The sequence below is a fragment of the Lepidochelys kempii genome, chromosome 1, assembly GCF_965140285.1.
Source record: "Lepidochelys kempii isolate rLepKem1 chromosome 1, rLepKem1.hap1, whole genome shotgun sequence".
Lineage (NCBI taxonomy): Eukaryota > Metazoa > Chordata > Testudines > Cheloniidae > Lepidochelys > Lepidochelys kempii.
The window spans coordinates 245757039-245973213 of record NC_136380.1 but is presented as its reverse complement, the minus strand read 5'-3'; the positions used below and the strand labels follow the sequence as shown (position 1 = coordinate 245973213).

At 43.6% G+C, this 216175-nt stretch overlaps 3 protein-coding genes across 17 annotated transcripts; 1 reads left to right on the top strand and 2 right to left on the bottom strand.

Annotated features, from left to right (window-relative positions):
• Positions 1–59034: 59034 nt before the first annotated feature.
• On the bottom strand, positions 59035–133912 carry LOC140902160 (uncharacterized). Of its 9 annotated transcripts, XM_073321950.2 has the most exons (24): positions 132941–133911; positions 128777–128869; positions 123647–123747; positions 122035–122221; positions 120828–121256; positions 118313–118365; positions 117016–117155; positions 107682–107823; positions 102869–102910; positions 102123–102150; positions 99959–100033; positions 98691–98815; positions 96222–96408; positions 93961–94437; positions 92260–92309; positions 90788–90909; positions 89914–90034; positions 85830–85863; positions 81797–81892; positions 81244–81359; positions 64024–64159; positions 63176–63300; positions 60587–62827; positions 59414–59600 (listed from the first exon to the last, which is right to left on the bottom strand). In XM_073321950.2, exons 2-22 carry the CDS (start codon positions 128784–128786, stop codon positions 63206–63208), a joined length of 2766 nt encoding a protein of 921 aa, XP_073178051.2. In that variant the 5' UTR covers positions 128787–128869; positions 132941–133911; the 3' UTR covers positions 59414–59600; positions 60587–62827; positions 63176–63205. The 9 variants fall into 9 exon arrangements, with proteins under 9 accessions (XP_073178023.2, XP_073178032.2, XP_073178042.2 ...); XM_073321979.2 differs by lacking the exon at positions 63176–63300 and having other exon boundaries at positions 132941–133910; XM_073321960.2 differs by lacking the exon at positions 59414–59600 and having other exon boundaries at positions 62769–62827; positions 63172–63300.
• On the top strand, positions 133445–144532 carry YARS2 (tyrosyl-tRNA synthetase 2). 2 transcript variants are annotated; one of them, XR_013634951.1, is made up of 6 exons: positions 133445–134370; positions 137230–137397; positions 137926–138081; positions 138865–139035; positions 142420–143856; positions 143967–144532. XR_013634951.1 is itself a non-coding variant. In XM_073322011.2 (5 exons), exons 1-5 carry the CDS (start codon positions 133589–133591, stop codon positions 142577–142579), a joined length of 1437 nt encoding a protein of 478 aa, XP_073178112.2. In that variant the 5' UTR covers positions 133445–133588; the 3' UTR covers positions 142580–144532. The 2 variants fall into 2 exon arrangements, 1 of the variants encoding a protein (XP_073178112.2); XM_073322011.2 differs by having other exon boundaries at positions 142420–144532.
• An 8044-nt stretch (positions 144533–152576) lies between these two features.
• Positions 152577–213690, bottom strand: DNM1L (dynamin 1 like). Of its 6 annotated transcripts, XM_073321866.1 has the most exons (20): positions 213460–213690; positions 193949–194096; positions 187503–187541; positions 186204–186250; positions 184611–184682; positions 183091–183177; positions 181638–181800; positions 179002–179122; positions 177532–177663; positions 176780–176986; positions 176420–176540; positions 175115–175270; positions 173297–173386; positions 168269–168361; positions 166802–166855; positions 165587–165664; positions 158413–158580; positions 157651–157760; positions 155053–155212; positions 152577–153457 (listed from the first exon to the last, which is right to left on the bottom strand). In XM_073321866.1, exons 1-20 carry the CDS (start codon positions 213646–213648, stop codon positions 153401–153403), a joined length of 2292 nt encoding a protein of 763 aa, XP_073177967.1. In that variant the 5' UTR covers positions 213649–213690; the 3' UTR covers positions 152577–153400. The 6 variants fall into 6 exon arrangements, with proteins under 6 accessions (XP_073177967.1, XP_073177984.1, XP_073177975.1 ...); XM_073321883.1 differs by lacking the exon at positions 165587–165664; XM_073321874.1 differs by lacking the exon at positions 187503–187541.
• Positions 213691–216175: the final 2485 nt, after the last annotated feature.

The following is a 216175-nucleotide window of genomic DNA, read 5'->3' as shown; positions in this document are numbered from 1 at the left end:
GAGAAGCTCATTTTGCCACCCTTTGTAAACTTAAAATAGCCTGGTGTCATATATGTCTCAAGACTGGACACTTGGCCAGAAAATGCAAAGGTGACTCTCAAACAGCTGTCATGTCCAGGAGAGTAGAGTCCAAAAGGCCAGCCAAAAAGAAGAAAGCAGAGGGCTTTTTACCTTGGGGAGATAGGAGACACAGAGACGGAAGTACACAATATGTACCATCTAAAAAGCAAGAAAGTGGGTCTGTACGAAGTAATGGTAGAGTTTAAATAATCAATCTGTACAAATTGAAGTAGGTAAAGGGGCTTCAGATCCTGTGATCAATGAACATGTATATTAGTGCAAAGCAGGACTGAGCACACTAGTGAATGCAGCAGCCCACGTACCTATACCAGGGAACCTCTACAGGAGGTAGATTTTGTGTTTTTTCCTGTAAAATATGAAAACCAGAAGAAAAAGTTACCGATCCTAGTGATCCAGAGACAAAGGCAAAATCTCTTAGGCAGTGATTGGTTGCAACCATGAAAACTGAATTGGGAGGAAATTTTCAAATTAGAACTTAGCAAAATAGCAGCATTCCAGAAGACTTGGACGCTCAACCAGCCATGTTTAAAGACGGGCTGGTGACCCTGGAGGATGTAACAGGGGTATCTAGGATTGGCTCAAGCCAAAATACCTTAAAGTAAGACCCGTTCCGTATGCCTGCAGAGAAAAAGATTGGGACCGAGTTATCCAGGCTGGAAAAGGAGGGTATCATTTCACCAGTGCTGTTTTCTGAATAGGCCCTGTCAATAGCACCAATGGTGAAACCAGACAAGATCATCCACATCTGCAAGGATTATAAAATCACGGTGAATCAAGTCTCAAAGTTAGACAATTACCCCATTCCACGAAGGGAGGACTTGTTGGCTGTGTTAGGCAGGCATCAAAAATTCAGTAAGCTGGTCCTGTTGCATGCATACCAGCAGGTGAGGCTGGAGGAGGACTGTAAGAAATATATGCCTCCAAATATCCACAAGGGTTTATGCCAGTACAGTAGATTGCCATGTGGAATATTGTCAGAGGGCCAAGGAAAATTTAATTGAAGGTGTTGCGTGTTGTAGTGAGGTCTGACAACACCCTTGTAACAGGAAGAAATGACACCAAACATCTGTCAGGCTTGGAGAAAGTCCTTCAAAGGTTGGAGGCAGCAGAACTTTGCTTAAAACAAAGTAAATGCTTTTTTATGAGCCCAGCAGTGGCGTATATGGGCTGCCAGCTAGACAAGGAAGGGATTCACTCTGTGGCGGACAGGTCATGGCAATTGAACAGGCTCCTGACCTTTGGAACACAACTGAGCTGTAAGCATACTTAGGTATGCTAAGTTATCATCACGAGTTTCTCCCAAATGTTTCAGCCCTTTAAGAGCCCTTGCATCAACTCCTAGGAAAGGAGACGTGCTGGTATTGGGGAAAGAGGCAAGAGAGACCTTTACAGGAGTCTAAAAATCCTCTGAGCTCCTTGTTCATTTTGGCAAAGAATCCTGTCATGTGATACTTCATCATGAGAGATAGGGCCAGTTTTGTCACATAACATGAGGGATGTCGGAGAACAGTCAAGTGAATATGTCTCCGCGTCACTGACTGAAACCAAGCCGGGTCATTCTCAGCTAGAGAAAAAAGTCAAGCTATTATTTTTGGAATAAAAACATTTCTTTGATACCCATACAGAAAACCTTTCACCATTTGGACAAATCACCAATTACTTGTGAGACTTTTCAGTGAAAACAAGAGCATGCTGGCCATGGCAGCTGCCCAACTAGACTGCCATGCTTTGACTTTAGTCACTGATAGGATTGTCTATATGCCCACACAGATGCCCTCAGTCTATTGCTGATACCAAAACAATCTGGCTCTATGGAGCTTCCAAGAGAGATTGTGTAACCCAGGGATCAGCAACCTATGCATGTGGCTACCTAACCCCTAACCGACCGAGACTGGCCAGGCTTCTGCACCAGTCCCAGGCAGCTCAGCTCCGGGGAGACAGGCAGGGCCCCACAGGTGGTGGGAAGCAGAGACTGCCCAGAGCCAGAGGTGCACTGGGGTCCAGCCAGGGGGCGGAGAGGAGTCCTCGGCTGGCTGGCAGGCCAAGAGGAGCAAGTGGTGGGCACGGGGGAAGGGGAGCTGGTGGGGTCTCAGGGCACAGTGCAAGTGGAGTAGGACAGGGCCCCTTCTGAGCATGGGCCTGGCTCCATGGAACCACTGGCGCCATTGTAAACCCAGGACTGCTTCCTTTCCCCCCCCCCCCCCCCGCTCCACATTTTTAAATCCTACCAACAAAACCCATTCATTCTGACCTTGGGCAGGAGGAAGAATCTTTTGATCCTTGAGCACAGCTCGGCTCGCTTACAGAAGCAAACAAGGTAACCCAAGGGTGTGACTTTCTGGGTAGCGTTAGCCGGTAGAGTGCAGTGCTTCTGTCACGGACACAGCAAAGAGAACAACCAGCCTTTTTATAGCAGTCAATAAATTTAAGTTGATGTTTTCCTTACCCTTTTCTGTGTACTTTGCACTTTTATAGGTTTATTTCCAGTGAATCACAATTCCAGGGAGAAACAATCTGTTCATTTCTTTCACACACTGATTGCAAAAGTTTTTTCCATATGCAGATAGCAGGAGAGTTACTAATTCAGTATCGTAAATCTGAATTCTTTCCTCTAATGCATCTCCCAGTGCTGTACCCAATCTACTTTAAAATGATTCATGTTAAAGGGCTTTAATAGCGTGGTTACAAAATTAACCTGTTAGTTATCCTAAGCTCTCATGTCCTTAGTTTTATCCCATTATTCCTAGCGATATGCCCCTAAGACTGCCCTAAAATATCCAGGCACATTAGGAAGGAAAGGAATGGGTTAATCATTTGACATGTCAATATTAAATATAATTTACAGAAATCACCGGAACGCCCCTCAAAGACACAGAGACTTCTGAACATGCACACCCTCCCAACCAAGAGAGGAAAAGCACTGCGGTAGTAAAGAGGAACTGGGATCTTATGGTTAAAGTACAGGACTAGTAATCAGGTTCTGTTCTGCCTCTGCTACTGACTGTCTGTGAACTTGAGTGAGTCAACTTAGCTGTGCCTTGGTGTTCCAGTCTGTAAAGTGGGGCTAATACTTACCTGCCTTACAGGGCTTTTGTAAGGATTTATGAATTAATGCTTGTAAAATGCTTTGAGGTCCTCTAATGCAAGATGCTATAAAATGTAACATGGTGGTGTGATTCTACTTGAAAATCTTGTTCATCCCCGTAAATGGGACTCTCAGCCTGCTTCTGACACTATAGAGTATGTGATGTTTAGTGGGAAAACTTGTGGATGGATGCAGGTACCATGTAATACAAAAAGCAACTATCTCTATTACAGTTGAGAAACCAAAAATAGGAGTTCAGGTTTGGATAAGAAAATTAAGTCTTTAGTTCTGAAATAAACAAGATGGAAATCTTGTGCAAATAGATTTTCTTGTCATATGACTAGCACTTCTGCTTTCTTCATGGCCAGAAATAGAAGTGGGGGGAAAAGTCAGTAACTTAACTGACCTCTACCCCAAAGCTTTTTTTAGAGTGAGCAAAATTCAGGAAGCTAAATTCTACATTATTTTGCTGAATGTGAGTGCACTAATAAAGCCACACGTCAGGGATGACCAAACCAGGTTGGAAAAATAATGTTCAGCACAATAGGATCGAGGCTCTTTGGAGCCTCTGGCCTCTATTGTAATACAAATCATACTCAGCTGTTTCCTGTTCTGAGTGTAAGGTGGAAACTCTATCACCTCTGATATCATTGTATGGCAGCTCTCAACACCATTACAGTGAGCAGTAACACCACTGTCCTTCAGGCTGTATCACAAATTCTGTTTAAAAATCAATCTTTCTAAGTCATCTAAAATTGTCATGCTTCCTTTGAAATTTGGTACACCTCAGGTGAGTGAAGGATAGAGTTAATTAATTAAATTTCAGATCATCTGAGTCAGGGGTTCCAGAAATATAAGCCCTGGAAAAAATAGCCATTTTTCAGAAAGTTTCTAGGTGGGTTCGGGGGCGGTGGGGATTGTTTTTTTTGCAGAGTTAGAGATCAAGCTATTTATGTGATGTGGGTCAAAATGAAGCATAGACTCATAGAAGATAAGGGTTGGAAGAGACCTCAGGAGGTCATCTAGTCCAACCCCCTGCTCAAAGCAGGACCAGGACCAACACCAACTAAATCATCCCAGCCAGGGTTTTGTCAAGCTGGGCCTTAAAAACCTCTAAGGAAGGAGATTCCACCACCTCCCTAGGTAACCCATTCCAGTGCTTCACCACCCTCCTCGTGAAATAGTTTTTCCTAATAGCCAACCTAGACCTCCCCCACTGCAACTTGAGACCATTGCTCCTTGTTCTGTCATCTGCCACCACTGAGAACAGCCGAGCTCCATCCTCTTTGGAGCCCTCTTCAGGCAGTTGGTCTCACTCTGTCACGTTTTACTCAAGGTCGTGCATGGCACCCACTAAATCTTTGAAGAACCCAAACTGGGAATGGTGTTTAAGAAAATGTACATTTTTTACAGTGTACATGCATCAATAAAGAAAAACAGTCAGAAGGTTTCCATTCCCACTATTTGCTATGCTATAAAACTTGACTCTTGTAAATGCTCTAAAATCTATACAGTTTCGCAGATTACTTGGGAATTTGGTGTGCCTCATTTTTGGGGGAGCATGGAGCAGCATTAGTGATCCAAATTTGGGATCATTTAACCAAAGGGTTCCCAAGTTACAGGTGCCCCCCAAAAAACAGCTTCCTTCTGCTGCCTTGTTCTACTAAACTGAGAGCTACTAAATAATGACTAACTGAATAACAGACCTCTGTGAGTTCACAGGCTCTGAATTCACCCTTCAATTAGCATAACGAAGGACAAATTAATCACAAGCCCCTACTTAAAATAAAAGGAATTTGGGAGTGAGTGTCTGGAGGTTGCTACAATTTGTGAGTCATGGGTGGTAATTTTGTTTTGGGGGAATGTAATCAAAGTCTTTGGGAAAAACCAATCAGACATCTGACCGCTTCCAGGGAGGGGAGGGATCTTAGGCAGCGGAGAAATGGGTCGGGGGCTGCAGCAAGGAGAGGGGAGTTATGGGGAGGGGGATAAATGAGGATGAGTGGGAGGGGTGGGCAGTACGAGCAGGGAATGTGCTGATGCTATTACCATTGATGTCTCTAGTCGGAACCTCTGTACACTTGTGCAATAAAGATTTGCTAGCTCATTCTGCTTGCTACACGTGGCCTCTGTCATAATATAACATGTTTTTATTTTAGGGGGAGGCTTACTGTGAACACAGCAGAATAGTCAGCAGCCAGTCTAACCAAAATTGTTGTCCTATTGAGAGAGGAGGAGCTGGAGACAGGATTGTGTGTGTGGAGAGGTGGGGATGGAGGATAAAGACAGGGACAGGGGTTGCAACCATAGAGGGGTTTGGGAAATGAGAATGGGTGGTAAAGAAGCCTTTGACTGGTTGTCTGAGATAAATCTGTATTTTACTAGCCTCTGAGGGGATGGGGAGGAAGGGACAAGTGGCTTCTTCCTGATAGGGCAGATAAATGTGATGTTTCCAAAGACACATAATGCAGGGGGTTGGAACTGACAGTGCAGGTACCTTGACCATTCAGGAAAATGAAATGTGCGCACTGCCAGTGTGTCGGTTCTGGGCGATTTCTGGATCACAAAGTTGCAGAAGTTTGCGGGAGAGCAAGGAGTACACCATGACATGGGGATTGCTGACAACAGGCTGATTTGGGTGGAGAGAGGCGAACAGGTGGAGGTTGGGAACATGTTTTGCCCATGCTACAGTGTCTAGCTGGTGACTTAAGAGGTTGTGATCTACCGGACATTGTGGTGATTCACTCGGGCAGAAGTGATCTGGGCCTTTTTCCCACTGTGCACCTCATGCACCTCAGTGTATGAGAGCAGATTTGGATGGCATCAGAGATTTGTGTCCGGGAGCTGCAATAGATTTTTCTGATTTGGCTGAACAGCTGACTAATTGCTACAGTGACAGTATGAAATCTATTAATAAGTGTTGGAAAAACAGTAATCAGGAAATTGGAGGGTTCATGGCTGACTGGAAAATGTGTACCGTATGGCATAGAAACATTATAAGCTCTGACATCCCCTGTTTCTTGTAGATGGGGTACATTGGACAGGGGTCAGATGAGCTTTCTCTCAAACATAAAACTGTCAGTCATTTGGAACAGAAATGCTATCTGTGATTTCTCTCACTGGCCCTACCACAAACTCCATTCTGAAACACCATTCTACTGCATTGTCCTTCGCTTGAGGCACTGCATGTGAGTTGGGTTACAGGAGGGAGAAAGAAGTGGCAATAGATGCATTTATATACCAATGAATGGGAATGCAGTGAATGGGTCAGGGGTATGGCAAGGGAGGTGTGCTATAATAGGGATGGTGGAGCCAGCTCATCAGAGGAAAGGCTGACTGGCTTGGTATGCAAATAGTAAGAAGTATGTACAACTGCCTGAATGATTACTAAATCCTACCAACAATATCTGTTTTTCTTTTAAAAGCGGGAAATTCAATGACAAAAAAACTAGGTTAATGCAGAGTTAAGCTTACTTGGTGGGATGTCGTCCCCGTGCAGAATTCTGAGTTGAGCAAGACTCAAGCTTCTGAAAACCAGGAAATGCACAGTTAAGGTTGCCCATGCAACCTTAACTCTGCCCGCTTTCAGCAATGCTCAGTATGCCCCATCAACAGACATCCCTTTAGCCTGGTTCCCCAGAGTTGTGGAAATGTATGAGTGCTTTACCTCTTTTTACAATCCATTCACTGTCACCCAACTCAACATCCTGCAAAAGGATGACAGACAACCAAGCAACCTTAACTCTACATTAAAGTAGATTTTTGCCATTGAGTTGATTTTTTAACTGGTACCAATTGTACTCTAGATGAAATAGCTGTGTATAATTTCTACATTATTTTAAAAATTCTCTGGCATAAAGCAGGGAGCTGAAAGGGTGTAATGGGCCATTTTAGGTGTGAAAGGATGAGAAAAAGAAAATCTATGAGTTAATTGTGGCCTGGGTATGGTGGAGTATTTTCCAGCTGAACATAACCTAGCTCAGTGGTTTGGGTTTCAGGTTAATCATGGCCCACTGGACGTGAGGGATACCATAACAGAACTTGTTCCAGCTAACTTGAGCCGTAACTCAGCTTGGATAGTGAAACTAGAATGCTCAGTTTCACTTTGATTTCAATCAGTTTCTCCTTCTGGTTCTCATTCCCTGGAATAAAGCTGTTGTGTTTGGATTCACAATACCACAAGTTAATGTTTACAGTTTTGAATGTTTCCACTGACTTTTGTTTTAACTGAATCAAAACCATTTCCATTGATATGAGTCTTTGTAAAATCCTTTCTTTAAAGAATGAAAATGTTGAGACTAAAACAACTTGTCAGTGTCCCTTCAAAGGAGTCTTAAAATTAATAGCTTCAAAGGGCTCGCCGTATCTAATTTATTATATTTTGCAAAGTTCTTGATTTCTCCAACACCATCACCTGCCTGTATTTCCTTTCATTCCTCCCTTCTCCACCCCCATCATTATAATTCTCATATTACAGCTCCAATAGCCACAGAGAAGCAGGTTGGGACAGCTGTCACCCTTCTTTTAACCATCTCATTAATCAGAGAATCAGACATAAATCCCACATCAAGAAGAATCCAAATCTCTTAAAGAACTCGTTAAGAGTCTCGTTTAGCTGATGAATGAACAGCATCGGCCAAATGTCAAGGACTACTGAGATAAAGATGAAGGCTAAACATGTCTATGCAATCTTTCTGGGCTGCTTTAATCAACAGATTGCTTTCAAGAGCTAACCCCAAAGCCACTTTAATATTTCTATTAAAGATCCCAACATCTGGAAATTAATCAGTGGAGTCCACATCTTTTGCGCTTATTTTTCTGCAAATGCAAACCATTGTGCTGAGTGGTCATGTAAATTCTTACAGGATTAGTAAAGGCTTTAGGCCACGATCATCTAAATATCTTTGATGCCTAACTCCTATTGATTTCAGTAGGAGTTAGCTGCCTAAATATCTTTGAGGATCTGGCCCTCAGCTCCCCCCACTGGTTTATATTGCTCAGAGAGAAAGGCATTATAATCCTTAGTGCTCAAAAATTTTACTATGAAAACTATTAATCAGTTTAGAAATTGTAGACCTTCCCTTGATAATACACAGTATATTTACGATAAACCAGAAAGATAGATCGGCATTGCTCTCCTTTTTCTCTAGCTTCAAATGGGAGATGAATTGGTTAGTCTCTAAGGTGCCACAAGTACTCCTTTTCTTTTTGCGAATACAGATTAACATGGCTGTTACTCTGAAATGGGAGATGTTAACCCCACCCTGTGAAACTTAATATCGGTGATTGTAAGGATTAAAGGCAACCTCCAGTTTGCTTAAAGCAACCACAGTGACTAGGTGCCACAGACAATAAATGAATGATGCTGACGTTGCATCTGGCACTTGGTAAATCCTGGACACTGAGCAGAAGGAATGGAGAGAGGTACCGTGGTATGGAATGAAATGACTGTATTTAAGGACATCAAGTGAAAGAACCTCACACAGAAATAGTTCGCTTGTTATGCCTCCGGGCCAGAATACCATAACACTCTGCTGCCCTCGCTATGATGAAGGTAGGCTGGCCACAAGATAACTCCTGGGTTCCCTTGCTATTGAAAGTAGATTCTGAAGAAGGTGTTGTAGAAAGTCTGTCCCCAAGTTGTTGATACTGCCTGAGAAATATTCTGATAGTGAACAGTTGCCTTGCATCCCGAGTGCCCAGACACCATGATGATGGATGGTGTAGACATATATAGAATAATTAGCCTTGTGCTTCTAAATGTGAGGTGTTATGGGATTGCATGCAATCTTATGTTGCTCCAAAGCAGTTTCAAAGGATTTCATTCGAGCTTGCACTAGAAAATGTTACCCCTAAGTCGTTGCTTGGTGATTTCTAAGAGACTTAAGAGGTGAGGGGCTTGTCTGCACTGCTGCAGCGCTGTAAATGTAGGCAAGCCCCTTGACTTCTAAAGCATTCTGTGTTTTTGAAGAATTTAGGCTCGGGCCGTTGGGGGCAAGGGTTACACTCCGATGTTAGGCTTCTGAATGTTAGCGCGCACCGAAAATAGCTGCTGCAATAAACTGACTATTGAGCCCATCTCTCACTCTGCAGAGAAATAATATGGTTCAGAATGTACTGTAGACACAGACCAACTGGTTTTACCTGTCTTTGCGCACTGTACTTAATCTTCCCACGCCCATAGTTAATCTATTTACAAAAGCTCTGTTGTCAAAATCTATAATTGACTTGATGCCTTCCAAGTCCAGCACAGTCTCATAAACCAATTTTCACTGGCATCAGATAGTACAGTGTTGGATCCGTTATCCCAAATGAGGGGGTCTTCAATTCATGAGATAGATGTCATTGGGACAGAGAACTACGTGTTGTTAGTCTTATTTAATTGTACTACTGTAGCGCTGAGGAGCCCCAGTCCTGGATCAGGGCCCCGTTGTGCTAGGCACTGTACAAACACAGACCAAAAAGATGGTCCTTGCCCCAGTGGGCTTACAATCTTAATATAAAACAAGAGACAGCAGTGGATACAGCCAGAGGGGGAATATAAGGAAACAGTGAGACAGTACTGATCTGCAGGGTAGGCAGCAGTCTCTGCACACTAGCATCCACCTTAAACTCATAAATAAACTGTGACAGGGTGTATCAAACCCCCACTGGCAGCGCAGGGGTTAACAAACTGCTTTGGGCTCAAGAGGCCATGCTTCCAGTGGAGGGAACATATAAAAGGAAGCAGATCAGCTCAGTCCAGGCAGGCTGAGGAGGAGCATGGACATGTGCTGCAGATTCCTGCTGAGAGACCACTGAGGCCAGGTATCCAAGCTGCGCCAAGTGCAGCGAGCCAATCGCAAGGACCGAAGGAGATGATGAGTCGCAACCAGCAGAGGAGATACCAGAGGTGGAGCAAAGGGCAGGAAGCGACCCAGGAAATGCTCTTGGGAATATGGAGACCAGAGCCCCATAACAAGGTAACTGGTTTTGAAGGGCCATGGGTCGAAACCCAGTGGAGTAGGGTGGGCCTGGTTTCCCTCCCCCCCCAACCCCCACACTCATATCTGTTCATATCCCTCCCCCCCCCAACCCCCACACTCACCACTTGGTGACCTTGCCACTAAGGAAAGTGGCCTACTGGGACTCTAGCCATTAGGCAATATTGCCACTAGCTACAGTGGTATTGGGACTTCCGCCATTGTGTGGGACTCCCACCGGAAAGAGGGCGGAGCCTTGGGCTAGTGCCCCGAGGCACCCCCACCATCAGAGAGAGAGGGCAGCTCCTTGGGCCCACTCATTCACAGCAGTATGTTACTAGTCAAAATCCTCCACTCCAAGAAATAGTCACATGTCACTATTGAGGTAGAACCTGGCGGTAACAATAGCATGCATTTTTTAAAGCATGCTTTTGTCTGACTATATCCCAAGTCTACAAAATGTTATTACAAAAGTGTCCTTTTTAAAAATGTTAAAATTATGGGTTTCATTAGCTGAATGTGGCAATCCAGCAACAGCAACAGACGATGAAGAACAGTGTTTGAATAGGGATAAGGTACAGGTGATTACACCAGGCATCCACTTTTCACTGCTGCTGAATGCATAAAGGAAACAAGACTGAGAAAAAGGGGGGAAAAGCAGGAACATGATGGAGCTGCTCTGCAATAATTTATGAATAGTGAATGTTGACCTGATCACTGGAATGTTCACTGTATGAAGATATTGGCTTAACACAACCATCTCAAAAAATAGTTGAAAGGACAAGAACAGCGCAAGATAGCCACTCTCAGCAAACACTTGAGAGCAGTTACGTGACAATGACAGGACTATTAGCTTTAAAGATTTTGCCTCCTTCTCCAGCCAATGTACAAAATTGGTTTCGACCAGGACAGGGAAAGACCCCTGGACACAGGAGATCGAAAGATTTATGACAAGATTTAAAAGGAACTCTTTTTCAAAAGAGGCAGCAGTAGTTTGGGGAAAACCAGATTGCAACACACTACCCTGCACTCCAAGATTTACCTTGCAAATAGTACAGCATGATTTTTTTTTTTTTGTGAGAGCCAGTGGGTCAGGACCACAATATAGTTCGCCAGCTCATATTCTGGAGAATCTGATCATGTGAAGTATTTTGACAGGTGCTAAACACATCCCTCCATGTAAAACGTTTCCTGACATATTAAATTTTCAGAACTATTAAAATAAACCCATATCCAAAAAAAACAACAGAAGACCAGATGGCATTATTGCAGAATCTGAGCATTCTCACTGCCTGTAAATATAGCTGGCATTTTCTTTTGGAAAATACTCCACCCTCAAGGTCAAATAACTACCTGCTGTGTTTTACATTCAGATTTATCCCTTCTGACAGACAATTCCATATGAAATATATTTAGGCAATCCCACACATTTGACTGTAAGATTCTTCATTCATCGTGCTAGCCCAGGGGCACACTTTACCAAGGGAGTTCCCACAATCCCAAGGCAGTTATTAGAGAGGGTTAGAATTAAAATAGATAGAGACCTCAGCTTTCACCTGCTCCCTCATTCTTTACATACAAAATAAAACCCTAACAGACTGTTATTTAGGTTGCAAACTCAAGCATTCAAAAGTTAGAAAATGCTAGTGTGATGGTCCCTCGACCCCCGAAATACTGGGATTTCACTGAGCCTCTCCTGCTCAGCCAGCCTGGGTTCCCTCTCCCTGCTTTGCTGAATTAGGCTCTCTGGTCTCTTGCAGTACACACACAGAGATAGGGCCACACTCTGCTGCAGATACAGACTGAAGTCAGCTCTGTGTGAGAGGGTTTACCCAGCACTCACATGCACACCCCTTTTGGGAGATAAACCCAAAATTATACTGTCTTGCACTGTATAGAAAAATCTGCACAGCGCAAGTTTATAAAAATCCACCCTCTTCCTCAATGTGAAGAGAAATGTGCATGACTTCTTGATCCCCCCAGTTAGAAATTACATAAACTGGGTTTAATAATAAACAAAATAAGTTTATTAACTACAAAAGGTAGATTTTAAGTGGTTAAAGAGATAGCAAACAGAACACAGCAGATTACCTTAGTAAATAAACAAAAGTCGCAAACTGAGTTTAACACACTAAATAGGTAGGATGCAAATTAGCAAATTCTCACCCTGAGTGATAAACTGGCTGGCAGATTCCTAAGGCAAGTTGCCTTGGCTCTTCCAGGTTTTCTTACACAGGCTAAAAATCCTTCCATCCTGGGACCATCACTTCTCACAGTTCAGTCTTTGTTCCTCAGATGTTTTCAGGTGTGTTGTTGTAGGGAGCGAGAGCTCCCCTCATGTTGTCATTGTCCCTCTTTTATATCTTCCCCCTCCCTCCCCCCACTTGCTGGAAAGCTTTTTTGCTGTGACCTGGGTCAAACAGTTCCCATTGTGTAGAGCTATCTCTGAGAGGTTTCTATTGTGCACAGTTCCTGGGGTAATCCTTGTGCTTGTGTGCATTTCTTCAACAAGCCACTAACATTGTTTGGCCTCATCCAATGTAGCACATTTGAAATACAGAGACATGGTCAATATTCCCAGCTTCAGATACAAAAATGATACATGCGTACAAATTGGATAAACACATTCAGTAAATTATAACCTTTCCAATGATATCTTACATGACCCATCTTGAATAAAGTATATCTTAGTGATACTGTATTCATATCATAAGCATATTTCCATAAAGAATAGGGGGTGTAACGTCACAGCTAGATTTACGGTTGACCATGTAACCTTAATTCTGCCCTCTTGTGCATCCATCCTATGCACTGAATGAAGCAGGGGTCCCCTGGGAAATATAGCATGAGATGATGCAATTAAAGAGTGTATCATAATGTGGGTGCACAAGGGGACCATGAGCACCTTAGAAGTAAATTCTGAATGTGGTGGTAATAATTATTGAATCTTCCCCTTTCCCCAGTACTCCGTGGATACTTCATGCCACCTAAATGCTGATGTAACAATTTGCTGCTACTATAGTAGTGCATTTCAGCAAATTCACGCAGTCTTAGTACGCCTTTAGCAACCCTTTTTCTCAGGGTTACTAAAACTGCGAAAGGCAATTAGCGCTGGGTGAACAGCTCGGGCAGAAATTTGAGCCTGCCTGAACCATCCACATTTACATCTAACCCATGAATCCCAAATTTGGCTTGGCAGAAAGCTATTAGATGTCTGCATTTTCAGTGTTTTGATGAGTCAGGACTCAAACATCTTATGCTCTCTGGGCCCATCCCATGGCAGTAGCATGTATAGGAAAATGACTAAGCAAACTCTACTCTGGTAGAGCATCCCCAGAGCACAGGAGGGAGGAGTTCAAGTTTGCCAAACTTCAAATATGTTTTTAGGGATAAGCACTTGATATAGTTAGAATTTTGCTGTCAAACACAAACATACCATGCCAATATTAATAGTACATCCGATTTTCTTAGAGTGAGGTTCTATACTGAAAAGCAGCTCTGGGGAAATGGCAGCATGGGGATCCATGTATATTCACTCAGTCTCTTTCAGATTCCAGTTTGCTCGGATTACAAGGGAAAAGATGGCTTTTCTGTCTGCCAGCTCTGCAAATTCACTCCTGGATCTCTGAAAAATCAAGCTTTTTTCCTTCTCCCTCACATTATCACTTGGGCCCTACCAAATTCACAGCCATGAAAAATGCGTCACAGATCCTGAAATCTGGTCTCCCTGCTCTGTGAAATCTGGTCTTTTGTGTGTTTTTATCCTATACTATACAGATTTCAAGGGGGGAGACCAGCATTTCTCAAATTGGGGGTCCTGACCCAAAAGGGAGTTGCAGGGGGATCACAAGGTTATTTTAGGTGGGGTCGCAGTATTACCATCCTTACTTCTGCGCTGATTGGGCAGCTGGAGAGCGGCGGCTCTTGGCCGGACGCCCAGCTCTGAAGGCAGCGCCCCGCCAGCAGCAGTGCAGAAGTAAGGGTGGCAATACCACATCATGCCATCCTTATTTCTGTGCTGCTGCTGGCGATGGCAGCTCTGCCTTCAGAGCTGGGTTCCTGGCCAGCAGCCACCGCTCTCCAGCTGGCCAGCTCTGAAGGGAGTGCCCTCACTCGCAGCAGCGCAGAAGTAAGGGTAGCAGTACTGCAACCCCTCCTACAATAACCTTGTGAGCCCCCCCCATACACACACACAACTCCTTTGGGGGTCAGGACCCCTAAAATTACAACACTGTGAAATTTCAGATTTAAAGAGCTGAAATCATGAAATTTACCATCTTTAAAATCCTATGACCATGAAATTGACCAAAATGGACGGTGAATTTGATAGGTCCCCAATTATCACAAGCAATAAAAATTATTCAGGGAGAATTTAGTTGAAAATTGTGTCAGTGAATGACAGAGGCCAATAAAATTGTTTGTTCTGCCATAGTGCTTTGGGCTTCTCAGTACAAACTTCTGGTTGTTGGTAAAGAAAGCAGATATGCCATGAAGATCCAAAATTACCATTTTTAGAGATACAGTATTCTTCTGACCATAACAACGCTTTAAGTTTTCTGTCCTAAATGTACTTGTATCACAGATTTAGAACAAAACTGATCACAAAAGAAAGCTGGTTCTTTATATTAAACATTCAAACAGTCCTAGGAAGTTATGACTTTCTCTAACATTTCCACTGTGGGAGACTTCTTTATGAGGAAAAAATTTTCAAAGACTTGGGTGTGTATGAGGTGTATGAAAATGTCACTTGTGTCAAAAACATCCCTCCAACCCATCTAAAAGCAATTTTGCAACAGGGGGTGCCTAAGAGAGAGCGTTTTTTGAGGATTTCCTAGTGCAAAAGTCAAAACTTAGGCAGGCAAGGGTCATGGTCTCGCCCCCAAAGCATCTATGTCCAATTTCGCTACCTGCAATGGTGATTCCCTGTTTAAAGCTTTGTCTACACTGCAATCAGGTTAAAGCATGGTTCTGTTTTCCAGTGTAGACAGGGGTTAACTGTGTTTAAATAGTTGCGCTGAAGCCATGACATGTCCACCAGAGCTTTGAAGATTGATTGAAGGGCCCCAGTGTATATCCAACACATATCAAGTCTGTAGCACATCTCGTAAACATAGCTTTGCCCTGTCTACTTCAGAAAATGGAACCTAACTTTAACAATGTTGGAGGGTAATTATAGTGTTACTACAAAAAGAAAAGGAGGACTTGTGGCACCTTAGAGACTAACCAATTTATTTGAGCATAAGCTTTCGTGAGCTACAGCTCACTTCATCAGATGCTTATGCTCAAATAAATTGGTTAGTCTCTAAGGTGCCACAAGTCCTCCTTTTCTTTTTATGAATACAGAGTAACACGGCTGCTACTCTGAAACCTATTGTGTTACTGGGTATTCTGACACAATTGTATTTGCAATACCCAAAATCAAAGAGGACAGCTGAGTTAAGGTGACTGAATGTTCATGTGGATCTTATTGTGATTGCTGTTGAAACTCCATTTTGCATTTGAACTCCTTACTTTGCCATGCCACAGGAAATAACCTGCAGAAGCTTAGCTCTGTTCACTGATCGTTTAAAAGGAAAATATTTTATTTTTCTTTCATGTGGATGGTTTTTCCTAAGAGTTTATTTAAGGCAGTTGTGCTCCAAAGAACTATCTGTATACCTTTGTGTTTCCTGGCTTGTATAGCCCCTTTTTCGGGGTGAAAATGAAGAAAATGCTACTGAAGAAAATTGATGGGCTAGCAAGAACTCTGGTTTAAGCTTGAGCTGACTACCTGCATTGACAGTAGCCAGTAATTAAAGCTCAGACTGGCTGAGTCAGGTGCCTAAGCACATTTTCAACACATTTGGGCAGCGTTTGTTGTGCACTGCTGTCATAAATATAAAGGGAAGGGTAAACCCCTTTGAAATCCCTCCTGGCCAGGGGAAAGCTCCTCTCACTTGTAAAGGGTTAAGAGGCTAAAGGTAACCTCGCTGGCACCTGACCAAAATGACCAATGAGGAGACAAGATACTTTCAAAAGCTGGGAGGAGGGAGAGAAACAAAGGGTCTGTGTGTCTGTCTATATGCTGGGTTTCTGCCGGGGATAGACCAGGAATGGAGTCTTAGAACTTTTAGTAAGTAATCTAGCTAGGTATGTGTTAGATTATGATTTCTTTAAATGGCTGAGAAAAGAATTGTGCTGAATAGAATAACTATTTCTGTCTGTGTATCTTTTTTGTAACTTAAGGTTTTGCCTAGAGGGGTTCTCTATGTTTTTGAATCTAATTACCCTGTAAGATATCTACCATCCTGATTTTACAGGGGGGATTTCTTTATTTCTATTTACTTCTATTTTTATTAAAAGTCTTCTTGTAAGAAAACTGAATGCTTTTTCATTGTTCTCAGATCCAAGGGTTTGGGTCTGTGGTCACCTATGCAAATTGGTGAGGCTTTTTATCCAACATTTCCCAGGAAAGGGGGGGTGCAAGTGTTGGGAGGATTGTTCATTGTTCTTAAGATCCAAGGGTCTGGGTCTGTAGTCACCTAGGCAAATTGGTGAGGCTTTTTACCAAACCTTGTCCAGGAAGTGGGGTGCAAGGTTTTGGGAAGTATTTTGGGGGGAAAGACGCGTCCAAACAGCTCTTCCCCAGTAACCAGTATTAGTTTGGTGGTGGTAGCAGCCAATCCAAGGACAACGGGTGGAATATTTTGTACCTTGGGGAAGTTTTGACCTAAGCTGGTAAAGATAAGCTTAGGAGGTTTTTCATGCAGGTCCCCACATCTGTACCCTAGAGTTCAGAGTGGGGGAGGAACCTTGACAACTGCAAATTTGGTTGGGTCTTCAATCCTCACACAGGATGGTGCTAAAATGCCCCAAATCGGCATCTCTGAAAATCAAGAACTTAATTCTGCCCCTGTTGAAGTTAATGGGAGGCCTTGATGGGAGCAGAATTGGGGCATAGACTCCTTAATTTTAAATCACCAATTTGTTTCCCAACAGAAAAAGAAAGCGGAAGCCAGTCTAGAGAAGAAGTGTTTAATTGTTTAAGGTGAGATATAGGGGTGTTGGTTATACATTTAAAAAACCTCACCCAGGTTTCCTTAAGCTAGTTCCTTAAGCAGTCACCAAGTTGTTTGACCATCTTTTACCTGCTGGTTGACTCTCTTTTACATTTGATGCCTTATCAATCTGAATGTATTGCTGACCAACTTTCAAACATTTGCAATATTTACTTACTTAATGAGCACTAATCAACAGCAGGAGCATTCAGTAGTTTAAGAGAGAACTTTGAAATCTCAACTTTTTGTTTGGAAGATAATTGACCACAAATAATTGTGAGGTTGAGAGGCCAGAGGCAGAAAACAATATGGAGCAGGAGAATTCTGTGTGGTAATTTGGATTTAGCTGCCAACTTCTATGTAATTTTAGGGCTAGCCATCTGAGCTCGCATCTCAGTCACCAGACTGGGAATGCTCTTGTGAGTTCCTTGTGATTCTCATCTGCGTCAATATTTAAAACAAGACAAAGGAAACATGTTTGCTGCTTCTCTTAATTGGTCTAATTTCCTGATATTTTATATAGTTTGACATCCTGGGGCTCTTGTGAAGGATACACCAGACACATAAATTATTGGAGACTGATGTAGAAATTAAAGGCCTTGTCCCGCAATGCTGACACGAGCAGCCTGCTCGTGTTCACTGGGACCACTCAAGTGACTCATGTGAGTACGGGCTGTAGGACTGGTTCCTAAAGATGGAGCTCAGTGAAAACCAAGGGTCCAGTCATACTAACCAATACTAGTCCTTATTCATACTAGCCATGCCACTGAAGCCAATAGAGCTTTAGTATTCAAAAGGGTTTGGGGGAATGGGTCCCAAATACCGCATCTCTTTTGAGACGTCCTACAGATATAAATACGATGTACCAAAGGGCACCTGAACACTTTTTGACTGATAAATATCACTTCTTTTAGGGTTTAAGTTATATTACATATAATATAATATATTAATAATATAATAACAGTGTCTCAGTTCCTTAGCAGAATATGTAATGGCAATGTATTGGAGGCTATTAGGAGAAAAGGCTGGATTTCAGTTTATTTGCTTGCTTCAGAGATATAAATCAATCAGGAGTTTTACAAAGTGTCACTGATTAGAACTCATTGAAAGAAAACACTATTCCAACCCTACTTAAATTATTTTGCTGTTCTCCTTCTGCTGAAAGATGCTATTAGGGCTTTCTAACCATATGCCACTAGTAAGTCTTAGCTGAGTTACATAGATATTTGAGCAGTACATACGGGAGGAGCTGTAGGTGACTGTTTGGAGCAGGAGACTGGGAATCAGCACTAGGGTTGGTCAAATGTTTTCTGTCAAAATTTTTTGTTTTTAATAACAAAAAATTGGATCTTTGACTAAATGAATTTTGTTCAGAGAAAGAGTCTGCTTTCTTCTAAAATGTTCATCAGAAAACCAAAAATCTGAAAACTGAAATCTTTTTGGCCAAAAAAACTATTTTTTGTTCGTTTTATGCCACTGAAAAATGTGGTGGGGAGGGATTATACTCAGTTTTTTGACAAAAAGTCAAAATTTTCCACAGGGAAAAAAAATCCAGCTCTAGTCAGCACTTCTGGGTCCTGTTGTTCCCGGGCCTGTTTCGCTATTGCATTGCTTCTGCTTTCTTCCACTGTAACGCCATTGATTTCTGTGGCGTTACACCAATGTGAAGCTGGCATAATATTGTGGTGAATCAAGCCTGCTGTCTCTGTAGCTGACTGTCCCAGTGACCTTGGGCAAGTCATTTATGGGCAAATTTTCAAAAGGGGTGTTTACCTGTGGTTGCCTCCATTTTGGAGGGGGTATCTTTAGTGGCTACACTCTCTGGGCCTTAGTTTACTCACCTACAAAATGGACATAAGCATAACAGAGGGGAGGGGCGGCTTTACCATCATTAATTGTTGTGGGCTTGGATAAAAGGGACTGTGTATAAGTGCCAAGTATTAGAACTATGATGCATATGCAGTGGGATTTCTTTGTGCTCTCTTACTACTGAACAAGATTTATGGTACATAACAATGAAATAGAAATTATAGTGAAAAAGCAATATGCTCTGGCTGTGCAGGTTATGGACATTCCAGATACAAACTGGGGATACCTGATGTACTTCTTTGCCTGCCATATCCTGAAGGCGCTTCCAGCTATTTCGTAGCAGCACTAAAGATGCGTGAGCCTTAGGAGCACTCTGAAAGGTCTGGGGTATGAGTGTGCACACTGAGGTCATGTCTACACTTCAAAGCAAGGAAATAATTTTGGAGTTAGTTGGAAAAATCCACAGTGGGGGCCGTAGCCATGCAAGTGTGCAGGGCCACTAATATTCTCCTGCTACACAGAACAGTGACTCTCTGCAATGTACAGCACATAGCGGGTGGCTTTGCAGCTATGGGGTTCCTGAACTGCAGTGGAGCAATAGATGGCAGGCACATCTCTATTTTGGCCCCAGAGCACCTTGCCATAGAATGGGCTACTTTTCATTGTAATGCAAGCACTGATTGATCACCAGGGATGCCTCACAGACATCAGCATTGGCTGGTCAGGGAAGATGCATGATGTGTGCATCTTTAAGAACACAGGACTGTTCACAAAGCTACAAGCAGGGACTATCTTTCCTGACCGGCAGATTCCCATTGGCGATGTTGAAATGCCAGTAGTGATCCTGCCTACCTGGCTCATGAAGCCATACACTGGTCACCTTGACAGTACTCAGGAGAGATTCAAATACGAGCTCAGCAAGTGCAGAATGACAGTTCAATGTGCTTTTAGTACACTGAAAGGACATCGGTGTTGTTTACTCACCAGATTGGATATCAGTACAAAAAATATCCCATGGTTTTAGCTACCTGGTCTGTCCTGCATAACACTTGTGAAGGAAAGGGGGAGAACTTCCAGGGTGGAGGGCAGAGGTGAAGTGGCTGTCTGCTGAGTTTGAACAGCCAGATACACGGGCTATCAGATGAACTCAGCAAGGAGCTATATGGCTTAGCGAGGATTTGAAAGAGCACTTTAATAGCCAGGCACAGCAATGTTCTGTGGTGTACTCTGCTCAACCTGGTGCCACAGTCTGGGGGCCTGTTAAGAATCATGTTTTGCTTTCTGCACAGCTGTGCATATATCCCTGCCAGATCTTGCTGTACATTTCTGACAAGTATACTGTTTGCCACTCATCCTGTGGATTGTGAGTGTACAAGACCATTATGTTTACTGTCAGTAGGCATGGTATGCCATGTGCTGTAAAGTAATAAAGATGAGTCACTTTCAAAATAAGAGTTACGGAAACACCTACCAAACAATCTAAAGAACATAGTAGCAAATACATTATAATGTCAGAATTTTGGAATCTTAATAACTAAACAAGGGAAAGGCACATTGGTGTCCTCTGTAGCTACACACACGGACCTGCGAGAGCCATGGTTGATGTATATGTGAAGCTGTGGTTGTCTCGGTGAAGAGTAGCAGGGTAGCTGGCCCTGAAGCAATGGGGAGTGCAGAGTGGGGGATGTAGGGAGGCACTCTGCTGCAGTACTCCACAGACTGCAATAGCAGTCAAACCCAAGACTGTTGAACCTGGAAGTCCACAAGAGTCTGTAGCATCTGCGTTTGCTGACAGAGAAGCTCCATTATCTCCTGGTGCGTTTCCCTCTCCCTTTCTTGCTGGGATTCCTGGACTTTCTCCTCTCCACTCTTTTCTTCTCCATACAGTCTGGAGTATTCACCATCCAGACCCTCTGTTTGTGATCTGATGCAGCAAAGGCTTGCAGGATCTCGCAGAATATGTCCTCCCACGTACTCTTTTTCCACCTAGTTATCTGGGTCAGTCGTTCTGCTGAAGTGGAGGGGATACCCCTCAAGGCCACAGAGGCTGCAGTTATAGATGAAACACACAGAGGTAACAATGTCAGGATAGTATGTACAGAAAGCAAAACTTCCGATTCAGAACTACCCCCTTCCCTTGCTCCCAAAAGGAGTTAAACAAGACATGCTTATTGACACTTCTGCTTCAACGTTCTTGTTCAAGGTGCCACTAATTGCACCAGCCGTGGTGAGCATGACCCGCCAGGAGTGAGGGAAATACTCGGTTGCATGAAACAATGAGTATAGGGCCCTGGCACTGAATACTTGTGGCATTTTCCACAGGCCGTGGTTTTAGCTGACAGCTCACTCCTGAGGGTGACAAAGGCAGAGAGAGAGCATAGCTGCAGCTGGCGTCCCGAAATCACCTGGGCCCGTATGTCGCTAGCCTGTTTAAGGCAATAGCGCCTGCCAAAGTGGTCGTCGAATTGTGTGGGAAAGTGTCCTACCACAGAGGAAGAAAAAAAGGCTGCCATCTCTAGGAACCTTCAAGAAAGGATTGCAGAGTACCTGCATCGAGATCTCTCAGGAGGATTGAAAGGACATTCCTGTGTGTGTAAACAAACTGCTCCACATATCCCCTCCCCACCTAACTCTAGAGGGGAATGAAAAGCAGGTAACAACTCTATCTCTTTGTTGTTCCTCTACCTCAGGGATCGGCAACCTTTGGCACATGGCCCATCAGGGAAATCCGCTGGCAGACTGGGATAGTTTGTTTACCTGCAGTGTCCGCACATTCGGCCGATCGCAGCTCCCACTGGCCGCAGTTCACAATTCCAGGCCAATGGGGGCTGCACAAAGTGGTGGCCAGCACATCCCTTGGCCCGTGCCGCTTCCCGCAGCCCCCACTGGCCTGGAGCAGCAAACCGCTGCCAGCGGATTTCCCTGACAGTCGCGTGCTAAAGGTCACCGATCCCTGCTCTCTCTCTTCTAGTAAAAGTAATTAAATGGAAATTTTATAGCTGTGTCCTGTTAAGATGGGGGTGCCATCAGTGTAATAGGAAATGTATTTACACACTTACCCAAGTTTCCTTCCCCTGCTTCTTGCTCTCCTGTGCTTGACTGCAAGGACTGGCTGGACTGTGGTGGAGTCAAAAACAGGTCCTAGTTCGCAGTACAGCTGGACCTGCCAATTGTCTGTCCCCCATACTCCTCTTTCTCATCCACCTTCTCCTCCTCACTGTTCACAGCAGGAGCCTGTGACTCGGGCTCCTCGGAGGTATCCACGGTGGTGTGCAGGGGTCGTGATGAGTCTCCACCAAGAATGGCACTTTGCAAACGTGGCAAGTCTGCAGCTCTGCACCCAACCGATTGTTGGCCTCCATGACCTTCTGGTACACCTGCCACAGCTCTTTGGTTTTCACGTGGCACTGCTGCTGGTCCCTGTCATACCCCTTCTCCTGTATCCCCTGAGCAATCTGCACATAGATGTTGATGTTTCTTTGGCAGGTTCAGAGTTGTGCCTGCCCAGCCTCTTCTCCCCAAAGGCCCAGGAGATCCAATATCTCCTGTCTGTTCCAGGCAGGAGCACGTCTGGAGCATATAGCCAGCATGGTCAGCTGGGCAGTTGCACACAACAATGGAGAGCAGCTAGGTGGGCTTGCTCAGCTGGACAATCGGGAAAAGCCACTTCAAATATTTACAGGGTTTTAAAATCAGGGAGGGGAGGCTTCCAGTCTATGTGACCCCTGCCCAGTGAAGTTAACAATTGTGTCCAAAGCAGTCTGTGTCGGGCATTGTGGGACAGCAGCTGGAGGACAGTTAGGGTCCACATAGGTAATACAGTGTCTACATTCACACTGCGTCCACCTAAGTTCATTGACCCTGGCTCAACGCTGCTCGGGGAGGTGGTATTACTATATTGGCATAACAGGGTATTTACATGGTTTGGAGACCATTTTAAATGGACACCCATGCACAACTAGGATGACGCAAGACTGCTTATGTTGGCCTAACTTTGTAGTAAGAAAAGGAGTACTTGTGGCACCTTAGAGACTAACCAATTTATTTGAGCATAAGCTTTCGTGAGCCACAGCTCACTTCATCGGATGCATACTGTGGAAACTGTAGAAGATCTTTTTATACACACAAAGCATGAAAAAATACCTCCCCCCACCCCACTCTCCTGCTGGTAATAGCTTATCTAAAGTGATCACTCTCCTTACAATATGTATGATAATCAAGTTGGGCCATTTCCAGCACAAATCCAGGTTTTCTCATCCACACACACACACACAAACCCACTCTCCTGCTGGTAATAGCTTATCTAAAGTGAAATGAATTCCAATTCAACAGTTTCTCGCTGGAGTCTGGATTTGAAGTTTTTTTGTTGTAATATCGCAACTTTCATGTCTGTAATTGCGTGACCAGAGAGATTGAAGTGTTCTCCGACTGGTTTATGAATGTTATAATTCTTGACATCTGATTTGTGTCCATTTATTCTTTTACATAGAGACTGTCCAGTTTGACCAATGTACAGGGCAGAGGGGCATTGCTGGCACATGATGGCATATATCACATTGGTAGATGTGCGGGTGAACGAGCCTCTGATAGTGTGGCTGATGTTATTAGGCCCTATGATGGTGTCCCCTGAATAGATATGTGGGCACAGTTGGCAACGGGCTTTGTTGCAAGGATAGGTTCCTGGGTTAGTGGTTCTCTTGTGTGGTATGTGGTTGCTGGTGAGTATTTGCTTCAGGTTGGGGGGCTGTCTGTAGGCAAGGACTGGCCTGTCTCCCAAGATCTGTGAGAGTGTTGAGTCATCCTTTAGGATAGGTTGTAGATCCTTAATAATGCGTTGGAGGGGTTTTAGTTGGGGCCTGAAGGTGACGGCTAGTGGCGGTCTGTTATTTTCTTTGTTAGGCCTGTCCTGTAGCAGGTGACTTCTGGGTACTCTTCTGGCTCTATCAATCTGTTCCTTCACTTCTGCAGGTGGGTATTGTAGTTGTAAGAAAGCTTGACAGAGATCTTGTAGGTGTTTGTCTCTGTCTGAGGGGTTGGAGCAAATGCGGTTGTATCGCAGAGCTTGGCTGTAGACGATGGATCGTGTGGTGTGGTCAGGGTGAAAGCTGGAGGCGTGTAGGTAGGAATAGCAGTCAGTAGGTTTCCAGTATAGGGTGGTGTCAGATGTCAAGAATTATAACATTCATAAACCAGTCGGAGAACACTTCAATCTCTCTGGTCACGTGATTACAGACGTGAAAGTTGCGATATTACAACAAAAAAACTTCAAATCCAGACTCCAGCGAGAAACTGTTGAATTGGAATTCATTTGCAAATTGGATACAATTAACTTAGGCTTGAATAGAGACTGGGAGTGGCTAAGTCATAATGCAAGGTAACCTATTTCCTCTTGTTTTTTCCTCCCCCCCCCCCCCCCCCACGTTCTTGTTAAACCCTGGATTTGTGCTGGAAATGGCCCAACTTGATTATCATACACATTGTAAGGAGAGTGATCACTTTAGATAAGCTATTACCAACAGGACAGTGGGGTGGGGGGAGGTATTTTTTTCATGCTTTGTGTGTATAAAAAGATCTTCTACACTTTCCACAGTATGCATCCGATGAAGTGAGCTGTAGCTCACGAAAGCTTATGCTCAAATAAATTGGTTAGTCTCTAAGGTGCCACAAGTCCTCCTTTTCTGTTTGCGAATACAGACTAACACAGCTGTTACTCTGAAACTTAACTTTGTAGTGTAGACCAGGCCTGAGTTCTGCACCATATGCACTCACCAGGATTGAAGGGTCCGCCTTCATTGAGCCTTCATGGCCCTTTTGTCTGCAACTTTTCACATGGAAGCAGTATGGTAATTACCAGCTTATCTGTAGCTGATAAGTAATAACTGATTCTTTGTGTGAGTAACAGGCTATAAGAAAGACTTCACTGTGGTGACGGGCTGATTGTAGTCCAGCCAGGAAAACCACACCCAGCCTCAAATTCAGTTTCAACTGGATTACTCTGACTCTGGGCATTAGTTTCCCCTGCAGTGTTTTCACCAAAGGTACTGCAGCCATTATTTACATATTGGAACCCCAGGGATCCTCCCATGCTCTGTGCAATCCTCTGCAGCTCGGTGCCTGCTTTGCACTCTGCTTCTGCCTCTGCAACCACACTGGGGCCCACTGCCCCTTTACCCAGTTTGACTCCCTAGTGCACAGCACCAGTCTAGCTGCCATGTCGAGTGATACCTGCTGGCTACAGGCCCAGAAGTCTCTTCTTAGTTAGGTTCCGGAGCACAGTCAATGTTGACTGGGTTTTGTATTCTCATTCGATGTTGCAAAGCCTACTGGGATTGATGGGGGTGGAGGGTCATGGGTGTCCTTCCAGCCTCTCCTGCCCAGGGGTGCCTGTTCTCGAGACACAGATCCATAACCTTGTGAAAGGCTTACGCAGGGAATGCTGTTGCAGAGGTGGCACAATGCCAGCTGAAAATCCACAAGGGTTTTATCCCTGAGGAAGTGGAGAGGACCCTGTGGCCAAATGCCCAGCCAGATCATGCCATTCAGGCACAGGCCTACGTTGCAGACCATGCACAGCGGCACTAGCCTATGGAAAACACCAAAGAGATTTTGCTGCAGAGAGGTGCCCCAGAACCCCACAGAAAGCCTACACAATATTGCACCTCCAAGGTGCAGCATGCTTCACCCCAGCATGGCCAGGCAGCACTACTGGCTAGTGTGTGGGGCAGGGGGATGGGGAGTTATGGCTCCACCGTCTCCCAGTTCCTTCCTGCCCCTTTCGGGTCACTGTACTTCCTGTGGCAAGCAACACAGGAACAACCCAGCATTCTCCTGAATGCAAAGTTTGCCAGTTCTGGCAGGTGTGACTGGAGTCTCTGTGTGCCTACTGTAAAACAAATAGTGAGTGATAATACCAAAGAAACAACCCTGGGAAGAAAAGGTGATGCTAACTCTGTGTCTGGAGATGTTTATACATTGCCAATACACCAGTGTGATGCATGGCTAGAAAGGGTTAAACATCCTGAAAAATAAATAACCCTCAAAAGACATGTGGGGAGATGATGTTTGTGTTTTTGTGTATTTACGTATGTCTGAGAAGGGTGAACAATGTAATCAATAGTCCCGGTCTATGCTGTATTCTGATAATTCAGAGGTCAAAGGAATATCCTATCATGTACATGAATTGTAAACACAGGATATCTCGGTATTTGTCTCTCTTTGAAATGTATTGTGAATGGTGGAGGAACAAGCAAATGGTCTTATGTTAAATCGTATAGCTAAGTGCCGGTGATGGACTTCCTCCAAAGTCACGGTAGTTACTTTTTGTTCCCTGAGGAATTCCAACTTTTCAAATGACATGAAATTATATAAAAGATCCTTGGGTCCTGATTCTGTCATCTCAGGTCTGCTTAGGCTTCATCGGGGAAGTTTGAATTCCAAGACTGAGGTCCCAGTTATGCTGGTCTGCCCTGAATATATTTGAATATTGCACTATAACCTATGAACTATTTCTGAAAGAACTCTTTGCAACTACACTATCTCTGCCATAAATCTGAACCTCAGTGAATTGAACTCATGTCTGTATGTATACTGATCTTTTAACCATAATTTCTCTCTTGTTTGTTTTTTAATACATTTTAGTTTAGTTAATAAGAATTGGCTGTAGCGTGGGTAAGATCTGGAATATTCAATAACCTGGGAGGGAATGTGTCCGATCCTTTGGGATTGGTAGAACCTTTTCTTTCATGTGATGAAATAAGATTTACAGAAATTTTCATCATATTTAATGTGGGTACCTGGATGGAGGCCTGAGGCTGTATCACTTTAAGGAAACTGTGTTGTTTGGACTTCTGAGTGACCAGGAAGGTAATAAAGAAGCTGTTTTATGCTGGCTTGGCAAATCTAAGTATTGGAATATCTACCAGCTTTGTGGGGGTTGTCTTCCCCATTCTTTGCAGTTCACCCTAATTGAGTGACCATAGCTGGCCCCCACTGGGACCCTGGTCACAACCAGCTACTGACTACTTTATCAAAAATCCATGTTTGCAGGAGAAACAGACTGGGTGAGAGCCTTATCCCTGCTCCGGCCCCTTTATTCTGTATGAAAGGGCTGGAGTGGCATAAAGAGGCCAAAAAAACAGTGAATGTGGCATAGGGAGGATTTCCCTGATGCAAGCGTTGCAGAGACAGCCAGAACCTTTTGCAAGCCCCAGTGTAGCACATGCACTTGTTGGGGTAGGGCAGCAGCAAGCAGCTCTGTGGAGATCCCAGGAATTACTGTGATCTATAGGGAAGCCCAGAGAGGCAGCCATACTCTAACAAGCTGTGTCTGGACCTCACCAGTCCCTACAGCAACCCAGGACTTGGGATGGTGGCTTAAAACTACCTTAGTCACGCGTCTTCACTTGGGCTGTGAGTTCTGCGATGTGCCTCTCAGAGGCCCAGTGCAGAATTTCACCCACCGTGTATGTATATATTTAATTTGAAGATATGTATTTCCAAAAAGGAAAGTCCCTCCATTGGGGGGATCAGCTAGATGACCTCTGGAGGATCCCTTCAGCTCTACATTTGTGTGTCTGTGATTCATTTTACGAAGTGTTGATAAACTGTGTGTGCAGCGAAATCCCTTCTCGGGCTGGTCCCTACTACCTCCAAACCTTGATGTTATTATTCACACATAGTGCCTGTATAAGTTGGCCCTTCTGTGAGCCAGTAACTGACCTTTTATTACTGACTCCAACAGACACTTAATGGTCTTGTTTTGGAAAGTTAAGATCTGAACTTGAGAAGCATGGAACATTCACAACTCCCACTGACTTCCCAGGCCTAGATTCTAAGGCAAGAACTCTGAATCTTTTACTAAAATATGGAAACATTCTGTCCATTGAAAGAGCTTCTAGGATGACTTGTAATTTAATCTCTGTTTCTCACATGGGTGCAACAGAACAGTTTACAAATGGTTAACCCAGCATGCCAGCACCTCTGAGTGTCAAAGCTCAGGACTCACATACTGCTTTATCAGCTGTCCTTTGGCTTTATTTGTTTGAGTACTTGTCAGCCCCCATCTTCAGTTGAACTGGTCACTGTGTCTCAAGGACAATGGGATAACATCAATGTAAACCACATTACTGTGGAGTTCATTGCCGGTTCAGCAGTTTCTCTCTTATTTTCCGGGAATTTTCCAAGAGGGACATGTAGTACCCAAAGAGCAATTTTACTATATTATTGATCTGGATCAAGAGTATGTTGCTTTGCCAGCACATTATATTGACTCCAGTGTTTTAAGATAATGTTAGAGGCACTCAGCATGGTTCTACTTGAAACAGATTTAAGAAACAACACTCCAACAGACGTCAATGATATTTTTGGTTACGGCATATACACAAATAACAGCCTAGCGATTTTTTGCCCCTCTGTTCACTGCTTTCCTGATAAAGAGGTCTCTGGGCCCAACAATGATAAGATGTGAATGGAACACTTATTCACTGTTACCCCACAGCACAATTAGTGTGTCCTGGATTTTTTTGTCAAGTTATCAATGGCTTATTTCCATTGTAACAACCGCTATTCAAAATCTTTTAAATCTTTTCTTAAAAAGCAGTCCAAGCATTAAGTATAGCTTTCATTTTAACAGTTCCCCTTATTCCTTTTCCCTTTAGCTGTCTAGCAGCTTTTATAGGCAAAACCCCTGTCCGCCATTGTTTTTAGCTGGTATTATAGAATCTTAAATATTCCTTTGGGGCCGGGGAGAAGGAACAGTTAGTTTAGATGGTCCAGACTGACTGTTGGAGTTTGATTCTGTTTCCTTTAAGAAAAAACAAGCCAAACACACATGGAAGGAGAGAGGAAAAGACTAGCAATGGTAGAAAATGCAGCTTCTGATGATTTCTTTAACTTGCAACCTTACTGCTGAAGAAACAGCACAGTCTCTGAGACCTGGCAAACTGATACCAGCTCTGGGATGTGTGAGGCATTACTTGTAACTGTCTTTTTGGTCACAGGCTTACAGCAGTGTTGCAAAGCCTAATAAAGTGTTGGCCTGCTAAGCCTAATTCTTATTGGACAGAGACAAAAGGAGACAGGAAAGAGAAGAAAGAAGGTGACGAAGGAAAATGACACCAGGGAAGGGTTAATGATCTATAGCTCACATCCCAGGAGGTGTTCAGGAGTTAGCTGGTGCTGCTGGAGGTGATGGTGATATCTGGTTCCCTCTCTGGCCTGGTCTGGTCAGGATGCCTTTCAGTAACAGGACGATGAAGGCTCAAAGGTGTCAAGATGGATCCCAGTGTCCCAGGATAGAGTGGGGGTGGCAGCCGTGATGGTAAAGCTTGTGTCTTCCAGACCTTGTGACCTGACTTTCCCATCAGCAACCCTGACATAAACAACGTCCAATTAAAATTAACCAATCAAAACACATTTGACTGGTTTCAACTTGAAATATTTCCTCTCATTCCTAGAGTCTTTTAGTTTATTGTTATGCCAACTATGACTTTACCAAAAGCCTTGAAAATCTCTTATCATAGTTCTTTTAACTTAAACAAACCAGTTTGTATCAATCTGTTTGTCTCCAACTTTTGCTGACTTTCATAAACAATTTTATGGAACCAGCCAAATTGGTCTTTTTTCCACCTTGGGCAACTTAGAGCACAGAACTTTGCACAACCCCACAAATCCTCATTATTCCTGCTTCCTATTCCGGACTCTTAAATTTCTTCCCTCACTATGCCTGGCTAGGCCCAAAGCTGTGTTAAAACACAGCAGAACAACGTGACCAAAAATGCAGAAGAGCATTTCAGGCTCAGCAGCAGTGCACAGCTGCAGAGACCAGAGGGCTGTTGCTTTTTTAATGAAACGTGTGACTTCTGTTATTATCACTGCACTGCCACGCACCTCAGCTGTACCTCATTCTGTGGGACATCACTCAGTTTCTAGACCCAAAGTTCCTGGTGTTCCACACAAACCTGGGTCTCAGTCCCGTAATTTCTTGCATGATGGGTGGACGGTTGCACTCACAATTGTAGCACCAGGGCCTACACTATTCTTACTTGATATTACTGAAAAAGGTTTACAGCACTAATAAAAACTGAAGGTACAGAAAGAATTATCCACATGAAAGGAAGGACTCTCTGAGGATGTAAAGTTTACTGCATGGCTTGCTTTTGTGGAGCCCTCTTTCTGGGTGTTTGTCAAAACCTGGGTCCCACATTTGGGCCTTGGCAGGTCAAAAGTAGAGCTGGTCAACAGTCACAGTTTCCCATGGAAGGGAAATTCCAAAAGAAAGTTTAGTTTGGAAAAATCAAAATATTTTGATTTAATTTTTCGGAAATGAAATGGAGCAGCTGGCTGCCCCAACTCTCAGGAACTCTGCATGCTGCCCCAGCACTGAGGGACTCCCTAGGCTAGAGTCAGAGGCAGCCCAAGAAGTTGCCCAGAATTAGGGGCAGCCAGGGAGTCAGGGGCAGCCCAAAGGCTTCCTGGGAAACAGAGAAGTTCCCGTCCCAGAGCAGGGAGTCTAGAAGCCCTGAGAGCCTTGGCTTCCTGAGCTACCAAGCTCCTGGCTGCATGGCAGGGAGCCTGGAAGCCCCAGTGGTTCCCAGCCCCCAGGCAGTCTGCATGGCAGGGCTGTCTTGGAGTCACAGACCCTGGGCTCTTTTTAGAAGTGGTTGCTTTCCTGATCAGAACTTTTGTTGAGTTCTAGCCTCAAACTGCTCTGTTTTTTAATGCCTAAGTTATAAAGTGCTGAATAGCAGGTTTCATAATGGAACTGCTGCCAGACCTTCAGCCAGACTGGCACTAGCGGGTGTTGAGTGAGAATCATGGTAGAATCATGTTCTATCTGTACAAAGAACAAACATGGAATCTGCATTGCCCTGACTATACCAAGCATTTAAACCGTCATACTCCTGGGCCCCAATCCCAGTGCACTCCAGACCATCAGTGGCCTAACTGTGAAATTTGAGTGTGCAAGGAATGCAGAATTGGGCCCTTTATGATTTTGCATTTACATAGGGTCTGGTCCTGAAAACTGTTATTCCTGGGAGCAGTCCTTGCTGCTCCCTGATCTCGCTCCCACTCAGTGGAATCTTTCCATTAACTTCAACGGGAGTTGGATCAGGCCCTTGGCTAGTCTCAGCGGACGGCAAAGGAAAGTCTTGTGTGAGTCAGGGTTTGCAATATTGGATCAACCAGAATTCCATCGTCAGATAGCAGGAATCACTTTAATAGATGCCTGTGCAGGGCAAAATGTGTAGCTATAATGGAAGAAAATTCTTATTCTAATTCTCATTCTCCTCAACTTCTATAAGCAGCAAAACACACAGCAAATTGACTCTGGCTTGCATGGATCATTGTACACATTCAAAGAACAGCCTTTCTATTAAATTGTTAAGATTAATGTATTTTTAATTTTCTATTTTTACTATACTTGAGGAATGATAAATTTTTTTTTTTCCTTTTCCATCCATGTGAGGTTCAAGCCTTCTTGAGTTTGGATTTGAATCCAAAAACCCAAGGCAAAATTCCCTAGCAACTGCTATGTTTTACCTGGTGTTATGTTGAAAACATGAACAAAGGAATATTTCTAATTTGGCACTTTAAAGAAATATATATTAAATATTTTGGATCTGATATATGCCACTATTAAACTGAGATTCATATTAGTAACCTTCACCCACCTAGGAACATTCTGAGCTTGTGCTGATGACCAATGTATTTTGAATAATAGAGAGCATCACCAATCCTAGAATATGTGATCATATCTGAAATGTAACAGTTGTCCAGCAGCCCTTTACAGATAAGAAATGAAATATAATCCTTTAAATGAACACGTTGTAAAGTGTACTTAATAATGCAATTGTTTAGGATTAGTCACGTATCACAGGAGTCTAACAATTCGGGTGACACCAAGTGTAAAATCAGATTGCTGTGGTTTTCCCTATCAATGCAGAAAACCCATTATAAACACAGTGGAGATTATACATATTGGACCAAATTCATCCTTGGTGTAACTCCATTATTACTGAAATCAGTGGTGCTACGCCAGAGAGAGATTTGGCTCTTTGCATTTCTGTAAGGCACACATCACTTTAAAGCACGTAGAGTGGAATGCTGAGTGAGTAGAACCGCCAAGCAGGAGTCAATCGCGAAATGGAGGGTGGGGCTCGGTGTTCTGGGTGTGGCTGCTGGAGCTCACCAGCAAGCAGCACTGCCATGTATTTCTATGTAACCATATTCTGACGAAAGGAACTGTTCGGTTACACAGGGGAGGAGGGAACACAAGATGTTCTTTATGATGGATATAAGCATAGAGAACATCAGGTTCTGTCACCTATTCAGACACTTGGATACTCCAGTAATGGCTGCCATTTTAAGCACCTAGGTAAATGTCTATTTCCTGAGCACAGTGAGACACCTTCTGATAATGAGTTGCAGTTCTGGTTGTGCAAGCTATTATTATGAAGTGCCACTAAAGCAAACCTCATCAGCATGGGGCAGTGTTGTAGAAGAAGAGTGGGGGAGTTTGCCTCACTTTTTTTCCCTTCCCATGCCTCATTTTTAGCTTCCAGGTCCTCCTCCAATGAAGCTGGTCGGCAACCACTTGCTGGTGGGCTGTGTAAGCAGAAAAGATGCACAAACTAAGTATTGAGCCTGTGCTTACTGAACTGCTCTTTGGTATCATTAGCTCCTCAAATGAAAAAAGTGATGGATTCAGAGTCACAACGGGAAAGTTTGGGTGCCTTAAATTTCAGTCCATCCTGGCGAGGACGTCCCATCATGCACATGAACCACATGGAATAACACTGGCTCATTCGAGTAACAATAGCGGTCTAGTCAAAGCAACAAAGGAGGCTGCATGGCCTACCCACCACGCTCCCACACACAGGAGCAGCCACTGCCCATGCCACTGCAATTTAGTGGCTATCGTTACTCAAGCTAACTTTGATCTAGCTAGATGTCCTGCAATCACACCTCCTGACTGCACCACAGAAAAACCCTGAGTTCGTATTAGAAAGATGCTCCTTGCTTGCAATACCGGTAGAATTTTCAGTATCCAGGCCTGTAAGATACATTCTTATTCCTTTGTTATTTTGCAGCACTCAGAAGTGTGCTAAGCACTTCACACACGACATTCAGCCCCTTCCAATCTAAAATTAGACACAACGCAAGAAGTGAAGGTAACAAACTATAGACCCGCTTGAGGATGGACCAGAGTAAAGCCATATGATCACTTTGCTGCTTAGTGTACGGAATGGGCATGTCTTGGCTTATTGTTTTAATGTGTACATGTAAAACGTGCGCTGGGAAAACAATTGACTCCCTTACTATGGGTATCACAGAAGAACTGAATTTTCAGGAGTTGCAGTATTCATTCTTGGTTTGGTGAAGAATCAAGAAAAGGGTTGCCAGGTGTCCGGTTTCTGACCGGAACTCCTGATCAAAAAGGGACCCAGCGCTGGTCAGCATTGCTGACTGGGCTGTTAAAAGTCTGATCAGTGGCTCAGTGGGGCTAAGAGAGGCTCCCTGCCTGCCATAGCTCTGCACAGCTCCCAGAAGCAGCAGCATGTCCCCCTTCCAACTCCTATGCGTAGGGGCAGCCAGGGGGCTCCACATGCTGCCCCTGCCCCAAGCACTGGCTCTGCAGCTCCCATTGGCTGGGAACCACGGCCAATGGGAGTTGCAGGGGTGGCCCCTGTGGACAGGGCAGCGCACAGACCCACCTGGCTGCGCCTCCACGTAGGAGCCAGAGCGGGGACATGCCACTGCTTCTGGGAGCTGCTTGAGGTAAGCGCCACCCAGAACCTGCACCCCCACTCCCCTCTTATTCTCCAAACCCCCCAGCCCCACCCCAGAGCCTGCACCCCCAGCTGGAGCCCTCACCCCCCCCATACCCCAGCCTGGAGCACCCTCCCACACTCTGAATCCCTCACCCCCAGCCTGGAGCCCTCTTTAGCACCCCAAATCCCTCATTTCTGGCCCCACACCAGAGCCCACAACCCAGCTGGTGCATTCACCTCACCCCAACCCCCTGCCCCAACCCTGATCCTCCTCCTGCCCTCCAAACCCCTCAGTCCCAGCCTGGAGCCCCCTCCTGTACCCTAAACCCCTCATTCCCAGCCCCATCCAGAGTCTGCACCTCCAGCCGGAGCCCTCACTCCCCGTACCCCAATCCCCTGCCCCAGCCTGGTGAAAATGAGTGAGTGAGGGTGGGGAGAGTGAGTTGCAGAGGGAAAGGGAGATGGAGTGAGTGGGGGCAGGGCAGGGGGTGGGGTAAAGGTGTTCAGTTTTGTGTGAGTAGAAAGTTGGCAACCCTAACCAAGAAGTATGAGACTTGTGCTACTATATATCATTCAATAAGCAATTACAACAAATAATCCCAGAAGAAGGCTTTTGCAGAAGAACATCTTCCTTACCTGGAAAGGCTACTGTGATTTAAAAGAAGTGAATCGGTCTGCTGGGCTCTTATGTGTCCGAGTGCAACTCTGTAAAAATCCAGCCCAACTTCTGACCAGGTTCAGACAGAACAAATGCTGCATGAGGCTCTTTTTGTCTCCATGATGGACACCTTCATGCCATGGAGCACACTGCAAACACCTCTTGGCTAACGAGTGCATATATTTTTTCTTAGTTCAGATTTTGTGTCCTGATGGCTGTTGCACAGTTCATTAAGCTGGTCTTTTATGCTGGCATTTGTTACAGTTGAATGGTCTAATAAGTTTGATAAAAATTAAATCAGAAGCTTTACACTGAGCTTTGGGCAATGTGTTTTAATTCTTTTCTCTCCCTTACACATCAGTTTATTTATTCCTCCTTACTCTACTTTGTTTTTTATTATTTCACCCAGAGTGGAATTCAGCTGCCACAACAAAGTGGGGAGGTCACTTTCATTTAGTTTGACCTCCCTTCGTAAGAGATTCTAGGGCTCCTTATTAAGCTCAGCAAGAAGCTGGTCCAGGGCAGGCAGAGAAAATAATGTCCACCCTGTTTATTCAGTGGTTTATGTGCTGAGACAATAGCCACATAAAACAAAGGAAAGAAGAAAGACAAGTGAAAGAAGGGCTAAGAAAAGCTCCAACCCAGAGAGAAATCCAAATCCTTTTGTTAAAATATTTTACGTAATGCATGTTTCAGAGTAACAGCCGTGTTAGTCTGTATTCGCAAAAAGAAAAGGAGTACTTGTGGCACCTTAGAGACTAACCAATTTATTTGCGCATGAGCTTTCGTGAGCTACAGGTCACTTCATCAGATGCATGCCGTGGAAACTGTAGCAGACTTTATATATACACAGAGAATATGAAAAAATACCTCCTCCCACCCCACTGTCCAGCTGGTAATAGCTTATCTAAAGTGATCATCAGGTGGGCCATTTCCAGCACAAATCCAGGTTTTCTCACCCTCCACCCCCCCACACAAATTCACTCTCCTGCTGGTGATAGCCCATCCAAAGTGACAACTCTTTACACAATGTGCATGATAATAAAGTTGGGCCATTTCCTGCACAAATCCAGGTTCTCTCACCCCCTCACCCCCCTCCCAAAAACCACACACACAAACTCACTATCCTGCTGGTAATAGCTCATCCAAAGTGACCATTCTCCCTACAATGTGCCAATTCTCCCAAATGGCCCACCTTAATTATGCACATCCAGCGTTGATTTAAAGCTAGGCAACCCATCGGTGTCTCCTGCCCCATCACCCTCTGTGCAGCCAGCGTTACCGCCCTGGATGCCCGTTTCGGTCTCTCCTCCCAGCCATCCCCCACGCCACACTTTCCTTCCACATGAAGCCTGGAACACTCGTCCCAAATCTGGCCTGTCCCATGCGCCTCCCCACAGTCAGGTCTCTCCTTAACACGCTCTTCTGCACCACAAAAAGTGAGTTGACGCTGATAACAATTATTTTTCGAAAATGGATTGGGCCGCCAAGGTATGTCTACATTAAACCACAGGCTTGTCATTGCTATAACTCTTTCTCTCTCTTTCCCCAGTCCTGCCCATCTCTTTGTTACCCCCATTTAGCATGTCACATCTGAAATTAGCTTGCAAGATCTTAAAGGCCAAGGCAGAGCCAGCCTTAGGGGTGGGCCACCCGGTCAGCTGCCCAGAGCCCCTGGTAATGAAGGGGGCACTGTACAGCAGCTCAGAGGTGCGCAATGCCAGTATAGTGCCAGAAACTGCTCCCTGGGGAGTGCCACATGTGGGGGTGCTCCCAAATTTCTCCCTGCTTCCTTCCAGCAGAAGACCATGGATGGGGGGCAAGCAGTGACACACAGATACTGTTTATCCCCTCCCACCCATGTTCCTCTGTGCTCCCCTAGGGGGCTGTGAGGGGAGGAGCGAGGAGCAACACCAAGCGCTCCCTGCATCCAGGCCACTTTCCCCACCTGGGCTGTGCTGTGAGGCATCAGGAACTGCTGCTCTCCTGCCCTGTCTTTATGCAGCTCAGGTGAGGAAAGTGACCTGGATGCAGGGGCCCCTGACATTGTGCCTCACTCCCCCCCCCCCCCCAACAGCCCCTTAGAGGGGGCAGAGCAGCAGCATTTCAGGGGGGACCAAGCACTAATGCCAGGTACTCTGTGCATCCAGGTCAATTTTCCCATGTGGGTGAAGGGGGGGGTGGGCAGGGGTTAGGGGCACAGGAGGGGAGTGCAGGAGTTAGGGGTGAAGAGGAATAGTGCAGGTTTTGGGTGCAGAAGTGGGGGTAGTGGTTGGGGCAAAGGGTGGGGGAATTGCAAGGGTTGGGGTGAAGGGGAGGTTGGGAGCCTAGGGAGCCCATGGGGGCTGAGGGGCACCCACAGGATCCAGGGGCAATGGGGGGACACTGCACCCATGGGGATCAGGGGGGCCAAAATACAAGTTCACTCAGGGTGCCATTTTCCCTAAGTCCAGCCCTTGGCAAAGGTGGTGATGGGCCAGCACACCAGGTCTAGCTATGTTGAATGTGGAGCAAGGGCTCATGATATATTGGTGTGGAAAGGTGAATCTAAGCCATCCATCCTCTCCTCTGATCCCTGGCCCCTTGCACTCTTTAGAGCAGGCTAAGGGCTGCTCTAAGTTACTATTGCTACAGTGGTCCCCTAGGGACAGTTTCACCAACTGGGAACTGTCAGAGGAACGTGTGCTTTAGCTCCACCTTCTTCTGCCAGTCTATATTGGGTTGCAGATCAGGTGGCATAAAGTCAGCGCCATGGGCTTTACACCACCAGGGAATTCCCTTTGAGCTAGACCAAAATATTTTGATAGTCTGCAAAGAGCCTTGCACAATTTGGGGGCACTATGATAAATATAACTATTAATCTGATTGTACTCAGTTGCAGTAGAAAGTCAAGAAATTCAGGCAGCTCCTGGCCTTCTACCGTTAATGGGATCTTTGTTTAGAGAACACATGCATTATCTGGAAAAAGTGCTGAACGTCCTCATACCAGGTAGGTTAAATGGAGCCAATAGTTTCACATGCAACAAATTGTTTACCCAGCTGCACCTGGCCTTATGAAGCCCATACAAATCAATGCGCTCTATTGCATTCTGCAGCTGTCTGTTTTTACTTTGGGTTCTGAAATAGCATTTCCCCTTATCCACTTACCCTTAAATATACCGGATCTAAGGAACGTAAGCAGTTAATGGTAACACCATAGCAGGCAGTAATGCTGAGCTGCTAACATCACTGAGGAAATGGTATTTACACCCATTTTCGGGCGAAATTCAGTAACTGCAGGAGGAGAAAGACATTTCCCTTGCTTGGCATTCCCCTCTACCCACACACACACACTGTATCAGATTTTCAGGCAATTTATGAGACCTAAAGTAACAGGGCAGTTTGTTCATTTCTGCAATATATTTCAATGACTAATCCTTGTTATGGAGGTTAGTCAAATACTGGCTAAGCACATTTATGACTTCCATGGAATTCTTACAGTCTTTGGTGGCTTTGTGGAATTGGGTTGGTTACAGGACTTGGGTAGCCATAATTTGCGTTGTTACTATACAGAGCTTTGGTTTTCAAAAATAATCCAATAAGCATCATTTTACAGCTTGGGAACCATGGCCATAAATCCAACTGCTAATGGGAGTGGATGTTCCGCAGCTTCAAAGCTCTAAGAGCCAGTGGGAGTGTTTATATTTAGCATTGATTGAAGGAATGATTGTCTGAATTGACTGACCATTCAGTGGTCAAGACTTTGGGCTGTTTTTCAGACTCTCTTGGGTTGATCTGGTTTGTGTAGCTGGCAACATTATAGCTAAAACAAAGCCACACACACTGCAGAGGATGCAAAAGATACAGAGCACTGTGGATCATTTTGTAAATCGGGCCCATTCATATGAAATGCCTTTTAATACAACCAAATGCAAAGTTACAGATCTGGGAACAAGGAATGCCAGCCCATACATATAGAATGGGGGACTGGGTCCTCGAAAGCAGGGACCGTGAAAAGGATTTAGGGATCATAGTGGTCAAGCATCTAAACATAAGTGCTCAGTGTGATGCTGTGGTAAAAAAAAAGAGGGGGTGGGGGGCAATGTGATCCTTGGATGTATAAACAAGGCAGTAGGAGTAGACAGGTGATTTTGCTTCTGTACAAGGCATTGGTGAGCTCCAATACTGGAATACTGTGTACATTTCTGGTGTTCACATGTTAAAATTGTGAAAAAATGGAGAGGGTGCAAAAAAGAGCCACAGAAATTATTTGAGGAGTAGAAAAAAAGCCTTACAGTGCGAGACTTAATGAGCTCAATCTGAAGATTTAGAGGTGACTTGATTATAGTGTATGTACCTTCTTGGGGAGAAAATGCCCAGTACTAAAGGTCTTTTTTAACCTAGGAGAGAAAGGCATACCAAGAACCAAAGGTTGGAAGCTGGAGACAGACAAATTGAAATTAGAAATAAGGCACACATTTTTAACAGTGAGCATGATTAACCTTTGACACAAACTACCAAGGGAAGTGGTGTATTTACCATCTCTTAATGTCTTCAGATCAAGACTAGATGCCTTTCTGGAAGATATGCTTTAGTCAAACACAAGTTATTCGGCTCAATAGGTTGAACTTTTGGGGGCCTATTATATACAGCAGATCAAACTATATAATCTAATTGTCCCTTCTGGTCTTTGACTCTATGAATATTCTGAAGATTCCCCTTCAAGAGGCTCCTGAGAAATCTTGGCTCTCAACTCAACGAGAGGCTGAAAAAAAATCCCCACACGCACAAGTGACTGATGTGCTGGTTCTAGGTCCCAACACAGGGAACTCAGTCAGTGATGGATTTAGGCAGGCTACTTGGAGCCCCAAGATCCGAGCCCTCAGTTTATAGGGTACTAGACTCTGAGGGAGGGAATCTCCTCACTGCTACATCCTTTGGAACAGAGACTTGAACTTGGATCTTCTACATTGCAGGTGAGGACCCTAATTACTGAGCTGCAGGGTCATTTTTTTTCTTGCTCTCTCTGTCTGACTATTTAATCATTTATACAAAATGGGACAGCTCTAACAGGAGAGATTGAGAGACCCATCCCAGACTCCCCTATCACCCAATGGCTAGCACACTCCTTTGGGACGGCGGAAGCCCTCGGTTCAAATTGCTGCTCCAAATCAGGCAACATGGGGATTTGAACCTGGCTCTCCCACAGGCTGGGTGAGTATACTAACCCCTGGGCTAAAGGGTATCAGGGGGCAACCACCTACTCCTCCAGTATCTTTTTTTCGTGGTCCAATTCAGCAGGCAAGACAACACTTCACTTGAAGATCCTGCTGGGGCTTAGTCATGAGCTGGGAACCCAGATTTAGGTGCCTGGGCACCACCTACTGGCAGACATTTGAACAGTATGAGGATTTTACTGGCACCTATGGATTTTGACACCTTGAGGTTAGACAGCAGCTGACCAGGGGTTTTGAGGATTTAAATTTGGACATGGGCACCAAAAATATTTTGTAGCTCTAGCCCTCAGTAACTTGCCCAAGGTCACACATGGAGCCTATAACAGGTCAGGGACTTAAAACCACAGCTGTCAGTTCACAATCAGCCTCACAGAGGAACTAGATGATATCTCTGAGGAGCTGAGTACTGTTTCTTTAAAGTGTGTAGCTGGAAGAGGGGCTGACAAAGGTTCTAGCAGAAGTCTGCAATGAAGTAGAGAGAGAGACACACACAGAGACAGAGTAACAGTACTTCAGTTAACATCTTTGTTCACTGTGAGAAGAAAGTAGATTCTTCAGTGATTCTTTGCCATTGTCATATGACAATGTCACAAACTCCACGCAACTTTAGTAGTACCAGCTACAACTAAACTCAACTTGTGGTGGGAATGGGAAAGGGATTGACATTTTAGTGATTAAAATAGAAGAATAGAGTTGAAAAAGTTCCATGTGACTTGCAATTTGTTTTCGATAGACGTTTGTGTGCTGTATTAAGCCTGTTTATCACTTAAAACTTTGCTTTAGTTGGGATGATAGGAACATACATTGTGCTGTTACCAGCAGATTTCTCATGCTTTTCTGTTCTCTCACTCTATCCAAAATACTTCAATAGGTGAACTAGGTCACATCTTAATCCTCACTGATATGGGCAGTCAAACACTGCAGTCATATCTGGCAATATTGTAACAAGCAGCGTTGTGTAAAACACGCAATACTTGCTTCTTGAATTGCTTGTTGTCAAAACACTGATTTATACCTCCCTGCAAAAATGTGGCTCCGTAAGTTTGCACTAATTTTCATTATCTCCCACCAAATGAGACCAAATTGTGCGTGAAGCTGCATCGTAAAGTAGATGTTGTCATCTGTATTTGCTGTCCTCCCATGGAAATGAGTTGGTGGCTTCACTGTCATTCCTAATGGACAGGTTTCCACAACAAATCCCTACCCACCAAAATGGGCATTAAGGCCCAGATCCTCAAAGGTATTTAGGCACCTACCTTGCATTGATTTCAACAGGTACTAAGCACCTAAATACCTTTCAGGATCTTGGCCTAATTGCCCCCAGCCCCTCTGTTGGCATCATCAACAGAGAGACTGAAAGATGAAAAGCCGTGGAGACCAAACTCCGCTCTCAGCCCCACCAGAGGGCTTTCTAGATCAGGATGGAGGCACGTTGGCAGGTCAGCATGGGGATGCTTTGCCCTGTGCCTGCCATGTTATGTTTGTTTGGTTAGTAGAGTTTCTAGTATACAGGACCTTTCAACAGTACTGAAGTCACAGTCACTTTTATTTATTTTTTTTTGAACCCTCTTAAGAACTATTCCTCTTTTTTGCCAGAGCATATTTTTCACCAGTGAATAACAGTTTTTGCCACAGTGACCTTGGCAGCAAGACATTTCTTAGGATAAAAAGGAATTTTCAGCTGTGGAAAAGTTGCTTTCTCCTTAGTGGAAAATACCACCTTTGAGGTGAAAACACTAAGTTTTCTGCAAATCCAGCAAGAATGTTAGTTTTTCAGGGTTCTCACCATCTTGAACTTTATGCGACTGGGGACTGTGCCTTTAAGGGTTTCCCAGGCAGTGTAGCTGGGTGGGGTACTGTGAAGCTCTTGTTATGCCCATTCAATTAGAATTGGACATAGAATAAAGCAGATCTTAAGCACCAAGTGATAATTGATAATCACAAACTTCATAGGATAGCCATCGTTTTGCTGTGTCTCCTTAATATCCTCCATACCAGGTTAGATACTATGGCACCATGTTACTGCAGTGATGGGCATTCTATAAACATGATTAGATTAAAGCATTCTGAAATATCTTTTGGGTTTGATGCAATGTTATCACTTCATGCCTTTGCAGCATGATGTGATGTTTTTGAGCTGCAGTGAGTTTGTCCAGCTGATCTATTGGTGACACCTGCAACAGGCAGTGTTTTTCATGAGAGCACCTTCTCCCTCCTGAGAACTATGGGAAAGAATGGCTTCTAAATTACAATGCAAAAGTGTCCCTGCAGAATCTCAGAGGTGCTTTAATGCATTAGCTTTCACTTTTCAATAGTCCCCTCTCTATTTTATCATGAGGAAGAAATACATCTTTTCACAACAGTTGGGCAAAGTCATCTGACAAATGACAGTAAAAGAAAGGAGACAGTTTGTATAATAAAGTTTCTTTTTCCTTCTTTGGGCCAAACCATTTCTTTTAAATTAGTTTGCTGTGACAAGTTGGTTCCTAATTAAACTATGCATGTGAAAACAGAGCTCTACGCTTGTCTGCACTTAGTTTTTATATTAGTCACTCTCATTATATTTAAGTGCTATTTGCATTGTCTATGAAAGGAACCATCTGTTTAATCAGTAATGAATATGATCTGGAACTAATATTTTGGCAGCTTTGCAGTTACACCCAAATGTAAACATCCCCCACGAAGACTGAATCTAATCTCTCAGTGCTAACCCAAGATCTGGGAAAGTATTACTGTGAGAGAGCATTGTAGGAACAGAAGTCTACTGTAGGCTCTCTTATAAAGTTATCTCTGATGCCTGGCCTTTGATGAAGTTCATCAAACCTGCAGTTCATCAGCAACCCTTCAGTTAGCTTTATCCACCCTCCCATAGTGGAGGCTTCATACTTCTTAAACACTCCGGTGACAGCAAGTGCTCTGTGTCTTGACCAGCCTTAAAACTGGATCAGATAGATCTGCCTCAGTCTGAGGCTACTCTTCAAACTCACTGTATCCCATCTCCACACACAAATGATATGGCTTCCTGAAAGAATCCTGCCCAGAAAAATCAAGGGCCTCTGACCATCAGTAACAAACAAGTTAGATTCTAAAATAAAATGTTGCTTTTATATAGCATCTTTTCTCTGTGGCACATATTATTCCTACTGATTCTGCTACTTCAGCACAAGTCCATGCTTCTACACAGCGCAGGCTGGTGTTCAGTATAAATTATTTAATAGCACCCAAAGGTTTTTAAGGCACTTCCTGTTAAGACTGTTTGTATTTACGTGACCCAAGGCTTTCAAAGCACTTTACAAATGTTAGGGTGAATTTCATACCTGTGTTATGCCTGAGGGAATTCTGCACCAAAAATTTAAAAATTCTGTGCCATAAAAATTCTGCATGCAATATTTTAAAATTCTGCAAATTTTATTTGTCAATAAATAAATGTGTAGACTCCAGCATGGCAGTGGGGACCACAGGCCACTGACTACATGGAGGTGGGAGGTCACCCTGCAGGCCTCCCTTTCCCACCAGGGACATGGACTTGGTGGTGAGGCTGCACCAACCCATGACACAGCAGAAGGGCCAGGCCTGCCCAGAAACATCCCAGGGCCCTGCCCCTCTGCTCCAGGTGCACAATGTGTGGGGCAGGCAGCCTCAGTCTGGCAGGATCCAAGTATAGAGGGGCTTAGTTTAGGGTGATCCAGGTGTGGGGTGAGAGAGTTCTGTGTTGGGCAATCTGGGTGTGGGTGGCTCAGTGGGGAATCCAGATGCAAGGAGATCTGGATGCACAGGGGCTCATTGGGTTCCAGGTGTAGGGACAATGGGATGCTGCAGGGGGATGCAGGTGAAGGTTGCAGGTTGGGAGCTCAACAAGGGGGATCTGGGTGTGGCGCTTGGCAGGGAGGGCTCTGGGTGTGAGGGGTTCAGTGGGGTGGTCTGGCTGCTGGGGGAGTGGGGGTTGGGGGGGGTCTGGGTGCAAATGGTTGGGGCTCAGTGGGATGGGGTGGGGGAAATCATCAGGGTGATCCAGGTTCTGTGGGAGCTCACTGGGGGTTCGAGTGTGGTAAGCTCAGCAGGGATTGGTGTGAGGTGCAGTGGGGCAGGGGTTCCAGGGCAGGTGGGTTGGTGGGGCAGTTCTGGGGGCAGGGGGGTGAGGCTTGGTGGGAGGGATCTGGGTATCGGGGAGGGGGGGTGCCCAGACGCACAGGGGTGGGTGGAAAGAGGAGAAGTTCCCTGTACAGTGACCTCTTCCACACACACACCCCCGGCCATGGCTGAGGAGTGATGGGGGCAAGAAGTGTGGTGGTTGGAGCTTCTTGCAGCTGGGGAGGTTTCTGGGGATGTTTCATGGGCTTAAAGGACTCTAAATGGACTCCTGCTGTCTGATTTGCCATTGAATCATGTGGAGGTAGAGAGAAAAGTGAGTAATGAACAGCCTGAACTAAGTGCATTGACTGGCTATTCCTAGGAAGAAAAAAAGAGTATCCCCTTTGGGTAAAGGAATCAGTATTCCATGTTGTTCATCTGGGAAGTATCAGGGACGCCTATGGTGCTGTATAAATAAAAACATGATTATTAATATCTACCTCCACCCTATTATGAAAACATGAGCTGTTCTCTAGCAGTCAACTATGGCTCTGGTGATTCTTTGATGTGGTCAGCAGATGCTTGCTTTTTCAATGGAATGTTGTTTACTGAAGGTTTTAAAACACCATGCATAGAAAAACACACACTAACTCTGATCCAATGCCCATTGAGGTCGGTTGACAGATGCATTGACTTCAGAGGGAGTTGGATCAGATGTGCATAGAATGCTGAAGACATACAAAAGACCAGCAGGACACACAGTTTGGAGTAGGAATTACATTTGATGTTCTGAATGGTGTATGGACCATTACTTACCAATGAAACCACCCTCCGCCTGACTGAAACAAAACATGAAGAATCCAGGCAGCTTATGAAGACATTCCAAGAAGATTTTCAGGCTATTTCAGACTCCTAGCAAGATTAGGAAAATATATTTCTATAATAACAAAGATCCTGCATTTTAAGGTTGCTTCTGCGTATTTCAGAGCCCTTTTCTCCCTACCCCCTATCCTACAGTGTCTTAGTCATTACCAAATTCCAGGCAAGAAAACAAATGACATGCTGAAAGCAAAACACAGAAGGAAGCTTATGCTCAAATAAATTTGTTAGGCTCTAAGGTGCCACAAGTACTCCCGTTCTTTTGGGGGATACAGACTAACATGGCTGCTACTCTGAAACCTGCTTATAGACAGTCACCAACCACAGCCAGCTGGGCATCTCGGCGGATGAAGCTAAATAAAGAAGGAAAATAGGGAGAGTCTTATCTCTTCCACAAGGTAAAGTATGTAGTAAATAAGCTCTCTACCAGCTATCCAGAGGTGATGTGTATAGGGGGTCAAGTGCCCCCCCCAGATTGGCCTGCCAGGTGCGGGGAGGGAGACGGGCCCTGGCCTGCTCTCCCTGCGCCTCCCCCCAGCACGTTCAGACACTCTTCCCTGGAAGCCTGGCGGGGAGCAGGACGGAGCTGCTCCTACCTGAGAGACTCTGGGTGTGAGGAAACAGTAGCCTACTCCCTGCCTGGGCTCGGCTACCAGGGACAGGGACTAAGTGAGCTGGAGCCTCCCCGCACACACACCTAGCATGCTTGCCACCTGGAGCCTGGGCAGGGAGTAGGTCGCTGCTACCTTGCAGCCAGGCTCTCTCTGGCAGAAGTGACTCCGTCTGGCTCCCTGCCCGGCTGCCAGGGCAAAAAGCTGAACGTGTGGGGACAGAGAGCCCCCCACAGCAGGTAACGCAGGGCAGGGAGAGTGCTGCAGCCCTGGCCTGGGTGCATGGGGGGAGGGGTGTCACTGGGCAGGGGAGACAGGTGGGGTGGTCACATGTCCTCCCCTTTACATTGTGCCCCCCCCCAGGAGAGGGAGGCATCAGACGTCTATGCAGAGGCGACACATGGGAGGGTGATGGCGGGATGTCAATTCCCCACCACCATCCCAGATTGGCCTGCTGGGTCAGCGGAGGAGAGGGGCTCTGTCCTTCTCTCCCAGCGCCTCTCCTGCCACATGTTTGGCTGCTCTCCCTGGCAGCTGGGCTAGGATGACCAGACAGCAAATGTGAAAAAGTGGGACGGGGGAGGGGGGGGTAATAGGAGCCTATAGAAGAAAAAGACCCAAAAATCAGGACTGTCCCTATAAAATCAGGACATCTGGTCATACTAAGCTGGGCAGGGAGCGGGATGGAGCTGCTTCTGCCTGAGGGAGCCTGGCTGTGAGCTGGAGCCTGCCCCGGCATGCTTGGCACCTGTCACCAGGACCCTGGGCAGGGAGCGGGCCACCGCTGCCCCCCCCCCCCCAGCCAGGCTCTCTCAGGCAGAAGCAGCTCTGTCCCGCCAGGCCCCGGCCCTGCGCCTCCGCTCCCCCCTGAGGCTCCACCCCCCGGCCCAGCTGGAAGATGGAGCTTGAGGTAGGGTGAGCCTATTCCCCCCACCCCGCCCGCCCCCGCACAGAGCTGAGCCGCTCGCTGGAGCCCCTCTCCTTTTCCCCTCTGTGAGCCATGGGCTGGCCCCAGGGCCGCCGCCCCCCATCCCATATGGTGTGGAGCTGGCCCAAGCCCCTCTCCCATCCTCTTGTCCCCGCCCTGACATAGGGCTGGCCTAAACTCCACCACTCACCCCAGCCCCCCCAGCCCCTTTTTGGCAAATCTGGGCATTTGGCCCGTCTGCACTTGCCAACTGGTGATCAGCTGGCAAGCGCAAAAGGGACAAATGCCCACTTTTGCCAAAAAAGTCAAGATGTCCGGGGCCAAAATGGGACATATGGTCACCCTAGGCCAGAGGGCCCCCAAACTGTTTTGGTCATGACGCCCTCCCACCCTTACCCAGTCTGCCCTCCCACCAACCTGGGAGCCAGGGCCAGATTTTGGGGGCCAGGCGTGGGGCCACAGCTGGGAGCAGAGCCACAGCTGGGGTTGGGGGCAGGGCTGGGCCCAGCTGCTCTCCCCCACCCCCCAAAATGTCCCTCCATGCCCCCCTGGGGGGGGCATGCCCTGCAGTTTGGGGCCATTGCCCTAAGCTGTGGTAAGAGCCGCCCAGGGAGCCCAGGCAGCTGTAGGGAGCCCCAGACGCTCCACCTGCCTTGAGGGGGGCCTGGGGTGCACAAGAGCAGCCCCTGGCACATGGCCCTGCCCCCCCACCCAGGTCAGGTGGAGGGTCCAGGTCTCCCCACAGTGGGAGTTGCCTGAGGTAAATGCTGCCCAGCTGAAGACCGCACCCTGAATCCCTTCCCACACCGCTACCCCCCTGCCCCAGCTTGGAACCCCCTCCTGGAGCGCACCCCAAACTCCCTCCCACACCCCGACCCCAGCCCTAAGCCCCTTCCCACACCCAAACTCCCTCCCAGACCCTGCACCCCAATCTCCTGCCCCAGCCCTGAGCCCCCTTCCAGAATCCGCACCCAGCACCTCCTCCCGCACCCGAGCCCCAATCCCACTCCAGCACCCAAACTCCCTCCTGAAGCCCGCACCATCACCCCCCACACTCCAACCCCCAGCCCTGAGCCCGTTCCTATAATCCACACCCAGCACTTCTTCCCACACCCCATCCCCAATCCCCCTCCCGCACCCAACCTCCTTCCTGAAACCCGCACCATCACCTCCTCCCCCCCACATCCCAACCCCCTGCCCTGCTCCAGCAGTCCAAACCCCTCGGCTCCAGCCCAGAGCCTCCTCTTATACCCCAAACTCCCTCCTGAAGCCCACACCATCACCCCCCAACCCCCTGCCCCAGCCCTGAGCCTGGTCCTGCAGGCCTAACCCCTTGGCTCCATACCGGAGCCCCCTCCTATACCCCCCAAGCCCCTCATCCCTGGCCCCACCCCAGAGCCTGTATCGCACCCCCCCAACCAACACACCCTCCCACCCCAATGGCCTCCCAGCCCAGTGAAGGTGAATGAGGGTGGGGGATAGTGAGCAACGGAGGGTGGGGGAATGGTGTGAGTGGAGGAGAGGCCTCAGGGAAGGGGCGGGACAAGGGTGTTCGGTTTTGTGCAATTAGAAAGTTGGCAACCCTAGGGGAAGCAGAGGCAGAGAAGGACAGAGCATCTCCCCCCCCCCCCACACACACACACACTCCCACCTCCAGGTAATGAGAGGACAGGGAGAGCACAGCAGCCCCAGGCTGGGCACAAGGGGATGGTCACTGGGCAGGGAGACACGTGGGGTGGTCACATGTCCTCCCGTTTAGATTGTGCCCCCCCCCCCCCAGTATGGGGAAGCACCAATCATCTATGTTTGGAGGCAAGATTGCTTTGCGACATAGAAAGAAACATGTCAAGGTTGTTGGTAGCATTCACAGAGCAGCTGCAGATGATGGAGAGAGCTAGTTCTGAGCCCAAGAAACAAGTACTGACTGGTGGGATCGCATTGTCATGCAGGTTTGGGATGATGAGTGGTGGGTGCAGAATTTTCAGATGTGCAAGGCCACATTCCTGGATCTGTGCACCTAACTCTCCCCAGCTCCTCTGTGCAGGGACACAAAATGAGACTTGAGCTGACAGTTGAGAAGCAAGTGGCAATTGCACTGTGGAAACTTGCAACCCCAGATTGCTACCGGTCAGTTAGGAATCAATTTGAAGCTGGGCAATCCATCCCAGGGGTGGTTCTAATGCACGTGTACAGGGCCATTAATTACCTTCTGTTATGCAGGACTGTGACTCTGGGCAATGTGCATGAAATAGTGGCTTTGGGGTGAGGCCGGGGCCAAACTGCAGTGGGTCAATAGATGGCACACATTTTATTTTAGCACCAGCCACACAGTATATCAACAGCCAGGGCTACTTTTCTATGGTCATGCAAGCACTGGTGGAGCACCGGGGGTCGTTTTACTGACATCAGTTTAGGTGGGTCAGGGAAGGTTACATGACCAGCTCATCTTTAAAAACATAAAACTGTTCAGAAAGCTGCAAGCAGGGACTCTCTTTCCTGATTGGGGGATTACCATTGGGAAAGTTGAGATGCCCCTAGTGATCCTGGGAGACCCAGCCTAGCCCTAGCGCCTCTGGCTCATGAAGCCTTACATGGGCACCTCAGCAGCACCAAGAAGTGCTTCAGCTACAGGCTCAGCAGGTGCAGAATGAAAATGGACTATGTCTTTGGATGTTTGAAGGGGTCACTGGCATGGTTTACCTTCTAGATTGGACCTCAGTGAGAGAAATATCCCAATGGTTATAGCTGCCTGCTGTGTCCTGTATAACCGTGAAGCTAGGCGGGGAAATTTTCCGCTGGGGAGGAGGGCAGAAATGGAGCAGCTGCCTGCTAAATTTCAACAGCCAGATGTAAGAGCTATTAGGAGAGCTCCTTGTGGCGTTCTATGGCTTAGGAAGACTTTGGAAGACTATTTCAGCAGTGAGCCAGAGAAGTGCGTGTTGCTGTAGTGTGCTCTGTTTGGTCTCGCTCTTTTGCGGCTGGGCATGAATCGTGTAGCGATTGCTCTGTATGTAGGAACATAACATTGTCAATGCACTGGTTAATATAGTTTGTGAATGATGTTATTGGTTTTGTGACACAATGCAGTAACAGCAAATTAGTGGGTGTCAGACCTGTCCCTCAGCAGACAGCATGTGCTGTGAAATAATAAAGATGAATTTTGTTCCAAAAAATAGAATTTTATTCTGTTCCAGGAACTGAGAAATTAAAAAAAAAATTATTTTTTTTTTACCAAATTAAGGAAACAGAATTTATGAAGGGAAAAGAACACACATTTCCATTTCAGGTACACATACACCAACTGTGACTTTCACAGATCAGTGTACGGGAAGCTGTGATTGTCTTTAATGTCCCCCAGGGTAGAGTGATTGGGGTAGTGCAGTGGTCCCCTGATGCCTTGTGGGATGTGGAGGTGGGATACAGGGAGTTCCTGATATTGAGTTCTCTATGGGCTGTGGAGGGAGGTGAGCATGGGCTTGTTGAACCTGCAGGTCTGCCAAAGCCTGCAGCAGCTCAGTTTGCTGTTTAAGAAGCACAAGCATCTCTTGCTGCACATCTCTCTCCTTTTCCTGCGCCTTTCTGCTCTCCACTCTATCCTTCTCCATGCTGCCTGCAAGGGTGATCCTCCACGCCCTGTGCTTGTTCTCTGATGCAGCACTGGCTTGCAGGCACTCCTGGAACATGGCATCCCAGGCACTCCGCAAGTGTGAGGGAAGAGACCCGAAAGCCACAGTGACAACAGCTACAGATACAACACACAGCGGTACCATTTTCAGTGTATTCATGACGAAAATTGAAACGCAAGAACTCGCTGCCCTTGCGCCCCAAAAGTTGTAAGCACCACATTCTCACTTCTGCTTGGAAGTGAGAGGGCACAGCAGCAGTCACAGCCCCAGCCACGGTGAGTATGGCTCCTGGGTGGGCTGGAGAAACGAGGGAGGGGAATAGCTCACGGGCGTGATTACAGCTGCATATAGCAATGGAACCGAATACTGACACCATTTTCCACAGGCGGTGATTATTTTAGCTGATAGCTCACTCCCGAGGGCAACAGAGGCAGAGGGAGCATGGGTTGCTGGTGTCCAGATGCGGCCCGGGCCTGCCTATTGCTAGCCTGTGCACTGCAAAGGTGCCTGCTGAAGTGATCGGTGAATGGCATGGGAAAATGGCGGAACGAATAAGGCAGCCCTCCCCAGAAACCTTTGGCAGAGGATTGTAAACTACCTCCATGAATGTTTCATCGAGATCTCTCAGGAGGATTCATGGGACATCCTGGTGCTCATAAACAAACTCTCTGCATGACCCGCTCTGCCTAATTCTAGAGAGGAATGAAAGCAGATAGCAACTCGACCTCTCTCATTTGTCCCACTACCTCTTTTAGGACAAGTAAAAAAGAGTAAATCAACAGATGTATCCTGCTACGTCAAAGTAAACTGCATACTTACCAGAGGTTCCTTTCCCCTGCATCAGGCTCACTTGTGCTTGACTGCCAGGACTGGCTGGACTGTGGTGGAGTCAAAAACATGTCTTGGCTTGCTGCACAGCTGGATCCCCCAGTCACCTGTCCCCCAAACTCATCATCATCCTCGTCCACTTCCTCCTCCTCGTTGTTCATGGCAGGGGGCTGTGATTTGAGCCCCTCGGAAGTATCCACAGTGTTCTTGGGGGGCGTAGAGGGGTCTCCGCTGAGGATGGCTTGCAGCTCATGGTAATCAGAGCGATTGTTGGCCTCCCAAAGCCTTCTGGTACACCTGCCCGCAGCTCCTTGACTTTCACGCAGCACTGCTGCTGGTCCCTCTTGTAGCCCCTCTCCAGCATCCGCCAAGCAATCAGCTCATAGATGTCGATATTTCTACAGCTGGATTGGAGCTGTGCCTGCCCAGCCTCTTCTCCCCACAGTCCTGTGAGAGCCAATTCCTAATGGCAGGAGCACGTCTGCAGTGCATGATCAGCTGGGCACTTAATGTAACAATGGAGAGCTGCTAGGTGTACGCTCACCAAGCCAGGCCAGAAGGAAAAGAAATTTCAAAAATTCACAAGGCTTTAAAGGGGAGGGGGCGGTTTCCTGTGTACCTGGCCCTTGGGTAGCAGAGTTCACAATGGTGACCACAGCGGGCAGCTCCTTGAGGTCAGTAACAGTCGATCTAAGGAACACAGTGGCTACATTATCACTGCGTTGACCTAACTACATCAATCCTGATTCTACACCGCTCAGGGAGATGGCATAGCAGAGCGCTTACATCAGCAAGAGTGAAATTTAAGTGTAGACACATACACAGCTAGGTCGATGTAACCTGCCTTGTGTTGACCTAGCCATGTGGTTCAGACTAGGCCTAAAGTTTTGAGAACCTCTGACACTTCACCTTTCACCAAAATGCAGCCAGCTCTGGCATGGCGCATGGCCCTTATGTAACAGTTTATAGCAGCACTAAGCCATAGCCTGGGAAAAAGAGTAAAGAGCCTCAGCTTGTTAGGATACTTAAATAGCAAAATACTATATTCAGTTGTAAACTACAGGAAATTTAGGTAACCAAAACCTTTACTGGATTTGTAATTTGGCCAGGAATTGGCACTGGTAACCCCCTGTCTTTTATGAAGTATGGCATGTGATCTAAATAGACCACATAAGGTCAGGGCCTCCATTTTCCACCTAATCCCAGATCTGGCATCTTCGGCCACACACTGCTCCACTATTGTATTGGCTCAGTACTAACTTGCAGAGGAGACTGCCCATTATGGAATCCTCTTTATTTTCACAGAGGTCACCCATCCAAATAATGACCACACCACACACATTTTGAAATCAGCCAAGAGCATAGCCTAAGGATGCATGGCTGCAGGCCACACAGTGCTGTAAACAATCAAACAGCTGATACACACTTACAAGAAGGCTAAGTCAGGGATCAGTATAACCATTTGCCTCCAGAAACAGAACCATCCTTGAGGGAGGCTGTCACCATTTCCCAGAAGAAAGCTCCTTTTATCAGCTTTTAGGGCAATGTCTGATTTACCAGCTATCTAAACAGGCAGATAAATGGACGTTCATAAGTTTCCTGATAGTTGGCAGCACAGCAACTCAAGCCAAAGGGCCTTTTACCGAGAACTGTATTTAGCGTACTGCATGCATGTAACTAAGTTTGATGACAGAAAGCAGAGAAACATATCTAGCAAGTGGAACCAGAGTAAATAACATGAGAGAGGGGTGCTACTAGACAGCTCGTTAGTTCAAAGTTCCTTGCCCTGAAAACTGTTTGGAATAATACAGTCTGTCATGTCCTTGCTCTCTACACGAGATCAAGAGTATGCAGAAAATCACATGGGCACAGTTGGACGTCCAAAAAAAATTTGTTTATTAACTATTTACAATTATACAAGACTTAGCTCCATGTGTACACTGCTCAAAGGCAGCAGGTATAAGAGGACAATGGAGGCTAAGCCTCCCCAAACAGCCGGGAGCCCGCTGCCTTTGGAGCTTGCCGCCGCTGAAAGGGTGGTCGCCCTGGCCAGGGCCCCACTTGCGCTCCGCCCTGAGGCCCTGCTCCCACTTGTCCTCTTCCCCTGAGGCTCCGCCTGTTCCCAGCCCTGCTCCTCCCTGCATGGGGGCCTCATGGGAAGAGGTGCACACGAGGGGCGAGCGACTGGCTGGCCGGCTGGCTGGCCAACGGTCAGGTGGCGGGGGTCCAGGGAGGGTGCAAAAAGGCGTAAGCAGTGGGCCTCGGGGAGGGGGGCCAAGTGGCTCCAGGGGTTCAGCCTGGATGGGGCTTCAAGCAGAGGAGTTGAGTGGAAGCAGGCCTCTGGACAGGGCCATGGTGTGGGGCTGCACAGCCTCCCAAATAGAGGAGCCATGCACCACCCACGACACTGCTGTTCTGGCAGGATCCTGATGGGTTCAGCAATAGACAACAGGGAGGCCCACTAGAGAGCACCCAGACTATTTAAAGGGCTAGTCCCCAATTCCTGTACACTACACACAATCTGGAATTGGGTTTGTAAAACTAACTGTATTTTACTGTAAGTACACAGTACTCCTGCAGCTGTGTCCAGAACAGATCAGAGAGCCTGACCACAGCCAATACACACTCTGAGTTGGCTTGCTAATGGTTCCTTGTTAAAAAAAACTGTCATCTCAAGAGAAACAATTCTACCGCTTGTAGGTTTCTTATCTTTTTATGCTCCTTGGTGCTGCTATTTATTTACATAACCACACACTTAGTACCAACAAGAAGAGTTATGCACTATCACAATGAATCATAGTATAGCCCTCAAAAACACGTGACAAAAAAGTTTCCCAAGTTTAAGGATTTATATAGCACAATGCAACATAATTACCTTGATTAGAGTCATAGATATTCTCTCTCTAATGCAGGACAATTCAAATTCTGGTAAGCGAGAATAGCAACAGTTCTGCAAGCCGCTATGCCTTTGAACAAATCAGCAACGCGCTGGTTTCTGATGGGTTCCCCATCAGTTTGTATTACTAATTTGTAAATAGTAATGGTAGCTACAGTAGACATGTGACACATGCTGCAGAGTTAAACAACATATCTCGACTAAGATCCAGTCCTGGCTCTACATAATCAGGTGTTTGTGCATCTGCTTTAAGGAAGAAATAGTATATGCTCTAACACTAAATTTAAATTAATCTTGAAGGCATAATGCTGAAAACTAAACAATGTCTTACATATTTTATTCCTCACAGGGTCAGAGAAATGAGACCTTGCTAATGAAGATGGTGTCGATGCTCTTAATATTCCGGAATCTGCAACTGATATGAATTGTTTTTAGCAACAAGAAAGGAGAGGAATGATTACCATTTTAATTTGGTTTAATACACTGTCCAAAGAACTAATGGTGATAAGAGTCAGACATGCTGATAAGTGAATCAGCAACCTGGATAATAAAAAGTATTAAATAAATAAGGCTGGGTTTCAAATAGAACTTAAGGGCGTTAGGCACTTAGCTGCTCTGGAAGTTCAATGAGAGTTGACATTAGACTCTCTTGAAAATCCCAGACCAAATTTTAAAAGCCCAGATAAACAGTAGAGTGAGGGTGAGTTAGAGCAGCTTTATGCCACTTTGATACCTTCTCTCCTGAGCTATGCTGTGTGCTCCTAGGCTAGAGGTGAGTATTCAGCCCTGAACCTTTTATCAGCTGCTTAGCTTCCTAAATGTAGGTACCAAGTTACCAGCTGCATAATAGGGACTAGACTTAAGTTGCACTTAAATTTGTATGGATTAACACTTGACCATTCTCAATTTGTACACAGAAAGAAGTCAATGATGTATAATGTGGGATAACTGTTTATTATTATTTGGCAGGACAAAATAAACAGTCAAACACAATAGCAACACTAGACACTGAAAACATATCTGTCTCAGTTAACTGAGAATAAATGTAACAACGTCAGCGAATGAATGTTTATCACTTCGTGGATAAAACTGTTATACTACCACCCAGTGGTTAACATAGATATGAATCAATTTCTTTTTGACTTGTGATAGGAAAGCCCTTTGTCCACCATTTTATCTGAGTACCTGTCGTACCTGTAGTTTCCATAGGCAGGGCACCTAACTATCATCATGGCAAGTGAATTAGATCAGAGTATTTGTCTCAGGGAAGACTTATTTATGGGATGTACAATGCCATATCACTGTGTGTCGGCCAGCAGGTCAGCTCATTGGTTGTATAGGGTTCACCTGGTGGCCACTTTGCTTCGTATCCTGCTGGTGTGAAAAACCTGTAGTTATGCTGCCAAAAGATATTGACACTCAAATGTGGCCAGCCGTCTGGCTCAAAGGAAAAATGAGCCTGTTCTGAAATACTCCCTCTCAGTAACACTTCAGTTTCTGACTTGATTACCCCATCCTTTGTTGGTCATCCAAAACCGTAAATGTTCCAGTATTAACATTTATGAGACGCCTAACACGCACCTAGAATACAATCCTAGCATATATATTAAGCATATTTTTAACACGTGAAAAAGCTTCTCAGAATAAGTTTATTTTTCTCAGGGTGCCCCCATAAAAAATCTGTGAGCCCCAATAAAAATCTTTAAAGCCAGTAACTCAGTGCTAAATGGGATCATGGACCTGACAAGACGTAAATACATGTAATTTTACTCACATGAGTAGGCCCCTCAAATATAAATAAAATATAATATAATAATATAAGGTGTCACACATATCAAACTTCCCCTATTGGTGTTCAGTCCATAGATCAATTAGTGGGCCAGTCAAATTTACATACAATGAAGTAGCAACCAAAAACAAACTAATTGCATGTACATTTGGACCAGACTACCAACTCCACTTTCAACCTAGATAATTTGATCTACGGTGATCAGAACATATATAAAGAATTTCTTGCAGTGATTAGCAATTTACTGTCTGGCACAAGGCAATGTAGAATTTTAAATTTCAACTTGTGTGTAATGTAAATACACCTCTGTGGAATTACTATCTGCCTTCTTAAAAAAGAGAGAGTTAAAAACATGACAGAATGTTGATATACAGTCTTTGTTATGCCAGTTATAGCCTTTGCAAGAAGAGTGTAAATCAGATAAGAATCCATTACTTAGCTATCTATCAATATTCTCTATCATGCAGAAACTTCACTTAGTCACCCTGGCATTATTTTGTTGGTGAGGCCAACAAAAGAGTACCATATCCCAGAAAACTAACATGTCACCATCACTAAGCAGTTGATTACAGAATTATTCTACTATGATCCTTCTGGGAAATTCCTGTTAATAGTTCAGGAGGCCAGGGAGTGACTCTGAATTTAGTTGGAATTGAGGCAATTCTGTTTTACCAGTAAATTTGTCTTTTTCTCAGTTCTTTACAATATAAACTTTAACCATGACATGTATATATCACCATTCACTGGCTGTGTAAATGAAACAGAGTTGGAGGCTCATGTATGGGTTTTTGTAAGGCTAAAGGCACGAAACAGGATCAATTCCTCCTCTTCTTGAGAGAGTGACAGTACCATCAAGAGTCCCAAAGGGGCCCAGGTCAGTCATCTGGGACATGGCGTTCATTGCTAAAACTATACAAATGCACAGGAAACTGCAGGCAAAATAATATTCTCAGAGTAAGACTCAATCAGTTGCTCAGCTGGAGAGCGTCCGTTCATGGTGGCTTTGTCATGAGCTATCATGTGACTCACCAATAAATATAAAGTTTTTAATTAAAAACAATAAAACTTTATTATTCTCAGCTCTGTTAACTAATCAGTGGGTAATAATGTCATGTCTGGAGTCTATCCTCAAAAACTCCATGATAACCACACTACCCTTCAAATGTATCCCTGGTTCTGTTCCAATTTCTAAAGGAAAGATATAGACAATGCCCCCCTCAGCTTTGTTTTGATTCATTTATTTAAACGGCTTCCAGTACAAGGTAATTTGACAATTATAGCATTAAAAAAAATGGAAAGAAAAACATGTAAAAAGCTGTTACCAAAGCCTGATATCTAACGTCACAAGAGGCTGTTATGCTAGTAAGGGCAGGTCTACACTAGAAATGCTACATCTGCATAGCTGCACCGATGCAGCTGCACTGCTGTAGTGTGTCTGGTGAAGACACCGTATGCCAATGGGAGAGCACTCTCCTGTCAGCATAATTACTGCACCTCCGCAAGCTACGTTGGTGGGAGAGCGTCTCCCACTGACATAATGCCAGCGTGAACAGCGCTTAGGTTGTTGTAACTTGCGTTGCGTGCGGTGGGGGGGGGAGGCGTCTTTTTCACACCCCTGAACGGTGTAAGTGGTCATGTAGACCTGCCCTAAATGAAGTCTGCCTGGCCTGAGCAAGCTGTTGGGCATTAAACAAATGAAAAATAAGGTATTATAGATACACATGCATATATATATATCCCCACACTGAAACGGGGCAATTACTTCAAAATTCTAGTAGTGTCTAATTGTTTAAAAATATGCTACCTGAAGAGGGAGTTTCTTTAACAATCTAGGATACTTTGGTTTCTTTGAAGCTATTGCCAACACAAGTTTCCAGATATTTTCACCAGGAAGGATGGTCTCATGGTTCAGACTCTGGAGTGGGCTCAGTTCCTGACAGCCTTACAAGTTTCCAGTGTGACCTGGGGAAAGTCACTTAAGGCCATGTCTGCACTACGAAATTAGGTCGACTTTATAGAATTTGGTTTTGTAGAAAGCGTTTTTATACAGTCGATTGTGTGTGTCCCCACACAAATGCTCCAAGTGCATTTAGTCGGCGGAGTGTGTCCACAGTACCAAGGCAACCATCGACCTCCGGAGCAGTGCACTGTGGGTAGCTATCCCACAGTTCCCACAGTCTCCACCGCTCATTTGAATTCTGGGTAGAAATCCCAATGCCTGATGGGGCAAAAACATTGTCACAGGTGGTTCTGGGTACATATCGTCAGGCCCCCCTCTTCCCTCCCCCCCTCCGTGAAAGCAATGGCAGACAATCGTTTGGCCTGTTCAGTTCACCGCAGCAATGACCATTGTAAACACCTCGCGTGTTATCATGCAGTTTATGCAGAACCAGCACCTGAAAAACCAGGCAAGGAGGCGATGGCAGCGCAGTGATGAGGACATGAACATAGATTTCTCTAAAACCGTGGTCCCCAGCAATTTGGAGATCATGGTGTTAATGGAGCAGGCTCATGCCATGGAATGCCAATTTTGGCCCCGGGAAACAAGCACAGAGTGGTGGGACCGCATAGTGTTGCGGGTTTGGGACGATTCCCAGTGGCTCCGAAACTTTCGCATGCGTAAGGGCACTTTTATGGAACCTTGTAACTTGCTTTCCCCTGCCCTGAAGCACAAGAATACCAAGATGAGAGCAGCCCTCATGGTTCACAAGCGAGTGGCAATAGCCCTGTGGAAGCTTGCAACGCCAGACAGCTACCGGTCAGTTGGGAATCAATTTGGAGTGGGCAAATCTACTGTGGGGGTTGCTGTGATGCAAGTAGTCAATGCAATCACTGAGCTGCTGCTATCAAGGGTAGTGACTCTGGGAAATGTGCAGGTCATAGTGGATGGCTTTGCTGCAATGGGATTCCCTAACTGTGGTGGGGTGATAGACGGAACGCATATCCCTGTCTTGGGACCAGACCACCTTAGCAGCCAGTATGTAAACCACAAGGGTACTTTTCAATGGTGCTGCAAGCAGTGGTGGATCACAAGGGACGTTTCACCAACATCAACATGGGATGGCCGGGAAAGGTTCATGACACTCGCTTCTTCAGGAACTCCGTTCTGTTTGAACGGCTGCAGGAAGGGATTTACTTCCCAGACCAGAAAATAACTGTTGGGGATGTTGAAATGCCTACAGTTATCCCTGGGGACCCAGCCTACCCCCAAATGCCCTGGCTCATGAAACCGTACACAGGCACCCTGGACAGTAGTAAGGAGCTGTTCAACTATAGGCTGAGCAAGTGCAGACTGGTGGTGGAGTGTGCATTTGGACATTTAAAGGGTCTTACTGGAAAAACCCAGGAAGTGGGTGGGCGCAAGTCCACCCACTACTAAAGGCCCCTTCCCCAGCACGTCTCCAGTCACTGGCGCAGTTTACTGACTTGCTCAGACCTCAGCAAAACCAATATTCCCATTGTTATTGCTGCTTGTTGTGTGCTCCACAATCTCTGTGAAAGTAAGGGGGAGACGTTTATGGCGGGGTGGGAGGTTGATGCAAATTGCCTGGCCGCTGAATACGCACAGCCAGACACCAGGGCGGTTAGAAGAGCACAGCAGGAAGCGGTGTGCATCAGAGAAGCTTTGAAAACCAGTTTAATGACTGGCCACGGTACTGTGTGACACTTCTGTTTGTTTCTCCTTGATGAAAACCCGCCCCCTTGGTTGCCTCTAAATTCCCTGTAAGTCACCCGCCCTCCCCACTTCGATCACAGCTTGCTTGCAAAGGAAATAAAATCACTATCCTTTAAAAAACATGTATTCTTTATTAATTGATTATAAGAATAGGGAGATAACTCACAAGGTAGCCCGGGTGGGGTGTGGGAGGAGGGTTGGAGGGAAGGAAAAGGCCATTTTAAAACTTATTGAATGCCAGCCTGCTGTTGCTTGGGCTGTCCACTGGGGTGGAGTGGTTGGGTGCCCGGAGCCTCCCCCACCCCGAGTTCTTGGGAGTCTGGGTGAGGAGGCTATGGAACATGGGGAGGAGGGAGGGCGGTTAAACAGGGGCTGCAGTGGCAGTCCGTGATCCCGCTGCCGTTCATGAACCTCCACCAGACGCCAGAGCATGTCCGCTTGATCCCACAGTAGCCCCAGCATTGCATCATGCCTCCTCTGATCTTCCTGCAGCCACTTCTCCCCACGTTCATTGGCCACTGTCCTGTACTCTGGTATTGTGTCCCTCCACACAGCTCTGTCAGTGCCGGACAACTGCATGAGCTCAGAGAACATTTCATCGCACGTGCGTTTTTTTCGCCGCCTTATCTGAGTGAGCCTTTGGGACGGTGGAGGGACACTTGAAACATTTGCAGTTGCTGGAGCAAAAAAAGGTAGTGAAGTATTTTAAAAGATACATTTTACAGAACAATGGCTATACTCTTTCACGGTGAACAACACTATTCACATTACGTAGCACATGTGATTTTGGTACAAGGTCGCATTTTGCATCTTATATTGAGTGTCTGTGGCTTTGGTGTTAGAGATCGCACATGCAGGGCCGGGCAACAGAATTCGGCTTGCAGATGGCCAGGGTAAGCCAGAGTCTTTTGGCTTCTGCAACCTTCATAACAGCAGCCCCCTCCTCTCCCATACCAAGCAAAGCACGTTGAGTTGGCCATTTAGTGCTGCAGTTTTCCTGTTAACGTGCAGCAGCAGAAACCAAACTAACCCTCTTCCCCCATCCAATTCTCTGGGATGATCACTTTACCCCTCCCCCCACTGCGTGGCTGGTATCAGGGAAGATCCCTGCTAGCCAAACGCAAACAGCTCAGCGCCAATGCCTCCGCTCTCACCCCACAGCGTGGCTAACTGCGGGGAGGATTTCTTTTCAGCCACAGGCAAACAGCCCAGTAGGACTAGCCACCTCTGAATGTCCCCTTAATCAAATTCCCCTATTTCAACCAGATTACCATGAATGATATCACTCTCCTGAGGATAACACAGAGAGATATAGAACGGATGTTGCTTGAATGTCAGCAAACACTGGGACCATACGATGCCAGGCTTTGTCATGCAATGATACCAGATTACTTGCTACTAGCATGGCGTGGTAAAGTGTCCTACCATGGAGGATGGAATAAGGCTGCTCTCCCCAGAAACCTTCTGCAAAGGCTTTTAGAGTACCTCCAGGAGAGCTTCATGGAGATGTCCCTGGAGGATTTCCGCTCCATCCCCAGACACGTTAACAGAATTTTCCTGTAGCTATACTGAGCACGAATGCATCCCAAGTCCTCAGGGCTACTTAATCATTAAAAAACGCTTGCTTTTATAACATGTATTATATTTTAAAAGGTACACTGACCAGAGGTCCCTTCTCCAGCTTCGTTGGGTTGGGAGGGTATTTCAGTCAGGGTGAGAAAAAGATCCTGGCTGTTGGGGAGAACGGGGTGCTGTGTGCTCTCCTCAAGCTCGTCCTCCTCCTCCTCATCTTCCCCGTCCACAAAATCCTCAGGCATGGCGAAGAGTACCCCATCATCGGAGTCCACAGACAGGGGTGGGGTAGCAGTGGTGGCCCCCCCGCAGAATTGCATGCAGCTCAGCATAGAAGTGTCATGTCTGGGGCTCTGTCCCAGAGTGTCCGTTTGATTCTTTGGTTTTTCTGGTACGCTTGTCTGAGCTCCTTAAGTTTCACGCAGCACTGTATTGTGTCCCCGCTGTAGCCTCTGTCCCTCATGGCCTTGGAAATTTTTTGAAATGTTTTGGCATTTCGTCTTTTGGAACGTAGTTCTGATAGCACAGAGTCCTCTCCCCATACAGTGATCAGATCCAGTACCTCTCGTTTGGTCCATGCTGGAGCTCTTTTTTGATTCTGGGACTGCATGGTCACCTGTGCTGATGAGCTCTGCATGGTCACCTGTGCTGATGAGCTCACCTGGCCAAACAGGAAATGAGATTCAAAAGTTCCCGGGGCTTTTTCTGTACACTTGGCTAGTGCATCCGAGTTCAGACTGCCGTCCAGAGAGGTCACAATGGTGCACTATGGGATAGCTCCCGGAGGCCAATACCTTCAAATTGCGTCCACACTAACCCAAATTCAAAACAGCGATGTCGATATCAGCGCTAATCCCCTCATTGGGGAGGAGTACAGAAATCGGTTTTAAGAGCCCTTTATGTCGAAAAAATGGCTTCATTGGGTGGACAGGTGCAGGGTTAATTCGATGTAACGCTGCTAAATCCGACATAAACTTTCTAGTGTAGACCAGGCCTCGAGTCTCTATGTGCCCCAGTTAAAATGGGCATAAGGAAACTTTCTCACAAACTGTGTTGGTCTTTTTTTTAAATTAAGCATGTTTGCAAGTGTTCACAGGTTCAGGGCCTCAAGATGTGAACTCTTTGGGACAGGGATTGTTTTATAATCTGTACGTTATTCCCTGATAACCAGAAACTTCTACACTTAAATTCTGTACCATTTTCTTTTTATTTTAACATCATCTTAATAAAATTCTTAAATGTGTTTGTACAGCACTTGGCACAATGGGGCCCCACAATCGCAGCTGGGGCCTCTAGACACTATTATAATAATACAAACAATTTTCCTGCATATGTCCAAATATTTCCGCATTACGTGTCACTGTGATTATTTGGGGACTCTAGGTACAACTTATGAATTCTGTTTGATGTTATGAAATTATTGTATCAGGAAACACCTCTGTGAGGATGTGGATTCCACCAGACCAGGGAGTTGTGAACCTTAATGACTGTTCTCTGACCAAAGGGTATGCTAAGGAGATTGCCCAAGTAGGGAAATCAGTTCAACCAAGTGTCTCTGCAGGAAGGGGAATCAGAAAATACCCAGCAGGAGAACAAAGTAACTAGAAGTTGGTAGTGGCCATAAAAATGTGAGGGAAGACTCACAGATTAAGACACAGGCAGCTTTGGGCAAGAGAGAGGAAGAGAAGTGCATGCTTTCTTAGTAGGGAGTTCAGGGCTAGCCAAGGTCAGAGAAACCTAGCTAACTTAGAAGTACTCAATGATTCTAAAAAGAAACCAAGAGCTGCAAAAGAAGGATCCTGGACATCCCAGAGGAAGCCCAAGTCCAAAGAACTCTCCAAAGTGGTGAGGAAACTGAGTTGTGCTTATTATGTTCTCTGTGTATCTCTTGTGTTGCTAAGTAAAGAGTAATGGTGTTTTAGAATGCTGTGCAAAGTTTGTCTGTGTGTCTGTTGGCTTTCACTGTCACAGGGGTAAGGTCTGGACTCTGTTCAGGAGACTTAAAGAGTACACAGGGCCCATATCACTGGATCCCAAACACAACAGTCTGGGAAATGCCCAGCCAGATTAGGAAGCTCTACTAGAGCTGTGTGTGTGGAACTGTCATATATTATGTTTTCAGTTATTTTTGCTAAGATGCCTAGAGACTTATGGAAAGAGGTACCTATACAATTAAAATGCATAGGCATCTCAAGATTAAAAACCTGATACTTAACTATCTGAGATATTCTGGGGGGGTTGCAATGTCCCTAAAACTCTTCTGATTGTTCTGATGTTTATGCTGGTTCATCATCTGCAGCATTTACAGGTGGCTCTTCTGCATTATGTGATTCTGAAATTATTGCAAAAATGTAAGACATATTAAAAATAATTCATTGGTAAGATGATTCCTGGCTGATACTTTGCAAGTCACTGATTTAACAGATATGGGTCAACTGAGGCTGTCACTCACTAATCTGCACCCCCATGTCATTTCAGTGACTTACACCTGTTATTCTGAAATCATCACAGGCATTCTTTCCACTTCCATATTAACGTGCTTCAGTTTGTTAATGTAGTTCTACACAGAGCACTTCTCAATTCCACAAGGCCCTGTTTTTACAGAATGCCCTGCACAACCTACACAATCATGTCACTGTGGCACTGGTTTCCTGCTTATTAAATGCAATGGCCCACCTACTGGGGGTCAATTAGTCACTTTCAGACCTCCTCACGGTTGGTCATGCTTCAAGGGACTGCCTTGTTCTGTGTTTGTACAATGCCTCGTACAATAGGGTTTTGGTCCATAACTGGGACTTCTAGGCACTAGAGTAATACAAATAAATAAATAAATAAATGCTACTCTGGCTCTAGCTACTTCCAAAATCATGAGTTAAAATGATACAAGGTTAATATTCATGGTAAATAGGCCCAATGGCCTGTGATGGGATGTTAGATGGGGTGGGATCTGAGTTACTACAGAAAATTCTTTCCTGGGTATCTGGCTGGTGAATCTTGCCCATATGCTCAGGGTTTAGCTGATCGCCATATTTGGGGTCGGGAAGGAATTTTCCTCCAGGGCAAATTGGAAGAGGCCCTGGAGGTTTTTGGCCTTCCTCTGTAGCATGGGGCACAGGTCATTTGCTGAAGGATTCTCTGCTCCTTGAAGTCTTTAAACCACGATTTGAGGACTTCAATAGCTCAGACATAGGGGAGAGGTTTTTCGCAGGAGTGGGTGGGTGAGATTCTGTGGCCTGCTTTGTGCAGGAGGTCGGACTAGATGATCATAATGGTCCCTTCAGAACTTAGTATCTATCATGGACTCACCTGAATCTGTGTAATGAATTCCTTCAGTTGGTGAGACGAAGTATTTAAGAAGCCAAGAGCTAGCAGGGGTTCTTCTTAAGACATTTCCCATGTGATAGAAGGGGACTATGTGTCAAACTACAATTTAGATTTTCCTGCTTGTCAATTGAGAAAGTACAGGATTCCCCATTTGAACTCCTCAGACAAAACAGAAATATTAGTTTATTGGTCTATGCTATGTACCTTTTGGTTTGTCCAAGGATTCAGTTTCTAGCTCTGATTCAGTCTCAGTCAATAAAGGATTTGTTTTTTCTCTGTCTTCTTTCACTATGTCATCTCTGTGGGATGCAGACACTGCTGATGAATTTAAAATGGCCTGCTAAAATATAAATAGAATATAAATAAATAAATAAATAAAATATAAAAATAAATTATAAATAAATATAAATATAAAGTTTTGTGATTGTCTGTATACAGTGCAGAGTATAATAAATACAGACTATCTGAATAGAAATACTTGTTCATAGGCAATGATGGGAAAAGTAATTACAAAATTTTCTGTTAAATAGGAGTCGAAGAACATATGGTCTGCATATAGTAGACAAAATATAGTTGAAGAACTAGAAGTTCATTAAATATTAAACATTTCAAGCTGTTATAAGGTACTTGAGTCTAATAAAAAAAAATCTTGCAACTATCCCACGGCTTTAAACCACTGCTTGTACATTAGGGCAGTGGTTCTCAACCAGGGGTCGGCGACCCCCTGGGGGGCCATGAGAAGGTTTTAGGGGGGCCGCCACGCAGCGCCAACATTAGACTCACTGGGGCCCAGGGCGGAAAGCCAAAGTCCTGCCAAGCCCCCAGAGCCCGGGGCTCCGCCACCCAAGGCTGAAGCCAAAGACTGAGCAGCTTAGCTTTGCGGGCCCCTCTGTGGTGTAAGGGCCTGGGGCACTTGCTCTACTTGCTAACACCTAATGCTGTCCCTGATTTTTATATGCAGAAAAACAGTTGTGGCACTGGTGGGCTGTGGTGTTTTTATAGCATGTTGGGGGGGGGCCTCAGAGAGGAAAAGGTTGAGAAGCCCTGCATTAGGGGAAGGCGGGAGGATCCATGCTCCAGTAGGCACCTGAAGAGGAATTCCCCATGTCCTCTGGCGTAGCTCACAATGCATCAGCAGCTCCAGCACTCTTTCAAACAGTTCAGTGTATTCTCCCATCCATACCACGCTAGCTCTCCTGGCCAATGTGAAGCCCTGGCCCCATTACCATCACTTTCTGGGAAACTAACACTGTCAACTGCACTAGCAAGAAGAAGTGCCTCCATCGCCCCACAGTGCACCCATCCTGGAGTGGATATAATTTGACCTTAATGTTCTAGAACTGCTGAAGAGATGGAAAATAACCTTAGTCTTTCTTGTTTCACAGACAATTGTCTGCTGTGTTATTAATTTAATTTTTAAAAGTTATACAAGGAGAAATCTGAGAAATCTCTCAGAACACTCCTTACAGAAAGTGGAAGTAATGGAGACGAGCAGCTCAGACACAAGGACAATGACCAATGTACATAAATCTAAAGAGATGGAAATACCCCAAGAAATGTTCATGAATGTTCACTTAAGTAAACAAATGATGTATTTTGGTTGAGCTTGCACCCCTTGTGTGTCTGCTTTCCATGACTACGCTACTAAATGAGCTCACTACCGGGGATATTCATTCATGGAAACAACGTATCTTAAGAGAATATCAGAGGTTATTTGAGGAAAATAAATCTTAAACTCATAAGTGTATTTTCACTAGAAAGAGAAGGTTACTCACTTTGTGCAGTAACTGAGGTTCTTCAAGATGTGTCCCTGTGGATCATAGAATCATAGAATATCAGGGTTGGAAGGGACCCCAGAAGGTCATCTAGTCCAACCCCCTGCTCGAAGCAGGACCAATTCCCAGTTAAATCATCCCAGCCAGGGCTTTGTCAAGCCTGACCTTAAAAACCTCTAAGGAAGGAGATTCTACCACCTCCCTAGGTAACGCATTCCAGTGTTTCACCACCCTCTTAGTGAAAAAGTTTTTCCTAATATCCAATCTAAACCTCCCCCACTGCAACTTGATGCTCCTCTTCAGCTGGCAGTGCACCCCGGAGCAGTCGACTGGAGATTTTGCTAGCAGTGTCTGGTCGGGACGCGCATGCGCAATCGCTGTCTCATGGTGGCGCTGACGCCTCTTCTGGCATGCACACATGCCGACCCCCTCAGTTCCTTCTCTACCCTGGAGCAGTTGATTCTTACTCCAAAGTAGAGGGGAGGAGGGTGGGTAGTGGAGCAACAAACAGAGACATACATCTCAAAGAACCTCAGTTATTGCACAAGGTGAGTAACCTTCTCTTCTTCATCGAGTGGAGTCCCTGTGGGTGCTCCACTTCATGAGAATGTATTGCAGTGCCCTCATGCAGATGGAAGGGACTTTGGAGTTGATTGTGTAGCTGCTGCTAGGACTCTACAGCCTAATTTAGTGTCTGCGCTTGAGCTAAGCATGATTGCATAATGATTGGTGAAAGTATGTTCGGATGCCCTTGTAGTTGCTCTGCATTTGTCAAGGATGGGCACGTTGTGCAGGAATGCTGTAGAAGTTGCTACAGCCCTTGTCAAGTGTGTTCTGGTTCCTGTTGGGGCTTCAGTGTTTCATAAGGAGTAGCACAAGTGGATGCAGTTTGATATCCACTTCAATAGTCTTTGTGTTGATATAGCTGTGCCTTTTGACATTTCTGTTGTTGATACGAACAGTCTGGGGGACTTACAAAAGGTCTTTGTGCTGTCTAGGTAAAAGGCCAAGGCATGGCAGACATCTAATGTGTGTAATGCCGCCTCTAGTGGGTTGTTGTGTGGGTTAGGGTGGAAAGTGGGTAGGTGAATTGGCTGGTTAAGGTGGAATGAGGACGATATTTTGGACATGAATTTTGGGTGAGTCCTCAGAGTCACTTTGTCCTTGTGGAATATTGTGTATGAGGGGTGAGCCATGAGCGCCCCAATCTCACTCACTCTCTCTTTGTGCCGATGTGATGGCTATTAAGAATGTTACTTTCATTGATAAATGGAGCATAGAGCAAGATGCTAAGGGTTTCAATGGTTTTCTGGTTAAGCATTTGAGCACTAGGTTTAAGTCCCATGCCGGAGTAGGTTCACAAATGTCCGGGTACATGTTTTGTAGGCCCGTTATGAATCTCTTTGTGATCAGGCAGGCGAATACTGATGTCCCTTCTATCTGTTGGTGGAAGGCGGTTATTGCCGTGAGGTTGACCTTGATCGAGTTTGTAGCCAGTTCTGATTTATTTAATGATAGTAGGTACTCCACGATCAATGGGAGTGGGGTTTGGTTTGCTGATATTTGTTTGTTTTGACACCAAATGGAAAATCTCTTCCATTTTTAGGGGTATGTATGTCGTGTGTTTTGTTTCCTGCTGTTAATCAGTAGCTGTTGTATTTGATCCGAACAAGTTAATTCGTTCCCTCAGAGCCATGAAGGAGTCATGCTCTGAGGTGATTTTCCCTGGATTGGGATGGAGGACTTATGCGTTGTCCTGTGAGAGGAGATCACGTCATCAAGGGATACTGAATGGAGTGCATATTGCCATGTGATTCAGATAAGGGAACAAAGTCTGTCTGGGCCATGTTGGCACTATGAGGATTATCTTGGCCCTGTCGGTTTGTATTTTGTGTATGACTCTGGAGATTAGAGGAATTGGAGGGAAAGCATATAAGAGATGGGCATTCCATTTTATCAGGAACATGTCTCCCAGTGATTGTGTTCCCTGTCCTTCTTATGAGGAGAATCCTGGGCATTTCTTGTTTGCTTGTGTGGCAAATAGGTCTATGGATGAATTTCCCCACCTCCGAAGATGAGTTGTGTCATTTTGTCATTCAGTTCCCATTTGTGTTCTTGGGAGAACTGTCTGCTTAGTGTGTCCGCCATGATATTCAGACAGTCTGGTAGATATGAAGCTGTTATAGTGATGTTATACTTTCCCAGTTCCATAACTTTAGAGCTTCCACACATAATGAGTGGGATCACACTCCACCCTGGAGGTTGATATAGAACATGCAAGCAATGTTGTCTGTTAATATCCTTATCATTCTGTTTCTTATGAGTGGAAGGAAGCGGTAGCATGCACTGTGGACCGTGTGTAGTTCCAGTAGGTTTATGAGAAGGTGCGTCTCTATTGGTAACCGTTTGCCCAGGGCAGTATATTGTTTCAGGGGGGCCCCCCATCCGATCACGGAGCTGTCTGTTGTGATTTGAACCAATGGTGTTTCCCGATAATGCACGGCAAAACTGATGGCTGAAATTTGTGACTTTGTCCTCACCCACAACTATTTCACATTTGGGGACAATATATACCTTCAAGTCAGCAGCACTGCTATGGGTACCCACATGGCCCCACAGTATGCTAACATTTTTATGGCTGACTTAGAACAACGCTTCCTTAGCTGTCAGCCCCAAACACTCCTACTCTACTTGTGCTACACTGATGACATCTTCATCATCTGGACCCGTGGAAAAGAAGCTCTTGAGGAATTCCACCATGATTTCAACAATTTCCATCCCACCATCAACCTCAGCCTAGACCAATCCACACAAGCCGTCCATTTCCTGGACACTACTGTGCTAATAAGTGATGGTCACATAAACACCACCCTAAACCGGAAACCTACTGACCATTATACTTACCTGCATGCCTCCAGCTTCAATCCAGGACACATCACACGATCCATTGTCTACAGCCAAGCTCTAAGATATAACCGCATTTGCTCCAATCCCTCAGACAGAGACAAACACCTACAAGATCTCTATCAAGCATTCTTACAACTACAATACCCACCTGCTGAAGTGAAAAAACAGATTGACAGAGCCAGAAGAGTACCCAGAAGTCACCTACTATAGGACAGGCCCAACAAAGAAAATAACAGAACGCCACTAGCTGTCACCTTCAGCTCCCAACTAAAACCTCTACAGCTCATCATCAAAGATTTACAATCTATCCTGAAAAATGATCCCTCACTCTCACAGATCTTGGGAGCCAGACCAGTCCTCACTTACAGACAGCCCCCCAACCTGAAGCAAATATTCACCAGCAACCACACACCACACAACAAAAACACTAACCCAGGAACCTATCCTTGCAACAAAACCCGATGCCAACTGTGTCCACATATTTATTCAAGTGACACCATCATAGGATCTAATCACATCAGCCACACTATCAGAGGCTCGTTCACCTGCACATCTACCAATGTGATATATGCCATCATGTGCCAGCAATGCCCCTCTGCCATGTACATTGGCCAAACCAGACAGCCTCTAAGCAAAAGAATAAATGGACACAAATCTGACATCAGGAATCATAACATTCAAAAACCCGTAGGAGATCACTTCAACCTTTCTGGCCACTCAGTAAAAGATTTAAGGATGGCAATTTTGCAACAGAAAAGCTTCAAAAACAGACTCCAATGAGAAACTGCTGAGCTTGATTTAATATGCAAACTAGATACCATTAACTTGGGTTTGAATAGAGACTGGGAGTGGCTGGGTCATTACACATATTGAATCTATTTCCTTAAGTTAAGTATCCTCACACCTTCTTGTCAACTGTCTAAATGGGCCAGTTTGATTATCACTACAAAAGTTTTTTTCTCTTGCTGATAATAGTTCATCTTAACTAATTAGCCTCTCACAGTTTGTCTGGTAACTTCAACTTATTTGTATGTGTATATATGTTCCATTCTATGCATCCGATGAAACGGGCTGTAGCCCACGAAAGCTTATGCTCTAATAAATTTGTTAGTCTCTAACGTGCCACAAGTACTCCTGTTCTTCTTCCTGTTGAAAAGGTATGCCTGAGCACACGTTTGATGGGTTTGTGCACCAGTGCAGCGATTGAATCACCTCTGCGGCGGGTGTGAATCTCTTGTTTAGGCTGTGCCTTCGTGGTTGTAGACTGTATTTAGCCATCTTTATAGGCACCGCATGTGTAGCCTGACATGCTTGACCATGAACGTGGTGGTCGCCATGTGTCCCAGTAGCTATAAGCAGGTGCATGCATGCACCATGAGCTGTGCGAGACCCCCAATATAAGGGAGGTCATCATGGTAAAGCGGGGCTCTGGAAGGGAGTGAGTACAGGCGAGCACCTATGAATTCCAGTTGTTATACTGGAGTGAGGGTGGATTTCCTTTCATTGATTTGTAGCCCCAGGGAGTGGAGGAGGGAGATGGTTAATTGAATAGCTCTTTCTCTTTCTGTCTTTGTGGAACCCCTGATTAGGCAGTCGTCTAAGTAAGGGAATATGAGTATCCTTTGTCTGTGCAGGTGTGCTGCTACTACCGCCAGTGCTTTGGTGAACACTCCCGATGCTGTCGATAGGCCAAATGGTAGCACTCTGTATTGGAAGTGTTCTTGTCCTACTGTGAACCTTAGGAAGCATCTGTGAGCTGGATGGATTGTAATGTGAAAGTATGCATCTTGCAGGTCAAGGGCTGCAAACCAGTCCCCTTCTTCCAGCATAGGGATGATCGAGTTCAGGGTGACCATTTTGAAACTGTGGGCAGATGAATTTGTTGAGTTTTCTTAGGTCTAGGATGGGTCTACACCCCGCATTTTTCTTTTGAGTCAGAAAGTAATGGGAATAAAATCCCTTCCCTCTGTGTTGTGTTGGGACTAGTTCCATTGCACCTATTTGCAGAAAGTGATGCACCTCTTGTCTCAATAGATGCTTGTGAGAAGGGTCCCCGCAGAAGAACCGGGAAGGAGGGTGGGTAGTTGGTATAGATGTAAAAGGGATGGCATAGCCCATTAGAATTAGTTTTAAAACCCACTGATCAAATGTGATCACAGCCCAGTTGGTGTAAAATGGCCTGAGCCAGTGCCCAAAGATTTGTGTGTTGTCCGCTGATGCTGGTGTTATGGGGAGGTCATGCAGACCCTTGACCAATACTTCAAAATTGCGGTTTGTTTGGTGGTGGTTGAGACGCTGAGTTCTGGGGTTGATTCTGTTGGTATCTTTGTGGTCTATTTCTTTGTCCCCTTGATTCGTATGGTCTCTGCTGTCGCTGAGATGTGTTGTCCCTGTTTCTGTTGTATGGCTGATCAAGTTGCCTCCTGTTTTGCGTTGTGTGTAGCCCTAATGTTCGGAGGGTCACCCTGGAATCTTTCATGGACTGGAGAACTTCATTGGTTTTGGGCAAAAATAGTCTGTCTCTGTCAAAAGGCAAATCTTCCACTTTATGTTGCAGTTCTTTGGAGATTCCTGATGAATTCAGCCATGATGCCCTGACATTATAATGGCTGTTGCCGTCATGTGAGCTGCTGTGTCTGGCACGTTGAGGGCGGCCTGTAGTGCTGTCCTGGCGATAAGCTGGCCTTTGTTCACGATGGCCCGGAATTGTTTTCTTTCCCCCTCAGGTATATTCTGGGTGAATTCTGTGAATTTGTTATAATTGTTATGATCATAGTTTGCCAGTAGCACGGTGTAATTTGCAGTGAGGAATTGCAGTGTAGCTGATGTGTACACTTTTTGGCCTAGAAGATCCAGTCTCTTCCATTCTTTGTTTTGAGGAGTGGATTTATATTGTTTGTTTCTTTGGTTTACTGCATCCACCACCAAGGAGTTTGGTGATGGGTGCGCAAATAGGAATTCCATCCCTTTATTTGGCATGTGGTATTTCCTATCCATGCACTTGTTGGTTGGTGGGATGGAGGCCAGTGTTTGCCACATAATGTCTGCTGGTTTCAGGAGGGCATCATTGATGGGGATGGGGATCTTGGAGGAAGCTGATGTATGGAGTATTTTCAGGAGTTAGTGTTGTGTCTCCTGTACTTCCTCTAGAGGAATGTTCTGGCTCTGTGCCACTCCCCGAAAAGCTCCTAGAGGTTTTTGAAGTCATTGGGGCTATTGTAGTTGTGGGTATAACTTTCATCCATAGAGCATGAGGGGTTGTATTCTAGAGGCTCACCATGTTCTAATGTGATATCTCTTTCTTCTTCCCCTTCCTCTGTGGCTTCAGAGAGTTCGGGTACTGAAGTCGATGCTGATTTTATGGTTTTTCTGTTCACGGATGTAGGCTGTCGGAACTGCGCCCTAAAAGCTGCCCATGGGTCCCATTGTGGCCACTGTAACTGGAATGGCATGGATGGGCATATCCAGGGGTTAGCCAGCCCTGGTGGTAGACCCTTGTTTGGGTCTGATTTTCTTTTGTATTTGGTTGCTGTTGGGGAAGAATGGTCAGAAAAGAAGACAGCTTCCTTTTCTTCATCTTCTTCATCTCTTGAAAATGGTAGTGCGATGGGAGAGTGGGGTTGGTCTGGTGCCGTAGGTACCGGCGAATCCGCCGTGCCAAGTAGAGGAGAGTCAGTGCAGATGCAATCCGAGTTGTTGAAGTTTGTTCGGCAGACATTGGTGCTACTGTTTGCGGTGCCACTGCTTTCGGTGCCAATCACTTGTGTGTGGCCTTTCTCGGCACCGTGGTGTCTTGACTAGGTTGTTCTATGCTCTGTGCCACTATCATCAGTGCTGGAGGGGGTGCCATGGTTTGCAGCATCGGTTGCGGTGCCATTCCTTTCGCTGGGGTAGAGGATGCCGTGGAGTAGGAGGAGGAGGCTGAATGGTGCCTGCTGCTCGACTACTTAACTTTGCCGGCAGAGGTCCCCTGGCAGATGGTGCTGGAGGTGCCTGGTGTATTGAAGGTGCTCACTCTAGAGAAGCTTGACATCGAGGGCACGGATCTCGCCGGAGACTGTTTCTTTTTTAAAGGTTCTCAGCTTGGAGATGATAACGCTCTCTTCCTTGATTTCTCTGAGGACAAGGCACTAGCTCTGTCCAGTGACATGGCCGCAGGGGAGCCACTTGTGGATTCCGTTTCGAGGGGTCAATATTTTCTCCATTAGGATGCATTTTAGGCAGAGATCCCTATCTCTCCTTGCCCTTGCCTTTGGGTTACTACAGTGAGCACACTTTTGAGGGATGTGCAACTCCCCCAGGCAGCAGACACAGAGTGAATGTCTGTCTGAGACCAGCATGGCATCCTTCTTAGATGTGCACTTTTTAAAATCTGGTGATCCAGGCATTTTTGTTTTTGTCCCTCTTCAAGGTTCTGAGGATGGGGAGAAAGAAATGTAAAAGCTACATCTACTTAAATCCAAGCTTAAACTAACTATTAACACTATAAGTACTATCCTAAATCTCTAAAATCACTATTCACTATTAACACTGTAAGTACTATCCTAAATCTCTAAAATCTAACTAAAATCTGCTAACAGACTCCATCTCAAGCCGAGGACAGTTGAGAAGGAACTGAGGGGGTCAGTGCATGCACGTGCCCGAAGAGGCATCAGTGCCGCCACAAGACAGCTCCTGCGCAAGCGCGCCCCAACCAGACACTGCTAGCAAAATCTCCGATCGACAACGCTGGGACGCACCGCCATCTGAAATGGAGCACCCACAGGGACACCACTCAATGAAGAACCTGACTCTAGAAGTTATGTTCCTCCAGTCGTGGAACAGAAATTTACCATGTGACTTACGTACTCCCTCAGAACTAATCAACACCACTTGAACTTCAGATATTAAATTTTCACAGTGAACAGTTAGTGAACAATCTATAGCTCAAGAATGATTCAAACAAACAAGTAAAGAATTTCAAATAATGAAGACATTCAAGAAAATCAGACTGCTCACAGAAAATTTGTTATGTGAATGATTGGTTCTGAATTATTGATACTGCCACTTCAAAACTTTGAAAGGAATCACTCATATTTGGGGCTATTTTCTGCCCCAGTTATTGATAATCACAAAGATAATACAATTAACCACTGAAACAATAGTTACATTATAAGAAATTTTACAGAAATTTTACAATTGCTTTCTAATAAGAGTCGCATGACACATGACTGGAGATGCCTAAAGAAAATGAATGAGTCGAATCCTACATTATGGACTCCATTATACCTGTAGCTAGCTATAACAGGTTCTTTATGGGCCTAGCATTACTTCAATTTGCCCACCAGGACTCAGTTTCCTTTCTACTACATTAGTTTGGATTCTGGCCTCACTTCCAAGACAAACAAAAACAGGCCAAGCACAAAACAAAGAATTTCCTTTGCCCTTCCCCAGGATTTTATCACAAGTCTCAGGATATTTGGTGTTTTTCGTAAAGCCCCAGCTCCTAGAGTTGTGTGATTAAATGAGAATCTCAGCTTTCATTTAAACAGAAGGGTAAGTTTCTAGCCCTTCCAGTTGTGGAGAAAAGACTGAAAACATGAAACGAAGGCTCAAAACTCAGAAGTCAAACAGAAAGCACCTACTTAAAAAACACATGATTTTTAAGCCAATTGCATGATTAATTTTTTAGGGCCTGACTCATGATTTTTGGCCCTTTTGGGATGGCAAGCCCCATTCAGGGGTTGAAGTGGGGCTTCCTCCAATCCTCACTGGAAGCTCCGGCCTGAGCACCTAGACAAAAACTGATGGCAATCCTGCACCTCCAGCATACACCATTGCTCTATTGTGGCAGGCCTTTTCCTTCTTTTACTCTACCTCTTCCTGGGTCCTTTGATGTCTTGTCTCCTCAGGCCCTGAGAAACTTACTCCTCCTCAGGGTTCCTGCATCTTCACCAACGTTTTCCACAGATCCTCCTGGGCTCAGTGCCTACCCGGTTCTATAAGTGATCAGCCCCACACAAGGCCTGGTCTTTCCAGAGAACTCTCCCCAACAAGTACATGCTCCCCTCTCTCCTTTCTCCCTCCCGCACATCTCCAGGCACTTTAAGGAAAGATTGCCCTTTAAAGAGCCTGCTTTTTCTCCCACCATGCACTGCAGTTCTGCCCACAATTACCAAGCAACTGTGAGAACTACATCTCCCAGAAGAGAAAGTTACTCATCTTGCAGTAACTGAGGTCATTCGAGATGTGTGTCCCTGTGGGTGCTTCACTCCAGGTGACGGTGTGTCCCAGCGCCATTGATCGGAGATCTTCGGTAGCAGTGCCTGGTCGGGACGCACGCGCTCAGCTGCTGTCTTGCGGCGTCGTTAGTGTCTGCCTGAGCACACGTGTCCCGTACCCCCTCAGTTCCTTCTCTACCACAGAGTGATCTGATTAGTACTCCAAAGTAGGGGGAAGAGGGTAGGTAGTGGAGCACCCACAGAGACACACATCTTGAAGAACCTCAGTTACTGCAAGGTGAGTAACTTTCTCTTCTTCTTCGAGTGCTGTCCCTGTGGGTGCTCCACTCCGGGTGAATTTGAAGCAGTACTCGCTATGGTTGGTGAGCTTTTGGACTGAAGGACAATGGTAGACAGTACCATATGGGCGACTATGGTGTCTGCCATGGTATCCCATGTGATGGCATAATGTCTGGCAAATGTGTGGTCAGATGTCCACGTGGCCGCCTTGCATATGTCTGTAATAGGTACCTTGTGAAGGAAGGCAATGGATGTTGACATTGCTCTAGTAAAATGAGTCCTAGCAGTCTCTGGTGGTTGAACATTCTGGGTCTGATAGCAGGATCTGATGCAGTCCGAGATCCACTTGGAGAGTCTTTGCTTAGAGATAGCCTCACCCTTTGATCTCTTGGTAGTAGAAACAAATAGCCTAGGGGATTTATGAAATGGTTTAGTTCTGTCAAGATAGAATGCAAGAGCCCATCGGACATCAAGGGTATGTAACGCCGCTTCCTGTGGAGTCGTGTGAGGCTTGGGATGGAATACAGGTAAGTATGTTGGCTGGTTAAGGTGGAAGGTAGACACCACCTTGTGGAGGAATTTGGGGTGGGGTCACATAGCAACCTTGTCTTTAGAGAAAATGGTGTAGGGAGGGTAGGCCATCAGGGCGCTTATTTCACTAACCCTTCTCGTTGACATTCTGGCAACCAAGAAAGCCACTTTCATGGACATGTTGAGCAGGGATGAGGTAGCCAGGGACTCAAAAGGAGGTTTCATAAGAGTGCGGAGAACTATGTTGAGACTCCAGGAGGCTACTGGTGAATGAATTCCATGGTAGAGATGTTGCAAGCCCGTGAGGAAGCGTTTCATGGTGGGGTGGGCAAAAAGTGAATAGCCGTCCAGAGTGTCACAGAAGGTGGTAAGGGCGGCGAGGTGTACTCTGATAGAACTGAGCGAAAGCCCATCCTGTTTTAGTTTGAAAAGATAGTCTAAGATGTCAGGGAGGGTTGCAGTCTGGGGTATTAGGCATCTGTGGAAGCACCAGATGGAGAAGCGTTTCCATTTTTGCAGGTAAGCGTTACAAGTGGAGTCCCTTCTACCGTGCAGGAGGACGTGTTGGACCTGTTCCGAGCAGGCTAATTCATGGGATTGAAACCATGAAGGAACCACACCATCAGATGGAGTTTCCAGAGCTGTGGATGAAGAAGCCAACCACGGTTCTGGGAGAGGAGATCTGGTCTGTCAGGGAGAGTCCCGGGAGCACGGATGGACATGCGTAGCAGGTAGGGATACCATGTCTGTCTGGGCCAAGCTGCGGCAATAAGTATGACCTGGGCCTTGTCCTCTGTGAGCTTGCATAGAACCCTGTGTATCAGTGGAATCGGTGGAAAAAAGTGTACATGAGGGAATTGTTCCAAGGAATGAGGAATGCATCCCCTAAAGATGCGTTTCTGAGTCCTGCTCTGGAGCAAAACAGATGGCATTTGCGGTTTTGAGAAGTGGCAAACAGGTCTATCGATGGAGTTCCCCAGTGGGAGAAGAGCTGTCGGAGTATCATGGGATGTAATTCCCATTCGTGTTCCTCGGAGAAGTGTCTGCTGAGCGTGAGATTGATGTGCAGACGTGTCTCTGATAGGGACCAGCAGCCCTATGCCTTGTGGTCGCCTAGGTGCACTCCCCAAACTATCAGGGAAGCGTCCGTGGTAAGCATGAGTACTGGGGAGTGTGGATGGAAGGGAACACCCGTGCATAGGTTCTCTGGTTTTGTCCACCAATGTAGGGAGGCCAGTAAGTTCGGTGGCGGAGTCAGTGTTCTGCAGAAACTGTCTCTGTTGGGTTTGTAGTTGGAGTTGAGATGTCAGATGGGGTGGGATCTGAGTTACTACAGAAAATTCTTTCCTGGGTATCTGGCTGGTGAATCTTGCCCATATGCTCAGGGTTTAGCTGATCGCCATATTTGGGGTCGGGAAGGAATTTTCCTCCAGGGCAGATTGGAAGAGGCCCTGGAGGTTTTTGGCCTTCCTCTGTAGCATGGGGCACGGGTCACTTGCTGGAGGATTCTCTGCTCCTTGAAGTCTTTAAACCACGATTTGAGGACTTCAGTAGCTCAGACATAGGGGAGAGGTTTTTCGCAGGAGTGGGTGGGTGAGATTCTGTGGCCTGCATTGTGCAGGAGGTAGGACTAGATGATCATAATGGTCCCTTCTGACCTTAGTATCTATGAATCTATGAAAACCCTGAAGGCATCTCATGTGCAGCGTGGCGTATTTGACCACAAAGGTGGTGGCTGCCATGTGACCAAGAGGCTGAAGGCAGGTCCGTGCCTGTATTCTGGGGCGAACAGAGATCGTGTGTATGAGATGTGTAATAGTGAGGAATCTCTTGTGTGGAAGCGAGGCTCTAGTTCGAATCAAGTCCAGGTGCGCTCCAATGAACTCTATCTGCTGTGTAGGTATTAGGGTGGATTTCTGGAAATTTATTTGCAAGCCTAGACTGTGGAAAAGGGAGAGGGTAAAGTTTGTCGCATTTAACGTCTCGTCATAGGAGCTGGCTTTGATAAGGCAGTCAGCTAACTAGGGGAAAAATATAATGCTGTGTTTGCGGAGGTGGGCTACAACTACAGCTAGGGTCTTGAAGAATACCCACGGTGCTATGGAGAGTCCAAGTCGAAGTACTCTGTATTGAAAGTAGTTGTGTCCAAGTATGAATCACAGGAAGCATCTGTGTGCTGGATGAATGAATATATGAAAATAGTCATCTTGTAGGTCGAGGGCTGTGAACCAGTCCCCTTGTTCCAGCACAGGTACTATTGTGCCCAATGTGACCATCTTGAATTTTTGTACACTACTGTGTACATTTTGTACACAAACTAGGGCACTAATTTGGTCTAAAATAGGTCTCCACCCCCTGCCTTTCTTTTGGGTCAAAAAGTAGTTGGAGTAGAACCCTTTCCCCCAATGTTGCGTCAGTACATGTTCGACTGCATCTAGGTAGAGAAGATGAGCCACCTCCATGCGGAGAAGGTGCTCGTGAGAGGGGTCCCTGAAGAGGGACAGGAAAGGGGAAAGGATGGGAGGGGGAAGATAAGAAAGGGATGGAGTAACCTGACTGAACTATTTCCAGGACCAAACGGTCCTGCGTGATCTGTTGCCAGACATGGTGGAAAGCCTGGAGGCGGTAGCCAATGAGCAAATAGGTGGCGGAGTCAAGGGGTGGTTGCGCAGAACCCCTGACCAGCACTTCAAAATTGTTATTTGTTACCTGATAGGTGGAAAGTAGTTGGTTGCGCCTGGTTTTGCCTGCGCCTAGGAGGTCTGTTGTGGTTTCTCCCAGTGTCATACTGGGGTCGGTGATATTGATATTGTTGTGCGCGGGGCATCTGATAAGGTTGATACCTTGGTCTCCTGGGGATGGATGGGTATACGCCCAATGTGCGCAAAGTGGCTCTAGAGTCTTTCATTGTGTGAAGGACTTCATTGGTTTTTTTGGAAAAGAGTTTATCTTTGTCAAAGGGGAGATCCTCCACTTTGGTCTGCAAATCTTTGGGGATACCGGATGCCGAGAGCCAGGTAGACCTGCAGATCACCTGCAGTGGTGCAGGCTGCTGGATCAGCCATGTCCATGGATGCTTATAGTGCCATCCTAGACACCAACTGACCTTCGACGAGGACTAACTTGAAGTCCACTCTCATGTCCTCCAGTATATGGGAGGCAAAATCAAAGAACTTGTTGTAGTTGTCATAGTCATAGCTTGCAAGGGGGGCAGAATAATTTACAATTCTAAATTGCAGAGCAGAAGAGGTATAAACCTTGCAGCCCAGGAGGTAAGGGCATTTGAGGTCCTTGTCCTGCAGAATGGGCCAGTGGTGTGGCTGCTTTGTTCTCTGCGTCGCTGCATCCACCACAAGAGAATTGGGTTGTGGATGGGAAAATAAGAAATCGACGTCCCTCGCAGGCACGTAGTATTTACATTCAGCTTTCTTGCCTGTTGATGGGATGGGGGCAGGGGTCTGCCAGAGAGTATCAGCTGGTTCTAGGAGAGCTTCATTTATGGGTAGTGCGATCTTTGAGAGTGCAGAGGGATAGAGGATTTTGAGGAGTCTATGTTCTGTCTCCTGGACTTCCTCCAAAGGGATTTCCTGGCTGAGTGCCACGCTCTTGAAAAGTTCCTGGAATTCCTTAAAGTCGTCCATGTTTCATGGAGGTGGAGGCATGAGGGCATCCTCTGTGGCTGATGGCAAGATAGGAGCCAGTAAATCCGGGAAGGGTTCATAGCCCACCTCTTCAAGAGGGGTTTCAGGAGCTCTAGATGTTTATTGGAGCTGGGGATACAGGCGTAGGATGAGTTTGCGGTCCAGTAGAAGGGGCACAAGGAGGAGCAGTGCCAGGAGCCGACCACGGGTACCACTGAGGCCAGGACACCAGGTAGGGAAAGTTGGGTCCCAGCCACTGGAGGACAAAGTAGGGAAACTGAGGCTGATTCTGATGATGCGCCATGTCTTTGGGTATGTATGGCTCCGGTGAAGGGGGAGACTCAGGCAGGGAGAACTCCGCCTGCTGCTGTGTGTTGTTCTCTATCAGTGAAAGTAGCCAGGTCAGGTGGTGAGAGCTGCTGTTTAAACAGTGAGTGCTCCATGTGGAGGAGCAGAGAGTCAGGCTCAGGGGCCAGAGATATCTTGCTGATGCAGGAATTGTTGCTGCTCCCTAGGCTGGCCTGCTGCAGAGCGTGAAGTGTGAGCGGCAGCCCGGAGTGATTTTAGTTTCACTTTTGTAGGAGCCACGAAACGTTTGTTAGAGCCCCGCAGGGGGTCTGAATCTGCTCCAAGGGCTGCAGGCAGGCTCGGTGCTGACATTCTTGTCGGCACCGGGGTGGAATGCATTACCAGCACAGAGTCCATTGTCGGTGCCGGCAGGACTGGTGCTGAGGAGAGGTTCCCCCTGCAGGAAGTTAGGTCCCTGCTTTTGCACCCTGCATGAGTTGCTGCTGAGGTGCTGGGGAAGCCAGAGTTGCCTGCTCTCGGCACTGTCAGCACCAAGGGTAAAGACCTTACGGGAGATCCTTTACCCTTTTGAGTGTCTCTGAGAGGAGCCATTAGGGCTTCCTGTCTCTTCGCATGAGAGGGTGAAGCCGTGCTCCCGGTCAGTTCTGACTTGGCAGGGGAGCGTGAGGGAGAGGGTTTACTGCTCTTCTTCGTAGGCGACTGCAGAGCTTTCTCCATGAGGAGCGTTTTTAGCCGCAAGTCTCTGTCACGGCGAGCTCTAGTTTTTAAGTTGGTGCAGTGGAAACACTTGGCAGAGACGTGTGTCTCGCCAAGGCATTTAACACAGAGTAAGTGCCCGTCAGACAGCAGCATAGACTCCTTGCAGGAGCCACATTTCTTAAACCCTGGCGACCACAGCATAACGAAAGTATGAGCGGCCAGGGAAGTCTCAACAAGAGACTAACTTGAGGGGGGGGAATATTTTTTTTTAAACTAACGAACTATGCTAAAGGAAAGGGAGAACTGGGAAATGGCTAGCTAACTATTTCTATTTTTCTCTGCTTATTTCTCACAGTAACCAGGGAAGAGATGAGCTCTGCCCCAAGTCCCGTCTTCAGCCGACGACAGTTGAGAAGGAACTGAGAGGGGGGGGCGGGACGCGCGTGCTCGGGAAGACCCTAACGACAACGCAAGACAGTAGCTGAGCGCGTGCGTCCCGACCAGGCCCTGCTACTGAAGATCTCCGATCAACAGCGCCGGGACGCACTGTGACCTGGAGGGGAGCACCCACAGGGACAGCACTCAAAAAAGAATCCTGAGTTTTAAAGGGCCAAGCTCCGTTAATAGGCAGACCGGCAGTGTTTTGCTATTAAAGGGGCCAGCAATCTCAGCTACAGTAGCCAACGAAATTATGGTAAATTTGTCAGTCTCATACCAGCATACTTCTCAAAAAGTTAACTACAATTAAAGTCAAAGGGATAATCTCCAACCAATTAAAAATTTTGGCATTAAAAATTTTACTCAATGCTCACAGGCCAATTTAGTGAGTTTTTATCTTTACCATATTATTAATTATTATTATTTGTATTATAGTATCACAGAAGCCCCAGGCATGGACCAGAACGTTACTGTGTTAGGTACGGTACAAATACAAAATTAAAGGATGGTTCCTTGCCCAAAGAGCTTACTATCTTAACCATTCTAATATAAATATTTAAAGCATTATGTAGCCATATTTTTCTGGTTTTATCCGTTTTTCTTTTTTTTTTTTAATGTGTTTACCTGACCAGAAGCATGTCCCTCATCTGCTGGTGACTGTATTTCCATTGTTTTTCCTTCCTTCTCTCCTGAGACTGGAGTTCCTTCAGTATCCTTTCTATTACATTTCTCTCGATCAGCTGTAAGTAAAACTGCAACTATAAATACTGCCTGATGAAACTTAGAACTAAACAGAAGCACAACTTCCTCTCCTCCTTAAAAGAAAAGTACATTCTTATGTAAGTAAATTTGTAAGTCTAGGAAATATGGGTTGCAACAATTTTTCAGAACTATGCTAAGGCCTTTTTGGTGGATGGTGGGTTCTTGACCAGAGTTTTGTCTTAACATGATTTAACACACCTGATAATTCCTGGAGGACTAGTGTGGATACACTAAACTGATTTTGAAAGTGATTAGACTAACATACACTTTCAAACTGCATTTAAAATTGGATTAAACTAATGCCAGTATGGGAAAGACTAAAAACACTGATCAAACTTCCTGCTGAATTAAACCTTAAAGTCATTAGAGTCTTCAGCAGATCTCAGAGAAAGTATTAAAAAGCCAGAAAACTCACCTTGGAGTGCTAAAATCTTTTCATCACAAATGCTCATGACTTTTTTGATGCTGCCTTTTACTTGAAAGGATTCAGTTCTTGGATTATTTTCTTCTTCTGAATGTGGGATTCCATGTGGGGGAAAATTTAAAGTATTAGTATGTTTAGGCAATATGCACTCAGAAGGCAGTTTAGTGTCAGTCTCCAAAGCCAGAGAGTCCATCCACCTCAAGAGTCTGATACTTTTACTCAAAATAATTCCTTAAATTGGTACCGTTTTTACAAACATATGGAGATACAATAAGATAAGGCAAATGTGTATCAAGATAGCACAGAAAAACAGTAGTTCTACAAAATACTGCAGAAACAGTTGCACAATTTTTGCTAATCAGTGATGTCTCTTGATGTATATGAGGAGTTCTCGTTAATGTTAAGCATAACCTACTAATGTTAACAGGAGTTGAATATTTATTAAAGGTATAAACTACTTCATCTTTCTATATGACTCAGTGTTTCTACATTAACTTGACTATTTTATGTATCACTGCTTTCATGATTAAGCAAATGTATGTCAATAAATCACAGTAAATAAGAGTCAGACTATAACTAGTAGGGTAGAAGTTAATGTGCATCTGAAATGAGGAGGAGCAGCAGTTCAAGTTGTTTACTTCGTGAACTCATGTGCCTACAGAAAGATTAAACTATTCTGATTCTCAGGGTCCTCTTTACTTTTTTTGAACATATAAGTTAGCACCAACTTTCTAGTTTCCATATACTGATTTCTGCTTTTAAGAGAAAGGATGGAGTCAGATCATAGAATCATAGAATATCAGGGTTGGAAGGGACCCCAGAAGGTCATCTAGTCCAACCCCCTGCTCAAAGCAGGACCAATTCCCAGTTAAATCATCCCAGCCAGGGCTTTGTCAAGCCTGACCTTAAAAACCTCTAAGGAAGGAGATTCTACCACCTCCCTAGGTAACGCATTCCAGTGTTTCACCACCCTCTTAGTGAAAAAGTTTTTCCTAATATCCAATCTAAACCTCCCCCACTGCAACTTGAGACCATTACTCCTCGTTCTGTCATCTGCTACCATTGAGAACAGTCTAGAGCCATCCTCTTTGGAACCCCCTTTCAGGTAGTTGAAAGCAGCTATCAAATCCCCCCTCATTCTTCTCTTCTGCAGGTTAAACAATCCCAGCTCCCTCAGCCTCTCCTCATAACTCATGTGTTCCAGTCCCCTAATCATTTTTGTTGCCCTTCGCTGGACTCTCTCCAATTTATCCACATCCTTCTTGAAGTGTGGGGCCCAAAACTGGACACAGTACTCCAGATGAGGCCTCACCAATGTCGAATAGAGGGGAACGATCACGTCCCTCGATCTGCTCGCTATGCCCCTACTTATACATCCCAAAATGCCATTGGCCTTCTTGGCAACAAGGGCACACTGCTGACTCATATCCAGCTTCTCGTCCACTGTCACCCCTAGGTCCTTTTCCGCAGAAAGATCCTTGATGTATAGTGTATATTCCTCTCTTCTCAGGAGAGAGTTCATTGGTGAGGCAACAGGATAGGATACAATTTGGGAAAGAAACAATAGGATACAAAAATAGAAAGTCTCCTAAATAACTTTTGGTAGGGCTCATGTACTGATGCTAGATAAAAGGACTGTCCCACTGTAACAAAGAGAACAAAAAGCTAAATTGAAAAGGCGCCTCTGCTGTGAACATTTATGCACAGGAGTAACTTTACATAGGTCGAAACAACAGACTGGACTTCTACATAGAGTGCTTCAACCAATGTGCACGGGCTGAAATTGTGGAAAAGCAGCATCACTTGCCCCATAACCTCAGCTGTGCAGAGCACAATGCCATCCACAGCCTCAGAAACAACTCTGACATCATAATCAAAGAAGGCTGACAAAGGAGGTGCTGTCGTCATCATGAATAGGTGGGAATATGAACAAGAGACTGCTAGGCAGCTCTCCAGCACCACTTTCTACAAGCCATTACCCTCTGATCCCACTGAGGGTTACCAAAAGAAACTACACCATTTGCTCAAGAAACTCCCTGAAAAAGCACAAGAACAAATCCGCACAGACACACCCCTGGAACCCCGACCTGCGGCATTCTATCTGCTACCCAAGATCCATAAACCTGGAAATCCTGGACACCCCATCATCTCAGGCATTGGCACCCTGACAGCAGGATTGTCTGGCTATGTAGACTCCCTCCTCAGGCCCTACGCTACCAGCACTCCCAGTTATCTTTGAGACACCACTGACTTCCTAAGGAAACTACAATCCATCGGTGATCTTCCTGATAACACCATCCTGGCCACTATGGATGTAGAAGCCCTCTACACCAACATTCCACACAAAGATGGACTACAAGCCGTCAAGAACACTATCCCCGATAATGTCATGGCTAACCTGGTGGCTGAACTTTGTGACTTTGTCCTCACCCATCACTATTTCACATTTGGGGACAATGTATACCTTCAAATCAGCAGCACTGCTATGGGTACTCTCATGGCCCCACAGTATGCCAACATTTTTATGGCTGACTTAGAACAAAAGTTCCTCAGCTCTCGTCCCCAAATGCCCCTACTCTACTTGCGCTACATTGATAACATCTTCATCATCTGGACCCATGGAAAAGAAGCCCTTGAGGAATTCCACCATGATTTCAACAATTTCCATCCTACCATCAACCTCAGCCTGGACCTGTTCACACAAGAGATCCACTTCCTGGACACTACAGTGCTAATAAGCGATGGTCACATAAACACCACCGTAGACCGGAAACCTACTGACCGCTATGCCTACCTACGTGCCTCCAGCTTTCATCCAGACCACACCACATGATCCATTATCTACAGCCAAGCTCTATGATACAACCGCATTTGCTCCAACCCCTCAGACAGAGACAAACACCTACAAGATCTCTATCAAGCATTCTTACAACTACAATAGCCACCTGCTGAAGTGAAGAAACAGATTGACAGAGCCAGAAGAGTACCCAGAAGTCACCTACTACAGGACAAGCCCAGCAAAGAAAATAACAGAACGCCACTAGCTGTCACCTTCAGCCCCCAACTAAAACCTCTCCAACGCATCATCAAGGATCTACAACCTAGCCTGAAGGACGACCCATCACTCTCACAGATCTTGGAAGACAGGCCAGTCCTTGCTTACAGACAGCCCCCCAACCTGAAGAAAATACTCACCAGCAACCACACACCACACAACAGAACCACTAACCCAGGAACCTATCCTTACAACAAAGCCCGATGCCAACTGTGTCCACATATCTATTCAGGGGACACCAGCATAGGGCCTAATCACATCAGCCACACTATCAGAGGCTCGTTCACCTGCACATCTACCAATGTGATATATGCCATCATGTGCCAGCAATGCCCCTCTGCCATGTACATTGGTCAAACTGGACAGCCTTTACGTAAAAGAATAAATGGACACAAATCAGACATCAAGAATTAGAACATTCAAAAACCAGGCAGAGAACACTTCAATCTCTTTGGTCACTCGATTACAGACCTAAAAGTGGCAATTCTTTGAGAAAAAAGCTTCAAAAACAGACTCCAATGAGAGACTGCTGAATTGGAATTAATTTGCAAACTGGATACAATTAACTTAGGCTTGAATAGAGACGGGGAGTGGATGGGTCATTACACAAAGTAAAACTATTTTCCCTTGTTTATTCCCCCCCAACCCGCTCTCCTGCTGGTAATAGCTCACCTTAAGTGATAACTCTCCTTACAGTGTGTATGGTAACACCCATTGTTTCTTGTTCTCTATGTATATAAATCTCCCCACTGTATTTTCCACTGAATGCATCCGATGAAGTGAGCTTTAGCTCACAAAAGCTTATGCTCAAATAAATTGATTAGTCTCTAAGGTGCCACAAGTACTCCTTTTCTTTTTACATATGTGACAAGTCTCTTCGCATATGTAAAGTTATGTATTTGCCAATCGTGGCCTAAAGCAGTATTTTCATGCATTTAATATTCACTCATATTTTATATAGTTGCCTACCTGTTGGATCTTTAGTTGCACCTTCTGGTTGCTTCTAGAAGAAAACAAAAAGAAAATAAATGAGTGGAAAATACTGACCATTTCACTTTTCTAATGAAAAGTGGCACTATTTAGTAGTTTGTTGCGCTGAAGGGAATTTTTTAAATAATCTTCTGGATTCATTTCATAGTGGGGCATAATAGTAACTATCATGAGTTGTTGCCTGTCAAATAATGTTATTTCAAACTCTAACCAGGTACATTAATTCTTGTGCTGAAATGACTTTACAGAATCATTTATACAGTCATTAAAAAAGGATCTTAGTTCAATGAGCTGCATTATCTTCAGAAAAAAGAAGTCCTCATTCTACTTTAATAATTATACTGTAGGAATATCCGTATATAGGAAGTGACTGCAGAGTCAGGCCCTCTGGCCCCAGTCATGGAACGATTTGTGAACATAGTCCCACTGAGTTAAATCTCTGCAAAATTGAGACTTGTGACTCCAAATAACAGTCCTAATTCACTCTATGAAATATTAAATGAAACACTGTTAATGGAATATCACAGCTGACACATATTTAACAAGCACCAAGGTCAGAAAATTCAGTTATGTTTCACACAGCAGCTGCAGTTGAGCCCCAGATGTATATACAGGATCAACCCTGCCCCCTTCCAAAGCAGAAAACTGTAAAATACAGCAAAACCTCCATGGCTTTATCATGCAAGGTGTCTGGCCATGGAGAGGGTGTGCAGGGGAAAATCACATTCTGTATCATGGAATTTCCTGATTTTTGTGCCTGGGTAATTTCAGTTATAATGCTTTTGTTTGAATTTAATTTCTTTGGCTAGCTAAAAATAATTACACCATGAAATGGAAGTCATAGCACCTGGTCCTGTAACCACTGAAGTCAATGGTAAAATTAACCTCAATATTGCAGGATCCGGTCCTTAATGCACTATGATTACATATGCAAATAAATGCACTGGAGCCTTTGATTAAATATTAAAATAAAACTTTCCACATATATTCAGGCAGCCCTTGTTTGAATTTCCCCATCTTGTAAGAGGAGAGATCTGCCAGGCATTCTGCTAGGTATTACCCCTGGAAATTTCCAGTTTCATTTATTCTATAGGTGGGGCCCTTAATTTTCGGTTTTAATTTAATGTAATTAATTCCCAGGAAATTATCAGTGTTTATTACCACAAAAACAAGTGAAAATCAGTGCAAAAAACTATTCATAATTTTTCTGGGTAAATATCAGGATTTATTTGGGTGGATGGAAAGACAGGGGAAAAAAGTATTCAGTAGATTAATGCTTTGAATTCCGTTCATCAGTGTGGTTTGCTGCAGAACTAAAACAGAACTCAAAACACAATGCCACCTCTGAGTTTAAGAAAACAATGTCTTTGGAATCCCCAAATAATGCTTTTCATTTGAATAAACAATTTACAGTTGTAGACTTAGAACTATTAGCCTATAAATATTTACATTTAATAATTGAGCCACTCCCTTTGCAGCGCATACACTCAACTTCATCCTTTTCTCCTGTTTTTGTTTTTTTAAAAGCTTTCAAATACTTCCTTGTGTTCTGAAATGTAGTCCAATACAGATTTTCCTTTTCTTCCCATTTTCATGTGTCAAATCTTTAAACCATTATCTGCTAATAGCTTGAAATGTGTACGTGGTAGGCATGAGATTCATCAGTACGTTCAGATGCACACGCACGTCAGAGCTTGTGTGTGCACCTGTTTGTTTATTGTGTGCATCTTCTAGACTAATACATAGCCTTACACGAATGGCAGCTTGGCATAAACACACAGATTAATGTATTATCATAAAACATATATCTCATGCAATGTATTGTATTTTCCTAATAAAACAAGTTATTTTTTATATATTTGAATGATACAAAAGTAAGCTGAAAATCAGAAAAAAATGAATAATACTTTTTGTAAAACCCAGAAATTTTTCGGAAAAAATCAGTTTAAACGGAAAATGAAGGGGCTTATCTATAAGGCACAATATTCTCTGGGGCACAGAACTCATGCAAATTGCCATGACACACTCCATCAAAAAAGCTGCTAGTCCTGTTACGCCTCTCCTAATGCCACTGTAAAAGTAGGAGGAGTGGGAGGAGATTTCTAAAGGAAACGAGGTGAAAGATGGATTACCAAGATTGGGGAGGCAGTCAGGGAACCAATGGCTGACTGGGACTACGCCTACACTCTGAGCTCGGAGTGTGATTCCCCTGCTTGTATGCGCATACGAGCACTTGCTCTCAGTGAGCTAGTGCAAGTTTAAATGGCAGTGTAGTCATAGCTGCACAGGTGGCAGCAGCAGAGACACCAGTTTCAGGCAAGCCTGCGACCACAGGAGGACAACAGGATTTGTTCTTGATTAAAAGGCATGCGCTCAGTGGGAGCGAGAGCTAAGGTGAACCAGGGCTGTCTGGGGCAAGCTAGACCTTTCAAGGGCCCCTTGATTATTTTAAGATCCTTTCCTCTTAAATGCTTTGCACTTATATGATTAAATAAACAACACTACAGTGCTAATAAGCGATGGTCACATAAACACCACCGTAGACCGGAAACCTACTGACCGCTATGCCTACCTACATGCCTCCAGCTTTCACACGATCCATTGTCTACAGCCAAGCTCTACGACACAACCGCATTTGCTCCACAACCCTCAGACAGAGACAAACACCTACAAGATCTCTATCAAGCATTCTTACAACTACAATACCCACCTGCTGAAGTGAAGAAACAGATTGACAGAGCCGGAAGAGTACCCAGAAGTCAGCTACTACCAGACAGGCCCAACAAAGAAAGTAACAGAACGCCACTAGCCATCACCTTCAGCCCCCAACTAAAACCTCTCCAACGCATCATCAAAGATCTACAACCTAGCCTGAAAGACGACCCATCACTCTCACAGATCTTGGGAGACAGGCCAGTCCTTGCTTACAGACAGCCCCCCAACCTGAAGAAAATACTCACCAGCAACCTCACACCACACAACAGAACCACTAACCCAGGAACCAATCCTTGCAACAAAGCCTGTTGCCAACTGTGCCCACATATCTATTCAGGGGACACCAGCATAGGGCCTAATCACATCAGCCACACTATCAGAGACTCGTTCACCTGCACATCTACCAATGTGATATATGCCATCATGTGCCAGCAATGCCCCTCTGCCATGTACATTGGTCAAACTGGACAGTCTCTACGTAAAAGAATAAATGGACACAAATCAGACGTCAAGAATTAGAACATTCAAAAACCAGGCAGAGAACACTTCAATCTCTTTGGTCACTTGATTACAGACCTAAAAGTGGCAATTCTTTGAGAAAAAAGCTTCAAAAACAGACTCCAATGAGAGACTGCTGAATTGGAATTAATTTGCAAACTGGATTCAATTAACTTAGGCTTGAATAGAGACAGGGAGTGGATGGGTTATTACACAAAGTAAAACTATTTCCCCATGTTTATTCCCCCTCCTCCCCTGCTGTTCCTGTCAACTGCTGGAATGGCCCACCTTGATTATCACTACAAAAGGTTCCCCCCTCCACCCCCTGCTCTCCTGCTGGTAATAGCTCACCTTACCTGATCACTCTCGTTACAGTGTGTATGCTAACACCCATTGTTTCATGTTCTCTGTGTATATAAATCTCCCCACTGTATTTTCCACTGAATGTATCCGATGAAGTGAGCTGTAGCTCATGAAAGCTTATGCTCAAATAAATTGGTTAGTCTCTAAGGTGCCACAAGTACTCCTTTTCTTTTTGCAGATACAGACTAACACGGCTGCTACTCTGAAAGCTTTTTTAAGAAGGTCACTGTAATCAGAAACTCATAGGCTTCCAAAGGGAAGAACAGCAGATACTAAACCCAGTAGGACCTGCTGGGTAAACATGTTTGGTAAACAGGGTACTGCAGCCTAGGGCCATTTGCGAGTGGGAAAATCATGTGATTCCACTTGAAGAGAGGTAGTCACAGGGTCTGAGACTTGAGGTGGTGCCCTCAGAGAAGGGGCAGAGTTGCAGTTAGCCCTGTAACTGTGACACATGGTTTTTTGCTGTAAACTTTCTGCTACCTACTTTTTCATCTCTATTAGGCCAAATGATTTTCTTTATCTTCATTGCTTTAATTAGGTTTTCACAGACAGTACAGGGCTCACATGTGGTGATTAATTCAGTGTCACTCAGATCATCCTCAGTTCTGTAAAAGACAAAAACACTGTCATTTTTATAAATTAGCTCTTTTTAGGTTGAAGTTATTTCTCTTAGCATATCTAAAGCGAGTTCTTCTTCCTTCTCTTCCTCTGCCACTGACCAAAGGAGACTAGTAAAGAACCTCAGCCCCATGGCTAAGACTCAGGATATACTGTGGACTCACTGCCATGGGAAGTGATGGAATGAGGGTGCATACACTCTATCCAAGGAGAAGTCTGTATGGTCCTCCTTTCAGCTGTGTGGTCCCAGCACTGTAGAGATACTATTCCTGTCCTCACACACACACCCCTGCCCACCACCACCCAGATCCTCCCAGTGTCCTAGCCCAGCTGCCTTTCTCCTCCTCTCTAGTAGGGTGAGGTAACATACTCTAGTGTACCTTTTTGTAATCTTGTCCATCCGCCATTCACCCATGGCTCTCACCACACCCCTCTTCTACATCATAGTATCCATCATCATCCTCCCTCCCCCTTTCCCCATGGTCTCCATTTCCTCTTCCTTGTTACTCGCACATCTCTACAGTTCCCATCAGGTCTACCTACTCCTCTTCCCTCCCCACCTCTATCTCCTTCCTCCTCCCACCCGCACAAATTTAGGTTTTACATCTGCATCCTCCTCCTCACCTCTGGTGACATTTGCCCCCATTCTGCCCCTTCCTCCACCCTCTCTACCTCCCAAATCCACACCCTCTGCCACCACCTCCCTCCCCTTTCATGCCACTATTCCTCACACTTCCTACCTCAGAATAATTGCATTAGCTTCTGCACAGATGATTGCATGCTGGTCACAACTACCATCATCCTTCTGTGAAAACAGACTATTCACTGTCCCTTTTGGAAATCCATTGTAGCCAACAGCAACCTATAATAACACCAGGCAAAAGTAAACAAAACAAAAAAGAATACTTTCCCAGGATCCTGATACATTTAGGCCCAATTCAACTCCCAAAGATTGTCATTGACTTCCATGGGAGTTGCTGTACTGTTGTGCACTTTGATCAGTTCATTATTATTCTTTGAGCATGTAGATTTCCATCTCCAAAAATGTTTGGATTTTGAATCATAAATATTAAATATATCTGAAGTCCCAGTTAGGGTTATAGTCCCTAACAGCAAATCCTGTTTTTAGGACAATTTTTCTTTCAATTTCCATGAAATCTTGTTCATGCAAATTTGAAATTTGCTTTCCATGAACAGATATTTCAGTGAAACCTGATTAGTCATGAAGACAAATGCAAAAAAGGTTGTGGTGCATGCAGTGAAATAATTTAAAAATTTGAGCAAGACTGAAGTGTTTGCCCAGCTGAGGTGGAATTAGTTGTTCATTTTGCAAGTATTTATACTGTAGAGATTGCATGAGTGTAGTAGGACTGGAATGCAGGGAAGTCAGCTGATTAGTAATAATAGGTATCAAATAGAGGGGGCTTTGCACATTCCAAGCACTGTGTAGATATTAAATAATTAATCATCCCAACATTCCTGGGAAGTAGGCCAGGAAGTACTTTTATCTGCATTCTTCACAGGGAGAAACAGACACAGAGGGCCTGATTCTGATCTCACAGTGTTGTGACTCCACTGACTCAGTAATGGACCTCAAAAGTGCATTCCTTAGTCCTAGCCCCATCCTCAGTCAACTACACCATGTTACGTCTCGGCATGTGCAATTGTGTGAAATATGAGTAGGGCTATGGACATACTAAGGCAATAAGTTCTAAGGCCTACGAAAGATTGCAGCTGCACATTTTATTAGCCTTGTTATATTCTATTTGAACGTTTGATTATTTTTTATACTCTGTTAAAAATAGTCTTGTGGAAATATGATGTAATTTTCTCCTTGTGCAAGTTTCACTGTCTTTAAAATCCTTTCAGATTTTGACTTGCATGAGGAGGGGTAGTGTAGAAGAGTTTTTAAGAATCATTATTTATGTCAGTTGAATTAACTTGCTCACTTATGTAAATAATACTGAGAAAACCCACAGAAATGCAGTGCATATCTATGGCAGACGTGAGCTCTTTTAAATATTTCTATGAATCACAATATATTGCACAAAAATCCTACAAGCAAAAGTTTAATGTGACAATCAACTATAATAGATTAATGTTTGTATCAAAAATGAACACTTGACTGTGAGACTGAGGGGTTTTCCTCGCCATTTTCAAATGATATCCAGACTACTATTAATAGTTCTTGGGCTGCATATATTGTACTTACAATCTCTTCTTTTCTGTAGATCAGCGTCCCCACTCCAGTATTAGGACTGTCTGGCATGAAAAAAAAATCAAACAGTGAAGCTACCAACAAAGTCTCAAGACTTGATTCACCCTGTTGGTGCAAAGATATGCAAAGTACACTTCCCTGAGCCAGAAGGGGTTGCTATTACTACTACTGCCCTCCAAAGGGGATTTAACCAAGGAAAGAAAGTGTTAAGTTGCAGTGAGGGCTCCATAACAGCACCAGCAGTGAAGACTACCCAGGCATGTGGTGAATCAGCACATTCCACAGTTGACTTACCTGAACGGAAGACCTCAGCCCACACAGCCCTATGTCCCTATGCAACCCACCTCTACCCCCACCTGGTGGTGTCTTCTTGAGTCGAAGTGCTAATGTTCTGTTAAATTCCTGTAGCACTCCTTGCTGCTCATTCCAACAGTTATTATATCTCCTGGTATCTCAGAAAAAGCATAAAAAATACTACCTCCACCTGAGAAAGCGAGTCATAATGGTTTCTGCTAAGCCTTCTGACTACACAAGGTGAACTCATCCACTCAGTGAACCAAAACCAATACAATATGACCCTGGGGTTTTTCGCCTTTCTCTGCAGCATGGGGCATGGTTTGCTGGTTTAAACTAGTATAACTTGAAGTATTTAAATCATTATTTGAGGATTTTGGTAACTCAGCCAGAGGTTAGGAGTCTATTACTGGAGGGATGGGTGAGGTTCTGTGGTCTGCAATGTGCAGGAGGTCAGACTAGGTGATCATGACTGTCCCTACTGGCCTTAAAGTCTATGAGTATGACCAATCACAACCCAGCTTGAAATGCAAGAAAAGTAATATGGAATACTGTCCCAGAATTGCTTTTAAACTGTTATAAAATTGCTCCAAATTCGCAAATGTTTAATGAACTAAAAACCAGGCAAATCTGATTAAAAAATATATTTTGGACCAATATGTCCGACATCTTGTGTGAGCGCACAAGAGTGGGAGCAAAAGAGCGGGCAAGGGACCAGCCATAACTGTAGTGTCTGCTTTCAGAGCACAAGGATGACTGTCTAACAGCACCCCCTGAGGTGCTAGAAACCGCAAAGGGGTGGGGGTGAAGGTAGGGTCATGTCCCTGCTGGCTAGTCAGAGATAAAATGTGAGCCATCCTCCTAGAGGTTAGTGAAATGGATGTTATTCCCTTGCTCACCATGGACCTCTAGGAAGCATTGTGCTTCTTTGGGGCATAATTCTGCATGGAATTCTTGGTAGTGCAGTGTGGCTCTTCACCAAATGCAAGCTGGTCTAGGGTTAAAGGTGCAGTCTGGTCCTTTGTTATGGATATTTTTGCCGATCTCTACTACCAGCCTTGAAAGTATCTTTTTCAGATGACCTGTATTGGTTCTGTAATATTGAGGTATAATTAATTTAATCTGGTCTGCATACCACAGGCTAATTTTCTAACATAGGCGATACCACTGTGATATTTCACCTCTAATGTAGCAAGTTAGCTAAACGTATGCACAACTTCCTTGAAAGTCATTACCGTGAATAAGGTCACAGAACTCAGTGTTACAGATTCATAGCTGCTTCCTATATCACGTATTAAATACATATAATTCTCTTCTACCCAGGACTCTAAATCCTGAACCCATATCTTTCCTATACCATATTACTTACTGACTTTACCTTAATACTAATCATTCACTTACCATTTCTGGCTGCTAGTAAGTTACAGAGCTGCAATGCATGAATATACTTGGGTTCTCTTTGAATGGCATGTTTATCCTCTTGAAAATTATTTTCCTTTATTTCGGTATCAATGCCACCTGCCAGTGTCTGAAAAGATTGGATTGCTTTAACAATATCATCTCTGTATGATTCCTGGAATAATTTATCTTTTGTAATATGCGCCAGGTTAAGTATTTCTAAAAGTTTAGGTGATCGTTTATGATCATATACAGAGGAAATTGGAGTGGTGTTCTTAGTATCTGGTGGTGATCCTGTTCGTGGAAAAATCCTTTGCTTCACCGTTTCAACATCTAATATTGGTATGTAGACTGCTGCAGTGATATAGCTTTCCCTAAAGATGTTATCAACATGTTCAGCTTCCATTTCAATGTTTTTCAGATTTACTTCTGTTGTTTGTATTTCAAGATTAGGCCAGTAATACACTTGAGAAACTTGAGCTGTATGAAGAGAAATATATGTAAGATAATATTTAAAAAGAAATATAATAAAGTGGACACACCTTCTTAATTAGTAAAATTAAAGCAGTACTGGAAGTAATTATATTTGTTATAGTTTTTCATGTATTATTATTTATTATTCATGAGAACAGCAGTGTGAGGCAGTTACGGTTAATACACACAATGGGGTCCTGATCCATGAATAGTGTTCCTAGGTGCTACCACACTACAAATAAATAATAATAATAATCACCCTCTATGCACCAGCTACACAAACATGAAAAATGAGACATTAACAGCTATGTCATTAACAATCTACATCTACCTATTAATCTCAGACATAATACATCCTCTTCACTGAACACATTCAATAAATTGATAACATAGCTCAATCAACAATAAAACAGAAATTTCACCCTTGGAGCAAAACGAATTATTAATAGAAATTTTAAAAATTTACATCTTTTGAATTACATATATAATATGAAGCCAGGTACTTATTTTGTCATATTTATTTTAAGAGCTTTGTTGCCACTGTAAATGGAAATCTCAATACAACCCTAAAGACGGAACTGCCCACACATATAAATAATCCATTTTAATGCTCACATAAAGGTACATTTTAAAATTAAATTTCACCACTATAAATCTTAGAAACATAACTCATTTAAAATTCAGCTTAGTCAAGTAGATCTTGATGTTTCTATTTGTTTATAATGTGATCACTTAACTGTGCCTGGACTAAGGATATAAATGATTCCTTTCTATTTAGCAAGGTGTTACCATATTACAGAGTGAATCTCTTTACACCATCCAGGAAGCATTGATTCAGATAATGTGATTAAACTGAGTGAAACTACAGACTACTCATATTTATCAAACCACGTGTAACTATCAAATGCTAATATTCAAAAATATTAAACTGATTCTATATGGTTTTGGGTTTTGTTGTTGATCAATTTTTGTTTGTTTGTTTGGTTTTTTTTTGCAGGCAAATGTACTTTGAGTATTGAATAAATGGTAACCAAATATCTAACTATTTGTCTTCTGCCTTTTTTGCTGGGCATAATTGGTACATTAATTTTTCCATAGCAACACCCTCCCTTAACTTTTTAGAATTATTCCTCTAGCTTTGTATTATTTTTCTTTTTCCAGTCAGAGGTTATCAGTAGTCTAGCAGCTGCGACCACGTGAGAGATGAATTTTCATTTCTTTGAGTGTGACCATTTCTTCTAGGAAGCCCCAGAAGGTTTGCCAAAGGATCATTTGGTAATAATATCCAACTATTATCAGGTTACAAATTGCATCCTAATACTCTCTAATGACTGGACATGTCCACCATATATGCATAAAATCCTTCTGTCACCACAATGTCTACAACATTTATTCCCATACAATCTCTATTTTTAACCTGACTGGAAATGTTAAAAAAAAAAAGAAAAGAAAGACAACACTTTCCTAACCTGAGCCTCCAGCAGGCCACCTCTGGTCAGAGTTAAGGTTGCAATTTCTGTTTTAATTTGACTCATTTACTCACTCATTTTCAATAAGAGGATTGTGGTATGAAAGTTTATTGCGGAGGACAGGATGACTTAGGATGACTTACCTCTCTAGCTAAACCACCACTCAATAATGGGATGAGTTATACAGCAGAAGGCAGGAGGGAATGGGAAAAGAGTAGAGAGGGAAAGGAAGTAACCCTGGACATCACTATTTTATCAACCTGTGACTCTTTCACAGGTATGATGCCAGTTAGTTACAAGTATTGTATCTCTGATACTCACCTTGAATCAAAAGTTTTGCACAACTGATGCAAGGCATTCGAGACAGGTAAACTTCACAGCCCCTCAGTGCATTTGGAAATCTTAACAATGCTTTTGGCACTGCATGAAGATCTTCAGTGGAGCAGTCCATTGTGATAATCCTTTTCGGTTTGTTAGCTTCACAGATGACAATTCCAGTTTTGAAAAACTACAAAAAAATGCTTTTACAATATCTTTAAAACAAACAAAAGGAAATATTTCTTCACACAACACACGGTCAACCTGCGGAACTCTTTGCCAGAGGATGTTGTGAAGGCCAAGACTATAACAGGGTTCAAAAAAGAACTAGATAAATTCATGGAGGATAGGTCCATCAATGACTATTAGCCAGGATGGGCAGGAATGGTGTCCCTAGCTTCTGTTTGCCAGAAGCTGGGAATGGGCAACAGGGAATGGATCACTTGATGATAACCTGTTCTGTTCATTTCCTCTGGGGTACCTGGCATTGGCTACTGTCGGAAGACAGGAACTGGGCTAGATGGACCTTTGGTCTGACCCAGTACAGCCGTCTTATGTTTAAACCTGCCAATTAAAACAGGGGATGGAAATATCCATTTCACCAAAGCAGACTGCTTGCAACACTTCCTTCTGAGTGAGGGCATGTGCAGCCAGCTAAGCAGAACACAGAAAACGTTTTGGGGATTGACTGGGAAGGCGGTGGGTCTAATGCACTCAGGAGATCTGCTGATTCAGTGCATCTCCGGGGAAATCTCTGTTAGGGCTTGTCTTCACTGAAACAGTTAGTTCTAGTATACTCAAATTACTGCACTCGAGTTTGCCTAGTTTAAGTGCAAGCGACCACACTTCAAAACAACACTAGAATTACACCAAGTGATCTGATTAGCAGTGCAGATAATTGGATTAGCTACTGATGCGTTATTATAACTCAAGGGGTTGCACCCCCACTGCATTACTAGTTTGAGCCTCACTCCAGCATCACTTGAGCTTCAACCCACCATTAGCTAGATACACCAGCTAGTTTGATCTTAAAGCACCACTTAACTCAAGCAAGAGCCTGGTGTGTGAATGGGAGTCAAGTTAGGGGTATCACTCAAGTTATAACTCAAGCTAAATGTGCTGTGAAGACACACCCTCAGCGAGGCTCCTAGGAAGTCCTAGCTAGAATTATGCTTGCTCCCCAGGGTGAATCACATGCAGGAATGTAAAAGTTGTATGACTGACTACCTTCCAATATGGTGAACCCTCCCCCAGAGCAACTGCCCCTTGAGATGCAATTTACATCCTCTGCAACTGCAGGGATGAAACAAGCACAATAATTTCACTGCAGGACCAAACAGGAAAATATTGGCTAAGAAACAATATTTTAAACAGAGGTAAGTGTATCTAATATTTAATAACAATTGTAGAAAAAGTTATGAGATTAAAAATATAGGTAAGAATTATATATTTTAGTATTACTTATTTTAACGCTTTCTTCAGTATGAAAGTCTTGCTTTTATATTTCTGTCCTTGAAAACTAAGGCTGACTACGCTACAAACTTAAGTCTTCCATGAGCCAAATGTTAGCATATATATCATTGGTATTATTTAACATTTATATTGCTGTAGTACCCAAAGACCTCAACAAAGTTGAGCTCCATTGCACCAGGCACTGTGCGAACATATAACACATGCCAATCCCTAGTCCAAAGAGCTTATCCTGGACATTTTTAATAAGGAGAATTAGTGAGAAGGAAGGAAAATAGTCCTTCTGTCTGGAAATTCTTCTCCAGATAGACACACAGATCCATCAATATCCAAAAGGATAGATGGGAATTGCAATAATTTAGTACTAATATAACCAAACTATCCTGCTTACTACTCCTAGTTCTGCAGCGCTATGTTAAACAATATCAGAACATCCTAGACAACATCACATAAAGAATTCCTGATTTCGGGGGGGCTGAATTCTGTGCTTGTGAAAATGAGGAACTATTAGAGTTGGCTTGAGGCAGACACTTTCTCTGCAAGCACAAGTGACAGTGCGCTTCAACTCCAACCTGCAAAATCTCTGCTCATCTGGTCCTGAACCACTTTAAAACAGACACTATCAGCTGTGCTGTGTGCTTGTTTTATGATATACCAAATCTGGACTATGATGAGATCATGTAAGACTAAACATTACATGACCATGTGAAAACACTAAGATTTGGAAACCACTTCACCCATATGAAATCTTTAAAAGTATCACAACATTATTTGGTAAAGGCTATTCCACCACTGTTGGCTGGCGTAGGGACCGAGTATTTATGCAGTTTGGAAAAATAAAAGGAGTTTTTGATTTATCAGAACGTCTTGGACATTTTGCATATTTAGGTTAAAATCCTAACTAGTCAAAATCATAATCAGCAATATGTAACAGTCAAAATCCTAATTAATATCATGGCCCCTCTTATTCTGCATAATATATCCTGAATTCACTCAACTCACTTTTGTTTCTTTTTGTTTGTTACGCACATATTTACAACTTGGCTCTTGACAGTTTGGTGAATTTTCCATATGGAGTGCTAAGAAGATGCACAGGTCTTCTTTATTTGGTAGACGAGGAGGAGGACCTGAAGAAAAAAGTGGAATTAGAAGCTAGCTCATCAAAACAAGCATGGAGCAAAAGCAGCAAATGGAGTAAATGTAAAATAGCCAATGGGACTGAGCTACAGAGAATAATTCCCAAATTATGCAGTCTCCGGTTAAAATGAACACTGCTGTACCTTTCATTTCTATGTGTATTAAAATAAAGAACTATATCCTAAAACCACATTAAAATTTGGTCTACCTGACCTTCTGTGAGGATCCTTATTCTTGAACTTTCCTAATCCCGAGACCAATCTGTGCCTCTTCAGTCCCTGCTGTAAATTACACTGGCCATTCCACCAGCTGGGTATTGCCAATGTGCAATGATACCCTAGTCTTGCTCCCTTCTCTGGCTACTCCGCCTGTATCTGTTGAAGGGAGAGTAATTCCTATGCCTGCCCCTTCCTTTGGCTGCCACAAGGAGTGACTTCCATTGACTTCAACCGATTTTGTATCAGGCCTAAACAAGATATCCTATACCTGGGACAGCCTTTTCTCACTCACTCAACTTCACGTTCCTCTCCAAAACTCATTTATTTCAGCTAGCATACTGCCATTTATCTTCTCTTTGATGCTATATGTCCTTCTCTGTTACCTGAACATTATTTAAATAAATAACTCATAATTAATACAAATAATATAAAATAAGACAATTTATACAATCAGCTTTACTTAAAAACAACACTCTCCCAAAAGATATATTCCCTTCCCATCCATTACTGTTGTGTTTATCCCCCTCCCCACAATGATCTGTTATCACTATCCATTATGTTACCTGTGTATTTTAGGTTGTAAGATCCCAGGGACTTTACGTCCGTACATGTCTGTAAAGCACCAGTGGCACAGCAGTAGTGCTGTACAAATAACAACCCATACTATCAGGACAATAACTTTATTTCTATTATTATAGGAAGAGAGGCCCAGAAGTGGAATAGCATGGAAATTTCAAATTAATACTGAGGTATGTTGCCGGAGATGGATGTTAGAAGTATGCAAATTGCCTGCACGCACCATGGCTCATGACTTTCAGAACAATTAAATGTATTCAAACATCTTAAAGAAAAAAGAATTATGTAAACCAAGAAATAAGAATACATGAGCAAGTTTGATGAATATATAGTTTTTGCCTTTATCATTCTTTCTTTCTGTTTCCTCTCCATCTCTTTTTTCTGAATTCTCTGTTTGCTTACTGAAGGGGGAAGCTGGAAGATAAAAGAAAAAGAAAAAAAGTTTAAATCAGGAATGATGTATCAGATTTACTCTGATGAGGTTTAGTAATGGATGGGATCCCATCTATTACCATGAATGGCACCAGATCCCTGCTCACTACAAAAGGGAGCAGGTGGGGTATCTCAGGATCAGTTTACTACTATATTTGACAAACAAGACATTAAAATCCGGTTGATATTTGGATCCAAAAGGTCCTTGTATCCAGGCAAAATTCAGATTTGTCAAAGCTTATCATGAAAAAATCAAGACAAAAATGTGAACCATAGTACAAGATGCAGGGGAGTGAGATCATCATCATCACTGCACAGAAAAGACCTTAGACAGACCAAGTCATCCTCAAAGGATCATAGTGGGAGCCTTGAACTTCTCCTATCCCAATCTTGTCAATTCTAGCTCCTCTATCCTCCCCCTTGTCAGTCATTTTCTTCTTTTGAACAACAACCCAGCCAACTCTTTTTACTTTTCCCTCTCCATACTGCTGCTGTCTATTGACCAGTTAACTCCCCTTCATCCACCTTCCCCTCTGACTTCAACTCCTGGCTTTCATTCCTCCTCACACTGGAATCCCCTACCCTCATCTTTGGTTACTTTAATTTCCATACTCATGTCCCATCTCACCTTCCAGCCTCCTGCCTCCTTGCCCTCACTTCTTTGTTTGATTTGCACCTATGGATCAACTCCCTTACTCATCAAAATGGCCAGTCTCTCTTCCTTTCCCCCCTTATCCCCAGTACATTCTCCTCCTGTCACAGACTGTGAAACACGGCCTGTCTTCCTTTGCCAACTTCTCTTCCTGCCCAAAGGACCCCATACCTTTATTATTCTAACCTCTCTTGCCCAGCTCTCATGCTGTCACCCCTTCTCTCACTCTTTTCAGCATCTCACTCTCATCAGTTTCCTTTCCCTCCCTATATAAACATACTTTTATCATCTTCTCCATCTTAAAATACTTGACCTTTCTCCTGCTCATACTATTACCCAACATCTCTTCTTCCCTTCATCTCCAGATACACTGACCATGCTGTCCACAACTGCTGTCTGGAGCTTCTTTCTTCCAATTCCATTCTTGGTTCTTCTCAAGTCTGGTTTCCACCCTCATAAAAGGCAACAGGACTTAGACTCTAAATATTTATGTCACTTTTGAAAATGGGACTTAGGCATTTTTTATAATTTTAAGCATATTTCAGGATGTATGGTTGCTCTTGCTTAAATCAAAGGGACTACACTATAACAAGTATCATACCTAAGGAAGACTGTGTATTCTTAGAATAGGCATACACTATCCTCATTTATATTTTATTGGTATTCTAACTCTAATAAACAAAGTTTTATGTAAGACAATTTTAGTATTGGCTCTTATTTTATAATAAGGGGCCTGATTCATTCCATTACCCTAGTGTTACTCCACTGACATCAGTGGATTTATATACCAGCATAAAATGGATGTAGTAGGCTGAAGAATCAAGCCTAAGGAATCCAAACTGTTCTCAGATAAAAGAAAAACAAAATGCAGGATTCTGATCAGCTTATTTAGCGCCAGAGGAAACCACCTAAACACACATCAAAGGCATGGGAATTAGAAGCCTATGTCCAAAATGAAATTTTCATTTCATATTCATTTGAGTCACAAAGAAAGACTAAAGACCAAAAGGGATGCCAAAGACTGGTGATTGAAAGACACCTGCAGTTTTGTAAATTTATTATTCATTTTGCACATTCCTACAGCTAATCTAAGGCCCATTAACACATGCAGAAAACGGGGCCACTTATGGTGCAGAGAGCAGGATTCTTGTACATGTCAGCCTGTTGTTCAGTCAGAAGTATTAAACCAGCAAGTAGAGTGGTAGGATGCAGATATTTGAATTGTATGGCCCTGAATCAAAATAGAGATAAGAGGTCTAAGTTAAGGACTCACAACTGAAAACTGTGTTTGTTATATAGAAGGGCCTATTCCAATATGTTATGACATGCAAGAAGTGTTTTTAAATAAATTGAGTAATAATAAAATACCAAATTTAGCAACCTTAAGACACAATGTTCAACTGTATGTAGTTATCTTACCAGAACATTCCGCATATTGAGGTTTCCACTGTTGAAAAACAGAAGGAATTTATGCAAAGCACAGTCCCAAATAATTTTTTTGCATAGCTCTTTTTCTGAGCACAGCTGCCTTTATTCATCCTAGCTATTCACTAGATCTGTCCAGGGAATTTCTTGGGAGATCAGACAATTCCAGGTACCTTTACCCAAACCTACATCCCATCTGTGTCATTATTTCATTCCTAAAACTCTCAGTCTATTGGGGCAAGGCAAACTCCAGGTCAAAAAGCTACCTTTATATCAAAATTTGTCTAATTCGTCACTACCTCTGTCTCTCCCATTTCTCTTTCCTCCCCCAAACTCTGATCCTTTTACCTCTATCAAACATGTTTAATAAATCTTAATTCTTTAAGTGACATTGTTTTCCTCCTCTGGTGCTACTCCTGACATTTCTTCTTGTTGGTGCTTTTTTTCCCACTCTATCCCTGACAGGATGACTCCCAAACCCAAATAAGCTTTCAAGAAAGCCACCAAACACCTCTGTTGTGAACACTAGTGTGAATACATATTTACTTAAGTATGGTCCACAGTTTCTTGTTTGGTGAACTTTCTTACAAACCAAAATTGGCTTAGGTAAACATTTAAAAAAAGAAAATTGAAGTGGTCTTGAGCAACATCAAAGTCAACTTGATTTTATTAAATGAATGTTTGTGAATACTTTTTTGCAACATTTTCCTTGCTCTATACTCCTCAATAAGGATACATACCTGATAATATTCAAAGTTGCTCTTTAAAGAGCCTGTGGAGTCCTGAAAATGAAAAAAAAAAACCTTTTTAAAAATACAAATATATCTCTGGCTGATAGAAAAATGTGGTCTTATTTGTGAATATTCTTTCCAGAATTCTCCAGGTCTGGTAGTCTTTACAATATGCATATTCTCATTTCTCCTGTTAACTGGAGGCAGACCAGGTATCTGGATGTAAGCCAGGCTTAGGACAACCCCCCCACAAAGAATACTCCAGAACTATAGTTTCCAAAACTGAAAAATACTAACTATATAAAAGTTACCAAGTCAACTCAAGCCATTTGCAATAGAGCCAAGGAAAGAAACATAAGTATTTCCTTGAAGGAAATGGTCCTCCATTTCAAGTTACTCAGCAAGTGAGTAATGGCCAGAAAAACTCTGGACACAATACAATGCTCCAAGGGAAGGCCAGACTGTCAAATATGGAAGGTTCAAGAAAGCACATTCACATGCATGATCAAATTTTCAGTTCTCTGTTTTCCTTGTGTCCAACAGTCTTTAAAGTGAGATGTAGAAAGCACTTGGAAAGTTTAGTAAGCTAGAGCAGCCACGGGACTTTTACTCTGCTGCAGCAGTGTGCACACAGGATGTCACACTGCACAGCAAAACTAGTGCGCTGCAGAGTCACACTCTAGCTTGCCACACAGTAATGTCATGTGTAAACAAGCCAGAAGTCTGCTCCTCTCAAGTCTCTGAAAGGAAGTTAAGTTGAATTTCTGCACATTCACTTTTAGGCCCAGGTTCTGGAACAGGTAATGGCATAACTATGGCATCTGATACCTGATGAGGAGTCCTTCCTTGAACTAGACAGTTGTACAGGGAAGGATTTTTTCTTAGATGTGCAGTGATGACTGTTAAAACCTTGCTAAAAGCCCTCAGTGCAGTCGATAGTTAGAAGGCCTACCACAAACCTTACATACCTCCTGTGCTATGGAATTATGAATCACAGAATCATAGAATATCAGGGTTGGAAGGGACGTCAGGGGGTCATCTAGTCCAACCCCCTGCTCAAAAGCAGGACCCATCCCCAATTAAATCATCCCAGCCAGGGCTTTGTCAAGCCTGACCTTAAAAACTTCTAAGGAAGGAGATTCCACCACCTCCCTAGGCAACGCATTCCAGTGTTTCACCACCCTCCTAGTGAAAAAGTTTTTCCTAATATTCAACCTAAACCTCCCCCACTGCAACTTGAGACCATTACTCCTTGTCCTGTCCTCTTCCACCACTGAGAATAGTCTAGAACCATCCTCTCTGGAACCACCTCTCAGGTAGTTGAAAGCAGCTATCAAATCCCCCCTCATTCTTCTCTTCCGCAGACTAAACAATCCCAGTTCCCTCAGCCTCTCCTCATAAGTCATGTGTTCCAGATCCCTAATCATTTTTGTTGCCCTTCGCTGGACTCTCTCCAATTTATCCACATCCTTCTTGTAGTGTGGGGCCCAAAACTGGACACAGTACTCCAGATGAGGCCTCACCAATGTCGAATAGAGGGGGATGATCACGTCCCTCGATCTGCTCGCTACACCCCTACTTATACATCCCAAAATGCCATTGGCCTTCTTGGAAACAAGGGCACACTGCTGACTCATATCCAGCTTCTCGTCCACTGTCACCCCTAGGTCCTTTTCCGCAGAACTGCTGCCTAGCCATTCGGTCCCTAGTCTGTAGCTGTGCATTGGGTTCTTCTGTCCTAAGTGCAGGACCCTGCACTTATCCTTATTGAACCTCATCAGATTTCTTTTGGCCCAATCCTCCAATTTGTCTAGGTCCCTCTGTATCCTATCCCTGCCCTCCAGCGTATCTACCACTCCTCCCAGTTTAGTATCATCCGCAAATTTGCTGAGAGTGCAATCCACACCATCCTCCAGATCATTTATGAAGATATTGAACAAAACCGGCCCCAGGACCGACCCCATATGGATATATGGAAGTACACATTTTGGAAATCAAGAGATGCAAACTAGTACCCTGGATACAGAGAGGGAATTATCCTGAACTTCAACTTGCATATGAATGTATTGAGCTTTCTTACGTCCCAGATGGGTCACCATCCTTCTTTCCTCTTTGGAATAAGGAAGTATTTGCTGTAGAATGCTTTTGCTGGTAATTTAAAGGTACCCCTTCTATTACTCCAAGAGAAAGAAGCGAGAGGACCTCCTGGTGTAATAGGTCCTCATGAGATGGGTCCCTGAAAAGGGCCAGGGAAGGTGGGATGGGAATAGGCACAGTGTGAAATTGGATAGACTATCCTGTTGTAATCATATCATGACCCATTGGTCTGGGGGTTATGGAGGACCAGGCATATCTGAAAAGAGGCAAATGGTTACAAAGGAAGGGTCGGTGGCTCTGGATCCAAAGGGGTAAGGTGCATGTCTTGAAAGTCTTATCAAAATGAATATTTTGGCTCCAATGCAGACTGTGATAAGTAGGCTTCAGAGGTACCCTATCTTCTCTTATGGTAATGCTACCACTGGAAGGCTCAGTCGATCTTTGGTGAAAGAAAGAAGGTGGAGCTGAGCTCTGTGGGGCATAAAACTGCTGCCTGATGGCTTTTTCCTTTAGGGGCAGGTTTATAGAACCCGAGAGAGCTAAGAGTCACGATAGAATATTTCACTGTATGATGGGCTCCACCTGTTTTAGAGGTGAACAACTCTGATCCTTGAAAGGACAAATCCTCTGCTGTAGACTGAACCTCCTGACAGTGGCCAGACCCCTACAGCCAAGATGCCACTCTCATCATGACTGCGGTGGCCATCAATTGTGAAGTGGTGTCTGCTGCATCCAAAGCAGCCTGAAGGATGGTTCTGGCAATCAGCTGTCCTTCATTTACGTTCTTTCCCTTGCATCTGGAGGCAATTTGCCCTGAATGCTGCAAATTTCTCATAGTTCAAATAATCATATCTGGCCACGAGGGCCTGATCATTTGCAATCCTAAAGTGTAAAGTAGCCAACTAATATGATTTATGGCCAAATAAATCCAGTGTTAAGTGATCATGTTCTTTTGGTGTAGTCTTATTTTGCAGATGTGACTTTTCATCAGCAGCTGTCACTACCAATGACCCAGCTGAAGAAAATTGTTGATGCCTGCGACCCAACGGAGCTGGGGATGAGGGGCTTGGGGTGTGGGAGGGGACTCTGGGTTTGTGGGGGGCTCAGAACTGGGGCAAGGGGTTGGGGTGCAGGAGTGGGTCAGGGCTCTGGGCTGGGGGTGCAGGTTCTGGAGTGGGGCTGGGAATGAGGAGTTTGGGGTACAGGAAAGGGCTCCGGGTTTGAGGGAGGGCTCAGGGCTGGGGGCAGGGGATTGGGGTGCAGGGTTACTTCCGGTGGCTCCCAGTCAGCAGTGTAGCCGGGGTGCAGAGGCAGGCTTCCCGCCTATCCTGGCACCACGGACCGCGCTGCACCCCAGAAGTAGCCAGCAGCAGGTCCGGAAGGTTTAGAGCAATTTCCTCTTCAATGCTCTAGGGGAGAGCTGCACCAAGGAAGTTGAAGCAGTTGACCTGCTCGGAGACAACTGTACGCAGGGTTGGGGTGGGGGGGCCCTGGCTGAGGTCAGAAGCCAGTCAGAGCAAACTCTCCATCATAAGCAGATGTAGTTTAAGTTTCCAGTTCATTCTGGCCTTCAATTTTAATTTCAGGCAGAAATTACACTTTTGGGAAACATATAACTCCCCAAGGCAATGGATGCTGATCAGTATAGCCTCTCAGCCCAAAAGCAACATTTAAACCCAGATAAACTGGGCATACCCTCCTAGGGCTTCAATTCCCCTGATGCGAAAAAACAAAGAAAAATAGATGGAGGAACAATGGTCCTTATCCTAAAAGTATAAGTAAAATCTTTTTGTTTACTTTTTTTTAAAAATTTAAACTATAAAAATTACTACAGCTAACTAACACAAAGGAAACTCTAAGAACTAATGTTAACTAACTATTAACAATGAAAGAAAAATACAGCTGAGGTAAACTCAACTCAGACGCTGTTGAGGCTCCATCTCAGGCCACAGCAATTGAGAAGGAACTGAGGACAGTTCGCTTGGGCACCTCTATATAGCGTCGGTGCAGGGCACAAGGCTGCAGGGGATGCATGTGTAGACCTAACGGACACTGCTACCTAAAATCTCTGATCTGGGGTGCAGGCACACCTACAGTGGAGCACCCATAGGGACACTACTCAGTGAAGAATCGCAGGATACATGCGCAGCGATAGCAGATGCTGCTGTCCAAAAGACTCTGAATTTGAGCACTCATGAACCTTTAATGGAATGATCATACAGATAGTCACTTGAAAGAGAACTCCTTGTGCTTCAATGATCCTAGGCCAGTGACCCATACTGATGGATCTGAAAATATACATGGTCTGACAGAGTGAATGTCAAAGTAGACAAAAGCATGGGAAGTGGAAGAAAGAAAGATGAGCTCAGCTAGGGAGGCTTTTGCTATCAATCCCTAAGATTAAACTGCAGGAGGCTGTACTTTCTCAATGGAGAGGGTCCTAGAATATAGTATTTACTGCCTTTTGGCTCCAGAAAAGTCTGGATTTAAAGGCTTTCAGGGCACAGTGAAAGCCATATTGTTTCAGGCATGCATTTGTATAATTATGAACGTTGAAGTATGTTGAAGGTGTTTTGTATAGTGAAGGTTCCTCTACTACATGATGCAGGCATGTATAGATGCTTAGGGTCTTTTAAATTGAGTACGTTGATTATAACCTGATTGAACACCAAATGAATGTATAAATAAATAATTAAAATAAGGTAATTGCATTACATTAGCTTACTTGTTGGTTTGATGACGATTGTGTTGATTCTTGTACAGAAACAATTTTCTTTATGCCCACAAACTGTATATAGTTCTGACATTCAGAGCAGGGAGGTTTCGTGCAATAAAGAACATCGTTCTCTTCTATTTTTTTTCTGGATCTGAAAAAGATAAAGTAGCAGCATTTATTCTCTGCAAAAGCAAAACAAGAGATCATGGTGAGGTGTCCCTCAAATAAATCCTAGGATTTTCCCTGAAGAACCTTATTTATTGTTAGTTCTCCCTGTCCCAGATTTCCCATCTCATTTTATTTCTGCCTTTGAGCTTCCCATCATTATACATACACATTTACACTTATTATTTACAACAGTAAAATATTTATGTCTTAACTGAAACCATTTCAATCTTGTTGGAGTATTCTGTCTTTTCTCTACAGAGAAAATGGCCATAAACTGGCTGCTAGGCCAGTTATAACTACCATCTTTCCCTCAACCGCTGGATGTATAGTCTTCTTGTACTCTCAGTGTGCTCTCAGCTGTGAATAAAAAGTAACTTCACTGAAAATGGAGTTGGAGCAATGTAGTCTAGTGGAAGGGAAGCCAGGAAATTTGGATTTTAGTCCTGGTCTTAACACTGCTTCCCTTTGTGGTCTTGGGTAAGTCACACAAACTCTATCTGTACCGGTTTCCCCATCTGTAAAATGAGGATAATATCTGCCTTCTTCACAGGAATGTTACGGATTAATTAATTAATGCCCCAAAATAATTTTAAACAGTTATATGCTAAGTATTATTAATGGTAATTACAAACTTCAGTGTTTCAGAGTAGCAGCCATGTTCGTCTGTATTCGCAAAAAGAAAAGGAGGACTTGTGGCACCTTAGAGACTAACCAATTTATTTGAGCATGAGCTTTCGTGAGCTACAGCTCACTTCATCTTCGTGTAAAACAGCTGGAGTTCACAATCAGGCTCATACTGCAGTACTGGGAATACTGTTATTTAATTTTTGCATATTTTAAAGGAATGTGAAAATGAAATGACAGTGAACATTTTCAACCTGGCCAGGGAATGCTGTAGGTTGGAGAGGAAAGAGCAGTCTGCTGGATTCAGGGGTACTAGCTAGAAGAAAGGTTTACTCACCTTGTGCAGTAACTGTGGCTCTTCAAGATGTGTGTCCCTATGGGTGGTCCACTTCAGGCACATATGCACCTTTCAAACCCTTGATCGCAGATTTTCTGTATGCAGTGTCCACTCAGACCGTGGAAGCATTCTATACAACCTTGTGCCACACTCAGAGGGTACAGAGGGCTGCATGGGTGAACTGCCCTCCGGTCCTTCTCTATCCCAACATGCAACAAGAACAGTCCAAAGCAGAGGGGAAGGAGGGCAGGTAGTGGAGCACCCATAGGGGGACACAGCTTGAAGAACCACAGTTACCGCACAAAGTGAGTAGCCTTTTCTTCTTCAAGTAGTGTCCCTATGGGTGCTCCATTTCAGGTGACTCCTGAGCAGTATTTTCACAGGGAGCTTCAGAATCAAGTCCAACACTGAAGACAACACAGCAGAACCAAGTTCTGCATCAGATCTGATGGCGTGGACCAAGGCGTAGTGTTTAGAAAAGGTGTTCACGGAAACCCATGTAGCAGCTCTGCACATCTGAGGCATTTGGATATTTTTGAGTCACACTGTGGAAATTGCTTGTGATCTGGTAGAGTATGCTGTAATCCTTTGAGGGAGCAAAACACCAGCTACACCATAATAAGCAGTAATACACCCAGAGATCCATCTCAACAGTGTCTGTGAAGAGATCATAGGTTCTTTTGATCCTTCCACAATGGAGACAAAGTGTCTCAGTGATTTCCAAAATTGCATGGTCCATCCAGATAAAGGGTCAATGCCTGTCTAACATATGCCTGTCTAACATACAAAGGGAAGTCTCTCACTGAGATTTATGTGGTTTAGGGAAAAATACCAGTAGATTAATAGACTGATTAAGATGAAAATCCAACAGCACCTACCTTTGGGTGTGGTTGCAGGGAGACCTTGTCCTTGAAAAATACTGTAAATGGGTCAAGGCTTCCATTTCTCCAGCTGACATGATAGCTTCTAGAAAGGCCATCTTCATAGATAAGTGAAGCAAGGAGCAGGTTGCCATAGGTTCAAACGGAGGTCTCAAAAGGTATCTAAGTACCAGGTTGAGATCCCAAGTCAGAATACAGATTCCCAGACCCTTAATAAATCTTAAGGACAGAGGATGTGCAAAAACAGAATACCCCTCTAATGGGGAATGAAAAGCTGATATTGCAGCAAGGAGAATCTTAATGGAACTAACTGATAAATCCGATTTTTTTTAAGTCGAGCAGATAATTCAAGATGGCTGAAAGCAGAGAAGATTCAGACACAAGGCAGTGCTGGTGACACCAGTGATTGAAGGTCTTCCATTTCTGAAGATAAACAATTCAAGTTGACTCCCCTCTACTGTTTAATAATACTTGTTGTACTCCTATTGAGCAGGTGGATTCTAATCCCATGAGCCATCTAGGAGCCATGGTTGGAGACGGAGGACCCCTAGGTTGGGGTGAAGCACATGACCTGCTTCCTGGGAGAGGAGATGAGGGACATTTGAAAGATTCAACGGTGGTTGGATACACAGGTGAAGCAGATAAGGATACCAAACTTGCCTGAGCCAGGTCAGTACTATAAAGATAACTCTGGTTTTGTCCTGCCTGATCTTCCTCCTCACTTTTAGAATTAGCGGTGTTGGAAAGAATGTGTAGAACAGGCCGTTTGTCCAAGGAAGGAGAAAGGCATCTCTCAAAGAGAGGGGAACTTCCTGTTGCTGTATGTGGCCAATAGGTTCACCTGTGGAAGTCTCCACCTCTAGAATATCCAATGAAGGGTCTGAGAGTCCAACTCCCATTTGTATTTCTGGGAGAAGCATCTGCTGAGCATATTGACTGTGACATTCTGGACTCCAGGAAGGTAAAAGGCTGAGATCTGAATCTGATGGGTTATACACCAGTTCTGTAACTTTATCGCTTCAGCGCACAGGGAGGGGGAATCTTTCAGCTCTATTTGTTGATATAGAACATATAAGCTACATAGTCCATCATCATACTCTTTGATTTGCCTTTGATGAGGGGTAGGCATTGAAGGCAGGCAATTCTGACTGCCCTGAGTTCCAACAAGTTGATATGAAGACCAGTTTCCTGAGGTGACCAGGTGCCCTGAGTTGTGACCTGCTTCCTGGGAGAGGAGGAAGTGCTCCCCACACTAACAGCGAGGCATCCATTCTCACAGTTACTGTTGGAGCTTGGATGCCCGTGCAGACACTGCGTGATCTTTCCAGTAATCCAGGGAGTTCTTCACCTTGAAAAGAACTGTAACCAGTTTGTCCAAGCTGTTACTGGCAGAGTAATAGGTCCTCCTGAACCAGCCCTTGATAGCAGCAAAGACATAGGCCTGGTCTCCACTACACAGTTTAGATTGACATTAGCTGCCTTACGTCAACCTAATTATGTCAGTGTATACACTTCAGCCTTGCTCCCACCAATGTAAGGGCTTGTCTACACTACCGCACGGGGTCAATCTAAGATACACAACTTCCACTACGTGAATTGTGTAGCCGAAGTCGATGTACTTAGATCTACTTACCGCCGTGTCTTCACTGTGGTAAGTTGACAGTTGACGCTCTCCCATTGACTCCGCTTGAGCTTCTCGTTCTGGTGGAGTCCTGGAGTTGACGGGAGAGTGCTTAGCAGTCAATGTATCGCGTCTAGACGCGATAAATCGACCCCCGCTGGATTGATTGCTGCCCGCCAATCCGGCGGGTAGTGTAGACAAACCCTAAGTGCCCTACTACACCGACATAATAACTCCACCTCCAAGAGAGGTGCGGTTATGTCGTTGTTGTTAGGGCGACACAGTGTCTGTGTAGATAGTAGGAGCTGTGAAATTGACAAGAAAGCTGGGCAGCTAGAGCCCAGCTGCCCTCTGCTCTCCTGGAGAGCTGGGCAGCTAGACCCCACTCCCAGCTGGGAACATTGGCTGTCTTGTCAATTTCGTGGCTCTGAGAAATTGACAAGGCTGCCCAGCTCCCAGCAGGGAGCGGAGGGGGGAGAAGCTGAGGCAGCTGGACCCTGCTCTCTGGGGACAAGAAGCTCCAGATAGCTTCCCCCTTGCTCCTGGCAGGGAATGGGGAGGTGAGAACCCCAGGGCAGCTTCCCCCCCCACAGTGGGGAAAGGGGAGGTGAGACGCTCTGGGCGGCTTCCCTCACTCCCAGCGGGGAACAGGGAGGCAAGAGAAGGCAACGCATCAGGAGCTTCTGGCAGGGAGCTGCCTGTTGAGCTGAGACACTTGGCTCTCATCTCCCCACACTGCCCCTCTTAGGTCAGTGAAAGTGGTCCTGGTGAGCACACACACCACCAACCCAAGGAGGGTAGTGTGGACATGCACCACTGCAGTAATTACTGTGGTGGTTGTAAGTCAACTTAACATAGGTCAACTTATGTTTCTAGTGTAGACATGCCCATATTCTTGCATGCTTGATCCTAAAGGTGCAAGCTGCCATATGACTCAGGAGCTCCTAACAGTTCCTTACAGTAGTATGGGGACTTCCTTGAATTGTCCCGACCAGATTCGACAAAGTTATGAATCTGTCTGTGAAAAGGGAGGCCCTGGCTGCCAATGAATCCCAATATGCCCCTATGAATTGTATTCTCTGTGCAGGGACTAACTTGGACTTCTTTAGGTATAGCTGGAGACCCAACTCCTGGAAGAGGAAAAGAGCTGTTTGGGTGGAAGTTAGTATTGCTTTGTAAGATCAGTCCTTGAGCAGCCAGTTGTCAAGCTACAAGAAAATTCAAGAAGATTAAAGTTGCTTCTCACTGAAGGTTAGCAGCCACTACCACTAAAACCTCTGAGAACACCCTTGAGGCCAAAGAGAGGCCAAAGGGAAGTACTCTGTATTGAAAAGGATCCTGGCCTATGGTGCACCACAGATATGTCCTATGTGCGGGATGTATTGCTATATGAAAATAGGCCTCCTGTAGGTTGAGGGCTGAAAACTAATCTCCTGCCTCTAGAGAAGGAATTATAGATGCCAGAGTCACCATCTGGAACTTCTGAGATTTTACAAATTTGTTCAGTTGTCTTAAATCTAAGGTCGCTCTCCACCTTCCATCCTTCTTTGGCACGAGAAAATACTTTGAGTAAAACTCTTTCCCCCTGTGAGGGGATGGATGGGACTGATTCTATTGCTCCTAATCAAAAGAGGGAGTGTACTTCTTCACTCAGTATTCTCTTATGAGAGGAGTCCCTGAAGAGGAACAGGGAAGGGGGGTTGGGTGAGACCTACAGTGGATGGTGTAGCCCAATGTTATAACCTCTCTGACCCACTTGCTTGTTGTAATATGCTGCCAAGCCTATTAGAAATGGGAAAGCAGTCTCCAAAAGTGGGAAGGTAGGCAAAAGGTTGCAGCTTGCAAACTAGAGCTGAGGGAGGAGTTGAGCCGTCAACTGAACTGTCAAAATTGCTGTTTTGATGATGACTGGGTGCTAGCTGAAGGTGGGACGCTCTTTTCTGCTGAAATCTGTCTTTTTCTTGCAGGTTCGGTAGTTATGTGAAAACCAGAGAACTGAGCTGGCACAATCTCTGGGCAGTTTGAGACCTGCTAAATCTCCTCTTGTTTGGAGGGGTGTATACACCCAGAGATCTCAACGTGGGCCTGGAGTCCTTCAGCATGTGCAATGACTCATCTGTAGTTCCTGAGAAAAGTTTCTGACCATCAAATGGGATGTCCTCAACTGTATTCTGAGCCTCTCTCAGGAATCCTGACAACTGGAGCCATGATGCCCTGTGCATGTCAGCGCCTATGGAGATGGATCTAGCAGCAGCGTCTGTGGCATCCAAGGATGCTTGGAGAGAGGTTCTGGGTAATAACTGACACTCCTCAATGATGGCCTGGACATGTTCTCTATGCTCCTGTGGAAGATGTTTAATAAAGGATGTGAACTTGTAATTCGTATAGTCACAGTTGGCTATGATCGCCTGATAATTTGTGATCCAAAATTGGAGGGTTGCGGATCATTAGGCCTTCCATCCAAAAAGGTTTAACCTTTTATGGCCCTTGTTATGAGAAGTAGATCTGGAATAATGCTGTCTACTTTGCTCATTTACAGCATCCACCATCAGGAAATAGGGTTGGGATAGGAAAACTAAAATTCTGAGTCCCTGAGAGGGAAGATAATATTTCTTATCCACCCATTTACAAGTTGATGATTTGGTGGCAGGAGTTTGCTACACAGTCTTTGCTGGATGCAGGAGCACTTCATTAACGTGTAGCGCAACCCAAGTGGATGTCACCGACTGCAAAATGTCCAGGAGCTTGTAATGTGAGCCTTTAATCTCCTCAAGAGATGTCTGGAGGGTGTCTGCCACCCCCTTCACAAGGTCTTGGAATTGACAAAAATCATTGGCTATCAATGGTGTGCAGGCATTACTGCCTCCTCCAGAGATGCAGACAAAATAGAGGCTTAAGGAACCTCTCTGTCTGCCCTAACTTCCTGTTCCTCAAAGGTCTCCTTACGTTGGGGGTTTGGTGCTGGAGACTATGTGACCCTAATTTCCTGGTGCAGTGGAGCTGGAGATCTGGCAAATTGCAGCTAATGTGCTGCCCAAGGATCCCAGTATGCCACTGGGGAGGCCCATGCTGGAGAGCAGGTGATACCCAAGACTGAGCCCACTATCCCTAACGTCAAAGCATGGGTTTCTTTAGTGATGTGAAATGGAACCCCACGCTGATAAGGAGGCAACTGATTGAATGTCTCTTTCATCCTCCTCATTGTCCTCCAAAGGGGGGGGCCCAGTAGAAAAGGGTGGAGAATCCTGCAGTACCAGGAAGCACCAGTAATGTGGAGATTGGGGTCTCAGTACTGAGAGTTGTTCGGTACCCATAAGCAATGGAGACTCTGACTCATCAAACACTTACAAGTCCCTGGAGTAATGGCATTCCTGTGGTACTGACTGGGTTAGCAATGATACAGCAGTTGACTAGGCAGTATCATTGGTTTGGAACCCACAGGTGTCGGGGCTGAAGGTATATGCTTTGATGTTGTCAGTACCAATGTGGAAAGGCACCACTGGTAAGTCTGAAATAGATGGTCCCAATCTTGAGGCGGATGGTACCGGGGTTCTGCCAGTGCCATGTTTCTCCAAAGTGTTCCACAATCTGATACCGGAAGAAGTCTTTAGCCTCCATGGGACTGAGTCAAAGGTTAAAGCCTCTGACACTGTAAAACCTGGCAGGAGATTGGGACTTCTTGAGAGCTGCTCCTTGTGATGAGAGACTGAGTGCCTCTTCTTCAGTGCATTCCTTGAGTCCTCTGAGCTCCTCCCCTTCTTAGACAAGACCTTAGCCAAAGTCAAAAGGATACTGGATCCGTCTGGAGATAAATGTGTGGGACGGGAGTATCCTGACCTAATTCAAAGGGACTGCTCCATCAGCAGCCGCTTCAGTTTGGTCTCCTGATTCTTCCAAGCTCTAGATTTTAGAACCAGGCAAAAGTTACACTTTTGGGAGATGTGAGTTCTGGGCACCACATTTCAGAAAAGATGTGGACAAATTGGAGAAAGTCCAGAGAAGAGCAATAAAAAGGATTAAAGGTCTAGAAAACATGACCTAAGAAGGAAGATTGAAAAAATTGGGTTTGTATAGTCTGGAGAAGAGAAGACTGAGAGGGGACATGTAACAGTGTTCAAGTACATAAAAGGCTATTATAAGAAGGAGGGAGAAAAATTATTCTCCTTAATCCCTGAGGATAGAACAAGAAGAAATGGGCTTAAATTGCAGCAAGAGCAGTTTAGGTTGGACATGAGGAAAAACTTCCTGTCAGGGTGGTTAAGGACTGGAATAAATTGCCTAGGGAGGTTGTGGAATCTCCATCATGGGAGATGTTTAAAAGCAGGTTAGACAAACAACTGTCAGGGATGGTCTAGATAATACTTAGTCCTGCCATGAGTGCAGGGGACTGGACTAGATGACCTCTTGAGGTCCCCTTCCAGTCCTACGATTCTCTGTCTATAGTGTTGGAATCTCCTAAACTACAGATACATGTAGAGTGGCTGTCGCTGATCTCGATAGCCTCCCGATGAGAGAGGCAGAGTTTGAAACATGGGGAGCCAAGCATGCCCAGTCAGGCCAAATAATCTCCCCAGAAAAAGTGGGAGAGAAAAAGGAGGAGAGGAAAAACTGAAACCTCTCACAACTATCTAACTACTTCCATACTAGCAACAACTAATACTAATTGGAAACACTAAACTAACTAAATAACTACAAAACACGCTGAGGCACACATGAGGCAGACATACTAGAGCTCCTTCTCAAGCCAAGGTGATAGAGAAGGAACTGAGGGTGGTTCACCCACGCAGCCCTATATACCTTTGCAGCATAGCACAAGATTGTATAGAGTGTACGCATGGGCTGAACGGACACTCCTAACGGAAAATTACCTATCAAGAGCAGGAGTGGCACATGCACACCTGAAGTGGAACACCTATAGAGACGCTACTCAAAGAAGAAGTGTCTGTTTTGAAGGGCAGGAGAGTTCTGGAATTCTAGTGTATCTGAACCTCAGCTAGCCTTAATCTGCTCCGAACACAGCTGCCTGCCTATTGCTAAGGCAGCAGCAATGCCAGCCAAAGCATCTTCTCTCCTTCTTCTCCAGTACCACAGTTAAGTGCCTGCACAGGGAATAGTGCCATTTGCTTGTTGCTAAGCAATGGAAGCAGAGCATTTTCATCCCAAAATGGCCAGTCTCTGCTATCAACAAAGTCGATAGTACCAGTGCTGCCCTCATCAGCTCCCCACACATACAGATGTAAATAATTCACCAGCCACTACCATTGTCACCAGAATCCTCAAGTCAATCCACCTCCCACTACTATTGCTGTTCTAAGGATCAGCTGATGCTGCCAGGTAAATCTTTCAAAAGGTGTTTGGAGCTTCATGTTGTGGGGAGGAGGTAGGCATGTTGGGTAACTATTCCTGAAGAGTGGAACAGTGTTATGGTGAAAAATTTGTGAAAAAGCCTTTGTTAAAATTTTGACAGCATATTACTGTGCCCAGAAGTGTAGAATATTAGTAGTCCTAGGGGGAGATAAATTACTGGGCAGATATCAGGTGAGGTGATCAAAGGTGCATGCTGAATGCAATTTATATCACGGCTCCACAATTAATCACATGGATATTACAACTGCATTGATATATAGTATCATAAGGAATTTATGTAAAACCACTGAATTATTTTTAAACAAATAATAATACAATAATAATAAATAAAATAATAATAATAACCTGAATAGTAGAGCATTTGCTTCAGCATGGATAAGGACTGGTCCTTTTGCTGTTCCTGACTCTTTTTTGATGTTTCTACCTGCACAAGGCAGGTTTGCAAATATTGCACCAATAGGATATCCATTATAACCTGCCCCAAACTAAGAAAAATAATCAGTAGACCCTAACAGAGCTGTAAGATAACAAGAATGATTAAAAAAAAAGAAAGACACATATCTCTGTAGTTTAAATAAAGATAAATACAAATACATGAAATTGCCTTTTTTTTAGACACACACAATTTCCATTTTGAGAAAAGTTTGTAATATACAATAGTTACATCACTTTTACTTCTCAGGTATTTTTCTACTCAAATACTCAGTCACTGTCTAGTATCAAGACCAATTATTTCTTACATATATACAACAGTCTGAGAGCCCTATAATGAATGCAATATACACTATTTTGTATATTGTTATATACTGCTTCCCAAAGTTTTGAGGCAATTTTTCCAATTTACCAGATTAAAATATCTCAACTACACCAGCAAATAACCTTCTCACTCTCACTATCCCATTCAAAACCACTAGCTACTATACATACTTTTTTCCTGCACCCAATGACCTCAAAATTCCTCCACCACCATAATATCTTTCCCTCCCTACCTTAATAATATAGTTAGGGCCAGCTTCTTTGCTGGGCCATGGTGAATCACTTGCCTGGATTTCAATATCATTATTGTTACTGTGTTTATAGTTAAGTGATTAGGAGCTAGCCTTCTGAGGGAAAGGAGGCTGTAAGTGAAATCCAGAATATCAGAGGAAGGAGGTGCCAGGAATTGTTAGCTGCAATTTCACAAAAAGAAGATGTGTTTCTTTAAATGAACTGTACGTGGTGTTCTAGAAACTTTAGGTGTTTTAATAAGAATTTTTAGGTTTTCAAAGAGGTGAGAAAGGTTCAAGGCCAGATTCTGATTCAGTTATCTTGATGTAAAATTAAATCTAGTGTAACTAAGATTAGATTAAAATCTCATCTTCAAGGCCCAATACTAGGGTATGCATTATCACTGTGTTACAGAAGTGGTTGAGAGTGCAGCCAAAAAGCCCTGTGCTCCTATGGGGTACTGTGCCTTATACACTTTACTAAGGGCTAAATACTGAAGGCATTATCTAGTTGTAAGGTAGATACATTAATGTAGCAACGAGCAGCCAGGTAACAGTGGCAAAAGCTGGAAGTACCAGTACTAGTATACTCATTAGTTAATGCACTGGAGAGAGTGAACATTAAAGGAAGTTCATGGAGCATTTGCCATACTTACAAAATATCCATTCTGATTGTATAATATGCAACCCACACCTCGATCTGGATCATCTTTTATAAGAAAAAGAGCATTTTATATCACTTTAGTGGTTAGATTTTAAATATTATATTGTGGCTTAAGGTGTCACACTTTAGAATATTGGAACAGAATGTATACGTAGACTGATCTGTCTAAACTATCACAAGTTCCCCTACAGAGCATACACTATATTAATACATTATCTAGATAGCAACATATACACTGTTATTATGGAAAGGCATTATTATAATCAGATACAAAGAAAAGCATATTTCATCACAACACAACAACCCAATGTAAAGTTTTTCCTTGATTAGTAATCTCAAAATATAAACACAATACAAAACACTGAAAATGGAACATAAAATGTTTTATGTACACATTAATTGGGTATGGTGATGAACTCCAAATGCAAGGCCACTTACATACATAGCTTTACCATAAACAAACAATTTTACACACTTTTCCTGGTAAACTACAAATGCAAAAGAAGAATGAGCAATTATAAGTAAAAAGAAAAGGAGTACTTGTGGCACCTTAGAGACTGACCAATTTATTTGAGCATGAGCTTTCGTGAGCTACAGCTCACTCAAGTGAGCTGTAGCTCACGAAAGCTCATGCTCAAATAAATTGGTCAGTCTCTAAGGTGCCACAAGTACTCCTTTTCTTTTTACGAATACAGACTAACACGGCTGTTACTCTGAAACCTGCAATTATAAGTACTTTACCAAAAAATGTGTCTGTGGATAAATATATTAACTGATCATTTTCGTTTGACATTATCACAAGAAAATGCTCAGAGGCCAAAATAATGAAAATAAAAAATATCTAAATATAAAAATTCATACATACACACAATCCAGAGAGTCAGAATTATGGGTGCTGTGTTGTGATGAAATGTGCACTTCTTTGTACTTGATAAAAAAACTTTTATGTTTATTAGGTGGACATTATAAGATTTACTATCATTTCCTTGCTTTTAATTGCTTAGGTTTTATAAATGATATTAGATAAGGACGTGGTTGTCACTTAGTAATCTTCATTGTTTTTAAACAAAGCTTTTTGGGTTTGAAATATGATAGTGTGATTCAAAATAAATTGTTGCAATTTCACTTGCACTCAGTGGTGAGCTGGAGCCGGTGCCAGTTTGCTAGAACCGGTTGTTAAATTTAGAAGCCCTTTTAGAACCAGTTGTTCCGTGAGGGACAACCGGTTCTAAAAGGGCTTCTAAATTTAACAACTGGCCAAAAGTGGCGCCTTAGGCGCCGACTCCGCGGGTGCTCCAGGGCTGGAGCACCCAAGGGAAATATTTGTGGGTGCAGAGCACCCACCGGCAGCTCCCTGCCCCACCCCCGGCCCCAGCTCACCTCTGCTCCGCCTCTGCTTCCTCCCCTGAACACTCCACCCTGCTCTGCTTCTCCGCCCCCGCCAGGCTTCCCGCAAATCAGCTGTTCACGCGGGAAGCCGGGGCGGGCTGAGAAGTTGGCAGCTTCACGCTCAGGCCCAGGGAGGCGGAGAGGAGGTGAACTGAGGCGGGGGGGGGTGAGGAGGGCTGCCCGCACCGCAGCAAGTAACCCGGGGGGGGGGGGCCGCAGGGGAACCGCTCCCTGCCCCAGCTCACCTCCGCCACCCTCAGCCTGAGCGCAAAGCCACCACCTGCTTCTCAGCCCTCCCAGGCTTCCTGCCAAACAGCTAATTCACGGGAAGCGGGCGGGGGCGCGGAGAAGCAGAGCGGGGTGGTGCATTCAGAGGCAGAGGTGGCACGGAGGTGAGGTGAGCTGGGGCCGGGCCCAGGGTGGGGAGCTGCCGGTGGGTACTCTGGGCCCACCAAATTTTCCCCATGGGTGCTCCTTTTGATGTGATCAGTGCGGGGAGCGGCCGCTCCCCCGGCTTTCCCACTAGCTACACTCCCGCACCCCTAGGAGCAAGAGGGACCTGCTAGATGCTTCCTGGGAGCTGCCCCAGGTAAGCACCACCAGGACTCCCCACCTCACCCCCACGGCAGGTCCCTCTGGCTCTTAGGGGTGGGTGGGCACCCACTACAGTGGCCCACGAGACCCTCCTGCCCGGTTCTGGGGGCAGTCAGGGGACAGGGGAAGTGGGTGGATGGGGCAGGGGTCCTTGGAGGGGGAGCGTCAAGGAATGCGGGGGGTTGGATGGGGCAGGAGTCCCAGGGGGCAGGGGTGGGTAACAACCCCTCATAGGGTGAGGAGGGAACCAGTTGTTAAGATTTTTGGCAGCTCATCACTGCTTGTACTGATCTGAGTTTAAATCTACTTTGACTCAAATGTAGTACTGGATATGATTTCAATAAACATATCTACTTATTTAAATGAAAAATTATTTATTTAGCTCCTGGGTGAGGAAAGCATGCCAATTCCTTTGTTATCAGCATGAGTTATGAAATATTTGGCTTAGCTCTAACTAAATTTATTAGGAAAAAATACGTTTTCATATTTGTTTGCTATTTTTTCTATATTTTCAGTATACTTACCAGATCTTGCTGCTAAAAGATAACAAAGCTGCAATGCATGTGTGTGCATTTTTTCCACTTCAATCTTTTCTTTTTTTTCAAATTCTCCATGGGGACAATGCAGTAAACTATCAAGGCAACACAATGCATTCTTCATCTGCTCTGCACATATCCTTATATGGCCTTGCATATTAAGCAATGAACTATTTTTTTCCATGTCTTTAGGGACAGCCTCAGCATAATGGGAACTGCATTCTGTGCACTTGTATATTTTGATTCTAGATGAAATCTTAAATACAGTGTCAGAGTCTGTGATTGGTAGAAAAACACTGCTACTTATATTACTTCTGAGAAACATTTGGTCAACTTGCTTGAGATCTTCCTGAACTGCTGAATCTTCCCCTTTTATTTCTGGAGACATTGGCCAGTAATAGACTGAAGAAACTGATCCTAAAGATGAAAATTTAGACTGATTTGTAGTACAATTCAACCAGACAGGATCATTAATGCCTACATTTCTTGATAACAATGGTGGGCCTAATTCTCTATTGCAGTGCAGCCAGTGTGTGAAATGCTGTTGGTGCATTCTAGTGAAGAAAAACTAATGTAGCTGGCCACAGAGAATATCCACACCCCAGTACAGAGGGCTCCTTGGATGCTGTAGAATCACTGTAACAGCTACTATCCCACCCGTCATACCTGAGGCCAGTAGAGAGAGCATGGCTGAGAAAAGGAGCCAGAGCCAGGTTAGCCTTACACCCAGCTATTCTAACTTTTGCTAGGGGCTGGTCTGGTGCCCAGACAGCTCAGTAGTGGGAGGGCATAAAAGCAAGCTTTGCACCATCAACTTGAGCTGTAGCATGTGGCCCTTGGGGACAGGGGAGCCGAAAACTGAGTGTTATATACTTTTGGACCTGCTTCATAAGTGGATCCTGACACAAACTCACACTACATGACTTGAGAACTACAATTTATGACCCTAGCCTGCAAATCCTTTCCAGGCAAATAGTTTCACTGATTTCAAAGGGACTACTTACATGAATAAAGGACCACTTGTGAGAGTCAGGATTTGCAGGACAGAGTTCCATAAGATAACATGATTTTTTCATACCCGATATTCAGTACGGGCTTATTTCTGATCTCCTTACCCAAAAAAAAAAAAAAAAAAGAAAAAGAAAAAGAAAAAAACCTCCCATTGACTTCAAGGGTTGGTCAGTTTATTATTTACCTTGAATGAGAAATGTAGTACAGATGGAGCAGGGTTTCCTGGACAAATACACAGTGCAGTTACTCAAAGAACAGGGAACGTTCAGCATGACATGTTGCACAGCATGTAAGTTTTCTCTGGAGCAGCTCATTGCTACCACTTTGTGTATTTTGTCTGACTCACACACAACAATCCCAGTTTTATTGAACTGAAAGAAAACATTGTGACTTACTATTTGTCTGCAAATTTTATTTTACAAACACCTACGTTTTAAAAAGCAGCTTCAATGTATTACAGATTTGGCCACACTGTATATAAGTACATTGATTCTTGAGTCCTAATAACCTTTGGCTCTTAATTTGTCTTTCTGCTTTATCAGCCCTATGCATATTTATTTACTTGTTCATTATTCTTATTAATTCACTATCTTTATATGCGTATGCTGTTTCTGAATGGACCCAATCAGTCTCCCTTTGAAGTCACTGATGAAACTCCAAGTGACCTTAAGCAAGCAAAATCAACCCATAGTTTTCTAAAACACCCTCAAGTGAAATTTATGAGCAAGAAAAAGGAACCGTGACTTTGTGAGGGGTCTAAATCATTTCTATCAGGATCTTTTGTCAGCATTACATTAGCTGTGATGGATACAGTAAGGCAGAGAAACATCAGTGCTACTGATTAGATTGCAAGCTTTTTGGATGAGAAACTATGTCCACGTATAAGGGAGCTAGATAGGTTAATCAATGGCTATCTTCCATGAATCTATCAGCCAGGATGGGCAGGAATGGTGTCCCTATCCTCTGTTTGCCACAAACTGGGGGTGGGTGACAGGGCATGGATCACTTGATGATAACCTGTCTGTTCATTCCCTTTTGGGCACCTGCCATTGGCCACTGTCAGAGGACAGGATACTGGGCTTGATGGACCTTTGGTCTGACCCAGTAAGGCCATTCTTATGTTCTTATGTTTATACAGTGCCCAGCACAATAAAGACCTAATCCTTCTGGGTGGCTTTGGATTCAAATAATAGATGATATTATCTGACAAAGCATTCTTATGAAGTTAGTGTATAACTTAAGCTCAAAGATCTTCTCTGTGGAGGCAGTAACTGGAATAATCTACACTAGGGGGTTTCACATGTTATTCAATTATCTTAAAGAACAGTAGTTAATCTGGCCCATTATGCACAGGAAGGATGGAAAGTGATCAATAATATTTAATACATAAAATGTTTTACATTTTAAAATCTCTATACAGTATGAACAAATCTCCAAAGCACCCCGGCAAGTAAGCTTTACGATCCCCATTTAACAGATAGGAAAACTAAAACAGAAGACTTGTATACACTAGCCTTTTCCAGAAATCTCCTACCACTGTACTACCTACCATTAGGTATGTTAAGCATTATGGTATATTGATATGATATAGTGCCTGTGAATGATCACATCTCAGCTGTTATCTAATTAGGGAACTGAGCTCTTTATGTAACTGTTCATCTGCTTGCCGACTGAAAACTAAATGGTATTGATTACTGTTGGTACCTATTAATTGATATTATCAGTGATTTTAAAGATTCATCCCCTTTTACTGGAAAGAAACACCTCTTTGCAGTGACATCTCTCTCATTGCATACCTTTTCAGATGGATTAACACACATTGGAGATTTCTCCATATGAAGGGCTAGAAACATACACATGTCTTTTTTATTTCCTAAACGTGTGGCAATCTTGTAACCTACATAGTTTCAAAGAAAGAAAAAGACATATTCAATAGACATATTCAAAAAGAGCCCCAATCTATGTTGTTAAAAACATTGTCAACTGTTGTAATGCAGGTAATTTACTGAGCATCTATCATGAAAAAAAACATTTGGGGTGAAAACTTGGCACCACTGAAGTAAATGGGGCTAAAATTTAACCTTTGGGCACCTTTTAACTATGAGGACAGTTAATCTCTGGAACAGGCTTCTGTGACGCTGGCAGACCGGTGCCAGCTCTTGCCAAGGCCCCTAGACATCACTGAACACTGACAAATGCATAGCTGGAAACCAGTCTGACTCACCTGTGTGTTACCATTGTTACAAGAGATGTTAAAGTTATAAGAACGTATTTAGTGGAATGCTTGTGAGTTGCTGCGTGCATTAATCTCAATCTCAATCTTGTTAATATCTGTGTCCCTTGTTATAAGGTAATATGGAAGTGTTTGCTTTGTACTACGAAAGTGTTTGCTATGAAACTGAAAACCCCCACAGTCAGGAGAGAAGAATTACCAAGCGTGCAATACTAGTTCACCGGAAGAGGTGTCATTTCCTCTCCAACAAAACAAGGCCTATAGACACCAGACAAATTGTGGAACACCAATGGATGAATGACTTTGTTGATTGCTTCACCACACCCAGGAAGCGGATACATGCACAAACCCTCCTCCCATCACAGCTTGAATGCTGGGGTAAGGGAATAAAAATCTCTGTTAAGGAGAAATTGTTATCACTATGCTGCTTGGAATTTGGAGAGGGCAGTAATTCTAATAAACAAGGGATTCCCCCAGCTGCGTAGCTTGGGTTAGTCCTAAAGGACATATTAAGCTTGCACATTACAGCAACTACTATTATATTTTGAAACCGAAGACAGTAACTCATTTGTGTATGTATGTTTAACTGCTTTAACCTTGTAGACCAGTGTTTCTCAAACTGGGGCCCACAGACCTCTGGGGGGTCCCCGAGGGTACCCCAGGAAGTCTGCAGGCCCCGCTGATCAACTCAACTCCTCCCCCTCCCTCCCAGTGCCTCCTGCATGCTAAAAGTCTGGTGGCACAGCAGGGCTAAGGCAGGCTTCCTACCTGTCCTGGCTCCGCACCAGTCCTGGAAGAAGCTGACACGTCTCTGGGGTGGAAGAGGAGGAGGGGGTCTCCGTGCACTGTCCCCATCCCAAGCACTGACTTCCTAGCTCCCACTGGCTGGGAACTATGGCCAATGGGAGCTGCAGAGGCAGTGTCTGCTGACAGGGGCAGCGCACGGAGACCCCCTGGCTTCCCCGCCTAGGAACCGCTGCCAGACGGATATGCAGGTTGCTTTTGGGGCTGCCCAAGGTAAGTACTGCCTGGCCGGAGCCCGCACCCTGTACCCAAACTCCCTCCCAGAGCCCATACCACCACCCCCCCACACCCAAACTTCCTCCCAGAGCCTAGAGCCCACATCCCCTCTGTGAAGTTATCTGATTAAAATATAACCATGTAGATTATTGTTGCTACCACTGTTATATAATTGCAACAAATATTGTACAAAGGTTGTCAAGTAAGGTGTCTATGGAAAGGTTATGATTTGCTGAATATGATTTTGCTATTTGTATGCATGTACCATTATTGTATTTAAAGTTATGAGTATTGGCTTTATATCTGGATTTCAAATATGCTTGCTCCTGTGGCAATGCCCACAAGGTATTTAGCCTGTACATCTTGAAGAGACTATTCAAGTTAAGTGGCCCATCAAAATAACACTTAGCTCACAATGGAAGACGCATATTTACTCTTAACAGAATTTCCTACTATGACTAAGCGAAATCATGCCTAGACATGTGACTTGCTCATGTGACTCCAAACTCCATCTTTTACCTGTAATTCTCCACTAGCTGGCCTGATGTCTTTGTTTGAAACAATGGATTTCCCTCCACATGGCAGAAGCTATAAAAGGTGCTGGAAACATCTCAATTTTGCCTCTTTCCTACTCAAACCTATGGCCTATGAATTTATACTAATGGGAGCATTCTAACCAAGGGGCTGAGGCCCTTCCAATGATTTGGAAGCAACCAGAGACTTAACAAGTCCACAGTTTATTCCATCACTGCTACAAGCCTGAACCAAGGACTTTGCAATTGCTGTATGTATTTGATTCCTTTAACCAATTTTAACTCTTACCTTTCTTTCTTTTTATAAATAAACCTTTAGATTTTAGATACTAAATGATTAGCAACAGCTTGATTATTGGGTTATATCTGAGTGATATATTGACCTGGGTACGTGGCTGGTCCTTTAGGATCAGAAGAACACTTTGTTTGATGAAACTGGTTTTAAAGAACCACGCATCTTTAAGTCTATTGTCTGGATATTGAATCCAGGACTGGAATGCCTAAAAAACTGCTTTTCTGACGTATTAGTCAGTGTGGTGAAACAGAAGTTTACTTGTGTTGCTGATTTGGTATATCAGATACATCTCAAAACTGGTGGTTTGGGATGTATCTGCCATATTTCTCAGCAGTTTGTCCTGAATTTGGTATTCTCAGTTGTGATCCACGAAGGCATGCTGATACCCTCCCATACCCCAACTCCCTCCCAGAGCCCACACCCCCTCCTCCACTCCAACCCCCTGCCTGGTGAAAGTGAGTGAGAGTGGGGGAGAGCCAATGATGGAGAGAGGGGGTATGGAGTGAGAGCGGGCGGGGCCTTGGCGAAGGGGGCAGGGCTGAGCAGGGGGAGGGCTTGGGGGTGCCCAAAATTTTTTAAATCAAAATGGGGGTCCTCAGGTTGCTAAAGTTCGAGAACCGCTGTGGTAGATAACACTCATTTCTTTTCTTAGTTAATAAATCTTTAGTTAGTTTATTACAGGATTAGCTACAAGCTTGCCTTTGGTGAGAGATCTAGGTGCAACTGACCTGGGGTAAGTGACAGGTCCTTTGGAACTGAGAGTAACCTGAATTTTGTTGTGCTTTCTGGTGTATGGGAGCATCTATCACAAAGGCAGGCTTGCCTGGGTGAAAAGATAGACCAGAGTGCCCAAGGGGACTATCTGTGACTCCATGTTAACATTGAATCATAGAACCATAGAGTTAGAAGGGACCACAAAGGGTCAGTCCAGTGGCTCTCAACCTTTCCAAACTACTGTACCCTTTCAGGAGTCTGATTTGTCTTGCATACCCCAAGTTTCACCTCACTTAAAAACTACTTGCCTTATGAAATCAAAAATAAAAATACAAAGGTGTCACAGCTCACTATTACTGAAAAATTGCTTACTTTCTTATTTTAACATATAATTATAAAATGAATTGCAATATATTGTGCTTACATTTCAATGTATAGTATATAGAGCAATACAAACAATAATTGTCTGTATGAAATTTTACTTTGTGCTGACTTCGCTAGTCCTTTTTATGTAGCCTGTTGTAAAACTAGGCAAATATCCAGATGAGTTGATGTGCCCTCTGGAAGACCTCTGCGTACCCCAGGGGTAAACGTATCCCTGGTTGAAAACCACTGATCTAGTCTTACCATGTTAGGGCTATTATAGTGCTTGTGGAGTTCACACTTGTTACTTGGTTTGTGAAATCTAAGTATAGAACATACAACCAATTTGGGGATTGTAGGCCTGCTTCTTGACAGTCTTCCCTGAGGTTGGCACCCATGTTCATGAACCACTCCGGGTAGCCTGAGAATTTCTAAGGAAGGCTGTGTAATCCACTATTGGAGGTTTTTAAGAACAGGCTGGACACAACTCCTCTCAGGGATGGTCTAGGTTTATTTGGTCCTGCCTCAGCACAGGAAGCTGGACTTGCTGACCCTTCCAGGTTTTTTGTTTTGTTTTGTTTTGGAGTTCTTTGGTTTTACAGATGTATGCAAAAAACAAACACACAGCATAAACAAAGCCTCCAGCTTTCTTCACTGCTCACCAACCAGCCTATACATTGGATGAGGCGGGTTCTTACAGAAAAAATATTGGGCCAGATCCTCAACTGATGTAAATTGGCATAGCTCCATTGCTGAATTCTGAGTACTTCACATTACAACCTTTACGTTATTTGTAACAATTTTTATATGGAATTTCTTATATTTACCAAAACATCAATAATCCATTATGTGGTACAATTTGCTAGATATAGAATGCTCTGTTCTGCACAAGATTGATACTCACTCCACTACATCAGTTTTACCCGTTTAACTTTACAGACCAGACTGTAGTTACACTGGATAAGACCACTGTAACAGAGTAGGGAATCAAGTCCAAGATGTGCAACCTTGCCTCAGCTGATGCCCAGTCACAACACTGTTGAAGTCTTTCAGATGACTTCAACAGATGTTGGATTGGGTCTTAAGTAAGTGCAATTCTGAGTACTGAGGTACACACGCCAGATATAATAAAGAATTTAAAGAAAGATAAGGATTAGTGATTTAGTTTTGTTCACACAAGAGCAAGTGATTAAAAACTTATTTTCTATTCCACCCACTTTTTCCTTTAAATTACATTGGAAATTGATTCTTACAAATATTCCACATCTTTCATCAAACTTACCAATGGTACCTATCACTTTGTTCGTTAACTGCATAGTTCTCAGGCCTCGTGGACTATCTTTTGTTTATCATATTTTACCCATTTTAAGACCCCATATTGTGTACATTGCTTTATAAATAGTAAGGCCCCAGTCTTCTACTAAGAATCGTGTAGGCCTTGACCTGTGGGTCCCTTCCCATGAGGTTGTACATCCCTACTATTATTTCCTCTGCAGCCACCATTCATAGGTGGGCAGCAAGAAGAAGTAATTGTGATCCTGATCTACGATTGGAGCCCCTAGGTGCTACCACAATACAAATAAACAAACAATAAAATAATAATAATAGACCTGGGCTGCCACAAATGTCCTGCACATCCATAAGCAGCTGGGATCTGCACATCAGATCTACTAGGAAGAGCCCAATTGTCAAATGTGTAAATATGTTTAACTGGGTACCAGTTTCTTCTATTAATCAGCTCAAAATGTAAGCCAAGAGAAATACAAACCCCGTTCCATGTCTGACTGTAAAAGTCTCTTCCTTTGGAAAATATTTAACAATTTCTTCCTTCCGTCCTTCCTCTTTCTTTCATCTGATATCACTGTGGTAAAGAAAGATTATATCATTATGTCCAGAATCAAAATCATACATATATGAAAAAATATAATTTCATTGTGCTTATAAATGTGTTCTAAAACAGCATAATAAACGCTTTTCCTCCATATGAATGAAAGGTACATGAACAGAAAATTTTGACATGTAATATCACAGCCTCATACTGTTCGCCAGCAAAATAAACTTTCAAAAAAATAAGAGAATTGAGCCCTTCCTTGTAATTGGATTAATTCAAGTATACTGCATCCGATGAAGTGGATTGTAGCCCACGAAAGCTTATGCTTAAATAAATTTGTTAGTCTCTAAGGTGCCACAAGTACTCGGATACAGACTAACACGGCTGCTACTCTGAAAAATAACATTGATGTTTCAACTTCTCACAAAGCAGATGAAACACATTCAATAAATATTGCACCATCATTTTGGTGTGTCGTCTCCATTTTCTTCTGTGTAATTAACACCGATTTCTACTTTTTTTTAAAAGGAATTGTTAACTATTGGTGACTGAAAGAAACTTTATTTTGTATATTCTAAACATCTAAATAAAAAGCCATTTAATATCAGAGTAAATTTATGCTTTTCTTACCTGTTTCTCTATTACTAAGAGCATTTGCTTCACAGACATTTAAAAGGCTTTTAAAGAGCAGAAGTGAAACTTAAAAACTACTTTCAGTTCATTTATTTGTCGTGATCACAAACTATTTCCTGATGATGTTGTAATAGGTCAATCCTATTTCATAATGCTGTGTGTACTATGTGAAGGGGCAAGGCCAGATGGCTATCAGAAAGTAGCAAGAAACAGGTATATTAGCCCCAGGCTAAACAAATCCCTGTTACCATAGTAATCAAATGGCAGTTGCTCCAGGTTAATCAAGACACCTGGGGCCAATTAAGATCCTTCCAGAAAACAGTGGAGACAGCTAGGTTGATTGGGACCTTGAAGCCAATCGGGGCTGGCTGAAACTAGTTAAAAACCTCCCAGTTAGTCAGGTGGGGTGTCAGGAGCTGGAGGAGGAAGTTGCACTATTGGTGAGACTGAGCAGTACAAACCATATCAGGTATAAGGAAGGAGGCCCTGAGGTAAGGGTGAAGTGGATCTCAAAGAAGTGGGGAAGCTGCTCTGGGGAAGTAGCTCAGGGAATTGTGTGTGTCCTGTTTCAAAAAAAGTCAGCTATCATAGCTGATACTATTAGGGTCCCTGGGCTTGAACCCGGAGTAGAGGGCAGGCCTGGACTCCCCCCTGATTAATCAGGGAGACAACAGAGACTGTGTGAGGGAGGATAGCTTCTTCTCCCCTCCCTTGCTGGCTTGTGATGAAAATGGCTCAGTAGGCGGCTGTGACCCTTGCCCCTAAAAAGAGAAGGGCTACATGGAGGGTCACAGTCAGCCTCTGAGGCTAGTAAAATCTGCCAGGGAATGTGGGACCCACAGAGACAAGGACAGTGCTTTGTCACAACTATTTAAAATACACAGTGTTAATTAAACAAGATTAATTCTCTGAAATAATGGAAGTTGACCAGACTAGTGCAGGGTATGAAGATAAGCTCCAAAAATGCCCTTTGAAATGATGAACCAGAGGGCACTTTATTCTTGTACTCTGCACATCTCTAGAAAAAAAGTTCTGCCTCCCTCCTCCCCCCCCCCCCATGTTAATTTGCAAGTGACTTGCTCCTCACCTCTGACTATGGAGTGATGAACTGGACAGCAGGGCTGGTGAGTTGTATGGGCCCATGGTGCCCAGGCTTCAGCAAATTCAGGGCCTAGCTCCACCAATGTTCAGGGCCAGGGCTCTCCCCCCAGCCCCACCTGCCTCCCCTGGCTGTCCCTGCCAGCCCTCGGCAGTGGGCAGCTGCCCCCTGAAGCTCCCTGCTGCGCTCCCTCAATGGCCACTGCCACAGTCTGCTACAAGGGAGTGGTGTCGGGGGCAGGCTGAGGCAGCTTGCTGTGTCTGCAGAGGAAGGTGGGGAGGAGGCACATGGCAGCTGCGCCCCCCCGCTCCCAGCGGGTGACTGAGCCAACTCTGGCATGGAGGAAGGTTTATCCTGGCTGGACCTCCTGATCAGCAGCCTGGGGGGCTTGGTTGAATGTTGTGCTAGGGAGGGGCCCCCCTCCTGTGGGGATTGCTGGTGGGGAGTCCTTCTCTCTGGCCCCCAGCCCTGGGGCAGCCTGCCTGCTATACCCCAAACTCCTCATTCCTGGCCCAGCCCCATGCCCCACAGCCCCTCCTGCACACAACCCTCCTTCCCAGCCCAGAGCCCGCACCGAAACTCCTTCCCAGAGCCCGCACCTCTCCCACACCCAAACTCTCTCCAAGATCCTGCACCCCAAACCCCCTCCTGCACCCAAACTCCCTCCCAGCTCTAACCAGCATAAGGAAAAAAAAGTCAATACTAAAGTTCAGCCTTCAATCAAATTTTCAATCTGATAAGCCCACAGAATGACTTGAGTGGATAGAGTATGTTACCTGATTCAGACCTGCCATAAAGCTTAACACAAAGCATGGCAAAGTTCAGTTCATTAATTCATGTAACTGGTAGTGCAGACAAATTATAAATCATTTGCCTTCCCTCAGAAAAGAGATTAAGAATAATTAGAGTCTTTAAGTCTGATAAGCATTCCATTCCACATTTAATATATGAATGAAATTGCTTTTACCAAAAAGGTGCCAAGGCTCAGAAGACATGGAAGCCTCTTTCAAGAACCTTATAGCTACAAATAAAGCATTGTGATTGTGGTATCCATAAGAGAGAATACTTAAGATCCTAATTAAGTTTGAATTTTTAAAAGGAACTTTCCAATATGTTCTAGTTAATGTCTGAGCTGACAAGTGGTGTAAAAAAAATCAGATACCTGAGTAGAGTAAGTGCAAGTCACCTAGCAAAAAGCAAAGAAATAATTCCCATGGGGGGAAAAAAACGGAAGAACCATTCCTAAAAGACCTGAGTTCCTGGTCAGAAATGTGGTAGGTGTAGAAAGAGAACACATGACAGATGAAATAGAGTGGAACCAGTGGAAATGTGCAGGGAATGTAAAGAAAAGGGTATTTGGAGCATGTCTTGAAAGGAAAGTGGGAGCAAAGTGATCAGGAAGATAACAGAAACAGGGATAAGTGAAGCCTATTTCATGGGACTGTGTATCCAAAGATGGCCCACCAACCAGGTTTGGACTGTTAGTGAAATCTTATTACACTTTAAATAAATTCAGGAGTAGAGGTGACTCCCTAAAGCTGATCAGTTTCCATAGGAAATCAGTATTGCAGTTCCACAGTCTACAATGACATACTGGAAAGGATTCATGAGGCATCCCAAGGCCACAAATTACATCTAATTTTGTAGAATCTCAGGGTTGGAAGGGACTTCAGGAGGTCATCTAGTCCAACCCCCTGCTCAATGCAGGGCCAATCACCAGTTTTTGCCCCAGATCCCTAAATGGCCCCCTCAAGGATTGAACTCACAACCCTGGGTTTAGCAGGCCACTGCTCAAACCACTGAGCTAAATTGCTTTTGCTTTATTATTTTGCAGTATAACAAATCATTGGATACATAAAATTGCAACATTTTTAGCACTGAGAGTTATTTTATATTAGTACAGTCTTTCCATACTTCCTTTTCAACTCATTGTCACAAATATAACTGTTTAACACGTTGTCATGCCCCACTACCTCAAATATCTTGTTTTATGTAGGTAAAGAACTTCACCTGCCACTCAAGGTACCTATAGGGACAGAGTCTGCAACCCGTCTGCCCTTTTCTAGACGCCAATTTAAAGTTAAGCACACGCATAAGTACTTACCTAATCGCTTCAAGGAAGTCACTCACAAACTTAAAAATAAGCACGTGCTTTGCTGAACCAGAAGCATGTCATTTTGGTTAGGTATGGCCCAGTGGCGGGAGGGGGGACCCTAGTTTCTCTTTTTCTAGCCGGAGCAGAGTCTCTCTCACCTGTAGCTCACGAAAGCTCATGCTCAAATAAATTGGTTAGTCTCTAAGGTGCCACAAGTCCTCCTTTTCTTTTTGCGAATACAGACTAACACGGCTGTTACTCTGAAATCTCTCACCTTTGGCAGGTTCAGCCAGCACTTGTTCCCCAGTAACAGCAGCCAACCACTTTGTCCAGTATGTCTAATCACTTTCATCAAATCAGACTGTGGTGTCATTGAATCCAAATATTAAGAACAAAACACACATTTTAAGAAAAAGGAAAGCGTTTAAAACGCCAGTAATTTTAACGTATGTAACTAACAACACGTGGGCCTGGAAAAATGAAACTGGCCAGGGAGTGAGTCCAGAAAAGAGGAGCCCTTTGGGCGGGCCTGACGAACAGCGGGCTCGAGGGGATCACGGCGGGAGGCTTTGCAAATCCGAGCTGGCGCACAGGGTCGTTCTCTGACAACGGGATTTTTTTTCCTTGATCACGCGCAGCGTGCGCCCGCCACTTTCCCCGCTTGGGGCTGCAAAAAAAAAAAAAAAAAAAGGCGGAAACCGGCCCCGGAGGGGGGGGCGGCGCCAGGAGCCGCGGAACACGGGGTGGGGCGGAGGCGGGGCTGCTGTACCCAGCTCTTACGCAGGGCCCAGGAGAGGGCGGGGCCCCGGGAGCCCGGCCCCGCGGCCGTGCCCGTGCCCGCTCCGGCGACAAGCGGGGAGGAGCCCCCCTTCCGTCAGACTCTTCGTCCCCAGCGTCCCGCGCACCGCCCTCGCCAGCCAAGATGGCGGCGCCCACGCTGCGGCGAGTGGGGGGCCGCCGGGCCGCGGGTCTCTGCGGGCTCCTCTCCCGGCGGATCCATCACCAGCCGCAGCGGGCTCCGGCCGCCAAGAGGCTGCTGGCGGCGCAGTGCGAGCGGGGCCTGTTCCAGGAGGTGTTCCCGGCGCAGGGCGCGGAGGAAGGGCTGCCCGCCCTGCTGGAGCCGGGCCGGCCCCCGCAGGCCGTTTACTGCGGCTTCGACGCCACGGCCGACTCGCTGCACGTCGGCCACCTGCTGACCGTCATGGGCCTGCTGCACTTTCAGCGCGCGGGGCACAACGTCATCGCCTTGGTAGGCGGGGCCACCGCCCGCCTGGGCGACCCCAGCGGCCGCACCAAGGAGCGCGAGCCGCTGCCGGAGGAGCTGGCGCGGGCGCACGCGCTGGGCCTGCGCGAGGGGCTGCGGAGGCTCTTCGAGAACCACCGCCTGCTGTTCTGGCCCGCGGCGGGCGGCGCGCGGTTGGGCGAGGTGATGCTGCAGGACAACGCGTGGTGGCTGGGGCGCGAGCCGGTGGTGGGCTTCCTGTGCGGGGTCGGGCGGCGCCTGCGCATGGGCACCCTGCTCAGCAGGCAGAGCTGCCAGGCTCGGCTCCGCAGCGCCGAGGGCATGAGCCTGGCCGAGTTCCTCTACCCGGCCCTGCAGGCCTACGACTTCCTGCACCTGCACCGACACCACGGCTGTCGCATCCAGCTCGGGGGAGCCGACCAGATGGGCAACATCATGTCCGGATATGAGCTCGTCACCAAGTACGGGCGGCGGGACAAGGGGGGTGACTGGGCTGCACCAGCGGGCTCCGCCTTCGTCTCTGGGCAGCCCCTGAGCGATGAGGGGGGCTGGCCTGCCACCGGCCGCGCCAGCATGGTCAGATGTTTCATCTCATCAGGATTGGCAACCTCTGAGGTGCCAACGTGAGCTGCCCCACTGTGGCCACCAGCTTCATCGCTCACAGGGATGGCAACCTGAGAGACGATAGGCCAGCCTGCCAGGTGCCATCATGGGCTACGCTAGTATGTCCAACCACTTCATCTCATTGGGCTCGACAGCCCTTGATAGGTGCCAGCACAAGCTGCATCACCGTGGCCTCCCACTTCATTTCTCTCAGAGACGGGCAGCCTCAGAGAGACCACGTGTCCCAGATTGCCCTGGGCTGCAGAAGCATAGCTGACTGCTTCCTCTCATAGGGCTGGGCACTGGAAGCCCCTGAGAGATGATGGGTCCCAGCCTGCTAGGTGCCATCTTGTGCCGAGTGGCCTGTGGCACCTAGCAGGCTGGGACCTGTCATCTAAAAGCGAGGAGGTGGCTATCTCAAGCTCAAGCCTGTTGCTTCACACATGCTAATCCACAGGTGTGACAATGATGAGGGTGATATTAAAATACTGGAGGGGTCAAGCTTTTTCCCTTATTGTTTCTTCAAGTAATGCAAGAAACTCAGGATGGCCAAGCTCAAGTATTCAAAAATAATGAGTCAGACCTCAAATAGTTAATATTGGCTTAAATTATTTAAAAAATAAAAAGAAGACAGTGGGTGTTTGTCTTTAGAGACACACGGATCACACTTTCAAGCTTTTCCTTGTAACCATGACGGCTAGAAATTTTTATTTTTTAAATGAAAGCCGAGAGTCTCACACTTATTTGGTTCCAGCACCTGGGGTGTTAAGTAAACTAGCATATATGAAACTTGATAAAATTGCAAGGATTGGTAATGCTAAAGTGGTCAATATTTTCCAAAATTTCAACAAGTTTTCCACCAAACGAAAAATGATAATTTTTCTTTAACATCTCTAATATATAAGTAGTAACAACTCTTGGGTGCATGGGTGACAATACAACCCTCCATTGTCAGGTTGCCTGAGATATAGAGACTTTGAGGGAGCAGCATTGAAATGCTGCTCAGACTTTTTTTTTTTTAAAGTCACAATCTATAATAATGACAGGTTTCAGAGTAACAGCCGTGTTAGTCTGTATTCGCAAAAAGAAAAGGAGTACTTGTGGCACCTTAGAGACTAACCAATTTATTTGAGCATAAGCTTTCGTGAGCTACAGCTCACTTCATCGGATGCATACTGTGGAAAATGCAGAAGATGTTTGTTTTTATACACACAAATCATGAAAAAATGGGTGTTTATCACTACAAAAGGTTTTCTCTCCCCCCACCCCAACTGCCACGGCAGCCTTTATTTCCATTTCAACTATCAAGACACCCGAGTGGGGTGGGGGGAGAGAAAACCTTTTGTAGTGATAAACACCCATTTTTTCATGATTTGTGTGTATAAAAACAAACATCTTCTGCATTTTCCACAGTATGCATCCGAAGAAGTGAGCTGTAGCTCACGAAAGCTTATGCTCAAATAAATTGGTTAGTCTCTAATCTATAATAAAAGACCAGGAGGCATTTAACGTTCAGTAATTGCAATCTTTATCATGGCAACAACTAGCCTGTTAAGAACAGAAGAGGCCTCTAAACATCTCTGACTCTCTCCAAGATATAAGACTGTTTGTGAGATTTATAGCAGCATGCCCTGCAATAGATAAGTGGAAGTAGAGGAGAAAAGGCAAGTGAAAAATGCTTTTAAGGAACAACTGCAGATACCAATGGTGGTGGAGTGTTGCTGCTGTACTAATAAGTGAAATGCAAACAGACTGCTTGGTCTAGCCTGTCTTGGTAGTTGAAATGGAAATAAAGGCTGCCGTGGCACTTCTCAAAAAGCTAGACAACATTCAAAGTTATTGTACAAGTTACGTTGAACATAGAAGAACATCTACAATACGCTATAGTAGAGGGGTGGTCAACCTGTGGCTCTGGAACCGCATGCAGATGTTCAGGAGTTAATGTGCGGCTCCTTGCAAAGGCACTGACTCCGGGGCTGGAGCCTATGTATGCTAACTCTATATATGCTAACTTTCCAATGTGCCGGGGGGTGCTCAGTGCTCAACCCCCTACCCCCGAGCCTGGCATGCCCTCGCTGTCTCCCCACCAGAGCCTCCTGCGCACCACGTAACACGTAACAGCTGATTGCAGCGGGTGGGAGGCATGGGGAAGGAGGGACGGAGAGGCACTGGGAGCAGGGTGGGGGGCTGCTGACATATTACTGTGGCTCTTTGGCAATGTACCTTGGTAAATTCTGGCTCCTTCTCAGGCTCAGGTTGGCCACCCCTGCTATAGTACATCAAAATTGACATTTAGTGCATCTTAATGTAGTATTCTGAACCAAATGCTTCAGAAGAACCTGCCAAATTCCCTGTTATGGAATAACCTGCCAACAGAGAAAGTTTCTTCCTTACCTCTTATTAGCTACTAGTTGTCTTATACCCTGAAGCTTGAGGCTTATATATATCACTTCTAATTTTTTAAAAACCTAAGTGGATAGTCTCATTATTACATATAAAACTATAGCTTATTTTGTATCCCACCAATATTGTCGCCTCAAACATTTAGTGGCAGTGAGTTCACAAGACAGATTTTTTTAAAAATGTACTTTAGTATAATCTAATTACTTTGTGAAAGGCTTAGAAGCAGCTCAGAAGGACCACTAGTTCCAAGTACAAATTACATTTAAGCTTACCAAGCAATATGATTTTAATGCATTGTGATTCTTTCCCCACAGAGTGACGGGAGAAGATGTGTTTGGAATCACCGTGCCTCTTATTACCAGTACCACTGGAGATAAATTGGGAAAGTCTGCTGGTAATGCAGTTTGGCTAAACAGAGATAGGACCTCTCCATTTGAGCTGTATCAGTTTTTTGTTAGACAGCCAGATAGCACTGTTGAAAGGTAAGTAGTTCTTCTTAAACCTCACTTCTCACAAAATTTGCTCCAGAGAACGCTATATAACAGCAGCACTGAAAATGTGCCTATGTTTTATACAGATAGATACAGTATGAGATCACGCAGTAAGATGGATTTCCACTATCATCATGCAAGTTACTCTTTTGAAAATATCTTTATTAATTAAATAACGTACATCAGATTAATAAATGTACATGACATTAGCACTTCATTTATTCACACATACTGGTAGATGCATCACAAGTTAGCATCAGAAAAGTGGACCATTGAGTTTTAAGTGGCTTGGGGACACCACCATGAAAGTGTATGAGTATGCACTTGAGGAAATAATCTAGAAAACATGGTTTGTCCTAACTTTGCAAACAGAAATAAAGGTCTGAAAAAGTAGAATATCTACAATCTGGATTAATTAAAATAATTTTAACACAGGGAATTAAGTTTGCATGGCAGATAGAAAGGAAATCTAATATACTGACCAATGTAGAGATGAAAGAATTCCCTCCCTGCCCTTAGGTACCTGAAACTCTTCACTTTCCTTCCTCTTCCGGAGATTGAGCATATGATGGAAATGCATGCTAAAGAACCTGAAAAGTGGGGACCTCAAAAACGACTTGCTGCAGAAGTAACTAAGCTTGTTCATGGAAAAGAAGGTCTGGAATCTGCTAAAAGGTAAAGTTTTACTAATTTGTCTGTCCAGTTACGGGCTTATTTAGGATAAGTGCTCTTCATGACCAGAGGGAGGCACTGTGTGGATCGTTCATGAATAGGGCTCTGTGACTTCAGCAGCGGCCAGTGCGGCTGACCCCAGGGCCACCCAAGCAGCTGGCCCTGGGGACAGTCACACTGGCCGCTGCTAGAGCGGCTCTGCAGCCAGCCACTGCTGGAGCGGCCCGGGAGCTGCACTGGCCACTGCTCTGGCGGCCCTAAGCAGTGGCTGTTGTGGCTGGACCTGGGGGCAGCAGGGGCTGCCACAGCTCAGTGGCTCCCACCAGCAGTCCCCAGGCAGCTGGAGCGGCGGCCGGACCCCCAGGATGCTTCCCCACTCCCCTTCCCCCCCCTACCCCCGGCAGCTGGTGCTGTGGGCCCTCCAGACTCACCCCCACCCTCCCAAGATTCAGTCAGGGTATTTATGATACAGGCTGTGACTTTTTTTGTTTCTTGCCCGTGACCTATGACTTTAGTAAAAGTACCAGTGATTAAATCGTAGCCTTATTCATGAACAGTTGAGTGGGGGAGAGGAGGACAACAAAATGGAGAAAGGCATATGTTATGTAATTCTGCAGATACTGTTATCCTTGAGTTGCATTGACAAGGTTTGAAGGGTTTCAGTTCACTTGGGGGGGAGGGGCGCGGGCAGGAAGGTAGGCTACTATGATAAAAAGATGCGTGGGGAGAAAATTTTAATTAAGGAAACAGGAGAACCCTAATTTAGTTAACCACAATTTTTTTTAGATGTACGAAAGCACTGTATTACAGCAATGTGGAGGCACTGGAGGCTATGTCTGACCAAGAATTACAGGAACTTTTCAGAGAAGCTCCATTTGCTGAATTGATGCTTGAACCTGGAATGAGTGTACTTGACCTGTGTCACAAAGCCAATGCCATTCCAGATGGACCTAGTGGGTATGTTCCACTTGTTTGTTATATGGGCTGCAGTTGTACACTTGCAGACCTTCTGTTAGAAATGAATTTCTGGTTTGTTCAGTCCTCAGTTATATCAAAACACCTAGTAGTCATCCATCTGAGAAATCAATTAGTGAGGTGTTGATGCTACAGACTGAGGTGGGAGAAAAGCAGAGGTGTAAAAGTTGTACAACACACTACCGTCACTTTAACTTATAAATTAATAAAAAGAAAAGGAGTACTTGTGGCACCTTAGAGACTAACCAATTTATTTGAGCATGAGCTTTCGTGAGCTACAGCTCACTTCATCGGATGCATACCGTGGAAACTGCAGCAGACATTATATACACACAGAGATCATGAAACAATACCTCCTCCCACCCCACTGTCCTGCTGGTAATAGCTTATCTAAAGTGATCATCAAGTTGGGCCATTTCCAGCACAAATCCAGGTTTTCTCACCCTCCACCCCCCCACACACAAACTCACTCTCCTGCTGGTAATAGCCCATCCAAAGTGACAACTCTCTTCACAATGTGCATGATAATCAAGGTGGGCCATTTCCTGCACAAATCCAGGTTCTCTAACCCTCTCACCCCCCTCCAAAAACCACACACACAAACTCACTATCCTGCTGGTAATAGCTCATCCAAAGTGACCACTCTCCCTACAATGTGCATGGTAATCAAGGTGGGCCATGTCCAGCACAAATCCAGGCTTTCTCACCCCCCCGCCCCCCCCCCTTTTTTTTTTCCGGGGGACACACACACATACACAAACTCACTCTCCTGCTGGCAATAGCTCATCCAAACTGACCACTCTCCAAGTTTAAATCCAAGTTTAACCAGAATGTCGGGGGGGGGTAGGAAAAAACAAGGGGAAATAGGCTACCTTGCATAATGACTTAGCCACTCCCAGTCTCTATTTAAGCCTAAACTAATAGTATCCAATTTGCAAATGAATTCCAATTCAGCAGTTTCTCGCTGGAGTCTGGATTTGAAGTTTTTTTGTTTTAAGATAGCGACCTTCATGTCTGTGATTGCGTGACCAGAGAGATTGAAGTGTTCTCCGACTGGTTTATGAATGTTATAATTCTTGACATCTGATTTGTGTCCATTTATTCTTTTACGTAGAGACTGTCCAGTTTGACCAATGTAAATGGCAGAGGGGCATTGCTGGCACATGATGGCATATATCACATTGGTGGATGTGCAGGTGAACGAGCCTCTGATAGTGTGGCTGATGCTATTAGGCCCTGCGATGGTGTCCCCTGAATAGATATGTGGGCACAGTTGGCAACGGGCTTTGTTGCAAGGATAAGTTCCTGGGTTAGTGGTTCTGTTGTGTGGTATGGTTGTTGGTGAGTATTTGCTTCAGGTTGGGGAGCTGTCTGTAGGCAAGGACTGGCCTGTCTCCCAAAATCCGTGAGAGTGTTGGGTCATCCTTTAGGATAGGTTGTAGATCCTTAATAATGCGTTGGAGGGGTTTTAGTTGGGGGCTGAAAGTGATGGCTAGTGGCGTTCTGTTATTTTCTTTGTTAGGCCTGTCCTGTAGTAGGTGACTTCTGGGGTGGGGGGGGGGGTGAGAAAGCCTGGATTTGTGCTGGACATGGCCCACCTTGATTATCATGCACATTGTAGGGAGAGTGGTCACTTTGGATGGGCTATTACCAGCAGGAGAGAGAGTTTGGGGGGGGGGGGGGTGGAGAGTGAGAAAACCTGGATTTGTGCTGGAAATGGCCCAACTTGATGATCACTTTAGATAAGCTATTACCAGCAGGACAGTGGAGTGGGAGGAGGTATTGTTTCATGATATCTGTGTGTTTATATAATGTCTCTTGCAGTTTCCACGGTATGCATCCGATGAAGTGAGCTGTAGCTCACGAAAGCTCATGCTCAAATAAATTGGTTAGTCTCTAAGGTGCCACAAGTACTCCTTTTCTTTTTGAGAATACAGACTAACACTGCTTTTACTCTGAAACCTGTCATTATAAATTAATCTAAAGTAATTTGATAGGTCTGAATGGTGCTGCTAAAATACCTTCACACTATTGATCTGAGTTGTAGAATGTTCCTATCTGCTAAATTTCATTAAATGACTAAGTCTGGTATGGTTTTACTGTGCACCAGAACATACAAAGTTCTCTAGAGTTCTAAAGGAATGACGCATGAATTCCAAATGCACTAAGAAGTGAAAAAGAGTCATCAAGAGAATTGATTTGCTAGAGCAAAATATTGAAATAAGTGAATTAATCTGGTGCATTGCACCAGCAATAAAGAGCCATGAATGATGAAGGGCACATAAGAATGGCTATCCTGGATCAAACCAATGGTCCATCTAGCCCAGTATCGTGTTTTCTGACAGTGACCAATGCCAGGTGCTTCAGAGGGAATGAACAGAACTGGTATAGAGTCAGCTTCTAAACAGAGGCACACCATCCCTGCCCATCCTAGCTAATAGTCATTGATGGACCTATTCTCCATGAACTTATCTAGTTCTTTTTTGAACCCTGTTACAGTCTTGGCCTTCCCAACATCCTCTGGCAAGGAGTTCCATAGGTTGACTGTGTTGTATGAAGAAATACTTCCATTTTTTTGTTTTAAACGTGCTGCCTATTAATTTCATTTGGTGATACCTAGTTCTTGTGTAGTACTTCCTTATTTAGTTTCTCCATACCAGTCATGATTTTATAGACCCCTCATATTTCCCCTTAGTCATCTCTTTTCCAAGCTGAAAAGTCCCAGTCTTATCTCCTCTCATATGGAAGCTGTTCCATACCCCTAACGATTTTTGTTGCCCTTTTCTGTACCTTTTTCAATTGCAATATATCATTTTGAGATGAGGCAACCAGATCTGCATGCAGTATTCAAGATGTGGGCATACCATAGGTTTATATACAGGCAATATGATACTTTCTTATTATCTATCCCTTTCCTAATGATCCCCAACATCCTATTAGCTTTTTTGACTACCACTGCACATTGGATGGATGTTTGCAGAGAACTATCCGCAATGATTCAGCGATCTTCCTTGAGTGGTAATAGCTAATTTAGACCCCATCATTTTATCTGTAGTGTTGTATATGTATGTAAAGACAGCAGTAGAGTCAGTTTCTTCCTTTACCTCACCTCTCAACAAAAGCATATTGCCAGAGGTGGGGATTGGTGCATCCTTTAGGAACATGACTGATACCAGTCAGTGTTGACCTGAAATGAACTTGAATAAGTGACCTAGAGGCAAATGGTTTCATATTCCATTATGAACTACCCAAGTTGTCCAGTCTCCTGCACCAACATTAATACAGTAATTTTTTTTTCTAAACTGAATGTTTAACAGTTAGCAACAATCAATCAGTTTCATCTTGTAATTACTGTTTTATTTCAAGGTACCGGAAGATTACAGATGGTGGAGTCTCTATAAACTACATTCAAGTAACTAATCCTGAAACTGTTCTTGTCATTGGGCAGCATATCCTCAAGAATGGAGTGTCACTACTTAGGATTGGAAAGAAAAACTTCTACATTATAAAATGGTTGCAGTTGTGACAAAAGGAAATACCAAATTAAAACATACTGTCACACTAAATTTCCCAAAGCCTCTATTTTACCTTGTCTTTTCTATATTGTGCATATTGCACTTCTCACAAGAACAGCACAACAGGAGAGTAGTTTGTCTCGTTCTTCTCACAATGTGAGATTCTACCTACTACACATGGTTCAAATAAAAGCAGCTAAATTTATGAAGATGAATAATTTTGTATTTGTTTTAATTTTGACTGTTAATAAATTGGAGAGGTTTGCTACATACTATGAGTCATGGAGTGAAGAATACAGTAAAGAAACTCGGAGCAAAATATTCCAACTAGTCTACCTCAGGATTCCTTTGGGGATAGAGCAGTCATCATTCACAGAACCAGTTCCCCAAAACAGAATTCTCAGTGTAATAAATATGTCCCAGAAGGCAGTCTACTCATTTGCTGTCAGGGTTATGAAAAACTCATTTATTCCCTGCCCCACCTTATCCCCTCCAGAAAAGCTGTGTTTTGTGTTCTAGTTTGAGACTTTAATGTTTTTGAATAGTAACAGAATTTGAAAGTTTAAACAGGGCTCTCATTTCAACCAGTTCAAATCAACTTTTATCCAAAAAGGTGAGCTGTGAAGAGATGAAGGTAGCTGTTCAGCCCATCAGGAAACATTAAATTACAGAAATGTTTAGAAGCCTAAACTCATGGACTATTTGGTGAGTGGAGAGAAGAGGTGTGGGTAAAGGATAGAATGACATATCTGATGTTGGATTTGCTTAGATGTAGTTTGTCTTTAGCACCTGCAACTTCTACCCGATTGCATAGGAGTTATCCCACTGGAGAAATTACACCGGTTCCTACGGCATCTTTCCTGGAACAGTTGTAAAGAGGATATGTATAAGAATGTAAAAATACCAATTTATGAAGATAGCTGATCTCAGGGGCAGCCAGAAGCCATGTATGTAATAGTGGATGTGTTCCTTCCACAACCTGGATCCCAAGATGCTGATGAATACCAATGGAGGCTCTTGTGCGTGACCTAGGAACATGATCAAGGAATGAGAAATTCTAGCCCATCAACCTATTGGAAGTGAGAGCCACCAGAGTCCTCTTGCAGAATGAGCAATCCTTGGCCAAGCTGACTTCACCCTGAGAGAGCAGTCTACGTAAATTGGCAGGGGAAAACAAGCTCAAGCTTGAAGACAATAGAGATCTTTTCCTGGGCAGATCTGGTTTTCATCAGGCAAGTTACATAAGAGACGCAACATAAAAGCAGACTGGCTGAGCCTCACTTAAAATGTAAGCTGTCTGAAGCAGGGACCATCTTTGTGTATGTACTATCTATTATAGTACCTGAGCCTCTAGATATTGTTGCAATGCAAATAAGCAAGCTGTCCTGTTTTCCACAGGAGCAGTGACATTGTGGACCCCATAAATTGGCCTCTTTGGATACAGACAACACACAAAAGCAACACTTCTGCACAAAAGCAGCAGCCCAGCTATCCCACATGACAGATCCCATAACCAAACCCATGTGCCTTCCCTCCAGTTCACTTACCAGTAATGTTGATAAGAAAAAGGGAGGAGGTAATTAGTCAGACCCTGTAGTGCAAAGACCCAAAACTCTAGGACCATGAAATACTTTTCATTCCCATACTCAAGCCTCTTTCCACTGAGTTTGTGTCGCCTACGTCAGCAAGGGAGAGCCATTGGCATAGGCTTGGCTACACTGCCTAGGGAATTAAAATGATTTTAACACAGGGAATTAAGTTTGCATGGCAGATCGAAAGGAACTTCGAGGCACTAGAGTTCTGCAGCAGGACTGGGATCCCGCGGCTGCTGTCGTACCTCTGCCTTATGAGAAGGCGCAGGTAAAGAGCACTGTGTCATCAGCAGTTTGTCATAAATAAAATGTTAGCAACGTAAAGTAAGATTTTTTTGTTTTTTAAATAAAAGCTTTAGTACTTAGACATCACATTTATCCCTCATTGCAATTTATTATATTAAAGTATTTTTTACATGGTTTAGGCAAGATTTTTTGTTTTAATTCTAATTATATAACTTTTTTTTTTTTAATAGTATGGGGGAAATCTGTCTCTTGGGATTTGGGGAGCTAATGTTTTTGTGGGTGGGAGTGGGCTAAAAATGCAAGAAACAATGCAGGAGCAGAAGGGGGATTTAAAAAATAGTCCCATGCAGGGCTTTTTCTAGACACTGAAGCCAACTTCAAGCTTCCCCCTACCCTGGCACATAACAATTAGAGTTGAACAACATAGCAGTAACCGAGATACATATAGCTAGGCTGTGTGGAGAACGACAAAACCTTGAAAGTAATCATGGTGAAGTTTCTTCGGATTAGTTTTGAATGTGGTCCATGATTGACAAAACTTGTTGAAAGGTTTTTGCTGTATTCTGAAGACTACCTCCTCTTCCTACAGTGTGCTGCAGATGGCGTAGCTTAACATCTTCTTTCCCACCAAACACATTGTCAGATTCAGCAGTTCATCTCCTAGAGTAGCAGCTATTGCATTGTTTTCTAGAAGGTCCAAAAACCCAGCCCATGATTTCAGTTCCCCATTCCATAGTTACAAAACTGGACTCTTGTCTTCCAGAACCCATGCTACCATGGAAAAGTATGGGAAGCATGTATGGTAATCTAATTTGTTCCCACTAATAGGGAAAGCTTGAGTGTAAGAAGCAGTTACTGGCAAACCGTAACAGGATAAGAGACAAGAAGTCAGTCATCTACTTGCAGCAAAGAATAGGTGTAGCAAAAATAGTGAATTCTGTGATATTCTGAGTCCAAACAGGCAAAGAGGAGATGGGTTTCTGCTAATATGGAGCCCTCAAAGAGCACGGTACATATCGCAAGCAGCCTGGATGCAGTGATACAGAGACCCTCTTATACCCCTACTCTACCTGAACCTGATAATTAGTAGGCAACTTCTAACCCAAATAGGGTACATCATGATGTTCTAGCGTCTCACAGGTCATCCACCTGCATTATCTGTATAAAAATCTGAACTCATTTATTATTGTACCACCTAGGAGCCCCAGACATGTTCCAAGGCTCCATTGTGCTAGATGTTCTATAAACATGGAAAAAAAAAGTTTTCCAATTTTCCCATGTGTATTATATAAATCAATAATGCTAGGAAAGCAGACATTCTAGTTCTATTTTCTTTAGGATAGTCTGGACTTTAGCATTAAAGTCCATGCCATCATTTCAGATTTCAACATTATAAATCACTAATTGCCTGCTCCCTACCTGTGAGGTTCCTGGAGCAGTCCTAGCCAAATCTTTCCCACACTTAAGATTTGCCCTTGATACTACAAAGTACTCCACAGCTCACCCCATGGAGTCGATGCAAGTCTATTTTTCTTCAACTCTGTCAGTTAACGTTTGCTTGCGTAGTAAGCATAACAGCAAGGAGAGTCTGAGACCTTTACCCTACTGCATATTGCATGAGACAAAAGTTGTGCTTTGCACTCAAGAATCATTCCTACACTAAATCAACACATCTCTTCACGCCTCAAAATGGGAGTCATACTACTGTCATTTTGCCACATCAGAAAGCAAATAGCACCAGACTTGAGGGCAATGAAGAACTCTAAAATAGACCAATTCAGGAAATCACCTTCACTGTTTCCTTCATCTAAATTCTCATTGATTGGTTTGGCATGCATTGGTGGAAAAGTCAGAATGTAATATAAGGGAAATCTAATTTCCTTTCTGGGACTCATCTCATCCTGACTATATTCTTCTTAGCTCAAAGTTTGGTTAATTGATCTATGTGTATAATTCATAGTTAGATAAATTTTTAAAAAATGAAATTGTTCTACTAATTCAGTGTTTAATATAGCTTTAGAAATACTCTTTGAAAGGGCAGAAGCAACAGTAAACAGGGGGCGGGGGGGAGGCAGGTTTTTTAGTTTGTACAGTGCCTAGGATTATAGGGCCATGGTATGGCTGGTCTCTAGCTGCTACCACACTATAAATGTTAATATAAGAATGATGGCTGCCATCCCAGGTTGGAACTACCTTCAGTACCTGCACAGAGGAAGCACAAATAGTCGAGATAGGGGAACAGGTCAGTCCTCAAAATCAGGTAACAAGAAGTTTGTACTTGGTATAGCTACAGAAAAAAAATGAGATTGCAGGTTTGAATAATTCCTTCAATTTTGTGGGAGAGACTGTCTTCTGGTGGCTGGGGCAGGTTCCTTGGTGTTCCTTTGTCTAGTACTAGAGAGTGATGATGTTTGCTGAGCCTTCCATTACCTGTTTCCCTCTAATTTTTCTCTAGACTTTAATACGGTTGAACTCACTTGCGCCTATAGTAAGAGCCATAATTAAAAAAAAAGTTCTCTTACCCTGACCCCTATATTCAATATAGGTTTTTATAACACTCATTGCCATTGTCTCTGAGCTCTCTGTCACGGGTTTGTTCTCTCACTGTCTTCTCAGAGGGCGACGTGCGTGTAGAATAGTGGTTGAGTTTAGTAGTGGATGTCTTTTTATATATAAAATGTACCTGTTGCGTGTTTATATTCAAAAAGGCACAGTCAAAGAAATGCACCTTGCACTTGGAGTGGAAAGTGACATTTGTTCCTGGGCAAGTTCATTCTGCAGTCTCACATCACACCTGGAGAAAGCTGTCTCTTGTACAGATGAGCTTTACTCTTATTACACAAAGTTCCATTGTGCCATAGTTGTAGACCACGCTCTTCCTCCTGGAGCTTTAGATATGTCCTGGCCCAGGTCATGGAATACTTTGCAGATAAGGACTGAGACTTTGAACTTGATTTGAGATTCTATGGGAAACCATCATAGGGAGCATAGGACATCTTTGATGTGTTCCTGGAAGCCTGTATTGCTGAGGAGACATGCTACAAGATTTGTGTACTAGTTAGAGTTTCCTAAATGTTGAAGGCTTTATGCCCAAGTATATTGCATTCCTGTAATTCAGTCAAGAGGTGACAAAGGTACTAATAACTGAGGTTAGGTCTTCAGTTGCCAAGATGGGACAATTTTCTAGCCAAGTGGAGATGGCAGAAAGTGTTACTCGCAGATTCTGCTGTGAGAGTTCAGCATCAGCAAGGAATCCAGGAGTGCTCCTAGACTGCAGTACTCCTGAACTGACCAATAGTGGGTATAAATCTTCAACCAACAGAGACTGCACAATGGCTATGAGCTCTTGAAAATACTTTCCTCTAACCACCAGCATCACCTTTGTCTTGCTCCGGTTCAGCTTCAGGCAAATGTTCATTATCCACTAGCTGATCTCATCCAAGCACTGGGAGTAATGTAGTGAAATGTGCTGAAAGACACGTACAGCTGTGTATCATCCACTTGAGTTAGTCTCATCTGACCAGTTCACCTTGTAGTTGCATGTAGATGTTGAAAAGGACTGAACAGAGAATATATCCTTGTAGAACTCCACAAATGGGGTGTAGTGGTAGAAGTGCAGTTACCCATCACTACTTCTTGGGACTGTTCTTCTAGGAAGGATTCAAACAATTTTAGCATATTACCCTGGACCCCTGCCATCTGTCTCAGGCAAGACAGCAGAATCTCATGCTTAACAGTGTTGAATGCTTTAGAGGTCCAGCAAGAAGAAAATGAATGTCTGTCCCATTAACCAGAGATCGTACATCAGTGCGACTAAAGCAGTTTCAGTTCTATGTCCTGGCCTGAATCCAGAATGTGCTGGGTCTAGAATGTTAACTTCAGTTACACAAGCCTGTAGTTTGCCCTTTGCTAGATTTTTTTTTTTTTTAAATGAGCTTGCTCAGGAATGGGAGGTTTAACATTGGGTGGCAGCTGGCTCGGACTAAAGTATCCAGGGTGGGTTTCTTCAGTGTTGGTTGGACCAGTGAGTGTTTGAAGGAGGAAGAGAAGATTCTCTGAAAAAGGTGTTGACTATTTTGGTCAGGAGTGGCGCCAGCTGTTCATGATTCTTTCACAAGGCAGGAAGGACATGGGTTGGATTCACAAGTCTTGGGTTGAGACTCGTTTAGGGTGTCCAGAACTCCTTGATGTGTTACTGTACTGAACTCTGTGAATGCGGGTGGGCTGTTGGTTGGTGGAGGTGAAGCAGATCCTTACTATTTGAGAAGCCTTCCCAAATGTGCATGGTCTTCTCAGCAAAGTATGATGGTAATCTTAGCCTTAGTGAAGAGCTTTGTCATAGTTATTTTTAGTAAAAGTCACGGACATGTCATGGGCAATGAACAAAAATTCACGGAAGCTGTGACCTGTCCATAACTTTTACTAAAAAAAACAACAAAATGGGAAGTGGGAGAATCCAGCACACAAGGCTGCTGTGACTCCATGGTTTCCCCCACCATCGTGGTGGCAGGGAGCTGCAGGGTTCCCCCTGCACCCCAGGTGGCTCGAAACTGCAGGGTGACCATATTTCCCAAAGAGAAAATGGGACACCCCAGCCACTTGCCTGAGCACTCTTCTCCCCCGACACAAGACTGTTGCCTGTCACCAGAACCCTGCAGGGGCCTTCTCAGGAAGGAGTCGCTGGAACCCTGACATGGTCCCTGCATTGGTTTACAGCTCCAGTCCCTCCCCCTGGGACTGAAGCAGGAAGTGTCCTAGAGGTCTCTTGAAGTCATGACCTCTGTGACATAAACATAGCCTTACTCTTCACAGTACTTGGTGCTCAGCTCTGATGCACACTGTAGGCATTCAGGACTAATTAAGCAGTTGACCACCCTGATAACTCCTTGGAGTGGGATTTGACAGCCTCAATAAAAGGAAGGTTCTCTTGGCCTGTAATACAGCCTCAATATTTGGAAAAATCATTGATCTTCTGCTTATTTTTAAGCTATCCAAAACATGAAATTCCAACTTAACCTTTACAATTGCTGAAGTGCTCAACTTCGTATAGGTATTGCAATGGAGGAGCAATAGGAAGTAAGATGATGGCAAAACTATTTGAACATGAAGCACAGATTTGGAAATTCTTAGGTTGGCTTATAAGACTTCAGAATTTAATTCATCCCAACCCTTCCCTCTCAAAGTGACCTGACCTTGGTTGGTAACATCTAGTTACAGTAGTTTATGTGATATGAGCTGGTCTCAACCCAGTTTGAAAGTGTTATTATCCACCTTATAAAAGCCACCAGTTAGCACTCGTCTCAACAAATACCAAGGATTTACTAGGCACAGAAACAACAGCCTCTATAGCTGGTCCCTCTAAATTAAATGGAGACAGATATTGACAGGTAAACTGCTTTTAATATGGCTGTGTCTATCAGGGACTTCAGTTTCCAGGGGTGCCCAACTGGCACCTCACTTCAAAAGCAAAAGCTCCCATAAACGTAAGTAGGACTTCAGATGTGTTTACCACATGTATTTTAAAAATCCATTTGATTGGGTATAATGCCTTTAAGTATACACACACATCCCACTCCCACCTACCCCTGCATAAGTAAAATTTAAAACTGACCACTTAAAAAAAGTAATTTATTGATATGAAAGCTATGTGCAAGTCTTTCACACTATCAGTTTTATTTACAGTAGTAACATACATACATCAGGTATTAAATGTCAAATTTCTATTTCTTTAACTTTTCTCCCTTGATTACTCGCTGATGCCAGTATTGTAATTTCATTGAATAATGGATTTGTTCAAGGTGTGCAAAAATAGTAGCTGTTCTTGATGAACAAATGTTAAATTACATTTCTCAAGAGGTGTTAGACTTTCATTTCCACAGATTTAGGTTTCTATGGAAGAAAACTTAGAACAGTTTATGTGCACAAAGCAAAAAATAGAAACGGTTGGAAATGAAGTCAAACTCCCTCCCTACTCCCCACCAAATAAAACCAAAGAACTACAGCCTGGCCTACACTAGGTTTCTTTCCCTAAAATTTCCATGCCATTTCTTCCATCGATGTAAGTAACAACCAGAGTGCTAGCATAGACAAAGTGCCAGTGACTATTGGCATTTTAATCATCCCATTATCTAGCACTGCTTAAACTAGTTGTAGACTGCTAAAAACATAAGCAACCACCCGAGTCCTGTTGACACAAACTCCTACTGCTGCACTAGAACTAGTGATGGGAAATCCTGGGAGAGCAAACCCCAATATAGAAAAAGCTGTACAAATATAGCTACATTAGAATCCGAAAGTTCGGACAGGGATGGGTATGTCACCTAGTTCCTCAAAATTCACAGTTGCATATTTGGTATAATCAATACACTATAGCAGGGGTTCTCAAACTTCATTGCACTGCAACCCTCTTGTGACAACAAAAATTACTATACGACCCCGGGGGGGGGGGGGGGGGGAGAACGGGGACCAAAGCCTGAGCCTGCCCGAGTCCCGCCGCCCAAGGTGGGACGGCCAAAGCCAAAGGCTTCAGCCTGAGGCAGGGGGCCTGTAACCTGAGCCTCACCACCCAGGCAGTGAGGCTCAGGTTTTGGCCCCAGGCCCCAGCAAGTCTAAGCCAACCCTGTCAACCCCATTAAAATGGGATCGCAACCCACTTTGGGGTCCTGACCCATAGTTTGAGAACCACTGCACTATAGCTTATTTAATCAAAGGATGAAGTCATGTTAAAGCATGGATTGATTTTTTTAAAATATGCAGTGATTATGGCAGACCAAGTTCATTTCTTTCAAATCATTATATATCCTCAGCTTATTTACAAGTTACAGTGATACCAAAATATTACCACACCATTTCCAAAAAGAATTCAGGTCACCAATGCTAATTAACACTTAATCAACTGTATCATTTCTTGTGAAGTTTACCTTTCACTTGTGAGAATTTCTTGAGTAAGCTGAACTCATTTGCTTTGTGCAACCTTCTGAAAGTTCACGATTAATGTGAGACTAAATTATATTTGCCAATTAATCACTGATTAACCTCTGTCAGCCATTAACATGTTGAAAAGTAGCATTTCTGAACCAAGAGGGTATATAGGTGGGTGGATGGGGAGACACAGGCAAGAAAGAAGTACAGTTGGAGAGAGCTGAACTGTATTAAAATTGGATTCCAATTAAAAGAAGTTTAAGGCATTTAAAATAACTGTTGCTTAAATTAGTAAGAAAACTAAGTCTGACACCCTTCCTCTTTTGGCCTCATGTTTCCAGAAACACAGAAAGCATTTTTCCCTGGTAATTAAGAATGCTAAATTGGTTTCTATGTGTTGATTAAATAGGGTATTTAACATGTAAAGTTTAGACTGCTTACAAATGTGGAATTTAAAGGTGGCATATTAGGGAGACAGGATTCTTAAGCCAAATAATGTTGTTTCCATCTGTTGATCTTAATTCAGTGTGAATGTATCAGTGATAAATGAAAACTGGGAATTAGCCATTATTGTAAACTAGTCCCTTAAATGTTTGCAAATGATCAGGTTTGTACATTTAAAATTTTAGCAGCTCAAACAGGAATTTAGTTTCTGTTAAGTGATGAAATAGTGAAGGAACTCTGTGTGTGGGAGAAGAAACCAGTTTTACTATATACCTGATACACAGAGAAGAGCCATAAAAATGTGGACAGTGATGTCTATTTAATTCTTCTACAATTAAATGTGCACGTGAGAGAAACAACATCAGGAACAGCATCGTGAACATTTCGACTTTATCAAATAAATAAATCTGTGTGAAAAAAATACATGCAAGTGTGCTGGAGTTTAAATTCAAATTGTAGGAAGCTATAATGTACAACAAGATTTTAACTTTTAAGGAGGCTAGTGTGATCAATGTGCACTGTGCTGGCTATGGCCAGAAGAAAATAACCATCAACTTCATTCCCAATCTTACGTTTATCTTAAAACAAATTGGGTTGTCTTAGAAAAATTCCTCACAGCACAGTAAAATTTGTTTCCCCAGACAGCAGTACTTAAAGTAGACTCTGGTATAAACATTCTAGTCCTGCTGTCTCTTCCACAGATACTCTTAGCCTTCATACATCCCAAAATTATTTGAAAAGAACTAAAAAAAAATCCCACCTTTCTGTCCAACTAAATTTTAAAAGAAACACTTATTATCCCACAACAGTTTTGAAATTCATTTTATTTTTAAATTATATGAGAACAATTTTGCTAGTGGATGGTCCAGAGGTTTGGTCCCAGAAGGGGTTCTTGCACTTGATTATCATCTCCAGCAATGAAATGCAAACTCTGGTGCACATGCACTGGTTTGCACCAATTCTTTAGTAAGTCCTCCTGTTTGTTTTTTAAAGTTCCAGGCTAACTCACCTAAAGTGAAATTCATTTATCTAGTTCAAAAATGTGTTTTATAATGCTGCTTTCTTTAAAATTCTGAAAAAAATGGGTGCACACATACTTATACAGAAGACATTTTTACTGTGCCAGTTATCAAATTCAGATCTCCGTTTGCCATGGTGCATGCAGTATACTCATGAAAGAATACCTGGTGCTTTCTCCTCTCCATGGTATTTAAACCTCTATTGTAAAAGCAGCTTAAAACTATGCAACAAGACTACACTGTCCATCTAACCCACAGGCAACTTGTTTAGCAAGCCAGGCACTGGAACTTTAATGGTTTTGCCTAAGTTTAAATGAGACTGTCACAGGACAGTAAACTTGGTCTGTTTTATTTGCACCAGAAAACTGGTAAGGAAACATTTAGAGCCATTTATTATGTGGATTAAATATGACTTGTTTTGCAAAAGTACAGCATATTTTTCTGTCCATAAGCCAAACCAACTGTCTTTACATGAGCAAATTTACACATAGTTGCAGTACACAGATAAGAGTTCATAAATAAAATTCTACCAAGTATACAATGCTTAGCAAATTTTCAAGTCATCAGGATTCTCCACTCATATAAACAGTGTGGCTGGTAGAGATAACCTTCACCAAAGGTGCGTCTCTCGAATCTCAGCAATAATCTGACTGGCTCGCTGCAATGCCTGCACAGAGGGGAAAACACAAGAAAAAATATTAAATTTTTCCCTATTTGCTTCTCATATGACAACCAGGAGATCATTCTACGGAAGACAATGTTAATTCAGCAGTGTTTTACAAAACAAGATCATTGTGACAGTGAATTAAGCCTTCCAACACTAACATTTGTCGAGGCCTCAGATCCCCAGATGGTGCATACTACACAAGTGCAAAATATGACAAAAACACAAAGGTATTGTAAAGATTGTAGCCCACAGTTGTTGTGCCACGTCACCCCGCCAGCCTCTCATCCAAGAACTGAAAGTTAGAAATTCATGCAAAACAGATCTCAGTTTAAAACAAAAAGATTCTGTTCCAGTCATAACTTTTTGAGACTTTTCTTTTGGTTTGAAGATGTTCTCACCTACCCAAAGGCCCCAGTACATTTGTATTAACACTCCATGTGGATAAATAAATCTTTAGGTAAGCTACAAAGATATTTGCCACCACATATCATAATAAAGAATAAAATAGTTTCTTTCTGCAACTAAAGTATAAATTGCACTTATTTTGTACCTTTAAACCTTTTCACTTACATTCTGCCTAATTCATGCACCACTGGACTATGTCCAAATCCTGGCAGGTTTAAAACAGCTGTCATTTGAAACAAACTTAACAAATAAACCAGTTTATGATAAGTACCAACAATGCACTCAGGACTGTACAAGACAGATCACTTATTCACCTAAGAGTTTACCCTCTACAAGATTCTCTCTCTGACTCAAACATGTGGGTTAGGAAAGAGCAGAAATTTAAAATTACACTTGCTAGATCCAGTCCTGGAACAGTGACAGGTTAGGGGGTCTGGTATCTCAAACATCCAGAGTCAATGCCTGCTGCATTCTATGAGAGAACTGACCCACACTATTTCTCCCTCACTGTGCTGATTTGATCTTTTAGAAAGCATATTTCTCTATGCCAATTCAGTGCAGAGGAATGGAACTGGCAGTATTTGGTACACCCCAAAATTAGAGCTTTGGAAAAAACAATTTAACTGTTTTCATGACGAGTTCAAATTCACTGCAATACAAGAAAAACAGGTGCAGCATCTGCAGTAACAGCCAAATCCACAGCAGTATGTCCCTAATCAAAACCTTTAGGACAGGATACTTTAGGACAGAATAGTTTGGTACGACTCACAGAAATAAGCATGGAATTGGGGGGCGGGGGGAAACGAGGGGGACGACTCAACCCCACCTTCAAAAGGAAATTCCGTCAAGGGAGGGTTACAGAGCTTTAAAAGAGTATGCTGGAAAACCTAACAAAGTTCATTATTCTAAAACTCCTTTATAAAAGAAAGATAATACCAATCTAACAAAGCTGTGTTTGGGGTTTACTCCAGAAGCTAGATTAATGATGTATAGTGAACATTACTAGTATTTCATTATTGCTTTCTTGCTCATGCAGGGCTTCTATACGAGAATGAACTAGATCAAAACAAAACTGACCTGAATCCAAAAAGCATGCAAAAACCTGAAGACTGTTATATACCTGAAATCCCAGCAGATTTAATATGCTTCAGTTTAATTAACTGTTCATCGGGTGTTTTGATTTTCAATACCTTTAACATGTCAGCTGCCTCCTTTCTGCGCTGTGCCATGTCCTCAGATTCCGTCAGAAGGTCATCTAACAACAAGGATTTGTACAGCTGTCCAACTAGCTCGCTCTGAAGAGTGTCTTTCACATGATTCACCAGAAAATGCATCACTGCCTTTGGCACACTGCAAGCAAAAAATAAAATATCAAACAAGCCACATAACGCTAGGGCATTAGCTATTCTAGAGTCAACATGCAGTTTGAGTAAATCTGTATGTTCCAATGTAAGCAATTATACAGAATGTTGACAGGAATCTTACATCCGTATGTCTTAAACAGCCGTGAAGTGACTGTGTGTAGTCCAACAGCTGCTGAGTTTATTGCCTGTAAAATGGCCACACTTCAAAGTGAACAACTGAATCCCATACGTACAACCCCGAAAGGTTCTATACCAACTGTTAGGCCTAAATTATTTTTATTACAGTAGCACCTAGAAGCCCTAATCAAGATCAGGCCCCATTGTGCCAGGTACTGTAAAAACACTAAGCTCTTCACAGCAGGTTCTGTCTCTTAGTATCTAAATAGACAATACAAAGGATGAAAAGGGAAATGGAGGCACAGTGCAGTGACTTGTCCATGGTCACACACCAGGTCAGCGAAAGAGCTAGGAACAGAACACAGGTCTACCAATTCCCTGCCAGTACCCTATACATTGGACGATGCTGCTTCTAAGGCACCACACAGCAAGAAGTGATGGGAATTTCAAAATACAAGGAGAGTTTAGACAAACAGAATAGAATTACCCAAAACACAGTTTGGCCATGACCCAGCGTCAAGACTCCTAGTCATGAAAAGGAAGCCATTAAATCTTTAATGATCACAAGTGGTCAAGATTTCAGTTTTATGTGTCACTTGAAATACCAAGAAGGAACATTGGTTTAATATGGATTTCCACAGTTACATGTGCCCTGAACTTCCTGCAGTAAATTCAAAGTACTGTCCCTGCCTTACTTATGGAATCTGACAGGATCAGAGCACAGCAGAGCTCTTCTGACAAAGTGGAAAAATCAATATAGATAGGAATTGGCAAGATAAAAACCATGCACTTCCTGTGGAGCGATAAGTGCAGTGAAAACATATCCTAACTCAGGTGATCAGCATCCAGGTAGGAGCACTTGGGATAGCCTAACCTAGATGTAAGTAGCTACACTGAAAGCCATACCCAAGTTAATGTGTCCTCACTGGCACTATACTGTATCTGTCACTAGGACTTTCTGGGGGCATCTCCCATGGTTTTTTGTGCGGCAGTAAGACAAGCTACTCTGATTCTTTCCCAGTGAATTGTGGGAGAACTTGTCTGTCCTTCTGGGCACGTGGGAAGACATTGTAGGACTGTGAGCAATCAAGTGATTTAGTCTGCGTCCTCATTGCAAAGCGGGTAGCCTGAGTGCAAACAGGTTTTAAGCCTACAGCCACAGATGAGATAGCTAACCTAAGTTGAAAGCACCACTAAACTCAGGTCAGATGGTTGTGCGAATTGGTGGATGATAGGGGGTTGGGGAAACATCCAAGTAAGAGCCTGAGTTAACTCTGCAACTACACTTGAAACGCAAGGCATAGAGTACTCTTTTCAATGGCCAATTCCTAAGATATCTTTGCATGGGAACACACAGAAGCTCTTAAATGTTGTAAAGTTACACAGTACAAAAGTAAACAGCCATGACACACACAGTATGTGAGCCTATGGGGGAAAAAAGTGCATGAACAAGGGAGAAAAAAATTATTTAGGGGAGCATAAGAGGGTATATAACTTGGAGTACTACGATAAAGTGAAGTAAGAGGTAAATTAAGGTTGAACATCTGAAGTAAAAGGACTTTTGGGTAGCACTGCAATGGAAAATGAGGAAACACCATCTGAGTCATTTAAAATTAAATACTGGAGAACATGCTTGCAATTGTCATTGTGTGGGTTAAACAACCTGATCTAAGCCCCAACTTTGCCTATTAAAAAACTTTGCCTATTAAAAAAAGGGATAAATTGCTGACTTTTCTGTAAAGCCTTCAGTAATAAAACCGTTAGTCTCTTCTTTGTTTCATTCTTCTTACCAAATGACAAAACAAAACTGGGCAACAGCAACTTTAAAGACAGTCTACGCAGCAGAGGCAGCATGATTTGGCATTACTACCTCTAGCCTTATGGCTGAGAATTGGAACACACCAGTCAAAAGAACTCTATATGGGCCTCCTCAGAAGGAAGGCTGGTGGCTGCAAAGCTAAGTCCTTTGACTGCTTGACTGGACCTTGGATGTATGCCAATTATTTGCTCCAATCCATCAATACAGATTGCAGTATCCTATACAAAGCAGACATTCTCTTTAAAAATAAATGAAGTTTAAAGTGCAATACAACAGAGTACTCAAAAAGAAGAACTCGTATGGGAGGCTTTGAAAAAGTGCTCTTTTTGCCTATCAAGTGGACTTCAATTTTATAAGGAAACAAATTTCACAGCTCCTCCTTGTAGAGCTACTAAACTCTGCCTAGAGAGATAAAGCAATATAAACGCACGGTTATATTCAGCAACAAATGACATGGCTATATCACGCAAAGTTTCGCAAGCTATTACCTGTCCTGAATGTTCTTCCTGACAATAAGGAAATAGGATTTGATAAGTCGTTCAATCACTTCGCAGTCTCGTTGCTCACGGGCAGAGAGTCTGCGTGCAACAGGTACAGGCTACAGGAAAAAATAAAGACAAACTTATTTAAATGTTTACAGGTTGATTTTATTTAAAAAACTTTACCTACTTTGGATGGCAGAGTGGATACTCCATTCATCTTTCAGCTTGATTCCAACTGGTCTTGCAACAAGTGTTTACTCTCCCCAAAACAGAACTACAGCTGTTTTGACAAGTCAAAAACATGAGCTCTGAAACTGAGCTGAGAAGTAGTACAAAGGACAGGAAATTCTCAAAAAAACAACCTCTCAGAGAAAAAGGCAGCAGTGATTTAATTTAATCAAGTGACTTTAGGTTTTACAATAGCTCATGGTTACTGACAGTGAAAGTGACTGTCCACTTGATGCTGCTGAAGTCTAGGGCGATTTTGCTACTCTGACAAGAGATTAATCTTTTTATAGCATTAATGAAGTAGGCAAATAATCCCTTCATTTAGATGGATGTGGAAGTAAATCAGGTTCCCCCAGTTCTGTTCCACAAACTACAGGGAAAGGAAGTGTTAATGGAAGAGGACCTCAGAAGGTACCTACCTGTCCATATGCCAATAGTTTCATATTCTACAGGTACAGAATTCATATAGATTAAAATCCTGTTTCCTGTGCCTGAGCTAATCAGGAGAGGTGCCGCTGTATCATCTCTTTCACAACTCACCACATCCAACAGGTTTACAGCATGGCCTTTTTGAGGACTGGCAGGTAGGACTGTAACTGGTTTAGATTTTTCCTCCATTAATAGCTCTTCAGCTTTTGAGGGTTTCAGCATTCCTCTCCAATTGCCAGTTCCGGGTTCTTGAGTCACATCTCCCACTCCAGGAGCAGCCTGCAGAAACAAGACAATGCAAAGAAATATTGGTCAGCCAAAAGTCAGGCGTTGCATGGCAGTCTCCTGTGAAGCTCACTACTACCACCACCGAGCAATCACATGTGGCTCACTGACAAGAGTTGCAACTTCGAGTGTACAGCCCCTTCCCTCATTTCATTCTTTGCTTCCAACAACTTTTCCCTCCCTCCTTTCATCTTGGATGATGGAGTAGGGGGGACACGTTCAATTCAATGTGACAATGTTGAGTAGTGTCAGAGTAAACAAACTGAGTACCATTTTTCAAATATGCATAATAGTCTACATCCCAATTTAAAAAGTGAATTAGGCACTTCAGAGCCTAAATCCCACAAAAGTCTCTGAGACTTGAGCTTGTGTACATAGAAGCTTTTCCACTATATTAAGGTATTATTACAGTTGAAGAGCTATAGTTATACTGGTATAACTACCCTGCCTGGAAGATATTCTTTTGGTTTTAGCTTAAACTGCTCCCAGTGACATAAGCGACCCCAGAATTCTGAATAGGAGTGTCCCTAGGACGAGTTACACTAGTATAGCTATCGTGCCTTAAACTCATTCTCTCTTATAGCACTTTAAGGGCATGGCTACACTTGCAGATGTAGAGTGCTGAGAGTTAAACCTGCCTTCGGACAGCGCAGCAGAGGAAGTGCTGCAGTGTGTCCACACTGACAGCTGACAGCGTACTGGCGTGGCCACATTTGCGGCACTTGCAGCGGCACTGGGAGTGGTGCATTATGGGCAGCTATCCCACAGAGCACCTCTCCCCATTCTGGCACTGTGGCTTGTGGGAAGGGGGCGGGGCATTCTGGGTCCTGTCCCAACGCCCCGGGATGCATCGGTTCGCACCCCAGCATTCCCTGTGCTTCCGTCCACATTTGGCGCCATCTTTCAATGTTTTTTGTACTGCACGCTCTGTCTTCCCTTTCCGTCTGTGGGAATGGAGCCCGAACTGCTGAGGAATATGCTGATGAGTCTCGCCAGCGCATCACGTTTGGCAGTCGAGTTACTCCTTAAGATCCAAAGTGACAGTGAGGACTCTAACGATGATATTGACGTGAGTAACGCAAACGACACGAGTTGGTTGGGGCATTCACAGACATGCTCACCACCGTGGAACGCCACTTTTGGGCTCGGGAAACAAGCACCGAGTGGTGGGATCACATCGTCATGCAAGTCTAGCAGTGAGATGACTAGCAGTGGCTGCAGAACTTTTGGATGAGAATAGCCACTTTCATGGGACCGTGTAAGGAGCTCGCCCCTACCCTACGGCGCAAAGACATGAGATTGAGAGCTGCCCTGATGGTGTAGAAGTAGGTGGCTATTGCAATCTGGAAACTGGCAACTCCAGACAGCTACCAATCAGTCGCTAGCCAGTTTGGAGTGGGGAAGTCGACCGTTAGAATCGTGTTGATGCAAGTTTGCAGGGCCATTAATCACATCCTGCTCAGAAGAACCGTGACTCTGGGTAACATGGAGGACACTGTGGATGGCTTTGCACAAATGGGTTTCCCTAAATGCGGAGAGGCGATAGATGACATGCATATTCCAATTCTGGCACCAGACCACCTAGCCTCCGAGTATGTTAATTGGAAGGGCTATTTCTCTATGGTTCTCCAGATGCTTGTGAATCACCGTGGGCGTTTCACAAACATTAACACAGGCTGGCCCAGAAAGGTGCATGATGCATGCATCTTGCAAAACACTGGCCTGTTCAGGAAGCTGCAAGCTGGAACTTTTTTCCCCAGACCAGAAGATCACTGTAGGGGACGTCAAAATGCCCATTGTGATCCTTGGAGACCCCGCTTACCCTTTGATGCTGTGGCTCATGAAACCCTACACAGGGAGCCTTGACAACAGCAAGGAGCGTTTCAACTACAGGCTGAGTCGGTGCAGAATGACTGTGGAGTATGCTTTTGGCTGTTTAAAGGGCCGCTGGCGCTCTCTGTATGGGAAGCTCGACCTGGCCAATGACAGCATCCCTGCGGTTATATCCGCGTGCTGTAACCTCCATAACATTTGTGAAGCGAAAGGTGAACGATTCACTCAGGCATGGAACTCTGAGATTCAACACCTGGAGACTGAATTTGAGCAGCCAGAGAGCAGGGCTATTAGAGGGGCCCAGCTTGGGGCTGCAAGAATTAGGGATGCCTTGAGGCAGCAATTTGAGGCTGAAGCCACCAGTAATGTCTGGTGCCCTGCACGGGAGTGAAGTGCAGTGGTTCCAATGTTAATAGGAACCTGTGTTTGCTAAGCTGACTTGCAGTGCCTGTTTCTTTCCTGGGCTAAGGAATCTTTTACTTTATGCAATAATAAAGAATCTTTTCAAAGCCAAAAAATCCATTTATTGAAAAGAAAATTCATTTATTGAAAAGAAACACAACTGCTTGGGAAACAGAAAGGGCAAGGGGGTTGGGTGGTGAACGGTAAAATCACAGATTTGCGTATATCCTGTCTGGAGTGCTGTGCAATGAGTGCTGCACTTCAGGATGGCTATACTGCATGGTGATGGGGGTTGAGTGCAGTAGGTAAGGGTTGTAGTTTTCAGGGTTGGGTGGTGAAGCTACAGATGTTGGAGGCAGCTGGTGGCGGTAAGAACCCAGATGTTGGGGAAAGTGGGTTGGAAGTGACATGGGGGCACAAGGGAAAGAGTTTTTGGGACAAGGGCTGCGGGGGAGGGGGTCAGTAGTGCTCCGCCTGCATGGCTATGAGTGCCTGGATAGAGTCCGCTTGGCACTCCATTATGCTTATCAGCCGCTCTGTGCTTTGGTGCCGGCAATCCACATTCTGCTGGCAGATCCTTCTTTCACTGTCCCGCCACTCCTGCACTTTTCGATTTTCATTACTTGAATGCTGCATTACTTCATGCAACGTCTTCCTTGCTTTTATGTGGCCTCTTTCTGATTCTTTGGAGTCTTTTGGCCAGTGATAACACGGACGGCTGAGATCTCAAGGTTGCATCTGTTAGGCAAAATGCAACACTTAACAGAGGCAGCATTGTTCACACCAGACAGAGCAATGCTTCCTCCATACTTAAGGGCAAGCACAGTCTACACAATAGCATAATTTGGCCATCCCAAAGCGAGCGCACATAACCCATGGGAGCCCCAAAATAGTGAGTAAGCACGGGGTCAAGCGTGACTGACTGTTTCATGGCTGTACTGTCCTCTGGGTTTCCGTGCCTTGGGGAGAGCCAACAGCGGCAGAGGGCCCCCATACTGAACACTGTCCCCACATTTTCCACAGGAGTTCGTCCTAGAAGATATCTTGTTGCTGAGGGTGACCTGGGAAGCAAAGGAGGGTCTTCTACTGCAATGCGGATTCTGCCCTAGCACATATGCAGCTTGCCTGTGTGCAGCAATGGTCCCCCCGCCCCTCTGGGCACAGTGGCGCAGACACTGTATCCTTACTGGGACGAGGTCCACAGTGGCTCTCCCAAGAAACCTACACAAGCCCATTGCCCAAGTTCTGGCTGAGACCTTTGAAGACATCACTGAGGCTGATTACCGCGATGTGAGAGAGCACATCAATGCCCTATTCCGCATCTAGGCACGCATGCGGCCCTAATCCTCCTCGCCCCAAGAGCCCACACCGAATAACTTCCTTCCCAAAATAAAAGCCACTTACCGGGAACCTCCTCTGGTGTTTGTCCTTCCCCAAGCACCGGCCACCATGACTGGCTACCTTCCTCCTGGCTTGAGAACAGCCCCTGGCTGCATGCATCTAGGGATTCTGGGGTGTCTTCCTCCGCCGGAGCACCCTCGCTCCCGCTTTGCTGCTCCTCCTCCTCCTGCCTTGTTGCACTGGCCTCTGAGGTGTCCGTGGTGGTACTCGGAGTGAAGATGGGGTCACCCTCAAGTATCGCGTCCAGCTCTTTGTAAAAACAGCAGGTCAGGGGGGCACCACTGGAGCACCGGTTTGCCTCGTGGGCTTTCTAGTAGGCACTCTGCAGCTCCTTCACTTTTATCCTGCACTGCAGTGCATCCTGCTCATGGCCCCTTTCCATCATGTCCCTTGATATCTGCCCAAAGGTATCGTAATGCCTACGGCTAGAGCTCGGCTGGGACTGGACAGCCTCCTTCCCCCAAACACTGATGAGGTCCAGCACCTCACCATTGCTCCATACTGGGGATCCCCTGGCGCTTGGAGGCATGGTCACCTGGAAAGATTCGCTGAGAGCACTCCACGCCTGGCTGAGCAAACAGGAAGGGGATTTTCAAAATTCCCAGAGAATTCCCAGTAGAGTTCAAAGTGATGACTAGAGAGGCTAGAACATGCATTGTGGGACACTTCTGGAGGCCAATCAGAGCGCAATGTAAGGCCAGGTTGTCCACACTGGCGCGGCGGTGCTCCAGCGGGGGACGCAGCAAACGTTATTCCACTCGCCGAGGTGGAGTACCAGCAGTGCTGTAGCTGTGGAGTCAGAGCGCTCTACGTGCCTGGTCAGCGTGGACAGGGAGTGAGGTACAGCACTCTGAGCGACTTTATTGTGCTGTAATTCGCAAGTGTAGCCAAGGCCTAAGATTTCCCATGTAGATCAGCCTTAGGCTCTTAAGTACCTAGTTCATTTTGAAAATGGGAATTAGGCTCCTAAATCATTCAGACAGTTTGGAAAATGTTACCCTCTATCTTGTAGCAGTAGGCACCTATGAAACCTGAAAGGAGCAGCTTTTGTTGAACACATTTGGTTCAGTAAGTATATTTCTATACAACAACTCTGAAGGGCTTGAAACTATTGAACAGATTTTCTCTAGTGCCTCAATTCAAGTAGAAGCAAGAACAGTCCCTTACAATAACAGCTGTAAAACCCCAGGCATTCAGGTTCCCAAGTATTAAAAGCTTGTGTGCGCGCCACAAAGCTTTAGGGATCTGTCTCCAAGGGACCAACTGCCCAGCCCTTCCTTGTGCAAGACCTGGCATACAATGTGACATAAGCCAAAATTAAATAATCCAGATCACTAAAACAAAAGGAAATCTCCACCCATTGGGAGACAGGAAAGAACTGGCAGTCTCAGGAAGCACAGCTTCCCTTACAGAGAAAGGACAGCACGCTGTTCTTCTTCATCTCCCAGTAACACCACTCTGGGGTGCACATTAGGGACGCTGGATGAAAAACTATTAGTAGGTAATACTGTTACATTACTTTGAAGGCTGTTAGTTGGAAGTCCACATTGCTAGATGCTCTTGTATTCACAGAACCTGATCATCCATCCTGCACCACTCTATAACCCTACCATCGGTTTTATTCACCCTGCTCATATACCTTTGACAAAGCGATTACTGTCTGCGAAGAGATATAAATTTAAATCTCATAGCTGAATCACTGACAGCCTTGAAATACTTCTTATATCTTGTTTCAAGTGAATGTGGAAAACAAGCCAAACCCCACCTACTGTGCTCATGATTAAAAAATTAATTACCAAAGCTTGTCATGGGTCAAAAGAGAACTACAAGCCAAAAAAAAAAAAAAAGAAAAAAAAAAGATGGCATATATACTCAACAAGTTAATGATGAATCAATCTAACCAGAAGACAACCCAATTTTATATCTGACCAACTCAACTGTCTGATTCAAACATGTGTTTGGGGGATTTTTTTTAAACACAACTGTTAACTGTCAATGTACATAAAACACACTGATTTGAATTTTTACAGTTGTAATCTTAACTGCTAACAACACAGGAGACATTAAGACAGAACAAGACTTAAGGCGGCTCATTACATTTTCTGCTAGTGGTAGGACTTCTGCCAAAAATGACTTTACTATCAGGTTAGGTGCTATGACACAGAATATTGCTCCATAACAGTGATCTCTAAACGCACCCCATACCCTTTCAGCACAGAATCAGTCACATATATCACTGTCCAAAATATTCCAGAAACAATTTCCAAGACTACATTCTGTTAAACACACTGAGAAAGAGTATTAAGATTAGCACATAGCCTTATCAAACTTACAAATACAAACTTTATACAGTGAACAGGAACATACTAAAATTCAGCAGTTCCCCTGCTACCAATCCTGCCATCATAATGCCTAAGGAACACACATCATCACTAGTACACAAAGCCTCGTGTAAGAAGAGCAGTTTTCAGCTTTTGTTTAGGTGACTTCGGTGGATTAGATCCCCTAAATCACTTGCTACAGCGTACAGATAAAACTCCAGTTTCAACTAGAATTTATTTTAGGTTCTAACTCCTTAATCAGCGGGGTGGGGTGGGGGGGCGGAGAGGACGAGACACGACAATGTCTTTGCATATATACGTGCATCACCTAGCACAATGGGGGATGAAGCCTCTAGGTGCTCCTGTGATATAAATATTCAACAGCAAATGTTTCTGCCTGTAAAATAAAGATGACTAGAAAAAAAAAGGCTTTTCACACAGGTGTGCTGTGAATTTAACAAAACAGGCAGAACACTGGAGCAGAAATGTTAAAGAGCCATTGCAGGATGTATTGTACAGATACAAATAAATTGGTTAGCAGGGATTATTTTTAAGATGACAAAAAGGGGGTTCAGTTAGAACAGAGCCTAGAGAGATTCCCTGAAGGCAGCAGGAGACTCACATTTTTATTTTATCTTCTTTCTTCCATTAAACGTTAAGACATATTAAAACACGCAATTTGACAAAAATGCTTAAAATGTTGGATTACAGTATGGCAGTTGAATAGACTATTTTGGTGAAACAATTTCCTGCAAATTATGGCTCTGCACATTCGCACCACAATTCACTACAAACAAATACACAGATACTGAAAGCAATGAAATTTCTATCCAAGTGTACCTCACACATTACCTGCCCTGTACAATCTAATGAATGTGACTAATGCTAGGCAACCTCAGCACTACAGGACACATGATCTGACAGACCCAGAGGACACTGCGTCAATGACAAAACACAATGCATGTGAACTACTTTTTGTACTATCCAAGGTGCACCACAACAGGAATGAGCATGCAGTGCTAATAGGAAGAATCAGGACAGACCTTGCCATCAGCCTCAGCAGAAGCAGCAGTAGAGGTCTCCTGGGAGGCAGGTGTCAATGCACCTGCAGGTTTAGTAGACTAAAGAAGGTAAGAAATGCAGAAAAAAAATCAACTAAGGGCAGACACTGAATGTGCCTAATACATTCATGCATTGTTCTCTACTAACATCTTTAGCTAGCCAGAAAGACATTTTTAACTTGTAGATTTACAAGCAGCCCCACATGAACAGGAGAAGAATTCCAAAGGCCTTAAAAAGCAGCCAATTAAAAATTAAACACCTCTGGCTTGTTTGGCCTCAAAACCATCGCCAATTCCCATGTTGCAGATTTAAATTTGACTGTACAATGAAATCAGAGAAAAGCATGATGTAATGGGCATGATCAAACAGCATTCAAAGCAAGCTCTGTACTGCTGCTTAACATTCCCAACTGGTTCACACAGATCCTAGGTTGATCCTATAAACTAATACTGGATATATTTTGAAAGCTTTTCTCACTTTTTTAAAGTTTGGTTCATTAACTGTTTTTTACATTACAAATTGCAACAATTCCTGCAAAGCTTAAACAGTATTTTGGAGACTCATGAAAAAAGATGTTTTGCACCAATCTGGGCTTATAATAATTTCAAACAGAGTGCATGAAATACACTAAAATAATGACAGACTGCCCATTTGAACAACTAAGTGCACTTTTCTATGTCACTTAGTGCTGCCTCATGTGTACCAATTACTCAACTTATTCTTAGAGCCTTGCAAACCTGAACGAGCTGATGGATACAGCTGAAAGAGCAGTAATGTAATAGTACTGGTCAAAAGGTGGAAATTGAATAGATAGGATCTATGTCTAAACCCGAGAATAAACTCATGCTACAGCTTAATTTTCTTCTTCCAGAGAATAAAATGCTGCATTCTCAGCTGTAGCTCTAAAAGTGGCTTTAAGAGTTTGAATCATGTTGGCTTTCAGATCTCTTAAAAAAAAACAAAAAAAAACCACCACCACTACACCATAGAGACGGATTAAAATCTCCAGATTGTCTCTCAAGTCACATTTAAGCATACAAGTTATGACCCACTTTTTCTTTAACACTTGCAAACACATTAAATCTCACCTACTTAACAAGATGCTCATGCACCATAAGTGTATAATACAGTTCTCATGCTTTGGATCAAAAATGGTGCATTAAACAATTTTTTTTTTAAAATCAATATTCACTCACCTTGTCTCGTGGCACAGAAGGCAATTCTCGGGCTAACCTGTTACGCCTTTGCTCCTTTAAAAAAAAGCCAGCAAGAACCTTGATTATCTATCACTCTGTGTCAAGCTTTATTGCTTCAGGGATAAGCACGTAAATTGTTGAGATTGATGCTAGCAACATGTCTCATATTTATCGCAAAGTAGCTTGTATCCCACACTATGATGTTTTAAATCAAAACCAGTTAGGTGGACAAGACAGTTTTGAAGGATTAAGTGGCCAGATCTAATGTGGAATATAAAATGTGAACTGAACAAAGTATTCAAGGCACAGATCTTTGCAGTACACTCAAGAAACTGAGCTTCTAAGCCACAGCCCTTAAAAACCAAGATACAGCTTGGATCAGGATGGATTCCCTATAGTCTTCATTAAGAAGTGTGTTTACGAAATAATATCCATAAAGAACTGACTACTAGAGCAGCATGGTCAGGTTGATAATTACTGGTCCAAAAGACGGCAGGAAAAGGAGAGAACTTGCACTAGCTATAGAACAACAAAGTAGCAGTTGAAGCAAGTCAAGGTGAATAAGGGGAAAGATTGGACTTTTCTGGTGATTAAGAATAGATCTCTCACTAGTAAGGACAAAACATTACAAACTTAGAAAAAACAAAAGATTTCAGACCCAGTATTTCTTTTAGGAAAATGTTAGAAAAGGGGGTATTGTATGCTATTCAGAATTTGTATAAGATGCCATAGAAGTTTACATGCACTTACAGAGTCCTCATTCCTGCAATCGGATCATCACAGACAGACTTTGTTCCCACACTAAGTCAGTGGGAGTCCACCTGTGCAAATCTGATGGCAGAATTGGGGCCATAGGTAAAAGACTTGCCCCCAAACCAGCTTACCATTTATATAACACAAAATAAATAATAAAGAGCATCAAAACGTAAGAGACAAGATAAGACTATAAGAAGTCAATGGTCGGTGAGAAATGCGATTGGAGAAGTAAGAGAAGAAATGAATGTTAGGGTAGGGAGAAGTGGTCAGTTCTCAACATCTATAAGGCTATTTTCTCTCTCAGAAATAGAGAGATATTTAGGGGAGAAAAATGCCAATCACTTGTGCTAAACAATGTACATTAGTTAGTACTGGTCTGTGTTCTGTGCAGTTTGCGTCTTGTCAATCAGTTTTGTTTTGAAACACGTGGAATTAGTATTTACAATGTATTATCAGAGTTCATTTTGCTTTGCATATTTTAAAAACATGCTGTTTTAAGAAAGAATAAGCGATGCCTTGACAAACATGCTCCAGGGGAACATATAAGCAATGGTCTTAAGTTTATATTTATGGGCTGTAATCAAAGGGTTTCACACCAAGTATATAAAGGCACAGGTCAATTTATGCTCAGATTTAAAAAAAAAAAAAAAAGGTTCAACTTAAGTCCCCTCTAAATAATCAGTGCATTGCTTAGAAGGCTGTTTTCCTTACCTCTATGTTGTTGTTTATTAGTCCACAGGCATCAGCGAAGTCTGGGTGTTTAGTGTTGATATAAGCTAGCTCAATGGCCACCAAATTATGAACCTACAGGGAGAAAAGTCATTCATAGTTAAGATTTTATGAGTTAATTTACTGCTAGGAAACCATGTTGGACTGGCAACCCTAGAAACTGCAGTCTAATTATCCACAGTACTGTATAAACACCCACAGCACAGGCTTTGCCCACGCTGCCCTGCGGCTGCATTTCATTTCTGACCCAAAAGGACAAATTCTTAGGGCAAGAAGGTAATTCATCCATCATAACCTAAATTCCCTGTAAGCTGCGCGGCCGAGCAGCAGAGTATTTAGCACCACACAGGTGCTCAAGGAACCCTCCTGGGGACCTGCCGCAGTTGGGGAACGGGCGCTCCCTCCCGGCTCCCACCTAGCCTGGCCCCCAACCTGCCACGGCGCCCCACCCCGGGACCCAGCTCTGCTGCAGAGTGGGCTGGGCGTCCCGGTCCCTGGCGTGGCCGGTGCAGCCCTCCCCCAGCCCAGGCCTGCTGGGGTCAGGGCACCTATCCTGCAGCCCCAACCCCAGAGTTGCTACAGTGGGGAGAGAGAGCTTGGGGGGGGTCCTCTCTCCCCACCATAACCCCTGAGCACCCTCCTGCACCCCAAACCTCTCATTCCCAGCCCCATCCTAGAGCCCTCACCCCAATCCTCTGCCCCAGCCTTAAGCTCCTCATCCCTGGCCCCACCCCAGAGCCCCCACCCCTAACCAGAGCCCTCACACCCCTGTACTCCAACCCTCTGCCCCAGCCCTGAGCCCCTCATCCCCGGCCCCACCCCCCAGCCGGAGCCCCCTCCCACACATCACCTCCATATTGCTGCACATAATAAAATTCATTCTGCACATGGGTGGGAAAAATTAGAGGGAACACGGATCATGACATATTTAATCTTTTCCCTGTATTGAATCCCCTGCTCCCCACAAACTGGCACTCTTGATGGCACTTTCAGGCAGACATCTGCCCACTAGGAATTGGACTAAGTCCCAGCTCATTTCATACTGTCCACCTAGGAGCTGCCACATAGGAACTTTCAATCACATGCAATCTGCGCCACATTTGAACCAGTAACCTGAGAGACTGTCCCAGAATTGCTGATGCCATCCGGTGGCGCAACAGCCCAACAGGGTTTTGTACATTTGCACTGACTACGTCACTCTTTATTGTGAAGCTTGATCAGTCAAAACTGCCATTACATTTAGGTTTAAGCAATGAAATGAAATTACAAAATCAAATCCAAGCCAACCCAAGCATTATCTTTTACATTTATCATAGGATAATAAAAACACAATTAGTTAGCCTAAGTTTGGTTAACAAAATACCATTCACTTTAGTTTGTGCCAGTAGGGAAAGGGCCCCAATCAGCAAGTAAGTGAAGGCCGTGAGAATAAGTAGTGGTGTTAGGAAAGGATGTATGGTTTGAAAAGTAACAAATAGAGTAAAAGTGCTGCAGTAACAAGACAAAGGGAAACTGTCTCAAAAGAAACAAACCCACACCTTCCCACTGTTCTGCTGTGCAAGAAAGGATGGGGCGGGGGAGAAGGGGGAGACCTTGAAGGATAGAAAGTAGCAAGGAGAAACTGCTTCAAACTAGGTTTTTGCTAAAGCTAGCAAATTAGCTGGAGGGTATAAAGGCGGCCATGAATCTGTGGGTTCTTTGTCAGACCCTACCTGATCATGCTGGAGCATACCAGAGTGACAGTCATCCCTAGGTGTAGCCTATTTGTAAGTATCCTGATCACAAGTTTATAAATATTGTTACTGTATTGGATGTAGTAACTGCTTATTGTTAGGCTGTTAGACATGTTTAGAGCAACTGAATAAATATTATTTGGCCTGTGGAATTAATAAAGGAATTTATGATTAAATTCGTGTTTGGTGATTTCCCATATCAATATTAATAATTCCAATTATTAATAACAAACATTTATACAATTCTGTAAATCAATAAGAAGAGGGAACACATAGTTGTACAAGAGAATAAGATTTAAAAGGCTGTCTTTAGCACAAAAATGTCTGTCAATTCCTAACATTTATTTAGAGCGGAATTATCCAAACACCTGATTAGATTTGTATAAATGATAAAACAGTTATTTGTAACAGCACAGTACCACATTTAGCTTTGACACTATAATTCAGTAAAGGAGACCACTCCCTGCAGAACGGATATATTTCTGCTCACTTTTAGGAACAGGAAAATAAGACAACTGCTGTGGCTATGTCAAGAGCAAAAAAGAAGCTTACAAGAACTGGAAGATTGGACAAATGACCAGGAAGGAGTATAAAAATATTGCTCAGGCATGCAGGAGTGAAATCAGGAAGGCCAAATCACACCTGGAGTTGCAGCTAGCAAGAGATGTTAAGAGTAACAAGAAGGGTTTCTTCAGGTATGTTAGCAACAAGAAGAAAGTCAAGGAAAGTGTGGGCCCCTTACTGAATGAGGGAGGCAACCTAGTGACAGAGGAAGTGGAAAAAGCTAATGTACTCAATGCTTTTTTTGCCTCTGTCTTCACGAAAAAGGTCAGCTCCCAGACTGCTGCACTGGGCAGCACAGCATGGGGAGGAGGTGACTAGCCCTCTGTGGAGAAAGAAGTGGTTCGGGACTATTTAGAAAAGCTGGATGAGCACAAGTGCATGGGGCCGGATGCACTGCATCTGTGGGTGCTAAAGGAGTCGTCAGTTGTAATTGCAGAGCCATTGGCCATTCTCTCGGAAACTCATGGCGATCAGGGGAGGTCCCGGACTGGAAAAAGGCTAATGTAGTGCCCATCTTTAAAAAAGGGAAGGAGGAGGATCCAGGGAACTACAGGCCAGTCAACCTCACCTCAGTCCCTGGAAAAATCATGGAGCAGGTCCTCAAGGAATCAATTCTGAAGCAATTACACGAGAGGAAAGTGATCAGGAACAGTCGGCATGGATTCACCAAGGGCAAGTCATGCCTGACTAATCTAATTACCTTCTATGACGAGATAACTGGCTCAGTGGATGAGGGGAAAGCAGTGGACGTGTTATTCCTTGACTTTAGCAAAGCTTCTGATACGGTCTCCCACAGTATTCTTGCCAGCAAGTTAAAGAAGTATGGGCTGGATGAATGGACTATAAGGTGGATAGAAAGCTGGCTAGATTGGCGGGCTCAACGGGTAGTGATCAATGGCTTCATGTCTAGTTGGCAGCCGGTATCAAGCGGAGTGCCCCAAGGGTCTGTCCTGGGGCTGGTTTGGTTCAACATCTTCATTAAGGATCTGGAGGATAGTGTGGACTGCACCCTCAGCAAGTTTGCAGATGACACTAAACTGGGAGGAGTGGTAGATACGCTGGAGGGTAGGGATAGGATACAGAGGGACCTAGGCAAATTGAAGGATTGTGCCAAAAGAAATCTGATGAGGTTCAACAAGGAGGAGTGCAGAGTCCTGCACTTAGGACAGAAGAATCCCATGCACCGCTACAGACTAGGGACCAAATGGCTAGGCAGCAGTTCTGCAGAAAAGGACCTGGGGTTACAGTGGACGAGAAGCTGGATATGAGTCAACAGTGTGTCCTTGTTGCCAAGAAGGACAACGGCATTTTGGGATGTATAAGTAGGGGCACTGCCAACAGATCGAGCGATGTGATCGTTCCCCTCTATTCAACATTGGTGAGGCCTCATCTGGAGTACTGTGTCCAGTTTTGGGCCCCACACTACAAGAAGGATGTGGAAAAATTGGAAAACGTCCAGCGGAGGGCAACAAAAATGATTAGGGGACTGGAACACATGACTTATGAGGAGAGGCTGAGGGAACGAGGATTGTTTAGTCTGCAGAAGAGAAGGATGAGGGGGGATATGATAGCTGTTTTCAACTACCTGAAAGGGGGTTCCAAATAATGGCTGGCTCTAGACTGTTCTCAGTGGTAGCAGATGACAGAACAAGGAGTAATGGTCTCAAGTTGCAGTGGGGAAGATTTGGGTTGGATATTAGGAATACCTTTTTCACTAGGAGGGTAGCGAAGCACTGGAATGCGTTACCTAGGGAGGTGGTGAAATCTCCTTCCTTTGAGGTTTTTAAGGTCAGGCTTGACAAAGCCCTGGCTGGGATGATTTAGTTGAGGATTGGTCCTGCTTTGAGCAGGGGGTTGGACTAGATGACCTGCTGAGGCCCCTTTCAACCCTGATATTCTACGATTCTATGAAGAGAATAGAAGTTTAGAAGCTGGAGCTTTGTATTGGTCAAACAGTACACTGACTCAGACAGCAATTCCTACTTCAATTTCTCATTCAATTGCTTTGATTCTGCTTCTCCCTTCTCCTTCCTACCTCAAGCTATACTTCTTGATGTTTCTTCAGAAAAAATTACAAAAAAGCAGCAAGGAAGAGAAACAGAGACCCTGATGCCATTCGACATACATAGCTAACTACGCTGACTTAAATACCCTCCTCTTAGACCAAAAACTGCTTTAAAATCTCAAAAAGAAACCAGTCTTTAACATTAACACTCTCCAAGCACTGACTTGTTTGAAGCTAGAAAGTGAATTTTCATTTCTCTATCAGATGTATGGTGGTACATGCTATATTAGCACTCCACAGCAGCAGCGTCAGTGTCTGCATACTAATCAACTATGAAGTGAAGTGAGTAAGTTTAGTAACGTATTTTTGTGCATCTCTGAGTCTGATAAAGCACAGCTTCCATGTTAGCAAGAAAATATAAGAGAAGGCGAAGAGGTTTAAAATGTGAATTCTAGGTAAAACTTTTTTTGGAGTGGAGGGGGATTTTTTTTTTAAATTAGGCCAAGGTATTCAAAATCAGGAGCCTAAAGTTAGGTGCCTAAATATGGATTTAGCTTCTATTTTTGAAAATTTTGGTTTAGACTAACGTTTTTGAAACTAAGATTATATGGTAAACAAAAGCACTAAGAAAGTACACCACCAACAGAAACAATGGTTTGCTAGCAAGCAGGACTGGAATACAAGGTGGTAAGTAACACCACTAATTACCATTTCATTTGTAACAGGTAGCCTCTTACGCAGAAGACAGGTCACTACTTCAACTATGGCATCATGTAGTTTGGGAAACCTCAGCAATTCCTAGAATACAAGGAGGAAAAGCAATGTAACAGTTAAAGTCTAATGCCAGAAGTGACCACCAGATCATCTAGTCTGACCCCCTTTATATTACTGGCCACTAACACCCCCCAGCACTCATACACTAAACCCAACAACTTAAATTGCCCTTAAAGTTGGAATTGCGATTACAGTTCTTGTTGATTTCAATCAAAAGCAGGGTTAATACTGAGTCAGTGAGCAATAAGAGTTAACAGCAGGGAATGCGCTACTATCGTTTATAATTTTTGTAGCTATAGCTTGATTTTGTTGTCCCACTAGGCACATTTGGGGGAGATTTTCAAAGACAAAAACGGCAGTCACCTAACTACAATTTGTGTGTTTGAAAGTCTCCCGCAATGTAAATTTAAATCAGTGTTACATGCAGACAATTTGGAGATGCTGAAGTTACCAGAGTTTACAGTATCCAATTAAAATTGGTGAGAAACGTAGACAGTCAGAATAAAGCACCCAACCAGGACATACCAAGATGCTGGGGTTAACACTTCCATTAATGAATAGCGCTGTGAGGAGATCTTCTATAGCCACATGCACAGTAGTTTGGACCTCGCTTATGTCTCATCCAAAAATAATACACTGATTCCTACCACCGAACTGATTGTGCCTCCAAGTTCCTTCCTATCTCCCATACAAATCTGCTGTGCCTTCTCTCATAAGCCGCAATGAAAGAGGGAGGAAGAATAGTTATTCTTAATTAGGCACTTTCCTGCAAGTCTCAGCCCTTCCCTCGTGTTGTGTTAATTCAGAATATAAGAAATTTCAACACATCGGCTAACCTATCAAGGTTAAGAGACCTAGTAAGCAGGAGATTTTTCTGAAGCCACAACAGCATGAGTTTCTAGTGATCTGCTGTAAACCCTGCCATCAGCAATTCGTTGCTTAATAAATTATTCAAAAGTGTAATTAACTTACTTCATTACACTTTATTAACAGACAACAAAATACTGAAAACAGGAAGTGTCTTACGCATTGCTAACCATTTAAACTTTTTTCTAAGGGAATAAGAGAGTCTTTGAAAGCAACACTGTAAAGTTTTCCAATAAAGTTTCTTCAACACATTCAGCATAGATATATGTGGAGGGAAAGAAGATAAAAGCTATGCTCATTCTGAGCAATCAGTGAGATGAGAACGGCATTTTCATGAGGACTGCAAAACCTGAGAATTGATGTTTGCAGGGCTACAAGAACACAGAATTCTGTCTAGTGTGGGGAATGACAACTTTGAATTTTCAGACCACCCCATTTAAAATCACAGTCTAAACAATCTCAACCATTGTATTAACTTTTGGCATTCAATAGTAGTACTGTATCTGCATCTCTTCTATCAAAACTAGAGCATCTGAACCTTATGCCCAAATCCATTAGTGCCTTATTAGGCCAACAATGAATACCTTCCACCATGACAGTCTGACCTTATGAATAAGATCCTTTGCACATTTCCCAGAGAATACACTTTCACAAGGCTGTTTACACAAGTTCACGAATGATTTTTATGTACACTGACAGAGTAACTCTGACATTTTTTGGAAGGGGGGGGTATATAATGTGGATACTGAATTTTTACCATAAAAGAGGTTGCTCAATACTGTTAGACAAGTCGCAATGCACTGAAGCCAGATCTTAAGAGTTTATGATATTTCTAAAAAAGACCTGTACACATTTCTAAACTTAGTAGTCAACTTCTGCTTTTACCTGTGTACTGTAATTGCTACAATGTTGGATAATCCTCTGCATTTCCTCATGAACCAGCTCCACACAGCGCAAGCTGGGTTCCTCTAAACGTTTGATTTGCCTCTTCACCAACAACTCAAATGAAACCTCAGGCACGAACAAGGCAGGTCGGGGACCCTAGTCGAAAAAGGGAAGAAAAGGGCAGATCTTTTTTGTATGATAATAGCATCCAAAGTGTGCTAGGTGCTCCACGAACCCTAAAGGGGCATTAGCTGATGAATCCCCAAATTAAATCATGTTATTCCCACAACAAAATATTATGTTCAGCTGAAAGTAAGGTTGAGAATATGTACCAGTAACCTAAGGGTTTTAAAAAAAAAAACAGAATAACCCCAAAACAGCACAGGGAAGATGTTATAAGTATCCAAAGCAATATAAACCCATTTTCACTTTAAAAGAGAAGCTCACTAGTACACAAACGCTGCACAAAAAACATCCAATGATTAATTTGGCCCTCAATCTGCAGTTGATTTATAGATTCAGAGGGTAGATTAGTGAGAATTGTACTATGAAGGGGGAAGCAAGGAGAACCCAGTCCCCAAGTCCCAACATCTCTGTGCTTTAAGGTCTCTTCCCTGCGCTCATACCTAAGTTCCTCTGGTAAAGGAGTTGCTACGGGGCGCCTTTCAAGTATTTGGGGATGTCAAAGCTATTATGTGACCACTGAACCTTTAAAGACCAGTGTCCGTTGTATCAAATATTCTATCAGTGAAAACTCTTGACAGATGTCGTCCAGTCTTCCCCACAGAATTGCTGCATGCAAATTAGCTGTAAAGTGGTGAGTGGTTGAGTTACCTCTGATGCCACAATGGCCCCACTCAAGAGTTGCTTGTGTTGTTGACCTGAACCTGTCTGTAGCCTAAATAATCATAGTCATGAGAGATCCAATCATTAATCTTAATTCCAGTCTAGTTTCTTTGCTTTATAAAGTATGCACAAGACTGATTATTTTTGTAACTATTAGGAAAGTTTGAAGTGCATGTGTTATTCCACTGTTAAGATTACTTGAGACCAAGAAAAAACTGACACCTTTACATTTCTTGAAGGACCTGGTTTTAATTAATTTCAGTAAAAATTAATTTAACTTGTATGGTCTCAGAAAACGTGGGGAGGATATATTGTTTTCTTCACACAAAATAAAGAATTCCTGCTTTAAGCACAACCTTAATTTCATAATACAACAGACATGAATCAAGACAAGATTTTTTAAAATCCCATTTTAAATCCAACAAGCAAAAACCTTAGGAAACCTGAGATAATACTCACTGTAGCATTTCTAATAGCAGTCAAAATATCTATAGTGTTAAGGCCACCTAGTGGATCAACAGATTCTAAAGTTCGTCCAAATGTCTCATGAAAAATATAGCAGATTCTAGCTCCGCCACATCTGAAAAAAATAAAATTAAGACTGAGGTTACAAATGAGGAAGAGGAGAAAATATTAACTGAAAGGTTTTTCTATGCCTAAACACACTGAATATTTTAAAGTTAACATTATCAGAGTGTAAAATCTTTAAATATATTATGATTTGCTTTTATACTACTACTGTCGTTTTAAAGTAATGTGATCCAGTGTTTCATGCCAATCATCACAATCTAGATTCTATAAATAAACAATTATACTTACAGCTCAGAAGTTTCTATATATTTTGCAGTTCCTTCAATGGTGTTGCAATATTCAGTGGCAAACTTGGTAATCAGTTGCAATAAAGTGGCACTCTTGTCCTCTACGGGTTCCCCGTAGCTGTTCAGCAGAGACTGATATTGCGCAGCTAACACATTTATTCTGGTTTTCAGTTCTGGCAAGCAATCTCTGATATGATGCATTAGTAACCTAAAAATAGAGAAAGTATAAATTCCTCTGTTAGAAAAGGGAAGAAATCCTCTTCATACTTCGTTATCTCCAGCACAACTTAAAATATAAACAATTATGATCAAACAAATATCTTCTTGTAGAACAAAAAGATGACATTTGCTAAGAAAGAGTACAGTAACCACAGATACTAAATTTTGTTTCAAATTTCAAAGGGAGACATCCTAATGTTTCACTGTACAGCAGTAGTACTTAAGGGATGCTAAAGATAAAAATAATTTTTAAAACATTGTGTGTGTTACCACCACACTTATTTTTTAGATCTTTTTATTTGTCATTTACTTTTTGCATTTTGCATGACAATTAATCATTGGGGGGGAGGGATAGCTCAGTGGTTTGAGCATTGGCCTGCTAAACCCAGAGTGGTGAGTTCAATCCTTGAGGGGGCCATTTAGGGATCTGGGGCAAAAACTAGGGACTGGTCCTGCTTTGAGCAGGGGGTTGGACTAGATGACCTTCTGAGGTCCCTTCCAACCCTGATATTCTATGATTCTAATCTGTGGTACCTGTTAAGTGTCCTAGCGAGATACTTGGTTCCATTTCGGTTGGCTAGAGATGGATACTTCTTTTGAAGAAAAGCATATTCATCACGGATAGAATCAGCTACATTCTTCTTATTGTTAATATCTAATTGACTCCTAGAGTAAAAAAGAGAACTATTAGTTAATAAACGTAAGGTGCAATTATTTTATTCATGCTTCCACTTTTCTTGACAGTGTCATCCCTAAGTCATCAGAACATCTGCATTTTTGCCTTCATTCTTAACTCATTTCCCCAACCATTTTCTCTCTTTCACTAACCACATTTACCCAAAGTTTGGTCAACATTTTCCAGTAAAAAAGATGGTAGTTCGATGCTGGGGATGAAGACATGTCATCTCTTTTGAAGGTACTAGAAACGTTACTCCATGGACTTACTGGTTGGTGTTGTACAGTAAGTAGGAAAGCAGTATGGGCAGTAACCATCCCCAGTAGACTAAGCATGCAGCCTCCACATCAAAGTGGTATCAGCTCTCACATGGAAGATGTGAGGGGTAAAGCAGATGGGAAGAAGAGTAAGCTCCTGAATCCAGGTGCCCACACAGCAGCCAACATTTTGAAACTAGGCCACCCACTGCTTATTTCTTTCTGTAATTAAATACAGATGCTCTTATTGTCTCTAAATCCCACACCCATATGCTTAAGAAACCAAAGCATTTCTTCGTATTAAGGAAAGATCCAGCTTTCAAAAGAACATATTAATTGTCACCGACTGGTTGATCGTGGAGCCTCTGACAGTGGATCTCAGTCTCAGTCATTGAGACTGAGATCCACTGTCAGAGGCTCTGCAATTGACCAGTCAATCGCGATAGCGTTGCCAACCGTCTTGCAGCCAAACCAGGAGATCAGCTGCTAAGAGCCCGGCAGTGCAGCGGGGCTAAGGCAGGCTCCCTGCCTGTCCTGGCACCACACCACTCCTGGAAGTGGCCGGTATGTCCAGCAGCAGCTCCTGGGGGGATGGGGAGGAGGAGGAGGTCTTCGCGCGCTGCCCTCACCTGCAGGCACCACCCCCGCAGCTCCCATTGACCGGGAATGGGGAACTGGGGAACCAGTCACATCCGGGAGTGGCACAACGCCAGGGAAGGCAGGGAGCCTGCTTTAGTCATGCCTCACCTGAGGTAAGCAGCGCCTGGCTGAAGCCCGCACCCTGTACCCTCCCCGCACCCCAACCCCACCCCCAGCCCTGAACCCCCTCCCGCACCTTGCACCCCCTCCTGCACTCCAACCTCTTACCCCAGGCTCAGCCCAGAGCCCTTCACACACTCCCAACCCCTCTGTAAGCAAGACAGGGCCTCTGAGAAGGGGCGGGGCAAAGGTGTTTGGGTTTGTGTGAATACTGTTATTTCTGCAGTTTCTTTGAGGTAGATTCTGGGTTGCACTTACATTCAAAAAGTGATCTTGTACTAAAAAGGTTGGAGACCACTGCCCTACACTCACCGGTTCACTACCCCAATTATGCCAAGTTTAACTGGAATCACTCTTCCCATAAGTACATCCATAGCATCAGTGCCAGCATCCATGAGATCCAGCTTTGTGATAACAGCAAGCGTTCTTCGCCCTATCAAAACAGCAGGAAAATTGTCATTTACAAGATGTTTGTCAGCCTCAAGCAGTTTAGTAAGGCCTTAGAGTATTCAAGAAGGTTCTTAGCTGAACACAATGGTCAGAATAAGATGACTAGACCTTTGAGCAAGATTCTAGGCCCTACTGGGCTCCAGTAACCCGCATAGAAAAAAAGGTTTGACTGCTGGGTTGGCTGGAAATTCAGATAATTGACGGCAGTGACAGAAGCACTGTGTCAGCTGAGATGGGGTTAGAGTGAGAGATACGAGAAAGTACTAGGCTCACAAGCTTATAGGTTTTAAGTGTGAGCTGAAAGAAGAGAGCCCTGGTATATACCTAGGGCTAGCCCTGACTTGTTTGCAGTTGTACAAGGGCTACACTTGCAATACCACCACTATATGAATGGCGAGGCAAAAAAAAGTATTAATTTTCTTCTGTGCACAATGAAACAGATTTAACCAGTTTCTAAAGTATATGATCAGATGTTTCTCAAGGAAAATAAGAACTTTATACTTGGATACGAACATCTCTAGACCCAAAGGTGGAAAGAAACCTGTGTCGGTATACTAGATTTGCTTCCTTCGTGAAATGCTTCAGAAACAAATAAAACTTAGACTATCTTGGAGCCTTAACATCTTAAATAGCAACTGGTAAACTAAGCAGAGTTTGACTGGGTAAGTATTGGGATAGAAGGCTCCTGTAGACAAACCGGGTGCTGCAGGAAGAGAATTCAGTATTCAGTACTGTCCCCAAATCTATACTGAGCCAGGATCTCAGCCCTCCGTTAGCTGTTGCTGAGCTGTTATTGAAAGTGCCACCTTTCAAATGGACGCAGATCAGAGATCCTGACCACCGATAGGCATTAAAAAAATCCTATAGAACTTTTTGCAAATGTAATAATATGCAAATAATAATAATAATAGCTGCAGACCAGCATACCTGTTACAGGCCTCAGACCTTTAAGGCTGGGAATTATGGAAAGTAGTCCTAGGGTTATATGCCTGATCATATGAACAAGGCAATAAATAAAAAGCAGAATCTGTTGCCCCGTCAGTCAGCCCTGGTTCGAGGAAAGACCTAGAAGGAGGTTCTCCAGAGGGGTTAAGAAGGTGGAGCCTGGAAATGGAGCCCCTTAGGGGACATCTACAGTACAATTAGACATTTGCATCTGGCCCATGTCAGCTGACTTAGGCTCACAGGGCTCAGGCTAAGGGGCTGTTTTACTGCAATGTAGACGTTCAGGCTTGGGCTGCAACACAAGCTCTGGGACCTTCCCAACTCACAGGGTCCTAGAGCCCAAATGTCTACACCTCAATTAAGCAGCCCTTTAGCCCAACCCCCACAAACCAAACTCAGCTGCCACAGGCCAGATGGGGGTTTTTAATCACAGTGTAGACATACCTTGAGAGGCTTTGCCTGAAGAAGCCCAAGCAGAGACTGCGATCCTGTGCCTGACACAATGGAGAGGAAAAAATCCCATGCACCAAGGAGAAAAATACTTGGGAAGCCACATTAGAAGGATGAAGCACTGAATATATTTTGTTTAATAATAAACGAAACCCCAGAACAGGGAAGGGAGAGGGGAGAAGAATTTTGTTTTGAACTTCAACTCTGTTTGGGGACTTTGAGTTGGGCCCTGAAGAAGAGGGGAAACCAAGGCAGGTAAGACAACTGTGTGACAGGGCGTTAATCCCGGTGTCTTGGGATAATTTTAACTTGAGTAACTACATTCACTGTCTAAATATTTCTTCTGTAGTTTCAAATAAATAAAATACTTTTAGCTATTTCAGCAGTTGTGAAAATGATTCTCACATAAATACAGTCAGCAAGTATGTAGAGTGCTTTAAGACTCATTTGGATCAGTCACTGCATAAATATAAAATTAGTATATATCCACTGCTCAGAAGAACTTCAAATCAGCAGACTTGCCAGACAAATACAGGGCACTGAAGTGGGCAATATCTGAACTCCAAATGCTTCCAAATGCATTTTCTCCCCTTTTGAGACTAGAACAGAACCACATGCAACAGCCAATTACTAACGATAGAAGTATGCATTTTCCTTGCTACAAGACACAATTTTGGAGGAATAAAATGTGTAATCACGTAAGCAGGCCATACTCAATAACAACTCTCGTGAAAGCAGCCTTCTTCAATGCAATTATATTGCTTTGGAAACAGCAGTGGATTACAGGACCATATTAGAAGAGTAACAGGATCTGCACTGGCCTTGCCTGGCAGCCAGCAGGCCCTTAATTAGACACTAATTCATCTTAGCATTGTTAACAGCTTCCAAATCGCACAAGCTACAACTGGAAAATGTTATTTGTTAAAATACAACTGTTTCCAGAGAAAATCCACTAGTATGAAAAACAGTACCATTTTCTCCAAAAAGTGAAATGAAAAAGTACCATTTTCTCCAAAACTTTAATTTGATTCTTATTTTTTCCTAGGAAAATCCATTTTAAGAGAAATACTAAAATGCAGACGCCAGTATGTCTTGCTGCTTACCATCTGGATCTACCTCCCGTGCAATTTTAAGTGCCTCTGATGTAGCCATGTCTGTGTTGGCAGCTGTGACTGCCAGAATAATTGAATTCGGGTTACTAATGAATCGAAGGATTAGTTCTCTGATTTGAAGTTCAATGTCCTTAGGCTGATCACCCACAGGTACCTGAAGGGAAACAAACAATACAGAACTAAAGGGGGGAGTGAATCATGCAAATCCAAATCACACACTTCTCTCTATTAAAATACACAACAATATAAAATGAAATTTCTCTGGACTAAAAATCAAGTTTGAAACCAGGTTAATGAAGATACTATAAGAAAGGTATAAAAACATGAAAACAGTGCACAATGAGAACCAAACTAAATACTCCAACTTACCGTGTTAATTTTGAAGAGATTTTCAAAAGAACAAATGGCAGTTCTGCCCCTAACTTGCACTGCAAGTCTAGGGAAGTTAGGCATTTAACTGCCATTGGGGAGCCAGAAAATAGCCCCTTCCTCTAGAAAAAGTCACTGTTCAATAAAAACTTTCATGTGGGACCTGAATATTTCCTCCCTTTCAGGGCACCCTGAGTGTCCTTCAGAGCTCAGAGGGTTTCCTCCACTGTTTCCTTGCTTTACGCAATTCTTCAAGCATTGCCACTTCTGTAAGAGGGGGAGGTGTCATTTTGATTCTGGTCAATATTTACCAAATTAGCTACAGGCGTTACTGGTGACACTAAAGTGCCACCTCTCCTATTAGCCAAGCATGCTACCTCCGCAACATTTCCAAGCCTCTTATACCTGCTCCTGTATTTTCCACTCCATGCATTTGATGAAGTGGGTTCTAGCCCACGAAAGTTTATGCCCAAATAAATTTGAAGTCTCTAAGGTGCCACAAGGACTCCTCGTCATGTAAGCCTCTTAGTGTACATCTACTCTGTAAAAGAAAAAAAAAGTCCCACAGCAGCACATCTCAGAGCCCAGATCTACACACATGAGCTCATGGAGCTTGTACTACACTATTAAAAATAGCCATGTAGACATTCTGGCTTGGCCTCTAAAGCCCAACTCCCTTCCCAGCCTTCAGAGCCCAATCTCCAACCCAATCAGAATGTCTACATGGTTATCTTTAGAGCCGTAGTGCAAGCCCAAGCGTGCAGACCCGGGCTCTGAGACTCGCGGCTGTCATTTGTTTTCTGCAATGTTGACATAACCTTTATAAGAAACCCCTCTCCCCTCATCAGTGTACAGCACTACCAAAAATCCAAATTCTAATCACAAGGTGGGGACACTTCATTTCAAAGCCATACAGAATTGCTGGTCAACTTGAGGAACAACAACATTTTCTGTTTTTAAAGGGAACCTTAGATGATTTATCAAACGGTACAAAATGGTCAAAACAAACGTTATTTTGCCCCTCTCAGAAATAACCTACCTGCAGCAAATCAAAAGGTAAAATTCAGTCACTTACCTTTGTCATTCCTGGCAAATCCACAAGAGTCAGATTGACAACATTCGGTGAAAAAATTTTAAGGTGAATAGGTTCAGGACTGATCCCCTAGAAATACATTAATATCACCAAGAATTAGAGTTAGAAGATTTTTTTACCTAGACTTACCCCTCAGAAAGCCAATTCTTTATTAAAATTCAACTCCTGAACCAGAGACCTCTACACGAGAATTTGTCCAGAAATAAAGTAATCAGTTTACCAACCAATTTCTTTGTGTGTGTAATCCTGCCTTCTCCTACTTGATGGATAAAACTAAGTTTCAGAAACTGCACATATGCACATAAACATGGCTGCTGATTTTACAAGCTAAACAAAGTGTCATACATACACACCAAGCTGTATATATAAACACCATATGGGTTCAACCTAGGGAGGTGGAGGCTACTTCTTGTGGAACTACTACAAAAACAAGTTTTGAAGCGAAGTCTGATACCCAGAATTCTGCCAGCACAATCGTTTCATAGCAGTGCTGGTGTCACCTCAGAATTACGTGAACTACATGTGCTAGTGGTTCCATTACATTATTTACTGTACACTGGAATTGTATGAGGCCTTCCCAACATTTAGCCCCCAGATTTTCTGCAAGTTGGATAGGGTGTTTGCCCCACATCAGCCCCAAAAGGGCCATGGAAGCTGAGAAAGGGCCCATTAGTGACTACACGAGAGGTTTAGGCTGGCAAAGCAATCCCTGATTGGAAGACGGCATTCAGCTAAGCAGAAAATGGCTGCAGCGACCCTCTGTGCTTTAGAGCAGTAGTCTCCAAACTTTTTGGCTCGTGCACCCCCAGGACGAAGACCGGAAGACCTGCCATAGACATGCCACCGACGGAACAGGACTGGAAGACCTGCTGCAGGCGCACCGCCGGATGGGAACACCAGCCATGGACATGCAGAGCTGCTGCCGAAGAAAAAAAACAGTGCACCCCCAGTTTGGAGCCCACTGCTTTAGAGAGGAAAGGAGGGAATCTAAGGAAATAGTAGGATCCTGTGGTCCTGGCCCCGAGAGAAGGGTGTATGTAGCAGAGAGACTGGCAGAGAAGAAAGCCTGTTGGAGATGAGTAGGAAGCAGCCCAGGGAGAGAAGGGACTGAGCAGAAGTTGACTGCATGTTGTAGAGTCCCTGGGCTGGAATCCAAAGTTGTGAGAGGGCCCAGGTTCCCTTACCAGACACTGATGGAGTGGCATTGCCTGGACAGCTGGTCCACTGTGACTCTATACCCCAGAAAGGCAAACAACAGTGACCTGGCAGGAGGGCTGAGTCACAAAGAGGAAGCTGAAGTCCCTGGAGTGAGAGAGGGGCAGCACAGCGAGAGAGAAGACAACAGGCTGAGACCCCACAAAGAGAGGCGTCAGACCTTGAAGAGAGCTAATCCCCAGAAGAGCCAGGAAATGGTGCCACCAACAGTGAGGACCCCATGACAGTAAGGAATTTCAGAAACTATGATATTCTGTGAACTAGAGTTTAGTTCATCTTGTACCAACCTTATTATTTCCTGAAATCCTCTCCGTTTCATTTTCTATTTCTTGTCGAATTTCCTCAAAGTCTGTATAGAGCTGAAATACAGAAGCAAAAGTAATTGAAAGTCAGACAGCAATGTACTTACTGTATATATCACCAAAATGTTCTTCTTGCCAACAAAGTGATAAATACTGTAAGTATGCACATAAAAAGCAAGAATAATCTTCTGCACTATTTTACAATGCTATCAGAGTGAACATTAATAGCTGGAAACTAACTGATTATTGAGTAATAACATTCACCTTTGGCTACAATGGGCAGCAGGAGTTACTACTGGATACCAAGATCTCATCAAGGGGAAAGATTTATCCACAATAAAGTGTTTAAACTATATTAGTTTTATATCTAATAAAATTCTGTCTTTGAATTTTTAATGTGAATAGGATACAGAGGGCGACATGATGTTAGTGCATCTCCCAGGTACCCTGTTCGTCCCCCTCTCCAGTCCCCTTCACCATACCCTGCAAATCTTCCCTGGTCTGCCTCCATGCTCTGCAGCCACTCTTTCTTCCTTAAACAGAACACCCCCCAGTCCAAAACTAGGCAGCACAGAACTATGTCATCCAGTCTTCCGTCCTTCCTGGTTCCCCATCTCTGTATGTATCCCCCATCATTCTCCATCTTTCTCCATCTCTGGCTTTGCCAGAAGTTGTAGAAACAGTTTGGAGTCAACAGCAAATCAACTAATAGTTAAACACTTATGAAATTATTTTCTAAGCAGCATTCTATGTGAAAAAACACCTCTACATGAGGGGCCTAAGCCATAGCTTCAAGCAATACACAAAGAGGGGGCAAAAACACAATGACACAAAAAACTGCATTCTGCCACACCTCTTCACAACAAATTTCTTCTCCCTGACCCAAAGTACAGGGAGTCAGAGCTGGGGCCCTCTTCAACCCAGTCCAAAAAAATCAAAATCAAAATGAACAAGCAAGTCATCAAATCAAGGATGGCTTGCTTCAACCAAGAGAGACAAACTGTCCTTTACATAGAAAGACTCTTAAGCATTACAGTCCTTCAGTGTTCACCACAGGGCTGAGGAAGCTCTTTCTATTCCTTTCAATCCCCCTCCTACAGTCTTCCACTACTTTCCTCTTGTATCTCTGCTCACATAAGTCTCTAGTTAACTCCTTCCCTGACTATCTTAACGTGGAGTAATAAAAACAATTTGTGATGGTATATGTACTTATCTTTGCCATTTCCACTCAATGCTTCCCCAAAAAACACTAAAAGAAAAGCCAACAATACATACAAATTTGGAACTTTTAAAGCCTAGCCATTCAGGCAATACAAGCCAATACAGTGAGGACAAGCACTGTAGAAGAGAAAAAACCCAGAGACACCATAACTTTAAACTTCCTTTTCTGAACTTAAAAACCCCACAAACTTCCCAAGAAAAAATTTCTACCTTAGCATGAAATGTAGCATGTGGAGTTCATCCCTTTTAGGGGAAATTGGTGGAGAAGAAAGGGTTGGGACTGAACTTCAGGCTTATAATGGAAAGCTAGCTCACTTTAACTACGAATGAGCTACTGTTACTCCACAATAAACATACCTTATTTTTGGTGTGAAGAAATTTACCCCATTCTTCAGCATCAATTCCTGAAAACAAAACCATTACTTGAGTTAGAGAGGGAAAAAAAGTTTCATTTTCAAGGACACCCTACTAAGAGCCTAAGTATCCTGGTGTCTTTTTCACTTGCACAGTTTGTTGAAAACCAAGATACATTTTCTTTTAAAGTAGCAGCAGAAACGCAAAAGTTAATCTACTTCCTACTGTAAGAAATTAAATGGCTCTAAATACATATATTTAACTCTCTGCATCTCATTCCAAATTTCAATTTGTAGATCCATTGCCTAATTTCCAGTCTCTGAATAATGGATTTGATTAAAAGAATGACTCATTTCCCTATCCTAGCAGTCCCCAGAAATGCCTTGCCTACTTAAAGATCAGTTTGTGACCAAAAAAAAAACAAAACAGTTTTCGCAACATCCTTTTATATACACAATTAAGTATACATACAGTGCACACAGAGTAGGTTTTGAAAAGTGGTCTTTTCATTAGAGGTGAGATCAGATTACAGCTGAAAAATCTGCTCAAGCAAAAAAACCAAACAGAACACTTATGTACTGTTTAACAATGAAACTTTGGGGCATAAGTCTTATAAGCCCAATTCTGCCAGCAGCCAAGCATCCTTAGTCACAAAGTCTTCCATGTTGGCTGACAATACTCTGTGCTTCTTAGGATCAGGCCCCAAAACAGAAAAGGAGATATAGAAGTGGCCATTTCTGTTATTGAGTGTACCTGATGACAAGCTCCTACTAAAAAAAAGTAAGTTTTAGTCATATCTGTAGACACCTCTATTCCTTCAACTAGACCTCCATTTTTTAAGTCATGTGGCATTTCAAATTCCCAGTTTCTCTATACAGAAATCAGTTCTAGAAAGGAACCAACAAGAACTCTGCTTACTATTTGCTCATCCAAATACTGCTTATCTAAAAGTAAGTACCATTCAAACTATTTCATTCTGGTAGGAGTCCCAAAAGACACTCGCCAATACATATTAAAAACACATTTTGTAAATTAAAAAATTATGAAAGTTATATGATAAAGCAACACATCACAAAAGAAAAGTTAAATTCATCCCTTAGATGCTAATGCAGGCAAAGACAGAAATACTGAAATTGAAAAAAAAAGCCACAAGACAGACCAAAATAACCATCAGTCAATATAGTAGCCAGTGTGTCAAAGTAAAAGTGCAGTCAGCAATGAAGTGGCATGAAATGCAGGTAGTTAGAATACATAAACATGCAGATAATGTGTAGGGACAACAAGCAAGTGGCTAAAAGAAACCTTTAGTAAGGTGTCTTGGATTTTTCCATGTAGCAGGGTCTGCAGTTAAACAGAAACAGCATTGAATAAAGTTTAGTATTTGCCATTAAGTCTTACATAGCATTCTCTTTACCTTTCTGTACCAGGCTTAGAGGGATTATAAAAGCATGCATGCAGACATGCATGCTATTCAATAATTAATGAAAATGCTTAATGCATTATCACAATACACCGTAAACAGATCTTGATCACTAAATGATACACATTAACCAAATATATTGTAATGTCATGTCTTTATTATAGCTGTTCACCTCAGAATTATTATTTTGAAGTACTTTGATTTCAAACACACAGAACAATGCCCTTTTGGTTCAACAGAGCAATCTAGAACTTCCCTGGATGAAGGGCATTTCTCACCCCGGATAAGCTATAAAACCTATTTGAAAACAAGGTTTTAATATCGGTGCATTTTTTTGAAGTATTGCTGGAGATGGCTAATGGGCTGTAGAGAGATTATTAACTTTTTTCTGCATAAATCATAGTTATGCATGACAACTTCCTGCACATCAATGAGAAACTCATGAAAATTAAAATAAGCAGGATACAATGGCCAGAAATCTGAGACTATTTAAGAAGAGACTGCCAGGTAATTTAGACTTTAAAAATGTAGATTTCAAAAACAAACTTTATTCACCCTACATCTCCCTTTACACTAAGAAGGCTACTTCCTCATGCCAAGCTCTACTGGGAGCAGAGGAAGCCCACTAGGGTCATAAAAGGCTACCATCAGAACCCCAAGATCTTCTAGGTTGAAAGAGGGACAGCAAGGACTTCCCAAAACGGTCAGGAGCAGCACCACTGGTGCATGAAGAGATCCAGCTCATCTCCCTGCTCTCCTTCTTCAGTACTTTACAGTCCCTAAACACCAGTAGACCACTTCTTACAATCTGAAATCTAGACATTATTTTTCCTGTTTACTCATCCCTTCATTCCACCCTATAACAAATAAAAATAAAGAAGTGAAACTGAAGAGAGACATGCCCAGTCCCACTCTGATGATGATGTGCCAGTTACTCCACCCTTTGTCTTTTAAGATGGTAAGCTCTTTGCAGCAGCAACTGTCTTCCTTTGTGCTTGTACAACACCAAGCACATCAGGGGGCCCCAAAACCTGACTGGGGCTTCTGCCTGCTACTGAGATATAAACAGCACTTGCTTCAGATATCACAAGATCCTGTGTTTGGAGGTACTCATGTGAAAAGCTGATAAAATAATGTTGCTTAAGTAAACTTCAGATTCTAGATTCAGACTCCAGCTCCTATCTTCTGGCTCCATATTAACTGTTCAGTAAGACTGCAACATTTAACTTCCCATCTCAGATACTCAAACAGTAAAGGTTACTAAACTGATCTGTCATACGTCCTCTCCCCCATCCCATCCTCCCACAAAATGGATGAAGTTTAATTATAAAAATGATTCTTAGCTGCAAGGCCAATTTAATAATTAAGGGGGGGCAGAAATTTCACAGAGCTCTCTCAATTGCTTTCTTTGTCCTATAATTCAATAGGAAACAATGGAGTGTGCTATTGCCACAAACAGTCATATGGTTATCAACAAACAGAACTATTATGAGGGTATCTCTCTCAGACCTCAGTGTAAATGAGAGTTACAGAGACTCTCTCTCTCTCTGTCAGATATGGTGATGTGAAAATGCAGTGCTTAATCCCTCACTTCTAATGGAGTAGACTATTCCCTTTGTGTTAATATATTTTCAGTATTTTGGGTTAGAAGCTCTTCGGAAGTTTCAAATTCTGTTCTACTGAATAGCAATCGTATTTACTATCCCTTCATTTCAGTGAAGCGGTATGATTTTATCATGTCAGGGAAGGCTCAAAAGTGACTCAAAAAATGGTTGCTCTTTGGTCTGGCACAAAAGAAAATCAGAAACACTGTCAGTTACATGGTCCTTAGACTTATCCTCCCTACCAGAGTGCTGAGGATCAAACTCAAACACAGGAGGTAGGCTTCTTCCAGAGAAAAATTATATGGGCTCATTCCTCAGGTAAATCACACTGACTCTTGTCAAAGGATATCATGATGAAATTAGAATAACTGGAAAGTAGAGGTTATTTCCAACTGCCTGCACAGTCGTTATATCAATGTATTTACCTTCAACTGTTTTTGAAAAACAATTATTCTGCACAACAATATTAAGATCTGAAATCAAGTACAATAGGTGACAATTCTGAAGTCTTTAAACTAAAAAACAAGGGAGGAATTTTCTGGGTGAATATACCCATGCTGAAGATAAATTTCTGTTTATAAAAACATCATGTACAAAGCCTCACTTTTGGAACCAAGATGTATATGATTTATAGACAAGCTAAAGCTGGTGTTAAAATGTTAAGTCAAGATCAGCACAATACAAGGAGGCATTCAAATGAAAGCACAAGGAACCTTTATGTGTTCGTACGTTTATGAGCATGAAGAGTTCATTAACAGTATGTTCAGAATAGTACAGTGCACTGGTGCAGAAACGGAGGACTTCTTGTATAAGATTCAACTAGCAGAAAAATCTCCCCTCACTTAGGACGGGCAAATATTAAGTTTGTTTTCCAAATTCTAATTCATTCTAATTAGGGGTGCATCATAATATTTTTTGCCCAAGCAACTGATTTTTATTGGAGATTTTGCAAGTTTAGTGTATTTTTTTAAAAACAGAAGTAAAAGCAAATATGTCAATTTATTTAATGACCAGATGCTAAAATATGCTTGAGAGAACAGATATTCACAAGAGTTCTGAAACAGAAACCAAGTTTACTAAACTGGAATAACCAGAGCAGCTATAACATTGCGGATAATATGAAACTCTTCTTCTTTATTATACAATAAATGTCTAGCATTCCTGATTATCCAGCATTCTTGCAAAAACGTCATATGTTGCTATCCAGTGCCCTGTCTGGTGACTGTGATATTATGGGCCGGACTTAAAAAAATTATAAGATTTCTCAAGTCTCCTAGTAACTTGCCTTTAACAACTTTAGTAAAATTGGTAGCTAGCCTGTGACATTACCTGGCACTCTAACTAGTAGCCAACTTAATCAACTACAGTCAAGTGCCACAGGGTTAGTTCCATGAAATGCACTTCAGAGTTAGAGGTGTAGAGTTCAGATATGCAACTGTCCTTAGATTTATTTACAAACTGTATTGTATGGCCACCATATGCAACTACTGTACGGCAGTTTTAGAAACATATACTTTCATCTTATTAGCAAGTGGAATATAATTCTAATTATTTTGAAAATAATCCATTATTTGCACTATTTTTGGAATCTTAATAATGAACTACCAAGTAGTCCTAGTTCATCTGGCAAAACTTTCACACTACATTTCAAAGCTAAAATTGTTTTTATAATTCTGCATATGCACTAGCACAATCATGTCAGCAGGAACATATTTAATTCTGAGAATAGCATTTGTTAGGGAACAGTACTAGAGGTCCAATAGATTAAGCACTCCTCTCTCCCACTGGTATTTGTCCTGTGTTGTCATTCAGCTTCATATTAATACTCTCGGTTTGGTGACAAAATTACACATAAAATTCAAATTGCAGAGGGTATTTACCTGCCAAAGTGTTTTGTTTTTGTTTTTTAAATGTAGGTCAAATTCTGGACTTCATCTCCTTAACAGTGTTTGCTTTATAATATCAGCAAAACAGACCCTCTGACAGCATGCAGCTTTAACATTGTATGAGAGACAGACCATGCTGACTCATTTAAGAAACAGTCAGTAATACTGCAGCCGAACTCAGCAGCATATAATTTTGTTAATATTCAAAAGAAAGTAAAATGAGTTATTTTTTCCAAACAAGAAAATTCTCTAAATCCCTAAAATTATCATAGGACAACTATGCGTCACATCAGCTACTATGGAAGGACAAAGTTCATATGGTTATTCTTTATTTCATGTCATTTTAGTCCTTGAGGCTGGAATGAAAGAGACACATCTGATCATCATAATTAGCTACATATAGGTTTATATACAGACAGTTGCTTGTATACTTATATCTAACACACAAATAGGGCCCTATCAAATTCACGCCCATGAAAAATGTGTCACAGACCGTGAAACCCGGTCTCCCCCCCATGAAATCTGTGTAGTATAGAGTAAAAGCACACAAAAGACCAAATTTCATGGGGGAGACCAGCATTTCTCAAACTGGGGGTTCTCACCTAAAAAGGAGTTGCAGGGGGGTTGCAAGGTTATTGGAGAAGCAGGGGGGTCACGGTATTGCCACCCTTACTTCTTTGCTGCATTCAGAGCTGGATGGCCAGAGAGCAGCAGCTGTTGGCTGGGTACCCAACTCTGAAGGCAGTGCCCTGCCAGCAATACCATACCATGCCACCCTTACTTCTGTGCTGCTGCCTTCAGAGCTGGGCGGCCAGAGAGGGACAGCTGCTGACTGAGGACCCAGCTCTGAAGGCAGCAGCGCAAAAGTGAGAGTGGCAAAACCATACCATGCCATCCATACTTCTGCACTGCTGTTGGCGGTGGCAGCTCTGCCTTCAGAGCTGGGTTCCTGGCCAGCAGCCACCGCTCTCCAGCTGCCTAGCTCTGAAGGGAGTACCGCCGTCAGCAGCAGCACATAAGTAAGGGTAGCAGTACAACGACCCCCCCAACAACTCCTTTTCGAGTCAGGATCCCTACAATTACAACACTGTGAAATTTCAGATTTAAATATCTGAAATCATGAAATTTACTATTTTTAAAATCCGATGACCTTGAAATTGACCAAAACGGACCATGTATTTGGCAGGGCCCTACACATAAAGAAAGGTATCTATTGAAAAGCGTCTGTGTATTTTGCTTTAGTTTGTCCCAGCTTCTTGGAGCATCCGTGCAGTTTATTTGCACCTCAATAAAGAAATTTTAACTTTGTTGATAGAAGCCATAAAGCTCTGTCCATTCCGATCAGATGAGCCTACCTTACTCTGAAAATTAAAAATGTAGATATAACACTTTGCACATATGTAGTGGCTTTCATTCAAAGATCTCAATGGGCTTTATAAATATTTATTTAACTTACCATCTCTGTGCAGTAGGTGCCATTATCCCCATTTTATAGTTGAAAAGACTGAACCCCAAGGTCACAGGAAATTTGTAACAGAGTTGAGAACAAAAGAGATGCCTACAAACTCCTAATAATCTGTCCTAGTCTAAAAAACCATCTTTTCTACCCTTACACTTGCAGACTACGACAAACAAACTAGTAATTATCATGTATCTCATTCTACAGTGCGCAAGGTCAAAGCAGTTGAAAGGGTACCAAAACATTAGGTGCAGATAAAACACAAATAACGTGAAATTAAATTTTATGGATACTTTAAAGAAACCAAATGTGTTCTGTGGTTCTATTTTAATATCCATATCAGAGCCCATGCTTGTGGAGTAGTTTCTTGTGCTGTGTGTTATAACAAGTAACAGATTTCTAGAGCCTTGATTTAATATTTTCAGGAATCTGTTTTGAACTAAAGGTTTTTAAAGGAGCTTTATTTAAATTCAGGGAAAACTAACAATTCTAGTATTTATATTTAAGTTTATCATGCTATCAGAAGTGTATGTGGTTCCACTGTCAAATGAAAATATTTTTTGCTATGACTGATTAATTCTAGTGGTCTCATTCTCACATAGACCAAAAGTATTACTTAATGCAAAGTGAAACTGTTCCAACTCCCAACTGGCAATTAAGGTGACACTCTTGATCTGCCAAGGGATAAGAAGGAGTCGCTAAAAGAGACTAACGCTTTAGACTAGACGAGATTTAGAATAATCTAAATCATCCTACTTTCACACGGCTTAGAATTTCTCAATACAGCTTAGTAAATGATATCAATAAGCCACTGGAGGTTCCAATTAAGGTTTAAACCAATAAAGGCTTGTTTTCGTACTCCCCAGCCCACTATTTTTTCCAGTGTACATACATTCTTTAACTCCTCTCCACAGTCATGCACTTATTGGGGAGGTTTTATTTATCATCAGGAACAGAGAACATAAGCAAAAATGCTCTGCACACTCTATGCAATCACTACCGGTCAGATACTGGAATACTCTCTTCTCAAAGGTGCTCACTGAATACAAGGGAGAGAACAGAGGTAAGACTACAGATATGAAACTGTTAAAGAAGAAAAGCTATTGAAAGAACCAATTCTCCGAATTGCCAGAGTTTTTGCAGCTTCTGTTGTATGGGTATAAAGGGGGATTACAGTGGCTGTTTTTTCAACACAATATATGTATAAAATAAGCCTCAAAGGAATAAGAAAAAATGAGCAAATACATTTTAAAAGTTCAAGTGATTTTTTCCCACTTGGTTTGAATGCACAAAAAGGATAGAAATATCCCGAGGTGTTTCCTTTTAAGGAGAACTACATAAACACACGAAGATTAAAATCCCATTTGGATCACTCTTACCATTTTCATCTCCAGATGTTTTCTGACGATCCTCTGGTGAGACATGCACGAGCTGCAGGATAAGGGGTCTCCGGGTGACAATTCCAGTACCTCGTGGGAGCAGATCCCTCCCCACAAGACTTTCCAGCACTGAACTCTTTCCACTGCTCTGAAAATCGAAACACATCCATGACTTTCTTATATACCCATTACTGCAATGCTGTAATATTAATATTTTATATTTTATTTAAAGGAAAACAAATGCCTCCACAGATTGTATTCATTTATTTCACCAACCTTGAAGTAGGAACTTACAGGGCCAGCTCTATGCACCAGCAGAACAAGCAGGTGCTTGGGGCGGCATTCCAGCCCCCACCGCCCCAGCTCGCCTCCGACTACTCCCCTGAGTGCGCCGCTGCTGCTCCGCTTCTCCCCCCTCCCTCCCAGGCTTGCCGCACGCCAAACAGCTCTTTCACGCAGCAAGCCTGGAAGGGAGGGGGGAGAAGTCGAGCGGCGGCGTGCTCAGAGGTGGCGGCGGTGATGGAGTGGAGGTGAGCTGGGGCGGGGAGCAGTTCTTCTGCCCCCCATTACTTCCTGCACTCCCCCCCCCGTCCTCGCTCACCTCCACTCCGCCTGCTCCCCTGAACGCGCTGCCTCTCCCTCACCTGAGAGGGAGGGGGGAGAAGCGGAGCGGCGGCGCATTCAGGGGAGCAGGCGGAGCAGAGGTGAGCGAGGGCGGGGGGTTGCGGGGAGCTGCAGGAAGCAATGAGGGGGGGAATGTGGCATGCCCGGGGGAGGAGGAGGGGCCAGGGATTTGGGGAAGGGGTTGGGAAGGAGGGGAGGGGCAAAAAAAAAAAGTGGGGGCGGCCAAACATTTTTTTGATTGGGGCGGCAAAAATCCTATAGTCGGCCCTGGAAAACTTACTGAGTTTAAGAAAATATTTTGCACTTTTTTAGCACTTTCCATTCACAGATCTCACAGCACTTTAAGAATGTTAATCTTCACAACAACCTTTTGGAAAGAACTGAAAAGTTGCTTAATTGTACTTTAACTTCTATAAAGCAACTCTGTATCTTTTGAGGTGACTATTTTAAACATCTCACAGTAACACTACAATGAGTAACAGTATAGTAGAAGGTTAATTTTCCTGGCTACACCATGATGGAAACATACAAGTGTCACCAAAAAAGATGTTTGGATCTGGGTACTTATCCTTTCTACATCGATATACTAGGATTTTACACATGAAAATGAGTATCCCAAGTAGAATTTTGCAAGGCTATTTGTACACTTTTTGGCAGATAACTCCACCGACTGCAAACCTGATGCATCTTGTCTATAGGAAAATCAACCACCAGCAGCTGACAAAACACAGCAGTTAAATATTTTCACTAGGACTGCACAATTCTATATTCCATCTGAGTGGCATTTCCCTCTGCAGAACTTGTGTATGAGGTTGGTAGAAGTGTAACAAAGGAGTTCTGCTTAGATCGGCAATAAAATCGTATTCATAGATTCATAGATATTAAGGTCAGAAGGGACCATTATGATCATCTAGTCCGACCTCCTGCACAACGCAGGCCACAGAATCTCACCCATCCACTCCTGCGAAAAACCTCTCACCTATGTCTGAGCTACTGAAGTCCTCAAATCGTGGTTTAAAGACTTCAAGGAGCAGAGAATCCTCCAGCAAGTGACCCGTGCCCCATGCGACAGAGGAAGGCGAAAAACCTCCAGGGCCTCTTCCAATCTGCCTGGAGGAGAATTCCTTCCCGACCCCTAATATATACAGAGGTTTGAGGAAATACCTTGTTAAACATCTAAGATTTACTAGGCCTGGGTACATCACCTAAATTCACTACAATTCTGGATTGACGGGTTTGGTTTTGCGAGTTGTTTTGTTTTAATACAACCATACTACACTATTCAATTTCTCTGTAGTTTGCAGTTAAGGAGATAAGACTAAAGGACAGGGAGCTAAAAAGCTCTTTGGCAATCAGTGAATTATTGAGTCCCCAAATTATCACCCACCATCATGGTAGTTATTTAATAATCGTTGAGCATATTGACAAGTCTACCTGCTACACACTAGCTCTACGGAACCCTCTCCACTGGGTTCCAATCCAGGGCCCAGTAGTAAGAAGCTAAGTCCTGCGTCTCAAAGTGCTAGCCTGCTGTCTCGCCTCCCTGGATCACTTCCTACCAAATCCCTCTTTTCCCAATGAATAAAGTAAAAATATGAAATAACTGAAATCAAAAAGTCTCAGATCTTCTGAGAGCTGCAAGTCCCTTCTCTGTGGGTTTGGCAAAGGTGGTACAGCCAGTAACAGCTCCTGCAGTGCTCCTTCCCAATAGATCAGCATGTAGGTCAGTTCTCCACCAGCCAGCTACTGAGCTGATCTGCTCCCCTTTTAAGTTCCTCCTCCAGCCCATGCATGCTTTGCAGGTGAGGGGGGGCAGGGCTGCCTTGGTCCAAAGTAGCTGCTTACCCTCTTCCTTTCCAGTGCAGGGTTTGTACACTGTCACGGGGGTACTATTTAAATCAAAATAGTAAATAAAATTTGGTAACAACTGTCTTATTCCCAAAATAAACTGCTGCTACCCTTCATTATCTTCAGCATAGAAAGCTGTTTCTTTAACAATAGTTTAAAGACAAGAACTGATATGGAGGTCATGAACCTAACCATATCATTGTTTACAAAAGCAGATTAAGGTGCCACAGTGAGAGATGGACACAGTGAAAGGAGGATAAGAGAATGGGATTAAAAAGTGACTTGCTAAGGGGTTAAATTATAGAGTGCAAAGTAGTAACAGATTTTTATTGATGTGATGGGACAAGACAACCAAATCACTACCTGCCCCACTAAAGAAAACAGACAGCAAGAGAGCATTAAAGAGAATATTTATGAATCCAACTTCTACCTTAGAATTTATTTCCTTCTCAAGTATACAGGGCCAAAACCTTCAATCGTTACTCAGAATTTCAACAGCCTAAACTTTAATTAAAAAAAATAAGAGCTTCATGCTCTGGGAGAGAGCTATTTTACCAAAAATTGAGAAAGACTTAAAAACCACACTAAAAGTTATGCTGTTGTCAGATTTGCAAACCACAGTTGGAGTTACGTTATGATGAAAAAAAGTCCAAAATAATCACACCTAAATAATCTGAATCGGAATGTGGAACCACTCTGAAAAATAACTACATAAATATGGCACTCATTCCACAGACCTGTTCCCTATGTGAATTTTGGACATATCTTCTGATTTGTACATTTTAACTACTTTCTACCCAAGCAACTCTACAGAGCCAACAGTTAGAAAATGGGGCTTGATTCTATTTCTCTTCGTGCATCCACAACTGATGTCTTCACTGCTATATTGAGTTACAGGCAGCTCTTGGCTTAAGTCTATCCACACACAAAAATCCGTAACTTGAGTCTGATAATGTTTTTACCTCAAGTTGGCTGGCTGACCAGGAGATAAGAGAACACAGCTGGAGTTAGCAGAACTCATCAGAAACTCACATCCCGCACTCTGTGTAGCTCCAGTGTTATTTTGCAGGATGGATGCTCTCACTGAAACCAGGTTAACTCAAGAGGAGTTAACTTGAGCATAGATAATTTACATTAACTCTGAGGTAAAGATATAGGGTACACCTATATACACACAAACATACAAGTTCTGCTCACATTAGTGCCTACAAGTAGCAGTGTGGCTAAGCTGGCATGGATGACAGCTCACACAAGCCGCAAAGTATGTAGCTGGGGGTCAGAAGGGCTTATACTCAGGCTGCTAGCCCAAAGTGCCACCCATAGCATTTGTAGTAGAAAAAGAGAGTCCAGAGACATAAGACCTTTAAAGCCTAAGGCCCTGCTTATATAATGCAAAGTTAGCAAGAGTCAGGCTATGAGCAAAAGTTGAGCTCTGTAACAAAACATGCCTGCTTGCAGGTTCACTGTCCGGAACGTGAACTTGGCAAGAACACGGCTGGTGTTGCAAAAAACACTCCTAAAAAGTGCTAGGCGCTGGACACTTGCAAAAACATATTCCAGAAGATCATGCCAGAACACCCCGATACAAAGTTATGGTGTAAATACACTCCCTGAAGATGATATGGGGACACACTGACCCCTCCTAAAGATTACAAGGTGATGGATAAAGATGTTTTGATTGAACCAACATATACAATGTAAAGGGTGGTAACTAACCACATCAGAGGGGCAATATGTAACTTGTTTGTATCAATGTATAAAAGAGTAGTCACAGAGGAGGTGTCTTTGGCTGAGGGAGGAGCGGAAAGTCACATCCCTTACTGGGCTGGTTCATTGTAACAAACATACATGTATTATTGTTAGGGCTGCGATTTAGTCATGGATTCCGTGACTTCCAAAGACCTCCATGACTTCAACCAGCACCAGCTGCAGGATCCCCTGCCACCTGCAGAGTGGCAGGAGGGACCCCCGCAGCTCCACGCTGCCACCGCTCCTGGCCACCATGGGAGGCAGGGGAACCCACTGCTCCCTGCCCACAAAGGGGACCCCACTGCTCCCTGCCCATCTGCAGCAGACAGCAGGGGGGACCTGGCGGCAAGAGGGAACCCCAGAGCTTCTGGATGCTGTGGGTGGCAGGGGGGTCCCCCACAACTTAGAGCCTCCAGCAGAGGGGGACCCTGGAGCTCCCAGCCCCCATCACCCTTGCCCAGGCTACCCATTTTGTGAGGGGTATGTTTAGTAAAAGTCAAGGACAGGTCACGGGCGTCCGTGATTTTTTCATTATTGCCCATGACCTGTCCATGACTTTTACTAAAAATATCCGTGAAAAAACGTAGCCTTAATTATTGTACCTGTAACCATTGAGCCAGGGCATTAGGACTGTGCTTCCTTAACAATAAATCTGGTGGAGCGCCTTTGCCACTGAACCAAGTTTGTAGTCTTCTTGGACAATTCCATCAAAGTCTGCTGTATGGGCCATCTGGCCAGACCCATTGCAGCACACAGAGAGAACACATGCAGCCAACAACTGACAACACCACTATGGCCATACTGCTATTTTTATGCATTAGCTCAAGCAGCACTAGTGCACAAACATCTATCCGAGCTGGGAATCACATCTCCCAGTTGCTGTGTAGATGTACCCATACCATAAATTCCAAATAGGGCCAAATTCTTTCCTAAATCACACTTGTACAATACAGATGGGTTGCAGTGGTTCAGAAGAATTTCTTCTGCAGAATCTTTATTATGAGTGAGACTACAAAAGGAGGAATAAACTCAGGTTTACTCAGATTCCATTATGAGTTTGCAGGACTGAGAAAGACATCTTTTTTCTCAGACCGAAACATTCTCAATCAATAACTAATGATACATAAAAAAACAAACCCTACAATATCAGTTTACAGTCATTTTCAGACAAGAACTGCACCCTCACCTAATTTCACTTCAGACATTAACACTAATGAACTTGTACTAGCTGTAGATATTGTCAAACAGTTTAAATTGATCGTTGCTCTTTAAATTTATCATTAGGACCTTTTGTAGCTTCCAAGATAAAGTTTCTCATTTTAAAAAGTGTTTCCAGTAAGGGATAAGTTGTCAAATGCAACAATTGAGGAATTTCAACTCCTCAATAAGGATAATTTGTAAATGCATCGTCTTTTGCAGAGTTACACACAACTGCAGTAGTGGGAAAAGGTACAGAATTGATGCATGAGATAACTTAGGCTTAAAGTAGGACCACAGAGCAAAGCAGAGGCATTATAGCCCTGATTTAGCAAAGCAATGATGTCAATATCAGTTTTCCCTACAATATGAGATAACTGCAATGAGAACTCGGAAATAGCAAAAGCTTTCACTATAGGACAGGTTTCAGAGTAACAGCCGTGTTAGTCTGTATTCGCAAAAAGAAAAGGAGGACTTGTGGCACCTTAGAGACTAACCAATTTATTAGAGCATAAGCTTTCGTGAGCTACAGCTCACTTCCTCAGATGCATATCGTGGAAACTGCAGCAGGCTTTATATATACACAGAGAATATGAAACAATACCTATTCCCACCCCACTGTCCTGCTGGTAATAGCTTATCTAAAGTGATCATCAGGTGGGCCATTTCCAGCACAAATCCAGGTTTTCTCACCCTCCACCCCCCCACACAAATTCACTCTCCTGCTGGTGATATCACTATCACTATCACTGCTGGTGATAGCAGGAGAGTGAATTTGTGTGGGGGGGTGGAGGGTGAGAAAACCTGGATTTGTGCTGGAAATGGCCCACCTGATGATCACTTTAGATAAGCTATTACCAGCAGGACAGTGGGGTGGGAATAGGTATTGTTTCATATTCTCTGTGTATATATAAAGCCTGCTGCAGTTTCCACGATATGCATCTGAGGAAGTGAGCTGTAGCTCACGAAAGCTTATGCTCTAATAAATTGGTTAGTCTCTAAGGTGCCACAAGTACTCCTTTTCTTTTCACTATAGGACAGAATCATCTCCTCAACATTTTCTTAAAACTAACTTACCAGCCCTGCTTTGAGATTCCATGTGGGATTTGCAAACCTGCATTCTTTCCTTCTTACATACAATCACAAATACAGTAGTAAAAGTTCAGCTGGCCAGATTATGCTCTCTGTAACACCTGTGTAAAACCCATCATCTTTCAGCAGTTTGCACAGTTGTAACTATTTGGCCCCATATTCCGAATTTAGTAAGCAATTCCACAGCTGATGCATAGGGAGGAATAGAATCTAGTTCACTTTTTCTAAGGACTTGTCTACATAGGGAAATTGACTGGGGTAGCTACTGTAGAGTAAGTAGCTACACACTAGCTATTCTGGAACAGCTCCCCACATGGATGTTATTCCAGAATAATTACTTTACTTTGGAAGTGCATTAATATTTCTGGAATAAAGTATGCACATGGGAAACTATTATGGAATAGGTATTGCAGAATAGCTAAGTACACAATAGCTATTCCAGTCAATTTTGCTGCGTAGACAAGCCTAAGTTGCATTGGCTCTACAGGGCTAACAAGAGTAAAGCATATTTAATAAAGGCAGCAGAGTGGACTCTTAAAAACATAGGAAGCTGGACTCATGAGTTTTCATATAGTTCCTTTTTACAGTAGAACTGCCCTCCAAGCAGGCTTCCGAAGGGGTAGCACATATCTATATCCCCTGTGCATATGCACACACAGCCCTCTGATTTTTGGCAGAAAGGTGAGATACAGCAAAAAGGTATCAACTGCAAATCCTTCATCAATAAATACATTCTATAACAACAAATTGAGCCAGTATACTCTTCTGCTTTGCTGGAGTTTCAACTCAGTACTACAGCTGACTGCAATTCTTCCAAGTCGTGTCATGAAACAGTGATGTTGGCTATTGACCATTCAAACAAGTTCCAGTGGAAGGTATGGATCTGCCTTTCCATACTCATAAGTAGTACTGTACAAACATATTACAATAGTTGTGCTCAACCTTTGTAAAACAATAAAATTCCACTTTGCAATATAGCAAAAAAACCCAAGCCATCTTGTATCTTAAAAACAGCTGAAGAAGAACCTCAGAGTTACAAACACCAGAGTTGTGAACTGACCAGTCAATCACACACCTCATTTGGAACTGGAAGCACACAATCAGGCAGTAGCAGAGACCAAAACAAAACAAATACAGTAGAGTACTCTGTTAGATGTAAACTATTAAAAAAATAAAGGGAAAGCAGCATTTTTCTTCTACATAATAAAGTTTCAAAGCTATATTAAATTCACAGTTCAGTTGTAAACTTTTGAAATAACCATAACGTTTTGTTCAGTGTTACGAACATTTCAGAGTTATGAACAACCTCCATTCCCAAGATGCTTGTAACTCTAAGGTTCTACTGTAGTCTTAAACTGATTCTAAATTCCAAACAAGAAAACTCATTGCTAGAGATTTATTATTTAGACATTTGACAACATTAAGCCTGTGCCTTCTGATCATCATGTGTAGGAATCTTCTCCAACAGCTTCTAACATACATTACAGATTTCTCTCTAGATTTAGAGAGTATGTTTGTGGTTGTCAAATTGACTTTTTTTTTTCCCCCTCAGCTCTTTTGGAAACAATTTTTTTTAAGTGTGGGCAGGATTAAGGCACCAGGGTAAAACAGATTAACCAAAAAACAACGTTATCAAGTATTTGGAAAAGACACTCTGCCACTCAGAAGGTGAACAGAGCCCTGGCAGCAAGCAGGAGTCAGTGGAAAAGAGGGAAGGTCCTCTCATGGATTGATAACTGGTTAAAAGATAGGAAACAAAGGGTAGGAATAAATAGTTTTCAGAATGAAGAGAGGTAAATAGGGTGTCCCCCAGGGGGCTGCAGTGGGCCCAGTCCTATTCAACATATTCATAAATTATCTGGAAAAAGGGGTAAACAGTGAGGTGACAAAATTTGCAGAAACTACTCAAGATAGTTAAGCCCAAAGCAGACTGCAAAGAGCAACTAAAGGATCTCTCAAAACTTGGTGACTGGACAATAAGATGGCAGATGAAATTCAGTGTTAATAAATTCAAAGTAATGCACATTGGAAAACATAATCCCAACTGTACATAAGATGATGGGGTCTAAATTAGCTGTTACCACTCAAGAAAGATCTTGGAGTCATTGTGGATAGGTCTCTGAAAACATCCACTCAATTTGCCGCGGAAGTTCAAAAAGCAAACAGAATGTTGAGAATTGTTAAGAAAGATATAGATAAGAAGACAGAAAATATATTGCCTCTATATAAATCCATGGTGCCCCCACATATTGAATACTGCGAACAGATGTAGTCAAAAAAGATATATTGGAATTGGAAAAGGTTCAGAAAAGGGCAAAAAATAATTAGGGGTATGGAATGGCTTCCATCTGAGGAGAGATTAATAAGACTGGGACTTTTCAGCTTGGAAAAGAGACGACCAAGGAGGGATATGACACAGGTCTATAAAATCATGACTGGTGTGGAGAAAGTAAATAACGAAATGTTATTTACTCCTTTTCATAACACAAGAACTAGGGGTCACCAAATGAAATTAATAGGCAGCACGTTTAAATCAAACAAAAGGAAGTATTTCTTCACACAAAGCAGCCGACCTGTGGAACTCCTTGCAAGAGGATGTTATGAAAGCCAAGACTACAACAAGGTTCAAAAAAAGAACTAGATAAATTCTTGTAGGATAGGTCCATCAATGACTATTAGCCAGGATGGGAAGGGATGACATCCCTAGTCTCTGTCTGCCAGGTATGATGCCAGTTAGTTACAAGTATTGTATCTCTGATACTCACCTTGAATCAAAAGTTTTGCACCACTGATGCAAGGCATTCGAGACAGGTAAACTTCACAGCCTCTTAGTGCAGTTGGAAATCTTAACAATGCTTTTGGTACAGCATGAAGATCCTTAGTGGAGCAGTCCATTGTGATAATCCTTTTCGGTTTGTTAGCTTCACAGATGACAATTCCAGTTTTGAAAAACTACAAAAAAAAATGCTTATACAATATCTTTAAAACATACAAAAGGAAATATTTCTTCACACAACGCATAGTCAACCTGCGGAACTCTTTGCCAGAGGATGTTGTGAAAGCCAAGACAATAACAGGGTTCAAAAAAGAACTAGATACATTCATGGAGGATAGGCCATCAATGGCTATTAGCCAGGATGGGCAGGGATGGTGTGCCTAGCTTCTGTTTGCCAGAAGCTGAGAATGGGTGACAGGGAATGGATCACTTGATGATTACCTGTTCTGTTCATTCCCTCTGGAGCACCTGGCATTGGCACAGTCAAAAGACAGGATACTGGGTTAGATGGACCTTTGGTGTGATCCAGTATGGCCATTCTTATGTTCTTATGAAAAAATGGCAGTACTTTAAACTTAGGCTTGGCAGAACTTTTTTTTTTTAAATAATTTCAACAGAAAATATCAATATTTAAGTATTTTACTTTATTGATTTTAAACTTTCACAGTTGTACAAAATTATGGGTTTTAAGCTTTTATTTTTATCAATTTAAATTTTCATAAGTTGCAGGAAATTGGGGGGCAGAATTATTTAATGACATGTTGCAGTTCAAAAAGTTAAATTTTCATAACTGTTAAAACACAAATTGTCCACATCTATGTCAACATATACAAAGTATACGCGTGGAGGAATTCTGTGCTACTGCGTATACACAGAATTTACATCCCCTGCAGTTTTCTTTGCTTCCTTGAAGAAAAATGACTTTCTGACAGGGAAACAAAGGGAAGCCACAAGAGTGGTCATGCAACCCTCCACAGTAGTATGTTTTCGGTGCCCAGGGCAGCCGGCAGAGGTAAATCACTGTGGCAGGAGGCGGGACTGGGGAAGACCGGGCTGGTGGCTCCTACCCTGCGTCAGGCTCGGCTGCTAGTCCTGGCTGGGCTGGGGAGGATGGGACTTCCTCTTCCCCTGCACGGCATCTGGGGCCAGGTCAGACCCACCTCCAGATTTCCCCCCCAGCTGCAGGAAGCTCTGCAACCCTCCTCCACCTCCGCTTCATGCTCCCTGAACCCATCATTCCTCAACTGTAGGGTGAGGGATCCCTGTACAGGGAGCTGCTCCCCCATCTGCCCAACCCCCGTGTACCCAGACCCCATCATATCTAGACCCTCTTGCTGAGCCCCACTCCCCCTGAACCTGGACCACCTCGACGAGCCCCAACCAGCTGCACCTGCACCTGCATCCCCACCCCATTGAGCCCCACTTCCCCAGCATCTGGACCCCACACTGACCCCCCACACCCAGACCCCCTTGCAAAGTTCTATCTACCCGACACCCTCCCCCGAGCTGAGCTCCAACCACCTTTACCTAGACCCCCCTACAGTCCCATTGCCATTGCACCCAGAACCTCCCTCCCCCTCAACAAGCTCCTGTGCATCCAATCCCCTCCGCACCTGGATCCCCCAATGAGCCACCCGCACCCAGAATGCCCTAAACAGAACCCTCTCAATCCACACCTGGATCCCCCCCACACTTGGATCCTGCCTTGCTCAGCCTGCCTGCCCACACCTGGTGCACCTGACCCGGAGAGGCAGGGACCTGGGTTGTTTCTGGGGCAAGTCCGGTCCTTACGCTATGTCAGGGTTGGGTGCAGACTCACCACAGAGTCTGTGTCCCCGGGGGGGAGGGGAAAAGGGGAGGGGGAGATGCACAGTGATCTCCCACTTCTGCGCAGCCAGTGGCCTGTGCTCCCCAATGCCATGCTGGAGCCTCCACATTTATTTGACAAATAAAATTTGCAGAATTTTAAAATACTGTGTACAGAATTTTTATTTTTTTGGCGCAGAATGCCCTCAGGAATGAAAGTAAATATCCTTAAAGCAGGGTGGATTTGATTTAAATCACTAGTCAGGAAGACTCAATTTAATCATGGATTTCTACATAAAAGTGCATTCTTGTTGATTCTTATAACCTTAATACATATCCTTTTCAACTCAGAGATAGATGTAGGTTTCATTTTTAAAAGGTACAGACTATACATTTTTAAGTGATTTATTTTGAAAACTTTTCTGATTAGTTTTGCACCTATATCAGAAAATGAATGATTGTTTGGTTATTTCAATGGCCAAAGGTAATTGAAGCAGATATTTATGAAGTCATTGGGAGGTGAACTATCTCCAATTCAACAGGTTAATGATTAATATTTGGAGGATTTTCTTGCCATGCTGTATTAGAAGGAGAATATCACCAGACAGACATTTAAATTTTTTTATTTAACTAAAACACAACGTTATGTATTCTGGATTTTTTTCTTCAACAGCAAACATAATATTTTAACAAAACAAGCATATGAATTTTTGAATTTAGTTAAACATACAAGTTTTCTTTTAATCAGGTTTTTGTTAAAATTTTTTTTAACTCAAATAGTTAAATGAAATATTTAAGGAAAAAAATCAATTGACTGTCAGCCAGGTCAATATGAGAAACTTAAAATATTGGCTTCTGCAGCTAACTCAGTTGTCTTCACCTTCATTTTCCTGTTTGTTCATAATCTGGAAAAGAAAAACACTCTTTCCTGCTTTTTCAGGACCCAAACAATTTCTCAATTTGGAATGAAGTCATCCAAAGGAAGAAAATATTCTTTCTACACCGGCAGAAGCAGCTACTGCTGTTAAAAGTGAGATCATCACTTCAAGTCTCTGAATCCAAGTGCTTAAGTGACTTCTACCAGTTCACTGGTGTGACTTTCTTTAAAACATCATCATCAAACATATATTTCTTGAATGGTTCTTATTCCCAAACTGGGTCTCCTTTACGGCCTGCTGCCATTATAGGTCTTCCCTTCTAGTGAGAGAATGGTATGGTAGATCTCAAATCAATGAAGGCTACACTCAGAAAGACAAGATTTTGGGAATGTACTGCTCAGTTCCACTTTTGTTTCTCTTGCCTGTCACTCCCTTCCCACATTTATCTCCAGACTTCTACTCCTTGTCCAGATCTATTCCACCCCCAACAATCTTCTATTCATTGAACTTTTTGAAACTTTGCACTTTTAGAAAGAGGTAAGGGATTGAATCTGTGTACACAAAATTTGCAGAGGGATAATAGGGTTGAGGTCTGTTATTTCTCACCTCTATATTTTATGTATTTATTTATTTATTTAAAAACATTTTTGCTGTTAACAAGCATATTATTTCTGGAGACACAAATCCAGTTTGAGAACTGCAAAACTAAGCATCTCTGATGGCATCTTTTAGACCAGGGGTAGGCAACCTATGGCACGCATGCCAAATGCAGCATGTGAGCTGATTTTCAGTGTCACTCACACTGCCCGGATCCTGGCCACCGGGGGGCTCTGCATTTTAATTTAATTTTAAATGAAGCTTCTTAAACATTTTAAAAACCTTATTTACTTTACATACAACAATAGTTTAGTTATATATTATAGACTTCCAGAAAGAGACCTTCTAAAAACGTTAAAATGTATTACTGGCACACAAAAACTTAAATTGGAGTGAATAAATGAAAACTCAGCACACCACTCCTGAAAAGTTGCCGATCCCTGTTCTAGACTGAGCACTGAATCCCCTTGTGTAGATAGAAAGATTAACCTAAATAATCTATACAGAAGCCTGTGGAACCCCATAAGATTGGGTCCCTAATCCATGAACTATTGGAAGTCATTTACAAAACTTTTCTTAAACATTACATGAATATATGGCCTCATACTATAGAATTAGAATGTATAATCCCTATTCCATGATGAGATATCTTTGAGATATCTATAACGTATCTTAATTAAAACTATCTTTAGACAGGGTTTTTCCTCAAAAAGCATTTTATCAAAAAAAGATCAGATTTAAATAAAAAAATCCGATTTTTTTTAAATCATTGATTTTTATCCACCCTGCCTTAAAGCCAATTCTAATAACTTCTCAACACCATTTTTCTCTCTTGCCTATCCACAGATTTTTATCATCATCAATGGAAATATCTTTTCATTCATTCGTGGGGAAACTGATGTTTGCTGACTTTTACCAATCAAAATCTAATCCTTCCAAGTCTATCTATACTCAGCTCTACCCACACACTCTAACTAGCTAGATGTATCCACTAAACTGATCAGCAGTAATATAGTTAACACTGTCATCGGCTTCAATATTAAAATCCTTTAGTTCAGTGCTTCTCAAGCTATCTGATGTGGGGGACCGGCAATTTTTTTTTCCAATGTGCACGCAGACCGGCAGCCGATGGCTCGCAGACCGGCACCAGTCCGCGGACCACCGCTTTGAGTAGCACTGCTTTAGATGAAGGGGACACAGTTCATGCTTCTGTTACAACTATCCTTTCATTCATCCATCTGCAGACTCAGTGAGGCACTGATCACATTCTGAAGGTTTTCTTCACAAACCTAAAGGCCCTAAAAAAATTCTGCAGAAACTAACAATAGGGCCAGAGAGGCACAAGTACAGCATACCATCAAGTACTCCTCAATCCAACCTACATCAGAAGTAGATTACACAGTGTCTTGAAAGTGTAAAACAAACAGCTAATTAATGTCAATTTCACATCACTGCTCCTGCTCAAAGCAAGCACCAGAACAGCCAGGGTATGAACCATGGGGAGGAGACACTTGAGAGGGAGAAAGACAACTACACATAAAACCAGACACAGTGAACAGCAGATAAAAACCAATGGGTCTGGAAGGAGTTGGGGAGACAAACGCACACTCCTTGCCAGTTGTTGTCTGCATTATGCATTTGCAGTTCTATCCCATCAGTGGCCAGCCAATGGTGTAGATGCACAGGTGCAAACCTCTTCTACAGACATGAAAACCAGAGCTTTCCCAAGTGGAGCATACCCCTGCTTGAAACCTGGGTAACTGACAGATTGCAGCTTGACCTATCTAGAGCAGAGGTTTACACCAACACAGTGCAAGCACAACGTTGTTTTATAATTGAGAGCTGAAATTGGGACAAATCCCCAGTCAAGACAAGGCCTTAGCAGCTAAGCAGGAGAACTCAAATTTAACAAACTAAACCATGGCTAGCACAAGTACCAACTCTCCAGGAGGATACCCCGATATAACATCTGGTACACTTGCCCCTGAATCCCAGTAGTTGACAGCGTACACCTGGCTTCACAAACATTTTTTTGCCCCAACAGTATCTTGCTGTGAGAATTATAATCTGAACTTTATCTAACAGAATACAGTGGATGTGCAGGACAGCTGTTATGCAGAACCTGACATACCACATTATGACATTCAGAATGGTTCTACCATTAGGGTACTAAGCACACCACATCCACTCAGCAAGATTAGAAAATCAATAGAAAGTAAAATAAATTTAAGGCAATCCCAAATCAGTGTGACACTCACAGCCATTAATAGAATAAAACAGCTGTTCTCTTTGAAAGATCCATGCAGGAAGGCTGTATGTTAAATAGTGGGAAGTACATTTAGGCACTTTCCAATAGGAAGCCCCAAAATAGCAACAAAACAATAGTTAATAAGTCAGAAGACAAACATAAGTCTGAGAGGCAATTTCAGAAGTGCTACTAATGAGCATATGTGCAGCTAAGTATTACAATACCTCACCTAAAATACCATCCCAAAGCCATGCCTGGGATGCACAAGTAAAGTCACAATTTTACACATAGCATAGGTTGCCCATAATGAATTTCTGTAATGGTGTTTACTACTAAACTAGTCATTATTTAAATCAATGGGAGAGGCAATGATTTCTAGGAACACCCTGCAGAAGGCAAACAATAACCTGGAAGAGTAAAGCTACCTCATTCATAGCCATTTGGATTAATGCCCTACCGAGATGGCCAAATATGATAATATTCTCATTGCGTATAAATGAGCCGCATGTTTGACCGCTTCTTGAACCCAGATGCTTTTGTAGTGTAGGCAATTAACCACAGCAATAACTATCACACATGTATTTTGTATGTATATACATTCAAATAGACTCATTGTTTTGGGAACAATCGAATATTACACCTTCTTTCTTTTTACTGTAGTGTTTTGTGCTATTAGGTTGAGGCCATTCCATAAAGCTTTATAAGTAACAAGTCTTAACCACAGAGCAAAGTACAGATATAAGATGAAGACATCAGAGTGGTTGGATGCTATTGCACTATTGTATTGCGTGTGTTGCTTATACAGTATTTCCAGCCTGTGCCTTTTCATAAAATTTGATAATGCAGAAAGCTAACATATAAAACCAAAGGAGAAACAGAACCACATACTCACCGCTAGGAATGACAGAATAACCAGAATTAGTGACACAAGATTAGTGTAATGGGAAGGGTTCAAAGGGCAGAAACCAGTAGTAACAACTCCCAACTCCTTTTGCCAAGGCTGGCAAGAATGCGAGCAAAATATCTATACTATGACACTGAATTGCTGCTCTGGGCAATACCTAGAGAAAACTGAAAAATGAACAATTCTCACACTATTTGGAGTAACACAGAACATGACTAGAGAGGCAGAGGCATCTGAATAATAGTGCCCAAAGCCCGTTAGGAAATATTTTATAATTAGGACTAAAATGTGTTTACAAAGGGAAAAAATAGGACACTGAAGTTCAGCAGAGCATATTTTCAAGGAATGCAGGAAATGTTGAATCACAAAGCGATGGAGGAAAGGAGCACACTGGGGAAATAGAAAGCGTTCAAAGATAAATTAAATGCATGCCCACGGGATATGGGCAATTTCTAGCTAAAAATATTGTAGAAATAAATAGAATCCACACAGTATGCAGAAAAACACAAAATATATCATGGATAAGAGAAGGCATAAGCAAGGTATGAAATATTATATACAAGGAAAGAGTGGAACCATTATAATATAGAAGAACAAAAGTGATGAGTGTGAAATTGAAATTACAGAAGATTAAAACAATATTCCTGTCCACATAGAATGTATATAAAAAAAAATAAAGGCAATTTAAGGAGAGAAACAGACACAAGGAAAGAACGAGAACAATTCACTGACAGTAGATAGAGAAATTCTCTTTCATTTGACAGTGTCCGTTTTCCACAACGAATGAGGCAGGTGAAGAATACAGAAACAGATTTGAAAAGTCAAAAGGAAGAAAGGCAAAATATTAAAGGAAGTCTTCATCTGCCAGCAAACTACTAGGAAATTAGACATCTTAGAAGAATGCCAGGGCCATATGGCATTTAACCACAAAATTCTGAAGTAACTGGCCTACACAGAGAATCTGAAGGAGGTTCATTTCAAAATTTACTTAAAATAAGGTAATAAAGCTAATGTAACAATTCAAGAAGAAATTTAAGGAGTGTCCAGAAATCTGTAGAACCATAAACCAACCTTAATAAAGGAACAAAACAAGCACACACCCAAAAGGCTATAATTTCACTGAGGGCAGACAACACAGATTCACATCACAGCAATCAGAGCTAACAAATATGATTATTTTTACTGTTAAAATATTAGGAAGGATACAATTTATTCGGACTTTACAAAGCCCTTTAATACAGTGTCATGAGACCCCTATCTACAAGGTAAGTAGGATCATCATGAAATTGACTACAGAGCTGTTAGAATATAAAAACAGAATATTTATAACAGTGGACTATTCAAATTACATGCATTGTACGGAAGGATATTAAGACCATTATTTGCTCTACGCATTTATGAATGGTAAACTAGGAAAAGCTGTTAATCCTTTGAGATTCTTGCCCCCAAACTGCCATGTCAATAAAATGCACCAAGTTAAGCAAGGAAAGTTTCAAACATAGGGTTAGGTGGAAGAATGCCACAATTACAACTGTTTTGGGAAGTGAATTACCCTGAAAAATACTGTAACTATTGTTTTACAATTCTTTTACATTAAGAATAAGCATATCAGTGGAAGAGATTAAATGTTTTCAGAGGATAATGGTGTCCTTTCTGCTACAAAAATAGTAAGGCACTTAACTGTAAATGCAAAATAGACTTTTTCCCTAAGAGCAGGAAATATACCCTTGACAGTGTTCTATTACAAGTATTTTATGTCTATTATACTAAATGACTGATGTATTATTATTCTATCTGATGAATGTTGGTAAAACAGAATGACAGCTGCTTCCTGTACTTCTCTTGACCACTACATTCTAACTGGCTTAGAGAGCAGACCTATTATGTGCTTCAGCAATACAGCTGCTTTTGTACTACAAGTATTTCAAAGTTCAAAATGTATAGCACTCTCTTGAATAAATAGAATATCAGTAGCTCAGAAAATTATTTCCCATCTGCCCCATATATAAATATAACTGATCCTCAAGTATCCAGAAATTGCGTTGGATTTGGTATAACTTACCAAAAAAAGACCCATCAACCCTAAAAATTAAGCAAATTTTTTCTTCCAAAATTTTTAACAAAGGGTACTTCTACACAGAATGTTGCAGTAGTGAATCTCAGAGCCCAGACCAACAGACTCATGATACGACACTAAAAATAGCTGTAAACATTAGGACTTGGGCTGGAACTCAGGCTCTAAAGCCTAGGGAGGGGAGGCAGCTTCAAAGCCAGGGATCCAGCCTGAACCTGAATGTCTACACAGTTATTTTTAATGCCGTAGCTCAAGCCCAAGTCTATAGACACAGGCTCAGACTTGCTGCCATGGGATCCTGCTTGCTACGGAGAAGTACCAGTTGTGCAGCTGGATCCATGTGGACAGACTGATGTACCTGCAGAAAGCTCCACTGAAGTCAATGGGGACTCAATAGCCTGTTCATATAGATCCACCTGCAGAAGTGCAGCCAAAATACATAGGCTCGGCCTCATCTCCATTTGAGTTGCTATTGTCATAGGCATATGGTCACCTTAAGTAGCTATGGTAAACTTTTTTTTTTATGTACAAGAACAACACTGCCTTACACTACTACGAATGAAAGAATTTTAAAAATCTAATTTAGTTGGTAATTACTTATGCGCTTTACTTTGTGCATTTCTCCAAGTGTAGACAACAGAAAAAAATTCAGTTCTACTACTTTTAATTCATTTTACTTTCAGTGTCCTAGTGCTCAACATTTGGGTTTCAAACACTGCACAGGAACCTTTGTCTAAGAACTATTTTCAGTCTGATAGGTAAAACCTTTTTATGGATTTATAACTTGGTTTAAAAAAATTATGGGTCACATTTAAGTTGAGAAAAAAGAAAAGGAGTACTAGCGGCATCTTAGAGACGAACCAATTTATTTGAGCATAAGGTTTTGTGAGCTACAGCTCACTTCATCGGATGCATTCAGTGGATACAGAATAACAGGGCTGCTACTCTGAACCCATTTAAGTTGAGATCATCCCTTTAAACAACAATATGGTATCAATTTGGTTTTTAAAACCTACTAGCACGGCTAGACTAAACCAGTCATTTGCTGCAATTATTTTGAACCAACACAGGTTTGCGGTTTTTAAGCTGTTGCACCAAATTGCCATTTAACAGAAATCAATCCAAGTAACTGCCAGAGATGTTAAACGACTGGACATGAGAGCAGAGGGCCAGGGTCACAAAGATGCGGTGTTAGGAGTTACCTTCCCAGCCCTCTCTTACTACACCCCCTTTCCAGCGTTATGCAGCGTAAGCACCGTCAGGAAGGTCGAGCCCAGAATAAAACGGGGGCCCGCTGGTGGCCCAACACGGCAAGATGCTGGCGTGGGCAGCGCAGTCACCTTCAGCGGGACAGGGGCATTTGGAGCCGGTCGCTCCACGCCTCCCGCTCGCTCAGGCCACCTGCCGAAGAGGGAACAAGCCTCCCCCGCCTCCCGGGGCTGAGGCGCAGTCACTCACTGACGGGCGCTGGGCGCAGCCGTGCGGGACTCCCGCTGAAGGGCGCCGGCGGGTCTCCCGAGGGGCCACCCCGCGCCGGCTGGCAGGCCCCGGAGGGGCCCCGCAGAGCCCTCGGGCACCAGGCGGGAGCGGGGCCCGGCCCCGCGCGCAGCCAGCGCCCCCCCCAGGCCCGCGTCCCCCGCTGCCCTTCACAAAAGGGCGGCTGCCGCCCCGCGCTCCCCGGGCGCCTCCCTCCCGGCCCCGGCCCCGGCCCCGCTCACCTGCGTCCCCACCACCACGATCTGCGGCAGCTGGATGATGTCGGCCCCCACGGCGTTGAAGACGTCCTGCAGCTTGTTGATCACGGGGATCAGCGCCTCCATGGCGGCGGGGCGCCCGGCCGGGCGCGGCGGCGATGAATGGACCCGGCAGCCAACGGTCCTCCCTGCCCCTCGGCCACTACCCACCATGGGCGCCGGCCCCGCGCGCAGCCCAGCCCCAGCAGGCTGTGCGCGCCCTGCCGCGGGGCGGTGGCAGCCGCAAGGCCCGACGGGAGTTGTAGTGCCAGGCGCCCCGCAGCGCCCTCTAGTGGCTCCCAGAGGCGGCGGCAGGCTGAAGTGGAGCAGGCTGCCAAGCCTCGCCCCTGGAGCAGGGGGAAGTGGTGCCGCAGAAGCCAGAGCGCCCGCTCTGCCCCCCCCAACCCCGGAGTAAACAAACCACAGCCCTGAACTGTCATTAATTATTGTGCTTAATAGAACAACAGATACTGTACTACGGAAGTGCTGGAACTGGGGATGCTCCTGCACCCCCTGGCTTGAAGTAGTAACAGCCCCAATACAGGGTTTCTGCCCTCAGCATCCCTGCTATAAATATTGTTCCAGCACCTCTGCTGTACTAATCCCAAAGTCCCTGCACTAAGTAACCAAAGAATGGCCAAACCACCAGGCCGTCCCCTGCTGTACAGTGTGTATTGACTACCCCCAGGTTTACACACAGCTTCCCCACTCCCTCCATGAAAGGCTCCTCACAAAGCTCCCCCTTGGCCCTGCCAAGGTGCAGATGTAGAGATTAATGGGTGAAAAAAAGCCCACAGGAGAGGCCCCCAAAAAAGGACTCCTGTCTTGCGCATGTGCAAGTTAACTCTGTCTTTCAATTCAGCTGCATGTATTTTCATTTAAATTTATTGTTGTAAGTCATTTTCAGCAGTCACTGTAAGGAGATGGCAAATTAGCATAAAACATAACCTGGGGACTGATGAGTGCCAACCCTCGCACTGAGATATGCTGGAGAAATATGTACATAACGTCTCTGAAATGCAATCATGGGAGACAACCTGGTTGTTGTAAAAGCACAAGTGCCCTGTCTATGCTATAATTTCCATTGCTACTACTGATGCAGCTGCACAGGTGTTGAATTACGACTCTGAAGTTTACTAGAGTTCTGTTAATACAAGTCATTAAAAATGAGTGCATCGGCATTACCTCCTAAGCAACTTTCCTGAGGGCAAATTGGTGCACTTGTTCAGTGACGTTGACCCTGCAAGGTCATCCAAACAGGAGAAAAGGGTGGCCAAAGGGATATGAAAATACCATAAATGGACAGAAACAAAATTAATAGCATTAATTTTCATAACTTGCCACATTTTATAAAGTGCAGATGGGTCCAAACTCCCACATTCAGATCCAGATCCAAAACTTCACCAAAGGAGAAGTGAAGCTGATCTAGTGCTTCAGCTTAGATCCATTTTACCAGGAGTTATGAGGTCAATTGGACATGCACAGCAAGGGGATGATGTAGAGAAGACCTCAATGAGAGTCTTCTACTTTTACCCTCCTCTATTGGGCTTTCATTGCGGACTGGATTAGAAATGGGGTGTTAGTCTTCTATTGTAACTTATAGTTATTGAGAATGGGGTATTTGCAGAGTTTCGTTTCTGGCAGCCCTAACAGAAGAGTCCTATATTCCTCAAAACGTGAGTGTTTATGGGAACCCACCAAGGGCTGTGAGGTTGATGCCAGGAACACCTAGTGCCTTGCCTCCATACTCATGACACACAGTGAACGCTACCACACATCTAGGGGACTGGTTTACCATTAGCACTCACAGTGACACCCTGCAATTGAGTGAGTTGCAAACCTACTCTCTCCTAAGAGATGTCTCCCTGTACCTTCAGTTATCTTCTTGGCTTCAGGGAAGAGCAGCAGGTCATTACCCCACTCACCAGCATCTTCAGAGAGCATCTCCTATATGCTTTTTGTTGGGAAGTGGGGACTCCTGGCTTCTCCCCTTTTTTGTCTCTCTCCTGGGAGTTAGGGAATTTTATGGTTTCCTCTGTCCCTTAGTCTCCCCAACACACAAACACACACAATCCTGTATATCCTTTGTTTATCCCCAGTGTCCAGTAGGTTTTCCCTATTGCCAAAATTCCTCTCCACTCCCTCAAAAAAAGTATCCCTCCACTCCACTTCCAAAAATAAACCCTGGTCTGCAACCAAATTTCCTGATGGCCCCTCAACACCACATCATAGCTGCCTTTTGTCTGCTTGCACAATAACCCCATAAAAGGGAGGGAATCTCTCTACCTTGCTGTCCTGACACATGGCACCTTGGTTTGGAACATTTTTAAAAACTTAGATTTGGACTGGCTAAATGGAGACTGCTGGAAACTATGAAGGAAAGGACTGGGGAAATTTATAGGGGGAGAGAAAGACTACAAGCGATAAGCAGACTCTATGAAGGCATCCACAATATTTGGCAATGAGATGGATCCCAGATTTAAAATCAGATGGATGAGGGAAGAAGAAAGCTAACAGCCAGATTTATTGGCTAACAGACTTTGCATTAAATGTTCTTTTGTCATGGCCATAGCATGTAATTACTGGCAAATCACATCCCAAACTGGCTTCTGCTAGTCAACTTTTGCATTTGATGATCAAATCACATCTGATGGGCTTTATCCCTGCCAGCAGGAGCTCATATGACCTTCTGTTATACACA

Coding starts and splice junctions, on each gene's coding strand:
- LOC140902160 (XM_073321922.2), bottom strand. Junction 122,222..123,646: donor GTGTTAATCCATCTGAAAAG/GTATGCAATGAG, acceptor GTTTTCTTTCAG/TTCAATAAAACTGGGATTGT. Junction 118,366..120,827: donor TCTTTTAGCAGCAAGATCTG/GTAAGTATACTG, acceptor TTCTTATAAAAG/ATGATCCAGATCGAGGTGTG.
- YARS2 (XM_073322011.2), top strand. CDS start 133,589: ATGGCGGCGCCCACGCTGCGGCGAGTGGGGGGCCGCCGGGCCGCGGGT. Junction 134,371..137,229: donor GGATATGAGCTCGTCACCAA/GTACGGGCGGCG, acceptor CTTTCCCCACAG/AGTGACGGGAGAAGATGTGT. Junction 137,398..137,925: donor CCAGATAGCACTGTTGAAAG/GTAAGTAGTTCT, acceptor CCCTGCCCTTAG/GTACCTGAAACTCTTCACTT.
- DNM1L (XM_073321866.1), bottom strand. CDS start 213,648: ATGGTGGGTAGTGGCCGAGGGGCAGGGAGGACCGTTGGCTGCCGGGTC. Junction 177,664..179,001: donor ATAATTGGGGTAGTGAACCG/GTGAGTGTAGGG, acceptor TTTTTACTCTAG/GAGTCAATTAGATATTAACA. Junction 168,362..173,296: donor TACCTGTTACAAATGAAATG/GTAATTAGTGGT, acceptor TTCTCCCTGTAG/GTTCATAATTTGGTGGCCAT.